Here is a 288,358-nt window from a genome sequence, read left to right as displayed (position 1 = left end):
TGCAGTCAGCTCTTGTTAACTCCTTCTCCTGTCTTCCTTCCCTTCATAGAAAATAGTCCCTCACACAGAGCCCCAGTATTTCCAATAAGGGTACGCAGTTTCCTTCTCCCCTTTCTAGAGAGAGATATAACTATATACTCTATTTCTATGAATTCAGACGTAGAGATGAAGGTGTCTGGACTGCCTTTCTATGAGATCTCTATGCCAGCAAAGAGAAGAGGAAGGTAGTAGGAAAGCTACTGAGCATGTCAGTCCACCACTGAACGCAAGAAAAGGTGACCAGAATTTTGGCCACAGGAGAAACAGCAGGGGGCGCTATCGGACAGGAAAGTGTACATAGAAAAGCCTATTTCTAGTTATGTTGCATAGATGTATTGCAAATAATAGTTCAATTGAAATGACCCATCCAAAGGGTGCCCCCAGTGCAGAGATGGCAAGAGGCCACCTCCCTTTTACCCATTTTGCTTGATCACACATTTTAATATTCATAAAGTTGGGGATATTAAAGCAACACTTTCCATATGTGATTAAAAAATTAGGAAAATATGTAGCTGTGTGCTGTATAATGTAACAGAACATCAACATAGCCCAAAACAACAGTCAACTCACATTTTTAGCATTATTACGTTTATTAGTCACACGCCACAATAACAAATATGCATATTTAGCATAACTTAACCATAACAATCTGTACAATAAATTTAACAACTTATTTGTGGCATAAAAAATACAAATAGATTTCAAAACAGTTGTTATATATTTTACTATTTGCTATGTGACGCAAGTAGTATACACATTTCTATGTACCTGAAATACCACCTAATAAATCCCTCATACACCCGCTTAGACAGTGACAGTGAAAAAAAGGACATTGCTTTGGTTCTAAATTCCAAAATTAGATTGGTCCATGCGTTGACTCACTTCATCAAATGGCATTTATCATGTAGAGAAAGTTAATACAAGGCACTTACTAATGTATTGTGATTGTCCATATTGCTTCCTTTGCTGGCTGGATTCCTTTCTCCATCACATTATACACTGCTTGTATCCAGGGGTTACGACCACCCTGTAATTCAGCTGAGGTGGTCGTGCTTGCACACTATAGGAAAAAGCGTTGGTCTCTCTGGTTGCCAGGACCACGAGAGCGTGCATAGGATGGCGCTTTTTCCTATAATGTGCAAGCACAACCACCTCTGCTGGATTACAGGGTGGTAACTACTAAATATATATATTTTTATATTTTTTTTCTTTGCATCACCATATTCTGACTCCCATAACTTTTTTATATTTATGTCTACGAAACTGTGTGAGGGCTCATTTTTTGCGGGCCTTTTTTATGACATTTTTGAGGAGGGGAAGCATATAGGATACATACATTTATATTTAATAGTTTGGACATTTTGGGATGTGGCAGTGCAAATAATCTTTATTTTATTGTTTATTTATTTACATTTTTAATAAGGGTTTGCGGTGATTTGATTTTTAATTCTTTTTAAAAAAAATATATATTTTTTTTTAAAAATTAATTTTTAAAAACTTTGTAAAAAAATAAATAAAACAAACACGTTTTAAAGTCCCCCTAGGGGACTTTAACATGCTTCTCTGATAGACTGCAATGAAGTACCATTATAGCCCATGGGAGATCTATTATGTTAGTATGGAGTCCTACCACAGGGCTGTGGGTTGTGGTAGCCTTGGATCCTTCAGAGTGATTGAGGCTACCACAGTGAACTAACCGATCACTGCACAGGGAAGCCTTTTAGGCCCCAGGAGCGCAGCACATCTGGGGGAAAGCTGCCTCAGATGCCCAGGAGTTAAATAGCCAGCATCTATGGTAACAAATATTATGATGAAGGGTCCTAATACCAACATGCCTAGTGTTCTAGGGTAGTAAAGATGTTAATACCAACATTTCTAACTGTGTCAAGAAGTAAAAAAATTTATGAAACACCACTGGTGGTCTAGGCTAGTACATGGGCTAATGCCATTATCCCTGGTGGTCTAGGGTAGTGAAGGGGGTTAACGATAACTTCTATGAATAAATAATAACATTAATAGTAATGGAGAAGTCGCTCCTAGACATCTAAATGTTTGAACAGTTAATAGTTAATATGATAAAATTATTCACATTATTTGGATAGTTCCACCTATTTATACAGTATAACCACATTACTTCTGCCACTTTCCAATTTCTGCCATTTAATGCGATTGACTACATATTAGGCCAAGTTCATATTTCAGTTAGTTGATCAGTCATTTCCATCAGTTATTTGGAGCCAAAACCAGGAGTGGGTCAAAAACATAAACCAGGTGCATATCTTTACATTACACCTGATCTATGTGTAGGCTTCACTACTGGTTTTGGCTCACAATAACTGATGGAAATAACTGAAGCGTAAACTTGGCCTTAAAGAGGTTATCCCACGAATAATATTCTAAGGCCAACAGAATTTTGTCTTGTATTAAAAGAGGTATGGACTCGCGGGACAGGGATGTAATATCGCAACTATATAAAGCTTTGGTGCAGCCTCATCTGGACTATGCAGTTAAGTTCTGGGCACCAGTCCATAAAAAGGATGCCCTGAAGTTAGAAAGAGTACAGAAGAGAGCAACTAAACTGATAAAGGGCCTGGAAGATCTCAGCTATGAGCAAAGATTAAAAGAACTGAATCTTTTTAGTCTTGAAAAAAAGATGTCTAAGGGGCATATGATTAACCCATACAAATATATAAATGGACCATAAAAAAAATATCGAGAGAAGCTATTCTGTGTTAAACCCCCTCAAAAAATAAGGGGCCACTCCCTACTGCTGGAGAAAAATCGATTCAATCCTTACAGGCAACAAGGATTCTTTACAGTAAAGGCTGTGAATCTCTGGAATAGTCACAGGAGCCGGCCACAAATATAGGAGATGGCTTCAAAAAAGGTTTAGACAACTTTTTATTTCAAAATAACACTGAGGCTTATGACAATGTATAGAAATCATGTTCTACACACCTTTTCCCTTTGACCCAACCCCCTTTTAAAAGGAAGATGGACATTGATTCTGGGATTTGTTCTGATTGCCATATCTGGAGTGGGGAAGGATTTTATTCTCTCATAGGGATTTTTTTGCCTTCCCTTGGATCAATATAGCAGGATTACCGGTTGGACTTGATGGACTTTTGGCTTTTTCCAACCTTAACAACTATGTAACAGTTTTCAAACCAGCATCTACATCTGAATCCTTTTTATAACGGCATGCAATTAAAAATGTAGTATAGCCACTGAGTTATTCAATGAAATGTATCTGGCGTCATCGGCTTTTTGTTCATTTTTTTTATTTCCCTGTCCACCTCACTGAGGTGGATGCACATGCTCAGTTCCATCCTTCAACTGTCACCAGCTGCAGCAGAAAGGGCACACCCCTGTGCTACTAGCTGCACCTGAATCTGAATACATTTGGAATTGCATGTAATTTAAAATTTTGCATAGCCACTGAGTTATTCAATAAAATGTATCTGTAGAGGGCCATATCTGCTGTTTGTGTTTTTCTTATTTCTTTGTCCTGCTCACCGAGATGGCCGCACATGCTCAGTTTCATCTTTCAACAACTCCCTGAGCTGTGATAGGGAGAGCTGAGACACGCCCCCTGAGCTGTGATAGAGAGAGCATGGACACGCCCCCTGAGCTTCAGCAGAAAAGACACGCCCCTGAGCTGCCAGCTTGATATAAACCTAACAGAGCAATGAATGTGGAGATCTCTGGATCCATGTGAGGTACAGGGCTGGTTCTAGCTTTGTTAGAAAGAGATTGTCATGTACTATGTGATGTCTGATTTTCATTTTTTATATTAATCATGGGATAACCTTTAAGGCTACCTCTGTATTCTTACTAAGCAACATACTTATACAATGCTCATTGTGCAGACCGGTAGGGCATCAGCTGAATAAGGGGGGTGTCTACTGTTGAGTTCGGAGGTGATATTAAACCACCATTTAAGCTATACTCTCCTCTTCTCTCCCACATGTTTCCTCTTGGTAGGGAGAAGTAAAGGAAAGATGACAGCACCATGCCGTATACCTATGGAGATACAAAACAGGAATAATAGATTATTAACCAGAGCTATATTCCTTGCTGTATCCCCAGCCTTAATATTTTGTAACAGTCTGGATTCCTGGCTTTTTAACCCACAGAGCATTGCTTAGACTAATTACAGCGGTATCCACCTCCCATCTGATGGTAGAACTGGGTGTATACTGGTTTACTGTGTCTGGATGTAAACAATGTTGTTTTTATTCACTGACAGCAAACAAATGTCTTAAAACTGCAACACAGAGTGTATTAAATAGTTGTAGAACTTTTCATTTATATACTGCTTACATTTACTTGAATCATTTGAAAAGATTTTCCAATCGGGCCCCACCTCAGCTGACATTAGAGCAGTGTCCTAGACACTACTATGCGGCCTATGGTGAGAGCGGGCTGGGTGTTGTAATGTTTGTCTATGGCATTTTCCTGCAGCCACCACTAGGGTGAGATCAGTGTCAAGAGATTTTATCAACTGCCATTCAGTTTAATGGTAGCTGTATAAATTCCTATGCACCGAGGGCCCCCTAGTTCTGACAGTTTTAAAAATATTGTGTTAAAGGGGTTGTCTCACTTCAGCAAATGGCATTTATCATGTAGAGAAAGCTAATACAAGGCACTTACTAATATATTGTGATTGTCCATATTGCTTCCTTTGCTAGCTGGATTCATTTTTCCATCACATTATACAGTGCTTGTATCCAGGGGTTATGACCACCCTGCAATCCAGCAGCGGTGGTCGTGCTTGTACACTATAGGTAAAAGTGCCGGCCTCTCTGGTAGGAGCACGCATAGGTACGCATGCACAGTGGTTCCCGTCCCGACCACCTTGTATCTGCGCTGCAGCAGTGTACATAATCCCTGGATATGAGCAGTGTATAATGTGATGGAAAAATGAATAAAGCCAGCAAAGGAAGCAATATGGACAATCACAATACATTAGTAAGTGTCTTGTATTAAAGGGAACCTGTCACCAGGATTTTGTGTATAATGCTGAGGACATGGGCTGCTAGATGGCCGCTAGCACATCCGCAATACCCAGTCCCCATAGCTCTATGTGCTTTTATTGTGTAAAAAAACGATTTGATACATATACAAATTAACCTGAGATGAGTCCTGTCCTTGACTCATCTCACATACAGGACTCATCTCAGGTTAATTTGCATTTGTATCACATCGTTTTTTTTTACACAATAAAAGCACACAGAGCAGCCCATGTCCTCAGCTCTATGCACAAAATCCCGGTGACAGGTTCCCTTTAAAGGGGTTATCCAACCCCTATAATGCCCCCCCTCCCAAATGCCCAGGCCCCTCACAGATATTGTACTTCGAACATCAGAAGCGACGTGGGTGTCCGGGAGTGCACGGCTGCCACTGCATCTTCCAGTTGCATGGATCAAAACATCGGGTTAAAGCGGGTGGGGGTGGTGGCAGCCAATAGCAGGCCATGACGGAAATGAGCCTCCCTAGCATCACGGGTGACGCTAGGGAGGCTGAAAATGTGGTGCAGCGTAAATCTCCATGAAAGGAGGCAAATTGTTGTGCAACTCACCACTCAAAACAGAGACAGAAAAATACGTCAGCCCTGGAATGGCGTAGAAATCTGGCGCAAATTAAGACACACCTACATAAATAGGAAATTAGGCCCAAAAGTTATAAAACTCAAAATAGGCGCAACAGGCGCAAATGCTTCCAAAATAGGCTCAAAACAGTTGGTAAATGAGACTTACTGTAAACACTGTACACCTTTGAGGGCAATTTTTTTTTATTATTATTGTATTGTACTCACTTTGAGCTAAAATTCATTTTTTCAATTGGTCTTTATTAAAAATATGGAGCCCTTTTTCTGTACATAGCTGAGATGCTCGAGTAGCAGCCTCTAGATTTTCTCTCTATTCCGTCGGTTGGGGTGCCGACGGTCTCCTTATCTCTGCTCTCTGACATTACAAACACTCATTACAGATCAGTTCTTGTCTTACTGATAAAATTGTGGCTTAAATAAGTGTTTATGAGTGACCACTTAGTAGTTCAGAAATAAGGTTTATTAGATGCCTGGCACAAAGTGAAAGTGAAAGTACCAGTCAAACAGTTAGAAAAACAGTTAACCCTTTGTGACAGAATGGCTAAATATTTTGTAATAAAGGCCAATTGAAAATATGATTTTTAGCCAAAAATGAGTAAAATGCAATCATAAAAAAAAGTTGCCTCCGAAGATGTACATAGCCTTTAACCACCTCAGCCCCCATGGCTTAAACACCCTGAAAGACCAGGCCACTTTTTACACTTCTGACCTACACTACTTTCACCGTTTATTGCTCGGTCATGCAACTTACCACCCAAATGAATTTTACCTCCTTTTCTTCTCACTAATAGAGCTTTCATTTGGTGGTATTTCATTGCTGCTGACATTTTTACTTTTTTTGTTATTAATCGAAATTTAACGATTTTTTTGCAAAAAAATGACATTTTTCACTTTCAGTTGTAAAATTTTGCAAAAAAAACGAGATCCATATATAAATTTTGCTCTAACTTTATTGTTCTACATGTCTTTGATAAAAAAAAAATGTTTGGGTAAAAAAAAAAAATGGTTTGGGTAAAAGTTATAGCGTTTACAAACTATGGTACAAAAATGTGAATTTCCGCTTTTTGAAGCAGCTCTGACTTTCTGAGCACCTGTCATGTTTCCTGAGGTTCTACAATGCCCAGACAGTACAAACACCCCACAAGTGACCCCATTTTGGAAAGAAGACACCCCAAGGTATTCCGTGAGGGGCATGGCGAGTTCCTAGAATTTTTTATTTTTTGTCACAAGTTAGTGGAAAATTATTATTATTATTTTTTTTTTTTTCCTTACAAAGTTTCATATTCCACTAACTTGTGACAAAAAATAAAAACTTCCATGAACTCACTATGCCCATTAGCGAATACCTTGGGGTGTCTTCTTTCCAAAATGGGGTCACTTGTGGGGTAGTTATACTGCCCTGGTATTCTAGGGGCCCAAATGTGTGGTAAGGAGTTTGAAATCAAATTCTGTAAAAAATGACCAGTGAAATCCGAAAGGTGCTCTTTGGAATATGGGCCCCTTTGCCCACCTAGGCTGCAAAAAAGTGCCACACATGTGGTATCGCCGTACTCAGGAGAAGTTGGGGAATGTGTTTTGGGGTGTCATTTTACATATACCCATGCTGGGTGAGATAAATATCTTGGTCAAATGCCAACTTTGTATAAAAAAAATGGGAAAAGTTGTCTTTTGCCAAGATATTTCTCTCACCCAGCATGGGTATATGTAAAATGACACCCCAAAACACATTCCCCAACTTCTCCTGAGTACGGAGATACCACATGTGTGACACTTTTTTGCAGCCTAGGTGGGCAAAGGGGCCCATATTCCAAAGAGCACCTTTCGGATTTCACTGGTAATTTTTTACACATTTTGATTTCAAACTTCTTACCACACATTTGGGCCCCTAGAATGCCAGGGCAGTATAACTACCCCACAAGTGACCCCATTTTGGAAAGAAGACACCCCCAGGTATTTCGTGATGGGCATAGTGAGTTCATGGAAGTTTTTATTTTTTGTCACAAGTTAGTGGAATATGAGACTTTGTAAGGAAAAAAAAATAAATCATCATTTTCCGCTAACTTGTGACAAAAAATATAAAATTCTAGGAACTCGCCATGCCCCTCACGGAATACCTTAGGGTGTCTTCTTTCCAAAATGGGGTCACTTGTGGGGTAGTTATACTGCCCTGGCATTTTCCAGGGGCCCTAATGTGTGGTAAGTAGGTAAATGACCTGTGAAATCCGAAAGGTGCTCTTTGAAATGTGGGCCCCTTTGCCCACCTAGGCTGCAAAAAAGTGTCACACATGTGGTATCGCCGTATTCAGGAGAAGTTGGGCAATGTGTTTTGGGGTGTCTTTTTACATATACTCATGCTGGGTGAGAGAAATATCTCGGCAAAAGACAACTTTTCCCATTTTTTTATACAAAGTTGGCATTTGACCAAGATATTTATCTCACCCAGCATGGGTATATGTAAAATGACACCCCAAAACACATTGCCCAACTTCTCCTGAGTACGGCGATACCAGATGTGTGACACTTTTTTGCAGCCTAGATGCGCAAAGGGGCCCACATTCCTTTTATGAGGGCATTTTTAGACATTTGGACCCCAGACTTATTTTCACGCTTTAGGGCCCCTAGAATGCCAGGGCAGTATAAATACCCCACATGTGACCCCATTTTGGAAAGAAGACACCCCAAGGTATTCAATGAGGGGCATGGCGAGTTCATAGAAATTATTTTTTTTTGGCACAAGTTAGCGGAAATTTATTTTATTTATTTTTTTCTCACAAAGTCTCCCTTTCCGCTAACTTGGGACAAAAATTTCAATCTTTTATGGACTCAATATGCCCCTCACGGAATACCTTGGGGTGTCTTCTTTCCGAAATGGGGTCACATGTGGGGTATTTATACTGCCCTGGCATTCTAGGGGCCCTAAAGCGTGAGAAGAAGTCTGGAATATAAATCTCTAAAAATTTTTACGCATTTGGATTCCGTGAGGGGTATGGTGAGTTTATGTGAGATTTTATTTTTTGACACAAGTTAGTGGAATATGAGACTTTGTAAGAAAAAAATAATAATTTCCGCTAACTTGGGCCAAAAAAATGTCTGAATGGAGCCTTACAGGGGGGTAATCAATGACAGGGGGGTGATCAATGACAGGGGGGTGATCAGGGAGTCTATATGGGGTGATCACCCCCCTGTCATTGATCACCCCCCTATAAGGCTCCATTCAGATGTCCGTATGTGTTTTGCGGATCCGATCCATGTATCCGTGGATCCGTAAAAATCATACGGACATCTAAATGCAGCCTGACAGGGGGGGTGATCAATGACAGGGGGGGTGATCAATGACAGGGGGGTAATCAATGACAGGGAGGTGATCAGGGAGTCTATATGGGGTGATCACCACAGTCATTGATCACGCCCCTGTAAGGCTCCATTCAGACGTCTGTATGCGTTTTGCGGATCCGATCCATCTATCAGTGGATCCGTAAAAATCATGCGGACATCTGAATGGAGCTTTACAGGGGGGTAATCAATGACAGGGGGGTGATCAGGGAGTCTATATGGGGTGATCACCACAGTCATTGATCACGCCCCTGTAAGGCTCCATTCAGACGTCCATATGCGTTTTGCGGATCCGATCCATCTATCAGTGGATCCGTAAAAATCATGCGGACGTCTGAATGGAGCTTTACAGGGGGGTGATCAATGACAGGGGGGTAATCAATGACAGGGGGGTGATCAGGGAGTCTATATGGGGTGATCACCACAGTCATTGATCACGCCCCTGTAAGGCTCCATTCAGACGTCCATATGCGTTTTGCGGATCCGATCCATCTATCAGTGGATCCGTAAAAATCATGCGGACGTCTGAATGGAGCTTTACAGGGGGGTGATCAATGACAGGGGGGTAATCAATGACAGGGGGGTGATCAGGGAGTCTATATGGGGTGATCACCACAGTCATTGATCACGCCCCTGTAAGGCTCCATTCAGACGTCCGTATGCGTTTTGCGGATCCGATCCATCTATCAGTGGATCCGTAAAAATCATGCGGACGTCTGAATGGAGCTTTACAGGGGGGTAATCAATTACAGGGAGTGATCAGGGAGTCTATATGGGGTGATCACCACAGTCATTGATCACGCCCCTGTAAGGCTCCATTCAGACGTCCGTATGCGTTTTGCGGATCCGATCCATCTATCAGTGGATCCGTAAAAATCATGCGGACATCTGAATGGAGCTTTACAGGGGGGTAATCAATGACAGGGGGGTGATCAGGGAGTCTATATGGGGTGATCACCACAGTCATTGATCACGCCCCTGTAAGGCTCCATTCAGACGTCCGTATGCGTTTTGCGGATCCGATCCATCTATAAGTGGATCCGTAAAAATCATGCGGACGTCTGAATAGAGCTTTACAGGGGGGTAATCAATGACAGGGGGGTAATCAATGACAGGGGGGTGATCAGGGAGTCTATATGGGGTGATCAGGGGTGATCAAGGGTGAATAAGGGGTTAATAAGTGACAGGGGGGGGGGTGTAGTGTAGTGGTGCTTGGTGCAACATATTACTGAGCTACCTGTGTCCTCTGGTGGTCGATCCAAACAAAGGGGACCACCAGAGGACCAGGTAGCAGGTATATTAGATGCTGTTATCAAAACAGCGTCTAATATACCTGTTAGGGGTTAAAAAAAATCACATCTCCAGCCTGCCAGCGAACGATCGCCGCTGGCAGGCTGGAGATCCACTCGCTTACCTTCCGATCCTGTGAACGCGCGCGCCTGTGTGCGCGCGTTCACAGGAAATCTCGCGTCTCGCGAGATGACGCGTATATGCGTGACTGTGCGCAGCGCTGCCACCTTCGGAACGCGAATCTGCGTTAGGCGGTCCGGAGGTGGTTAAAAAAATAAGACAAGCTTTTTACTCATGAAAACAGGCAGCGACACTATAGTAAATGTGCCCCACTTTCTTTACAGAATAGGTGGTCGACCGCAGCGTCAGAGCGGAGAGGTTGAGTCTTGCGAGAATTTGCTCTGGATTTTGTTGCATGAGACTATTTTCCATGAAGCTCTATTTATTTCTGTCATTTCTTCCCTTCCTTTAACCCCTCTCTTATAAACACAGAACATTTCATACTTTGCTAGCAAGTTCTCGCAACACATTCTCCTATTTAGGAATATAATGTACAGTGGATGAGTAATGAGTTATTTTTGAATCTCTGCTTTTCTCTTGCTCGCGAAAGACGCAGACACAATTAAGCTTCAAGTAGACGGAGGGAGGTTGATGTGAGGATACCATCGAGCAGAGAGAGCGTACAATCTTCTAATAACGCTCTGCATACTTGTGTACTTGCATCAAAGTAGTTACATAATGGACTAAAATATAGAAGCAATATTGCATAACCGGAAGGTGCAAAACCTGGAAGACTACGGGTGAGGAAATCTGAATAGGTGAAGAACTGGTGGATCCAGAAAAAGACAACGGCGGAGTTTGTCCCCCCCTAGTGGTGCGGCAGGACTGTTAGTAATTTTGCCCTACAGAACTCTTGTTCTATAAAGTTAATTTGCCAGGAGGGTCACAGATAGTGTTGAGCGAAACAAAGTCCACAAAGTGGACTTTGAGCCGAATTTCAGGATAAATTTGATTTGCTGCAAAGCCGAATTTCCTCGTACTTCGTGGCAGCAAGTCAATTTTTTGGACAAAAAATACGAAATAAAAAAACTATAATTACCTGCTCCATGTGCTCACGACAGACCAGCCACCGCCATCTTGCTTGAAGATCTCGGCCGAAATCCCGTGCGCTGCGACATATGATGTCACCACGTTTGCCCACGTGATTATGTCATTTCCGGCAGCGTGAGATTTCGCGTCAGCTCTTCAAGCAAGATGGCGTTGGCCGGCCGTCGTGAGCAAATGGATCAGGTAAGTGTGATATTTTCTCTTTTGTTTTTTAAAATTTTACGCCGTATTATGTACATCAGATGCCGCGATCAATTATGAACGCAGCATCTGAGGAGTAAAATGAGGGAAGGGGGGTGGCGCAATTGCCGGCCCCTGTCATTGCACCCACTACTTACAAAGAAATGCACTTCGTGACTAAGTAATTCGTCACCAAGCAAATTTTTTTGTAAAATTTGGCGAAGCAGCTGAATTGAATTTCCCAATAATTTGCTCATCTCTAGTCACAGATTTCAGTGCAGTTCCTGTACCTTGGGTAATTTCCTGAGAAAACAGCAATGCCACCATTTATATGGCTATACATGTGCATTGGAATTTAGAGGACTTATCAAGATTCATCTAAATAAAGAGCGGCTTGTTGGGCTCTGCGAAAAAAAAAAAAAAATGAAAGCAGTCCTACTTACCTATTAGATCCAGCTCTGCAGCTGAAGTTTTCTCTATTGGGCTTTGTTTACCTGGCTGCAGCAGTGACATCAAATCGACATGTGACATAGGCCAGTGATTGGTTGTCAACATGATGTCATCGCTGCAGAGAGGGTAAACAAAGCCTGGCAGGGAGAAATGGTCCCATGGTACAGAATCTCATACGTAAGTAGTGCTGCATTTATCATTTGCTTGCATTTCCTACTATTAGCTGTTTTTTTGTTTTTTTTATTGAAACAGGACATCCCCTTTTAGGCCTCATGCACACGACCTTGGCCAGTGCCCGTATTGCAGCCCCACAAAATATGGGCACTGACTGTTTGTGCACCACATTATGGATGCAGACCCATTCACTTGAATGGGTCCGCAATCTGGAAGTTGCGGTGTGGAGGCACAGAACCCAACGGAAGCATTATAGAGTGCTTCCGTGGGTTTTCTGTCCGTGCATGCACTACTTTTTTGTGGTGAGTACCGTCAGATGTGGATCGTGGACCCCAATCAAGCAAATGGGTCCTGCATCCGCAAACGGCATCTGCACATGCATTGCAGACCGCAATTTGCCCGGTCGTGTACATTAGCCCTTTAGGAGTTTTTCAATTAGGAATCCCCTTTTCACGTGCCCTATTATCACACATATAGTTTTCATAAATGGGAGTCTCCCACTTAGTACTGCCCCTTTAAAGCCGTGACACTCCAGCTCTCTATGTATTACATGGACAGAATTAGCAATCATACCATGTAATACATTTCCCCGCAGCAGACGTTCAGATTCTCACCAGATTTCTGTCTTGACCACCATGCCCAACTGATACAATTGCATGACGAGTTTAGGTACAGTGCCATGTGATGGCTGTGTGGCTTTGAAGGTAGACCTGCAAAACTGTCCAGCCATTAACAGTTGACAATCAATTAAAAATCTATTTTAAGTAATCAATTTGAAAACTGTGCTGACATGAATACACATTCACATGGTTTTCACACAAATTGTGGTTTTGGCTAACAAATCCCGATAAAAAAAACAACAAAAATACTGTTGTGTGAAAGTGGTGTTAGCCTTAGTGATGGGTTCATTTAATCATTTATGGCGTATCCCATGGATAAGCTATTAAAGGGGTTTTCTGAGATCTTTTTACTGATGACCTACCCTCTGGTTAGGTCATCAGTATCTGATCAGTGGGGGTCTGACACCCTGGACCCCCGCCGGTCAGCTGTTTGTCTCTCTGCTTTTCCTTGGCCAGTGACGACACGTTCATCGGTTACATGGTCTAGATGCAGCTCAGCCCCATAGAAGTGAATGGTGCTGAGCACGATACCAAGCACAGCAGCTATACAATGTATGGCGCGGTCCTTGGTCAGCTGTGAGAAGGCAGTGGCGCTCACAGGAGTGAACTGCCTTCTCAAAACAGATGATCGTCGGGGTCCCGGGTGTCAGACCCCCAATGATCAGATGCTGATGACCTATCTAGACTATAGGAAGGTCATCAGTAAAAAATCTTGGAAAACCCTTTTAAAGGGAACCTGTCACCTCTACTATGCTACCCTCATTGAGCGTTTCTAAATGTTCATTGTGTTACCCTAAACATATAAATTACACTTTTATTTTCATTTGCAGACAAATTCAATAAGTATTATGCATTTTTGTACTTCCCGCCTTTTATGCAAATTAACATAAGAGTCATATCTTACTTGTGTGACCAGAGAAGAGTCATATTTTCGAGCTCTGACTCATCTCAGGTTAATTTGCATATGTATCAAATCGTTTTTTTACTCAATAAAAGCACACAGAGCTATGGGGACTGGGTATTGCGGATGTGCTAGCGGCCATCTAGCAGCCCATGTCCTCAGCTCCATACCCAAAATCCCGGTGACAGGTTCCCTTTAATGTCTGATGTTCCATCTCTGAGACATTGATTTAGGTCTCATGCACATGACTATTTTTGGGCTGCATCCAGTCTGCATTGTTTGCGGATCAGATGCGGACCCATTCATTTCTATGGTGCTGCAAAAGATGCGGACAGCACACGGTGTACATATGTCCATTCTCTGGCTCTGCAAAAATGATAGAACATGATCTATTTTTGTCCATATTTCTACAATAGTGCGGGACGTCCGGAACGGGAAAGTACAGGCTGTATTCATGGTTTGCGGACTGCAAAACAAATATGGTTGCGTGCATGAGTCCTTACCTGTGAGGCCATGGGCGTCCATTTTATCAGCCCAGCATTGCTGTAAATGTGCACTAACTATTGGATAAGATTGTATTATTAATACCCGAGAGTGGTATTACCATTTCTACACCCTGCTACTGTCTAATGGTTAATTATTTCCAGGTCCTTCACCATTGTGCATTGATATTATTGGTATGCAATTGTTTTGTATATGTTATATGCCTGGTTCACCAGCAGGTGGCAGTGTATCTGGCAAAGAGAGAGAGAGAGAGAGAGACATATATTTAGATAGAATGGAACCATTCCATCCCCCCCCCACCTTTGGAGGAAAGTGGGCTAGTCCTGCTTCCTACTAGAAGGGAGGGGTTACAGTTCTAGTTAATTCTAGTTTAGACTCCATATAGGAGCTGAGAAGACTTGAAAGAAGTAGCAGCCAGAGGAAATTGTTCTTTGGCTGGAGTAGGTGCCACAAAAAGGAAGAAGCTTGTAGAGCACCCGGTCTCCAAGCTAATTTTACTGAGTGTCAGAAGGGGGACAACATCCGAAGGCATCCCAATCCAGGGATACCAGAACCGACCGAAAGTCTAGTAACCAGACCCAAGCCTAGTTTAGCACAGCAGAGAGAGCAAAGTTATCAAGTGTGCCTGCCAGTTTGTGCCAAAGCATGCTGGAGCCAAGAGAAAGCCTGAATATTGTCTGGATGCAAGTTGATGCAAGTAAAGCTGTTGAAATTTATAAGAGTCTGGACTCGACTATTTCTCCACCATTACTCATCCCCTTTATTGCTTCGGAGTCTAACCCTGGGGAGCGGCGGTATCCTGGTAGGAGCACCCTGACACACACACAGACTAATAAGGGCCGCACCACACGATCGGCCCTGGGGGGTGGAATGTCGCATATTCACGTGCTACTGGTGAGAGGTATGAGATCTGTTGGCAGCCTAAGATGAGTCCCTGGGTGGGAAGGTGTCTCACCACTAGGGAAGAGCGAACCACGGAAAATAATAAAGTGAATTTCGGGTCCCCATTGACTTTAATAGGGTTTGGGTTCAGGGTCAAGTTCGGGTCCCGAACCCGAACTATGACCTAAAGCTCAGCCGACCCCGGCGAACCCGAACTTCCACGGGTTAGCTCATCCCTACTCACCACCTGTTGGTAGACAATATGCCCTCGGATTGCAAGCCAAAGGAATTTGGAGCAAGCTGAAATAAAAAGAATGATGAAACCCAAGGCATGCATTAAAGGGAACTTGTCACCTAGAAAATGCATATTAAACCGCCAGCAGTACCTTATTGCAGCCTGTAGCATGATTATAAAGGTGTCTGTGTCTTTTCTGTACAATGCGCCAAAAGTCTGAAAAAATACTTTTATTCAACTGGGTGCGCTATGTAAACGATAGTCTTAAAGTCAAGGGGGCAGCAGCTTTTTCGCCTGAAGTCAAGCGTGCCCCGCCCCCTTTCCGGCCCCTTAGCGTTTGATAGATAGGAATTCCAATTCCTTCACCACTGGACGCTCAAACATAGTCTTGCGCGTGCGCTGTGTCCCTGCAGTGCTGGCGCCTGCGCACTGTTCCACTCCGCTGTGAGGTAGGCTCAGTGATAAGGCACTCGCACATGAGAGCCTGCGCATGCGCGAGACTACGCTCAAGTGCCCAGCAGTGAAGGAATTGGAAATCCTATCAATCAAATACTAAGGGGCGGGCAAGGGGGCGGGGCACGCTTGACTTCAGGCGAGAAAGCCGCTGCCCCCTTGACTTCAAGACTATGGTTTACATAGCGTGGCCAGCTGAATAAAAGTTTTTTTTCAGACTTTTGGCGCATTGTACAGAAAAGACACAGACACCTTTATAATCATGCTACAGGCTGCAATAAGGTACTGCTGGCGGTTTAATATGCATTTTCTAGGTGACAGGTGCCCTTTAAACACTTCTCTAGCACTACTGTGAAAAAAAAAACCCACACTTTAGTGCCAGGACTTGCAAGACTAATAAGATATTGTTTCTTCCATTAGAGAAATGCCCCATCCGTCCCATCTCTCCCAACTTGGTCTATATGCATAGTGTTGGGCGCATATATTTGAATCGTGAACTTTAATTGCGAATATTGCCACTTTGAGAATTCACAAAGATTTAAAATATAGTGTTATATATTCATATTTGCAAATATTCTAGATTTTTTTTCATCTGAACCCATGATCCCTCACTACTTCTTGCTTGTGGGCCAATGAGAAGGCTGCAATGTCTTTGTCTGAGCTTAGCAACATCCCTAGCAACCAATAGGAAAGTTGCCTACCCCTTACTATATAAGAACCTCCCCAGCAGCCCTTGTATGCAGTACTTTGCAGATCTGAGAAAGAGAGAGCAGTGTTATTGCTGTGCTCTGTGCTTTCCTGTGTCATTACATTAGTTAGTTAGTTAGTTAGCTCATATATATAATACAGATAGTTAGTGGGAGATAGTCAGTGTAGGTTAGATAGTGATATAGTGTAGCTGATAGGTTCTGCTGTCCATACATACATGCTACAGACAGTGCTGTGATGTCACAACAATACTTAGTGCACCAATCAGTAATATGTAGTCAGACCTGCTAAAATGTGAAGTTGCACGTATTGCGCCAAAATATGAGCATCATTAATTGCCAATTTGCGCAATTGCGAATATATTGGAGCACTCCATCTACATATAAAGCTATTGTAATGTTCTGCCGTGCCAACCATTTTCTCGAGTCTCAGGAAACTTCTAGCAGCTTGAAAAATTTAGCAAAAGTGACCCACGCAGGTATTGCGTGCACAATACGCGCATATTACGTTGCCGATTTTCACAATCAAGAAAATAATGTTGAATTCTCGAATTCTCAAATTTATGATGAATATTCACCCAAATATTCGTGAAATATCGCGAATTCGAATATAGCCCCTGCTGCTCAACACTATATATGAATTCAGTAACATGATACATACCGTCAGTCCCAGTGAGGAGAGCAACAAAGTCCTGACCCAAAACCAGTGTAGGCGCAGGATATCAGAGATTACTGACACACAGTCCTAGATGGTGAAGAGCAATATACAGAGTTAAAGGGGTATTCCCATCTCAGACACTTATGGCATATCACTAGATTAGTAGTTCACCACCTCTGGGACCTATCTCCACAACGGAGCCCATAAAGTGAAGGAGAGCATACCACCCATGTGTGGACATCTCTCCATTCATCGTAATGGGATCGCGGGAAATAGCCAGGCCAGCGCTCTGCTATTTTTGGGACTCCCATAATGTGGAAGGAGGGTGGCCATGCATACTCAACTGCTCTCCCTTTACTTTAGGGGGCCTGTTCTTGGAGATAAGAAAGAGATAGTATAAGGGGATAGGAGAAGGTATGGGAGGGGCATGGGCATCCATGCTATAGAAGCAGTCTATACAGATGCTGTGGGGCAGATTATTCCATATTTGGCAACATTTGAATGTCAAAAATTGGACCATCCTTGGGGACAACTTTAGGGGGGAACTTGCATAAACCCTACACCTTTAGATGTGCAGTCTCTGGAATTGTCCAAGCAAAATCTGGACTGTACCATATGCCCTTTCATACTGGGTGGCAAAAACTTATACAGGATCCTCTTCTGCAGAAGTATATTGCTAGCAAACAATAGGATGAGGAACTGTCCCAAGGATGATGGAAGGAACATGGAGGAGGAAACAAGTGCCAGGTCCATCAATTCTTGTTGCCAAAACAGCCACTTTAATGAAGGCGGCCATTTTGATCTGTGCTATAGGGACCTCTCTCTTCTATGAACCCCACTAATGACATGGATGCTGGAAAAAAACAGTCAGCTGTAAGCTCATGCAGGTAGAGTAATGATTTTAGGATGTATTTGGCAAAACAATATTTAAAGTGACCCCTGGTTCAAGAAGAAAATTATATTAACTGGAGAACATACAGAACCCTTACCTGGTGACTTATTTTTCATCTTATTAGTTGTAGATCGGCTAATTGTCAGGCTTCTCCTCTGCCATCCAAGATGGCCGCACCATGTGTCAGATATGCATCGGTAGCCCAAGACACTTCCTACTTGTCCAGCTTTGCTCTTGGATTGGCCAGCAATGTTCACATGATCAGTGTTAGCCAATCCAATGGCAGCAGGAAGTTTCTTGGGCCACCAAATGCATAGTATAAGTGATGCAGCCATCTAGGATGAAAAGAAGGGCACCTGGTAAGTGTTCTGCTTAATCCCCCATTAATGTGATTTTTTTTTTCTTGGTTGCTTTAATTGCTAACCCAGCATTAATGGGGTTTTCCGAGATAATGATATTGATCCCCTATCCTCAGGATAGGCCATCGATATCAGATTGGTGGAGGATCAAAACTGAGGACCCTGTTGATCAGCGACACGTGTTCTTTACAGCTTACCATGCACAGCGCCGTCCATAGGATAGAGGTCGTGTTTGGTATTGCAGCTCAGCCCCATTCATTTAAATTGTATTGAGCTGCAGTGCTCACTGAAGCACCGCCTCCTCTTCAAACAGCTGATCGGTGGGGATCCTGGGCGTCAGACCCCCGCCAATCTGATATTGAATCTAAGGATAGGTCATCAGTATATGAATCCTGGAAAATCCCTTTAAACAAAAGAGTTGTTCCTTGAAGCCATAAGGAAAGTACCTTGCCATCTGTATGGCTGCACGTAATGTGTGTCGTAGATATCTTCTGCTGTTCCAAGGTCTTCCCGCAGCATTGAAACTAAGATCAGAAAAATGAATAACCAGAAACCATTACGTTGAAAAGAAAACACTGGACAAACGTACAAAGAGTATCCATGTTTTTTGCTTCCAACTACAATTTTAGACTTTCACACGTCCATTCACACGTCCACATTTTGCGGAACGGAATTGCGGACCCATTCATTTCTATGGGGCAGCACGATGTGCTGCCTGGATCCGGAATTGCGCATCCGCACTTCCGGGTCCGCAATTCTCTTCCCGAAAAAAATAGAACATGTCCTATTCTTGTCCGCAATTGTGGACAAGAATAGGCATTTTCTATTAAGTGTCGGCGATGTGCGGTCGGCAAACTGTGGAACGCACATCGCCGATGTCTGTGTTTTGCGAATCCGCAAAACACACACGTTCGTGTAAATGGACCCTAAGGGTGAGTAAGGTGTATGATGTATGGTCCACAATGACACATTCTCATCCAGGAGTCACTGACATGCATGTGCCCAGTGCTTCTCTATGAGGAATGTGGATTGTGTACAGCCAGAGGAGTACACAGATCTCATAGGGCCCGATAGCAAAACTTTCTATGGGCCCAGTGCCCCCACCCAGTTTCCCAATATGCATGCATCAATCACTTCCAGGCATTGCAGAACACAAGCCAGAATGCCCCAGTTCCCTGACAAATTTCCATTTTTCTTGTGAAGAAATTTTACTTAACAAAACTGTGATAAATTACTTTGTCCACCTCACCCACTTAATCTGACTCCTAAGGCACAAAACGTGGAACAGGTGCTTCACAACTATGGCACTCATAAACACTGATAATTCTGCTTCTCCTCTTTTAAAAAGCTGTTTGCCTGTAGCCACCACTAGGGGGAGCTCATTCCATAGGAATTTATATACTTACCATCAATCTCTTTGCACTAAGTGGCCACTACATGAAAAAATATTGTTTTCTTGCCAGGATAAAAGGTAGGACTTCAGCGTTGGCACCCCCGCGCCTCCCCCTGGTGCCCTGTAGCAGTGGCATGGTCTGCCTACAGTGAAGGTATGCCACTGCATATATACACTCTGTGTGCGGCTATAAGGGCTCCAGAAAATGTAAGATGAAAAGAAGTCTTTGTGTGCTGCTTCTCCATTCTGTAATTAGTCACATTCTCGACCCCTACTTTTATATATGGGGGGTACCGTTCTTATGATCGGTGGTGATCCCAGTGATCAAGCAGAAACTTGTAACTTATCCTATGGATGGGTGATAACTAAGTCTTTGGACAACCCCTTTAATGACCTTTAGTCCAACAGGGATTAACAGATCATGATGGCTTCAGCAACTCAACACCAGCACTTGACTCTACTAACTATAGTCCAACTTAACTACTTAACTTGGGCTCAGACCCCAATGCGGGAAATTCTATATTCCCTGCAATGATATCTCACAGCCTTCATCAGTCCTCCACACTTGTATAGTGTAGTTATATCAGACGTCCGTGTGCTGTTCCATTACAGCCCTCTCATGTACAATCTTTGAGCTCTCAACAATATGGGGCATCCTCAACCTCAATTGTCTTGCATTCTGACATGGAAGCAGTGTGCACCGGGCTCTCTGGACTTGGATCTGTTGTGATGGAATCATGAGGCCTGTGCACTGGTCCACGTCTTGTCCACTGCAACTTACCAAAACGTCTCTCACTCCCTGCATGCCTCTATTTCCCGTTCCCGGGCTTCACCATTATGCATCACGTGTGCAACCCTTCCTCCACTCCGACGGCGGTTGCCCTGGGTCCCAGTGCTCTCCACTGGGCTGTTGTATAGCCACCTGTTCTGTGTCTTCGGTCTCAGGCTGCAAATCCACCAGTTGTGAGATAAAAAACATATTTGATCTGTTGACTATTCTACTTACTATTTTATGAACATGTAAAAGATGTTCCTGTGTATCCTTGGGATATCCTGTAAGAGCCTGATCATAGAGATCATCATAGACATCCAAGACGGAGGCGTCAACCTGAAGGACATTAGTCAAATTATTATATTTTTCTGTGTCATAGGTAATATTACATTATACAGTTAGAGTATAGCAATTGTCTTTTTGTTGTCTGTGTCCATCATAAAAAAACCAAGATTAAATAATAGATATTGAAATGACATATTTATAGGATGGGCAAACTTTGTACAGATTAAAGTCTGATAGACTCTGATAGATAGAATATCATTCTAAGGGTACATTCACACGTCTGTAGGTGTTTTGCGGTCTGTGTGAATGGACCCTAAAGGGAATTATTGCTTTGAATAATGCCCCCAACATTGGAATATTTCCCTCAACAAGAAGCTAATCACAGGTTGTCTCGTAGATATTAGCTGCAGTCTGTTGAGGAACCTGACCACAAGTGTTTAATCCTACTGAAGAGCCACCACATATTACTGAGGACTATGGGGCACATTTATTAATACCGGTGTTTTAGATGCTGGTCTAAATAAAGGCCGCAGTGTGGCAGTGTTTCCTCCGAAACTATGAAGAGGGGTCGGCCTCTCCATAACTTCAGCGCATCCAGCGCCAGTTCTAAGTGTAAGCCAGTTTCTGAGCTATCTTACATTTAGACCATTTTCTACGCCTAAAACAGGAGTAGAAGATTATGAATGAGACGGGCCTGACGGGCCACCCCTTTCCCCACCCACGCCACGCCCACAATTTTAGACATGGCGTGAGTGGGGAAAAGTCACAGATAGTTGCGCAACTAACCATTGCTCGACCATCTAATTTAGGCGTATTTCAGATTAGTAAATGACCCCCTATATTTTACAGCAGCCGGAGAGGGAAGGAGACCGACTGGGGAATTTACTGTAGATTATATTCACTGCTACAAGTCTGCTACAAGTGGTGGAAGGAGACTGATTTGGGAATTTACTAGAGGTTATTATTTACAGCTACAAGAGGGGGAAGGAGACAGATTGGAGAATTTATTGGAGATTATATGTATTTATTAATTCACCAGTTAAATGCAAAAAGTTTGCATAATACATTGCTGGGTGGTGCTAGAAACTTGAACCAAGGGCTGAACGTATAGAAACATGTTTAAAACAGGGTCACACATTTTGAGCGCAGCCATGTTTCTCCTACCCTCTATAAAGCAGAAAGCCTTGTAAGTATTAGGTTGCCTGCTATTTACTCCCTTTTATTAACTGTTTTGCTCATTTTGAATGTCATTTTATTTATTTTGTAAGCACTGTACTTTTTTGTATTAAAGTTTTTTTTTGTATGTTAGTCCTTGTATGCTCCAAGAATCCATAGCCCTTTATAGCGCATCTAATCTGCTTGATGCCAGAGCCCTTATATGTTAACAGTGTGGCAGCTTGTCGGCTGCACCGAGGAGTGGTGACGGTGTGTATTTTGGGGGGGGTGAGCGGTGTTTTCAATGTAATTCATGCTCAGTTTGCAGCCTGAGTGGAACATCAGTGCAGGCTTGAGTGAGTATAGATAGATTAAGGAAAGGTGGATGGGCACTCTTATAGATGGAATCACATAGATTAAATATGCAGTAGGTCAATAAAATGTATTAATATATGAGTAGAATATGATACTAAGACAAAGATGTAGAGTATAAATAAAAGAAAAGGTGATTAAAAAAAAAATATATATAAAGTAGTATAAAATATATATGAATGTTCAAAAAATATAGAACATTCATATATATTTTATACTACTTTATATATATATATATATATATATATATATATTTTAATCACCTTTTCTTTTATTTATACTCTACATCTTTGTCTTAGTATCATATTCTACCCATATATTAATAAATTTTATTGACCTACTGCATTATTAATCTATGTGATTCCATCTATAAGAGTGCCCATCCACCTTTCCTCATTGACTTTACTTGGTGAACAGGGTGCGACATCAGTTTGGAGCACCTTACCATCACCAATCAGAGGGAGAGCCGCCCTATATATCCCCCTTTAGATGGATAGATTAAGCCCTTGCAGTCCTGCCTGCTTCACACGCTGGGATGGTGACTATGTAACAGTATAAACCAGGATTATGTCAAATGGAGAAAAACAGAACTGGATCGCACATCCACAAGCTATGCTTTGATCTAATTAACCTAGCTTCTCAACGCAATATTCAATGTACAGCCCCCCATACTGCATGCTTATACAAGAGGCATTAGTGTACATTTTGATCAAAAGTCATAAGCCCAATCACCGCGTCAAGTTCTGTTTTTCTCCATTTGACATAAACCAGGATTACTCCTTCCCCAAAGTGCCCGTTGGCATTGTATGGGACTATTTTAGTTGCATGTTTGATTATCAGGATTTCTGGACCAACGGGGTTTTACTTTATTAGACGTTACATATAAAATTTACATTAGGGCTCATTCACACGTCCTAACGTACACGGACACCGGCCATGTACGTTTCGCATTTTCTGTACCGCACAAGGCCGGCAGTATGATAGAAATGCCTATTCTTGTCCGTGGCTGCGGACAAGAATAGGACATGCTCTATGTTTTTTGCAGGGCCGGGGAACGGAAGTGCATCTTTTACGGCCCCATTGAAATAAATAGGTCCGTACCCGTTCCACATAATTGTGGAACGAATGCAGACCCACTCAGCCTCATTCACATGTTCGTGCTCAAATCTTTAGGAAGGTGGTCAGTGATGCATCCGTGAAGCTGTCCGTGAAGGATCTGTGTTGGGTCCATGTGTCTGGTTTTTGCTGTCCGTGTGTCATCCGTGTTTCACTGACACTGAACAGCTGAAAAAAATTTCTCTCTTCTTAATGCTCCGTGTTGCATCCATGGTTTTCAAGGACCCATAGACTATCATGGACGTGATGGATACGTGAACACAGACATGCTAAAAACATGGACCCACGGACTGTGCTAAATCACTGATGTCTGAATACACACATTAAAATGAATGGGGACGTGTGCTGTCCGTGGAGAACACACTGATGTGTGAATGAGGCTTTATGCGGACGTGTGAATAGACCCTTATAGTGATCATAGTGATTATTTTTTTTACCTCTGCAATATATGTTTTATTTGTGGTCATCGCTGCGGATGAGAGGACATTGTGTGAGAAGTGGGGAACAGGCCTGACCTGTTTACTTACCTCAGTCCTGGACTGAATGGCTGGTGGTGTGCCCTTAGCCATGAACGAGGGTAGGCCTATAAGGGGGCATACCCTGGTAGAAGTAGAAATAAGGTAGGGTGGGAGGGGAACAGAGAGCTCACGGGCATTGGAGGGTAGCGCGCCTTGGCTTTTAAAGGCACCTCCGCCCCTCCCACAAATACAGGCTTACACGTCAGCCTTAACTACTTGTGGTCATGGCTGCGGATGAGAGGACCTTGTGTGAGAAGTGGGGAACAGGCCTGACCCGTTTACTTACCTCAGACCTGGACTGAATGGCTGGTGGTGTGCCCTTAGCCATGAACGAGGGTAGGCCTATAAGGGGGCAAAGAGTAAGCCAGGTAGCGTAGAAAGGAGTTTATCAGACATGCAGCACGTCATAAAACCAAACTACAGAAAGCCTCAGATATTTCCATGTGAGGGTGCGGAATGTACCGACCGTAGCATGAAGAGTGCCAGCGATCCATTTTTTGGATGATGTGAGCTGGGACATTGTGCTTTGAAGCTGCGGATGCAGCCCCAATGCGGAAGGAATGCCCCGAAATGGTTTTCGGGTCATACCCTAAACCCGTTACTAGAAAACGGATGTGCGAAATGAACTGGGATGACGTGATGGACCTAACCTTAAACGGGAGCAAAGAGCTGTCTTGGGCCGAATCGCCCAACACCGCCAATAGCTGCTGGAAGACCTGAACCGGGCACCATTCATTGAAAGTCGGGAAGTACGTCGGTCCGACTTGGGACGTTTTGGAAGAAGCAAGGTACAGGATGAACTGGTCATTGCGCCGGACCAGTTGGCCCCTGGTTAAACCTTTGACTCTGGAAGAGGAGCTGGTGAACTCCCCTGGCCTTAAGAAACCGTAGAAGCTGTGGTACATGGCCGCTTTGACAACGGTACTAGAAAGGAGCCCAAAAGGATTGCCATCTAGGGAGGTGGATAACTTCCTCAAGAGTTCTCCTGATACCGTCTGTCTACGAGTGCTCGTCCTCCCGCTGCTCTTTTGTATGTCCCTGAGGGTGGCTTTTATCGCCTGTGACAAGAAAATCGACCTACAGTCTGGATCTTCCAACATGAGGAAATGCTGTACCCTGGCCAGGTATAACTTTATGGAGTTGTAGGAAAGTTTGAGCTCCAAATGGCAGTATGCCAAGAAAGCCATGATGTATGCGGTCTTGCCGGTATCATGTCTTGGGTGAAGGAGTGTGAATTTGTGGAACACATTCCAGCCGGTTCTATAGTTTCTGGACGTATTGACAGACAAAGATTTTTGCCCCAGACTTTTTGCTGAATCAATGTAAGATTTTAATCCATGACCAATGTTTGGAACGCTGGAGGGGATAAACCCACTTGGTCCGCCTCTGACATTGCCTGGAAAAAATAGCAAAAATTAAATCGTGACAAGGCATCTGCGGCGATATTTTGTGTGCCCTGGATATGCCTGCATGTTACATGAAAATTGTGGCACAGGGAAAGCCAGACCAATCTGCGGACGAATGACATGATGAAAGGTGACTTGGATCTGCCTTTGGCGATGATGTCTACCACCGCCTGATTATCGGTGACAAAAACTACTGAAGAGTTAGCCCATTGACTGCCCCAAACTTGGGCCGCTGCTACAATTGGGTACACCTCTAGCAAAGGGGAAGACTTCAAAGCCCGCTGCGCTGAAGACACCTCTTTGGGCCAGGAACCAGCAAACCACTGATTCCCGCTGATTGCTGCGTAACCTGCAGAGGCCGCGGCGTTCGTGAAGATCGTGGCTGATGTGGGACCCCATTGCGGAACAAACATGGAGACCCCATTCCAACTGGCGAGGAACGTGTTCCACATTGCCAAATCAGCGAACGCTTGGCTGTCTAAGCAGATGGGGCTATCCTGCTCGGGGGCTGATGGAAGCAACTGTAACAACCGGGAGGTGAAGGCCCTGCCTTGTGGCATGATTCTGGTGGCAAAGTTCAACATACCCAGCAACAATTGCAATTCTACTTTAGTAAAACTTCTGGAACCCACTGCCTTGGATATCTCTTCCCTGACTTTGGCGAGCTTCTCCTCCGGAAGCCTAGCTTGCATTTTGATGGTATCCAAAACTATCCCTCGGAAGGTAATTACCGTCGAAGGGCCTTCTACCTTTGAAGAAGCGGCGGGAACGTTAAGCTCGGAGAAGATTTGGAGAAGGGACCTGAGTTTGCTGGGTCTGCAGCCTGCTGATTCAACCAACAGGAAATCATCCAGGTAATGAATGACCAGCAGGCAATCGTAGCAGTTGACTAAAATCCAATGCAGGGCCTGCGCAAATTGATCGAACAGCCAGGGACTGCTCTTGGACCCGAAGGTCAGATGGCTAGCAAAATAGTAAAGATTTTGCCATTTGATGCCATAAAACCTCCAGAGCTGCGGGTGGATGGGGAGCAGTTTGAACGCATCCGCTTTGGATAGCCAAGCCCCTCTGCCTTCCTGGAGGATGAGATGGATAGCTTCATCGACTGAGGTTTACCGCATGGAGAATTCCTCAGAGGGAATCAAAGAGTTTAGGCTCGGGATGCCGGAACCATGAGGCGCAGAAAGATCGTAAATAAGACGTTTTTTATTGGAGAGCTTTTTAGCCACAATGCCGATAGGGCTGATCCTCCAAGAGTCAAAGGGGACAGTGGAAAATGGCCCTATGAGGAATCCCTTCTCTAACTCAGACTGTATTAGGACTCCTACCGAGTCGGGATCCTTGGCGGCTGAAAGGAGATTAGGACCCTCCCAAGTGGACTGGGGAAGAGCGACCAGACCCGCATGGAACCCCTCGGCAAACTCGGCTGCAAGGAACTGGACGAACCGGGGATTGGGATGGTCTTGGAAGAGAGCTGCCAGGAGATTCACGTTGACCCCGGCTAGTCATGAGGTCCTAGATGAACGCTGTGGGCAGGTTGTCAGGGGGTGGGCTCTAAAGCAACCAGAGCAAATGTGCAGGGCTCTACATTTATTGTAATTACAGATGACCATGTTGTAATTATTACAGATTAGAATACTACCCAGGAAAACTATGGGGCGGCCTAATTTATCGGTGTATGGAGCGGGTCTCTGCGGGAAACCAGAGGTGCTGGGAAGGAATCTGCCCTGAGAGACGGGAGGAACAGCGTTGGGGCACCAATCTGACGAGTGAAGGATGGAGTTGCAAGAAGCACATGCTGGAGCCTTGAGACCAGCGAAATGGTCGACAAAAGAGCTCCATATCCATGGACGCCCAATTGGTGGTGCGCTGAAACTGGGCAAGAGTGGCGGCCGCTTTGGCAGAAAATGAGCGGTGGTAGTCGTAAAAGGCGTGGCCGCCATACTTGTCATACATGTCAACCATCCAGTTGTCTTTGGCACAGTTACATGCCACAATTAACAACATCGCCACCTCTGTCTCAGACATGCAGGCTAGATTGATCGCTGTAGAGTTCAGAGGACTGTCACCTAGTCCCTCCGCCCCTCCGGTTCCAGTGTCCTCCGCTTCTTGTTCTCATTCCCCAGGTAGGGCCTCATACACGCCTGAGGTAGCTCCGGCACATTTTGTCCCGGACAACATCAGGAGGGATATCCTAGAGGGCAAGGACATTAATTTAGCTTCTATTCTCATAGCTACCCATGACACAGTCGATAATATCACGATCTGGGCCACAAGTATGGCGGATACGGACCCATTCACTACAATGGGGCCGCAAAAGATGTGGATAGCATCCGTTGCTCCGTTCCGTGGCCCCGCCCAAAAAAATATAACCTGCCATATTCTTGTCCGTTTTGCGGACAAGAATAGGCAGTTATATCAATGGCTGTCCGTGCCGTTCCGCAAATTGCGTAATGCACATGGACGCCATCCGTGTTTTGCGGATCTGCAATTTGCGGAACGCAAAACACACCACGGTCGTGTGCATGAGGCCTAACTGTGCTCCTATCATGATACTCTGATTTTAGCTTTATGGATAACTAGAGAAGAAAAATGCTATGCAACTCCCAATCAGTACAAGAGAAGGAAAACAGTCTGTACTTCTAACTACAAAACAATTATTTTGGTGGATTTTAATAGAAAGATGTTCAAAAGCGAGTTCTCCGTTCCCACATCAAGCGCTGGCTAAAGATCACTGAAAGCTCGATTATTACTTGCTGTTCACACAAGAAAGGGTCTGTGCTTTCTAAAGTGTTAGATTTGCCTAGCCTTTCTTCCACCACTTTCCAGATTTCTATCTCACTATTTGATTCTGTCGTCCACCCCCACACTCTCTCTCTCCCTCCACTCCTCCGTTTTTTTTTTTCCATGCAGAGATTCTACAGAACACTTTTTAATCAGGGAGCGATATCCGCAGATGCTTATTCATCACCTCTTAGTGACATGGATCAATACAATGAAGTGCAGCTCTAGGAATGAAATATGAAAGGCCCTCATGATAGAATTGCATGTATAATACATCCTCATACAGCAAGCAAGCCAGCCTTAAAGGCAGGGGGCGTAGCTAATGGCTCATGGGCCCTGGTGCAACAGTTCAGCTTGGGGCCCCCCTTCCCTCAGTGCTTTGTGGCCAGGGGCAGGAAGCACAAGGCCTTCGTGCTGCCCAAGGCAAAAATTGAAACGGCACCCCCTTGAGCCAGAGGTGTAACTTGACCAGCATGCACTTTCTATAATACTGGTGTCTTCTTATGGACCACAAGGGTCTATGGGCCCCCTCAGGCTCCTGGGCCCGCTAGCGACTGCTACCTCTGCACCCCCTATAGCTATGCCCCTGCTTAAAGGGGTATTCCAGCTAAAAAAATAATAAAATGAAGTAGGATACAAATGATGTAAAAAATAATGCTTTTACTCACCTCACTGATTCCCAGACACTGGTATTTTGACCGTGCCTCGGTCCTGCTGACGTCCTGAAAGTAGGAAATGGCTGCAAATGTCGCTCAGGCAATCACTGGCTGAGGTGGGTCTTCGTTGCAACCAGGGATTGGCCAAGTGGCATTCATATCCATTACCTGCTGCATCGGGACAGGAACAGGAGCACAAGGAGGAACCGGGTACTGTTGGAATGACAGCGGTGGGGAATCGGTGAGGTGAGTATAGGCTCTGTTCAGGGGTGGACTGGCCATAGAATCTACAGAGAAACTTTCCGGTGAGCCGATGCTCATAGGGGCCTCCTACCTCAGTTGCCTCAGAATGGTAATACAGTTGGAGTAAGTAGGGCACCTGACCAAGTACCTAAGTGTTTGACGCTCCCAGCATTAATTAACCATGGGAGTGTCAGGACATTACTTCTCTAGCTGGCAGTTTTCAGGAGGCCTTAAAGGGTTATTCCTATCACAGACAATGGGGGCATATCGCTAGGATATGCCCCCATTGTCTAACAGGTGCGGGTCACAACTCTGGGAACCGCACCTACACTGAGAACAGGGTGGGTTAGGTGGCGGAGAGCAAACTGCGCATGCTCAGCCGCCCTCCATTCATTTCTATGGGGCCGCCGAAAACAGCCGAGCGCGGTGCGCTCCCATTTACTTGTATGGGGAGACCGCCTGGTGGTGGACAGACCCCGGGAAACCCGGGGTCCTCCAGCCACAGCTCTCCCTGCTCCATTATTGGTGTAGGTGTGGGTCCCAGAGGTGGGACCCGCACCTATCAGACAATGGGGGCATGTCCTAGCGAGATGCCCCCATTATCTTTGATGGGAATAACCCTTTAAGGCCTCCTAACGACTGCCAGCCAGAGAAGTAATGTCCTGACACTCCCATGGTTAATTAATACTGAGAACGTCAAACACTTAGGTACTTGGTCGGGTGCCCTACTTACTCCAACTGTATTACCATTCTGAGGCAACTGAGGTAGGAGGCTGGAAGATGGCAGCTGGCAGTGGCCACCACAGTGGGGTGGATTCTTGGAGGTGCTTTGTGCTGGTGGGGCAGTATATTCTGCTGTACTGTGGTATTTGTGCCATGATATGGTATTGCTGGCCCTGCCTACTTGTGTTGGAGTTGACTTCTGTCAATTTTGACCCGCCTACAACATGGGGCCACTTTTAATTTTTTTCCAGAGCCAATCTAAGTTTCGAGTCCGCCCCTGGCTCTGTTATTTTTCAGATTGGCTAGAATAACCCTTTAAAAATACCAGCACAATGGGTGAAATGTATCATTTCAGTAATGCCAGTTTTCTATGATAGCGGCATAAAAAAACCACAAATGTATTTACACAAATGACAATTTTAACAACTTTTTTCCAGAAAGAAAAGTGGCATGGAGCAAGAAGAGACTGATATTGTTCAGTAGGTGAGTTATATATGCCAATAGGCCTACTACACTTTTAGATTGGCGTACAGAAAATATTTCCTCTATATGTGATTACAGCAAGGATCATACATGGTGCATGCTGCCAGGGCATCAAGATTGGCGGTCCCTAGGCACAATTCCTATCTTTACTCAGAATTAGTATATAATTATATGCTTTACTCTATCTACAGAATAATAGCACCATTCACCACCATAAGTAAAAGCACAACATACACAGTGACAACATTGTAAGCCATATAATGGCTTAATAATAACATCATAAAGTAATCAAATAAAGATGCCATATAGTGTTCACATAAGACCACAGCGGGCACCCTGGCTTAAAGGCACATTTTTTATGATTGCATTTTACTTAATTCAAGCTGAAAATCATTTTTTTCAATTGGTTGTTACTAAAAATGTTCAGCTGTTTTTGAGAAACAAGGGTTAATTGCAGACTCTCGCTCCTGAGTTGAATCAGCTGAAGGCTCATGTGAAGCCTTATCTCTGACCTCCTGGCCTCATAAAAATGCATTATAGCTAAACTCTTATCAAACTGATAAGAATATGGCTTAAATGAGTGTTTATGAGGCCAGGAGATCAGAGATAAGGTTTCACATGAACCGTCAGCTGATGGGACAGATAAGTGATTTTTTTACTCTTTTACTAAAAAATGGCTGAACATTTTTAATGAAGAGAAAAAAAATATATTTTTAACCCAAAATGAGTAAAATGGAATCATAAAAAATACCCCAAAAGGTATCCATAGCCTTTAAATTTGAAACTGGAGAATGAGTAAATTATATGAAGCGGTTGCCCCTTTTCCTATGCTCTGATGACTGTACCATCATAGATCTGCCACCTACAGATTATGGGACTGGCTCTCCTGGTCACATGATGGGTGCATAGTGTCTAGTGACACATAAGAGGGCAACAGTAGCTGATTAGTGGAAAAAAAATGTAGTAATCCAGAATAATCCATCATTAGTTCTCAGCGTAGAACCGCATTATACAAGATTTGGCATTTGTACAAAACCACCAATTATGATAACACATAATTGCATAGTGTAGCATACTAGTGTTGAGCGAGCATGCTGAGCCGAACACCAGTTTAGCCTCTATTTCTGAAAAGTTTAGGACAGGATTTGAACTCACAGCTTATGCCTCACAGCCCAGAACTTTTACCACTACACTATATAGCTGCATAGCCAGTCACTAAAAAAAAATAATATATATGAGACTTCTACTGTATAGGTCTCTGTAGAAGTACAGTGTCTAATTTTTTATTTTTTAAAGTAAGTAGCTATGCAACTATTATAGCTGAGTGGTTAAGTGCCTTGCCTCTAATACAGAAAGATGTGAGTTTGAATCCCGGCAGAAGCTTTTCTGAAATACAGGCTAAATTAGATTTACACTGGGGTGTCCCCAAGCACTGACTCCATATATGGACATAGCTATATATATGGAGTCAGAGCAAGGACTCCTAAGCTGAACTAGAGTCCCGACACCCTCCCCTCTTCAGAGCAGGGGGTGCCTGGGGTTCTCTTATTGACTTCCATTGTGCTCGGTAGAACACCCGAGCATCACTAAGTGTTTTACATGAGCACTTGGTGCTCAATCAACACTATAGCATATATAATATCATACAGTATGCTACCCTTTCATTTTATCTTCCTGGATTCTGATTCTCTTCTTGTATATTTAAGTTTTATTATACTTTTCTGATTACTTTATAATCCTGATCCTACCTGGGCTTGTTAAAGATGTTGTCTGGTAGGTTCATTATATATATACAGTACAGACTAAAAGTTTGGACACACCTTCTCATTCAAAGAGTTTTCTTTATTTTCATGACTATGAAGGCATCAAAACTATGAATTAACACATGTGGAATTATATACATAACAAGTGTGAAACAACTGAAAATATGTCATATTCTAGGTTCTTCAAAGTAGCCACCTTTTGCTTTGATTACTGCTTTGCACACTCTTGGCATTCTCTTGATGAGGTTCAAGAGGTAGTCCCCTGAAATGGTCTTCCAACAGTTTAGAAGGAGTTCCCAGAGATGCTTAGCACTTGTTGGCCCTTTTGCCTTCACGCTGCGGTCCAGCTCACCCCAAACCATCTTGATTGGGTTCAGGTCCGGTGACTGTGGAGGCCAGGTCATCTGGCGCAGCACCCCATCACTCTCCTTCATGGTCAAATAGCCCTTACTTTCAAAGTTTTCCCAATTTTTCGGCTGACTGACTGGCTACTCGTTTTTCTTTACTTAGCTGCTTTTTTCTTGCCATAATACAAATTCTAACAGTCTATTCAGTAGGACTATCAGCTGTGTATCCACCTGACTTCTCCTCAACGCAACTGATGGTCCCAACCCCATTTATAAGGCAAGAAATCCTACTTATTAAACCTGACAGGGCACACTTGTGAAGTGAAAACCATTTCAGGGGACTACCTCTTGAAGCTCATCAAGAGAATGCCAAGAGTGTGCAAAGCAGTAATCAAAGCAAAAGGTGGCTACTTTGAAGAACCTAGAATATGACATATTTTCAGTTGTTTCACACTTGTTTGTTATGTATATAATTCCACATGTGTAAATTCATAGTTTTGATGCCTTCAGTGTGAATCTACAATTTTCATAGTCATGAAAATAAAGAAAACTCTTTGAATGAGAAGGTGTGTCCAAACTTTTGGTCTGTACTGTATATATATATAGATATATATATTCTGGAAGAATCAGTTAAAAAAAAAATCATAAGGGTACTTTCACACTTGCGTTGTGAAGATCCGGCAGGCAGTTCTGTCGCCGGAACTGCCTGCCAGATCCGGAAATCCGTGTGCAAACGGATAGGATTTGTAGACGGATCCGGATGCGGATCTGTCTAGCAAATGCATTGAAACGCTGGATCCATCTCTCCGATGTCATCTGGAAAAACGGATCCGGTATTTATTTTTTTGCAATTTTAAAGGTCTGCGCATGCGCAGACCGGAAAACCGGATCCGTTTTGCCAGAACACTTGGTGCCGGATCCAGCATTAATGCATTTCAATAGAAAATAATGCTGGATCCGGTATTCCGGCAAGTGTTCCGGAATTTTGGACGGGGAAAATACAGCAGCATGCTGTGGTATTTTCTCTGGCCAAATACCGTAAGAGTGACGGAACTGAAGGCATCCTGATGCATACTGAATGGAATGCTCTCCATTCAGAATGCATTAGGGTAAAACTGATCCGTTTTTTTCCGGTATTGAACCCCTGCGATGGAACTCAATACTGGAAAACTTTAATGCTAGTGTGAAAGTGCCCTTACTCACCTCACCGACCCCCCGAATGCTGCTGTTCCTACACTTACCTGGTCCCCACTAGTCTCAGCTTTTTGGTCCTGGCATGATACACAACAAATTCCTGGAGATATCTGCTCAGTGAATCACTCGTTTAGGCCAATGATCGGTTGATAAGCATCTTCTGCCATTTAATGTATGTCGAGTGGATACCAGCAGGGACTGGAAAGCATTGATACTCCGACTGGCGATCGGTTAGGTGAGTAATGATTCTTTTTTTTTACCCATAAAAAATATCCCACTCAACAACAGAGAGTTTTATAATTAATATCAAACCTTCCTATGAACCAGTCAGATCCCTTCCTTCACCTTACAATTCTTGTTTGTGCTCTTAATGTGGACTTCCAGAACAGAAATAGAATACAAGAAAGTTGGTGAACATTTCAGGAAGCAGCCGCATATACAGGATATACATGTCTAATAACAGGCGGTAATGAACGGCCTGTAGACAAGGAGTTTATTTAAGTCAAACACGCTACCCCCTTCACTATATCAAACATTGAAGAGGAAAAGAAAGGAAACTTACTATGAACCACTGCAAAACATCTACGAAGAAGGTCAAAGCAGGTCAGAAAGAAGGAAAAGAAGGGGGGCAAGAGACAGGAAGAAGGGAACAGACAGTCCATCAATATATGATCGGGGGGGATCAGAACCCTCCAGGACTTCTCCTAATTAGCAAAGTAAAGGGGCTGCGGGGGTCTACTTCACTGCAGAAAGGCTTGTTTCACACTGCGTTTCATCAGGTTGTTCCGGCATAGAATACTGAGAATCGGCCAGACAAAAACCACTGCATGCATTCTCTGCATATTTGTCGGATCGCAGTCGGACTCCATTATAGCTCACTGACTGTTGCGCGATGTGAGCATGTGCTGGAACTCCACGTTCCACATGTTGGCCAGGCTTTGTGGGCAACAGAGGGCAGTAGTGGAATACCAGCTGCAACATGGTCGTCGCCTTTCCAGTCAGCTTTCGCTCTTCACAAGCGAGGAGTGGGCATGGATGTCTGACCTTTGAGGAATCAACACAGATGGTGAGCGGCGATAACGCTATTATCAGCGTAACCATCCCACTTCTGTGTCTACTCAAACGCTCGCTAATCACAATTAAGACGGACGCTTTGCATGTGGAAGAGGTGGAAATGGGCGAAGACGGTACACTGCTAAAAGTGGTGAATAAATTACTAGCGGTTTGCTGTAAAGGTCCAGATGGGTGTTACCCATCAGGAGCCATCAGAGGAGCTGCCTGATGGATTCTCTGTTAAATAGAAAGCAGGGCAGTCTGCATACACAATAAAAGTGGAGGCTGAAGAACAGAAACTAATAAAGACCAACCCAAAAATTATTTTTTAGCTCAAAATGAGAAAAATGCAATAATAATAATAATAATAATAATAATAATAATAATAATTTAAAAAAAAGGTGTCCATATGGTTTAATGTTATCCCAGAAACCAAAAGTGTGGCGGCACAATGATCAACTTACCTGATTCTGACACGCTTGTGTCCAAGACAGTCCAGCCATGAGAGCGCAGAACAGGAAGCCAAACCCAACGAAAGCCTGCAGGATAGGAAACAGTCCTTGAAGAAAGCGTCTAAAAATAACCTGATTTGATTCCCTTTATGTTCCACGCGTTCCCCATACAGCGCGCAGAGGCAGCTCATGTTCTGTTTGATTAGATAATGTGTCAGGCCGAAGCGCTCCATGGCCAGCATAGAGCACTGGATCAGAGTGCACTCTCCGCTTCCTATCACGTTACAGCAGATGAGCTCTGCTCATACCACCTACAGTGCTCATATAGTGTATAGGGAGTAGTGTGACACCGATCCCCCGCTTGCTCTGCCTGTAATGTGCTCCTACAACGTCATGGCCGACATTGATTCCTTTATATATGGGTCTGACATACAGTACGTAGATATTGTATATATGGTATACGGTATATATGCAGTGTGTGCCTGGAAATAGCATTATAATATTTTCTATATTTTTGTATAATGATCGTCCATCTATTGGCATGTGTTGTATATCTTTAGTTCAAATGGGGAACTGGTTCTCCTTATGGTGATTGTAGGGAGTCTTCCAGCAATGCCGCCTGGGAAAGGTATGCAAATGAGCTCTCCCCCATTAGGAATAAAACAGTCTCTCTAGTGACACCTAGAGGTAGCCTCCCAGAATTGCAGAACAGATGCAGACTCATTCATACGGTCGTGTGAATGAGCCCTTACGCGTAATGCCCCCTGGGGAATAATATGCAAATTAGCTATCCCCCAGAAAGAAAGCCCCTTCCCCTCCAGTTCAAGAAAATAAATTGACATCAACGGGGGAACAGACAGAACATTTACCGGCCGCCATTATTTTCATCTTTTCAGCCTCAGAGTCACTGATTCTGAAGCTCCTCTTCTGTGATCCAAGATGACCACACCACTTCTCAGACTTTTCCTGCTGTCCTAGGATTGGCCAGTACTGTTCACATGAGCAGTGCTGGCCAATCCAAGAGCAGGGCTGGGCAAGCAAGAAGTTTCCTGGATTACCGATGCACTGTGTGCATTTGGATGGCGGAAGAGATGCCGGAGAATCGGCGGATCTGCAGCTAAAAAGATGAAAAGACGGTCACCAGGTAAGTGTTCTGTTCATTACACAGTCAGGCCTCATGTACAAGACCTTATGTATTACAAATGACATCTGCGATGCATCAGTTTTTTTTGGGCTGAGCCATTGACTTCAATGGGTCCATGGTCCGCATTTTGCAGCCAAGCATAGGACCTGTTCTATCTCTTTGTTGAGCAGACATACGGATGCAGAAAACACAAGGATCATGTCCATTCATCCAAAAACATAGAATATGTTTGCAAAATGCAGACCATGGACCCATTGAAGTCAATGGGTCATCAAAGAAAAAGAAAAAAAACAGCAACATGCAACATGGACGTCACACGGACTTCATCAGTATTTTGCCGACCGCAAATTACATACGGTTATGAGGCCTTGATGTGATTTTTTTTCTTGGAGCAGAGGGTCGCTTGTGCCACCTGGGTCTATAGTCATCTCACCCAGCCAACCATTACTCCAGCTGTCTACGGCCACTGGTTTGGCTGATATCCCTACTCACATGGGTCAGACATGTTACAAGGTACATGGCAACAGGAAGATAATTTCCATCCCTCCTTTCTTCATGCAGTCAGCACTGAATCACATAACATACCCAGGGCCTTAGTCTGTGTAAAGATGGGTATGCTGAGGACACCTAGTGTTCATAATGAGTGTTGCACCATAATATATTGTAGGTGCTGAAACAAACCAAGTCAGCATCTTATGACAATGAAGCTTGTAAACATAACTGCTCCTATTATTCACCTACTCACATGGGTCAGACATGTTACAAGGTACATGGCAACAGGAAGATAATTTCCATCCCTCCTTTCTTCATGCAGTCAGCACTGAATCACATAACATACCCAGGGCCTTAGTCTGTGTAAAGATGGGTATGCTGAGGACACCTAGTGTTCATAATGAGTGTTGCACCATAATATATTGTAGGTGCTGAAACAAACCAAGTCAGCATCTTATGACAATGAAGCTTGTAAACATAACTGCTCCTATTATTCACAGATTGGTATCAGGAGGATCTCAGAACTGGACATAGTGAAGAAGCCTGTCGACAGAGAGCAATAGCTTGCATTCAACTTGACAACACAATTAGATTAAAATAGACTTGACTTTGAAAAATGCATCAGAAACATCGAGAAAAATGCACTGTGTGAACAGGCATTTGTGTTATTTATGTACCAGTTTTTGTGGGGTTTTTTTTAAAAACAAAATCCAAATACTTATAGTTAGCACTTAAAGGGGTTATCCAAAGTCTGACACATGGCCCCCCAATGCCAAGTCCCCTCATGTAGATTATACTTACCCAATTCCCCGACAACCGTGTCGCTCCTGCTCCCCGCACAGCCGCAGCTGCATCTCCCCGACGCACGGATCAAAACATTAGGCGACAGGAGAGCAGCCAATAGCAGGTCGTGGGAGACACTAGGGAGAGGCAGCGGTGGCCGTGTCACTCCTAAATCCTGCACGACCGCCGCTGCCGGGACGAACCTCTCTAACATCGCCAAAGACACTAGGGAGATGGAGCGGCGGCCGTGTGGGGATCAGGAGCGACGCGGGTGGCGGCAAAAGTATAATCTATATGAGGGGACCAGGCATTGGGGGGGCATGTGTTAGGCTTTGGATAATCCCTTTAACCACTTAAGGACCACAGGTTTATACCCCCCTAAAGACCAGGCCCTTTTTTACAAATCGGCACTACACTACTTTCACCGTTTATTGCTCGGTCATGCAACTTACCACCCAAATGAATTTTACCTCCTTTTCTTCTCACTAATAGAGCTTTCATTTGGTGGTATTTAATTGCTGCTGACATTTTTACTTTTTTTGTTATTAATCGAAATTTAACGATTTTTTTTCAAAAAAATGACATTTTTCACTTTCAATTGTAAAATTTTGCAAAAAAAAACGAGATCCATATAGAAATTTTGCTCTAAATTTATAGTTCTACATGTCTTTGATAAAAAAAAAAATGTTTGGGTTAAAAAAAAAAATGGTTTGGGTAAAAGTTATAGCGTTTACAAACTATGGTACAAAAATGTGAATTTCCGCTTTTTGAAGCAGCTCTGACTTTCTGAGCACCTGTCATGTTTCCTGAGGTTCTACAATGGCCAGACAGTACAAACACCCCACAAATGACCCCATTTCGGAAAGTACACACCCTAAGGTATTCGCTGATGGGCATAGTGAGTTCATAGAACTTTTTATTTTTTGTCACAAGTTAGCGGAAAATGATGATTTTTTTTTCTTTTTTTTTTCTTACAAAGTCTCATATTCCACTAACTTGTGACAAAAAATAAAAACTTCTATGAACTCACTATGCCCATCACGAAATACCTTGGGGTCTCTTCTTTCCAAAATGGGGTCACTTGTGGGATAGTTATACTGCCCTGGCATTCTAGGGGCCCAAATGTGTGGTAAGGAGTTTGAAATCAAATTCTGTAAAAAATGACCAGTGAAATCCGAAAGGTGCTCTTTGGAATGTGGGCCCCTTTGCCCACCTAGGCTGCAAAAAAGTGTCACACATCTGGTATCTCCGTACTCAGGAGAAGTTGAGGAATGTGTTTTGGGGTGTCATTTTACATATACCCATGCTGGGTGAGATAAATATCTTGGTCAAAATGCCAACTTTGTATAAAAAAATGGGAAAAGTTGTCTTTTGCCAAGATATTTCTCTCACCCAGCATGGGTATATGTAAAATGACACCCCAAAACACATTCCCCACCTTCTCCTGAGTACGGCAATACCAGATGTGTGACACTTTTTTGCAGCCTAGGTGGGCAAAGGGGCCCATATTCCAAAGAGCACCTTTCGGATTTCACAGGTCATTTTTTACAGAATTTGATTTCAAACTCCTTACCACACATTCGGGCCCCTAGAATGCCAGGGCAGTATAACTACCCCACAAGTGACCCCATTTTGGAAAGAAGAGACCCCAAGGTATTCGCTGATGGGCATAGTGAGTTCATGGAAGTTTTTATTTTTTGTCACAAGTTAGTGGAATATGAGACTTTGTATGAAAAAAAAAAAAAAAAATCATCATTTTCCACTAACTTGTGACAAAAAATAAAAAATTCTAGGAACTTGCCATGCCCCTCACGGAATACCTTGGGGTGTCTTCTTTCCAAAATGGGGTCACTTGTGGGGTAGTTATACTGCCCTGGCATTTTCCAGGGGCCCTAATGTGTGGTAAGTAGGTAAATGACCTGTGAAATCCTAAAGGTGCTCTTTGGAATATGGGCCCCTTTGCCCACCTAGGCTGCAAAAAAGTGTCACACATGTGTATCGCCGTATTCAGGAGAAGTTGGGGAATGTGTTTTGGGGTGTCATTTTACATATACCCTTGCTGGGTGAGAGAAATATCTTGGCAAAAGACAACTTTTCCCATATTTTTATACAAAGTTGGCATTTGACCAAGATATTTCTCTCACCCAGCATGGGTATATGTAAAATGACACCCCAAAACACATTCCCCAACTTCTCCTGAGTACGGCGATACCAGATATGTGACACTTTTTTGCAGCCTAGATGCGCAAAGGTGCCCAAATTCCTTTTAGGAGGGCATTTTTAGACATTTGGATACCAGACTTCTTCTCACGCTTTGGGGCCCCTAGAATGCCAGGGCAGTATAAATACCCCACATGTGACCCCATTTTGGAAAGAAGACACCCCAAGGTATTCAATGAGGGGCATGGCGAGTTCATAGAAATTTTTATTTTTTTGGCACAAGTTAGCGGAAATTGATATTTTTAATTTTTTTCTCACAAAGTCTCCCGTTCCGCTAACTTGGGACAAAAATTTCAATCTTTCATGGACTCAATATGCCCCTCACGGAATACCTGGGGGTGTCTTCTTTCCGAAATGGGGTCACATGTGGGGTATTTATACTGCCCTGGCATTCTAGGGGCCCTAAAGCGTGAGAAGAAGTCTGGAATATAAATGTCTAAACAATTTTACGCATTTGGTTTCCGTGAGGGGTATGGGGAGTTCATGTGAGATTTTATTTTTTGACACAAGTTAGTGGAATATGAGACTTTGTAAGAAAAAAATAATAATAATTCCGCTAACTTGGGCCAAAAAAATGTCTGAATGGAGCCTTATAGGGGGGTGATCAATGACAGGGGGGGTGATCATGACAGGGGGGGTGATCAATGACAGGGGGGTGATCAATGACAGGGGGTTGATCAATGACAGGGGGGTTGATCAATGACAGGGGGGTGATCAATGACAGGGGGTGATCAGGGAGTCTATATGGGGTGATAACCACAGTCATTGATCATGCCCCTGTAAGGCTTCATTTAGACGTCCGGATGCGTTTTGCGGATCCGATCCATCTATCAGTGCATCCGTAAAAATCATGCGGACATCTGAATGGAGCTTTACAGGGGGGTAATCAATGACAGGGGGGGTGATCAGGGAGTCTATATGGGGTGATAACCACAGTCATTGATCACGCCCCTGTAAGGCTTCATTCAGACGTCCGGATGCGTTTTGCGGATCCGATCCATCTATCAGTGCATCCGTAAAAATCATGCGGACATCTGAATGGAGCTTTGCAGGGGGGTAATCAATGACAGGGGGGGTGATCACCACAGTCATTGATCATGCCCCTGTAAGGCTTCATTCAGACGTCCGGATGCGTTTTGCGGATCCGATCCATCTATCAGTGCATCCGTAAAAATCATGCGGACATCTGAATGGAGCTTTACAGGGGGGTAATCAATGACAGGGGGGTGATCACCACAGTCATTGATCATGCCCCTGTAAGGCTTCATTCAGACGTCCGGATGCGTTTTGCGGATCCGATCCATCTATCAGTGCATCCGTAAAAATCATGCGGACATCTGAATGGAGCTTTACAGGGGGGTAATCAATGACAGGGGGGTGATCACCACAGTCATTGATCACGCCCCTGTAAGGCTTCATTCAGACGTCCGGATGCGTTTTGCGGATCCGATCCATCTATCAGTGGATCCGTAAAAATCATGCGGACGTCTGAATGGAGCTTTACAGGGGGGTAATCAATGACAGGGGGGGTAATCAATGACAGGGGGTGATCAGGGAGTCTATATGGGGTGATCAGGGGCTAATAAGGGGTTAATAAGTGACGGGGGGGGGGGGTGTAGTGTAGTGTAGTGGTGCTTGGTGCTACTTTACTGAGCTACCTGTGTCCTCTGGTGGTCGATCCAAACAAAGGGGACCACCAGAGGACCAGGTAGCAGGTATATTAGACGCTGTTATCAAAACAGCGTCTAATATACCTGTTAGGGGTTAAAAAAAAACACATCTCCAGCCTGCCAGCGAACGATTGCCGCTGGCAGGCTGGAGATCAACTCTCTTACCTTCCGTTCCTGTGAGCGCGCGCGCCTGTGTGCGCGCGTTCACAGGAAATCTCGGCTCACGCGAGATGACGCCTATTGGCGTTAGCGTAGCCTGGGGGAGCCGCCGCAATGACGCCTTTCGGCGTTAGCGTGGCGGCAAGCTGTTAAGGTTAAAATAATTAGAAAAAATTTTGATTTTTAATTTTTTCTTATAGTTGGCAGGCAAGGCTAAAATAATTAGATAAGTATTTGGATTTTTAGGCCTCATGCACACAAACATATTTTCTTTCCGTGTCCGCTCAGTTTTTTTTGCGGGCCGTATACAGAACCATACATTTCAATGGGTCCGCAAAAAAAACGGCAGTTACTCCGTGTGCATTCAGTTTCCGTATGTTCGTATTTCCGTTCCGCAAAAAATAGAACATGTCCTATTATTGTCCACATTACGAACAAGAATAGTACTGTTCTATGAAGGGCCAGCTGTTCTGTTATGCAAAATACGGAATGCACACGGACGTCATCCGTATTTTTTGCAGACCGCAAAATACATACGGACTGTTTTTGCTCTTTGGTGCTGAAGTTTAGTCAGAGAACTCGGCACATTTCTGCCACAACAGGAGGAGGTGTAGCCATTTATTTTGTATTTTTATGTATGTTTTTGTGTCTTTTTCTGTCCCCCAGGTCTAGACTACTAGACCTGCTATGTGCGTTCTGTACCTCTTTGTGCACATTTCATACGCTGACATGAAGCATTTTTTTCACCGATTCAAATGGAAGCTATGAAAAAAAAAAAATCATGGCTATTTCTTAATTACTAAGGTTTCCTGCCCTACAAGCAGTGCTGGAATGTGGTGCTTTGTTAAATAGCAACTATTAGCAGGATCAGCCCTCTTAAAGGGGTTTTCCCACAAAAAATATTCTTCAGTTTTAAAACCAGCACCTGGATCTGAATACTTTTGTAATTGCATGTAATTAGAAATGTATTATAGCTACCAAGTTATTCAATAACACTTATCTGTATAGCGCCACCTGCTGTTTGTTCTTTTCCTCATTTCTTATTTCTCTGTCCACCTTTCTGAGGTTCATGCCTGTGCTCAGTTCTATATTAAATTTATAGTGTTTGATATTAAAATTTATATTGCTTGATATTAAATTTATATTGCGTGATATTAATTTATCTTATTATTTATATAATAATAGCATTAAAAATCGAACGATGACAAATTTAATTTGTTTAAAAAGCTTTATTAATTTTCCTTATTTACAACAGTCCCGTAGGGACAGACACGTTTGATTGTAACAGCATCGTTTACATAAGCGTTTCATGCATTTTGTTACAAATTAATGCACAATACGGTCTTTTTTTCTAAAATTGGTAGTGAACATTTTTAACACATTTTCAAAAGACATTCCTTTAGCGAGACATTGTAAGATATAGATACAGTAATGGCCGCAGACCGTACTAACGGCGTCTTGTATTTGTCTGTTTTGATACCTTATAGTCTTCGAATTTTTATATAAAAACTGCATAAAGTCGCCAGGAAATATTTTAATTGCGGGTGATAAACCATAACTATCAAAAAAAATAGATACATAATTCGGGTATAATACAATTAAAATCCAATGCTTCCCCCGCTGATACGAATTATCCGTATTTACAATGTATGCCGCGGGACTGTCGATTTTACCCCCTGGTAATAAATCGCACGGAAAGACACCTTTTAAATATGCGCCTGGCGTTAATATCAGCTTTAATAACACAGGCAATTTCATAATTATTCATGTTTATTGAAAATCATATAATACCTCTCGCCGATTATTTATTTCAATAATATTTTCATGAACTGAATATACAATCATGTTAATTGTGTTCGCAATCGGTTCGACAAATCTAATTTCAGCTCTCAGATTGCCAGTTTTTACTAGAGAGAAATGACCGCCGGGCTCTTGATCCGGCGATAAATCAAAAGCGAACAAAGTGTAACCGCTCAAAAACTCATGCCAATCCACGGATAAAGCGTTGTCGACCTTGTGTTTCCCCGAAATATGTACTAGGGCCATATATTCACGAACAGCTGATTCATCTTGGAAGTTAGGTTGAAAAGGTTTTGCCGGTATCTGTTGACCATCCAAATATAAGGTGGCATAATTCACATTATAGTGGTTGAAGCACAAAGGATTTCTTTGGTACCTCCCGGAAAAGGATTTGTTATCCACAAACGCTAGTATTACTGTTTTTGGTAGGCTCCCGAGAAAAAGATTCTCGTGGTTAGATATGCGAGTACTGGCGGGTACGCTATACACTTTAAGCGACGCCTGATCAATCGAGTACTTTGCATTAGCTGTTAACAGAGCGCGACTGTGACCGATTCTTACAGCGGGCGATACTTGTACTCTTTTGACAAACAGGGAAGCGTGCTGTATTTGGACTTTAAAATGGGGCGTCTCAGCCGACATAAGGCAGAAAGTGTCTTTGTTTCTGGTCAATTTTATCTTTAGATCTAAACCATTCAGTATTAACTTCGGTTGATTAAATATATCGGCGTAAATGGGTCCCATTAATTCCACACTTCTAGAGCGTGCGGAATACTGTGCTCTCTTGCTGAAACCGACATTACTCCCGTCGAGAACCCGGTCATCATGATGTCCCGCTGTGTCTTTATAGAATAAACCGGCTATAAATTGGGAAGCTAAAGTTTGTGAATTATAATTTATTAGGGCCTCTATATACGCTCTATACGTATAAAGGTTATCGCTTCTTGAAATCAACGTGTCGCCGAGCGTTATATCCAATAGATTAAAAAGACTCGCTATAGGGTAGTTAATAAGTGCAACGCGGGATCCTTCTGGTATGGGTGTGTTATCAGGACTAACGATTCTGCAAACGATGTGTAACAATGTGTTATTAAGGTCGTAATAATATTCACCGCTGCCCGTGATGTAGAATTCCAAAGGGGCATTTTCAGTGATTGCGGCGATTGGTTGCACCTCTACTGTCACGAGGGTGTCAAGAACCACGCCTGACTCCGTTATACCCGGGGTCAGGAAGTCGCAGCGGTTGGCTGCGCGCTCTATGTAAGATAGGGCTGTTTCCTTATGGTAGCTTTCTGGGTTTGCTCAGGGATCCGTAGCTCCTTCTCCTCAGCTGTTCCTTGTCCAGCACTCCCAAACCTCCTTATATTTCCCTCTCACATTTCTCTGGTTGCCAGATACAGAGCTTCCTGCCTGGACTTCTATACTGACCCTCTGGAGCTGTGTTGCTGCGTTCTCTGGTTGTTGGTCCAGAGCGTTACCCTCCGGATCCCTGTTGGACCTTTGTGGTCTGCTGTGGTCGCCCACCTGGGTGTATGTGTTTGTCTGTATTGTCTGTCCTCTCCCTGGTGTTTCCCTCTTAGTGTCAGTGGTGCGGACTAGCGATCCCACCGGCCCGTTCACTATATAGGGCTCATTTTAGGGAAAGCCAGGGTTTAGGCACGTGATCGCTGCACGGGTGAGGAACCCATCTAGGGACGTCAGGGCAGTCAGGTGCCAGCCGCAAGGTGAGTCAGGGGTCACCACCTTTCCCTCTCCCTTGGGCAGGGCTTTCCCTTTTTCCTCCCTGTGCGTGACGATCGGGCGTCGCTTAAAGTGTATAGCGTACCCGCCGGTACTCACATATCTAACCACGAGAATCTTTTTCTCGGGAACCTACCAAAAACAGTAATACTAGCGTTTGTGGATAACGAATCATTTTCCGGGAGTTACCAAAGAAATACTTTGTGCTTCAACCACTATAATGTGAATTATGCAGCCTTATATTTGGATGGTCAACAGATACTGGCAAAACCTTTTCAACCTAACTTCCAAGACGAATCAGCTGTTCGTGAATATATGGCCCTAGTACATATTTCGGGGAAACACATGGCCGACAACGCTTTATCCGTGGTTTGGCACGAGTTTTTGAGCGGTTACACTTTGTTCGCTTTTGATTTATCGCCGGATCAAGAGCCCGGCGGTCATTTCTCTCTAGTAAAAACTGGCAATCTGAGAGCTGAAATTAGATTTGCCGAACCGATTGTGAACACAATTAACATGATTGTATATTCAGTTCATGAAAATATTATTGAAATAAATAATCGGCGAGAGGTATTATATGATTTTCAATAAACATGAATAATTATGAAATTGCCTGTGTTATTAAAGCTGATATTAACGTCAGGCGCATATTTAAAAGTGTATTTCCGTGCGATTTATTACCAGGGGGTAAAATCATCGACAGTCCCGCGGCATACATTGTAAATACGGATAATTCGTATCAGCGGGGGAAGCATTGGATTTTAATTGTATTATACCCGAATGATGTATCTATTTTTTTTGATAGTTATGGTTTATCACCTGCAAATGAAATATTTCCTGGCGACTTTATGCAGTTTTTATATAAAAATTCTAAGACTATAAGGTATCAAAACAGACAAATACAAGACGCCGTTAGTACGGTCTGCGGCCATTACTGTATCTATATCTTACAATGTCTCGCTAAAGGAATGTCTTTTGAAAATGTGTTAAAAATGTTCACTACCGATTTTAGAAAAAATGACCGTATTGTGCGTTCATTTGTAACAAAACGCATGAAACGCTTATGTATACGATGCTGTAATTACAATCAAACGTGTCTGTCCCTTCGGGACTGTTGTAAATAAGGAAAATTAATAAAGCTTTTTAAAACGAATTAAATTTGTCATCGTTTGATTTTGAATGCTATTATTATATTAAATTAATATCACGCATTATAAATTTAATATCAAGCACTATAAATTTAATATCAAGCACTATAAATTTTAATATCAAGCAATATAAATTTTTATATCAAGCACTATAAATTTAATATCAAGCACTATAAATTTAATATCAAGCAATATAAAAGGGGCGGGGGTATCTGTATAAAAGGGGGCGTGGTACCTGTCACTTTGCAGTTTGACGAAACATATACCCCTTTACTACTGATGGCCAGACCAGGTCTCCCAGTAACCCCGCCAGTCAGCTGTATAATGAGGCCGCTGCACTGCAGTGAGCGCCGCGTCCTCTTCCTAGGTCAGTAACGCTACGTTCATCGGTCGCATGGCCTAGGAGCAGCTCAGTCCGATTTAGAGGGTTTTTGTCACCTGAAAAATGGGTATTAAGCTGGCTGACATTAGTTATGTGCTAATGTCAGCTGAACATAACTATATTAGTGCCATCTCACTGTCTGCCGCCGTTATTGAAAAAAATGAACTTTTATAATATGCTAATTAGCCTCTAGGAGCAGGGGGGGGACGTTGCCCCTGCTCCTAGAGGCTCCGTTCTCCCACCTCTGGCCACGCCCTGCTACACTAGATTGACAGGGCCAGGCAGCGTTAGTCTCATACCTCCGGCCCTGTCTGCAGTTTAAATCTCGCACCGTTCAGTATGCTCAGTAGGCTCAGTGAGTGAAGGGCACTCGCCGGCTGCCAGCTTCCTCACTGCGCCTGCGCTGTATACTGAACGGCACGAGATTTACACGGCAGACAGGGCCGGAGGTATGAGACCAACGATGCCTTCCCCCTGTCAATCTAGTGTAGCAGGGCGTGGCCAGAGGTGGGAGAACAGAGCCTCTAGGAGCAGGGGCAACGCCCCCCTGCTCCTAGAAGCTAATTAGCATATTATAAAAGTTTGTTTTTCTCAATAACGGCGGCAGGCAGTGAGATGGCAGTAATATAGTTATGTTCAGCTGACATTAGCACATCGCTAATGTCAGCCAGCGTAATACCCATTTTTCAGGTGACAGAAACCCTTTAAGTTAATGGGGCTGGACTGCAATACCAAGTACAGCCACTATACAAAAGACAGTGCTGTGCTGGCTATGTTGTAAAGAGGCCGCGGCACTCACTGGAACACCCTGGCTTCTTCAACCTGTTGATGGGCGGGGGTGGCCGGTGTCAGAACCCCATTAATCAGACATTGATGACCTACCCTGATGGTAAGTCACCAATATTGTCCTCCCGGTAAGCCCCTTTAAAAGAGTTGCAGAAAACACACCAGGCGAACTGAGGAAAGCACGGATCCTCCACGGACATCTTCATAAATGAAGTACTGACCACCTTGTGAAGGATGTCACATGTCATCACAGACAGGAAGGCATGCAGGAGGTCTAAGGATGGGTTTCTAGTTCTGGTTTGTTTGATGCAGGTTTTGGAGCCAAAGCCAAGACTGAATTCAAAAAGAAGAGAGGATTTCATTTTTACATTATACATGTCCTCCATTTATGATCCGTTCCTGGCTTTGACTTCAAAAACTGCATCATAAAACCTGAATGTGGAAATCCAGCCTCAAGTCTTTGCATTAAGCAATGAAATCCGAGTTGTATAAGAAATTGTTATTTTATGTGATTTCTACAGCGAAGTGATAGTCATAGACTATACATGTAGGTTGTCAGACGATGGTATGGGACGTTTAGCTGTAATATAATCTCACTTTCAATAAAAAAGGGATTTTATTGATATAACTCAGTACTGCCCCCACCAGGCACACCGTTGTGTGTTTTGCGGTCCGCAAATTGCGGATCCGCAAAACACAGATGGCGTCCGTGTGCGTTCCGCAATTTGTGGAACGGCACGGACAGCCATTGATATAACTGCCTATTCTTGTCCTCAAAATGGACAAGATTAGGACAGGTTATATTTTTTTGTGGACCACGGAACGGAGCAAAGGATGCGGACAGCACACAGAGTGCTGTCCGCATCTTTTGCGGCCCCATTGAAGTGAATGAGTCCGCATCCAAGCCACAAAAACTGCGGCTCGGATGCGGACCCGAACAACGGTCGTGTGCATGAGGCCTTAGGCATCATTTATATGGCAGTGTTGTATTATGGGCTTTTGTGACACAGGGAACAATTCCACATGAATCACTGAGAAAAAGGCTTCTGGGAGGTATACAGGAATAAAGCATGGAGTGCAGGGTGGGATGGTGCCCTGTGCGGTGCCCCCTATATGATGTACTGTCAAACTAAATACCACCTCATAGTGCTCAGATAATGCCAACATACAGTACAGGGAGCTGTACAGCTATACCGTACACTGTGATACTGCTGTACAATTAGCATTGAAGAGATGTTCCTGGAAATGTACTTTTAATGACCTAGGATAGTCCATCCATATTAGAATGGTGGGGGGGGGGGGGTCTGACTACCATCACCCCCACTGTGCAGCTGTTTGAAGGGCCACATTGCTTTCATAGTATACAGTGCCTTGAGAAAGTATTCATACCCCTTTTCCACATTTTGTTCACATTACATTCACAAATTTTAATGTATTTTATTGGGATTTTATGTGTTCGACCAACACAAAGCAGCAAGTATGTGTGAAGTGGAAAGAAAGTGATACATCGTTTTCAAAGTTTTTAATAAAAATTTGGAAAGTGTGGCATGCATTTGTATTCAGCCCCCTGAGTCAATACTTTGTAGGACCACCGTTCGCTGCAATTACAGCTGCAAGACCTTTGGGGTATGTTTTTACCAGCTTTGCACATCTAGAGGCTGACATTTTTGCCCGTTCTTCTTTGCAAAATAGCTCAAGCTCAGTCAGATTGGACGGAGAGCGTCTGGGAACAGCAATTTTAAAGTCTTGCCACATATTCCTAATGGGATTTAGGTCTGGACTTTGACTAGACCATTCTAACACATGGATATGCTTTGATCTAAACCATTCCATAGTAGCTATGGCTGTATGTTTAGGGTTGTTGTCCTGCTGGAAGGTGAACCTCCACCCCAGTCTCAAGTCTTTTGCAGCCTCCACCAGGTTTTCCTCCAGGATTGCCCTGTATTTAGCTCCATCCATCTTCCCATCAACTCTGACTAGCTTCCCTGTCCGTGCAGAAGAAAAGCATCCCGACAGCATGATGCTGCCACCACCATGTTTGACAGTAGAGATGGTGTGTTCAGGGTGATGTGCAGGGTTAGTTTTCCACCACACATAGCATTTTACATTTAGGAGTTAATCTTTGGCCTCATCTGACCAGCGCACCTTCTTCCACATGTTTACTGTGTCCCCTACATGGCTTGTGGTTAAACTGCAAATGGGACCTTTTATGGCTTGCTTTCAAAAATGTCTTTCTTCTTGCCACTCTTCCATAAAAGCTAGATTTGAGCAATACACGCCTTGTTTACACTTCAGTGTTTGGTCAGTGATTTCCATCAGTGATCTGTGAGCCAAAACCAGGTGTGGGTCAGGACCACAGAACAGGAGCAGATCTTTCCCTTATACCTTATCTCTGTGTAGGCTTCACTTCTGGTTTTTGGCTCACAAATCACTGATGGAAATCACTGACCAAACACTGAAGTGTGAACGAGGCCTAATAGGTGATGTTCTACTGAATACAGCTGTAGGTACTGTATACTGAGAATAAATCACACACAAGTGGACTATATGTACTAATTAGGTGACTTCTGAAGGTAATTGGTCACACTGGGTTTTATTTAGGGGTATCAGAGTACAGGGGGCAGAATACAAATGCACGCCACACTTTCCAGGTTTTTATTTATAAAAAAATTAGAAAACCATGTATTATTTTCCTTTCACTTCATACAGTACTTGCTACTTTGTGTTGGTCTATCACATAAAATCCCAATAAAATACATTTAAGTTTTCAAGGGGTTTGAATACTTTTTCAAGGCACTGTACATGCACAACACCATACATTCTATAGCGGTTGTGCTTGGTTTTACAGCTCAGTCCCATTCACTTGAATGGCAAGCTTACTGTACCAACATTTAAGCTGCCAAATTTGGGGCATATAAGCCTTGCAGTGAGAACAGGCAAACCCACTGATATTTTGTTTCCGTGTCCGTCCAGTTTTTTTTTGCGGATAGGATGTGGACCCATTCATTTCAATAGGTCCGCAAAAAATGCAGACAGCACACCATGCGTTGTCCGCATCCGTGTGTCCATTTTGCGGAAAAGGATAGGCTTTGTTACAATGGATCTGAAAAAAAACCCAGATGCAATACAGATGTCACACGGACTCCATCCGTATTTTTCACGGATCCGTGTTTTATGTTCCGCAAAATACATATGTTCGTGCGCATGAGCCCTTAGGGACAGTCTTTGAAAATTTGGCGCTGTTGGCAACTATGGAATGGGACTGAGCCAGAGGCCCTAGTGTAAATTTTGTAACAGGGCTCCCATCTACCTTGTGATACACGAAGATCACATGACCAATGGAGGTGATATCCAGGCTGAAAAAGAGGCTGCCGCACTCACCCTAGTGCCGTGGCCCTTTCCATCAGCTGAACAGCATGGAGTCAGGAGTCAAACTCCCAATCATCAGATATTGATAACCTATCCTGAGGATATATCATCAATATAAAAGTCCTAAAAAAACTCCTTTAAGAGTTGTTATGGTTGCAAGCCTTGAGTGCCAGGCCGTTTGTGTCTTGCTTTTCAGCAGGACACCAGTATAGATCCATTCAGTACAAGTTGTGTGCGTGACGCCCTCCCAGCTATTGCTTTTGAACTAGAATTCATTATTGTATTGTGTTATATTTGTTATTCATTATACTTTATGTACTTTGCTGCCATCTAATGACCATTGTTATATTTGTTTTATGAAGTTATCTATGCTGCAACTCCTCCTCCTCTTTTCCTGTTTGTCAGCCATGCATCACAGAGGTGTTGAGAGGATTTTCATTTGATCTCTATCATCATTTTCCAAGGTGCATTTAATAAATTACCTAAAGGCATGTCCATTGCATCTCTCTCCCTGAAATTCTACATGCAACTGGTGGTTGCTAGGAGAATGATTATAGCAAATTTCCTATCTTCCATTGCATGTACAAGAGATCACCACTCACACTCTTCAGAGACTCCACTCATGTACATCGTTGACAGAATAAGACCTATCATAAATTCTGAGTAAATAACATACATTATGCACGCAGAAGCTAGAATACACGGATTGAGGAGGTTGCATGTACGGCAGGAACATTAGAAACCATCAGTGTTTCTCTGAGGCTCTTCATTCTAGAGAATCCACATTGTGGTTTAGAAAAAAAAAATACATAAAACAGACAGTGTTGGCCACAAATGATGACTTTGACGTGAATGCTGAAGCTTGGTTTTCAGCCTGTGGTAATGGGGAGATGCCAAAATATGTGTTTAGTATTAGGGGTATTAAACCGGCTCATCTGCAGAAAATTGGAAAACCCATCCCTGCTAAAGCCTAGAAGAGTGATGTCTGACCTGTGGATGTCTAGCTGTTGTGAGACTACAACTCCCAGCATGCCCTGTCATGAAGTTTCACATCAGCTGGAGAACTGCAGGTTGGAGACTGCTGAGCAAGAACTGCAGGGGTAATATGGCTGGGATCACTAAGGGCAGGATGTTTAGAAACCATGTTGGTTAGTTTTAGGTAAGCACTGCTAAGTTGCCAGCATAGACCAGGGGCGTAGCTATAGGGGGTGCAGAGGTACCAGTCGCGGTGCATAAGAAGACACTGGTATTATAGAAAGTGCATGCTGGTCAAGTTACACCTCTGGATGGAGGGAAGGGGTTAGGTCAAAAATTTGTTATGGGGGGGTAGTGTGCCGTTTCAATTTTTGCCTCAGGCAGCAGAAAGGCTATGTACTTCCCTGCCCCTAGCCACAAAGAACTGAGGGAAGGGGGGCCCAAGCTGAACTCTTGCACCAGGGCCTATGAGCCTTTAGCTACGCCCCTGGCATAGACCAGGCATTTCTTTGGGTCTGGTTACCTTGTGGTCTGACTGTACTCATACACACCAAGCTGTTGCCAGAACCTTGTATAAATATGAAAGCAGGGAGTTTCTTTCTCCTTCAACCAGAGTGCTAGCATTGATGGTCTTGACTAAGTGAAAGTAGGTATTATATTGGCAGTCCATGTGAAGGATCATTCTAGTGGAAGTGTTAAATGCTCCCCAACTGTCCTAGATCCAGATGGACAGTCCTGGATTTTTGGCACAATCCCGCTGTCCTGATTTCAGCAGTTAAATACAAAAGTACTTTTAATTTTGCACCATTCAACTTGTGACACATTCCATTAATTGTTTGGTGTTAGCAGGCATGATTCAGTGATGCCATCCTGCCTGATGCACCGAGTTATCTCCTCTATTTATCTTGGGAATGTGGACTGGGTGAGTATTCATTTTCGAGGCATTTCAAGGGTATCATACTGTGTGGGGACACTAAGGGGGCGTCATACTTTGTCAGGGATACTAAGGGGGCATCATACTGTGTGTGGGACACTAAGGGGGCGTCATACTGTGTGGGGGACACTAAGGGGGCATCATACTGTGTGGGGGACACTAAGGGAGTGTCATACTTTGTGGGGGACACTAAGAAGGCATTGTACTGTTTGGGGGACACTAAGGGAGCATAATACTATGTGGGAGACACTAAGGGGGTATCATTCTGTGTGGGTGACACTAAAAGGGCATCATACTGTGTGGGGGACACTAAGGGGCATCATACTGTGGGGGTGACACTAAGGGGGCATCATTCTGTGTGGGTGACACTAAGGGGGCATCATACTGTGTGGGGGACACTAAGGGGGCATCATACTGTGTGGGCGACACTGAGGGGCATCATACTGTGTGGGCGACACTGAGGGGCATCATACTGTGTGGGCGACACTGAGGGGCATCATACTGTGTGGGCGACACTGAGGGGCATCATTCTGTGTGGGCGACACTGAGGGGCATCATACTGTGTGGGGGACACTAAGGGGGCATCATACTGTGTGGGGGACACTAAGGGAGTGTCATACTTTGTGGTCGACACTAAGAAGGCATTGTACTGTTTGGGGGACACTAAGGGGGCATAATACTATGTGGGAGACACTAAGGGGGTATCATTCTGTGTGGGTGACACTAAAAGGGCATCATACTGTGTGGGGGACACTAAGGGGCATCATACTGTGGGGGTGACACTAAGGGGGCATCATTCTGTGTGGGTGACACTAAGGGGGCATCATACTGTGTGGGGGACACTAAGGGGGCATCATACTGTGTGGGCGACACTGAGGGGCATCATACTGTGTGGGCGACACTGAGGGGCATCATACTGTGTGGGCGACACTGAGGGGCATCATACTGTGTGGGCGACACTGAGGGGCATCATACTGTGTGGGGGACACTAAGGTGGTATCATACTGTGTGGAGGACACTAAGGGGGAATCATTCTGTGTGGGAGACACTAAGGGGGTATCATACTGTGTGGCGGACACTAAGGGGGTATCATACTGTGTGGCGGACACTAAGGGGGCATCATACTAAGTGGGGGACGCTGAGGTGGCATCATACTTTGTGGGCGACACTGAGGTGGCATCATACTGTGTGGGCGACACTAAGGTGGCATCATACTGTGTGGGGGACACTGAGGTGGCATCATACTGTGTGGGGGACACTGAGGTGGCATCATACTGTGTGGGGGACACTGAGGTGGCATCATACTGTGTGGGGGACACTGAGGTGGCATCATACTGTGTGGAGGACACTAAGGGGGAATCATACTTTGTGGAGGACAGTAAGGAGGCATCATTCTGTATGGAGAACACTAAGGGGACATCACACTGTGTGGGGGACACTAAGGGGACATCATACTGTTGGGGGACACTAAGGGGGCATCATACTGTGTGGGGGACACTAAGGGGCATCATACTGTGTGGGCGACACTAAGGGGGCATCATTCTGTTTGGGTGACACTAAGGGGGCATCATTCTGTGTGGGTGGCACTAAGGGGGCATCATACTGTGTGGGGGACACTAAGGGGGCATCATACTGTGTGGGGGACACTAAGGGGGCATTATACTGTGTGGGGGATAGTAAGGGGCATCATACTGTGTGGGCGACACTGAAGGGCATCATACTGTGTGGGGGACACTAAGGTGGCATCATACTTTGTGGAGGACACTAAGGGGGCATCATACTGTGTGGGCAACACTGAGGGGCATCATGCTGTTTGGGGGACACAAAGGTGGCATCATACTTTGTGGAGGACACTAAGGGGGCATCATACTGTGTGGGGGACACCAAGGGGCATCATACTGTGTGGGGGACACTAAGGGGCATCATACTGTGTGGGCTGCAGTAAGGGGGCATCATACAGTATGAATGGCACCAAGGCGCATCATTAGTGACACTGTTTCTGTTTGGAGGACTCTAATCGAACATTATAGCTGTATGGGGGCACTAAGGGAGCATATTTACTATGTAGGAGGGTATTAAGGGGACACTACAGTGGCATCTGTACTGTGTGGAGGACACTAAGGGGGCATCATACTGTGTGGGCGACACTGAGGGGCATCATACTGTGTGGGCGACACTGAGGGGCATCATACTGTGTGGGCGACACTGAGGGGCATCATACTGTGTGGGCAACACTGAGGGGCATCATGCTGTTTTGGGGACACAAAGGTGGCATCATACTTTGTGGAGGACACTAAGGGGGCATCATACTGTGTGGGGGACACCAAGGGGCATCATACTGTGTGGGGGACACTAAGGGGGCATTATACTGTGTGGGGGACAGTAAGGGGGCATCATACTGTGTGGGCGACACTGAAGGGCATCATACTGTGTGGGGGACACCAAGGGGCATCATACTGTGTGGGGGACACTAAGGGGCATCATACTGTGTGGGCTGCAGTGAGGGGGCATCATACAGTATGAATGGCACCAAGGCGCATCATTAGTGACACTGTTTCTGTTTGGAGGACTCTAATCGGACATTATAGCTGTATGGGGGCACTAAGGGAGCATATTTACTATGTAGGAGGGTATTAAGGGGACACTACAGTGGCATCTGTACTGTGTGGAGGACACTAAGGGGGCATCATACTGTGTGGGCGACACTGAGGGGCATCATACTGTGTGGGCGACACTGAGGGGCATCATACTGTGTGGGCGACACTGAGGGGCATCATACTGTGTGGGCGACACTGAGGGGCATCATACTGTGTGGGGGACACTAAGGTGGCATCATACTGTGTGGAAGACACTAAGGGGGAATCATTCTGTGTGGGAGACACTAAGGGGGTATCATACTGTGTGGTGGACACTAAGGGGGCCTCATACTAAGTAGGGGACACTGAGGTGGCATCATACTGTGTGGGCGACACTGAGGTGGCATCATACTGTGTGGGGGACACTAAGGTGGCATCATACGGTGTGGGGGACACTGAGGTGGCATCATACTGTGTGGAGGACAGTAAGGAGGCATCATTCTGTGTGGAGAACACTAAGGGGGCATCATACTGTGTGGGGGACACCAAGGGGCATCATACTGTTGGGGGACACTAAGGGGGCATCATACTGTGTGGGGGACACTAAAGGGGCATCATACTGTGTGGGGGACACTAAGGGGCATCATACTGTGTGGGCGACACTGAAGGGCATCATACTGTGTGGGGGACACTAAGGTGGCATCATACTGTGTGGGGGACACTAAGGGGGCATTATACTGTGGGAGGACAGTAAGGGGGCATCATACTGTGTGGGCAACACTGACGGGGATCATACTGTGTGGGGGACACTAAGGTGGCATCATACGTTGTGGAAGACACTAAGGGGCATCATACTGTGTGGGCCGCAGTAAGGGAGCATATTTACTATGTAGGAGGGTATTAAGGGGACACTACAGTGGCATCTGTACTCTGTGGAGGACACTAAGGGGGCATCATACTTTGTGGGCGACACTGAGGGGCATCATACTGTGTGGAGGACACTAAGGTACATCCCTGTTGGGAGGGAATACACTAAGGTGTGGCGGCACTACTTAGGCATCTATACTGTGTTGTTAGCATTATGCAGGCATTATTACTGTGAAGGGGGACTTAAAGCACATCTTTACCTTGAGCGGGCCCCAATGGGACATGCTTACTGTGTGGGGGACAATTTAGGGGACATAAATACTGAGAGGGGGCAGCAAGACGGCATAATTACTGGCACTAATGCTGTGTGTCACATAAAGGACACTTTCTGGGGTACAAAAGGGACTTGGCGGGGTCAGGCGTGTATGGACAGGCATTGGGCTGGAAAAAAGATGTGGTATTAGCAACAGTTTCTGATTCTTGGCATGAGCCCAGCCTGATTCTGCATCCTTTCATCATGCATTTCTTTACATACAGGGGTGATAGAAAATTATTTTATAGTCAAATGATTCATTCAGACTTTTTGTTAAAAATTAAAAAATATAAATTGTCAGTACATCAGTTTCAAAAAGAAACCATCCTGTATGAACACAACGCAGATACATTTGAAGCTACAGTGCATGTCCAGTAGGGGGCAATGCAGTTCTAACTTTAACACTTCTTCGAGGTTTTTCACAGACGCAGAAAGACACTGAACCAAATGTTTCATGAAGTTATCAGCATTTCCAGTGCCCATGAATGCAATCTATTGTTCTCAGTTATCAGCAAAACTGGGAGATGCCAGTAACGCTCTCCCAGTCCCTATCACTTATGGTATATTCCCAGTTCTGAGAACCCTGGGGACATTTACATCATATAAAGCCACATTCACATCACTGGTTAGTTTTCTGTTCTTCTGATCTGCCAGATGAGCAGAAAAAACCCCCTCTAAAACACGGATCCTTTATTTTGAGCATCCCTTGTGCTGATTTTGCGTCCGTTTTTGTCAGTTCCATCAGAGATCCATTATTTTAGATGGGAGAAAGTCTTCCACGAGGACCTTTTCTCCTGTCTAAAATAACGGATCTCTGATGGAACTGATGCTCATGCACACGAACGTATTTTCTTTCCGTGTCCGTTCCGTTTTTTTTTGCGGACCGTATGCAGAACCATTCATTTCAACAGGTCCGCAAAAAAAATTACGGACAAGGATAGGACTGTTCTATCAGGGGCCAGCTGTTCTGTTACGCAAAATATGGAATGCACACGGACGTCATCTGTCTTTTTTGCGGATCCGTTTTTTGCGGACCGTAAAATACATACAGGTGTATGTATGAGCCGTTTCAGATCAAAGAACGGAACACAAAACGGTGATGTGAATGTGGCCTTAGCAACATTACCACATTTTGATATGTATAACTTTTATTTGCATGTAATCTGTTACCTTAAAGAGTTTTTCCGGGATTACTGTGGTTTCTAACAGATATGCAGTTGTTTACGTCATGTACATGCTTTTTTTTTTTTTCAATTTGGGCTCTCCTGACCTGATGTAAATCAATCACTCTTGTCTGATTCCATCCTGTATGTATCACTTTATGTTGCTGTATCCAACCAAACCCATGATGCACTTCTCCTTTCTCTGCCACAGCTCCAGCCCCGCCCTAACAATGCACAGCTAGTTTATAGCTCCTCCCACCAGCTAGTTACAAAGACACTCCCCTATCACCACCCCTAACAGCGCCCAGCTAGTTTATGGCTCCTCCCATCCAGCTAGTTACAAAGACACTCCCCTATCTGACCCCTAACAACGTCCAGCTAGTTTATAGCTCCTCCCACCCATCTAGTTAAATAGACATTCCCCTATTACTGCCCCATAAACATCTAGCTAGTTTATAGCTCCTCCCATCCAGCTTGTTACTTAGAAACTCCCCTATCACCGCCCCTAACAACGCCCATCTAGTTTATAGCCCCTCCTACTCATCTATTTACATAGACACTCCCCTATCACTGCCCATAACAACGTCCAGCTAGTTTATAGCTCCTCCCACCCCTCTAGTTACATAGACATTCCCCTATTACTGCCCCATCAACGTCCAGCTAGTTTATAGCTCCTCCCATCCAGCTTGTTACATAGACACTCCCCTATCACTGCCCCTAACAACGCCCAGCTAGTTTATAGCTCCTCCCACCCATCTAGTTACATAGACACTCCCCTATCACTGCCGATAACATCCAGCTAGTTTATAGCTCCTCCCACCAGCTAGTTACATAGACACTCCCCTATCACCGCCCCTAACAACGCCCATCTAGTTTATAGCTCCTCCCACCAGCTAGTTACATAGACACTCCCTTATTACTGCCACACTGGAGCCTTGCAGCGCTGGGGTCCTAGGTTCGAATCCGACCAAGAACAACATCTGCATGGAGTTTGTATGTTTTCCCCGTGTTCGGTTGGGTTTCCTCCGGGTACTCTGGTTTCCTCCCACACTCCAAAAACATACTGATAGGGAACTTAGATTGTGAGCCCCATTGGGGACAGCTTGATGCTAATATCTGTAAAGCGCCGTGGAATATAGTAGCGTTGTATAAGTGCATAAAATAAATAAAATAAAAAAATTTATGTAAAAGAAATACATTACAGCGACCTTCATAAAGGAAGATTTTAAAGGATGTTGATGTGAACCGGAAAACCCCTTTAAAGTGACAGCATTTACTTCTGATGTGAATTTTTCCTAATTCTTTCCAACTACATGTATGTTACACTTACGGTCGCCATGAGGTACTGGGATTCCCGTAAAACAGACATGGTGCTGAGTAAGAGGGTGAGAAGGAGCAGTCCGCATATAAAGCTGCCGTACAGGATCACTGGAGCGAGAAGAGGGAGTTATATGGAGAAATAAACCTCTGGATTACACCTCTTCATCTACTTTATACCTCCCAACTTTTTGGACGGCCCAAGTGAGACACTTATAATTCATTGAGATCAAGATCAATTTTCCTGCATATTTTTTACACTTCAATAGCGCAAAAAATTATCTGAATATAGACGTTTCTAAAATTTAAATTGCATCAAATAATAAATTAATATACAAGGCAGGCTGTAATATACAGAGAGGAACCAGGCAAACACTTTCTGGATGAATATTTAAATGAAAAAGGGGGACATTTAAAGGAGCAAAGAGGGACAAAGGGACTGGAGGTCTGCTTTACGCATCCAGACGGACATTCCTGAGACCATGCAGCGCTCATACAATTGATAACATATCAGGGCGGAGGGATGGGTACTGGTAGATTATGTACTAATCTCTCCTCCATATACTTCCTGACTGAGTTACATCTATAACGGCCATCGCTTATCAGCAGGGCATCCATAGCCCTGCACCCACACAACACTGTCCGCCTCTGCTCCTATGAATTCATCTCTTGCTCAGGGTTTCCACTGCTGGAGCCTAGTGGTACATTATCCCAGATTCTCTAAAGCTGCCAAAGATTCCATAACTGTTTTACACAGTGCAAAGTGAATGGGGAACCAACAATCGTTATTACGATCATTCATCCCCAATTCAGTTTGTTGGCAGCATGTCCTTGTTTACAGAGGACTTTGCTGGTAACAAACAAGAACTTTTGGTGCCACATGAAAGCTGCCATCACTCGGCGTTTGTTTGTCGATTGATCGGCAGCACGATTTCAAGGGCCAATTATCAGTAAAGATTTAGCCTGATAGTCTGCAGAGCTTCTCATGGGCGAGAACCTACAGTTAGCACCAGCGCGGGGTTACGAAAATGGCCTACACGCCGCTGATTTGGAGCGAGTAAGCTGTACTCTTTGCGTAACTCCTGTTTTTTGTAGCTCCCATTGACTGCTATGGGAATTATGGAAACAGTGGAGCATTGGTCACTTGGCCATGCACTGCCTCACTGGGCAGGCACTTACTGTGGGTTATTCCTGCCCCACCATGAAAGACCAAGCTGGGACTACCCCTTTAATATATAACAGACACCTCTGAGGGAAAGAAAGGATCAAACAAGTCACAGGTGAAAATCCAATGCAGGTGAGGGACTATCTGCCAGACTTCATAGACATTAGGCCAGTGATGGCAAACCAAGACTGAGTGCCCAAACTGTAACCCAAAACCCACTTATTTATCACAAAGTTCCAACACGGCAATTTAAACCGAATACTGAAAAATACCGGCCAAGTTAAGCTGTGGGGGAGTTGTTTACCACAGGCCCCAGTAAAAGGAAATTCCCACGTTGGTACCCCCTCGTATTAAAAATGTCCCATTAGTGGCCCCTAGTATTAATAAGGCCCCCATAAGTGGCCCCCAGTATGAATAAGGCCACATTAGTGGCTCCCAGTAATAATAATGCCCCATTCATGGCCCCCAGTATTAATACGGCCCCCATTAATGACCCCCACTAAAATTAATGCCCCCATTAGAGCCCCCCCCATAGTATTATTTTTGCTCCATTAGTGGCTCCCAGTATTAATAATACCGCTATTAGAAGCCACACTATTATTAATGCCCCCTTCCCCACTTCTTGTGCTTCCATTGTGGAGCGCTCATTAGTACAGCTTATACCCCTCCCCCTCTTCTGCCCGTGTTAAAAAATAAATAAAAAAACCTCACCTCATCCATTTGATCACGCCGCGGTGATTGGTGAACACTCGCTGCTTACTGGATGCACAGGACAGGACCTGCACTCCAGCATGATGACGTCTCGCAGCATTGACTGGAAGCAGCAGGACCTGCAAAACGGCATTGCGCTTGAGGGCAGGTCCTGTCCTGTGCATCCAGTGAGCAGCGAGTGCTCACCGTGGCACGATCAAATGGATGAGGTGAGTTTTACTTTTTTATATTTTTTAACACAAGCAGAAGAGGGGGGCAAAGGCTATACTAATGAGTCCTCCACAATGGAAGCGATTATTAGTAATAGTTCACAAGTGGCAACCCTACGCATGGCCCACACAGAGCTGCGTGCCCACACAGAGGGCTCTGAGTGCCTCCTCTGGCATAGGTTCACCACCACTGCATTAGGCCTTACATGGATTCCATTTAAAATTGCCAAATATCTAATGTAAGGTCCATAGCTTGTTTAGAAGTGTGGTTACATAGTCATAGGTTTTCCGGGTTCAGGATATTGATAGCCTATCACTATAAGCTCAATGGGGTCCAACTCTTGAGACCTCCGTCTACAGCTATCTACAGTAAAAGGGTGGTGTCTCTCTCTCTCTCAAGAGAGATCATTGTGACCTCTGCATTGTTCACATTAGGCCAGGGGCCTCGTTAGGTTAAAACATTCAGGGCCTAGGCCCCGGATATTTTGTCCCAGGCCCCGAATGTACTGCCTGCCAGACATATAGGCAGTGGCATACCCGGGAAGAAGGGGGGGGGGGGGGCACTCCACCCCGGGTGCCGGATCTCAGGGGGTGCCAGAGTCTAGAAGCAATGAGCGCTTCCATCAATATAGATGGAAGCGTTCATTGCAGGAGCACAGGGAGCTGCGGTCCTGTCACTCAGCTGACGCTCTGTCTCTCCCGCTCTGTCTCTCCCGCACTAAATGGTGAAGCAGGAAGACTTCTCCCCCTCCATCATTTAGCCTGCAGGCACAGATCGCGCTACTGGCCTGTGTGGACGGAGCCTGCAGACCGGAAATCTGCATAAGCTCCGCCCACACAGTGCTGCAGAGCGATCTGTGTCTGTAAGGGAGAGAGGGCATTTCTACCATGGTTGGGGCACAGAGGGTATTCCTACCATGGAGGGGGCACAGAGGGCATTACTACTACAAAGGGGGCACAGAGGGCATTATTACTACTACAAAGCGGGCACAGAGGGCATTATTACTACAAAGGGGGCAAAGAGGGCATTACTACTACAAAGGGGAACAGAGGGCAATACTACTACAAAGGGAGCACAGAGGGCAATACTACTACAAAGGGCATTACTAGTATTAGGGGGGAACAATGGGCATTACTACTATAAATGGGAATTATAACTATGAAGTGGGCACAATGGGCATTACTACTGTGAAGGAAGCACAGTGGGCATTATTACTATGAATGGGGCACAATGGGCATTACTACTATGAAGGTGCACAATGGGTATTACTACTATTAAGGGAGCACAGGTGGCATTACTACTGTGAAGGGGTCACAGAGAGCATTACTCTTGTAAAGTGGGTGGGCATAACTGTTATGGGGCACTGAGTGGGCATTATTACTATCAAGGGGCACAGAGGGCATTATTACTGTTATGGGGGCACAATGAGGGCATAACTACTCTGAAGTGGCACAGAGAGGGCATTACAACTGTGATGGGGGCACAGATAGGGCATTACTTCTTTGAAATGTGCACAGACGGCATAACTACTGTGAGGGAGGCAGAAAGAGGGCATTACAACTGTGAAGGGGGCACAATGAAGGGATAAGTACTTTAAAAGGGCACAATGTGGGCATTACAACTGTGAAGGGGGCACAATGAAGGGATAAGTACTTTAAAAGGGCACAATGTGGGCATAACTACTGTGAAAGTTGTACAGTGAAGGCATAACTACCTTGAAGGGGCACAATATGGGCATAACTACCATGAGAGGGCACATATCTGGCCAAAACTACTGTGAAGGTTGTACAATGAGGGCAATACTACTGTAAGAGGGTACAATTTTTTTTAAAGTATTGGTGGTGGGGGCCAAAGAAAGGACCTGCCCCGGGTGCCAAACACCATAGGCACGCCACTGCATATAGGACTGTGGATGGCGATGCAATTGAATCACTATGCTACAAAACTGAATCAACTGCCTAGGGCCCCCATCTGTAGTGGGGCCCCCTGCTCAGCTGGTCCACAGCCAATGAAAAAACAGGAGTGACTACGGACCAGGATGCATTGCAGGAGCTGAAGGACCTGTGATGACATCACAGTAACATGATCAAAGCTAGAGGCAGAGCTCAGTGGTGGAGAAGGACCTGCCATGATGTCACCATCATGTGATCAATGCAGGAGAGGAAGGCGCTTAGCTGTGAAGCAGAGAACTACTGCTGAAGAACCTGTGATTACCTCTGTGACATGAGGAGAGGTAAGTGAAGGGATGGATTTAATGTGAGAGCCAGAGTAATGATGAGAGTTGTAGTTCTCTCCTCTCACACCCGCTCTCTGTTTGGTTGAGGGAGTGATTTTATTTACCTGGGACTGTATGGTGGAGGGGGGTGGGTGAGGGAGTGGTTATTTACATGGGACTGAATGTTGGAGGTGGCTGAGGGAGGGGTGATGTTATCTATATAGGAATGTACGTTGGAGGTGACTGGGGGAGGGATTTATGTTATTTACATGGGACTGTAGCACAAGAAAATTCGGCTTTGCGGCGAATCAAATTTTTTCTCAAATTTGGATTGAAGTCCACTTCGGATACTTTGATTTGCACAACACTAATACGAATAACGATGAAAAAGTTCAAAAAGCCAAGACTTACTGGTGGAATGCAGATCTCTGATTGGATTGTCAGCTGGGGAAGCCTCTGTAAATGTGGTGAAGTGAGAGCCCAACCCAGTTATTATAGTCAGACAGGCAAAACCGACTGACAGGACCTAAAAACAAGAAGGTGCACACATGTTAATGAAAATATAAAGCGATAAAGCTAAACATAAAGATTACATAACATGGTCGTATACACAAAGATTCCAAAGATTCATTCATAGACATACAGTATGTTCCTGTGCAGAAGTGTCATCATTGTAGCATAATACTAACATAGAAAATAATCATTAGAGTTTCACATTCTGAGTTCTCAGCTAATGGTTAAAGGCTATAAACACCTTTGGAGGCAATTTTTGTATTATTGCATTGTACTAATTTTGAGCTAATTTATTTTTTTCTAATTGGTCTTTATAAAAAGTATAGAGTCCTTTTTTCTGTACAGAGCTGCTGAGATGCTCTAGTACCAGTCACACAGCTAGAAAAACAGTTAACCCTTTTGTGACAGAACAGCTCAATATTTTTAATAAAGGCCAATTGAAAAAAATATTTTTAACCAAAAATGAGTAAAATGCAATCATAAAAAAAGAAAATTGCCTCCGAAGGTGTACATAGCCTTTAAGTATAGCTGTCCATAGCAAATCCATCTCACTGCTGTGTATATTGGTAAAGGGAATGTGCGAGATCTAGTGAACAGACAGCAGTCACAGAGGTTAGAAAATACTAATGTTCATTACATGATGCCCTCGCTGCCTCCGTCCACAGAGTGGGCCGTCTATAGATTCCTTGATTCCATAGGCCATACACATCAGATACAGCAGCTGTCAGCCAAGTTTGTATATGTTCTTAGTAGGAAGAGAGAAGGTTGCTGCCAGACTCCTCTGGTAGCATCTCATCTACCCGAACAAAGGGATCGGCCAGTTAAAATCCAACAAGCCTGATCCTTATCACTTCCATTCCTTATCTGCCATTTAGTCGACGTAGAAATGTTGCAAATCCACTGGATTTGCGACTTTTCAATGCATTTGCGACTCTACTAAAAGGGTGCGTTGTGAGGGTGGGACCATCGGTCCCGGCTAATTCATCATTTACCCCAGAAACTGCTGTAAATAATGACTGAAATCTACGGCAGCTCCAAACTATTGTTGACTTCGGCCGATGTACTGTAACACAAACTGACCTTGATAAATCAGGGCCATAATGTGTGTGATCAGCTTTATAGTGGACATACACATTGGTCTAAAGTGGATCAAAAAGGATGATTTCAACCAAATCGATCATTTGTCAGGTTAAATTTAACAACGAGCCAACTGATGGCAGACTGTTGCCTGAAAAGAAGTCGGCTGTGTTTTTGGCCAATCGTCAGCCGAAGGATCTTTTGTCCACACGTCACAACTCATAAACTTCACAATATGACCTTTTGGGGTCATTTATCAAACTGGTGTAAAGTAGATCTGGCTTAGTTGCCTATAGCAACCAATCAGATTCCATCTTTCATTTTCCAAAGGAGCCGTCAAAAATGAAAGATGGAATCTGATTGGTTGCTATGGGCAACTAAGCTAGTTCTACTTTACACCAGTTTGATGAATGACCCCATTTGTTTCTACAACACACACTCATTGGTCTTCTAGAGAGGTCTCAGTTGCAATTGCAAAAATATTCCATTTAGGTCAAGTTCACACTTTAGTTATTTGGTCAGTTATTTCCATCAGTTAATGTGAGCCAAAACCAGTAGTGAAGCCCACTCAGAGATAAGGTATACTGGAAAGATTTGGACTTGTTTCCATTATACCTTATCTAAGAGTGGGCTTCACTACTGGTTTCGGCTCACAATAACTGATGGAAATAACTGACCAAATAACTAAAATGTGAACTTGGCCTAAAATGTGTATCCTCTCAAACTGATGATGATGTTAGTTCTCTTTTTAAACGGTTCCACTCTTAAAGGCCATGTACATCTTTGGGGGCATTTTTTTAATTATTGCATTGTACTCATTATGAGGTAAAAATCATTTTTTTAAATGGTCCTTATTAAAAATATGGAGTTATTTTCTCTGAACAGAGCTGAAATGATTTATTAGCAGGATCTCAATTCTCTCTCTCTTCCGTCAGGCAGGGATCTGACATGCTCCTTATCTCTGCTGTCAGACCTTAAAAACACTCACCAAAGCTTAATCATTATTTTACTGTTAAAAATGTGGGTTAAATACGTGTTTATGACCCCTTACTAATTTAGAGATAAGCGTTATTAGAGGCACAAAGTGAAAGTGAAAGTAGGAGGAACATAGCTAGAAAAACAAATAATCTGATGAAGGAGCCCGACGGCTCAGAAACGCGTCGGATGAACTTTGATCTCTGGGAGCACCAGTAGTACTTCGCGGTGACGTCACACGCACAGAAAATCCTGGACGCTGAACCCATAGTCTGCTCCCTCGCACCACGCAGCTACCGGCCGGAGCAGTGTGAATGCTAGCAGGTGAGCAGTGAAGTTTTGCCTCTCTTCACACCCCTCTACACACAGGAACGGGAACCGTGCAAATATTTAAAGAACTGAGACTATTCCTCTAGCCCACATCCAGAGAAAAGGTAATTATCATTGGGGTGATTAACTTATTGGATCGTAAATTGACATCCATCTTTTATTATAGCGGAATATTCATCCAGCCACTGTATTTTATGTGTCTCAATTCTTATCTTACTGATAATAATGTGGGTAAAATAAGTGTTAGAGCTATTAGTAATTTAGAGATAAGGTTTATTAAATGACGGCACAACGTGAAAGTACGATTCTCACAGCTAGATACACAGTTAAAAAGGTTTTCCAAGACGTTAATACCGATGAGCTATCCTCTGCATATTTCATCAGTAGGTGATCGGTGGGCGACCGATACCCTGGACCCTCGTCGATCAGCTCTTTGGGAAGGCACCGACGCTCTTGTGAGCGATGCGGCCTTCTCCGAGCTCACCAAGCATAGCACCGTACATTGTATCGCTGCTTTGCTTGGTCTCACGCTCAGCCCCATTCACTTCTATGGGGCTGAGCTGCACCTAGGCCACGTGATCGATGTATGTTTCGTCACTGGCCTAGGAAAAGCTGAGCTACTGCGGGTGCCGCTGCCTTCTCGAACAGCTGATCGGCAGGGGTCCTAGTTGTCGGACCTCAACTGATCAGATGCTGATGACCTATCCTGAGTATTAAAGTCTTGGAAACCCTTTGTAACATAACCCTTTGAAACAGAACGGCTGAATATTTTTAATAAAGACTAATTGAAAAATTTAAATTTTCTGTAAGCCCAAAATGAGTCAAATGCAATAATAAAAAATTTGCCCCTGAAGGTGTGCATAGCCTTTAATCCGAAAATCACTGCTGCACGTGTGTGTGCTCCTGATATTTACTAAATTCCATGGCTTAAATGATCCTAATCTTGATTCTTCCTCAGCCTTTACATATCTCACCCAAAAGCTAATTATCACTGTCTTGATTGCCTCTGTGACTCAACTCACCAGCTTTCCACTGTTTCCTCCACTAATATAGGCCATATTATGATCTCCAACCATGCCCCACATCAATAGAGGTGAAACTACAGAATCTCCCTATTATAGGTGGATTGGAGGGGTGCCAGGTGTAGGAATGGCCGAGCGGAATAGGGTGGCCTAAAATGTCCCTTCTAGTGTGAGTGTCACGGTGCTCCTACTTGGATACGGTTGGACCCCAGGTGTTGGCTCCAAACAAGGCAAATATGGGGGATAATTGAGGGATTTAAGAAATAACTTGAGTCCAGACCTTGTATAAGGTTGAACAGCAGCTTTACTTTGCATAAATGTTCATCCAAGACAATCTGCAAGCTTTATCTTGGTCCCAGCAGGCTTTAGCATTAAAACTCTGGCAGGCAAACTCGTCTGTACTACATCTGTTGCTCTCTGTCTCTGCTGTACTGACAGTCTTGCTGTATAACTTAGCTTCTTCTTTATACTGCAACTTCTCTCTTTGTAGTCTATCTCTTAATCATGACGGGGAACTATCCTCCTGGCTCCTGAGGCTCTAAGCTGTGGCCTCCATATCCAGCAGAGTTGAAGGTGCTCTGGCCGGCTTGGCATGGCCAGCAGAGACGTGCCCAGCACACCCTCCTGCCCTTAGCAGAGGGTGAGCTAGACTAACTAAAACCGATTCCCACCCTTCCTGCAGGAAGTGGGACTCGCCCACTCCTCCAAAGAGGGGGGTTAGAATGGAATGAAAAGCTCCATTCTATCTAACTGTAGCTCTGCCGTATTTGCTGCCACCTGCTGGTGAACCAGGCACGTTACATTTAAACATAACAGTTACAAACATTAGAAATGCACAGTGTAGTGGACCTGAAATAAATGCATAGATGACATGATATTAGCATATTAGAGACAGTAGCGGGGTGAAGAAGTGGTAATGCCACTCTGGGGACATGCAGACTAAATGACTCTGTTGAAGGATCAGGCTCACATACAAAAGTTGGAGGGTCAACTAGAAGAACTTTTTATTAAATGATGACCATTAAATCTCCAGACCTATTTGTTAACAGACCCTGTTTGTGATGAGAGATGATTTGAGGGTCCTTCTTACAGCAGCTAGACTGTCCAGGTGGAGCTCAACTATTTTACTAATCATCCAAGATAACAGTGCTATCCTGGCAGATGGCCTCCACTCTGCTCCCAGCTCAAGTGATCATCACACTCTCTTCCCCTCTCAATGGTCTTCACGGTGACCTCAGGATCTGGCCGCATCATCAGATCCTGGCCCTTCCATGACACAGCAACAACCCTCCATATGGGCTCTAATTTTTAAAGTTTTCCTTTGGCTGATATGGGTGGGTAGGGGTGTACTAGTGGCTAGAATAACTGTTCCACCGTAATCTGCGCCAGAAATACGGTACATCTAATACGTCTGGTTAGTAAATGACCCACTATATCTCTTGTCAAATATTAGTGGGTAGAAGTGTTATAAATAAAATAAAATAAATAAAAAAACATTTGTGTTCATGAGCCCTAAGACAGTTCTGGGCAGACATAGAAGTGAGGCTTAAATATGTCTAGCATTGTAATTGCTGTCATAAGAATGTGTTGTATTATATAAAAGTATTATATAAAAACAAATTAAGCAAAAAAATATTAAATGCGAGACAAACAGGCATTATTTTTGTATAGTGTTTTTTTTTAACCTTGAGATGAATTTGTTTGGGGTCAATGGCTGTTTTTTTAAATTGCAGTATGTGCCTAGTCTAGCATTTTTTCCTCAACGCCTTTTTTACTGCTTCAAAAAAACCTATGTGCAAAGAGTGTAGGCATTTTTAATAGTGTTTTTTGCATGCTTTTGTTTTTTCCCCAATGCTTTTTTTCCCATACAGCCCTACAGAAAAAGTGACATTACCAGATACTTTCCTCTAAAAAAAAATGCCAGGCATGCAAAAAACACCAATAAAAAAAACTAGGTACTAAAATACATTAGATCGACAAAAGCACCAAAAAAAATGTTGAACAAGTATTGGTCTAAATAATGGCAATAACTGCCCATGACGGAACCCTGAAAAGAGTTTTCCAGGACTGTAATATTGACGGCACCCCCCACTGAACAGCTTTTTTTAAAGGGCTGCTGCGATACAGAACAGCTCCATACACTGGATTGTGGACATGAATGGTACTGCAGTGCTGCTCCTGTTGACATAGGAGCAATGCTGCTGCACCATTCTCGACCAAAACCTAGTGTATGGAGCTGAGCTGTTTTCTTTCCTGCAGGAGCTGAACTGTGGGAGAGCCAGGAGTCGGATCCCCACTGATCTGATATTGACAATCTATCCTAAGGATAGGTCATCAATATTAGGGCTCATGCACACGACCGTATGTATTCTGCGTTCCACAAAATACGGATCCGCAAAAAATACGGATGTCGTCTGTGTGCATTCCGTATTTTGCGGAACGGAGCAGCTGGCCCCTAATAGAACAGTCCTATCCTTGTCCGTAATGCGGACAATAATAGGACATGTTCTATGTGGAACGGACATACAGAAGTGGAACACACATGGAGTCATTTCGTTTTTTTGCGGCCTCATGGAAGTAAATGGTTCCGCATACTGAATGGCGCAACCTCATGGCCGTCATACATTTGTGGCAAAATGTAACACCAGACATTGGCACAAATTTGGCATAGCTGTCACAAAAGGGAGCAAACAGTTCAAAAGTTCGGTTTCCTAGGGGCACCCTTTTCTCCCATTGCATTTGATGAGGGCTGCTCTGCCCTGCGCTCTGTAACAATAAAGCGCGCACATAATGCGAGCCCACGAATAGCAAGTTCCTTCCTTGAAATATGACAAATGATAAAATAACAAGAAATGATCTCATTACCATAATAAAGAGGCAGATGACGAGGAGCTGGCATCTGGCCACTCGGACCCACGACTTATATCCCATGCTCGTTCAGCACCCCACTTTCTGGGCACCTCGGCGGGCACTGCTGTGTGCGTTCCCCTCACCGACCAAGCTGCTGCATGTTAAACTCATTAAGCACATTCACAAATTCCTTCCTGCTGTTGACACGGCAGATGCTGATAAGTGACAAGTTGGCCGGGGCAGGCACTAAAGGCATGATGGGAAATGTAGTCCTGCATAAGGCTTTCAAAAATTACTATTGCATGTGGACACTAACACTAAATTTTGATTGTTGATGTCCTGTACGTTTGCGTTGACTTCTTACTTCACCCGTCATGCATTACAGTACTCATCTAACAAAGGAAAGGCAGTGGCAGCAATATTTTTGTTCCTTAAAGGGATTGTCTGCATTGGAAAATCTCTTTTGTTAGATGACTTTCCTTAAGCGGGTTGTCCCAGAATGACAACTTATCACCTATTGGTGGGGGTCCTATGTCCTCCTGTACTGTATGAATGGAGAGCTGCGCGTCTCCACTCTATTCAAAGTGTATGGGACCGCCGAAGATGTAGGGTACAGAGCTCGGCAGTCCCATAGAGTTTGAAGGGAGCATCAGTGCACATGTTCAACCGCTGCCACATGAGGCCCATGTGCTTGTGATTGCTAGAGGTCCCAGGAATCGGACTCCAACTAATCCTATGGATAGTTGATAAGTTGTCGTTTTCGGTGAATTCCCTTTAAAATAAGCTAATCCCATCATGTCCCATTGCTAGGACACCCTATGATCAGCTGTGATCTGTAGAGGAACCTAGTAGGAAGTGTTCAATACCCCTGCAGCGCCCCTGCAGGGAAAACAAAGCATTACATGGTGAACATAGGATTTCAGGATTAAACGGCTAGTCAACAATGCCCCGATTACCTTCAGCACCAATCGGCATTTCCATGACTAAGGTATTGTAGAGTGTGGAAGATGTCCCTTAAACCCTCAGTCACCCTCTAAAGGAAGTAACAACACTTAATGCTGTGTGATAATGGAAAGAAAGCTGTCAGGTAGGAGGTCATGGGTGGCCAAATTCAGTACCAAAAACAAACTTCCCCAGCTGCAACGACATGCCAACTTGGGGAGTACAAAAATATCCGGGTACTGCCTACTGATCCCTTAAGACCTGTTGTCCAGGGCCCCCCTAGTGAAACTACCTGACTATACCAAACCCACCAACCACAAAAGGGGGGGGGGGGGCACCAAACCTCCAGTGGGGCCCAACCACCACCTGAATAGGTTCCATCTACGACCTCCTCTCCACCAGCTGCCGTGACCCTAGAAAAAAAGACTTACAACAGAAAAAGGAAAATAAAATATAGCTGGATGCGCCGCAATTGATCCACCGCCGATTATAAATGTAAGACAGCTTCCTTGCTGTCTTACATTTAGACTATTTTGTACGCTAAAACCAGGCGTAGAAAATCATGAATGAGACGGGCCTACCCGTTGCCTTCCCTACCCACGTGAGCAGGAAAGAAATTGCACATTCTGCCACACCATGGCGTGCCGCGTGTGACAGAATCTGCACCAGATATACGCCCCTTCTGTGGTCATTAATGACCCCCTATCTCCTTATAGTAGTCAGAGCCTCTGCTTCGACATACAGTAAATGACAGTGTTCTGCCAGCAGCTGCCACTAGATGGCGTTTGCGACCCATGGCAACTGCATGCTGCATTATTACTGAGCTCAAAACCGCATGCAATAAGCTAATAAGTAGAGATGAGCGAAGCGACTTCTGATGCTACACCCGAAGTCGCTTCGCTAAAACATTTGTTATTATATTGTACGGAGATTCGTCTCTGTACAGTATTAGAATGTATGGGCTCCGATGAGCCGAAGTAAGTTATTCACGAAGTCGCGTGAGACTTCGTTGAATAACTTCGTTAATTGATTATTAGAGTAAAAGACCTTGGAACCGAACTCGACTTCGGTTTCCAAGTTGAAGTGTTTTTTCTCTGTAATAATTAATTACCAAAGGTATTCAATGAAGTCTCATGCGACTTCGCGAATAACTTACTTCGGTTCATCGGAGCCCATACATTCTAATAATGAACAGAGAAAAATCTCTGCACAGTATTATAACGAATTTTTTAGCGAAGCGACTTCAGATGTAGCATCCAAAGCTCGCTTCACTCATCCCCTACTATTAAGCCTCCCCAGTCCCCTGAAATAACCAGAATGTTATTATTTACAGGTTTGTCCAGGCTACAGATATTGATGAAATGTCCACAGGATAGGTCGTCAACATCAAATCATCGAGGGTCTGACTTTTGGCAACCCCACTGATCAGCTGTTTGAAGGAGCCATGGTACTCATGCAAGCACTGCACCATCATCAATGTTTACCTGCACAACCTGTCCTCTGTAGTGGCGGTGCAGTGTAATTACAGCTGTTCATCACATTCATGTAAGATGGTGGCATATGCAGTGTGCCCCTGAGCAGTTGGGGTAGAGAATGGGAGTGGTATTGGCCCCGATGAGGTGTTGTGGCGTGGTGTACTCCCTCAGGCCATTGCTGAGGATCAGTGCAGTGGAAAGATGGTTTGAAGAATCAGGCTAGAAGTAAAAGTACAAAAGTCTCTCTTTACTCTCTCTTTTCTCTGCATCATATAACTTGTGGCATATCTAACAGTAGTTTGTACAAAGTGCAGTTTCTGGCACCAGATGAGTAGGTATAGTGGCTAGTTGTGGGGTAATTTAGTGGCACGTACAGGCAGTTGTGCATATAGGTGTCCACTGTGTGATACAGGCTTGAAGTTAGTCTGGCCTGGTGGTTATTCTAGGTGATGAGTGTCTGAGCCATAGACCCTCACCTGCAACAGGGTCTGTAATGCTGAGATTTTGCAGATGCTGTTCTGCTGTCTGGGCACAACTTCTCCTCGTGGCAGGAAGTAGGACCAGCCCAGTCCTACCAAGAGGAGAGGAACAGAGTGGTTAATCCAGTTTTTGTCAACCATTGCCAACAATGCATAATAAAACATTTGTAGATATCCCAAGTCTTGGGATACTGCACATACCTTCAATGGCGGCAGACTATGTGACTGCCTCTGGGCCTGGAGACTGAATACTTTTGTAGTTCCATGTAATTAAAAATGTTGTATAGCCACTGAGCTATTCAATAAAATGTATCTGTATAGCGCCACCTGCTGCTACAAGATGGCCGCACATGTTCAGTTTCATTCTTCAACTGAGAGAGAGAGAGCTGCAGTAGAATAGACATGTCTCCTGAGCTGCTGCAAAAAGGAGATTATTACAGAAACTGTATAAATTCCTATGCACTGAGATCCCCCTAGTGGTGGCTGCAGACATCCAACTTTATAATAGACAGGAAGCTAAAGATTTATCAGTGTATTTAGGCCAGTAGTCTGGTTATGGAGGTCATAACTAAGTTATAGTAGGCGGGTCTTCCCTTGTCCTGTGGGCGTCTCCTTCTCCTAGGCTGTAGCGCTGGCCAATCGCAGCGCACAGCCTGTGAACTGTGCGCTGCGATTGGCCAGCGCTACAGCCTAGGAGAAGGAGACGCCCACAGGACAAGGGAAGACACCGCCTTCTATAACTTAGTGAGAGAAGATACCGGAGGACATAACGGGAGAACGGAGCGGCGCCCGGGGATAATAGTAAGTGCAGTGAGATCCCCGGGCGCCGCTCTACATGGCAGCATACTTAGTTCACAATGTTTTTCAAGGTGAAAGGTCCTCTTTAAAAAGGGATTTGAGCGCTCAGGAAACTGACACAAACATTGGATGCATGTGGATCAGATTTCTCTTTAATTCAAAGACAAGCTCACAATAATATAGGCTTGAAACAGAAAAAAAACCATCACATGACAAACATGACATTTGCGGTTAAAAGATATAAATCATAAGACCATACAAGACCATTCCTCTCTCCTCTCCCCCCGCACTTCCTGAGACACAGACAGATAGCTCTGCTAGAGAGGAAAGTGTGGGGATGGGGGAGGGGTGTGTGGGTGCGATCAACACACATAAACTGACTTTTTGACCTCGTTTTTAGGTTTATTATTATTTGTCTATTTAACCATGTAAGCTCCATTTAGGACCTGACCTAAATCTCCCATATACACAAGATGGAGGACATGTTTATACAAAATGGAATCTCATCCCTCACATAACCAATGTTTCTTTGCAGATGTTTGGCCCTTTGCATGAATGGGCTTCATTGTGGGCATAGTCAGATATACAGAGGGAATCTTTGCACACCACATGTTTGTGTGGGTAAAGAACAATAGAGAACTACAGGGTGTCAGGTGTGGTTGTGACAGACTGCATGGCACTGACGGAGAGCAGCAAACTGAGCTGGTCTGTGAGAGTGGAATTGCATCCAGCCAGCGAGCCAAGCTAGACCTGTTAGGTGGTGAAACACCAGCCTGTTATCTTGACCGTCACTGTGGCCTTGCTTGAGACCTCCATGACTGAGTACAGCCCTTAACTAGAAGCATCCCTAAAAGCATTGCAAGTGGTTGCAGAAGGCTTACTGGAGATTGTCTGGAGGAAGGTCTTGAAAAATAATGTTGTGGCCAAAGACTGAAAGCATGCCAACCCAATGAGTCTCACCAAGTTCAGTTGACTTGAGTTGATCTAGGAACCTGTTTAGACTGTAAACAAATCTCTGTGTGCCCTCACTGAGAGAGTGTAACCAATACGCTGTGTGCCCTCACTGAGATAGTGTAACCAATACGCTGTGTGCCCTCACTGAGAAACTGTAACCAATACGCTGTGTGCCCTCACTGAGAGACTGTAACCAATACGCTGTGTGCCCTCACTGAGAGACTGTAACCAATACGCTGTGTGCCCTCACTGAGAGACTGTAACCAATACGCTGTGTGCCCTCACTGAGAGACTGTAACCAATACGCTGTGTGCCCTCACTGAGAGACTGTAACCAATACGCTGTGTGCCCTCACTGAGAGACTGTAACCAATACGCTGTGTGCCCTCACTGAGAGACTGTAACCAATACGCTGTGTGCCCTCACTGAGAGACTGTAACCAATACGCTGTGTGCCCTCACTGAGAGACTGTAACCAATACGCTGTGTGCCCTCACTGAGAGACTGTAACCAATACGCTGTGTGCCCTCACTGAGAGACTGTAACCAATACGCTGTGTGCCCTCACTGAGAAACTGTAACCAATACGCTGTGTGCCCTCACTGAGAGACTGTAACCAATACGCTGTGTGCCCTCACTGAGAGACTGTAACCAATACGCTGTATGCCCTCACTGAGAGACTGTAACCAATATGCTGTGTACCTCTCTGAGAGACTGTAACCAATACGCTGTGTGCCCTCACTGAGAGACTGTAACCAATACACTGTGTGCCCTCACTGAGAGACTGTAACCAATACGCTGTGTGCCCTCACTGAGAGACTGTAACCAATATGCTGTATACCTCTCTGAGAGACTGTCTATAACCAACACATAGCATGAAGTTACAGAGAGACTGCAACCAATATGCTCTGTCACTTCTAGAGAGACTGTTCTGTTTCCACTAGTAACCGCCAAGCCTTTTACTTATTGTGACAGTAGCTGTCAAATGATGTTCCCCCTGTTGGATTTAAGTTTAACACAAGTTCACAGTCAACGTGCCTGTATCTTTACTGCACATTGAGTGGCATCTCGTAATAGGGTCAGGACCACACACCGAACTGACTCTCTCAAACAGGACCAGCTTAGACTGGAGATGGAACAGCCCAAGCTAATAATTACTAATAGAGAAATAACAGGATCGCTACAGCCAGGGTTAACACGTTAGATTTTAAAGATATTTACGTTGAATACAATGGAATAATTGGCTTATTTTTTAACCGAAATGTCATACTTTCAGACATTTAATGTAATAACTCTGACATTTACATTCTGTAATTATGATGGTAACATCTCTACAGGAGCTAGTGCTGTACAATAAAGCAAGTCCTTCTTCGTGTGCGTTAAACCATGGAATTTGTTCTATTGTCGTAGCTATGTGAAACTTTAAAAAACAAAGTGATTTATTTGCTTCTTGTTAGTGCCTGATATCTATATATTGTCAAGAAAGTCATAATTTTAATATGAACAGTCTGAGAAATAAATTAAAAAGTTACACCACAACATTATAAGGTACATTCACACGGCTGTCAAAATTCGCTGTGTATACCATGGCAGAAACCGCTGCAGTTGTTCATTTTGCAAGTGAACCTTATGCAAGTGAACCTAGGGGACGGGATAGAGAAAAGGTGGAGTTTGTGTGACGACTGAAAGTTCCTGCTTGATCTTTTCATGTGTGCTAATCCAGAAAGAGGAGGAGCCATGGCTGAGAAAATGGCGACACAGCACAGCCTGAACGACGAGCCGCTCGCCCTCCTGCATATTCGGAATATCACCACACTATCAGTCCCCCCAATCTACACCGCAGAGCAGGGGACATTGACACTGCTGAAGCCCGAAAGAGTTAGCAGTGCAGCGACGACTCGGCGTTGGGCGTGGCCGTCCTGAACCTAAATGTGAGCTTGATCCCCAAGGTCTGGAGCCTTAAACTAATAACACACAAATAATTAAATGTTACCATGTTTTTATTGAACACACCATATAAACATTCACAGTGCAGGTGGGAAAAGTATGTGAACCCTTGGATTTAATAACTGGTTGAACCTCCTTTGACAGCAATAACTTCAACCAAACGTTTCCTGTAGTTGCAGATCAGACGTGCACAACGGTCAGGAGTAATTCTTGACCAGCGTATTGTCGAGTCGTTTTACCTCCCACTCTCCCCTCCTTCCCCAAATAAAGACACAACTCCTCCGGTGGATTTTATTGGCCACAGCAGCCATTTATTTTTTTAATAATAATAATAATAATAATAATAATTTAAGCATAAATAACATATAACATAACCAATCCAAGGCCTTCCCACCTGAAGGCCCCCCGCCCAAGAAAAAACTTCCAGACCACAGAGAAACATGCCCAGCACGGAGAGGGTCCTTGGAGCCCCGTAAAACCTGACGGATAACAGCCCGTGCCCTCAATAAAATTACCTCCAGCTGATAAACGCCAGCTCGGAGGCAGAACCGGTAACCATGGGCAAGCCACCTCAATTCCATCCTGTATTCCTGAACACCACAGGTAGATACCCACCGCGTTTAACCACCTCAGCCCCCTTAGTTTAAACACCCTTAATGACCAGGCCACTTTTTACACTTCTGCACTACACTACTTTCACGGTTTATTGCGCGGTCATACAACTTACCACCCAAATGAATTTTACCTCCTTTTCTTCTCACTAATAGAGCTTTCATTTGGTGGTATTTCATTGCTGCTGAAATTTAAACTTTTTTTGTTTAGTTATAGCGTTTACAAACTATGGTACAAAAATGTGAATTTCCGCTTTTTGAAGCAGCTTTGACTTTCTGAGTACCTGTCATGTTTCCTGAGGTTCTACAATGCCCAGACAGTACAAACACCCCACAAATGACCCCATTTCGGAAAGTAGACACCCTAAGGTATGGGCATAGTGAGTTCATAGAACTTTTTTTTTTTTGTCACAAGTTAGCGGAAAATGATGATTTTTTTTCCTTTTTTTTCTTTCTTACAAAGTCTCATATTCCACTAACTTGTGACAAAAAATAAAAACTTCCATAAACTCACTATGCCCATCACGAAATACCTTGGGGTGTCTTCTTTCCAAAATGGGGTCACTTGTGGGGTAGTTATACTGCCCTGGCATTTTAGGGGCCCAAATGCGTGCGAAGTAGTTTGAAATCAAAATCTGTAAAAAATGGCCGGTGAAATCCGAAAGGTGCTCTTTGGAATGTGGGCCCCTTTGCCCACCTAGGCTGCAAAAAAGTGTCACACATCTGGTATTGCCGTACTCAGGAGAAGTTGGGCAATGTGTTTTGGGGTGTCAATTTACATATACCCATGCTGGGTGAGATAAATATCTTGGCAAAAGACAACTTTTCACATTTTTTTTATACAAAGTTGGCATTTGACCGAGATATTTATCTCACCCAGCATGGGTATATGTAAAATGACACCCCAAAACACATTGCCCAACTTCTCCTGAGTACGGCAATACCACATGTGTGATACTTTTTTGCAGCCTAGGTGGGCAAAGGGGCCCACATTCCAAAGAGCACCTTTAGGATTTCACAGGTCATTTTTTACACATTTTGATTTCAAACTACTTACCACACATTAGGGCCCCTAAATTGCCAGGGCAGTATAACTACCCCACAAGTGACCCCATTTTGGAAAGAAGACACCCCAAGGTATTCCGTGAGGGGCATGGCGAGTTTCTAGAATTTTTTATTTTTTGTCACAAGTTAGTGGAATATGAGACTTTGTAAGAAAAAAAATAAAAATAAAAAATCATCATTTTCCGCTAACTTGTGACAAAAAATAAAAAATTCTAGGAACTCGCCATGCCCCTCACGGAATACCTTGGGGTGTCTTCTTTCCAAAATGGGGTCACTTGTGGGGTAGTTATACTGCCCTGGCATTATAGGGGCCCTAATGTGTGGTAAGTAGTTTGAAATCAAAATGTATAAAAAATGACCTGTGAAATCCTAAAGGTGCTCTTTGGAATGTGGGACCCTTTGCTCACCTAGGCTGCAAAAAAGTATCACACATGTGGTATTGCCGTACTCAGGAGAAGTTGGGCAATGTGTTTTGGGGTGTCATTTTACATATACCCATGCTGGGTGAGATAAATATCTTGGCAAAAGACAACTTTTCCCATTTTTTTATACAAAGTTGGCATTTGACCGAGATATTTTTCTCACCCAGCATGGGTATATGTAAAATGACACCCCAAAACACATTCCCCAACTTCTCCTGAGTACGGCGATACCAGATGTGTGCCACTTTTTGCAGCCTAGATGCGCAAAGGGGCCCACATTCCTTTTATGAGGGCATTTTTAGACATTTGGACCTCAGACTCCTTCTTACGCTTTAGGGCCCCTAAAATGCCAGGGCAGTATAAATACCCCACATGTGACCCCATTTTGGAAAGAAGACACCCCAAGGTATTCAATGAGGGGCATGGCGAGTTCATAGAAAAAAAATAATTTTGGCACAAGTTAGCGGAAATTGATTTTTTTTTGTATTTTCTCACAAAGTCTCCCTTTCCGCTAACTTGGGACAAAAATTTAAATCTTTCATGGACTCAATATGCCCCTCACGGAATACCTTGGGGTGTCTTCTTTCCGAAATGGGGTCACATGTGGGGTATTTATACTGCCCTGGCATTTTAGGGGCCCTAAAGCCTGAGAAGAAGTCTGGAATATAAATGTCTAAAAATGTTTACGCATTTGAATTCCGTGAGGGGTATGGTGAGTTCATGTGAGATTTTATTTTTTGACACAAGTTAGTGGAATATGAGACTTTGTAAGAAAAAAAAAAAACAATTTCCGCTAACTTGGGCCAAAAAAATGTCTGAATGGAGCCTTACAGGGGGGTGATCAATGACAGGGGGGTGATCAGGGAGTCTATATGGGGTGATCACCCCCCTGTCATTGATCACCCCCCTGTAAGGCTCCATTCAGATGTCCGTATGTGTTTTGCGGATCCGATCCATGTATCCGTGGATCTGTAAAAAAACATACGGACTTCTGAATGGAGCCTTACAGGGGGGTGATCAATGACAGGGAGGTGATCAGGGAGTCTATATGGGGTGATCACCCCCCTGTCATTGATCACCCCCCTGTAAGGCTCCATTCAGACGTCCGTATGTGTTTTGCGGATCCGATCCATGTATCCGTGGATCTGTAAAATACATACGGACGTCTGAATGGAGCCTTACAGGGGGGTGATCAATGACAGGGGGGTGATCAGGGAGTCTATATGGGGTGATCACCCCCCTGTCATTGATCACCCCCCTGTAAGGCTCCATTCAGACGTCCGTATGTGTTTTGCGGATCCGATCCATGTATCCGTGGATCTGTAAAAAACATACGGACGTCTGAATGGAGCCTTACAGGGGGGGTGATCAATGACATGGAGGTGATCAGGGAGTCTATATGGGGTGATCACCCCCCTGTAAGGCTCCATTCAGACGTCTGTATGTGTTTTGCGGATCCGATCCATGTATCCGTGGATCTGTAAAAAACATACGGACGTCTGAATGGAGCCTTACAGGGGGGTGATCAATGACAGGGGGGTGATCAGGGAGTCTATATGGGGTGATCACCCCCCTGTCATTGATCACCCCCCTGTAAGGCTCCATTCAGACGTCCGTATGTGTTTTGCGGATCCGATCCATGTATCCGTGGATCCGTAAAAAACATACGGACGTCTGAATGGAGCCTTACAGGGGGGTGATCAATGACAGGGGGTGATCAATGACAGGGGGGTGATCAGGGAGTCTATATGGGGTGATCACCCCCCTGTCATTGATAACCCCCCTGTAAGGCTCCATTCAGACATCCGTATGTGTTTTGCGGATCCGATCCATGTATCCGTGGATCCGTAAAAAACATACGGATGTCTGAATGGAGCCTTACAGGGGGGTGATCAATGACAGGGGGTGATCAATGACAGGGGGGTGATCAGGGAATCTATATGGGGTGATCACCCCCCTGTCATTGATAACCCCCCTGTAAGGCTCCATTCAGACGTCCGTATGTGTTTTGCGGATCCGATCCATGTATCCGTGGATCCATAAAAAACATACGGACGTCTGAATGGAGCCTTACAGGGGGGTGATCAATGACAGGGGGGAGATCAATAAAAGGGGGGTGATCAGGGAGTCTATATGGGGTGATCAGGGGTGATCAGGGGTTAATAAGTGACAGGGGGGGGTGTAGTGTAGTGTGGTGCTTGGTGCTACTTATTACTGAGCTGCCTGTGTCCTCTGGTGGTCGATCCAAGCAAAAGGGACCACCAGAGGACCAGGTAGCAGGTATATTAGACGTTGTTATCAAAACAGCGTCTAATATACCTGTTAGGGGTTAAAAAAATCGCATCTCCAGCCTGCCAGCGAACGATCGCCGCTGGCAGGCTGGAGATCCACTCGCTTACCTTCCGATCCTGTGAACGTGCGCGTCTGCGTGCACGCGTTCACAGGAAATCTCGCGTCTCGTGAGATGACGCATATATGCGTGACTGTGCGCAGAGCTGCCGTCTCCGGAACGCGATCCTGCGTTAGGCGGTCCGGAGGCGGTTAAATGAACCCCATCCGCCCTCCAAAAAGCCCCCTCTCCCGCCTCCAGCTCCCTATGCCGAACTGCAACACCGCCATTCCTCACCACAAACCGGCCCACCGCCCTATTAACCTTTATCCGGGCTTTGTTCAACCTCTCTACCGACCTAGCGTCTCTCCACTGCTTACGCGGCACCATATCCGACCAGACCGTAACCATACCAGGACACTGAGCCCACAAACGCAGCAAATCGAACTTTATGTCCCTCGTAAGCTCACGAAAAGGGCGCCCCCCCCAAATCGTTACCCCCTACGTGTAACACCAAAACCCCCGGATACGAGTCTAACCTGGTAAAATTGTAAAATTCTGGAAGAACCCGGCTCCACAACATACCTCTAATCCCCAACCAACGAACCACCGCCACCTCCCTAGAAAAGCCCAACTGCCTTCCATCCGGCCTGACTGCTGCTCGCAACGCTCCCCAAAGCATGTACGAGTGCCCCATAATCCACACCAGGCACGCCACACCACCTGTAAGAAGCACAAAATAAAATACGTCAACCGGGCAGCAAAGAACAGCTCCCCACCCGTTCCCTCAGCCCAACAACACTAACCCCTCCCCACCCCCCGTTATAACAACGCCGGCCTAACATAGGACCGGAACCGCAGCGACTCCCATCGCCCAATGCGGCGAATGGCCTCTTCACTCAATCCTCTCCTAGCCGCCTCGGTGGCAGCACCGATCCGGAATGAATGCCCCCCAAACAACGCTGGGTTCCTGGCCAGCCCTTTTAAACATGCTCGAAATACCGCTATAAACTGGAATCTAGAAAGGAAGGACCCGTCATCATGCACCAACAACGGTCCGCTCCCCACAACCTCCTGACCCCAAAAATTCCTAAGACACTGAACTGGGCACGCACCCGACCCCGCCACCTGATATAAAACCACCCGACAACCCCGGCCCAACTGATCCATTTTCGACCGCCGAATAACAAACTCCCACCTGTCCTGAAATAAAACCACGTCCTCACCCTGCAGTCCCCCTGCTCTGCACTTACTTAGGCTAACCAATTCTCCAATGCGCAACGCACCAAAGAAAGCCAACGAAAAAGCCAACTTAAACAGCCTAACTTCACTAACTGATACACAGACCTTTTCCAACTGCTCCAACATCTCCCCTAACAACTCGCAGGAAACCGGCCTGCGCCGATCCCCACCCGGTGCCCGCCTCCTCCAACCCTTCAAAGCCTGCAATACCCAGAATGATTTAGTCACATCCACTATATCCCAACCCTTACAACCAAAAGCCACCCCTGCCATAAACTTACTCATTCTGGACACTGACCATCCCTCCTCTCTGCAGTGCCCCACAAAAAGCAACATCATAGCCCCTTCCTCCAACCCGCACCCCTGAAAACGCTCCCTCCATTCCTCCCATAATCCCCAAGCACTGTCGTACGCCGCCCAACTCCCCCCGACAGGGATCCCCTCACCAAGTCGCCAGCCGACCAAATGGCAGCTTCCACAGTTCCTGCGGGAAACTCGTTCCTTGCACGTCCGCTTCTGGTGCCAGCACCCGGAAACGCTCCCACTGAAAACGAGACAACGCATCCGCAATTGAGTTACTCACCCCTGGTACATGGGACGCTACAATCCAAGCATTCAACGACAAGCAACTCAAAACCAAATGTTGAAGCAAACAGACAACCGGCGGTGACGAGGCCGAAACACAGTTAATGGCCTCCACAACCCCCAAATTATCACAGTGGAATCGCACCTTCCTGTTACTGAAATGTTCCCCCCAAATGGACACCGCTACCACAATGGGAAAGAGTTCCAGCAACACCATATTTTTCACCCAGCCCTCCTCCTGCCATTGCGTAGGCCACTCCCCTACACACAAACGACCTTGTAAGTACGCCCCAAACCCGCACCCCCAGCCGCATCCGTAAAAAAAGGTCAAGATCTGCTGCCAACACCCCGTCCGCCATCCACAAAGACCGGCCGTTATACCGTTTCAAAAAGGAAGCCCACACCCACAAGTCCCCCCGGAGATCCCGGGAATGCCGTACAAAGTGATGAGGGGCCTGAACTCCCGCTGTCGACTGTGCCAACCTTCTACAAAAAATCCGCCCCATGGGCATAATCCGACAGGCAAAGTTGAGTTTTCCCAGCAAGGACTGCAATTCCCGCAGACGCAGCTTCTTCCGCCCACAGGCCGCCGCGAGCACCCCTCGCAGATCCTCAACCTTGTCGTCCGGCAACCGACACTCCATAGCCACCGTATCAATGACTATCCCCAGAAAACTCAGAGCAGTCGCAGGACCCTCCGTCTTTTCCGACGCCAAAGGAACCCCAAACAGTCGTGCCATAACTTCGAACGAATGCAGCATAACCGAGCACCCCTTCGACCCCGGCGGCCCAATAAACAAAAAATCGTCCAAATAATAGATAATAGAACCCCAACCCGACCATTCCCTCGCCACCCATTCCAAAAATGTACTAAACTTCTCAAAATAGGAACATGAAACCGAACAACCCATGGGCAAACAGCGATCCACGAAAAAAACCCCGTCCCAAAAACAACCCATCAAGTGCTGACAATCCGGATGAACCGGTAGAAGACGGAACGCTGCCTTAATATCTACTTTCGCCAGCAAAGCCCCTTGCCCATAAAACCGAACCCAACGAACCGCCTCATCAAACGACGTATACACTACCGAACACAACTCCGGCGCGATACCGCCATTAACCGAACCTTCCTTCGGAAATGATAGGTGATGTATAAGGCGAAACTTATTAGGTACCCTCTTCGGTACAACCCCCAACAGCGATACCCACAAATCCGGCATCGGCAGATCCTTGAAGGGACCTGCCATGCGACCCAATGCCACCTCTTTTTTTTATTTTTCCGTCACCACCCCTGGAAGCTCCCTCGCCGACCTCAAGTTCTTAGACTCTTGCAAAATTTCCCCCTCCACGAACGGGATACGAAAACCTTCTTCAAAACTCGACAACAAAAAACCCGCCGCTGCCACATTCGGATACCTATTTAGGAAGGGCACCATCTCGGTTACCCGGATGGGCATCTGCCCCTTTTCTAGCCGAATCGCTTCAACCCTTCCCTTTTCGACCCCTGAAGCACCGCTGTGCTCCATGACTCCCTCCACATGAGGAACACTCGTGCTTGAACTTGCACTTGTCCTCATACTTACATCCCCCTTCATTGAACAGGAAGCATAAACCCTTTTGCGAGGCCGCCGAGCGCTCTGCTTGCCCAGAACCCCTGGCTCCCCCTGGAAAGGACTGCCCCCCCCTGACCGGAGCCATCACCCTCATCCACAATCCGATGTCCTTATGGTCCCACTGGATGGTGGACCGAGCCGCTTTTCGTTGTCTAAATTGCTCATCGTACCGCAACCATCCCATCCCCCCATATGTCCGATAAGCCTCTCCTATTGCATCGAGGTAACAGAAAAGCGCGGAACAATTTTCCGGCGCCTTTTCCCCAATGACACTGGCCAGGATCACGAACGCCTGCATCCAGTTTGAAAAAGTCTGCGGAATCAAACGGCACCGCCTCTTGTCCTCGTCCTCCTTCCTCTTATCCTCCCTCCTATCTCTATCCAAATTAAACCGTTCTAGTGGGAGCGACGAGAATATGTCCACGTAATCCCCTTTCCATATTTTTTCCTTCAACTCCGACTTAAGGTGGGCCCCCAGCGGCCCTTTAAAACAAATGTACACCTCCCCTCTCGCCCCATCGTCCAACCGTGGTTCCACTCCATCCTTTTCCGTATTTGCTTCCTTATCTCTACCACCGGCCTTGTCCGCCGGATCTGCCACTGGAACCCCCAATGACCCACCACTTCCTGCGCCCGCGATCCCGCCGTCCCCCGGCCCAACAGACCCAGCCGTCTGCCCCTGACCCCCGGACCCTGCCCCTTGTATACCCCAGGCCGCCACCGGTGACCCCGTCCCTGGCCCCACATTTACCAACCCTTTCACTAAATCCCTCAACCCCCCTAACAATGCCTCTAACCCCCCCGCAACAGACCCCTGTGGGCCCCCCCGACCCCAGGACCCCCCCAATACAAGCCACCGCTAATGCTGATTCCCCTTGAATCTCACCTGGCTGCGTGGATGCTGTGATTCCACCAGCCGGAACGTGATGTCGTGGATCTTGACCGGCGCTGATCTCCCCTCTGGACAATCTCCAATCTTCAGCACTACCAGTGCCCAATCTTGCTGCTTGAGATCCCAGAGCCTGCAGTTCCGCAGCTCGCCCACTAGAGGCTGCCATTTCCCCGGCTGAAGCTGACACTGGAGCCTGCAATACTGCAGCTCGACCACTGGAGGCCGCCATTTCCACAGAAGATGTTGATGCTGGGCCAGCTCCGCGCTGCCCAATCAGAGAATCCTGCTCCCGGCCGCCATCTTGACCACGCTGTCCCCCAGATGGATCCCGGACTTCACTCCCACGGCATGCCAGGTGAGCCCGCCCTGGCCCACCTGCCGATCCTGGTCCCGCTCCCACGTCGCCTGATTCAGGGGTGGAGATGTCAGGTCTCTCCTGCCCAGGGCCCCGCCGTAAAACCGGATTCCTCCTGGCACGCGACCGGCCGGCTCTACTGCTCTTACCTGCGGAGCGTGCCGAAGGGTCCCTGGTGGGGCTCCTTACCCGGCGCCGGACCCTCGAGGTCTCCTCCGGACTTAGGCGCGCCGGAGGCCTGGTCCTCCGCGGCCGGCGAATAGGGAGGGCTTTGGAGGCCGAATCCCCTGACCCCGGAAGCAAGTCCTGGACCGTCGCCTGGAGCCATTCGGGTCCTTTGCTCTCAGCTGCCGCCCGGAGCTGCGCCAGCAAAGCATCAACAGAAGACATCTTTGGGAAAAAGGTCAGTCACTACAAGAGGTAACGCAGCAGCAGGACAGGGGCTGCTGCAAGACTGTTGTCCCACACGAGATGACCCTGATCCCGCCTCCCGCTGCCCTTTTTAAACCCTACACTCCTCCCCTAACGTCTCCCCACCCCCCCATCCTTGCAATACCCCTTAACCCTAAGCCTCCCAACTCACTCCCTCCAAACGCCTGTCATGCCAGGCCTACCCCCAGTCTTGCAGCCTTAAAGGGGTTGTCCGAGTTATTTTTTTGTTCTTTCTATGTTCCTAACGGCAAATGTAACAGCTTTCCAATTCACTCACTTTATCTCCGGTGACTGGTTTCTTAGATTTCACTGAGGGTCACATGACCTGTGATGTCAGCTTCTCTCCCTGCTCTGATAAAGGTCATTTACAAGCCTGAAAACGAGACAACACTGTGTTGGCCACGCCCCCTTCACTTCCGGTTGTGTGCTCTATCCTAGGAATCTTAACCCCTTCAGCTGCACAGACTCAGGACAGAAGTGTTTACTGTGTAGCTGCAGGCAGTGAGGAGACAAATGCTGGGCACAGGAGCTGAAAGAGAAGTTCTGCAAAGCATTACAGGTAGGGGGAAGATCCTGTGTGTATTAGGAGTGTCATTATAGACTGTTGGTATTCAGGAAAAAAGAGGGGTAAGATAAGACATACCTTCAGGCCCCCCGTTATTTACTTATCCTAAAACAAAGGACACGGACACCGTTCAACTTTAAAACTCTTTTACTGGGTGATTGTCGGCCACAGCTCACATTATAAAGGCAACTTTAAACTCCTCCTCCAACCACTCCTTCTGTGCGTGTGCCAACCCCTGGACACCAGAGGGCATGTGCGCCAAATCTGTTCCCATCATGCTCCTGTTCTCTACATTGCCGCCAGCTGTGACTTCCGAATTCCACACCAACCAGGAACCTCGAAAAAGGAAATACAACATGACCATCCAAACACAAGACCATAACAGGGGAGGGAGGGTGGGACCAGCTTGCCTTCGCCGAACAGAGGAAGAGGCAGGAGCAGGGGGTGGGGGGGGGGGGCGTATATATCACTTGTCATTGTCACCTCCCCTTCCTGCTCCTTAGCCACACCACTATCCAATTTTAACCCTTCCATCCCATTCCCACTCATTTGCCATACATTGCCAACCGGGCCATATGAAAAAGGCAGGGGCCTGCTTATAATCTGGGAAGGGATAAGGGGCACCATCAGTCCCTCATCACCCTCCCTCGGGTGCTCTCCAGACTGTTGGTATTCAGGAAAAAAGGGGGGTTAGGATAAGACATACCTTCAGGCCCCCCGTTATTTACTTATCCTAAAACAAAGGACACGGACACCGTTCAACTTTAAAACTCTCTTTTACTGGGTGATTGTCGGCCACAGCTCACATTATAAATGCAACTTTAAACTCCTCCTCCAACCATTCCTTCTGTGCGTGTGCCAACCCCTGGACACCAGAGGGCACGTGCGCCAAATCTGTTCCCATCATGCTCCTGTTCTCTACATTGCCGCCACGGAGGAGGCCAAATTTATACAGGACTCCGACCACCACCCAGCAAAAAGAAACCTTGCTCTATCCCATCTTGAATGCCAGACAAAAATATATCAAGACCGATTTCCGTCAGGTGCACCCCATCCGGTCTCATCAACGCCCTGTTGTCTCCTTCCAATTGACGGTGACGGACCGTTACACCACCTCGAGATCGCACAAAGCGTGAAGTACGGGCATTTAAAGTTTTCCGGCACCTCTCTAGTGCCTCACCATCCCGAGCCCCATGCCACACCACTCGGTGAACCACCTCCGACCACACAATGACCAATTCCCTAAAGAAAGCCGGGAACCTCTCCAGATCGGAGCGCATGAGCGCCATCAATTAAGTAAGCCGAAGAGCACAGAGATCGTTTCCGCCCGCATGAATCACCAGTATTACCGGCCCCGCTGACCGGAGACCCAAATCAACCACCTCAGGTAACAGCTGTGACCACCGAAGGCCCCGTATCCCTTTCCAAAAAACTTCTACTTCCCTGAATCCCAGGCTCCGACCTCCAGGCCTCCGCTCCGCTTTCTGCGCAGCCCAGAATATATAAGAGTGGCCCAACAACCACACCACCGGACGAACAGCACCTAAAAGAGACAATGATGAAAAACAGATCCACAATACGTACTGTAAACACCAATACACAAAGTTTTTTTTTTTTTTTTTTTATACAGAATAATTCAAACCAGTAAATCCGGACGAATATACCGCGCAAAGCAGGCGGATCGCCACCTACCAATACGCATCACCTCAGATTCAGCTAAGCCCGCCCTAGCCGCTTCAGTAGCTGCACCTATACGAAACGAGTGAGTACTAAACTCACCAGGATCAACCCCCGAATGCCTCAAGCAGTTGCGCAAAACCGAAGAAAACAGAAATTTCGTAAACGGTAACCTATCAGCATGCGCAAGAAAATTCACACCCCCCATTCGAACAGCCATATAGTCCCCCACCAACCTAACTGGGCAAGCTATTCCCGGAACTGGCAGTATCGGCAGCCACGCCACAGTCCCCAACTTGTCAGTCTTTGACTTCTTTATATGGACTCTGATAGCATTATTACCCAACACAACAAACCCCCAGGCTTAGCACCCGAAGAAGCCACCAGCTCACCCACCCTCAGAGCCGCAAAAAAGGCGAGACAGAAACTAGCTGCCACCATAGAACCCTCAAACGGCGACGAACAAACCGTCCCGCAACATTCAATCATCTTGCAAAGCAATGCGAAAGAAATAGGCCGTCTATTATCCCTCACCACATATTCCCTTTGCCATCCTTTCATAGCCTTTTTCACCACAAAGACCTTCGTCACATCCATCCAGCCACATAATTTGAAGTAAAACGCCACCCCCGCCAAACGCCGCCGCGCAACAGGGGCTGAGACCCCCATGGACCTCATTCTCAACAGCCACTCCACAGTCACCTCCAAGCGAATATCATCCCTCTCAGCGACATTTCTTACCCCACACACAGCTAACCAGTCTGCCCAGGCCTTACCATGCGCCTGCCACGTCGCCGGTGACACCGACGCACTCACGAGTGACATCAGCTGCTGGCTACTAGCTGCCACAGGAACTGCGGGCATTCCAGCCCATCCGATTCCGCCTCCGGATGCAGCTCCCGAAACACCAGCAGAGGAAGGCATTGGCGCAGCCATTGCAGGTACAGGCATGACATCCCTGTGATCCGCCAAAGTTCTCAGGCTAGAGGCCCTGGACATCTCCACCGGGACCGGTCTGTCCCGTCTGGAACGCGGTGTACGGACAGACTCCCCTGAAGCGCCCGAGGACCCATCAGAAAACAACGGGGAGCGCCAACGAGAGGATCTGGACCGCCTATTGTGTCTAGAAGAACGGGAACTGCGCCGCGAGCGACGACTACGGCGGTCCCTCCGGCCCCTGCTCCTGCCGTCAACTGACGAGGAGGGGGAAACAGACACCTCCCTGCGCCTACGTGAACGTCCAGGTGGGGGAGGAACCGCAAGTGGCTGCAAGGATGAAGGAATAAGGGGCAATTGAGGGGTGCCAGACACATGTACACCCCCAGCAGGAGGGTCTGGCAGCAGTGAAACTGAGTGACCTAACCCCAAATCCCCAGGCATAGGAGGCAACACATCCCCTTGCAATGGCACAAAAGGAGAGGAAGGAGGGAAGGGGGGGGGCCTGCTGTGAATCCGGAGGGGTTAATGGGCGATCCCCCGAATCCGGAACACTATTCCCCGAACCCATGCTGAAAACACCTGCCGCTTGCCACACTGAGGTACACTGTGGCTGCAGCGACCGAGAAGGCGGAAGCGGAAGGGGCGGAGCTATACTTCGCCGGCGCGAAACCAACCCCGGCCGAGACCCAGAGGCCGCGCGCCTGCACACAGCCCTAGAAGCCGGAGCGGTGCCCGGGGAGCAAGGAGGCGAGTGCTCCAGACGTACCGGAGGCCGGTGAGTACGCCCAGAACGCCGTCCGGCCGGCACAACAAATGGGGCAGGGGGTGATGAAACAGCCACTTGCGGTGTCCCCACCGCTTCAGTCAGCACGGGCGCAGGAGGGGCAGAGGAAGCGGGAGTGCTCCAGTCCTACTGTTAACGGGGTTGTCCTATTTATACTATTGATGACCTATCCTCAGGATGGTCTCTTTCCTGATATTCTCCTTTCAGACCAGACTACCATGATTTCTTTCAATCATTTATTTTTTCTGCATTGTTTGACAAACAGACATCTTAGTCTTAGGTTCCTACTTTTCCATCATCCTCCCACCTTCTGAGCATCCCATCCTGCCACCCCCAATACTGTGCCCGCTCTGCTCCCTAATACTGTACTGCAGACAGTCCACCTAAAAATACTGGTACCACACAGATAGTGCCCCCATCAATATTTATTGGCACACAGTGCCCTAAAACATAACTGCACCCAGCAAATAGTGTCTAACACTAATTATGTAACCATAATGTCCCCCAAAAGTTATTGTGCTAAGCTGTGCCAGGTGCCCCCCACATTAATAGTGCTCCCCAAAGTCCCACCAATAGAAATAATTATCTGCCAGAGTGCATAGTATTAACAGTGCCCCCAATAGTAATAATACCCCCATTGTGCCCATCCTAATAGTCATGTTCTCCATAGTCCCCCAGTAATTATACTTCTCCTTATAATGTGTGCCAGTAGAAAAATACCCCTTATAATGTGTGCCAGCATAAAAACTACCCCCTTATAATGTGCATCATCGCAAATACCCTCTTATAATGTGGACTAGTACAACAATAAAACTTATAATGTGTGCCAGTACAAAAACTACTCCCTTATAATGTGCATCAGTGCAAATACCCTCTTATAATGTGGACCAGTACCAAAAAAAAATTATATTGTGTGCCAGTACAAAAAATCCCCCCTTACATTTCAGATCAGACCCCCATATCAGACCTCAGATCAGACCCCCATATAAGATCCTCAGATCAGAACCCTATATCAAACCTCAGATCAGACTCCCCATCAGACCTTCATGTTAGACCTCAGATCAGACCCTCTTTGGACCTCTATGTCAGACTCCAGTTTCAGACCTCAGATCAGGTGCAGTGCAGAAGCCAGAGGACTGAGCATCCCCAGTTGCATGGGAGCTGGCAACATGTTTGGTTCGGCTCTTGACCAGCTACTCCACCATCATCTTCCATGGTAGCTGGTACCCCACTGTGGCCAATTAATCACCGAGGGTTGGGGAAAAGATGTGGTTAAAGTTAGTCGTGACACAGATCAGGACCGCGGCAGGCAGGCAGGCAGGCCTGGATTCAGTGGCTTATCAGTGGCTTAGGCCCGAATCATAAGGTCTCATCTAGGGCTTCCTGAAGACATCACACCTGTGAAGCGGCTGCAGGACTCTCCAGCCAATTCTAGGGTGCGGTCTGTGGTGTCATAGGGGATGGGAGCAGGGTCAATCCCTTTTTGAATCAACCTTTATATGATTATGCAGTGCCTGAACCGAAAGGTTCTTCTTGGGTCTCGCTGTCGGCAAGGAAACTACTTCCCCTCTCGACCGAAAACTAAATCACAGTGCCTTACCACCTTTCTAATTTCGGGTTTCCCGGCCGGGGGTGGTTCAGAACCTGTATGACGCAATCTTCAATGGCCACCTTATACATCCATGTATCATGGGCACGAGCCACCACAGCGAGCTGAACCTTCAGGTTCATGGAATTCACAGGGGTCTTGGTTTCGGTCTGTCCTGGAGTCAGGATTTTTCAGGCTGTGGGTCTGGCCGGCGGAGTGGAAACTCCAGCCGCTTCCGCCGCGCTGGCTGGTGTGGAGCGCACGTCTTGTACTCCGGGGGCTTTCCTCTTGAGACCAATCCTGATCTCTTCCAAGGCACGCAGGACCTCTAACTCTTCGCCGAGGGTCATAATATCCCAGTCAAGCTCTGGTGGCCTCCTGCTCGCCATCGCTGCAACTCTTGTGGTACCGGAATCAATTCTGTGAGTGGGCGGATCCCAGTGGGCAGTCCTTCTTTCTTTTCCCGTGCTTAGGCTGGGTGGATCCCTCTTTTCCCATGGTAGAAGCGGGACGGCAAAATAGGTGAAACATGGCCAAGATGGCCGATTAACCCCTGCTCTGCCCGTGCGCGCGTGATGGTGCGATTCCACAAGCCTCAGCAATAAGAAAGTCTTCATTTAAGCTGTTCACAAACATCTTCAGGCCATTTTTAATGATAATGCACAGAAGTAAACATCCTGTTTGTGACGCCAACTGCAACATACGCCCCAGGGAGCACCAGTATATTTGTGTTGAGCTCTGCTAGTGGTATAATATGGCCTTGTGTAGTGTCCTTATGTCACAGTGGTTCTACCTCAGGCTGTCGATCCCTAGGGAGTGGTTCACTGCAATAATTGAGTTGAAGTAGACAAAGAAGTCCAGATGGAAACTTGAACCTAGTTTACTGAATGAACTAATTCACTCCACTTCGTACCAGCAGGGTGCAAAGTGGCGGCAGTTTGTCCAAATGCTTCTGTTGGTTCCTGTCTGGCTTAAGACTGTTATTTTTTCAATGAGTAGGGGGTCTCTTGCCTGTTTTCCCTCTCATGTAAATAAAGTCTATAGTTCAGTAAAAAGCAAGGAGTGGGGTGCTCTAGGAGCTGCTTTATGGGCTTCTGTAACAGGAGAGAGGGGAAATGCATCCCCTTACTGTGCCATGTGACACATCTGGTAGCCCCTTGGTTTATTTGGAGGTGAGCTGCTCCACTATAGTGTATCGGTCCACCCTCACGCACGTTCGTAGCCAGCGGTTACCTCTCACATCAGTGGCACTTAGTGTTCTGCAGTTTCCACGTTTCTTATTCACAATGGTGCCATTTGTCTACTCAATGCATTTTTACCAAAGCAGCATGAGAACAGTTCACAAACTGTGCAGTTTCAGAAACGGAAAGCCAATAATCGCCACTTTTTGCAACTCTGATAAATTGCCCCTTTTACCCATGACAGCAATGAGGGATACGTGTGCAGACAGCGTATCACACATCTCATAGACCTGTGGAGGAGGAAGAGACTGCAGGACAGGGTTCAAATACAGTACAGCAGATAAGGAAGCTGAAGCAGATACCGGCTTTATTAAAGAACTAAATATCACGGCCAGAAAATCGGATTAACAGTATTGTGCCGATGCACCAGGGGCCCAATCAACAAATGACAGAAACAGTGTTAACAAGTTTACATAAATTTACAAAAAGGATAACTGAACTTTGCATCCAAAAAAATGCGCCCCAACCAGCAAGCACATAAAAATACAGGCTCTTCTACTATTTTCCTGTCTGCTCTTGCTACCCAGGGCACGTTTCTACAATGCACTGACTAAAGTATCCTGCTCTATGACCTATCACAGATTAGCACCGGTGCACACTCACAGTTCTGTAGGTAGCTGCTTGTCTTGGTCTGGTACGTGGAGGCAGGTGTAGTCTGGCTCCTGATCCGGTCGCTTGCTTGTCCCAGCGCGGTCTTTTCCTCTCTCTGTCTAGATTGCAGGTACAGGCATCCACATTGTTCAGCTCTGACAGGAGTAACCCGTCCTGTCACTGGTCTCTGAATTGAACGATATCACTCCTCTCGGACACACTCTACAGTCTCTGTTGATCTGTCCCACAGCAGCCAGGAAGAATCACTTTACAGTCTCTGTTCACATCAGCCAGGAAGAAGACGCACCATCCAGCAAAGGCCAGGAACTTGAACTCCTCCTACATCCTCTGGGATCAACAACTTCAGTTCTCTCTTACTCAAAGACACAGCGGCCTCTTGTGGCTGGAGGAAGGAATCACAGTCTGTGTGAAACATTATCACTAGCAATGCAGCGCAATGTAACTTTGTCATTCTAGGGGGTGACCCTTACAGACCCACCAAGCAAGCTCACCACATGTGACTTCCATCATGAATTACATGCTGCTGACGTCGAAAGTAGGAAGTGGTCATAATAATGTGACTCGACGGTGTAGAACTAAAAGCAGAAATATTAATATTTCAATGGTAAGATGAAATTAAGTGCCGGCATAGGTGGCTGGACTTATAGAAACAGCCGAGCAGGCCGGTGCTCTGCTGTTTCCATAACTCCCATAGTGTAAAATGGGAATGGGAGCTACGCAAACAGTGTAGCAAATCAAGCTACTCTTCTTCTGTAACTCTGGCATTTGCAGTGTATTTTGTTCTGCTACGCTGTTTGCAAAGTTCCTATTCACTACAATGGGAGTTGTGGAAACAGCAGACTGCCGGCCTGCTCAGCTATTTCTATAAGCCTGGCCACCTTGCCTTAACGAGGATATAGTGAGATGGGACAAACTCTTTAAAGGATAACTGTCGTATATATATTTTTTTGGAGTATTGGATTGTGGTGATTAATATCTCAACTTTTCACTGTGTATTCAATTACCCCTTAATACCACATTTTTGTTCCCTTTACTGCCTATTTTTACCTGTGCTTAAAATAGGGTTGCTAGGCATGGTCCGTCTATCTGTTGAAGGACGGAGGACGCAGCGTGCAGGCTCACATTACTGACAGCCAGGGACTGTAAGTAAATGATTAAAGCCAGGTCCTCCCCAGCAGCTGATAACAGTGCCTGGGCTGTGTGCACTTCTCCCTGTCCCTGCGCTTGGCAGACGCTCCCTCACTCAGCAGAGCTGGAGAAAGCAGAGTTGAACCAGCAGAGACCAGGGAAGGGAGATCTGCCGTCTGCTCAGTGTATAAATGAAAGCAACATGTGGTAAGAGGACCCCTTTGTGCTGCAGGAGATTAACCCTTTAGGGGGGAGGGTTCTGGTTACTGACACTTTTGGGGGGCTGTTGTTACTGGCTAGTGAGGGCAGGCGGGATTAGCCTCATGGTGAGGGCAGTGGCGGCCATCTTAACTGAATAGTGAAAATGCAGTTTTATGCAGACTGCTTGATAAGGGCTGAATCTTATTAAATATGGGGTAAGTCAGTCTAATAGTAACTGATTCTAGAATATCATGGTATTAGTAACTACATATATGAAAATTCAAATTAGGGTCTAAATGTGACAGTTATCCTTTAAGAATCTGAAATCTGAAGGAATCTATTTACTAAGGTTAGCTACACACATACTGACAAATTCTTTTTTTCTTTTCCAGTATAGGAACATAACAATGTAATTGCCGGATGTGGCGTATGCTGGACACCAATGGTGCTCATTGGATCCTGTGTGGATTCCGGCACTCTTTCAGACAAAATACTACTGCATACTGCTGTTTTCTCATTTTATTGCCAGAATCTGAAGCTCCTTCGCAGAACCTGACTTCAAAAATTTTCCATATAAAACATATTCCCCAAAATATCAAATTAAAAGCTAAAAAATTCATAATATGGCAAAAAGGAAAAAAAAAGAAATAAAAGTAGTAGCTAAGTCTCATCTATCTTAGAATACTCCTACACCCGGAGCAGAGTAATTCCCTGAAATGAGGCTGTCACCTCTAGCACTTAAATTGTGTAATTAGTGATGCTCAGGCTGTCCATCTTCCGAGAATCTGATGAATGTAAAAGTGGCCAAACAAAGGCGCCTGCAGATCATTGCATTTCATCAGTTTCAGATAAAGACCAAAGACCTCTTCAGAAAAAAATCAATTTCCAGACAATGTCTAACCAACAGCAATCACAGATCAACACTTGTGGATGGCGGCAGAAGAAAGCAAGCAAAACAAACACAACGCCACTATCTCGCTGTGAGCTCCTTTCTTCTTTACAAATTTAAAGGGGTTCACCAGGAAATGAAAATAAATAAATAAATAACATGGGGTACATTCTTAAAGGGTAACTACATTTGACATAAAGTTTTGGTATTTCATAGTGTAGTGTCCCACTTACGTGTGAATGGGCCACTCCAAAATGTTTATATGCCATTATATGTCATTTGTCACTGTTGAATGTATTTTTCCTTTGTCATAGCTGTTAAGTTCCTATTACAGGCTGGTGGATGCACTACATACATCCAACACTAGGTGTCACCCTCACACCATATATATATATATATATATATATATAGGTTAGCACACAGAAAGAGACAGGAGATTAGAAATGGAAGTTAGGAGGAGAGAAGCCAGGCTTGCCTCTGTCCTCTGGGCCTTCCCCCAGAGAGTGAAGCTACTTCAGCCCATGTAGTTCAAGCCTAGGAATTATTGATCCTTAACTGTTATATCCCTACTAGGAACCCTTCCGGGGACTTAGGGAATAATTGCTGTATCTACTGCAACCTCTTCAAAGAATGGAGCAGAGCAGAGTTTGCCTGCTGTAAGGACCGCCCTTGGGTTGCTGGATTACGGAACTATAGACTATTGGCAAAGGGAGATAACTGCCGTTTATCAGGTTTTAGTCACCTTTGCATTAGGTGGAGAGTTTCTAAGCTACAGGCTACCCACCATAACCAAGGACAGAAAGGCCATCTGTCAGAATACTTACTTACAGAGGATCTAAACTACTATTGAAAGGCTGAGTAACAAAAGCAAGATCAGGAACCAAATACAAGTAAGAAAGCTCAGTGAAAGCTTTGCGCCCCGCCCCCCTTGTTTCGTTGTTTTTCCGTTATTGTTCTTCTCATTGCTGATGTTCCGTTTTCAGATCTATTCCTGTTCAGAAGTCACAGCGGAGGTCGGTTGAGTCATCTAAGAGGGAGAAGAAGACGGACTTGCCCACGGATTAATTCTGTGGGGCATACTGCTTCCTCTACTCCGAGGCAATTTGTTTGGTATTATAAGGGTTGGATGGTTGGAGAAAAATAACTCATAAAGCTGTGACCGACCTTCACCCAACAAGATGGTTGTCAAGTGTTGTTATTTATTATAGGCTGCAAGACGGCCAAGGCGTTGGGGGGCAAGGGTATAAGTCTTGGCAGTCAAGATGGAGGGAGCTGAATCCTGCTAGTCTTTTTTTCATTCCCTCACCATCTCCAGAGTGCGATAAACAGCTTTAATCAGCAAGCACATCAAATCACATGTGTATCTAATCCTATCATGTACTATACAGACTTTTGAGCCTGTTACATAACTTGTGTGTGATACTGCCTGCTGAGCTGTGTATCTAATCCCATTTTGTACTATACTGCCTGCAGAACTGTGTATCTAATCCCATCTTGTATGATACTGTCTGGTGTGGTGTGTATCTAAGCTTATCATGTCAGATACAGTCCACTGTGCCTATTGTTCTTGTATCTTATGTATGATACTGCCTGCTGAGCTGTGTATCTAATCCTATCTTGTGTGATACTGGCTGCTGAAGTGTTTATCTAAGACCTCATGCACACGACTGTATCCGTTTTGAGGTCTGCAAGTCACAGATCCGCTAAATAACGATACTGTCCATGTGAGATACACATTTTTGGCAGAGCCATTGACTTCTATGGGTTCTAGGTCTGCAGTTTGAGGCCCAGAATAGGACATGTTCTATCTGTTGTGGAACTGACATCCGAATGTGGAAAACACATGGACGTCTGGTCCTCAAAATGCAGACCTCAAACCCATAGAAGTCAATGGCTCTGCAAAAAATGCGTATCTCACACAGACGGTATCCTTATTTAGCGGATCCGCAACTTGCAGATTGCAAAATGGATACGGTTGTGTGCATGAGGCCTAATCCTATCTTTTTTGGTCCTGCCTACTGAAGTGTTTATCTTGGCTTATCATGTGTGATACACATGTGATACTACCATGATCAGCCCAGGAAACACAGTCCGTGTGCAGGACACAACTGCCAGGGAGTCTCTATCTGATTGGGGGGTAAATACACATGAGGAGGTGAGTGCATGACAACTGCCCCATTGTCAGATAAAGACTGGTTGTCTCATACATTACTATCATACAGGCAGTGTGAGTCCGGGAACCCGCAGTCTGCCTGGAAAATGTGGCTGACACATGGACCAGGACATGGATTCCTGGGCCGATCACAGTCATTTGCATGAGCACCCACAGTGCCCCCATGACAGTGGCATCAACAGCCCCCCAACATAACATTGGCAGCCATAGTGCCCCCATAACAGTGATATCCACCGCGCTCCCATAACAGTGACATCCACAATGCCCCCATAACAGTGACTTCTACAGCGCCAACATAACAGTGACATCCAAAGCGCCCCCCCCAGTGCTATCCATAGTGCCCCCCAAGTGCCATCCACAGTTCCCCCAGTGCCATCCACAGTGCCCCCAAATGCCAATCACAGTGTCCCGTGTCACCATTGCCATCCACAGTGCCCCCCAGTGCCATCCACACACTGACAGCCTCTGTGGCATATCGCTATGCTGTCACTCCTGTCCTGCACAGTGCTTACATAGCGCTGTGTAGGAGTCAGTACGGGCTTCACATAGATGCCTGTACACTGCAGAGATGGCCGTTGGTCCCGGCGCATGCGCAGTAGTGTGCAGGCGTCGGGACCAAGGAAGGCTGGCCGAAGGCGGTGACCTCTTCAAAGAGGAAGAGAAAAAGACTACGAGGGAGTTTGTTGTAGATGCTATATAAAGGGTTAATGAAAAAAACTACGAAAGATGGTGCACATCATGTTTTTTTAAGATCCCTCAGGCCACCAAGTTGAGGACAGAGAGATATTCCAGTCCCACGGGACACAAAAAGCCAGGTTACGGAGGGGTCCCTCTGTATATGTGACCTTCAGTGATACACTCAGATCAGAGGGTAGGCCATGATACCCCGAGGCGGTGTGTGTGCCGGATGCGCGACTGTCCTTGCTTGCAGTGACATATAACAGGAACAGTTCTGTGCGTGGATACAGGAACCACTTAACTGCAGACAGGAGAGCAGCCTGGGGACAAAAGCAGAGATGGATCAGGATAAAGAGGGGCATGACATCTAAAATTATCATTGCAAATGTGTACAAGCAAGCGTTTTAATGCTGATCTCAAAAAGCATCTGATAAACTGTGGGGCTATAGAAAAAGAGCGGCATCGCTAATAAGCAGGACATGTTGTATTTCAGTTTCGACAAAATACCAATAAAGAAACACTGAAACAAAAATGTGAAATCTAAAGCCTTTATGGCACCATGTTTATTGTAAATCAATGTAAATCAAATACTTAAAATTCTAAAAAGTTGTAATGTGTTTGTATACCTGTTTGTAGATGGTCTTATGATATTCCACAACCTCCGCACTCTCAATAGCTGTAGGTCTCTGGAAAAACTCAAGCGACGACTTGGTGATGACTTTGTGTCTCATCTTTTGCATACCTTTGTTTCTCATGCCTTCAAGGAACCACTACAGGTCAAGTTTTAGCGAGTACCATATTTTTCTCAGGTAATTTAATTAGATTTACTTTGTTAGGGAACATTTACATTGGCCAATAAATTGGGCAATGATCGGGAACAAACTGTTCTTTCCCAGTCATTGCCCACTCATTTAAAGGGGTTGTTCCATCTGGGACATTTATAGAAAATGGATAGGATATGCCATAAATGTCAGATAGGTGCAGGTCCCACCTCTGGTACCCACTCTTGTCTCCAGAATGGAGCCCCAAAGTGAACGAAGAACAGGCCACGCGTGCAAGGTGTACTCTCCTCTCATTGCTATGGGACTGCTGAAAATAGCTGTGAATGGGGTACAAGCTGAGCAAGCACAGCCACCCCTTGTCACGGATGGTGTTGCAGAAAGCTGGAACTTATAAATAAACATCCGACTGGCTCGATCCCAAACTAAGGAGCATATGGGTGAGCCCTATAAAACCCCTAGAGCTCTCTCCGACTGCTATGCCCATGCAAAGATCTTTATGGTAGACGATTGCATGTCCACGTACCTTATACTATCTGACACCTGAAAACCCTATAATAGTGAGGGGACACTGACGGTATCATCCGTGTCACCGTCTAGTATTCCCTTCTCCCCTTGAAATAGCACAGCCAAATAATCCACAGAGCAATAAATCGCTAGTATCGCTGGTATCGCCGGTATCGCCAAATAAGTCTATACATTAGCCCAAGCTGAATGCTAGAAATACTTTACTAGAAGGCCCCACATTGAATAAATACAATTGCTTTTATCCCCTGCTCCCATGCAAGGGAGACACCCACAACAAACATACATTAACACATAACACAAAGGTTACAACCCACATAGACTCCTCCCCTCTGCTTGTGATATAATCATGGTACACCATGGTTAACATAATCAACACAGGCAGGAGAATACACATTGCCCTCTGTCCTGAGAGACAATCAAATTACAACTCGGTTGTCTCCAGGACAGAGGACAATCGCCAATACACACAGAGAGACAATGGAACAGACATCACTTACTCAAACATACAATGTCCCTTTACAATACACATAGACATTTAACACATCCCAAAATGGCACGAATTAGTCTCTTTGGCCTGGCTGTACTCATGGCTTTTCTGCACAAAACCGGTGCATTCAACATGGGACCATAATCACATGGTAAGAGGCTGGCAAGTAGTCCTCTCCAAGCACTCGTGGCAACCTCAATAGAGGGGAGTTTGTCACATATCTTCCCCTTGGGGTTAAGACTAAACAGGTATCTGACCTCCTGTCGGTCAGTACCTAGATTAGTCGGGAAGCCCACCCACAAAGAAACATTAGCAGAGTTGCCCACCTACGGTAAATAGTTAACAGGGTAGCTCACCCACCAGGGACTGTACTGGTCTGTAGGTCCCAGGTTGTGGCGAAACAGTTACGCATCCTCAGTCTCCCTGGTGCAGCTAGGCAAACCGCTGGGGCTACTTGGGGAACAGCGGCCAGCGGTGTTCTGCACTGATGCCAGCACTTCTGCTGGGGCGAGGGGGGTGAAAGCCTGTCCTGTAACAAGGGGGTCGGTGGAGCAGAGGCTAGCGGCGCTCTGCCCTGATGCCAGCTCTTCTGCTGGGGTGAGGGAGGTGCAAGCCAGCCCTGTAACAAGGGGGTCGGTGGAGCAGAGGCTAGCGGTGGTCTGCCCGGATGCCAGCTCTTCTTCTGGGGTGAGGGGGGTGCAAGCCAGCCCTGTAACAAGGGGGTCGGTGGAGCAGAGGCTAGCGGCGCTCTGCCCTGATGCCAGCTCTTCTGCTGGGGTGAGGGGGGTGCAAGCCAGCCCTGTAACAAGGGGGTCGGTGGATCAGAGGCTAGCGGCACTCTGCCCGGATGCCAGCTCTTCTGCTGGGGTGAGGGGGGTGCAAGCCAGCCCTGTAACAAGGGGGTCGGTGGAGCAGAGGCTAGCGGCGCTCTGCCCTAATGCCAGCTCTTCTGCTGGGGTGAGGGGGGTGCAAGCCAGCCCTGTAACAAGGGGGTCGGTGGAGCAGAGGCTAGCGGCGCTCTGCCCTGATGCCAGCTCTTCTGCTGGGGTGAGGGGGGTGCAAGCCAGCCCTGTAACAAGGGGGTCGGTGGAGCAGAGGCTAGCGGCGCTCTGCCCTGATGCCAGCTCTTCTGCTGGGGTGAGGGGGGTGCAAGCCAGCCCTGTAACAAGGGGGTCGGTGGAGCAGAGGCTAGCGGCGCTCTGCCCTGATGCCAGCTCTTCTGCTGGGGTGAGGGGGGTGCAAGCCAGCCCTGTAACAAGGGGCTCGGTGGAGCAGAGGCTAGCGGCGCTCTGCCCTAATGCCAGCTTTTCTGCTGGGGTGAGGGGGGTGCAAGCCAGCCCTGTAACAAGGGGGTCGGTGGAGCAGAGGCTAGCGGCGCTCTGCCTTGATGCCAGCTCTTCTGCTGGGGTGAGGGGGGTGCAAGCCAGCCCTGTAACAAGGGGGTCAGTGGAGCAGAGGCTAGCGGCGCTCTACCCGGATGCCAGCTCTTCTGCTGGGAAGGGATCAGTGGGTATCGCAGGCTCATCCCTTGCCCCCAGAACTCAGTTGGAGGGATCAGTGGGTATCGCAGGCTCATCCCCTGCCCCCAGAACTCGGTTGGGAAGTAGCTGGGAAGGGGAGGGCTCGCTTACCTCCTCCTCCTGGTATCCCTGCAGAGATGGCTGGGGATCTGGACCGACCGTCCAGCATCCCTGTAGGACTGGCACAGAGCCCGCGGTCTCATCTGTGCCCGTGTAGAGGGGTTTGTGTTCCCCTTTTCCCGGTATCTCCGGCTGCTGGTAGAAGGTGAGGCCGGTTGCCTCTCCTCCCCAGGACTCTGGTTGCTGTAGGGCAGAGGGACCCAGCATCTCCTTTCCCTGGAACTCAGGTTGCCGCTGGGGAGAGAGACCGGTTGTCTCCTCTCCCTGTGTTATGCAATGCCGCTGGAGATCTGGGCAGGCGGCCCAGCATCCCTGTAGGGCTGGTAGAGAGACCTTGGTCCCATCTCCACCTGCCATCTGTGGGTCCTCCCAGGACAAGTAAGTCTATGAGGTTGCTAACCTCTGAGGTTGGTTGGGCAAAAGAGGGTATAATTTCCAGGCAATCCTCTGGGCTGAGGGATGGTGGTTGAGCTAGGTTGAACAGTTGACGGTAGCTCTGCTCCAGCTCCCACTCCATGGTGACTAGATGCATCAGGTCTGGCCCAAGGTCGTCCGCTCGGGGAAGGTCCAGCTCGGTTTCCCTGATGTCGTGGATGTCCCAGAACTGACATTCTGTGGGGCATCCAAAGTCATCGCCCTCATCAAAGGCATCCCACAGTAAGCCCGGACCATTATAATCCTCTCCCTCCGGCAGATAGTGCTTAGTCATCCATGGGTTGCGCTGGGTGGCATACCACTTTAGTGCCCGGTACGCTTTGTCCAGCCACAACTCCCTCCAAATCAGGGTCCACAGTTCTGTCACCCACTCAGCCAAGGGTTGCTCTCCTAGGAAGGGTGACCGCAGGGCCACGAGTACCTGGAACCTCTGTTCCTCACGGGAAGGCTCTCTCTCCGCTGCCGCTGTACCTCCTCTAAGGCGTCATACCACAGCCCCTTTCGAGTGGAATCTCTGTAGTCCAGTATGCCCTCCTCTGATAAAGGCCCATCCTGTTGGGCCAAGTACTGCTGCAACCTCCAGTGAAACTCCTCTTCCATGTTGCTGTGGATAGGAACGCTGTCCCTTGAGCTCCTTCAAAGCCAGGGTCGCTGCACGAGTGCCAGCGTTGCCCTCCATGCACCATACACTAGTGCCTTCTTTGAATCCTCTGTGCAGGGAAAAAGAAGGGAAAATCCCGCTGCTTGCCACCAGTTGTGACGGTATCATCCGTGTCACTGTCTAGTATTCCCTTCTCCCCTTGAAATAGCACAGCCAAATAATCCACAGAGCAATAAATCGCTAGTATCGCTGGTATCGCCGGTATCGCCAAATAAGTCTATACATTAGCCCAAGCTGAATGCTAGAAATACTTTACTAGAAGGCCTCACATTGAAAAAATACAATTGCTTTTATCCCCTGCTCCCATGCAAGGGAGACACCCACAACAAACATACATTAACCCATAACACAAAGGTTACAACCCACATAGACTCCTCCCCTCTGTTTGTGATATAATTATGGTACACCATGGTTAACATAATCAACACAGGCAGGAGAATACACATTGCCCTCTGTCCTGAGAGACAATCAAATTACAACTCGGTTGTCTCCAGGACAGAGGACAATCGCCAATACACACAGAGAGACAATGGAACAGACATCACTTACTCAAACATACAATGTCCCACCCTTTACAATACACATAGACATTTAACACATCCCAAAATGGCACGAATTAGACCAGGAATTCAAAAGTTAGTACAAGTCTCTTTGGCCTGGCTGTACTGTACAAAACCAGTGCATTCAACATGGGACCATATTCACATGGTAAGCTGCTGGCAAGTAGTCCTCCATATTCACATGGTTGCCGCTGGCAAGCACTCGTGGCAACCTCAAAAGAGGGGAGTTTGTCACAGACACGACCACCGGCTCCCTGCACTTAATACGGACGGAGTCAGGGTCACCTACAATCAAGCCAGCAAGTAAACACAAATAAAGGAAACAGACTTATCTGAGGAATCAGGAGAAGGAGAATCCAGCAGTGAACAACTCATCCAGGAAAAAGTATAAACCGCAAAGTGAGGCAGTATGGGAGGAAATATAAAGGGAGACAATCAGTGCAAATAGGTGACAGCTGGGAGAAGGAAAGGAGATGACAAAGTGAAACCAAAACAAAGAACTTCATGCAAGAGGTAGCAAAGAATGTCTAACAGACCTTCTCACAGAGCTGGCGGTGACACCCCTCCATTGCCCACTATGAGCCAGCAGTCAGCTATTTTCGGAATTCCCATACCGGTAAATAGATGGTGGGTGTGCATGCGCAGATTGTTCTCCGTTCACTTCAGAGCCTCGTGACATGACCATATCCTACAAGTGTCACCTGAGCCAGACATCTATTGCATATCCTATCAAGATGCAGCCCTTTAAACTGCCTTTACATGCAGTATTTATCACCTCTGCACGTGAGTGAATGATCGCTACTGTGATCATTCATCCCAATACAGATAAATTGTTTGCCGGCAGCACCTCTCTGATTTCATGTGCCACGTAAACAACGGATCCGTGAAGTGCAGTTTATCAAGTGATTAGCTACACATTAAGGCTACTTTCACACTAGCGTTTTTACTGGATCTGTCAGGGTTCAGCAAAAACGCTTCTGTTACTGATAATACAACCATCTGAACGGATCCGGTTGTATTATATTTAACATGGCATGGGAGCGCTCAGCGCAACTAAACGGAACGGAATGCATTTTGGAGCATTCCGTTCTGTTCAGTTCAGTTTTGTCCCCATTGACAATGAATGGGGACAAAACTGAAGCGTTTTTTTTCCGGTATTGAGACCCTATGACGGATCTCAATACCGGAAAACTAAAACGCTAGTGTAAAAGTAGCCTTATATGGGACAATTATCAGGAACAAGCATATCACCATTGAAGCCAGTCATTGGTTGGAACCAATGGCCACAGCCAACTGGACGTAAACAGTGCCGGGACCGGAAGATGAAGAGAGCACAGAGGACCACGTGGGGCATGTAAGTATGAATCTTCTTTTTAAGAAGACAGGCTAGTGGCATTATTTAAAATATAATTATAACCAGAAAACGTCTTTAAGCAGTGGCTTCTGGGTCACTGCACTATATGGCGGAATGTTACATTACATTAGTATGTAATTTATATTGTCTTGCAATTTATGAAGAAATTAAAAATAAAAATGTACAGTTTATGGGGCATAGGGTGGAGCAGTTGCAGACAGAGCAGAGCCTCTAGGTGTAATGGCAACGCCCCCGTTGCTCCTAGAGGCTCATTTGCATATATTACAACTTAAATTTTCTCAGCAATACAGGCACATATGAACATGGGACCAAAACAGATGCCTTCATCTGCCAAGCACACATGTAACAGGTCAGCCAGTGTCATAGGTACAGATCTGCTTACAGATGCTTTTCCCTTTAAGATATTTTTATTTTCATGATTTCTTTTTTAACCCAAAAATGTACTGGTATATGTCTCTAAAAATTGCCGCAGCAACTGCACATTTATTGTCCCTATTTATGATTTTCAAAAGTTGGGAGGTATGGAACCCTTAAAGCTTCATACGGTCTATTGTTGGCCAAACCTGCCGAGAATGCTGGGCTCGGTCAACAGGCTTATGTGTATGGGAAGATCCTGACTCTCCATCCAGATGATGTCAGGGGAGAGAAGGATTGAGGCAAGGTAAATATTTTTCTCTGATTATTTTGTTTTCCCAGGATACAAGTCTAGTAGCCGAGTTTGGGGTGGCCCCATTGGTATGCTGGGTCCCCCGGTCATTGTTGAGGTGTCAACATGTGTTGCTTCTTTCCGCAAGGGAGGGTAAGGCGTGGTGCACCCCAATGGAAAATAAGTCTAAAGAGTTAGGGTGCAGTTAACCAGTGTGCTTCTTTACTGGAGGAACTCAAGTGCATAACAATACAGACAAGGCACTGGGCTGGCTTCTCCAGTTTCCCCCCCACCGGTAGAAGAAGGGTTCATGCTGAAGAAATGCCTCAGCTAGGTTCCCACTCTCTCTCAGAAGGCTGGTACCGTGACCAAAGGCTGGAGGCCCAATGTCTGTGGCTCAGTAGTCCGGCTGGCTCCTTGATCACAGGGCTGGTGACGCATGCTCTGTGGCTTGGCATTCACATTTAATGCGTCTTCTTCTGGTCACTCATGCAGACTGGCATGAGTCGCTTTTTCTAAGCATTGACTCCTAACTTCCAGAAAAAAAAAAGTCTTCAGACATAATAACAGAGCTAAACCAAACATCCAAAAGGTCAGCCTGTCTGGTTTTGGTGGTAAACAAGTCTGGCCTTTTCCCCTCCTAAACATGCTCTTCTTTAACTCTTATGGTAACTGTGGAAAACTATTAGCTAGAAAGTCCCAAAAGTCTCTCAGTATTCATTAACCGTTTCCACAGTGCTGTGCCAAATACAGGGCAAATTAACAGGATTTATAACACAACATACATATAAAATGCAGTTACACAGTATTAAATGGTCAGTGCAGGTTAACCTTTTACAGTGAAATAAAGTAAGGAGTTGATGACTTTGCATAGGGGTAACATGCAAATGTCCAGACTTCAAAGTACCCCTGCTCCATGACACTACACAAGCCACCTCCAGAAGTCTCTGGCAGCCACTTTTTCCTCCCTCACCATTAAAAACACATACACGCTCGGCTAAACCGAATGTGTGTGTATGGGAAAGATGGGATCTTTCAGTTGACAGCTATTGAATGTGGGTGGCCAGCCTTAACCCCTTAATGACCGGGCCTATTTTAATTTTTTATTTTTCCTCCCCACGTTCCAAAAGCCATCACTTTTATATTGTTCTGTTGACATAGTCATATCAGAGCTTATTTTTTGTGGGACAAGATGCATTTTTTAATGGCACCATTACCCCTCAAATATTTTTTTTTCCATTTTACAATACAAGACATAGAAAATTACATATTTTCTATGTCTTGTATTGTAAAATGGAAAAAATAAAATATTTGAGGGGTAAAACTGAAAACCCCCCCACAAATCTGACAAGGTTATTGGTGTTTTGACATCACAGCGTTCACTGTGCGCTAAAAATGACATGACATCCGTTTTGGTATGTATGACTTTTTGATCGCTGCTATTCAATTTTTTTTTGGGGGGGGGGATAAGGTGGCTAAAAATGGCGAATATTTTTTTTTTTTTTTTCTATTATGTGAAAATATTTTAATAGTTCAGACATTTTCAGGCGCAGTAATACCTCATATGTAAATTTTTGTATCCTTTATATATTTTTATATGTAAAATTGGGAATGGGGGTGATTTAAACTTTTAATTTATTGATGTTTTTTTATTTTTTTCCTTTTTCACTTATTGTTTAATAACTATAGGCCCCTTTAGGGGGCTAGAACCTAGGAGCTTTTCATCCCTTGTCCCATTCAACCTAATAGAGATCTATTAGGGTGAATAGGATTTTGACATGCTCTCTGCTGAGCTGTATCTCATGCACAGCTTAAAAGGGAGGTTACTATGACAGTCCTGAGAAACCTTAGCAGGCCCCAGGCTGTCATGGTAACTGATCGGAGCCCCACAATTTCACTGCAGGGGCTCTGATCGGAAGGCAGAGAGAGCTGTATCACTCTGTCTTACCCAGGCATCCTCAAACTGCGGCCCTCCAGTTGTTGTAAAACTACAACTCCCACAATGCCCTGCTGTAGGCTGATACCTGTAGGCTGTTCGGGCATGCTGGGAGTTGTAGTTTTGCAACAGCTGGAGGGCCGCAGTTTGAGGATGCCTGGTCTTACCTCACAGATGCCGCAGCATCTGAGGGGTTAAATGATGGTGTTTGGCATGATCACCGTTCCCCATCATTGCAGCTGGGTGCCTGTTGTATTATGGAGCCAGCACCCGCTGCGTATGGAGCATGCTCACTGCAGCAGCACGCTCTATACAGTTGTAGGCGCAGAATGCTGCATATGTATGGCATTATGTGTTAAAGAGTTAAAGAGGTTATCCCATGATTAATGTAAAAAATTAAAGTTAGACATCATACAGTACAGGAAAATTTCTTTATAGCAAAGCTAGAACCAGCCCTGTACCTCACATGGATCCAGAGATCTCCCCATTCATTGCTCTAGATTTATATCAAGCTGGCAGCTCAAGGGGAGTGTCTTCTCTGCTACTGCTCAGGAGGAGTGTCCTTTCTGCTGGAGCCCTCTCCCTATCACAGCTCAGGAGGCAGCTGAAAGATGAAACTGGGCATGTGTGGCCATATCAGTGAGCAGGACAAAGAATTAAGAAAAATAACAAACAGCAGGTGGCGCTATACAGATACATTTCATTGAATAACTCAGTGGCTATTTTAAATTTTTAATTACATGGAATTACAAAAGTATTCAGATCCAGATGCTGGTTTGAAAATGGTAGAATATGTTTCATGGGACAACCCCTGTAACGCCCTTCTACAGGGGCAGATAATTGTCCAAATAAGCATTCAGAAGAAGTCTCATTCCCAGTCATTGGCCCGTGTAAAGATGGCAGCAATAAAATGACAAACAACCAAAATGCTAAATGCATCTTTTACATGGGCCTAAGAATCACTGTTATCAGCAGCATATTTCCCTGTATGGGGGCCAAACAATTATACTAATGCCCCCATACAGTTGTTTGCTCCCAAAAAACCTTTTAAAGGAGCATCAGTTGATTAGTTATATCAGTGATTGCTGCTCAGTGACGGCTGACATTGGTCTGAGTAAAGGGACCCTTACACAAGATCTATACAAAATTTGTATCTATTGTGGGGTTTCGCTTTGGTAGATCGGGTACGCGAGCGCAGTACAGAGGCAAAATACAAGTTCTTAACTCAAAACGTCAGTGTTTATTCACACTTGAGGCAATTGCAGTGTTTATTCACACTTGAGGCAATTGCACCAAACAGCACGTAACTTTGCAGTCTTGGTGATAATTCACACACAATGGAAAGTTCATATAACACAAGTCACCTTGCTGGCAGTTCTGCCTCCAGTAGTCCACAGCAGGCTTTAGGGGGACTGTTTCCCCAGCGTGCGGCTCTCAGCCCTCCAGCGTGGCATAAAGCCTCAGATCCCAAAAACAGAGACCTCTCTGCTGAGCCCAGCTGCCTATTTAAGGACAGCCAGGTGCTGCCAAAACCCGGACCAGCACTTAAACTCCAGACAGGTATTTGACCTCACCTGACTGGAAACCAGCCCAGCTGCACATGCTGGGAGGAAAATACCTGCCTTTCCAGACACACCCCCTCACTGTGTCACACTATACATAGAAATGTGGAAATATATTCTCGCTATTAACATACATATAGATCAGAATGTGGGAAACTTTTATTGTCTGATTTAAAAATAAAATAAAATCACAGCTAAAATTTCCGAGAATTTTAGTGGTGAAAACTCACCTGCATTACCCTTTGTTTGCCTCTGTATATGTATTATAGAGATCAGGCAGCACTTTTCCTCATGTTTATGCATAAACCATCAGTCATGGATTAGTCATCACGCTGACGTAATTAAATGTGTCCAGGTGCTTGTGTAAAATTTTAATTTTTAATTAAAATTTTAGAAGCCTCAAATGTTGCAGATTTTAGTATTTATCGCAAGGAAAAAACCTTTATAAAATGGTGATGCACATTGTAATACCATACACCTGTTTTTTTGTTTTTTTTAGGAGACTGCATGGTCAACCAATTATAGTCAATGGACTAGCATGGAGAGAAGCTGAAGCATTTCCCTCCACCGCCTGTCCCCCTCTTAGTGATCATAGTGGTCTTAGTGGTCATCAATGTCTGAAGTAGATAACTAGAGTTGAGCGAACACCTGGATGTTCGGGTTCGAGAAGTTTGGCCGAACTGGAGATGGAGAGCTGAACGCTGCCATGTGACATGTTGGAGATGCTTGGTGACGGAGGTGGTGGTGTTGGTAGTACATGCTCTGCTTGCTGGGCAGCAGGTGCCAACGTTCCTCCCGAGGCGGAGGAAGAGGCCGAGGCAGCAGCAGAAGAGGTAGCATTTGCTGCTTTCAGCAATTGTAATTTAACACTTTGTGTAATATACCCTTCTACGGACAGATTTACACTTGGCCTGTATTGCTATTTTGGCAATTGAATTTCAACCCAGAACAAAAGCTATGCTTTGACGGACACTATAAAACTTGTCCTGCCACAACTGGAACACCAGATTTAGGGTATTGCTATTTTGGCAATTAAATTTCACCCCAGAAAAAAATATATCCTTTGCCAGACAGCAGACAGTATTACACTTGGCAAGCCACAGCTGGAACACCAGATTTAGGGGATTGCTATTTTTGCAAGTGAATTTCACCCCTAAATAAAATATAGAAAATTCTATCCTGAGTTTCTAGGGGTGACAATAAGCACAGCCAAGCCCCTGATGTAGGATATAGCAAAAAAAAAAAAAAAAATACTATTGATGGTTAAATGGACTTGGTGGCAGCTTGTGCTGGCGCACCACAAGACACAAAATGGCCGCCGATCACCCCAGAAAAAAGTGACAGAAAAACGCTCTGGGCAGCCTAAAAACAGTGAGCAATTAAATAGCAGAAGTTGAATGATTCACAGCTGTAGATCGATCACTTCATTAAGTGTTTTTGCTGAGTTAATCCCTGCCTAATCTCGCCCTAACAGAATCTGCATCCTCTCCCTACACTAATCAGAGCAGAGTGACGTGCGGCGCTACGTGACTCCAGCAAAGCAGCCAATCAACAAGCGTCATACTACTTGCCCCAAGAGGCCATCACACTACTATTGGCATGGCTGTGATTGGCCAGTGCAGCATGTGACTCCAGCTTAAATAGAGGCTGGGTCACATGCTGCACTGGCCAATCACAGCCATGCCAATAGTAGTGTGATGGCCTCTTGGGGCAAGTAGTATGACGCTTGTTGATTGGCTGCTTTGCAGGCTTTCAAAATGTGCCATAGAAATCGCCGAACAACGAACCCGAACCCAAATTTTTACGTAAATGTTCGGGTTCGGGTCCGTGTTACGAACACCCCAAAATTCGGTACGAACCCGAACTATACAGTTCGGGTTCGCTCATCCCTAGAGATAACCCTTACAGTAAATAGCAATGACGTGAAATACTGAGATGTCCAAAATCGTGGAATGGTGAGTCCTAAATCCCAGTTACAGGAGTCATTTAAACTCATATTTTATGGAAAATTTCATTTGACAAATAATGAATATCCTTAAAGGATGGGTCATAAATATCTGATCCGGGAAGTGGGGGTGGCGACTCTCAGCACCCCTGTCTGCACAGCAATGTACATTGTATAGTGACTGCTCTTGGTGTTACAGCTCAGGCCCTTTCACTTAAATTGGACTGAGCTGTGTCTAGGCAATATGTTGGTGGTGACCTAAAAAGAGCACCACAGCCTCTTCAAACAGCTAATCGGTGGCGTACCAGGTGTGGGACCCCCACCAATCAGGTATTGATGACCTATCCTGTGGATTGGCCATCCCCATCAAAATCTCTGACAACTCCTTTGACAATAATTGTCCTACATAAATCATCAAACCCATCCTTGATAACAGAAAACATATATACAGTATCTAGTAGTCATATGCAACCTTTTTGTGTAACCACTTATCGAAGTTCGACTCGTAATCATTGTAACAGCGGCTGCTGTGTGCCACTGTTCCACTGCTTACCACCGCGGTTCCGGGCGCCATGTTCAGCGGTGATCTGCGGCCGGTGCTTCCCATTTCACAGCTGCAGTCCTGGGCTCTGTCTGTGTGGGTGCTGTTTTTCTGGATCCGCTCCACAGTTTGCTCTCATCCCTGGCCACAGTATGCTTGCTGTTTGTTCCTGCTGCACTTCCTTAACTACCTCCGGACCGCTGTACGCAGATTCGCGTTCCGGAGGTGGCAGCGCTGCGCACAATCACACATATACGCGTCATCTCGCGAGACGCGAGATTTCGCTCCAAGCCGGCCCGCGCATGCGCATCGCGGCCCGGCAAAATTCAAAGAAGAAGTTCGTCACCAGCCTGCCAGCAACGATCATTGGCTGGCAGGCTGGCGATTTTTAAAAAATCCAATCAAAAGTCATATAACAGATCATATTAGTAAATATGATCTGTTATATGGCTTCTCTGCTCCTCTGCTGGTCCTTTTCGTCGGTTGGATCCAGCAGAGAAGCAGACTGAACTGTAAGTACACCGAACACTTCACTGTAGCCCCTGATCACCCCCCTGCACCCCAATTAACCCTTTGATCACCCCTTTGATCGCCCCTGTCAATCACCAGTGAAAGGAAAAAAAGTGATCAGTGTAAACTGTCACTTTTTTTTTTTCACTGGTATTGGCTGTTAGGTTTTAGGGATAGTTTAGGCCCCTTGGTTAGGTAGTTAGCGTCAGTTAGCGCCCACCGCACCGCAGTCACTTTTATTCGCTGAATAGCGTATCGCTAATCCGCATTTGTACTTTTATAGTATCTGTAAGTGATCAAAACTGATCACGGTCAGATCTATAATAGTATTAGTGTCACTTTAGTTCGCCCTCCACCCAAAACGCAGTGTTTGCCCGATCAGGCCTGATCGGTCGCCCACACGTGCGTTCACCCACGCCCGCCCCACCGCAGTGACAAAAAATATATATTTTTTGATCACTGCACATTCACTTTACACGCACTGCGGCGATAAAAAAATCAGTTTTGATATTTTTTATCAACCGCAGCGGCCTCCGGTACTTCGCTAGCCTCCCCTTTGTAAGACAGGCTTGCTTTTTTTCTTGGGTAGTCTCAGGGAATACCCCTAAATTTAGTAGTCCAAAATGTCAAACAGGGGGTATTCTTCTGAAGAGGCCTACAGGATTCTGACCCAGTCGGATGAGGAGTGGGAACCCTCATCTGATGAATCTAGCGGGTCAGAATATGAACCTGTGGAAAGCAGTGGCTCTCTGACCCAAAGTTCGGACGAGGAGGTGGAGGTCCCTGGCAGCACCAGGCGTACCCGGCCCCGTGTCGCTAGACCACAGGTTATGCAGGATCCGCTTCAAGAGCAGCAGAGTGGGGCTGTCGCTGCCGGATCACGTGGTGAGGCATACACCAGCAGCGCAGCCCTCCCTGGACCTAGTACCAGCACTGCCGTACAACATGGTGACGTGGCGAGCACCAGAAGGGCAGTTGAAGCTGGTACGGTGGCACGTGCACTAGTTACCCCGTCGCAGCCACCGCACAGACAGGCCCGTAGAGCCCCTAGAATCCCTGAGGTGCTGGCAAACCCTGATTGGCAGTCACCAACTTCAGCCGCACCTGTAGTTCCCCCTTTCACCGCCCAGTCTGGAGTTCGGGTTGAGACGGCTCAAATCGGTTCGGCCCTGGGATTTTTTGAGCTGTTCTTGACTGCGGAGCTCTTGGACTTAGTCGTGGCAGAGACCAACCAGTATGCCACACAATTTATATCCGCCAACCCGGGAAGCTTTTATGCCCAGCCTTTCCGGTGGAAACCAGTCCAAGTTTCCGAACTTAAAATTTTTTTGGGCCTTCTCCTCAACATGGGCCTGACAAAAAAGCATGAATTGCGGTCATATTGGTCAACGCACCCGATTCATCACATGCCCATGTTCTCTGCTGCTATGTCCAGGGCACGATTTGAGGCCATCCTCCGTTTCCTGCATTTTAGCGACAACACCACCTCCCGTCCCAGAGGCCACCCAGCTTTTGACCGGCTCCACAAAATTCGGCCCCTCATAGACCATTTCAACCAGAAATTTGCAGATTTGTATACCCCCGAGCAAAACATCTGCGTAGACGAGTCCCTAATACATTTTACCGGGCGCCTTGGCTTCAAACAGTACATCCCAAGCAAGCGTGCCCGGTATGGGGTCAAATTGTATAAGCTCTGTGAAAGGGCCACAGGCTATACCCACAAATTTCGGATCTATGAGGGAAAGATCAGACCCTGGAGCCGGTCGGTTGCCCTGACTACCTGGGGAGCAGTGGGAAGACAGTCTGGGACTTGGTGTCACCCTTATTCGGCAAGGGGTACCATCTTTATGTGGACAATTTTTACACAAGTGTGGCCCTCTTTAGGCATTTGTTTCTAGAACGGATTTGCGCCTGTGGCACCGCGCGAACTAGTCGCGTGGGCTTCCCCCAACGGCTTGTAACCACCCGTCTTGCAAGGGGGGAGAGGGCTGCCTTGTGTAACGAAGAACTGCTCGCGGTGAAATGGAGAGACAAGCGTAACGTTTACATGCTCTCCTCCATTCACGCAGACACGACAATCCAAATTGAGCGAGCAACCCGTGTCATTGAAAAGCCCCTCTGTGTCCACGACTATAATGCGCTCATGGGAGGGGTGGACTTCAATGACCAGATGTTGTCTCCGTATTTAGTTTCCCGCAGAACCAGACGCTGGTATAAGAAGGTGTCTGTATATTTAATTCAATTGGCGCTGTACAATAGTTTTGTTCTCTACAGTAAGACTGGGAGAACACGATCTTTCCTCAAATTCCAGGAAGAGATCATCGAGAACCTCCTTTACCCAGGAGGTTCCGTGGCCCCATCCAACAGTGTAGTTAGCCGTCTACACGAGCGACATTTCCCCAGTGTCGTTCCCGGTACCTCAACCCAACCGTCACCCCGAAAAAGATGTCGTGTCTGTAGCAGGAGTGGAATAAGGCGTGACACCCGCTATTTCTGTCCTGACTGTCCTGACCACCCTGCCCTATGCTTTGGTGAGTGTTTCCGGAAGTACCACACACAGGTACACCTAGCATAGGGATTGCATCTCACAGGACAGGCACACAGGGCTATTAGGGCCCTTTTACTCTCAGCTGCTGCAAACCTCTCCTTTCACCTGGGATAAAGTGCATAACGTACTTCGCCACATCTTTGGGCGATTTGCGCTTTGCACATTGTCCCATGGGGAAGGAGAGGTTTGTTCTATAAAGGTAAAAAAAACTAAACAAAAAAAAAATTACCGGTAAGTAAAAAAGTTTAAAAAGTTAAAAAAAGTTAATATGTTCTGTTCTAAAGTTAATAAAGTTATTGCTTTGCGGCCTGGTTTTTTCTTTTTTGTTTTGTTTTTTTTACCTTCCAGGTGGACCAACCGATCGACCAGCTGCAGCACTGATGTGCATTCGGACAGAAGCATTGCGCTGCTGTCAGATTACACGCAAGTCGGTGTATGCGGCGCTGCAAGACGAGATTTCTCCTCTGCAGTAAAAGATATGTTTGCCGAGGCATATGAGCTGAGGAGGTGGCGGTGTTGATATACTTTGGCAAACACTTTGTATATATAAAAAAAAAAATCCCGGCAATGATTTATTCATCCACATCGATTGATGTGAATGGAGAAATCTGGTTTGCCAGGGCATACTAGCTGAAGTGGGTATGGATGTTGGGCGGAGCTCCTATGTCCTGGCAGACGCCTTTCCCCTCCTTTTTCTTTTTTTGGCAGAGATTTTTTCATCCACATTGATCGATGCGAATGAAGAAATCTGTGCCGTTCATTTTTTTCTTTCAGCCCAGAGGCTGAACGGAAAAAAAAAATCTCATTACCCGTATGCTCAATATAAGGAGAATAGCAGAAACTCCTAATGCTGGGCATACATGTAATGATTGCGGAGACCCTCAAATGCCAGGGCAGTACAAACACCCCACAAATAACACCATTTTGGAAAGAAGACACCCCAAGGTATTCGCTGAGGGGCATATTGAGTCAATGAAAGATTGAAATTTTTGTCCCAAGTTAGCGGAAAGGGAGACTTTGTGAGAACAAAATCAAAAAAATCAATTTCCGCTAACTTGTGCCAAAAATTTTTTTTTTCAATGAACTCGCCATGCCCCTCATTGAATACCTTGGGGTGTCTTCTTTCCAAAATGGGGTCACATGTGGGGTATTTATACTGCCCTGGCATTTTAGGGGCCCCAAAGCGTGAGAAGAAGTCTGGTATCCAAATGTCTAAAAATGCCCTCCTAAAAGGAATTTGGGCCCCTTTGCCCACCTAGGCTGCAAAAAAGTGTCACACATCTGGTATCTCTGTATTCAGGAGAAGTTGAGGAATGTGTTTTGGGGTGTCTTTTTACATATACCCATGCTGGGTGAGATAAATATCTTGGTCAAATGCCAACTTTGTATAAAAAAATGGGAAAAGTTGTCTTTTGCCAAGATATTTCTCTCACCCAGCATGGGTATATGTAAAATGACACCACAAAACACATTCCCCACCTTCTCCTGAGTACGGAGATACCAGATGTGTGACACTTTTTTGCAGCCTAGGTAGGCAAAGGGGCCCACATTCCAAAGAGCACCTTTCGGATTTCACAGGTCATTTACCTACTTACCACACATTAGGGCCCCTGGAAAATGCCAGGGCAGTATAACTACCCCACAAGTGACCCCAATTTAGAAAGAAGACACCCCAAGGTATTCCGTGAGGGGCATGGCAAGTTCCTGGAATTTTTTATTTTTTGTCACAAGTTAGTGGAAAATGATGATTTTTTTTTTTTTTTTCATACAAAGTCTCATATTCCACTAACTTGTGACAAAAAATAAAAACTTCCATGAACTCACTATGCCCATCAGCGAATACCTTGGGGTCTCTTCTTTCCAAAATGGGGTCACTTGTGGGGTAGTTATACTGCCCTGGCATTCTAGGGGCCCAAATGTGTGGTAAGGAGTTTGAAATCAAATTCTGTAAAAAATGACCTGTGAAATCCGAAAGGTGCTCTTTGGAATATGGGCCCCTTTGCCCACCTAGGCTGCAAAAAAGTGTCACACATCTGGTATCTCCGTACTCAGGAGAAGGTGGGGAATGTGTTTTGGGGTGTCATTTTACATATACCCATGCTGGGTGAGAGAAATATCTTGGCAAAAGACAACTTTTCCCATTTTTTTATACAAAGTTGGCATTTGACCAAGATATTTATCTCACCCAGCATGGGTATATGTAAAAAGACACCCCAAAACACATTCCTCAACTTCTCCTGAGTACGGAGATACCAGATGTGTGACACTTTTTTGCAGCCTAGGTGGGCAAAGGGGCCCACATTCCAAAGAGCACCTTTCGGATTTCACAGGTCATTTTTTACTCAATTTGATTTCAAACTCCTTACCACACATTTGGGCCCCTAGAATGCCAGGGCAGTATAACTACCCCACAAGTGACCCCATTTTGGAAAGAAGAGACCCTAAGGTATTCGCTGATGGGCATAGTGAGTTCATGGAAGTTTTTATTTTTTGTCACAAGTTAGTGGAATATGAGACTTTGTATGAAAAAAATAAATAAAAAAAATCATCATTTTCCACTAACTTGTGACAAAAAATAAAAAATTCTAGGAACTCGCCATGCCCCTCACGGAATACCTTGGGGTGTCTTCTTTCCAAAATGGGGTCACTTGTGGGGTAGTTATACTGCCCTGGCATTCTAGGGGCCCAAATGTGTGGTAAGGAGTTTGAAATCAAATTCTGTAAAAAATGACCTGTGAAATCCGAAAGGTGCTCTTTGGAATATGGGCCCCTTTGCCCACCTAGGCTGCAAAAAAGTGTCACACATCTGGTATCTCTGTATTCAGGAGAAGTTGAGGAATGTGTTTTGGGGTGTCTTTTTACATATACCCATGCTGGGTGAGATAAATATCTTGGTCAATTGCCAACTTTGTATAAAAAAAGGGAAAAGTTGTCTTTTGCCAAGATATTTCTCTCACCCAGCATGGGTATATATAAAATGACACCCCAAAACACATTCCCCACCTTCTCCTGAGTACGGAGATACCAGATGTGTGACACTTTTTTGCAGCCTAGGTGGGCAAAGGGGCCCATATTCCAAAGAGCACCTTTCGGATATCACAGGTCATTTTTTACAGAATTTGATTTCAAACTCCTTACCACACATTTGGGCCCCTAGAATGCCAGGGCAGTATAACTACCCCACAAGTGACCCCATTTTGGAAAGAAGAGACCCCAAGGTATTCGCTGATGGGCATAGTGAGTTCATAGAACTTTTTATTTTTTGTCACAAGTTAGTGGAATATGAGACTTTGTAAGAAAAAAAAAAAAAATCATCATTTTCCGCTAACTTGTGACAAAAAATAAAAAGTTCTATGAACTCACTATGCCCATCAGCGAATACCTTAGGGTGTGTACTTTCCGAAATGGGGTCATTTGTGGGGTGTTTGTACTGTCTGGGTATTGTAGAACCTCAGGAAACATGACAGGTGCTCAGAAAGTCAGAGCTGCTTCAAAAAGCGGAAATTCACATTTTTGTACCATAGTTTGTAAACGCTATAACTTTTACCCAAACCATTTTTTTTTTACCCAAACATTTTTTTTTTTATCAAAGACATGTAGAACAATAAATTTAGAGCAAAATTTATATATGGATGTCGTTTTTTTTGCAAAATTTTACAACTGAAAGTGAAAAATGTCATTTTTTTGCAAAAAAATCGTTAAATTTCGATTAATAACAAAAAAAGTAAAAATGTCAGCAGCAAAGAAATACCAGCAAATGAAAGCTCTATTAGTGAGAAGAAAAGGAGGTAAAATTCATTTGGGTGGTAAGTTGCATGACCGAGCAATAAACGGTGAAAGTAGTGTAGGTCAGAAGTGTAAAAAGTGGCCTGGTCTTTCAGGGTGTTTAAGCACTGGGGGCTGAGGTGGTTAAGGGCTGGTGCGTGTCACTTCCTGGGCTTTGTGGCTTAGGTCATATGACCTCGCTGACCTATCCTAGCCCTCCTGTGCATATATAAGTGGCTTGGCCCCCTTCCCAGATGCCTCAGCGTCAAGGTTCTTGTGTCCTGCTAAGGATCCTGATATCCGCTTGTGTTCCTGACTCGTACTTGTGTTTCTGGATTCTGCTACCCATCTGACCCCTGCATGTTTGCCTTGACTCTCCTGTTGCCGACTCAGATTGCCTGATCTGTACCTGTGCCGCCTGCCCTGACCTTTTGCCTGTCCGACTTCACCTCTGCCTCATCCTTTGGTCCTGCACTGTTGCTCCTAGTAACGACCCAGCCTGATGACATTGTCTGTACTTCTGGTACCTTTCTCAGATACCTTCTGATCCGCCTGGACCAGCTGCCTCGTGTGCCTATCCTCCTCAAGAGGTAGATACCTGGTGTTCCCCTCGGGAAAGTCTTTCCCCACCATCAGGGGTACTGTGAAGAATCGAGGGATTCACTTAGACAACGCCCTTAGAGGAGGTGGGACTCGTGGCACAGTGGGTTCACACCCGCTGGTTCGTGACAGTCATCTTCACCGAGGTGTAATGAAGCTTATTGAGAAAGTTGTAACTGATGGTATGAAGGCATGCTACCAGCATTAATCAACAAAACTAAAGGTGGATTTACACCGTGACTTGAGTGAATAAACCCCTAGATAGCTTCTCCTTGTGTAAAATTCTTTCTGCCGTTAGGTCACATAATGGCCCACGGCTTTCTGAATTGTGAGTTTTCTGACAATAATTCTGTATTTACCTACCTAACTAAATCTTAGTGTCTGCGTCAGTGAAAATGAGAAATAATGCCTTGTAATGAAAAATAATATTACGAAGAACTTTTAGTACATATAGAGGTTGCTTCTGTCTGGGAGGATACGTTTGGAATTCTGGAGGAGTTGTGGGTCAATGTGTTTCATGTCTGTGAAAATGGTCTAACATGCAGTGTAGGGGTCTATCCGTGTGATACCTGGTCATTATGGTGTATTAGAAGTTTTTTCTGTTATACCATATTGGAGTACAATCGGTCTGTGTGACACTTTGTATTAGGAAGGGCTATGACATGCTGCCTCTGATGACCATGCAGGAGAAGATCCAGGGAATGGGTGGGGGGCATTCTCCCTGGCAGATGGAGGTAATGACAGTGCCGGTGACACAAGATAATTGGACGCTGATTGCTCGGCTGCTGTTACGAGTCTGGATGACTAAGAGCAATTAAAAGATGTGCAAAACAAGAAAGCAGCAAAGGTAGCATTTATATGTAGAATACGTTGTTACAGCGATGACAGGTGGAGTCAGAATATTGAGCGACATAGTGAAGCGTTATTGGCTTTTCAATATAGAACTACTGCATATCACATGAGCACCACTGTAGAAAAAAATGGAACACTTACAAGAATGTCCAAAAAAAGGGGGTCTCACTGTGTTGCAGGTTGACACCAGTGCACCCCTTCTCCCTGAGACACAGCGACTTGATGCTTGGTAGCTCCATACGATCTTTTCATGATTACAGCTCTATAGCTAGGTTTTCCTTCACCTGGGAGTAAAAGGTTCAGTTCTCTGCCCTAGCTCTGAATCTGAATTACCTGGCAAACATAGGGTGGCTTGCTAGCTGCCCCCTGGCACGTAGCCTCTCCTTAGATATCTCCACCCTTATATTTTTTTTAACACTCTAGGGTCGTCATTGCCTATTAATTCCGGTGGAATACCCAAAGGGTTAACGAAGTAAAAAAAAAAAAATCAGGTTTAAATAATTTGAGGGGTTTCGTTTCTAAAATGGGGTCATTTATGGGTGGTTTATATTATGTAAGCCCTACAAAGTGACTTCATATCTGAATTGGTCCTTAAAAAAAGTCAGTTTTGAACATTTTGTTGAAAATCTAATTTTTTTTTAACATCCTAAAAAGATAAAATGATATTTACAAAACAATGCCGACATAAAGTAGATTAGATGTATGTGAATGTCAATTAATAACAATTTTGTGAGGTATCGCTATCTGCTTCAATTTTTTTATGTTTTCAAAATTTTATACAAATAAAGATAAAATATAGTGACCAACATTTACCGCTAACATGAAGTATGGTGTGTCATAAAAACACTGTCTCAGAATTCCCTGGACAATCAAAAGCATTCTAAAGTTATTACCATATAAGTGACAAATGTTATATTGGAAAAATGGGGCCTTCAGCATTTGTTTCAAACTGGCTTTTTCAGGAAGGGGTTAATATAAGAGTTTTGGCCTACCTAGGCTGGTGCTCTCTTACCAGGGACCCCAATGCAGCTGCATGAACTACCTCTTTTGGTTAGTTGATAATTTCTGAGTTTACGTGGCAAACTTTAGTCTCCGTGAAGAAGACTAGATGTTATCAAATGCTATTAATATAATTTAAAGGTCTCAGATATGAGGAGCTACAAGTATTAGTAACATCATGTATGTGCAATCTTATAATTGCAGATCAAAAGGAAAGAATTCAACACACAATACAAAATCATAAAACACAACACCAACAGATAGACCGGTAACTGCTCAGAGGTCTCAGCAATGACTGCGTGCAGTAAAACACCACACCATGGATGTTCAGTGCTGCCCCAGGGTTTGAAGACACCCCTCATTAGCGGTCATTTTCACCCTTATCCTTTATTTAATGTCATCTCCCAGGGGCACTTTCTTCATTACTTATTTCCCGTGTGAGGATTGATGAAAATAAATGAATCTCCACATTTGCAATCTGACATCCACTTTTTTTATGTTTTGGTTTCGCTTAAAAAAAAAAGTTAAATAAAATGTAAAAAAAAATAAAGATAGTGGTGGAATGAGGAGAAAGTCATGGGGATGGGTATTCCTACCGAGCACCCGAGCACAATGGAAGTCAATGGGAGAACCAGAGCATTAAACCAGGCACCCCCTGCTCTGAAGAGTGGAGGGAGTCTGGTTCATAGTAAAAGGTCAGAAATTGATGGAAACACCACTGAAATGGTTCGGGAACAGCATGGGGAGGATGTCTGAATGCATCAATGGTTTGTCTGAGTAGTACGCCACTTATTCAGACTGACAATAATACGCACCAAACCAAAGATAAAATCGATTTTAGAGGAAAAATTGTTAGGAAACATTCTTTCCTGTATATTTACTTGTATATAAAGTGCAAGTGTGGCCAAAAATTACAAGGAAGAGGCACTCCGATACAACCTGCATATCACATAAAGGAGGGCCTCATTCACATTGTGGTACAATTGTTCAGGTAGTGGGACTTCTACACTCATAAAGCCTATGCGCTAAGGGAAGGGGCTGCCAAAAATTACAAGGAACCGGCACTCCAATACACCCTTTATTACACATAAAGGAGGGCATCATACACACCCTTGAAAAATTATGATTGATGGCCTGCTGGTGACCCTCAAAAACATTAGGGGCGAGGGCCTGCTGCTGATCTGACCATCTAAAACATTAGGGGTAAGGGTCTGCAGCTGAGCTGACCATCTAAAACATTAGGGATGAGGGCCTGCTGCCGAGCTGACCATCTAAAAAAATTTGTGGGCGAGGGCCTGCTGCCGAGCTGTCCATCTAAAAATTTAGGGGTGAGGGTCTGCTGCTGAGCTGACCCTTTAAAACATTATGGTTGAGGGCCTGCTGGTGACCCTCAAAAACATTATGGGCGAGCGCCTGCTGGTGACCCTCTAAAACATTATGGGTGAGGGCCCGCTGCTGAGCTGACCCTCTAAAACATTAGGAGCGAGGGCAGCCTAATAAGCATGTTGATATGATGGAGGAGGAGGATGAGAAAAGGGAGATTGAACCATATACCCTTTTTAGTGGTGGAAGGGGTGCATGGGATCATTAAATACACCATAAAAGCCACATTTAGAGTGCCTTTATGTTCAGCCGCTTTCCTCTGGTGGAGTAGAGAAGTCAGGGGCAATTCAGGCCTTGTTCTTTTTTATAAGAGTCAATCGTTCAGCATTTTCAGTTGACAGGCGGATGCGCTTACCAGTTATTATGCCCCCAGCAGCACTAAATACACGCTCTATCAAAACGCTGGTGGCGGGGCAGGCCAGCACCTCCAAGGTGTAGAGCGCCAATTCATGCCACGTGTCCAGCTTGTATACCCAATAGTTGTAAGACACACCGGCATCACGGAGGACACTGACAGTCTGCTACGTACTCCTTCACCATCTTCCCAAATTTTTCCCTCTTTGTGACACTAGGCCTCGCATCAGGTTGAGGTTGCTGGCGGGGTGTCATAAAACTGTCCCAAGCCTTGGAGAGTGTTGCCCTGCCTCTGTTGGAACTTCTGTGTGTTCCCCTCGTCTCACCTTCTCGATTGGCCAAGAACTACGTACTCTGCAGCCAGAGTTATCAGCTGGAAATTTTTGGAGCAATTTTTCCACAAGGACCTTCTGGTATTGCACCATTTTGCTCGTCCTCTCCACCACAGGAATGAGAGATGAGAAGTTCTCTTTGTAGCAGGAGTCGAGAAGGGTGAACAACCAGTAATCAGTGTTGGGCAAAATGCGTACAATGCGAGCGTCACGGGAAAGGCAGCCTATCATAAAGTCAGACATGTGTGCCAGAGTCCCAACAGACAAGACTTCCCTGTCCTCATCAGGAGGATGACTCTCAATCTCCTCATCCTCTTCTACCCATCCATGCTGAACAGATGGAATTAAAATTCGATGGCTACTACCCTCTGTAGCGGAGGCAACCTTATCCTGCTTCTCTTCATCATCCAATTTGCGCTGAGAAGATGAACTGAGAGTGGTCTGGCTATCACACTGTGTACTTTCTTCCCCCATTTCCACCTCTTCCAAATGCAAGTGTCCGCCTTAATTGTGAGTAGTGAGCGTTTGAGTAGACACAGAAGTGGGATGGTTACACTGATAATATCGTTATCACCATCTGTGTTGATTCCTCAAAGTTGTGTAAAAGCTCACAGAGGTCAGACATCAATGCCCACTCATCGCTTGTGAAGAGCGGAAGCTGACTGGAAAGGCGACGACCATGTTGCAGCTGGTATTCCACTACTGCCCTCTGCTGCTCACAAAGACTGGCCAACATGTGGAATGTGGAGTTCCAGCGCGTGCTCACGTTGCACAACAGTCGTTGAGCTGGCAATTGCAAGCGCTGCTGCAGCGTTTCCAGACCAGCAGAAGCTGTCGATGACTTGCGGAAATGTGCACACACGCGGCGCACCTTCACCAGTAGCTCAGGCAAATTGGGGTAGGTTTTGAGAAACCGCTGAACCACTAGGTTGAACACGTGGGCTAGGCATGGTATGTGTGTGAGCTTGGCAAGCTCCAAAGCCGCCACCAAGTTACGGCCATTATCAAACACAACCATGCCTGGTTGTAGGTTGAGTGGCGAGAGCCACCGCTCAGTCTGGTCCCTTATACCCTGCCACAGCTCTGCGGCGGTGTGCTGTTTGTCACCTAAGCAGATCAGTTTAAGAAGGCCTGTTGCCGCTTCCCCACTGCAGTGCTACACTGCTTCCAGCTACTGACTGATGGCTGACTGGTGCTACAAGATGATAATTCAGAGGTGGAAGTGAAGAAGGTGGCGGAGGAGGAGAAGGGGGGGTTGCAGCCACTAACATAGGTGGTGGCGGAAACCCTGATGGAAGTAGGGCCCACAATCCGTGCCGTTGGTAGCACCTGTGCCATCCCAGGGTAAGACTCGCTCCCGACCTCCACAACGTTCACCCAGTGTGCCGTCAGGAAAATGTAGCGTCCCTGGCCAAAAGCACTTGTCCATGTGTCAGTCGTTAAGTGGACCTTGCCAATAACTGCGTTGGTCAGGGCACGGGGGATGTTACGGGACACATGCTGGTGTATAGCTGGGGCTACACACCGTTAAAAATATTGGCAGGTGGGGACAGAGTTCCTGAGGACGGCAATACAGATGACTATGGAGATGAGCGCTTCCGCAATGGAGGCGCTCATCTCCTGCTCTGCCCTGCCGCCGGCCGCGGCCGCCCCCACTTGTCACCAGGGCCGCGGCCTTGCGGCACTCAGGCTTGCCGGCCCACCGGGAAATTTCCCGCTATCCCGGCAGGCCAGTCCGGCCCTGCGCTCGGCGCCTTTCGGGTGACAGCGCTGGGGTGCGGGGCACCCACTGCACCCCGTGTAGGATCGGCCCTGATTACACCACTCTGGCATTCCTAACCTCGGACATGAGTTATAACACCTTGGAAGGGCCCTGGAATAGTACCCTGCGCACACTGCAATTGGCGTCACGACAAATACAGAATATTATGCACCCGTACCTGGCCACTGCACTAACAACAACCTCAGTTATTGACAACTGTGTCTCATCCTCATCATGAACCTCTTGAGAAACTAATTGCGGTTGACTTATTGGCAACTGTGTCTCATCATCATCCACGTCGTGAAACACTAATTTCCGTTCCCCACTGTCATCTTCTTCTGACTGTGGATGCTCCAGAGTTTGGGAATCAGAGCACAAGATCTCCTCGTGTCCCTCTTCAAGCGGGCTTGGCAGGAGGCCCAAATTAAGGAATGGCGATGAGAACAGCTCCTCGGAATATCCGAGTGTGGGATCACTTGTTTGCCAAGACTCTCCATGGTGGGTGGAAGGAGTATCAGGGTGAGGATTCTGTTGACTAGACTCTTGGCTACTGAGACTGGACTTGGTGGAAGACAGTGTGGTGCTTAACTGACTGGAAGCATTATCTGTTGCTACCCAACCGACCACCTGGTCGCACTAGTCAGACTTCGAGAGTGGTGTCCTGCGCCGCCCTGCAAACTGGGACATGACGCTAGGTATCGTGGATGAGTGTGTTTCTTGTGCTCTGGCAGCAGGCACAGTTTCACAGGGCCATGGCCTCTGCGTGCACCATCAGCAGCACGGCCACTTCCCCGTCCCTTACTGCTCTCCTTGCGCATATTGAATGGTATATATGCTTGCAAGTATGACACACGTACAGTAGCGCAGGTTTTGTAAGTGTATGCGCAAATAAAGTACACAGAATGTCACAGATATTTTTAGGATGCGCACACGTTATACTGGAGGTATAGCACAAGTAATGTCGCTGTCACCACCGCCTAATAAAAAAATTACACTGAATGAATGTCGCTGATATTTAGGATGCACAAATGTTATACAGGAGATGTAGCGCAGGTAATGTCGCTGTCACCAGCGGCTAATAAAAAATTACACTGAATTTTAATGTCACTGATATTAAGGATGGGCAAACGTTATATAGGAGATGTAGCGCAGGTAATGTCGCTGCCACCAGCAGCAAAACAATTAGACTGAATGTCACTGATATTTCGGATACGTAAAAGTTATACAGGAGATGTATCGCAGGTAATGTAACTGTCTGCAGCGGCCACCGTATACAGAAAAAGTACACTGGATGTCACAGATATTTTTAGGCTGCGCACACGTTACACAGGATATTTCAAGCTATTTAGCGCAGGTTGCGCTAAAAATATATATTGGTGCCAGATACAACTATAGTCCTTAGAAGGACTTTTGGGTCTCTAACAAGTATAAAATCTAAAATATTGCTATTTTACTCCTACACTATCTCTCCCTTCTGCTCTCTAGCTCTCCCTGACTAATACTAAGCCGAACTATATAGCACCCAATGACGCGTTCCGGCCAGCCAATCACTGTAATGCCTGCAGCCAACATGGCTACGGCATTACAGTGAATGGCAGCACTTACCCGCACGTTTATTGGCTGCGTAGCAGCCAACAAACGTGCGGGGGGGCGGGGGGTCCAATAGCGGTCACACAGTACCGTGTAACAATGTAGTTACCCAATTTTTCTGATGAGGACTAGTGTTGGGCGAGCATGCTCGCCCAACACTAGTCCTCATCAGAAAAATTGGGGAACCACATTGTTACACGGTGCTGTGTGACCGCTATTGGACCCCATTACTAACAGCGCCTCTGAGACGGCCAATGGTTTCTATTAGCCATGTTAATGATTCCTCATACTTGCTCCTGACAGCGAACAATAATTTCAAATTATATTGGAAGTCAGTCCTACCGAATCAATATCAATCCATTGCCTGAAATCAAGTATTAGGCATGAAGAGAGGTGATTCATTTATCTTTATTACGTTCCGAGGTGATGAATACTCGGATATCGTCAGGCACACAAGGGCAGGTGCTATTTCTTTGGTACATACAAATGAAATTGATGGCGGACCCCATAGAAATGAATGGGAAGAGTGCACGACCCGCATAAAAGGTGGATTAGACACACATCCCAAATGTGGTTGTGTGCATGAGACCTCGGTAAGAAAATTAAAGAAGTGCTCTCAGAAAAAAAAAAAAATTCTGACCAATTAGACTACTTTCAAAAATGCATTGTTGTTTTACGGCATAGAGATCCGGCAGAGGATCTCAATACTGGGAAAAAAAACCATTTCTGATTAGTCCTCATGCATTCTGAATGGAAAGAGATTCATTCAGGATGCTTTCCGTTTTATCAGCATTCCATTTTATGACCGGACACAAAACCGCTGCAAGCTGCGGTTTTGTGTCTGGTCATAAAAAAATAAAATAAACAGATCCGGCACTGTAAACAATGTAAGTCAATTGTAACGGATCCATTTTTAGGAGCCTAAAGAAACTGATCTGTCACCCCTTGACTTTCAATGTATTTAGTGACGGATCCGTTTTTCCCCGTTTTGATTTCACACAACCTCATCGGAACAGATGCATCCTGATGGGCAAAATCAAAATGGATCCATTTAATTCCAAAGGCAAGTGTGAAAGTAGCCTTAGAAAGGTACATGATGTATACTGTAATGAAGCTAATTTTCTTACAAGAGAATGTATTCGTGAGTTATAACCTCCCTTTTGATCCTCAACTATGTCATGTGATCAACACTCTGATTCTCCAAGTAGCACAGCATCTTCTGTGTGGACAGGAAGACAGTTTTTCTATATATTCCTATGGGAGCCTTAATGTCAGTCTCATAGGAATGAATAGAGAAGTGACCGACTTCCTGTCCTATGTCAGTTGGAGATCAGAGTGTTGGTCACATTACACAGCTGAGGATCAGAATGGAGGATATAACTTACAAATACAGTCACTGGTGAGAAGATTACATTCATTACAGTTTACTTTACAGTATGTACCTTTCTAACAGGTCAGAGAATTAAAATTATTGTGGGAGTGCTTCTTTAAGAACTGATGGAGCTTGCCACCTTTCACAATACAGACGGATTTTAATACACTAGTGTAAAAGAGGCCTTATAGAAGGTTTCCCTACATGAGATGATACCAGCTAAGTGGATTGGTGTAATGTATGGAAGTGTCCATCTGTACCCGGCCAAATTACAAGGCACTGTATATGACATATGATCAACAGAGTAGCGTATTAATACATAATGCACAGATAGTTCACATTTCCAACATGTCTATGTATTGAAAGCGCTTAGGGGGAAATTTATCATCACCCTATGGCAGTTTCTGACATTAAAAAAAAAAGTCACAAACCCCAGATCTACAACTTTTTGTATGCCATTGTGAATTTTTTTTTTCGCAATTGGCGTTTTACTCCACCTTCTCCTCTTTGTAAAAAGGGGGTACTGCACATGCACTTCCAATAGTATTTAGAACCAGGTGCTGTTTTAAAAAAATGTAGGTTATTTTTTGCACGACAACCCGTATAACTACCATGTCTGTTGCCTCAAAAGAGACTGTGTAACCATCAAGCCTGGTGCGTCTTGTAAGACTGTTTAAAACCATTAAGCCAGTTGTCTCTTTTAGGACTCTTGTATCTGCCTTGTTGCTTCACAAGACTGACTGCTGTTTCAAGCTACATCTATGTCAACCTGTTTCCTTCTACGATCCTTAACCACTTCAGCCCCCAGTGCTTAAACACCCTGAAAGACCAGGCAACTTTTTACACTTCTGACCTACACTACTTTCACCGTTTATTGCTCGGTCATGCAACTTACCACCCAAATGAATTTTACCTCCTTTTCTTCTCACTAATAGAGCTTTCATTTGGTGGTATTTCATTGCTGCTGACATTTTTACTTTTTTTGTTATTAATCGAAATTTAACGATTTTTTTGCAAAAAAATGACATTTTTCACTTTCAGTTGTAAAATTTTGCAAAAAAAACGAGATCCATATAGAAATTTTGCTCTAAATTTATAGTTCTACATGTCTTTGATAAAAAAAAATGTTTGGGTAAAAAAAAAATGGTATGGGTAAAAGTTATAGCGTTTACAAACTATGGTACAAAAATGTGAATTTCCGCTTTTTGAAGCAGCTCTGACTTTCTGAGCACCTGTCATGTTTCCTGAGGTTCTACAATGGCCAGACAGTACAAACACGCCACAAATGACCCCATTTCGGAAAGTACACACCCTAAGGTATTCGCTGATGGGCATAGTGAGTTCATAGAACTTTTTATTTTTTGTCACAAGTTAGCGGAAAATGATGATTTTTATTTTTTTTTCTTACAAAGTCTCATATTCCACTAACTTGTGACAAAAAATAAAAACTTCTATGAACTCACTATGCCCATCACGAAATACCTTGGGGTGTCTTCTTTCCAAAATGGGGTCACTTGTGGGGTAGTTATACTGCCCTGGCATTCTAGGGGCCCAAATGTGTGGTAAGGAGTTTGAAATCAAATTCTGTAAAAAATGACCTGTGAAATCCGAAAGGTGCTCTTTGGAATATGGGCCCCTTTGCCCACCTAGGCTGCAAAAAAGTGTCACACATCTGGTATCTCCGTACTCAGGAGAAGGTGGGGAATGTGTTTTGGGGTGTCTTTTTACATATATCCATGCTGGGTGAGATAAATATCTTGGTCAAATGCCAACTTTGTATAAAAAAATGGGAAAAGTTGTCTTTTGCCAAGATATTTCTCTCACCCAGCATGGGTATATGTAAAATGACACCCCAAAACACATTCCCCACCTTCTCCTGAGTACGGAGATACCAGATGTGTGACACTTTTTTGCAGCCTAGGTGGGCAAAGGGGCCCATATTCCAAAGAGCACCTTTCGGATTTCACTGGTCATTTTTTACAGAATTTGATTTCAAACTCCTTACCACACATTTGGGCCCCTAGAATGCCAGGGCAGTATAACTACCCCACAAGTGACCCCATTTTGGAAAGAAGACACCCCAAGGTATTCCGTGAGGGGCATGGCAAGTTCCTAGAATCTTTTATTTTTTGTCACAAGTTAGTGGAAAATGATGATTTTTTTTTTTTTCATACAAAGTCTCATATTCCACTAACTTGTGACAAAAAATAAAAACTTCCATGAACTCACTATGCCCATCAGCGAATACCTTGGGGTCTCTTCTTTACAAAATGGGGTCACTTGTGGGGTAGTTATACTGCCCTGGCATTCTAGGGGCCCAAATGTGTGGTAAGGAGTTTGAAATCAAATTCTGTAAAAAATGACCTGTGAAATCCGAAAGGTGCTCTTTGGAATATGGGCCCCTTTGCCCACCTAGGCTGCAAAAAAGTGTCACACATCTGGTATTGCCGTACTCAGGAGAAGGTGGGGAATGTGTTTTGGGGTGTCATTTTACATATACCCATGCTGGGTGAGATAAATATCTTGGTCAAATGCCAACTTTGTATAAAAAAATGGGAAAAGTTGTCTTTTGCCAAGATATTTCTCTCACCCAGCATGGGTATATGTAAAATGACACCCCAAAACACATTCCCCAACTTCTCCTGAGTACGGCGATACCAGATGTGTGACACTTTTTTGCAGCCTAGGTGGGCAAAGGGGCCCATATTCCAAAGAGCACCTTTCGGATTTCACAGGTCATTTTTTACTGAATTTGATTTCAAACTCCTTACCACACATTTGGGCCCCTAGAATGCCAGGGCAGTATAACTACCCCACAAGTGACCCCATTTTGGAAAGAAGAGACCCCAAGGTATTCGCTGATGGGCATAGTGAGTTCATGGAAGTTTTTATTTTTTGTCACAAGTTAGTGGAATATGAGACTTTGTATGAAAAAAAAAAAAAAAAAATCATCATTTTCCACTAACTTGTGACAAAAAATAAAAAATTCTAGGAACTCGCCATGCCCCTCACGGAATACCTTAGGGGGTCTTCTTTCCAAAATGGGGTCACTTGTGGGGTAGTTATACTGCCCTGGCATTTTCCAGGGGCCCTAATGTGTGGTAAGTAGGTAAATGACCTGTGAAATCCTAAAGGTGCTCTTTGGAATATGGGCCCCTTTGCCCACCTAGGCTGCAAAAAAGTGTCACACATGTGGTATCGCCGTATTCAGGAGAAGTTGGGGAATGTGTTTTGGGGTGTCATTTTACATATACCCTTGCTGGGTGAGAGAAATATCTTGGCAAAAGACAACTTTTCCCATTTTTTTTATACAAAGTTGGCATTTGACCAAGATATTTCTCTCACCCAGCATGGGTATATGTAAAATGACACCCCAAAACACATTCCCCAACTTCTCCTGAGTACGGCGATACCAGATGTGTGACACTTTTTTGCAGCCTAGATGCGCAAAGGTGCCCAAATTCCTTTTAGGAGGGCATTTTTAGACATTTGGATACCAGACTTCTTCTCACGCTTTGGGGCCCCTAGAATGCCAGGGCAGTATAAATACCCCACATGTGACCCCATTTTGGAAATAAGACACCCCAAGGTATTCAATGAGGGGCATGGCGAGTTCATAGAAATTTTTTTTTTTTGGCACAAGTTAGCGGAAATTTATATTTTTAATTTTTTTCTCACAAAGTCTCCCGTTCCGCTAACTTGGGACAAAAATTTCAATCTTTCATGGACTCAATATGCCCCTCACAGAATACCTGGGGGTGTCTTCTTTCCGAAATGGGGTCACATGTGGGGTATTTATACTGCCCTGGCATTCTAGGGGCCCTAAAGCGTGAGAAGAAGTCTGGAATATACAGTCATGTGAAAAAATTAGGACACCCTTTGAAAGCATGTGGTTTTTTGTAACATTTTTAATAAATGGTTATTTCATCTCCGTTTCAACAATACAGAGAGATTAAAGTAATCCAACTAAACAAAGAAAACTGAAGAAAAGTCTTTTCAAGATCTTCTGTAAATGTCATTCTACAAAAATGCCTATTCTAACTGAGGAAAAAGATAGGACACCCTCACATGTATTCCCTCTTAAATTGGCTCAGATCTCACACAGGTATATCACACCAGGTGCACATAATTAGTAGATCGTTACTCTGCATGTTGAATGAGGCTTGCCCTATTTAAACCTCAGACATTTAGTTTGGTGTGCTCCTGACTGTTGAAGTGAGAGTGAGCACCATGGTGAGAGCAAAAGAGCTGTCAGAGGACTTCAGAAAAAAGATTGTAGCAGCCTATGAGTCTGGGAAGGGATTTAAAAAGATCTCAAAAGATTTTGAAATCAGCCATTCCACTGTCCGGAAGATAGTCTACAAGTGGAGGGCTTTCAAAACAACTGCCAACATGCCCAGGACTGGTCGCCCCAGCAAGTTCACCCCAAGAGCAGACCGCAAGATGCTAAAAGAGGTATCCAAAAACCCTAAAGTGTCATCTCGAGAACTACAGCAGGCTCTGGCTACTGTTGATGTAGAAGTACATGCCTCTACAATCAGAAAGAGACTGTACAAGTTTAACTTGCATGGGAGGTGTGCAAGGAGGAAACCTTTGCTTTCCAAGAGAAACATCGAGGCCAGACTGACATTTGCCAGCGATAAAGTTGACAAAGACCAGGACTTCTGGAATAATGTTCTTTGGACAGATGAGTCCAAAATTGAATTATTTGGACACAACAGCAGAGGACATGTTTGGCGTAAACCAAACACAGCATTCCAAGAAAAGAACCTCATACCAACTGTGAAGCATGGAGGTGGAAGTGTCATGGTTTGGGGCTGCTTTGCTGCAGCAGGACCTGGTCAGCTCACCATCATAGAATCCACGATGAATTCTACTGTGTATCAGAAGGTGCTTGAAGAACATGTGAGACCATCAGTTAGAAAATTAAAGCTGAAGCGGAACTGGACCATGCAACATGACAATGACCCAAAACATACTAGTAAATCAACCAAAGATTGGCTGAAAAAGAAGAAATGGAGAGTCCTGGAATGGCCAAGTCAAAGTCCAGATTTGAATCCCATTGAGATGCTGTGGGGTGACTTGAAAAGGGCTGTACGTGCAAGAAACCCCTCAAACATCTCACAGCTGAAAAAGTTCTGCATTGAGGAGTGGGGTAAAATTTCCTCAGACCGATGTCGAAGACTGGTAGATGGCTACAAGAACCGTCTCACTGCAGTTATTTCAGCCAAAGGAGGTAACACTCGCTATTAGGGGCAAGGGTGTCCTATCTTTTTCCTCAGTTAGAATAGGCATTTTTGTAGAATGACATTTACAGAAGATCTTGAAAAGACTTTTCTTCAGTTTTCTTTGTTTAGTCGGATTACTTTAATCTCTCTGTATTGTTGAAACGGAGATGAAATAACCATTTATTAAAAATGTTACAAAAAACCACATGCTTTCAAAGGGTGTCCTAATTTTTTCACATGACTGTAAATGTCTAAAAAATTTTACGCATTTGGATTCCGTGAGGGGTATGGTGAGTTCATGTGAGATTTTATTTTTTGACACAAGTTAGTGGAATATGAGACTTTGTAAGAAAAAAAAAAAAAAATTCCGCTAACTTGGGCCAAAAAAATGTCTGAATGGAGCCTTACAGAGGGGTGATCAATGACAGGGGGGTAATCAATGACAGGGGGGGCGATCAATGACAGGGGGGTGATCAGGGAGTCTATATGGGGTGATCACCACAGTCATTGATCATGCCCCTGTAAGGCTTCATTCAGACGTCCGGATGCGTTTTGCAGATCGGATCCATCTATCAGTGCATCCGTAAAAATCATGCGGACATCTAAATGGAGCTTTACAGGGGGGTAATCAATGACAGGGGGGTGATCACCACAGTCATTGATCATGCCCCTGTAAGGCTTCATTCAGACGTCCGGATGCGTTTTGCAGATCGGATCCATCTATCAGTGCATCCGTAAAAATCATGCGGACATCTGAATGGAGCTTTACAGGGGGGTGATCAGGGAGTCTATATGGGGTGATCACCACAGTTATTGATCATGCCCCTGTAAGGCTTCATTCAGACGTCCGGATGCGTTTTGCGGATCCGATCCATCTATCAGTGGATCCGTAAAAATCATGCGGACATCTGAATGGAGCTTTACAGGGGGGTAATCAATGACAGGGGGGTGATCACCACAGTCATTGATCATGCCCCTGTAAGGCTTCATTCAGACGTCCGGATGCGTTTTGCGGATCGGATCCATCTATCAGTGCATCCGTAAAAATCATGCGGACATCTGAATGGAGCTTTACAGGGGGGTGATCAGGGAGTCTATATGGGGTGATCACCACAGTCATTGATCATGCCCCTGTAAGGCTTCATTCAGACGTCCGGATGCGTTTTGCGGATCGGATCCATCTATCAGTGCATCCGTAAAAATCATGCGGACATCTGAATGGAGCTTTACAGGGGGGGTAATCAATGACAGGGGGGTGATCACCACAGTCATTGATCATGCCCCTGTAAGGCTTCATTCAGACGTCCGGATGCGTTTTGCGGATCCGATCCATCTATCAGTGCATCCGTAAAAATCATGCGGACATCTGAATGGAGCTTTACAGGGGGGTAATCAATGACAGGGGGGTAATCAATGACAGGGGGGTGATCAGGGAGTCTATATGGGGTGATCACCACAGTCATTGATCACGCCCCTGTAAGGCTTCATTCAGACGTCCGGATGCGTTTTGCGGATCCGATCCATCTATCAGTGGATCCGTAAAAATCATGCGGACGTCTGAATGGAGCTTTACAGGGGGTTGATCAATGACAGGGGGGGTAATCAATGACAGGGGGGTGATCAGGGAGTCTATATGGGGTGATCAGGGGTGATCAGGGGCTAATAAGGGGTTAATAAGTGACGGGGGGGGGGTGTAGTGTAGTGTAGTGGTGCTTGGTGCTACTTTACTGAGCTACCTGTGTCCTCTGGTGGTCGATCCAAACAAAGGGGACCACCAGAGGACCAGGTAGCAGGTATATTAGACGCTGTTATCAAAACAGCGTCTAATATACCTGTTAGGGGTTAAAAAAAACACATCTCCAGCCTGCCAGCGAACGATCGCCGCTGGCAGGCTGGAGATCAACTCTCTTACCTTCCGTTCCTGTGAGCGCGCGCGCCTGTGTGCGCGCGTTCACAGGAAATCTCGGCCATCGCGAGATGACGCATATATGCGTGACTCTGCACAGGGCTGCCACCTCCGGAACGCGATCCTGCGTTAGGCGGTCCGGAGGTGGTTAAAGGGGTTTTCTGAGACCTTTTTTTTACAGATGACCTGTCCTCTAGATAGACCCCTGCCGATCAGCTGTTTGAGTAGACCCCAGTGTTCGAGTAAGCATCATGACCTTCTCATAGCTTACCAAGCACAGTGCCATACAGTATACAGAAAAAATGTGGGGGGTTGAGCCCGCACAACCTGCCTGTAGGTGCAGATCACTATGGCGAAATACATATACAAACGGAAAATGCAAATGTGATCGCACATTACATCCAGCACTCTGCCCTCCATGCTGGATGAGACATTGGTGTACATTTTGGCCAAAGCGTATTTAAGCCACTCACCGCGTCAAGGTCGTCTCATTTGAGTGTTCCCTAACTCTTGTTCCTACCTGTTTATGGGCCATGACAGCCACATAAAGTCCAGGGAATGCAGGTCAGCATGCAAGCCAAGTACACTCTGCTTTTAACCCCGTCCGGTGCCATTACAGCTTTCATCGGATCCAGGGATGCAAGTACCAACATGCATGCTGAGCCCACCATATACTTCTCCTGGAGCCAAATGGCTAATGGTAGGTTCTATACAAGCAGACTCAGTTTTATACTGACTTTAAAACCAGCCTCCAGGACAGATTGACTGGTCAGGTGTGCTTGACTCAAAGGAGATCGCCACGCCTCCAATATATGTTACAAAGAAAAAATGTGGGGGGTTGAGCCCGCACAACCTGCCTGTAGGTGCAGATCACTATGGCGAAATACATATACAAACGGAAAATGCAAATGTGATCGCACACTACATCCAGCACTCTGCCCTCCATGCTGGATGAGACATTGGTTTATATTTTGGCCAAAGCATAGCAAGCCACTCACCGCGTCAAGGTCGTCTCATGAGTGGTCCCTAACTTTTGTTCCTACCTGTTCATGGGCCATGACAGCCACACAAAATCCAGGGAATGCAGGTCAGCATGCAAGCCAAGTACACTTTGCTTGTAACCCCGTCCGGTGCCATTACAGCTTTCATCGGATCCAGGGATGCAAGTACCAACATGCATGCTGAACCCACCATATACTTCTCCTGGAGCCAGATGGCTAATGGTAGGTTCTATACAAGCAGACTCAGTTTTATACTGACTTTAAAACCAGCCTCAAGGACAGATTAACTGGTCAGGTGTGCAATGACTCCAAGGAGATCGCCACGCCTCCAATATATACTACAAAGAAAAAAATAAGGGGTTGGGTCAGCACAACCTGCCTGTAGGTGCAGATCACTATGGCGAAATACATATACAAACGGAAAATGCAAATGTGATCGCACACTACATCCAGCACTCTGCTTATAAAGAGCCTACTATTAGCCATTTGGCTCCAGGAGAAGTATATGGTGGGCTCAGCATGCATGTTGGTACTTGCATCCCTGGATCCGATGAAAGCTGTAATGGCACCGGACGGGGTTAAAAGCAGAGTGTACTTGGCTTGCATGCTGACCTGCATTCCCTGGACTTTATGTGGCTGTCATGGCCCATAAACAGGTAGGAACAAGAGTTAGGGACCACTCAAATGAGACGACCTTGACGCGGTGAGTGGCTTAAATACGCTTTGGCTAAAATGTACACCAATGTCTCATCCAGCATGGAGGGCAGAGTGCTGGATGTAGTGTGCGATCACATTTGCATTTTCCATACAGTATACAGTTGCTGTCCTTAGCATCGCAGCTCAGCCCCATTCACTTGAAAGGGATTGCACTGCCCCTAGGCCTGGTGACCGATGAATGTGTCGTAACTGGCCTAGGATAAGCTGTGATAAGGCTGCAGGGCTCACAGTAGTGCTGGTGCCATCTCAAATAGCTGATCGACTGGGATCTTAGGTTTTGGACGGGCTCGGACTGGTCCACAGGGGTTACATGTGAATCCCTCAATGGGCATCTGAGCAAGGTGGGTTCCTAGTCTCCCACCCCCTGCACCAGTGGAACATAACTAGACTTACTGCACTACAGACATATATTCAATGTACAGCACCTATGTTCATATAAAAAAACTATAGATTATTAAAGAAACTCCCCAGTTTATTATTATAGACACGATCAGAGCTGAGATGACTTCTAGGTATAGAGGAAAGCTGCCAGTGTCCTCTTTTCCCCAGGACCTACTGTACTTTCTCAAAGTTGCTGCAGGGACCCCCATATTCAATCATCTGGTAGCATCCTGCTGCTGTGTGAGCAGGCAATATTTGAATGTTTCTGTACCGTGGGCCCCCAAAATAAAATTTGCTGGCGGGCCCTAGGCACCCTAGTCTGACACTGGTGTCGGACCTCCACCGATCAAACCCTGATGACCTATGCAAAAAAGTGAGAAAGCACATACACCACTTCTGGGACCAAAAATCTCTTAGTAAGGCGTGTCCCCAACCCCTTTGCATGTTCGTGATTTAATTAATACACACATCACAGTGGACTAGAGCTTGGGTACATTTGGCCAGAGATAACTCCAGTATTTAGAGTGTACAGGTGCATGGTCATTTTTAACTGCATTCTAATTGTTTTTGTCTTTAATGTGAGCACATATCATGCCATGAGTTCATTCAAATAGGTTATTTGTGGACTAATTCTGTAAGAATTGTCTCTAGATTGGTTATTAATCGGCTTTAAATGGGGTTGTCTTTTGATGGACAAGGGGGCTCCTTACTGTTTCAGAACCAAGTTTCTGGTACTCACTCAGTCCCCTGCAACTCAATACAGCCCCAGTAGGGTGGACCTAGTGTGGACCTAGTGGATTCCATCTTATGTACTCTTATGTGATATGCATCAGTGGGCATCAAAATCCTAAAGGGAAACACAAGCCGTGTGTTGGCCACCTCTGCCAGACCAACTGTGGCTCCTCTGACCCAAACTGACTGCATCATAGTAATTTATGATACAGTCATTTCCTATCTGATCTGTTGTACTGTGCTCACGTGCTGGTGTCAGTATAGTACAACAGTCCCACAATCAGATAGGAAATGACCGAGCGCAGTCGTGTGAATGAGCTGTAAGATTTACAATTGGAAATTAAATTAAATGTCTTGTATTACCCTTTGCTTGAAATTGGCCAATCAAGGATTTATGCACGTCTTAGGGTACTTTCACACTTGAGTTTTTCTTTTCTGGCACTGAGTTCCATCAGAAGAGCTCAATGCCGGAAAAGAACTGATCAGTTTTATCCCCATGCATTCTGAATGGTCAGCATTCCGTTCAGGATGCATCAGGATGTCTTCAGTTAAGTCTTTTTGACTGATCAGGACAAAGATAAAACCGAATGCATGCGCAGACCGAAAAAAAGGTGAAAAAAAATAAATGCCCAATCCATTTTGCCGGATGACACTGGAAAGACGGATCTGGCATTTAAGGGCTCTTTCACACCTGCGTTCTTTTCTTCCGGCATAGAGTTCCGCCGTCGGGGCTCTATGCCGGAAGAATCCTGATCAGGATTATCCTAATGCATTCTGAATGGAGTGAAATCCGTTCAGGATGCATCAGGATGTCTTCAGTTCCGGAACAGAACGTTTTTTGGCCAGAGAAAATACCGCAGCATGCTGCGCTTTTTGCTCCGGCCAAAAATCCGGAACACTTGCCGCAAGGCCGGATCCGGAATTAATGCCCATTGAAAGGCATTGATTCGGATCCGGCCTTAAGCTAAACGTCGTTTCGGCGCATTGCCGGAGCCGACATTTAGCTTTTTCTGAATGGTTACCATGGCTGCCGGGACGCTAAAGTCCTGGCAGCCATGGTAAAGTGGAGCGGGGGAGCAGCGTACTTACCGTCCGTGCGGCTCCCGGGGCGCTCCTGAGTGACGTCAGGGCGCCCCAAGCACATGGATCACGTGATCGCATGGATCACGTCATCCATGCGCATGGGGCGCTCTGACGTCATTCTGGAGCGCCCCGGGAGCCGCACGGACTGTAAGTATACCGCTCCCCCGCTCCCCACTACTACTATGGCAGCCAGGACTTTAATAGCGTCCTGGGTGCCATAGTAACACTGAACGCATTTGGAAGACGGTTCCGTCTTCAAATGCTTTCAGTACACTTGCGTTTTTCCGGATCCGGAGTGTAATTCCGGCAAGTGGAGTACACGCCGGATCCGGACAACGCAAGTGTGAAAGAGCCCTAAATGCATTTTTCTGACTGATCAGGCATTTTTAAGACTGATCAGGATCCTGATCAGTCTTACAAATGCCATCAGTTGGCATACGTTTTGCCGGATCACTCTGCCGCAAGTGTGAAAGTAGCCTTACCTGAATGCAAAACTGACCATAAACTTGTTATTTACACCTAATCTGACCTGCATTTTTATATATCATCCACCATCAAAATACTGGTGGTCAATAAAGAGAGATACATGTTGCAATATCTGCAATGACTATAGTGATGGGAGTTAATTCTGATCATTGCAAATATACAGGTAGTTGATGTCTCCTAAGCAAAACTATATTTATCAGATTGAAAACAATGTAATATATGGATGTGAAATAAGAATATTATGCATCAGGTGGAGGAGTCTGGAATATGTCTCCTTTCACGGGTAATAGGTAATTGCAATCATGGTCCTATCAGTGATATTAGGCTGCATAAGCAAGTCTTGCGTCATTCATGACTCTTTCTTATCACAGTTTCTCAGCTATCTGAGACAGGAAGAAATGTTTGCTCAGTGTGTCTGAGGCTCACTGATACAGACCCTGTGTATATAGGAAAACCATAGAGATAGTTTGGAATCCGCTCGAAGATCACAATTTACGGCAGTGATCCAAGTCGATGTCCTCGTCACTTGGAGAGGCGTAGAAGTCTTCTGTATAGTTAGAGAAATTTGCTTTCTCCTACATGGTGAAGGTATAATATAGAAAATTACTTCCAGCCATTCCTGTACATTTTGATTTGGACCATCAATACTAGGGGACACGTAGCTGACTCTCATCCATTGACAAGTTTCTTGTTTTGCTGGGTGACCTGTGCATGGAAATACCTCTATTTGTTCATAAATGAAGAGCAAGCTACACGCTTCCGGTAATTGGTGAGCCATGCTCTGCAAGCACAGACACAAGCACTCCACCTCAAATACATAATTATACCACCTCGGCTCTGCAGACAACCTGCTTTAACTCTTCTACATGCCATGGACATCCAGAATGGGTTAGAACTTGGAAATCAATTTTCACAGCTAACCTAATGGTGACCTATTATGATATGCCAAACGTCAAGTGCCATGTTGAGCTATTGATAATGACTCTTTGTGATGTAGATACTGCAAATCCCATCGCACTGTATGAGGTTGCAATTAGAGGCAAGCAAATCGATTCTTTAGAATTAAAATGGGTCCCAATTTTTTTCAAAAAATTCTGATATATTAGAATAATAATTTCATAAGATTCGATTCGCAAGACAGAGTTTTCCACTCATTCAAACTACTTTCGATTTGGGTATCATCGATTTGTACACAAATTTAATCAGAGGGTCGATTCAGACGAATATAAACCTAAAGGAACTTTAAGAAACTCGCTCATCTCTATTTGTAATACATCTTAGATTCTTAGCTTTTAGTCATGGTGGTCAGAAGTTCCTTGTTCTATAGCAGGAGGTCAGGTAAGGGTTAATCCGTACACCCTTCAGGATTCAAAGCAGGACAGTAGAGTTTTCTGATAATCCTGAGCAAATATCAGACATGCGGGAGCTCTGGACATACAAATGTCAGCGTTTTATTCTTGCTCTCATCTCCTCCCGCCGCTTATTATCCCTTGCTATGCTAGCCCTACTCTGCGCTCCCCCTTTTCATGTATTTATCTCTTATTGCTACTGTCGCTATCTTCACAGACTTCTCGGTTGACTTTTAACTAATTCCCTGACTCCTGTAGGTCACTGATTTCTTCTGTCTTCTCTACACTGAAGTCTGGTCCACAGCTGACATTTAATTCGTAGTCTACAACCCTGTAGATGGTAAGGGTCGCAAAACAAGGAAGATGAAACAAAGAACATTACTAAGGGACGCCATGTAATGGGGGACCATGTAGGTGGCTTGATGGAGGTTTAAGAAAGGGTAGTGGTAGGTAAGGTTTTGGGCTCTAAAGGGGCACCCAGGGAGTTGTTTTTTACTGGGGAGTATACCTGCGAGAAGTGGGAGAATAGGATTTTGTAGGATGTGACTAGGGATACATGACCAGGGGATAGTTTTAGGGTAGAGTTTATAAGCTGGGGAAGCGGAAGTTACGCAGTAATACGTAGTTTCTCTACCTCGTGGTTTGTTGGCTCATCATGGCAGGGATCTTGGAGAATGTGCTTCAGCAGTTGCATGAGGCAGCTAGCCAGCCTATATTGGGTGGCCAGGGTATACAAGCTGCAGGTCCCTCTGCTCAGGCGCAGGCTAGTGTGCATCAATCCAGGTATTTCCTCAGTTGGCAAGCTAATTTCGGGATTTCCAGTAATAGGCTGGAACATTGGGGGCTTCCATTCCTCATCCACGAGTGGAAATCCATCAATGCTGTCCAGTGGGGAAGGCAACCTGGCGTATCGGCAGTACATTAACGAGTGCAGCCAATTACCAGTGGTGGGTTGGCTTCCCACGACAAGTCCCTTCAGAGCCGCACAGAAGGGACAAGTCCAGCGGCAGGAACAAGGCTAGTAGTGGGCCTCAAGTCATCCTTCAGTTGCCATCCGCAGGTCAGAGTGGGCAACCAGCACAATACCGACACCATTGGCGTGGATTTGGACGAGGGTGAATTTCCAGCATCTGGATGTTCTATATAGGATCTGCAGGAGAAGCCACAATGGAAAATTTGCGTTTTCAGGGCTACTATCCATCTGCCCGGAGGAGAACAGTTAATGGATACAGAGAGCAGAGGTCTGACTGTGCAGTTGCTGGGAATAACTCCCCTGGACCAGCACGATCAGTGCGATTCGTGCACAAGTCTTTGGTGATTATGGGGGATCTAAAATAGTTCAGGGAGCAGGGGTGGATGGGGGAGACATTGGCACAGGATCTCTTGTTACAGTTGTTGGATGTGATGCCGTGGTGTAGGAAGTAGTAGGCGTTTCCCCAGTCTTTGGTAGTCAGGTAGCGTTGGAACAGGGGCAAGGTGGGAGTTTGCTTGTTTCTGGTGGTGTGGTCTTGATATAATCTTTTGGGGAGGTCGCACTGAGGGAGGCACTGCAACATGTGTCAACAGTGCTCAATAACAGTACATTGGGGCATCGGGGTGCAGGAGATGGAGGACGATATTCGTATGGCCTATGCAGCGAAAGATTATGTTTATGTTTGTTTTGAGGAGTCTTTGGGGGGACTCATTTAAAACAGGAGGTTAAAGTAAAAATGAAGAAGGCAGAGAAGTGGCAGATGAGATTTAACACTGACATGAAAAAGTATTTTAGTGGACAATAAACTTAGAAACCAGTGTCAGGCAGCTGCTGCCAAGGCCAAAATGATTATGGGCTGCATCAAAATGGGCATAGATGCCGATGATGAGAACATAGTTCTGCCACTTTACAAATCACTGGTCAGACAACACATGGAGGACTGTGTACAGTTCTGGGTTCCTGTGAACAAGTGCAGCGTCCCACTAGCTTATGTGGGAACTGCTAAAGCTTTTTGTTGTCTTCTGTAATATCATGCTGCATTGTACTACTGTGTGAAATCCCTTTTTACCAGGCTGTCCGGTGCATTATATACATCCACCACTAGATGGCGTAGCACCGCAGTATATATAGTGCAGTTCAGGCCTAGTTAGGGAGTTGAGAGTTGAGAGGGGAAGTAGGAGGTGAAGGGGTGAGAGTGCAGCTGCTAGCTGTGTTTAATGCAAGGCAATTCAAGGAAAACAGAGTGGATAAAGACACAAAGGACAACAGCCATTTATTCAGGCTTTAAGGAACTTTGGATTCAAGGTGAAGGACTTATTAGCTTCTGGCAACCTCACCATTAAAGAGCTGGAGAAACAGAACCAGATTAAAGAGCTGAATATCAGTGAGTACATAACTAACTACCCTAGCCTGACACATTACCACCAGTACAGCCTGTTACTGGGATTCATCACATCCAACTTGCATGTGTATCAGAGACTGTTTTATTACTGAATGTAAACTGTTATCAAGAACCTGGTTATAGCAAAGCTCCCAGTTGGATTTAAACCTGCCTCATTCTACTGACTTCACACCACTACCCCTCTCAACATTTTGCACCATCAAGGTGCTGGCATCACGACAATACCTAAGTCAGGGGCCCATCCGCCCTGTAATAGAGTGTGCCCCGGAGAATCCAGTGCTGTTCTCCCCTTCACTGCACTGCTGGCCCAGGGAGGCGTCTGCTAAACCGTGAGTAACCAATAAACTGTTTGTACATTTCGGCCCACCATGAACCTCACGTGTTCTACCCCTGTGGACTGGCACGTTGCATAAATTGGCGTCACGAACAGGATAAATATCTTCTGAGCCTTATGTGAATGAGCCCCATTTGTTTGACTGTTTTTATGGGGCTTAAGAACTGTCTAAACTGCTTAAAACTGCAAGGATATACTGTGCCAATTGACTGCTTTGAAATCGAAACTGGAAAAATCGGTGATTCTTGAGTCACTAGAACTGCTTGCTGCGATTGAATTGACTTTGACCTTGAACCTAAAATAGCCGCTGGAGGCCTTCTTGTCTGATTTTTGGTGCCATATCTCTGCAAAACGCCCTGTATGGCGGGAAAATTGAGTGCCACCCCTATATGCAAAATAACTTGGACGGCCCATTATACCTTCATCGTAGTGATCCGGGAAGACCGGCCTTGTATGCAAAACTTTGCACCGCCTCTTCTGTCTGTCAGACACACTGGAGGGAGGAGCCGCGCGCAAGAGGGGAGCGTGACGTGCGTACGCACGCCCGAAAAAAAAACGCGAGACTTGGCGTGTAAGCAAACGGGAGGAAAGGGAAGGCGAATACCAGCCATCCTCCACGGAATCTGTATATAACTGTGCTAGAGAAAGACTCTTGCCGGGACTGTTCTTATACATAAGCTGCCCTACTAAGTACCTTATATGGCCAGCACCGCGATTCTTAAAGGGCTATACACTTACAAAATAAAGGTAGCCCATCGCAACCTAGCAAGTGCATAAAGCCGTGTGTAATCTACGTTTTACTAAGCATCTGCTGTTACCATGTCGGTACAGGAAGATAATGTGCAGCCTGACCTCAACAGGTTCCCCACAGTAGCCGCAGCCGGTCCTAATGCATCACCGACCGCTGCAGCACCAAGTATGATGCCTGTAACAATGCCTTACTACTTTGGGGCACCCTGGTTCCCACGATATTCTGGGGAAGCTCACACTTTAAGAGACTTTAAAGAAAAGATTCTTGCTATATTCAGGTTGCACCCAGTAACAGTAGAGCAACAAATGGAAATTCTGCTTGCGCAATTGGAAGGAGCTGCCCTCAGAAAAGTGAAGTCCTGGCCAAGCTCCGAGAGGAAAACGCTGGAGCAGATATTTGAACGGCTCTGCACCACCTTTGAACCCAAGACTGTGTCGGAGGTCAAGATGAGGTTCTTCAGCAAGAAACAGCAATCTGGTGAGTCCCTCAGAGACTTTGCATTGTCATTACAGGAAGCCCTCAGAGCTGTGGTACAGGTAGACCCTATCAAGCGGAAAATGAGAATAAGACGCTTAAGGAGCAATTTATTGAAGGTGTTAGTACAGAAGCCTTAAAAAGTCAGTTAAGGAGGTTAGCGGCTCAGCATCCAAGTTCCACTTTCCTAGACTTCAAGGAGTTAGCCATCAGTATTATGGGGACAAATACACCATCAAAGCCTACTAGGCCTGCCGAAATACCTATGGATACGCCAGTTGCATCTCCAAAATGTTATTCTATAGCCAGTCAAGCAACTCCAGCCCCGGTTCCTGATGCAGTTGCAACCTTGACAGAGCAAGTCAACTTTCTAACCAAAAGTCTGGAGAGAGTGTGCAAAAAACTAGAAGAGTGGGAAAAGCCCTTGCTGCTGGAGGATGAGACACCGGTATCGAGGAGACTCTTCCCTCCGGATTATAAAGAGACATATCCCATAAATTCTGGTAGACGCCCTCCTGACTGCTCCAGTGCTTGGAGAAGACCCACTTGCACATACTGTCACAAGCCAGGCCATACAGAAATGATGTGCTGGCAGTTAAAAGGCCAAACCTCGAGGTCAAGGACTGCCCCTCGGGAGGTGAACCAGTAGGTCTAGAAGATCACCGCTGGATGCCTAGATATGTAGGATCTCGGCCAGAAGTGGTTCTTCAAATAAATATTGTTACCTTTGTTGCTTTATTAGACACAGGGTCTCAAGTCACAACTATTCAACAGTCGGCATTTGAGAAATACTGGGATCAGAGCCAGTTAACACAACCACCAGAATCCTGGCTGAGTCTGAAAGCCAGCAACAGCAAACCCGTGCAAGTGCATGGTTACTGGGAGACAACTCTCCTATTAGGAGGAACTACACTGCCCCAGCAAGGTATCATTGTTGTGCAGGTCAAGGAAGATCACAACCCTCCAGTAGTCCTAGGGATAAATGTCCTTAGGAACTGTTATGCTGAAATGCTTGAAGCTTTGCACAAATCTATGCCTACCGCCGCACCTGCCTCCAAAAAGGCAATACAACAAACTATCTGTGTATTAAGTGCGCAACAGAAATTTGCCAATGAGAAAGGAGAGATTTGCTGTTCCCGCATCTGAGGTAACCAACCAGTAATCCTAAAACCAAATACCGAAACACTCCTGTGGTACCGAGCTGCTCTTGGGATCCAAGGCCAAGACTACCAGGCCCTGGTAGAACCTATCATTCTAGAAGATCATCCTTTAGTCCGTGCTGCAAGGAGCCTAGTGACTGTATCTCAAGGTAAAGTGCCTATTCATCTTCTGAATTTAAGTGATCACAGTATAACTTTGAACAAGCACTACCCTGTGGCTCAACTGCTACAAGTCACTTTCCAAGATGTGATCAGCGTACCTGCAGCTATTACTGAACAATCTGCTCAGAAGCTAAATTCACAAAAACATCCTTCAGATACATTATAGTGGGAAGAACTCAACGTGGGGGATACCTCTACCCCTGAGGAACAAATTGAAGGAGTCTTAAAAGTTGTGCAATAACATCATCATGCCTTCAGTAAGCATCCTACAGATTATGGTGAAGTCAGTGTAATCAAACACACCATCTCTACCAGTTTACATCCTCCAATCAAGGAAAGATACCGGCATATACCACCGACAATGTATCAATCTGTGAAACAAATGATCCAGGAAATGAAAGATTCAAACATCATCCAAGACAGCCATAGTCCATGGGCTGCACCTCTAGTCCTTGTCCGAAAGAAAGATGGTAACATTTGATTCTGCGTGGACTATAGGAAGATTAACCAGATCACCCACAAGGATGCCTATCCTTTACCGAGAATCGAGGAGTCCCTGACAGTATTAGGGTCCTCCGCCTACTTCTCTACCCTGGATTTAACAAGTGGGTACTGGCAGGTACCTATGGCCCCTGAAGACCGTGAAAAAACTGCATTTACTACGCCTATGGGCCTATTTGAATTCAATTACATGCCTTTTGGACTCTGCAATGCCCCTGGAACTTTCCAAAGACTAATGGAGAGATGCTTAGGCCACAAAAACTTTGAAACTGTCCTGCTATACCTGGATGATGTAATCATCTATTCAAAATCCTATGAGGATCACTTAAAACGTCTTACAGAAGTCTTCCAAGTCCTCATCAAGCATGGACTCAAGATCAAGCCATCTAAGTGCTATCTACTAAAGTCAGAAGTCAAGTACCTGGGACATCTAGTCGGTACTGAAGGTGTCAAGCCAGATCCAGAAAAGTTAGAGGCAGTCCGGAATTGGCCTACTCCTACCACAGTAAAAGAGGTGAGAAGTTTTCTTCGTTTTGCAGGATAATACAGACGTTTCATCCCTCACTTCGCTCAGATTGCTGAACCGATACAAGAGCTCCTGAGAAGACATCCTAAAAGTATCAGAAATCCCAGATATTGGTTGAATGGAATGAAGAAAGGGAAATCGCTTTCCAACTACTGAAGAAGAAGTTGACAGAACCACCTATCTTGGGCTATCCGGATTATCAACAGCCATTCCATCTCTACACTGATGCCCGTCAGAGAGGCCTGGGAGCTGTCCTGTCTCAAGTGCAAGAAGGTAAAGAGAGAGTAATTGCTTATGCTAGCAGATCTCTTAGAGGTGCTGAGAAAAATGACCAGAATTACAGTTCCTTCAAGTTAGAGTTCCTAGCACTTGTCTGGGCCGTCACTGAAAAATTTAAAGACTACCTCGCAGCAACCCCATTTGTGGCCTATACTGATAACAACCCACTGGCACATCTAAACACAGCCAAGTTAGGAGCCTTGGAACAAAGATGGGCCTCATGTCTTGCCAACTACGACTTCACTTTCAAGTACAGAACAGGCAAGTCAAATGAAAATGAGGATGCCTTATCTCGCCTTCCTACCAAAGAAGATCCTACTGAACAGATAGACGTATGGGAAGATGCCTGCTTTTTACCAACATTTTGCCCAACAAGACGTCATCAACGTCAAAGGTAAAGAAGTTTTCCAATTCCAACAGACAGATCCAAAATCCCAAGTTGAAAAAGAAGGTTGGATCAAGTTGCAATCAGAAAGCAGAGTCTTAGGTGAACTTCAAGATTTCTTCACCAGTGGAAGAACCCCGGAAAGAATCTGCAGGAGAAATGCAGATCCAGAGTTACTTAAACTATGGAGACACCGAAAACAACTCTTCATGCAAAAGAGCTTGATGTTAAGGAGAACCCTAAATCCAATCACCAACGATCGGTTGTACCAAATCTTATTACCACGCCGAGATGCCAGAATCGTCCTCAAAATGTACCATGATAAATCAGAACACTTTGGGGTACAAAAAACTGAGGCTACTATCCGCCGAAGATTTTATTGGATTGGAATGAGAGGAGATATTGAGAGTTGGTGTCGAGAATGTTCTACTTGTGCCATTGGAAGAAATAAAAGACATGATCAGAAAGCACCATTGCATTCCATCATAAGTAAAACTCCTCTATAAATAGTGCCCATTGACCATGTAAAGTTGGAACCAAGTCGCTCAGGGTATACCTACGCAATGACAACAATTGATCACTACACCAAATTTGTAGTAGCTGTACCTGTTAAAGACTTGACAGCCAAAACCACCGCAAATGTTTTCTGGAAAAACTTCCTGTTGCCCTATGGATGCCCTGAAAAGATTCTTACAGATCAAGGATCTGCCTTTGAGTCCCAACTGTTCCATGAACTATGTGCACTTCACAATTTTCAGAAGATCAGAACAACAGCTTACCATCCCCAAGGTAACGGACTTTGTGAAAATATGAATCAAACCTTAATTGAAATGTTGAGGGCTGTACCACCTGCTAAGAGAACTGAGTGCCCAACTTTACTACCTCAATTGATGTATACTTACAACAATACCATCCATTGTTCTACTGGATATACTCCATATTATCTTATGTTTGGCTGCCAAGGAAAGTTGCCTGCAGATCACACCCTGCATGTGCAAGTTCCAGATTCAATTAATCCTCTACCACAAACTGATTGGGTGAGTGAACATCAAAAACGCTTAGCCGATGCCCAGAATATTGTACAAATCCGTATGACAAATGCACGTAACAAACAACAGAATGACTATAACCAGTCTGCTAAAGCAGAACCTTTAGAAATTGGTAACCATGTGTGGCTGAGAAACAACCATTGCAGTAGCAAGCTGGATAGCAAATGGGAAAGAGAACCCTACCTCATTACAGCTATTTCTAATGGTGAGAATGATGTCTATGAAATCACTAAAGAAAACAGAGCACCACAAATAGTGCATCGCAACCGTCTTAAGTCGTGTCTAAAAAGAGCTGTTCAAGAGGAAATTCCATCCAAAGTACAAGTGCCTGAAAAATCAGCTAAACCAGAAGTACCAATGCAGACCATAGAGAAATTGTTACTGGAATCAGATCCTCTACAGTGGTTCCTTATGCCGTGGCCTAACATTCCTGTACCTGCAAAGGTAAATACAGTTCCACTTCAGTCAGAACTACCTCATGGAGGATCCTCGGAAATCCCTGATGTACCCAGATCTCTTGAACCAACGTCTATGGAGTCACTACCACTTCAGAGATCCAACCGGACTACTAAGAGACAATCTCCTGCCCGTTACAGAGATTTTCTCCAACCGCGGCCGAGAAGAAGACTTCCAGCCCTGCCTGTTCAACAGTAATTCCCTTTCCTACAATTTGAAGCCACAGAGACGGGTGAGAGACTTATTACTTTGATTGTTTTGCCTTACCCTAAGGACTCTCTACAACCTGCTTCTACTTGTTTGTTGCAACATTTAAGCTTTGTGCCCGGAGATAGACTTTAACGTACCAGAGCCTCCGTGATGTTCCACTATTGACATTTTGCTCAGGGAACGGACTCATGCCCTGTGAGCCTCCTGTAAGATTTGTTGTTGATTTCATTATGGACTATCCTGGTTTTGACTGTTCGCTGTGCCAGGTCAGCGCCCCAGATCATCAATCTTGGAGGAGAACGACGGCCCCTTGTCACCAAGATTATACTTAAGTGTATTTTTATAATGTGCATTTTCATACTGTTGGTTATTTATACCTGTATGCTTGTTTACATGCTTGCCTCTTTTGTATCTATCAGGAGACTTCGTCCAGAATGTGTCGAGGGCGACACATATTAAACAAAGGGTGTATGCAGCGTCCCACTAGCTTATGTGGGAACTGCAAAAACTTTTTGTTGTCTTCTGTAATATCATGCAGCATTGTATTATTATGTGAAATCCATTTTTACCAGGCTGTCAGATGCATTATATACATCCACCACTAGATGGGGCAGCACTACAGTATATATAGTGCAGTTCAGGCCTAGTTAGGGAGTTGAGAGGGGAAGTAGGAGGTGAAGGGGTGAGAGTGCAGCTGCTAGCTGTGTTTAATGCAAGGCAATTCAAGGGAAACAGAGTGGATAAAGACACAAAGGCCATTTATTCATGCTTTAATGACCTTTGGATTCAAGGTGAAGGACTTATTAGCTTCTGGCAACCTCACCATTAAAGAGCTGGAGAAACAGAACCAGATTAAAAAGCTGAATATCAGTGAGAACCTAAACCCTAGCCTGACACATTACTACCAGCACAGCCTGTTAGAGGGATTCATCACATCCAACTAGCATGTGTATCAGAGACTGCTTTATTGCTGTATGTAAACTGTTATCAAGAACCTGGTTATAGTAAAGTTCTCAGTTGGATTTAAACCTGCCTCATTCTTCTAACTTCCTACCACTACCATTCTCAACATTTTGCACCATCAAGGTGCTGGCGTCATGACAATACCTAAGTCAGGGGCCCAGCCGCACAAGCACTCAGCAACCATCAAGGGCACCTCAATCACCCCTGTAATAGAGTGTGCCCCGGAGAATCCAATGCTGTTCTCCCCTTCACTGCACTGCTGGCCCAGGGAGGCGTCTGCTAAACTGTGAGTAACCGATGAACTGTTTGTACATTTCGGCCCACCATGAACCTCACGTGTTCTACCCTTGTGGACTGGCATGTTGCACAAGGCAGACTTAGCAGAGCTGGAGAGGGTTCAGAGGAGGGCAACTAAAAGAATGAGTGGACTACAGTACCCTGAAAGAATATAAAAATTTGGGTTATTCGGAAAAAAGACGACTGAGGGGAGATCTAATAACCATGTATAAATATATCAGGGGTCAGTACAGAAATCTCTCCCATCATCTGTTTATCCCCAGGAGTGTGACTGTGACGAGGGGACATCCTCTGCGTCTGGAGGAAAGAAGGTTTCTACACAAACATAAAAGAGGATTCTTTACGGTAAGAACAGTGAGACTATGGAACTGTCTGCCTGAGGAGGTGGTGATGGTGAGTTCACTAAAAGAGTTCAAGAGGGGCCTGGATGAACGTCGGCTGTATCCTAGCGGGGCTGCTGCTGGCAGTGCAAAGTGGGGCCCTTTAAAGCGGCTCTGTCACCAGGATCAACCCTATTAAACCAGACACACTTCCTGGTAGGGCGCATCATGCTGATTAAAACTGTACCTTTCTTTGTCTGTATGATAAACAACTGCAAAGATATCTGCATTTCTATTCATATGCAAATGAGCAACTTGAGCACTCAGAGGTGGGACTGAATATTCTGAGCACTGCTCTGTAACACCCCCTGTCCCCTTGACTGACAGGGCTAGACAGCAGGCTGAGGGCAGAGCTGTGTCCTGGCTTATACATATCTACTGTATACACCGTATTTTTCGCTTTATAAGACGCACTCCCCCCCCCCATCAAAGTGTGTGTGGGGGGGGGGGGAAGTGACTGCGTCTTATAAAGCGAATCTGTTGAAAATCAAGCAGGCCAGCAGTACTGCAGCGTCGCACTGGAGGTTCGAGACCTGGTGAACATATCCTGCGATTTAGGTGTGGGGTGGGAGGCGGCAGTTAATTGAAGCTGAATGCTGCCAGCCCACTTGTCCATAGTACGCAGCTTAATGTTTGTGTGTGTCATTAAACAGTGACATCTACAGCACCTGCCCCCAAAACAGTGAGCTCCACAGCCCCCCACCTCTTAACACTGACCCCCCCACAGTGCCCCGTCCCTTAAAATTGGACCTCCACAGCAGCCTACCCCCTTAACTTTAACCTTTATAGCAGCCTTCCCCTTTAACACTGACTTTCACACCATACCACCCCCTTGACAGTGACCTCCACAGGGGCCCGCCTCCTTAACAGTGACCTTTACTGGATTGGGGGCGTGTCCTTTTGAACAGCTCACTCTAAGACAGCAGCACTGTCTGAGTGTGAGCTGCAGGGAAAAAGTCACCCTCCCTCCCACCTCTGCAGCTGACAGAAGTTGATTTTTACCTTCATTTTTTCAATCCCCGTTGACTCAAGAGTGGGAGAGGGCGTGACCTAATTAGATCGGGGCGTGGCTTAGTGGGACCTAGAAGTTGATTTTTTACTTTATTTTATCAATCTTAGTCGGCTGAGGAGTGGGAGGGGGCGTGGCCTAACCAGATCAGGAGCGTGTCCTTTTGAACAGCTCACTCTAAGACAGCAGCATTGTTCTGTCTGAGTGTGAGCTGCAGGGAGATAGTCACCCTCCCTCCCACCCCTGCAGCTGACAGAAGTTGATTTTTACCTTCATTTTTTCAATCCCCGTCGGCTGAGGAGTGGAGGGTGTGTGGCCTAACCAGATCGAGGCGTGGCTTAGCGGGACCTAGAAGTTGATTTTTTACTTCATTTTTTTAATCTTAGTCGGCTGAGGAGTGGGAGGGGCGTGGCCTAACCAGATCAGGAGCGTGTCCTTTTGAACAGCTCACTCTAAGACAGCAGAACTGTTCTGTCTGAGTGTGATCTGCAGGGAGATAGTCACCCTCCCTCCCACCTCTGCAGCTGACAGAAGTTGATTTTTACCTTCATTTTTTTCAATCCCCGTCGGCTCAGAAATGGGAGGGGACATGGCCTAACCATATCAGGGGCGTTGCTTAGCGGGACCTGGGGGCGGGGTTTTAAGTCTTTTGAGGGTGGACACATTGTGGCAGGGGGCGTGTCTGGGCTCCGTCCTGCAAGAGTGACGCCCCTCTGGGCACCTTACTGGCTCATTTGCATACCAAATAAACTGGATTTTCAGAGGATAAAAACATCTGATGCTGGAACAAAGGCACATCTTGAAATAAGGTACTAAGTGCTATTAGGCCATGGCTTTACTTCAATAGAAATTATCCTTGTGACAGATTTCCTTTAAAGCTCTCCTACAGCAGTGAAGATAAATGGCTGGGTTGTTATGAAAACCTGGAGTAAAACTGTGTATGTGGAGGCTGGAGGACCTGCGAGCTTCTATTGGCTGATAAGGGTCATATGACCAAGCTTCTATTGGCTAATGCATTTTTGGGGAATATCTCAGGTTCCTTTAGCGGATATACACACACACATACAGGTGAAACTCGAAAAATGTGAATATTGTGCAAAAGTCCATTAATTTTAGTAATGCAAATTAAAAGGGATTGCAGTAATGCAGCTTAAAATTAGAATTTTGTGAAAAGGTTCAATATTCTAGGCTCAAAGTGTCACACTCTAGTTAGCTAATTAATCCATACCCCCTGAGCAAAGGGTACCTCAAAATTGAGATTTTGGGGTTTCATTAGCTGTAAGCCATAATCATCCAAATTATAACAAATAAAGGCTTGAAATATCTCGCTTTGCATGTAATGAGTCTATCTCATATGTTAGTTTCACCTTTTAAGTTGCATTACTAAAATAAATGAACTTTGCACAATATTCAAATTTTTCGAGTTTCACCTGTACACTCAGCTTTATATATTAGATTTTAGCACACCTTTTAATTTAAAATATTTTTTTCCTATTTTTCTCCTCTAAAACCTAGGTGCGTCTTATCATCAGGTGCGTCTTATAAAGCGAAAAATACAGTATGTGTATTATACACACTCTGTACTATAGCTTCACCACACTGAGATCTGCTCAGAAAGCTTATCTACATATTACTGCTTTATTCACAGGCAGACTATATGAAAATTCAGTTAGGGTGCCCTGCTGATTGATACAGATATCAAAGCAGCTTTGCTCTTGCTTCCAGTGCTCGGTTTCTTGAAGCTATTTTGAGGAATTTAGTACCTTTTTGGAGTGGGTGGTGAAACAAGAGGCCGGTTAATTTCTTTTTTTTTGGCCCTCCTGGTTCGCAAGATTGTTAGTTGTTTTTGCACATCATGGAGGCGGTAGCTAAGACTTGTGATGTGCCACTGTTGCCCGACAAGATGGAAGAACCTGCTATAGTGGTGATGTTTTTATGCATTGTGATTGATACAGAACGCATGGAGGAGCAAGAATGTAAAGTTAATTGAGGTTCATTCGCTTTTCGGTAAGTTGAACTACAGGCAGGATTATGCCCATGGGCAGGTTTTTTGCCAGCGTTTGGTGGTGGCTATGGTGGGTCTGACATTTCCTCATTATTTTCTACATCTCTCTAGGGAAGTAAGGGAGATTGTGGCCTGGTGGGACTTCTTTTGGAATTCATACAATGGCCGTTCGCTTTGGATAGCCTCGGTGGTCAATACCATGGATTTGGAGTTGTATGCTGATGACTCGGGAGACTTTGGTTATGGAGCCTTCTTTCAAGGACAGTGGACTGCAGGTACTTGGCTTAATTGCTGGAGGGAAGCTGGTTTGGTGTCCAATCTTACACATTTGGAACTGTTCATCATTATGTTTTTGATGGAAATTTGGGGAGAGCGTTTGCATAAGGCCTCATGCAAACGACCGTTTTTTTTTGTGGTCCGCAAAAATGGGGTCCGTAGGTCCGTGATCCGTTTTTTCTTCCGTGGGTCTTCCTTGATTTTTGGAGGATCCACGGACATGAAGGAAAAAGTCGTTTTAGTGTCCGCCTGGCCGTGCGGAGCCAAACGGATCCGTCCTGACTTACAATGCAAGTCAATGGGGACGGTTCCGTTTGACGTTGACACAATATGGTGCAATTGCAAACGGATCCGTCCCCCATTGACTTTCAATGTAAAGTCAGGAGTCCCTATTATACCATTGGAGTTTTTTCCATTCCGATGGTATATTTTAACTTGAAGCGTCCCCATTACCATGGGAACGCCTCTATGTTAGAATATACCATCGGATTTGAGTTAGATCGTGAAAACTCATATCCGACAGTATATTCTAACACAGAGGCGTTCCCATAGTGATGGGGACGCTTCAAGTTAGAATATACTACGAACTGTGTACATGACTGCCCCCTGCTGCCTGGCAGCACCCGATCTCTGTAAGTCATGTACACAGTTCTTAGTATATTCTAACTTGAAGCGTCCCCATCAGCTCTGAAAAAGCTTTTATGCAGACGGATCTGCGATCCGTCTATGTGAAAGTAGCCTACAGCCACGGATCACGAACGCGGATGCCAATCTTGTGTGCATCCGTGTTTTTTCACGGACCCATTGACTTGAATGGGTCCGTGAACTGTTGTCCGTCAAAAAAATATTTTTTTGACGGACAGGAAACACGGATCACGGCCGCGGATGAACAACCGTGCATTTTCCGAGTTTTCAATGGACCCATTGAAAGTCAATGGGTCCGCAGAAAATCACGGAAAACGGAACAACGGCCACGGATGCACACAACGGCCGTGTGCGTGAGGCCTAACAGGAGGGGTAATTTTTGTTGCAATAACATAACTAGTGATGGACGAACATCTGCTGGGACGGTTCGCGAACGCGATCAAATGTTCACGAACCGCAAGTTTGCGGCGGGTCCCATTTATTTTAATGGCAGGCGAACCTGAAAAACCTTCAGCTCATATTTGCAGCCAAGAAATAATTACTAGCAGTGCGCAAATAGTCCCACAACATGGACAGTAACATACCAGATTTATTATTCGAATTTGCGATCTCCATTCATTATTTTTTCAATGCGAAATATCGCCAATATAATTATCGCATACGCGCATGCGCAAATGCACTATAAAGAAAGTATATTGGTATATAACACCCTGCTTCAATCAGTTTTTTGGGGGGACGACTGGTATATCACACCAGTAGAAATTATTTGTTCCAATAACGCTTGTCCCTCTGTATACCTGCAGTATCGCAGCAGAACCGCACACAACTGCCGCACAATACAAATGCACTATAATATACTTTCTAACATAGAAATACATTATAACATTGTACAAGGAAGGCAATCCATTAGAATATACATGAAGATAAAACGTAACCTTTAATAATGTTACTATGAGGGTCCATTCACATGTCCGTAAGTGCTTTGCGGATTCGCAAAACACGGACACCGGCAATGTGCATTCCACAATTTGCGGACCGCACATTGCTAGCACTATAATAGAAAATGCCTAATCTTGTCTGCAATTGCGGACAAGAATAGGACATGTTCTATTTTTTTGCGGAAACGGAAGCACGGATGCGGAAGTGTGGATCAGCAAATGCGGATGCGGACAGCACATTCCGGCCCCATTGAAAATTAATGGGTCTGCACCCGTTCCGCAAAATTGCGGAACGGATGCGGACCCATTTTGCGGACGTGTGAATGGAAAAGATATCCCTCAAAATGAAAAAAAAATTAATTATTAAAGTTAAAAAGGACCTTTCACCGATTCTTACCCTATGAACTAACTATACAGACATGTAGAGCGGCGCCCGGGGATCTCACTGCACTTACTATTATCCCCGGGCGACGCTCCGTTCTCCTGCTATGCCCTCCGGTATCTCCGCTCACTAAGTTATAGTAGGCGGAGATACCAGTCCCTAAGTTATGGTAGGCGGAGTCTGCCCTAGCGCTGGCCAATCGCAGCGCAGAGCTCACAGCCTGGGAGGTTATTTTCTCCCAGGCTGTGAGCTCTGCAATGCGATTGGCCAGCGCTAGGGCAGACTCCGCCTACCATAACTTAGGGAACGGAGATACCGTAGGGCATAGCAGGAGAACGGAGCGGCGCCCGGGGATAATAGTAAGTGCAGTGAGATCCCCGGGCGCCGCTCCACATTTCTGTATACTTAGTTCATAGGGTAAGAATCGGTGAAAGGTCCTCTTTAAGCAAAAAGCATAGATGTGGTAGGCAATAACAAGTGCTCGGCGGCACTAAATCAGGTGCTCGGCGGCACCAAATCAGAAACCATATTTCCTACCACAATCCGGGGGGTTCCAGTGCACATCCATGAATCCCGGATGGAAAGCAAAAAACATCTATCCCTGGGCTAAATAATGATGTGGTATTGAAGGACAGGGTGGGCAAAGAACTGTCCCTGATATTGCCCTACAGGGGGGTGCTATTCTGGCCCTGATAGCTTAACCACAGACCACCCGCCCTGATAAGAGCGACCCCGTCCGGAACATTACCCTATATAAAAATGGCCCTAGTAAGCCCCTAGCCCCTAGGCCCCTGACTTCCAAGTGATCACTACACTGCGTGCAGAATTATTAGGCAAATTAGTATTTTGACCACATCATCCTCTTTATGCATGTTGTCTTACTCCAAGCTGTATAGGCTCGAAAGCCTACTACCAATTAAGCATATTTGGTGATGTGCATCTCTGTAATGAGAAGGGGTGTGGTCTAATGACATCAACACCCTATATTAGGTGTGCATAATTATTAGGCAACTTCCTTTCCTTTGGCAAAATGGGTCAAAAGAAGGACTTGACAGGCTCAGAAAAGTCAAAAATAGTGAGATATCTTGCAGAGGGATGCAGCACTCTTAAAATTGCAAAGCTTCTGAAGCGTGATCATCGAACAATCAAGCGTTTCATTCAAAATAGTCAACAGGGTCGCAAGAAGCGTGTGGAAAAACCAAGGCGCAAAATAACTGCCCATGAACTGAGAAAAGTCAAGCGTGCAGCTGCCAAGATGCCACTTGCCACCAGTTTGGCCATATTTCAGAGCTGCAACATCACTGGAGTGCCCAAAAGCACAAGGTGTGCAATACTCAGAGACATGGCCAAGGTAAGAAAGGCTGAAAGACGACCACCACTGAACAAGACACACAAGCTGAAACGTCAAGACTGGGCCAAGAAATATCTCAAGACTGATTTTTCTAAGGTTTTATGGACTGATGAAATGAGAGTGAGTCTTGATGGGCCAGATGGATGGGCCCGTGGCTGGATTGGTAAAGGGCAGAGAGCTCCAGTCCGACTCAGACGCCAGCAAGGTGGAGGTGGAGTACTGGTTTGGGCTGGTATCATCAAAGATGAGCTTGTGGGGCCTTTTCGGGTTGAGGATAGAGTCAAGCTCAACTCCCAGTCCTACTGCCAGTGTCTGGAAGACACCTTCTTCAAGCAGTGGTACAGGAAGAAGTCTGCATCCTTCAAGAAAAACATGATTTTCATGCAGGACAATGCTCCATCACACGCGTCCAAGTACTCCACAGCGTGGCTGGCAAGAAAGGGTATAAAAGAAGAAAATCTAATGACATGGCCTCCTTGTTCACCTGATCTGAACCCCATTGAGAACCTGTGGTCCATCATCAAATGTGAGATTTACAAGGAGGGAAAACAGTACACCTCTCTGAACAGTGTCTGGGAGGCTGTGGTTGCTGCTGCACGCAATGTTGATGGTGAACAGATCAAAACACTGACAGAATCCATGGATGGCAGGCTTTTGAGTGTCCTTGCAAAGAAAGGTGGCTATATTGGTCACTGATTTGTTTTTGTTTTGTTTTTGAATGTCAGAAATGTATATTTGTGAATGTTGAGATGTTATATTGGTTTCACTGGTAAAAATAAATAATTGAAATGGGTATATATTTGTTTTTTGTTAAGTTGCCTAATAATTATGCACAGTAATAGTCACCTGCACACACAGATATCCCCCTAAAATAGCTAAAACTAAAAACAAACTAAAAACTACTTCCAAAAATATTCAGCTTTGATATTAATGAGTTTTTTGGGTTCATTGAGAACATGGTTGTTGTTCAATAATAAAATTAATCCTCAAAAATACAACTTGCCTAATAATTCTGCACTCCCTGTATATAGATCTTTGTGTTTTTGACTCATCATAAAAGTATATTATAAGTATATCGCACCCCTCTGTGTATCGCACCTATCGATAGCACACCTATACCAGTCCTTAAAAAGACTTTTGTGGCCTTATTAGCTAGCGTTTGGTGTCCCTAACAGCCTGTCCCTGCTCCACACAGCAACCTCTCCCTACACTGGCAAAACACTGAATGTAAAATGGCGGCCAGATCAGGTTTATTTATAAGGTAGGGGGTATGTCCATGTGCTGAAACGTCTCAATTGGCTGTCCTGTACCACCTGATGGATGTGTCATGGGTCAAAGTTCTTCACAATGTAAAAGTAAAATATGGCGGGCACGAATATCTCCATATGTTCGCATGTTCGGCAAATCGCGAACACGCAAAGTTCGCCGCAAGACCGCCGGGCGAACAGCAAGACCATCTCTAAACATAACCAGTCTGCCAATTCTCCCCGGATGATGTGATTGTTGAGGGATCTGGTTTTGAGGGGACTCTCCCTTAATTTATTGTTTGGAGTGGTGCATATTCTAGGAGTTGTCACTGCTGTTGCTCATTTTCTTTCTCATTTGCAGTGGAAAAGGTTTCTCACATTGGTGCCGGGAGTGAAACAAAGTGGGACTCCTTGCCCAGAGCATCTTTGGAGTGTGCAGCGGTGACAGTAGTAGCGTTGATCAGGACATTTTTTAATTCAGGTACATGGTCACCTTACTCTACGGTTTGGAATGAATGGACAGCTTTGTTGCAGTGTGTGGTCCTTGCGTGTCCATGGATGGTGTTTCTATATTTTACCAGGATATTGTACGAATGGGGTACATCAGTATCCAGGGTGACTGGTCGTTTGGTTGCCCTTCTTTTTTATTTAGGATGTCTGGCCTTGCGAATGTCACTAAGGCTTTCTTGGTATGGCAAGCCTTGAAGGGATAAAGGTTGGGTGGAAACGGATTCTTGGCGTCCAGTCTGTTTTGAGCTGTTAGATTATTTGGGTCACAGAGTGGAGGTGGAATGTTTGTCTCAATATGAGAAGCTTCATTTTCGCTTGGCTTTCTAATTGGCATTTTTTGGGGCTTTTCAGTTGTCCAAATTGGTAGCCAAGTCTCGTTGTTTGTCGCGGTTGGGAGTGCAGTCAGTTGTATGTAATTTATGGAGGTTTAAAACTGATCAGGTTGGTAGGGGAGCATGCATTGAGTTGCATGATTTCCCAAGGTCTCCAGTGTGTCCTGTCGGATGTTTGCACACATTTTTGCCTTCTCGTTCATTGAGTATATAGTATGAGGTGGCAGGGGGGTTTCTCTTTTTGTTTTTATTTTGGGTTCCTTTCTTGGGCTGTGTTTAGTTGGTATACATCTTGTGTCTTTTTTTTTGTAGGTTGTGCCCCTTGCCTGGTTTTTATCATTGGACATTCCTATATCCTATGTCTATTTTTGTCGAATTACGATAGTGATGAGGATTTGGTGAGATTGATTGGTGTGTGGGGAATGTTGTGGAACCGATTGTTGCCAGAGGTTCAGTTTCATATGGCTTTGGATAGGCCTCCCGAGATCTTGGTGATTCATGCGGGGGACAACGATCTGGTAATAAAGGCTTCCAGGGAGCTTATCAGAGTTGTCAAGTTGGATTTGTTGCATTTGTGGGTTTCTTTCCCAGGTACTTTGGTGGTGTGGTTGGACATTGTGGTGCAGAAGTGTAACACCCCAGAGTTGTGTTACTAAACTCTTCTACCACGCTACAATCTGTTAAGAGCCTTAACCTTGTCATCTCATATGATTTTACATTATGTCTTTGCAACTGTGCATTATAAACCATGTTAAATTTAAATTTCCTTGTCATTTTCCATGTTCACCAGCAGGTGGCAGCAATTTCATGGTAAGGAGTTAGGTTCAGTTTGGTAAGCTGGAATAGTTCATTCCAGCTTAGCTCCCCCCTGTAAGCAGAGTGGGCTGTGCCCACATCCTGCAGCATGGGAGGAGAAGGAAGTTAGAGGAAGTGTGCCAGCCACCCCTGTTGGGGAAGGCTGTGTGTGTTAGGAGCTCCCAGATATAGGGAAGAAAGCCAGGATCTTGTCTCGGCTGAGACATTGATCAAATCCCCAGCCTGAGCCCTGCAGCCTCAGCTGGATGAAACAGCAGACAACCTCCAGTTCCAGAAAGAAAGCATACCCTGAGAAGATAACTGTGAGTAAAGTCCAGAGACCCAGAAGAAGTCATATTCCTCCTCAGCTAGTCAGTCCCCATACAGCAGAAGATAGAAAGGGCAGGAGCCAAATTCCTGCCACAGTATAGAGCTACTAAGCAGACATCCTTTCCTGCAAGCTCCAGGTTGATAGAGCAGAAGATAAATTCCTGCCAACCATTGCTGAAAACCTGCTGGGACCTAAGACCAAAGCTGTACCTTGCTTGGATGAAAATTACTCTCAGTAAAGACAAGGTTGAACTTTACCAAAGGTCTGTATCTCAATTTCTGCCGCAAAATCCCTCTATTACTCCTACTATCACTACACTCAATTTATTGCAAGTGAGCCAGGAGCCAGGAGTCCAGCTGTACCCAGGTAGGAGACACCGTTGACACCATTATCATCACCATACAGAGACATTATAGGCAATCACACCACTCTGGCATTCCTACTCTGGGACGTGCGTTATAACACCTTGGAAGGGCCCTGTGATTGTATGCTGCGCATGCTGCAATTGGCGTCACAAACAACTACAAAACATAGACTATCATCCACACCTGACCCAGTCACTGCAAAATTTGGCATCCGTGTGTACACCCGTATCCTGCTCACTGAAGAAGGTTTTAGACTTTAGAAAAATGCCAGTTTGGTGGAGAAGTTGAATAAGGCCTGAATCAAAATTAACAAGGAGGGCAGTTGTTATATCTGCGAAATGGGGGCGTTGTTGTCAGACACAAAGAGTTTGAGAATGAGTCTGAAGAGTTTTTTGAGAAGAGATGTACTTTTGAATGCCATTGGCATAGATTTAGGGCATCTTTTATAGCATGACAGTATTGAAAAGGCTATTTGGGCATGAAGAGATAACCATCTGTGGCAAGGGAAGGGTCCTTGGAGACATCAGATCTGGAGGTAATACATAAGATATTATTGGGAGCGAGTTAAAAAATACTAGCTGTTTCAGGGTACAGCAAGAGTTGGGCCTCCTGGAGGTGGTTCGGGGTCCCAGGAGTTTGGAAGTAAGCCAGTGCATTGGCTTTATGCTGGGTGCCCTTAGGTCAGGTGGTAGCAGCCATGGTCGAAAAGAAGTTAAGTGCACTGCTAATTATGGTGGAGTAGTAATTTGGAGAGGTGTCAGTATGCCTCCAGGGACCCTCCCAAAATGTACATTTATGATAATTAATGACTGTGAATAATATTCAAGTGTTATTTCAGTTCTCGGATTGTTCTTGATACTAAATGGCTGCTACGGCCTTTTTCAACCAAGAGATTCAGTGTCTGTGGTAATTTAATGTGTCAATTACTGGTGGGAAATGGGACAGATGGAGGAAGGAGGGAGGGTAAGAATAGTTTGCTAAGGGAGGACAAAGTATTAAATCCCTGCAGTCATGGATTTCTTTAATTGACATATTATCATTCACATAAAAATATCACATTAATGAAGGTCCGAGTACTAAGTTCCTCAACAGAGCTAGAGGTCTTCACTTGTGAAGACATCAGCATCCCACAATCTCATTCCCAGAAGCGCTGATGGGAGAGACAGGGAGCCCCTTTGAAACCACTTAGATGCCGATATCGCTATTGACATCTAATGGGTTAAATTGCTGGGTTCTGCGCTTCTGTTGATCCAGGCCATTAGGAGAGACCTGTGCATCGCTTAGACTAGGCCGCCATGAAAAGGCAGTGGCCTAGAATAGGGCCCTTTAGTGAAAAGAAGGTGTATCAGTGATCATTAAAGGGTCAATATATTTATTGTTTAATTTTTTTTTCAGATTCGGTTTGATTCCCCCATATAAAAAACAGACTGAGACTGCTGTGTCAGTGTAGGAAAAGTAGCTGATACAGTATCTTTTCTTATATCTCTACTAGCAGAAGGACCGGGCTTCGCACGGGTATATTTCATCTATTTCATTTAATGTTTATGTGTGTCGTTAAAAGATATCGACAGTATCGCCCATATCATTGACCGCTACAGCACCCCACCCCTTTAACAGTGAACTCTATAGTCCCTTACCCCTTAACACTGACCCCCCCCCCCCACAGTGCCCCGCCACTTTAAAATAGGACCTCCACTGCAGCCCATCCCCTTAACTTTGACTTTCACAGCAGCCCGCCCCTTCAACAGTTAGTTTCATAGCACCCCACTCCCTTGACAGTGACCTCACAGTACCCTGCTGCCTTAACATTGACCTCCACAGCAGTTGCCCCTTTAATAGTGGCCCTCGCCCCCTTAACAGTAACCTCCACAGTGTCCACCCCTTTAACAGTGACCTCCACAGCGCCCTGCCCCTTTAATGCTAGGGCTACATGACGACATGTGTTGCACGACATTTTGTCTCAACAATTTTTATATTAATAGGCTATGGTGTCGCACTGCAACATGTGACATGCTGCGACTGCGACACGACAGTCGCAAAAAATCCATCCAAGATTCCTTAGGGGCCCCCAAGCCCACCACCTGACACCGACGCCAGCCCGCAACTAACGGCAGGTCACAGGGAGATGAATGCTTCCATTGTGGAAGCGTTCATCTGCATAGTCATCTGTATCGTCGTCCTCAGGACAGCGATACAGATGGCTGTGGGGCAGGGGAGGGAGAGTGTCTCCCTTCCCTGTTCCTCTAATAGGCTGCGGGCCTTGTGCCGGCAGCCTATCAGAGGCTGGTGCAGGCGGCGCGATGACATCATCACGCCGCCTGAGCCGTACAGCGCGGGACACAGGCCGGAAGAGGCCTGCATTGCATCGCTGTGTGATGGAGCTAAGTATAAGTGTTTTTTTTTTATACTGGACTATCTGTTACTGCCACATGGGGGAAGTTGGCACTTGATACTGGCACATGGGGGGGTTTGGCACTTGATACTGGCACATGGGGGGGTCTGGCACTTGATACTGGCACATGGGGTGTTTGGCACTTGATACTGTCACATGGTGGGTTTTGAGACTTGATACTGGCACATGGGGGTTTGGCACTTGATACTGGCACATGGGGGGGTTGGCACTTGATACTGGCACATGGGGGGGTTGGCACTTGATACTGGCACATGGGGGGGTTTGGCACTTAATACTGGCACATGGGGGGGTTGGAACTTGATACTGGCACATTGGGGGGTTGGCACTTGATGCTGGCACATGGGGGGGTTGGCACTTGTTAATGGCACATGGGGGCATGGAGAGGCACTTGTTACTCGCACATGGGGGGGAGAGAGGCACTTGTTACTGGCACATGGGGGTGGAAGAGAGGCACTTGTTACTGGCACATGGGGGGTGGAAGAGAGGCACTTGATACTGGCACATTATTATGGGGCACTATGGGGGCTTCTACTGAGGCCACAAAGAAGGGGTATTTTATATGGGGGGCTCTGTGTGGTACTAGTATTATCTGTTTCTGCAGTATAGTATTGGGGAGCACAGTGGCACAGTATTGGGGGTAGTAGGATGATTTGTCCAGAAGATTGTCAAACTGCAGAGACAATGGCGAAAAAATGGTGGTCTGGTCTTAAGGTCTGGAAGGAGAAGACGAGGACAGAGTTTTTGAGTGATCGCGGAACATCTATACACACATACAGTTGAAAGAAAAAGTATGTGAACCCTTTGGAATGATATGGATTTCTGCACAAATTGGTTATAAAATGTGATCTGATCTTCGTCTAAGTCACAACAATAGACAATCACAGTCTGCTTAAACTAATAATACACAAAGAAGTAAATGTTACCATGTTTTTAATGAACACACCATGTAAATATTCACAGTGCAGGTGGAAAAAGTATGTGAACCCCTAGACTAATGACATCTCCAAGAGCTAATTGGAGTGAGGTGTCAGCCAACTGGAGTCCAATTAATGAGATGAGATCGGAGGTGTTGGTTACAGCTGCCCTATAAAAAACACACACCAATTCTGGGTTTGCTTTGCACAAGAAGCATTGCCTGATGTGAATGATGCCTCGCACAAAAGAGCTCTCAGAAGACCTACGATTAAGAATTGTTGACTTGCATAAAGCTGGAAAGGGTTATAAAAGTATCTCCAAAAGCCTTGCTGTTCATCAGTCCACGGTAAGACAAATTGTCTATAAATGGAGAAAGTTCAGCACTGCTGCTACTCTCCCTAGGAGTGGCTGTCCTGTAAAGATGACTGCAAGAGCACAGCGCAGACTGCTCAATGAGGTGAAGAAGAATCCTAGAGTGGCAGCTAAATACTTACAAAAGTCTCTGGCATATGCCAACATCCCTGTTAGCGAATCTATGATACGTAAAACCCTAAACAAGAATGCATTTCATGGGAGGATAGAAAAAATGTATACTGTATAGCAGCACAACGAAAAAATGAAACCTTTCTTTTGGTGGTGCCAGCCGTGTTAGGAGCCAGTCTGAAGTTCCCCCTTGGATGTGTCATATATGAAAAACCGCAGCACTCACTTGTCTTCAATTATGCAGGATTTTTTCACCAACAACAATGCGACGTTTTGTTGTTGTTGGTGAATAAATCCTGCATAATTGAAGACAAGTGAGTGCTGCGGTTTTTCATATATGACGCTTTCATGGGAGGATACCACAGAGGAAGCCTCTGCTGTCCAAAAAAACCATTGCTACACGTTTACAGTTTACACAAGAGCACCTGGATGTTCCATAGCAGTACTGGCAAAATATTCTGCGGACAGATGAAACCAAAGTTGAGTTGTTTGGAAGAAACACACAACACTATGTGTGGAGAAAAAGAGGCACAGCACACCAACATCAAAACCTCATCCCAACTGTGAAGTATGGTGGTAGGGGCATCATGGTTTGGGGCTGCTTTGCTGCGTCAGGGCCTGGATGGATTGCTATCATTGAAGGAAAAATTATATCACTTTTAGTGCGGTGCAACGTAAATGGCGAGATCTGGGACAAATTTGCTTCAAAATCTGCAAGAAGCACATGCAGATTTTGCAAAATCTGAATGAAAATCCGCATAAACTCCACTGCCCTGAGAATGTACCCTGAGAGTGCGGCCACAGGGACAGGATTCTTGATGTTATCATGTCTACATGACCTTTCTGTAACTGAATCTGCTTTATGTCAGTATGATTCTGCAACTAACCAGTGCGTCCCATAGGCTGATTTTAAGCCTGATTTTTAGCCTGCTCTCTCAGCATTTATTGGAGGCCATTTGCCACCAGGAGAAGTAAAATACAGAATGAGCTCAGCATTCATGTGTGCAGCGTCCCACTTGTATACATGGGGACTGCAAATCTTGTTATGTTGTATCATGTTGTATTACACTTTTGTATAAAGATCCCTGTTAACAGGCTGTTAGGTGCACTACACATATTCCACCACTAGATGGGGATAGCACCACAGTATATATACCACAGTTCAGGCCTAGTTTGGAGGGAAGTAGTTGGTGAGATGTAGTAGAAGGAGGAGTGAGGAGCAGGGGGAAGGAGAGGACCCCTTCCTCTCAGCTCTTTGGAGCTCCACGGCCCAGAGTAGCCCAGACCTATCTCAGTTATCAAAGCCAAGGAATAGGCAAAAGGTGGGACCTTGCTTCTATGGTACACCCTTCCGGGGTGCCCAGTGAAAGATTATTTTCTATATAAAGAGAAAGGAGGACAATAGCCATTTTATTAGGCTTCAGGCACCTTTGTACCAAGGTCAAGGATTCATTAGCTTCCAGCAGCCTCACCGTTTATTATTACAAGTACAGAAAGGCCATCTGTAGCAACACTGAAGTAGAAGATTAGGATCCTAAAATCACCATCACTGAGACCAGGACCAGATTCAGGACAAAATACCTGTGAGTACACAACCTCCTACCATAGCCTGAGATATAGCCACATATACAGCCTGTTACCCGGATTTACAGCATCCAACCTCCATATTCATAAGAGACTGTTGATATCTGGATGTAAATTGATGTCAAGACCCAGTTTACAGTAAGGTTCTTAGCGGGATTTGAACTCTGGCTCCATCTCCATACTACAACCACTCTCATCATTTTGCACCACCAAGGTGCTGGCATCACAACATTACCTAATTCAGGGGCCCAGCCGCACAAGCACCCGGAAATCCAATCACCATCAAGGGCACTTCGATCACCACCTGGCCGGTGTCCCCTGTAATAGAACGTGCCCCGGAGAATTTGGTGCTGTTCTTCCCTTAACTGCACTGCTGGCCCAGGGAGGCAATGCTAACCGTGAGTACCGATGAACTGTTGCGACCGTCGGCCCACCGTGAACCTCACGCGTTCTCCCCTGTGGACTGGCACGTTGCATAACCAGCCTCAGCGAGAAACCAACCTGCAACAACGGGAGGCTAAAAGGGCAGCAACAAGAAACAAACCAGCTGCTGTTACAACACGTGATGGCTATACAGATGGCAGGAACATCCCAAAGCGTCCATGATGTTCGGAAAGCGGTCCAAGATGACACCCTTAGATGACGTCGAAAAAGGTGGACACAAGGGAGAAACTACCCCAAGACCAATGGGCTGAGGTTGTCGCTCCGCTCCTGGCATCAGATTCTCAGCGGGTGTATTGTGACGATCAAGCGGCCGACTTCCAGAAAGTAAAGGTGTCACGGATGATTTTGCACATAGCTGGAACTTATAAATAACGACCGACTGGCTTGATCCCAAACTAAGGAGCATATAGGTGAGCCCTTTAAAACGCTAAGAGCTCTCCCTGACTGCTATGCACATGCAAGGGTCTCAATGGTAGACGATTGCATGCCCACGTACCTAAGACTGTGTGACACCAGAAAACCCTATAATAGTGAGGGGACACCACCACCGGCTCCCTGCACTTAATACGGATGGAGTCAGGGTCACCTAGAATCAAGCCAGCAAGGAAACACAATAAATAAAAAGACTTATCTGAGCAAACAGCAGCAGCAGCCTCCAGCAGTGAACACTCCATCCAGGAAGTAGTATAAACCGCAAAGTGAGGCAGTATGGGAGGGAATATAAAGGAAGACGATTAGTCGAAATAAGTGACACCTGGCAGAAGGAAAGGAGATGACAAAGTGAAACCAAAACAATGAACGTCATACAAGAGGTAGAGAAGAACGTCTGTCAGACCTTCTCACAGAACTGGCGGTGACAAAAGGGTGAGATTCTGGCAAGACTAGGGGTAAATGTGTTGGTCCGGGCCCAGCAGGTACATCAGTGGGGGTTTAACCTGGCTGAGCCGGCAAGACCCCAGTATATGACTTATTTTACCTCTTGCAAAAGTGGCTACAGCCTGATGTGCTGAGTCCCACGGCTATGCTGGATCGACTATTAGCTGATATGTTCTGGAGGGCTTTGCCACCCCCTCTCCAGCACTAGATTGGCCAGGTGTCTTCTGGCAATGCCCTGTATATGGTGGACCTGGTGGAACGCTATGAGGCTACTAAGAATCTACAGGGGGGTTCTTTTGGGAGGGGGGCAGTCAAATACCGTAAATCTCCACCCCAGGCCCGGACATATGAGCTGATGAAACCTATCGGGTATGTACCCACTATGGGCCTGGCTCCGTAAGTCTGCTGGCAGTGTCAGGAGCCTGGCCATGTAAGGACTGACTGTCCTCATCGGGTTGAGCCCATGGACACTAATTGTGGTTACCGTCAGTCACTATATGCCAGGAAACTGTGTGCAACAGGTACCCTGGAATCTCTAGACCACTTGTCCCAGGTGCAAATGGGAGACACTCAAGTGGAGGCACTGCTGGACTCAGGGAACCTGGTGACCCTAGTAAGGACTACCCTAGTGTGGTCCACTGAGTATACTGGCCGGAAAGTTGGGGTGATGTGCATCCATGGAGACTTAAAAGACTACCCCACCGTGCTGGTGTCTTTAACCATGGTAGCCGGCAGGTGAACCCACAAGGTGGCAGTCGCCACAAATCTACACTACGATCTCGTAATAGGGAGAGACTTTCCGGGCTTCCCGGCCCTAACCTGGTTGTGAGAGTTACTTATACACGTGAGTCAGGGGTAAACCCAGGAGATTGGCCTTTTTCAGGAGGAAGGCCAGAACCCTGGGAACCTGAGGCCGAAGGGCCAGCAGTAGGGGTGACCGCCACTTCGGTGGAAGATGGGGAGACAACCCCGCTGAGTGTAATGGTGGAAGATGTGGAGGACTTGCCACTGGGTCCTGAGTTGGCAGACTTCAACGTCTCCGGGGAAAATTTTGGTACAGCACAACACCGGGACCCAACCCTATCCCGAGCCTGGTAGAAAGGTTTAACCAAACCTTAAAAAACATGTTAAAAAGAGTGGTGTCTAAGGATGGGAAGGACTGGGACCTCTTTCTGCCCTATCTTATGTTCGCAGTGTGAGAGGTGCCCCAGGCCTCTTCTGGGTTCTCGCCCTTCGAACTGTTATATGGCAGACATCCTCGTGGTCTGTTGGACATAGCCAAAGAGGCGTGGGAGCAACAACCCACCCCATATAAAAGTATTATTGAATACGTCACCCAGATGCAGGAACGTATGGAAACAGTGTTGCCTCTTGTAAGAGAGCATATGGAGGCAGCTCAGCGAGCTCAAAGTCTGGTCTATAATCGGCAGGCTCGGGTCCGGATCTTTAACCCAGGAGATCAGGTTTTGGTTCTGGTACCGACCGTGGACAGTAAGTTCCTGTGTAGGTGGCAGGGACTCTACGAAGTAATCAAAAAGCTTGGAGAGGTAAACTACAAGGTACACCAGCCAGGGCGGCGAAAGCCGGAGCAGGTTTACCATGTGAATTTACTCAAACCTTGGAAAGATAGGGAGAACGGTACTGACGACAGCCCGCGGCCAAGTTTTCTAGGGGAAGAGGTTCCAGACCCTCGGTCTGATGCAAGGGAAGCGGTTGCCACAGTGAAGATTGCTGACAGCCTCTCCTCTAAACAGACTCAGGAGGCCAGGGAGTTCTTCAGCAGGAACACGGATATGTTCTCAGACCTCCCCGGACGCACTTCCACAATTCAGCATGACACTGTCACTGAACCTCAGGCAAAAGTCAGGTTAAAATCGTACCGGGTACCCGAGGCTCAGCGACAAGCCATCTCGGAGGAAGTGCAGCTAATGCTGCAACTGGACTTTATTGAGGAGTCTAATAGTGAGTGGGCCAGTCCTAGTTTTAATACCCAAACCGGACGGGACGTTGCGGTTCTGTAACGATTTTCGTAAACTAAATGAGATTTCCAAATTTGATGCGTATCCCATGCCCCGGGTGGATGAGCTTATCGAGAGGTTAGGACGAGCCCGATATTTTTCTGTTTTGGACCTCACCAAAGGGTACTGGCAGGTACCCTTGATGGAGGCTGCCAAAGAGAAAACTGCCTTCATTACACCAGAGGGGCTGTACCAATATAAGGTGTTTCCCTTTGGTCTCCATGGCGCCCCTGCCACTTTTCAACGACTTATGGACATTGTCCTTCGTCCATATCATCGGTACGCTTCGGCTTACCTGGACGATATTGTCATCCACAGTACCGACTGGGAAAGTCACCTACCCAAAGTGCAGGCCGTAGTGGACTCCCTTCGGAAGGCTGGACTAACCGCTAACCCCAAAAATGTGCGATAGGGTTAGAGGAGACCAAATACCTGGGGTATGTCATTGGGCGCGGAGTATTTAAACCCCAAGTGAACAAAATAGAGGCGATACGGAATTGGCCCCGACTTGTCACTACTAGGCAAGTAAAGTCGTTCCTGGGAATGGTGGGCTATTACATGAGGTTTGTCCCCGACTTTGCTATGGTGGCCGCGCCATTGACAGGGCTTTTGAAGGGACGCAAGTCAGTGATGGTTCGCTGGGATGATCAGGCGGAAGAGGCTTTCTCTGCTTTGAAGTCCGCCCTGTGCGGGTCCCCGGTTTTGGTGCCGCCCGACTTCAAAAAGGAATTTATAGTACAAACTGATGCCTCCGAAGTAGGCCTTGGTGCTGTACTGTCTCAGGAAGTCAACAGGGAGGAGCATCCCATTGTCTTCCTCAGCCGTAAGCTCACCCCAGCCGAGACCAGGTACAGGATAGTGGAGAGAGAGTGCCTGGCTATTAAGTGGGCACTCGAGTCTCTCCGTTATTATTTGTTGGGGAGAAAATTCCGCCTTGTAACCGACCACTCCCCTTATAAAGGGGTTGTCAGAGTTATATTTATTGATGACCTATCCTCACGATAGGTCATCAATATCAGATCGGCGGGGGTCCGACACCCGGCACCCCCGCCGATCAGCTGTTTGAAGAGGAGGTGCGCGCCGTACCAGCGCTGCCTCCTCTTCACTGTTTACTTTCCCGCCGTTGCATCTGCAGTGGTGAGCAGGTGTAATTACACCCAAACAGTCCCATTAATTTCAATGGGGCGGCTTGGGTGTAATTTGACCTGCTCACCACTGCAGATACGGCGAGAAGGTAAACAGTGAAGAGGAGGCAGCACTGGCACGGCGCGCGCCTCCTTTTCAAACAGCTGATCGGCGGGGGTGCCGGGTGTTGGACCACCGCCGATCTGATATTGATGACCTATCCTGAGGATAGGTCATCAATAAATTTAACTTGGACAACCCCTTTAAGTGGATGAGCCAGGCCAAAGACAGAAATGCCCGGGTCACCAGATGGTTCCTTTCCCTACAGAACTTTAAATTTACAGTGGAACACAGGGCAGACCAGTGGCAGGGAAACACAGATGCCCTGTCCCAAGTACATTGTCTGGTGAGTGTTTACCCCCTCAGGGTTGAATAAAGGGGGTGGGGGGGTATGTGACACAGTGAGGGGAATGGTCTGGGAAAACAGGTATTTTCCTCCCAGCGTGTGCTGCTGGGCTGATGGATTGCAGGCAGGTGGGGTCAAATACCGGACTGGATTTTAATTGCCAGTCCGGGTTTTTGGCACCACCTGGCTGTCCTTAAATAGGCAGCTGGGCTCAGCAGCAGGATCTCTGTTTTGGGATCTGAGGCTTGGTGCCAGGTTGGAGGGCTGAGAGCCATGGGCCAAGGAAACAGGCCCCCTAAAGCATGCCATGGACTGCTGGAGGCAGAACTGACATCAAGGTGACTTGTCTTATATAAACTTTCAAAATTGTGTGAAGTAGCACCAAGATCTACTTTCCATTGTGTGTGAAGTAAACACCAAGATTGCAAAGTAACGCATTGTTTTGTGCATTTGCCTCAAGTTTGAATAAACACTGAAGTTTTACGTTAAGAACTTGTCTTTTGCCTTTATACTGCGTCCGCTTACCCTATCTACCCTATCTTGAGTGATGTTGCATTGTTTGTTTTTGCTTTTCTGCTTTCAGCCATAGCGACGTGCACCTGCGCACTGGGATGTGCTGACTGACCCCCATTTTTTCCTTTGCAGTACACTATATGATTTTTGATTTTCGTTTTCACATTAATCATGGGATAACCCCTTTAACGCATGAGGTGAGTAAACCCTTTTAATGTAAAAAAAAAGAAAAAACATATTCAACTGTGCCATACAGTTAGATACATCTGTGCACTGACTTTAATTTAAAAAAAAAAACATCACATACATTTTTTGCAGTACTGACTAGCGTTGCTTTTCAGGACAGCAAAAGAGAAAGAAAAACAAAAAACTGTATCCTCACATATGCTACATGCTGAATTTGCCCTATAGAAACCTATGGGTACACTACAATGGACCATACGTTCTGATATAACATACTGACAAATAGAAGTGTTTAAGGGGTTGTCCCACAAAAAATACCCTACAGTTTTTAAACAAGCACCTGGATCTGCATACTTTTGTAATTGCATGTAATTAAAAATTTCATATAGCCTGGGCTTTGGCCTTAGGTTTATTAACATTATTAAACTTCTTTATAGATCTCCCATCGCAGGACTTAATATAAATGGCCATCTTACAAGAAGCTTCCCTATGTCAAGAGGCACTCGCCAGGGATGTCCACTCTCTCCCCTTTTGTTTGATATTTATATTGAACCCCTGGCTGCTAGGGTTAGTCAAGATTCTAGGATTTTAGGGTTTGGGGTATTGGGAACGGAAGATCGTATTTCTTTATACGCCGATGATATTTTATTTTATGTCCAACAGATACAACCTACCTCGTTAAATATTATTCAAACGATAAACTCCTTTGGAGAAGTTTCAGGTCTGGATGTAAATTGGGATAAAACTACGCTTATGCCATTAGATACTGCCACCATGCCATTAGATAAATTAAGACTCCCCAATGAGAGCCCTTTGAACACTTTGAAAATTTTTGAGACCTAGGTATCTAGGTATCACAGTATCCCCTAGGGTGGAAGATTTTATTCCGCTTAATTTGACTCCACTGATAAATAAGCTAAGGTAAAAAAAAACAACGTGGCTTCGCCTACCTCTAGCGATGGCTGATAGAATATCTCTAGTTAAGATGGTGATTCTCCCCCAGTTACTTTATGTCCTTAGGAATTCTCCAGTTTGGATTGCTGATAGGTTTTTTAAAGTAATCAAAAGAATTATCAACGATTTACTCTGGGGGAGGAAACGTGTAAGACTTAAATTAGAGCATTGGTATAAGCCCTTGGAGAGGGAAGGAGTTAATCTCCCCTGTTTCAGGGGTTATTTTTTAGCTGCACAGTTTTGTTTTTTTCGCGAATGGAATGATAGTCCACTTTGTAGGGAATTGCTGAATAGATCTTCATATGTTTATTTTTTTTTACTTTATTGGAGTCTGATCAATTGACCAACCCTGATAGGGAATTTAGATCTGCCAGGAATCTTTTTATGAAGTCATGGTATTCTATTAGACGTTGGTGTGGAGTGAAGGGTTCGCTGGGATGCACGCCTTTGTGGTATAATCAGCACTTACAAACTTTAGATGAATTAGCTAAGGATCAATATTGGCAAAAAAGTTATATTTTATATGTCACAGGTACTAAGTAATGGAGATATTGTTTCCTTTATAGAATTGTCACAAAGAGAAAAATCACAGAAACTAATATGGTTTTGCTATTTACAGTTAAGATCGGCACTATTGAGTATAAAAAATAAAAAATAAAAGTAGGCTTGAAATACACACTTCAACACAATTTAATGAGTGGATAGGAAATTTGGATCAAAAGATGAAGATTTCTCAACTTTATAAAAAATTATTGGTAGCACGATTTGGAGTTCTTTCCTCTCCTGGCCAGAGGGTTTGGCCAAATGAATGCCCAATGCTCCAACTCGATGACCAGGAGAATGTAACTTTGAATTTAAAACTGGTTTCACACAATTTTAATCATGTCTTGGTACAGTTTAATATTTTACATAGACTTTATGTTACACCTCTTTGGCTTAATAGATGTGGTATTAGAAATGACTCCAACTGTACTAGGTGTGACGCTCCAGAAGCGGATTATTTACATATGTTCTGGTCATGTGCAGAATTGAAACAATACTGGGGGGCGATTCAAAAATATATTGAGGGAAAATTGAACGTGCAGATTCCCTTTACTGCGGAATGCTGGGTATTGGGTGAGCTTACCAAGGTGGGCTGTTACCAATATAAAAAAAATCTCTTGTTTAAGATAATGTTTTTGTCAAGACTGCTGGTAGCACATTCTTGGTTTTCGCGAAATAGCCCTACTATAAATTCTTGGTTAAATCTGGTCAATATTACTAAGAAATATGAATATATTTTGTATAAGCAGAGAAATACTGAGAAAAAATGGATTAGAACTTGGGGAGACTGGAACCCTTAGGCTCCTTTCACACGGGCGAGATTTCCGCGCGGGTGCAATGCGTGAGGTGAACGCATTGCACCCGCACTGAATCCTGACCCATTCATTTCTATGAGGCTGTGCACATGAGCGGTGATTTTCACGCATCACTTGGGCGTTGCGTTAAAATCGCAGCATGCTCCTCTTTGTGCGTTTTTCACGTAACGCAGACCCCATAGAAATGAATAGGGTTGCATGAAAATCGCAAACATCCGCAAGCAAGTGCGGATGCAGTGCGATTTTCACGATCATTATTATTTTCCCTTATAACATGGAGTGATGGATCATGTGACGGGCCATGTGATGAGCGTAGTGACGTCATCAAAGGTCCTATTCCTCACAGAACAAGACAGATGAGATGCCGGCTGCGCGAACAAGTGGATTAAGGTGAGTTAATTTTTTATATTTTTTTTTAACCCTTTCAGCCCTATTGTACTATGCATTCTGTATTCAGAATGCTATTATTTTCCCTTATAACCACGTTATAAGGGGAAATAATACAATCCACACTACAACTAACCCAAACCTGAACTTCTGTGAAGAAGTTCGGGTCTGGGTACCACAGTCAGTTTTTTATCACGCGCGTGCAAAACACATTGCACCCGGGCGATAAAAACTGAACATTGGAATGCAATCGCAGTCAAAACTAACTGCAATTGTGCTCCTACTCGCGCGGGTTTGCCGCAATGCACCGGGACGCATCCAGACCTAATCCGGACACGCTCGTGTGCTAGGGGCCTTAGAGCTTCCCCCATTTTTTTCTCCACCCTCTCCCATCACTCCTCGGTCTTGCGACGGAGGGGTGGTGGTGAAGGGAGGACGCTTCGCAAGGGGGGGGGGTGAGCCAAGGGACTTGGGGGCGGGTAATTGAGGTAAAAAAAAAAAGATGTTAATAATGTTATGTTTTATAAATTGTTATTACTGAATACTAATAAACTTTGAAAAAAATGAGAAAAGGCAAGAAAGCCACCTTTTGTATTTTGAACACACACACAAAAAAAAAAGTTATATAGCCACTGAGTTATTCAATAAAATCTATCTGTATAGCACCACCTGCTGTTTGTTATTTCTTATTTCTTTGTAATGCTCACTAAGATGGCCGCACATGCTCAGTTTCATCCTTCAACTGCCCCCTGAGCTGTGATAGGGAGAGCATGGACACGCCTCCTAAGCTGTGATAGGGAGAGCATGGACACGCCTCCTGAGCTGCAGCAGAAAAGACACTCCCCTGGAGCTGTCAGCTTGATAAAAATCTAACAGAGCAATAAATGGGGAGATCTCTGGATCCATGGCAATTAAAAAGATTAAACGTGAAGGAACAAAAGAGAAATCTAAATCCAATCAATATTCGGTGTGACCATTTTTTGCCAAAACAGTTCCAGCATCTTCTAGGTACACTTGCACCCAGTTTTTGAAGGAACTCAGCAGGGAGGTTGTTCCAGACATCTTGAAGAACTAACTGCAGTACCCCAGTAGGACTATTACAAAAGAGTTAATGAAATATTAATAAGATAAATGTTGTGATTTATTATGTTTACGTACTCAATAGCAATGTATACTGCAACCAGTCAACAATTTAGCACACCGTTTAGGTTGACAGGAGATGGACAGAGTCCGCCCTAGCAAGTTGGTCAGTCAAGTCTGAGCTGATCAAGAGAAGACCTACACATGGTAGCTCCTTAAAACTAGTCCCAAGTTCAGAGAAACTTTGTGCCCCTATACATTTGTTCTCCTCCTTAGTACCCCCTTAAAGTTGTTATACCCCCTTAGTACCACCTTATAGTTATACTGCCCTCTTAGTTACCCCATTACATTTGTGCTGGCCTCTTAGTGCTTCCCTTACGGTTGTGCTGCCCATTTAGTGTCCTCCTACATTTCTGATTCCCCCTTAAAGTTGCGTTTCCCATTAATGCCCACCTTATAGTTGTGTTGCCCCTCAGTGCATCCCTTATAGTTGTCCCTTTAATTTCCCCATTACAGTAATTGTGCCCCTTAGTGCCACCCTTATAGTTGTGCTGCCCCCTAGTGTCTCTCCTTATAGTTGTACTGCTCCCTTAGTGTCCATCCTTATACTTGTGCTGCCCCCTTAGTGCCCCCTTACAGTTGTGCAGCCCACTCATTGCTTCCCTTATAGTCGTCTCCTTAATGTCCCCATTACAGTAATACTGCACTCTTAGTGCCACCCTTATAGTTGTGCTGCCCCCCTAGTGTCTCTCCTTATAGTTGTGCTGCCCCCTTAGTGCCCCTCCTTATAGTTGTGCTGCCCCCCTAGTGTCTCTCCTTATAGTTGTGCTGCCCCCTTAGTGCCCCTCCTTATAGTTGTGCTGCCCCTTATTGCCCATTACAGTACTGTTTCCCCATGGTGCCCTATTACAGTTGTAATGCTCTTAGTTCCCTTTTATAGCTGTGCTGACTCCTTTACAGTAGTGCTCCCCCTTTACAGTAGCGCTGCCCCTTTAGCTCCCGCTTTACAGTTGTTCTGCCCCCTTAGTGCTCCCTTTACATTTGTGCTGCCCCCTTAAAGAGTGACCAAAAATGTTATTCTCAGCGATGTACGGACTATGGTGTGCAGAGTCCTGCATGTCAGCTCTTAGTGAAGCAGGCACAGGCTGGAGCCTGCTCCGCTCAGCTAATCCTGGCATAGCACATGGTTACAGGTTACCCATGTGCTATGCCAGCATTTAGTAAACCTCCGGGTGGCACGGGCAGGAACAGAAATGTGGGCTCCTGTCCGTACTCCCTGCGCTGTGGACCCATTGAGCAAACTAAGTACTCCGTACACCGATGAGAAGTCAGCGGTGTACAGAAAGGTCAATTTTAAGCGCACAGGGAAAGGTGCACTTTAGGGGGGATAAAGTCTACAAAAAATAGAAAAAGCATTAATAATAGTATATTACAAAAAGTGTTATTATGGCATTAGGGACATATTAACAAAAATGTAATCAAAAGTTTAGTTACTCTTTAGAGTTGTGCTGTCCCATTAGCGCCCCATTTATAGTTGTACTGTCCCCTTAGTGCTCCCAATACATTTGTGCTGTCTCCTTTACAGTTGTGCTGCCCTCTTAGTGCCACCCTTACAGTTATGCTGCCCCCTCAGTGCCCCCTTTACAGTCATGCTGCCTCCCTTACAGTTGTGCTGTCCTCTTAGTACCCCCCTTATAGTTGTGCTGCCCCCTTAGTTCCCCACCTTACAATTGTGCTGCCTTCTTAGTGTCCCCTTACAGTTATACTGCCCCTATAACTTTAATAATAGAAGAAGAAGAAAAAAAAACACTATTCACCTAACCCCACTTCCCCGATGAACGGAGCACATTAACCCCTGGCTTGTGCTCCTCCTCAGTGCAGCAGGTGTGATGATGTCCTTGCATCATGCCTTCTCGGGAGGGCACTAGCTGGCGAATGATGCAGGGAGCTGAGAGCTCTCTGCTTCACCATTGTAATTAGCTGTTTCTGCTTCCTGGGCATGGGTAATGCGACCCAGGAATAGGAATGCCGACTGGTATAGTGCAGCACAAAATGTCCCTTTATGTGTCACGGTGCTCAAACCTGGAGACGGCTAGACCTCAGGTGGTGGCTCTGAAGCAATAAATAGGGGGAATGACTTAGGAATTTGCAAGAAAAATTGATTCCAGACCTTGTATGTAGTTGAATAGCAGTTTTACTTGAATAAAAGTTCATCAGAAAGAATCTTCAAGCTTTATCTTGGTCCCAGCAGGTTTTAGCATTAAAACTGGCAGGCAAACTCGTCGTCTGCTACGGATGGAGTAGAGTTAGCACTCCTGTTTTCTGAGATTTCGGATTTGTGTTATCTAATCTAAGCAAACACCTTCAATTGCTTTTCAATGGCTTTTGTCTCAAGATAACTCAAATTTAAGAGCTGGAGTGCTAACCCTGCTACATCTGTACATCTGTTTCTCTCTGGCTCTGCTGTACTGACAGGCTGGCTGTATAACTTTGCTTCTTCTGTATGCTGCACTACTTTCTGTAGTATGGTCTGTCTCTAGATTAGGCCAGGGAACTTTCCTCCTGGTTCCTGAGGCTCTAAGCTTTGGCCTCCATGGCCAGCAGAGCTGAGGGCGCTCTGGCTGGCTTGGGCACGTCCAGCAGAGACGTGCCCTGCACACCTTCCCCTAGCAGGGGGTAAGCTAGAAACACTCTCAATGGTCCCCACCCTTCCTGCAGGAAGTGGTACTCGCCCCCTCCTCTCCAGAGGGGGGTTAGAATGGAAAACTCCATTGTACCTAAGTACAGCTCTGCTGTGTTTTCTGCCACCTGCTGGTGAACCAGGCACATTACACGTTAACATGACAGTTACAATAATTATTAAAAATGCAGTGTGGAGGACCTGGAATAAATGCATAGATGACATTAACCCCTTAGGGACCCATGATGTATCGGTACGGCATGGTTCCCGAGTCCTTAAGGACCCATGACGTACCGGTACGTCATGTGTTGTTCCGATCACCGCCGCCCGGCGGGCGGTGGTCGGAACAAGGTGCCTGCTCAAATCATTGAGCAGGCACCTCCGCTAAATGCGCGGGGGGTTCCCGTGACCCCCCCGTGTCGGCGATCACCGCAAACCGCAGGTCAATTCAGACCTGCGGTTTGCGGCTTTTCTAAGTTGCGGCGGCGGTGCCATCGGGTCCCCATGGGGCTGTGGGGGGGACCCGATGTCTAAGGAAGGCATCGAGCTGCCTTCCGGTGACGAGCCTGTGAGATCCAGCCCCCTGGATCTCACAGGCCGGAAGCTGTATGAGTAATACACACAGTATTACTCATACAGCCAATGCATTCCAATACAGAAGTATTGGAATGCATTGTAAAGGATTAGACCCCCAAAAGTTCAAGTCCCAAAGTGCGACAAAAAATAAAATGAAAAAAAAGTTGAAAATATAAAGTTTTCCCCCCCAAAAAATTTAACGTTTCAAGTAAAAATAAACAAAAACGTCATTTTCCCCAAATAAAGTAAAAAAAAATTGGTAAAAAATAGGGGGAAAAAAAAGTATACATATTAGGTATTTCCGCATCCGTATCGACCAGCTCTATAAACATATCACATGACCTAACCCCTCAAATGAACACCGTAAAAAATAAAAATAAAAACTGTGCTAAATAAACAATTTTTTTGTCACCTACATAACAAAAAGTACAACATCAAGTGATCAAAAAGGCGTTTGCCCACCAAAATAGTACCAATCTAACCGTCACCTCATCCCGCAAAAAATGAGCCCCTACCTGAGACAATCGCCCAAAAAATAAAAAAACTATGGCTTTTTTGTTTTAAAAAAGCTGTTATTGTGTAAAACTTACATAAATAAAAAAAAGTATGCATATTTGGTATCGCCGCGTTCGTATCGACCGGCTCTATAAAAATATTACATGCCCTAAACCCTCAGATGAACACTGTAAAATATAAAAAATAAAAACTGTACTAAATAAACAATTTTTTGTCACCTTACATCACAAAAAGTGTGATAGCAAGTGATCAAAAAGTCATATGCACCCTAAAATAGTGCCAATAAAACCATCATCTCATCCCGCAAAAAATGAGACCCTACCTAAGATAATCGCCCAAAAACTGAAAAAACTATGGCTCTCAGAATATGGAGACACTAAAACATGATTTTTTTTTTGTTTCAAAAATGATATTATTGTGTAAAACTTACACAAATAAAAAAAAAGGATACATATTAGGTATCGCCGCGTCCGTATCGACTGGCTCTATAAAAATTTCACATGACCTAACCCCTCAGGTGAACACCGTAAAAAATAAAAAATAAAAACTGTGCTAAATAAACAATTTTTTGGCACCTTACATCACAAAAAGTGTAATAGCAAGCGATCAAAAAGTCATATGCACCCCAAAATAGTGCCAATAAAACCGTCATCTCATGCCGGAAAAATCATACCCTACCCAAGTTAATCGCCCAAAAACTGAATAAATGATGGCTCTCAGACTATGGAAACACTAAAACATGATTTTTTTTGTTTCAAAAAAGAAATCATTGTGTAAAACTTACATAAAAAAAAGTATACATATTAGATATTGCCGCATCCGTGACAACCTGGTCTATAAAAATATCACATGATCTAACCTGTCAGATGAATGTTGTAAATAACAAAAAATAAAAACGGTCCCAAAACAGCTATTTCTTGTTACCTTGCCTCACAAAAAGTGTAATATAGAGCAACCAAAAATCATATGTACCCTAAACTAGTACCAACAAAACTGCCACCCTATCCCGTAGTTTCTACAATGGTGTCACTTTTTTGGAGTTTCTACTCTAGGGGTGCATCAGGGGGGCTTCAATGGGACATGGTGTCAAAAAAAAAACAGTCCAGCAAAATCTGCCTTCCAAAAACCGTATGGCATTCCTTTCCTTCTGTGCCCTGCCGTGTTCCCGTACAGCAGTTTACGAACACATATGGGGTGTCTCTGTAAACTACAGAATCAGGGCCATAAATATTGAGTTTGGTTTGGCTGTTAACCCTTGCTTTGTAACTGGAAAAAAATTATTAAAATGGAAAATCTGCCAAAAAAGTGAAATTTTGAAATTGTATCTCTATTTTCCATTAATTCTTGTGGAACACCTAAAGGGTTAACGACGTTTGTAAAATCAGTTTTGAATACCTTGAGGGGTGTAGTTTCTTAGATGGGGTCACTTTTATGGAGTTTCTACTCTAGGGGTGCATCAGGGGGGCTTCAAATGGGATATGGTATAAAAAAAAACAGTCCAGCAAAACCTGCCTTCCAAAAACCGTATGGCATTCCTTTCCTTCTGCGCCCTGCCGTGTGCCCGTACAGCGGTTTACGACCACATATGGGGTGTTTCTGTAAACTACAGAATCAGGGCCATAAATATTGAGTTTTGTTTGGCTGTTAACCCTTGCTTTGTAACTGGAAAAAAATTATTAAAATGGAAAATCTGCCAAAAAAGTGAAATTTTGAAATTGTATCTCGATTTTCCATTAATTCTTGTGGAAAACCTAAAAGGTTAACAAAGTTTATAAAATCAGTTTTGAATATCTTGAGGGGTGTAGTTTATAGAATGGGGTCATTTTGGGTGGTTTCTATTATGTAAGCCTCGCAAAGTGACTTCAGACCTGAACTGGTCCCTAAAAATTGGGTTTTTGAAGATTTCTGAAAAATTTCAAGATTTGCTTCTAAACTTCTAAGCCTTGTAACATCCCCAAAAAATAAAATATCATTCCCAAAATGATCCAAACATGAAGTAGACATATGGGGAATGTAAAGTAATAACTATTTTTGGAGGTATTACTATGTATTATAGAAGTAGAGAAATTGAAACTTGGAAATTTGCAATTTTTTACAAATTTGGGGTAAATTAATAAATAAAAATGATTTTTTTTTTACTTCATTTTACCAGTGTCATGAATATGTGACGAAAAAACAATCTCAGAATGGCCTGGATAAGTCAAAGCGTTTTAAAGTTATCAGCATTTAAAGTGACACTGGTCAGATTTGCAAAAAATGGCCAAGTCCTTAAGGTGAAATAGGGCTTTGGTGAAATGGCCGAGTCCTTAAGGGGTTAATGTTAGCACACACAGATAGAAGGGTGCAGGAGTGGTAATACCACTCTGGGGTGTTACACATGCAGATACGGTTTTAAGCGGTACATGCCCCCGCCCTCCTCCAGTCAGAAATCCGTGACTGTTCCTCCAGATCCGGGACGGTTGGGTGGTGTATTTACACACATCACATGCGTACATCATATATACACCTATCCCCATGAGTCCCCCTCCATTGCTTTCCCCTCTGTAGTCTGCTGTCCGCTTCCTTCCTCAGGCTTCTCTTGCACTGGTTCAAGCCCTTTTATCAGGGGGTAGATGGAGACTCCTTCTGTCGATGATGAGCTCCATGCACAGTGACGGGAACTATTTAGCCAGTTCTTGTCACATGAATATCAGCAGTGGCAGAAATGCCAGGTACCAGCTGACATTCTCTAGGTGCCAAGTACGGATCTCTTTTGCCACCAGCCATCCTACTGCATGTAGCGTTAACGGAGAGCTTCTGGTGTGGAATCCAGCTGGAGGAGGGGGGATGGGCACAACCGTCACTTTTCATTTGTTTACCCAGCAGCAGAATGGGGTAAGTTGGTTTATATTTCATCAGTTTCTTATTCACATAATATACATACAGTGGATATAAAAAATCTACACACCCCTGTTAAAATGTCAGGTGTCTGTGCTGTAAAAAAATGAGACAAAGATAAATCATTTCAGAACTTTAATGCGACCTATAAACTGTATCACTCAATTGAAAAACAAACTGAAATCTTTTAGGTAGAGGGAAGAAAAAATATAAAAATAAAATAATATGGTTGCATAAGTGTGCACACCCTTAAACTAATACTTTGTTGAAGCACCTTTTGATTTTATTACAGCACTCAGTCTTTTTGGGTATGAGTCTATCAGCATGGCACATTTTGACTTGGCAAGATTTGCCCACTCTTCTTTGCAAAAACACTCCAAATCTGTAAGATTGCGAGGGCATCTCCTGGGCACAGCCCTCTTCAGATCACCCCACAGATTTTCAATCGGATTCAGGTCTGGGCTCGGATTCAGGTTTTGTACCAATATTGACTGGTATTTGGAACTGTTCATAATTCCCTCTAGCTTAACTAAGGCCCCAGTTCCAGCTGAAGAAAAACAGCCCCTTGGCATGATGCTGCCACCACCATGCTTCACTGTGGGTATGGTGTTATTTTGGTGATGTGCAGTGTTGTTTTTGCGCCAAACATATCTTTTGGAATTATGGCCAAAAAGTTCAACCTTGGTTTCATCAGACCATAACACCTTTTTCCCACATGCTTTAGGGAGACTTCAGATGTGTTTTTGCAAAATGTAGCCTGGCTTGGATGTTTTTCTTCGTAAGAGTCTTGCCACTCTACCCCATAGCCCAGACATATGAAGAATACGGGAGATTGTTGTCACATGTACCACACAGGCAGTACTTGCCAGATATTCCTGCAGCTCCTTTAAGGCTGAGTTCACACGGGCGAGTATTCCGCGCGGGTGCAATGCGGGAGGTGAACGCATTGCACACGCACTGAATCTGGACCCATTCATTTCTATGGGGCTGTACACATGAGCAGTGATTTTCACGCATCACTTATGCGTTCCGTGAAAATCGCAGCATGCTCTATATTGTGCGTTTTCCACGCAACGCAGGCCCCATAGAAGTGAATGGGACTGCGTGAAAATCGCAAGTAAGTGCGGATGCGGTGCGATTTTCACGCACGGTTGCTAGGAGACGATCGGGATGGAGACCCGATCATTATTATTTTCCCTTATAACATGGTTATAAGGGAAAATAATAGCATTCTGAATACAGAATGCATAGTACAATAGTGCTGGAGGGGTTAAAAAATAAATAAATAATAATTTAACTCACCTTAATCCACTTGCTCGCGCAGCCCGGCTTCTCTTCTGTCTCCTTCTTTGCTGATTGCAGGAAAAGGACCTGTGGTGACGTCACTCCGGTCATCACATGATCCATCACATGATCCATCACATGGTAAAAGATCATGTGATGGACCATGAGATGACCGGAGTGACGTCACCACAGGTCCTTTTCCTGCACACAGCAAAAAAGAAGACAGAAGAGATGCCGGGCTGCGCGAGCAAATGGATTAAGGTGAGTTTAATTTAATTTAATTTTTTTTAACCCCTCCAGCCCTATTTTACTATGCATTCTGTATTCAGAATGCTATTATTTTCCCTTATAACCATGTTATAAGGGAAAATAATACAATCTACAGAACACCGATCCCAAGCCCGAACTTCTGTGAAGAAGTTCGGGTTTGGGTACCAAACATGCACGATTTTTCTCACGCGAGTGCAAAACACATTACAGTGTTTTGCACTCGCGCGGAAAAATCGCGCATGTTCCCGCAACGCACCCGCACCTTTTCCCGCAACGCACCCGCACCTTTTCCCGCAACGCCCGTGTGAACTCAGCCTAATGTTGCTGTAGGCCTCTTGGTAGCCTCCCAGACCAGTTTTCTTCTCGTCTTTTCATCAATTTTGGAGGGACGTCCAGTTCTTGGTAATGTCACTGTTGTGCCATATTTTCTCCACTTGATGATGACTGTCTTCACTGTGTTCCATGGTAGATCTAATGCCTTGGAAATTCTTTTGTACCCTTCTCCTGACTGATACTATTTAACAATGAGATCCCTCTGATGCTTTGGAAGCTCTCTGTGGACCATGGCTGTGGACAATGGTCTTTCAGGAAAGACCAACTAGAGCAGCTGAACTTTATTTGGGGTTAATCAGAGGCACTATAAATGATGGCAGGTGTATGTGACTCCTATTTAACATGATTTTTAATGTGATTGCTTAATTCTGAACACAGCTATATCCCCAGTTATAAGAGGGTGTGCACACTTATGCAATCACATTATTATTATTATTATTTTTGTTTTCTTCCCTCCATCTAAAATATTTCAGTTTGTTTTTTAATTGAGTTGTACAGTTTATAGGTCACATTGAAGGTGGAAAAAGTTCTGAAATGATTTATCTTTGTCTCATTTTTTTAACATCACAGAAACCTGACATTTTAACAGGGGTGTGTAGACTTTTTATATCCACTGTATATGTTTTTTTTTATTAATGAATTATCAGGAGAACTTATCTCAATTATAACCCCTTCTTGATGCAGCCGTTTTTCTTCTTTATTTTTTACTCCCTACCTTCCCAGCGCCATAGCTTTTTATTTTTTTCCCCCATTCACATAGCTATATGAATTTTTTTTATTTTTTTTTGGGGGGGGGGGGGGAATTTGTACTTTCTAATGGCACCCTCTTAAATTGCATATGATGTAGTGGGAAGCTCGGGTGGAATTGGAAAAACACTTAATTCCGTCACAGTTTTATATACGGTATTTTGTTTTTATGATGTTCCCTTTGTGGTAAAACTGACCTGTTACCTTCATTCTACAGCTCAGTACGATTACAGCGATACCACATTTGTATAGTTTTTCTTGTGTTTTAATACTGAAAAACCTATTTAAAAAGATTATTTTTTCTTTGCATCGCCATATTCTGACCCCCATAACTATTTTATATTTACATCTACAGTGCTGTGTAGTTGCAAATTTTTTGCGGGCTTTCTGTATATTACATTCATACCATTTTGATGTGAGTATGACTTTTTGATCACTTTTTATTTAATTTTTTGGGAGATGAAGTGACAAAAAAAAATAAAAATGTAAATTGGCCATAAATGTGTTATATATTAATTGTTTGGTCATTTTTGGAAGTGGCGATACCAATGATCTTTATTTTTTTATTGTTTACTTTTATTTGGAAAATGAGGAAAGGGGGTGATTTTAATTTCCTTAAATATATATTTTTCAAAACTTTTTTTGTTTAACTTTTTTTCCATATTTACTTCTAGGCCCTTTTTAACATAAGATTGTCTAATTGATTATACCATAGACTGCAGTGGTCTGCTATTGCAGTCTATGGAAGACAGGAACTTTGCTATGGCAGACCTCGGGGCACTCAGAGGTCCTAAGGCTGTCATAGCCACCAAACAGCTCTGATGATCTTGTCCTGGGGCAGATCGGTCAATAAATAGCTGCTCAGTTGCAATTAACCACGTCATCTGAGGTGTGAAAAGCCTATGATTGGAGTTGTTACTGATCACAGACTCTGTCACTGGGTGTCAGCTGTGTACATCAGCAGGCACCCAGCAGCTATGTTGCTTGCTCAACACCTGAGCAGGAAACATCTTTAAAGACCTGGCATCTGCTGTACATGTCAGTAAAGGGATACAAGATGTTGCATTTACTGGTCCTGAGGTGAAATCAGATGAATAACTGGTACAAAAATGGCCATCAAAGTGGACATCAATGAGTGGGATTTATAGGGTTAATTTGTTTTGCGCCATTGATTTCATGCCATCAATGTACACAGGGTGATGCCACATATGGTCCAAGCAGGTTCTGGGTACAATAACTGGCATCAAAGTGGAAAAAAGGACACTTTTTACTGATTTGAATGAGTGGTGTTTCTAAGGGGTTAAATGACTTTGGCAACTGATCTTCCACTTTGATGCCAGCGCTTGTGCCCAGAACCTGGTTTGGCCAGAATGACCTCAAATGAATTTGATATGGGGCATCACCCTCTGAGAAGCCAGTGTAGAGGATGGGAGTGGTAGGGGCCCTAATGAGATGATGTGCCATGGTGTACTCCCTCAGGCCTTTGCTCCCTGGGGATTGGTCTTCTGATAAAGTGGTATAAGGAACCAGAAAAATAAAAGTCTCTCTTTACTTAGTGCAAAATAGGAGTTGTAGCACACCCAGCATTAGTTGTATACAATGCAATTTCTCTCCCAAGGTGATGAGGTATGGTAGCTGCCAAAGTATGTGATAATTGCACCTATGTTATCTTGCTGATGTTTCTCTCCTGAACTTCTGGTTAAAAGCTGTAAGCTTGCACTTGTGGCTGTGCTTGTTTACTTGGTGAAAATATAGACTTTTATGAGTTGGCCTGGCCTGAATGTGATCTAGGTGATGGGTGTCTAAGCCATAGTCCTTCACCTGTAGCAGGGTCTGTATAGCTGTGGTAGCTGGTCACTTTACTGGCTATAATTCTGTAGCTTGCCAGAATATCTGTAGTTTTGTCTCTAAGGTCTCTCTGGAGTAGAGGTCTCACAGATGAGTTGGTTCTCTGGTCCTTAAGGCCCTAGGAGCAGGAGCACTAAGACGTGCTTCCTCACTTCTCACAGTCTTAAGCTAACCTTCCCTCTCCTGGCAGGGACCAGCCCATTACCAAGAAGGGAGGAATGGGGTGGCTAGCCCCATTCCTTATTCAAAACATACCTCACCTGCTGGTGTACGAACCAAAACCTACCATTTGCAGATACCTCCTGTTACTGAGGTTCTGCAGATGCAGCATTAAACCAGCACTGTGGCCCTTCATTCTCAGGATTAAAGGGGATGGAATAACTCTTTAAGGAGAGCACGACATAACATTGTTTTAATTTAGAGACGACATGCCCTTTTTGACATAAAAATGTACTGAACTCCCCGTCTTCTTTTGTTGAGTAGCATATTGTCCCTCGGGTGCAAAGCTAACCTTCAGAGAAAGCAGTGTTTTGCAGCAGTTGTGCCCTGCCATTATATGTTATTATAAGTCTTTTTGTGAAAGGAAAGAGTCCTGATGGCAAAAAAAAAGCCACCAAGGCAAAGTGGTGCTAATTACTGTGTTTGACAAACTCTAATTACTGAATGAGGCAGCCGAGGAGGGAGAAAGAAGAGGCACGAATTGGGAGCAAAGATTAGGCAACGAGAAAGAAGATGAGGCTGCAATAAGAAGAATGAAGAAGAGAAAATATTTGCTAAGGAAATGTTATAATAAATGAAAATGCTGCCTATAATAACGCAATAAAAAAAAAAATGAAACTAGCTTAACACGGGGAGAAACAAGAACCCTTTTCACCCATGAGCTGCTTTCTATAAAATTATATAAGTGCACTGGGAGGATAGACATGAGGTATTTCTTAGTAAAGCTGCTCATATGTAATAGATAGAAATAGAGAGTAATGTTGAAAAGTTGGTCACGTAAGATTTTTTTTTTTCTTCAGATTCTTTAAAAAAATAATCTAAATTGCTTAAATGAAAGGTGGGGCAGCTTGCCACTGGCAAAAAAAAAAGATGGGTTGAGTAAGTGTCTTTCAAATATTTTCTAAAGTGTAAGGAATCTCTCTCTCACATGGGGTAGCAATCACAGATTGCTCCTCTGACAACAGGGTTCAAGTCCAAATGGTGCTTTATTCTGGCACTTCCGCACCATCACAAACATAAACCAAAATAAAGACCTGCCCGTCTGGGTTCTAGCTAATACAGAGGTCTTCTCCCTGACTCACCTCAAAAAATGCAGTTTTTCACACAGGGTCTCTGGCTCCAACCCTCTCTGTAGGGTCACAAAAGTTACACTGAAATCTGCTTCGGGCGTTCCATGATAAGAACAGAAAATTGGAATGCAAGCCCAAAACCTGATTCGTCACATGCCAATGGCACCTGACTATAAATTTTTGTCTTTCTCTCTCTATATACTGTTTATATATAGTCTATAATGATGTCCTTCAGGTTTCCATCACAGCGTATTATTTTACTGGACAAAATAGTGCAGCATGCTGTATATTTTATTGCAATCTGATATGGAAGCTTCTAACGGAGCCTCCAACGCAGATGTGAGGGAAGCCTAATGTCTACGGCCAGCTTACACCCAACTGATTTTGGTTGGCTTTGTAGACAATATAATGTCTATGGTTTACCAGAGGGGTGCTGCTCGATGAAGGAAGCATTTTCTTCCTGCTGGTCAGTGGAGGAGATTGCTGCATTTACAGTACATGCAAAATTCTCCTCCACAGTACGGGGAGATGTGATCGCTAATGCCATCGCATGTCACCATACAGAATCATTGTATGTAGAGGCTCTTTAGATGGCATGATCTGCTGCCAGAAAATGATGATTTAGGTGACCGAATGAATGATCCAATTACCCGATGAAGAAGCTCTTCGCACCCTTACATTGGCAGATTATTGTTATCGAGCATTCATGCAAATGCTCATTTGTGATAATCTGCCCGACCATAGGGCACTGTAAAGCACCCTTGATATTGCTGGGAGGTGCTCTTACACAGGGCAGTTATCGGAAATTGGCTTTCCTAGGAGCGCTCCTTCCTGATAATTGCCCTGATCATTGCTTGGAGTAAGGAGTCTTATTACGCCCATTTCCTCTGTCACCTGTCGCTTTATCTCCTTATCAGAAATGTAGACTCTTAAGTTCACAATGAACACACCTGAAACACAGGTTGTGCTGGAGGATCAGGATAATCATGGGTTGATAATCAGGAGGAAAGACATGTATTCCTTATCAATGCCTCAAGAAGACATGCAGCTGATCCCTCAGGGAACAAGAAGCACAAATCGTCATTTGTCTGCAGCACATCTGCCTGTGTGGACCTGCTGCTGACAATATGCAAACGGAATTGGGGTCGAACAATCGTAGCAACAATCGTTCACCCCCCATTCGGTTTGCATAGGGCCACCATGGGAAAGGATCTTTAAACGAGCAGTCGAACAACTTGTTTATGTTTGAGCAGTAGTGTTGAGCCAACTTCTGTTTTAAGTTCGGCGTCTAAAGTTCGGCTTCCGGTTAGCGGAGGATCCCGATATGGATTCCGAATTCCGTTGTGGTCCGTAGTAGCGGAATCAATAATGGCCAATTATTGATTCCGCTACCACGGACCACAACGGAATTCGGAATCCATATCGGGATTCTCAGCTAACCGGAAGCCGAACTTTAGACGCCGAACTTGAAACAGAAGTTCGCTCAACACTATTGAGCAGTGCTCATTAATGGCTGAGATTGTCTCAGCGTAACAACCTCCTTTTAAGAAGTAAGAAGCAATATGGCCCCGAAAAACTGCGGCAATAGGATGGTATCACAGGAACCCGCTGACGCCGACCACACATTGTCCTTTCAGTGTCTGCTACCGGGGGTTAGTATTACATGACAACAGAGAACGGTAGATTACAGAACAAATGTATTGTCAATGGAGTTTTGATTAATGTTAGATTGCTGAGGGCTGCCCGGTTAGGGTGCCCTCACACGTGGCAAAAAATTCTGCCAGAGAATCCGCAGGTGCAGATTTTTACAAAGTTGCAGATTTTTTTTACATGAATTAGGGCTCATGCACACGACTGTATGTCTTTAGCGTTCTGCAAAACACAGGTCCGCAAAAAAAAAAGATGACATCCGTGTGACGTCCATGTTGCATCCGTTTTTTTGCTGATCCACTGTAACAATGCCTGTCCTTAACCTCAAAACGGACAAGAATAGGACATGTTCTATTTTTTTGCGGAACTGACTTGCAGACATATGGAAAGGAAATGCACACAGAGTCATTTATGTTTTTTTTATTGAAGTGAATGGTTCCGTATATAGGCTGCAAAAAAACTGTAAAAGATACAAAAAGAAAATACGGTCGTGAGCATGAGCTCTTGTGGTGCAGATTTTGTTGCAGACTTCCCTGTTTAAGGCTAGTTTCACACTCGCATTTTGTGCGGATCCGTCATGGACGGATCCGTTCAGATAATACAACCGTCTGCATCCGTTCAGAACAGATCCGTTTGTATTATCTTTAACATAGCCAAGACGGATCCGCCTTGAACACCATTGAAAGTCAATGGAGGACGGATCCGTTTTCTATTGTGCCATATTGTGTCAGTGAAAACGGATCCGTCCCCATTGACTTACATTGTGTGCCAGGACGGATCCGTTTGGCTCAGTTTCATCAGACGGACACCAAAATGCTTAAAGCAGCGTTTTGGTGTCCGTCTCCAAAGCGGAATGGAGACTGAACTGATGCAAACTGATGCATTCTGAACGGATCCTTTTCCATTCAGAATGCATTAGAATGCAAACTGATCCGTTTTGGACCGCCTGTGAGAGCCCTGAACGGATCTCACAAACGAAAAGCCAAAACGCTAGTGTGAAAGTAGACTAAGAATCTTGCCATTCATTTCAATCGGAAATCCGCATGGATTTTTTTGCACGTTTTTCCATGCAGATTTTTCTGCAGCGTTTTCCACTGCAGAATCAATTTGCCATTGAATTGAATGGAGAGAGTCTCATACAGAAAATCCGCAACACAACATTATTTACGCTGCGGAATGTATATTCACCACAGGGAAATACAGTTTTCAGCCCTGTATGATGAATAGGGGAAGTCTTCATGTTGTGGATTTTCTGGTGGAATTTTCCGCCACGTGTGAGTGCACCCTTAGATGGACCTGTATGTGGTGGCGGTGGTTGAACATGTGCACCACCGCTCCACATAACTTTGGGAGATTCAGCTGATCCCATAGAGTTGGTAGGGAGGATGAATGGGGACTTGGGATCCTCCCTCCGAGTATGGATCGGTGGTGGTACCAGCAGTGGGGTCCCCAGAAGTGTAACATTTATCACCAAGCCTGCGGAAAGGTAATAGATCTTCTTTGTGGGACAACCGTTTTTAGCATTTTCCATTTTTTAACTAGTTAACTTTACATATTACTTTTTCATTGCAACCCATATTTTGGGTTGAGTAGTCATTTTCAACATTTCCATCAAAATCTTAAACCATTTGGGAGAATCAGAATAGAAAAATATCCAGTAGTAGTAAATTCACTTGGAATAAGGTCTGAAGATTCTTTAAAAACGGTTTATCCAGGCTTTAAAATTGAACGTCCTAATGTTAGGATTGACCATCAGTGTGAGATCAGGGTCTGACTGTCTGCACCCAACGGATCAGCGGGTTGAGAGGACCTTGCCTCTCAGGCAAGCACGGCACCCTCTTCATCGTTTGCATTGATTCATGTTATATATGGGTACCCCCTACTTTTAGAAGCAGCGAAGCAGGGTCATGGGTTCTGCTAAAAGTACAGTGATCAGCAGTATCAACCCATGTCTGGATCCATGTAAGCAATAAAGAGGCTGCAGCGCTTGGCTGAGTGCCGCAGTCCTCCAACCAACTGATCAGTGTCAGTGCCAAAAGACCCCCACTGATCTGGTACTGATGACCTGTCCTATAGGCCATTATTATCATTTACTTGAAAGTGCCATTAATTCCATGAGGTGGTTGCACATAATATAAAAAAAATACAAATACAATAAACATGAAACTATTAACAGACTAGTACAGAGGGGGAGAGGACCCTGCCCACAAGAGCTTACAATCCAAGAGGAGAACACAGTTGGTGAGGGTAAAGGCTGCTGATCTGGTTGCATGGTGATAGCATGCTCATTGCAGGTGGTAGACTTTCCTGAAATGTGGGTTTTCTGGTTACATTTGAAGGTTTAGATGTTGGGGGTAGTGAGTTCCAGAGTATGGGGGATGCCTGCGAGAAATCTTGTAGATGACTGTGTCAAGAATAGACGAGTGGAGAACAAGGGAGGAGGTCCTGTGAGGACCATCAATTTAAAAAATCTGGACAACCTCTTTAATAAAACTGTAGAAGACAATCAATAATCTATTTATGGTACAACTTTACATTACTTCTTTTGACTTTGATACCCAAATAAAAACTGATCTCTAGATACAGTATTGAGCGACGGAAACTTAAGTGCTGAAAATCACCAACTAGTTTGCCCACAAGCTGCTGCTGGGATGGTCTGTAGGTATTGGGTAAGAGGGCAAGTAATACTCTGCAGGTTACTCTGAGTCTGAGGGAAATGTCCATCCTCCTCCCTCAGGCTGAGATGCTACGGTGGGGGGGAGTAGTGACGTCAGACTTGCATTATAAAAGCCTGGGCTTGGAGCAGGTGCAGGAAACACACTTCTACAAGAGTAGTGATGCCAACGCCAAACATCTCCGGATCTGCTGGGAAAAGCTTCAGAAGGGCAATTTCTGAGCTTGATCCCAAACAGGCTGAGGCTATTCTGGTAAGAAGAATAATATTGAGGCTTACATTTTTGTAGCTGGTCTTCAGCTTGTTTTCATCTGTTTATATAACTTGCAGGAGACTTTACTTTTTCTTGTTTTCATGCCTTTTATAATATTATATAGTTATAATGTTTTATATTTTTTCATATATGACTAATATATTTGAATACCTTTGTTTTCATATAAAATATGTTTAAATTTAGCTCCTAATCATTCCTTATGAGATGCTAGAATAATGTCTCTATGGAGGTGACATGTACAAGTTGAAGTATCCATTATCAACTTTATCAGACCAGATTTTCACATATGTTGTCTCAAAGGGCATCTGTCAGCAGATTTGTAGCTATGACACTGGCTGACCTGTTACATGTGCGCTTGGCAGCTGAAGTCATCTGTGTTGGTCCCATGTTCATATGTGCCCTCATTGCTGTGAAAAATGATGTTTTAATATATGCAAATGAGCCCCTAGGAGCAACGGGGGCGTTGCTGTTACACCTAGAGGCTCTGCTCTCTGCCACTGCCGCGCCCTCTCCACTTTGACAGGGCCAGGCATTGTAAATGTCATCACACCTGGCCCTGGCAATCAAAGTGCGGGGGAGTGGAAGTTGCAGAGAGAGAGTAGCATCTAGGTGTAACCCCGTTGCTCCTAGAGGCTTATTTGCATATATTAACACATAATATTTCTCAGCATTGCGGGCACATATGAACATGAATGAGTCCGCAAAAATGGACAGACGGATCACAAACGTATTCAAGTTGAATGGGTCTGGATCCGTCTGCAGAATACGCACGGATATTACCCTGCATTGGGGACCACAATTTGCGGTCCCCAATGCACGGAACGGCCTATCAACGGCCGTGTGCATGAACCCTTAGTCTCATTTTTCTGTAAGGGGTCATGCACATGAACGTGTGCCGGTCGTTCCGTACCACTGGGGACTGCAATTTGCGGTCCCCAATGCACGGACAACATCTGTGCGGTTTCCCGCGGCGCTATTTTACAAGAAGAAGATAGAGAAGAAGATATCTTCCACCAAAAATTTTCGACCATTCTTTTAAATTAAAATCCTGCAGTGCAATGTGTTATTCAGGGGCGGACTGGGAATTTAAAGTGGCCCTATGTTATAGGTAGGTCCAAACTGACAAACGGCGGGGCAACACTAAGGCTAGGTCTACACGATGACATTCGTCGCGCGACATTGGTGCAACAATTTTTATAATGGCAGTCTATGGTGTCACACTGCAACATGCGACATGCTGCGACTGCGACGCAACAGTCGTAGAAAATCCATTTGAGATGGATTTTTCTGCGACTGTCGCGTCGCAGTCACAGCATGTCGCAATGCGACACCATAGACTGCCATTATAAAAATTGTCGCGCGACATTGGTGCAACAAAATGTCGCGCGACAAATGTCGTCGTGTAGACCTAGCCTAATAGATGGGGCCAATGCAACCTGTGGCTATCCACCTGTAGCAAATCTACAACTCACAATATGACAGCTACAGCGGATGCTGGGAGTTATAATTTGGAGCAGCTTGTGAGCCACAGGTTGGTGACCACTGTTCTGTAGAAACAATAGCTATGAAATAACCCCTTGGTGCAAATTATATATTTTTTACTTTTGTGTGTTTTTATTCACATATTACTTGTTTCTTTCTTTTTTTTTCTTTTTTTTTGGGGGGGGGGGGGTATTTAATTAAACATTTCATGTGTTCAAAAACTGAAAAATATTGTTTGTGGGGTGAAATTTTAAAAAAATCGCACAATTCCACCATAGTTTTTTCCAGTTGTCTTTCTGGCATTCAGTGCTACAACTGAAATGTCATATTTATTGTTCGGGTCAGTACAGTTATCACGTTACTACATTTATACTGTTTTCTTTGTGCTTTACTAATTAAAAAAAAATAAAAGCCCTTGAAAAAAATGTTTGCATTGTGTTGCCATCTTCTGATACCCATATTTTTTTTTAAATATTTTTTTATATTTCACCCATCCTTTTTTTTATATTTCATTGCTGTGTTAGGGCTTGGTTTTCTTGTGGACGAGATATACGGTAGTTTTTTTTATTGGCACATTTGACCTTTTGATCACCTATAATTCCATATTTTTCATGGGGTGAGGTGACCAAAAAATGTCAGTTCGGCACTTTCATAATTTTTTTTTTCTGTTGCGGCATTCAGCCTACAGGATTAATACTGTTATATTTTAATATTTTGAGCATTTTTGGATGCAGCGATACCAATTATGTTTGTTTCATTCTTTATTTTTCTGTGTCATTTTAGGAAGGGGGGTTGATTCAAATTTTTATGAATTCATTAAACGTGAGCCGTAGAGTTTCTTCACCATTTTTACATGACAGCTGCTGTGGGTGAATGAGAACCCTGTGGCTCTTACATACACAGCTTCCAAACCAGTGTCCCTAGTCCTGCTCTCAGTGGAGACGTGAATGCAGTTATAGACTATCTAGGCAATAATCTGTGAGCTGTGAACATCAGCAGCTGGTAGTTTGTTACAATGTATCTGTGGAAGTCCAGGTCCTGTTTAGCTCACAGAAAAATCTCATAGACTTGATAAAATTGTATCAACTTGTCCACTGAAGGCAGGACTAGGTAGGTAGGGGTTGCTGGCTCTGAATATAAAGCAAGAATGTTCTCATTCACTGACAGCAAGCAAAGAACTGAAACCTAAAGTATAATTGAAAGTAAACTTTCTCATTTGCACAACTATATTTGTTTAACAAAAACTGTTGCGGGGAACAGTTTTTTTTTTGTCCAGCCAACAGCCTGCATTTATGCCAGATCTCGGAAACGGAGATGTGAATGCAGCCTTAGGTCTTGTTCACATTTCCATGTCAGTGTCCGTTAAAAAAAGTCCACATGTTTCATCCGTGAAGATGTTCATGAAGGATCCATGGTTGGTCCGTGTGTCCGTTTTTACCATCCGTGTGTCATTTGTAATTCATGGACGCTGCTCAGCTGAAAATTAATTTCCAAAGAATCTCCTTTCAGTGTTCAGTGAAAAACGGATGCATCAGGGACACAACACATATGCCATCTATGATGTGTCAGTGATTTTCACGAACCCATAGACTTTAATGGGCATGCTTGGTCTGCATCACAGATCAACATACTTCATGTCCCTGTGATTTTACTGAAATGTGAACAGACACATTTAAATCAATGGTTACGTGTGCTTTTCTCAGAAAATGCGGACAGCACGCGTCAGTGAAAAACGGAAATGTCAACAAAGCCTTACCCTTTCTAAAATGATCATGAATGCACTTGTTGGGGCAAAGACCCCAATGCCAGATGAGCAGTGGATTCCCAACTAGAAAATGTGTGTGCACTCACTGAGAATAACTGATACACACGCGCAATGCTATGTACCAAGTTTCTCTAGTTTATTGAAAAGAGGAAAAGGAGTTATAAAGCAAATTTCTGGATCATTTCCAACTGAAATTGTAGTTAAACATTTACATCATTAACTCATTAAAACCATAATCAAATGAGCGTGAATGTGGGTGTTAATCGCGTACCAGTTTTTCTAGCAATTATAGAAATTCCTTTAGACCAGGTGCTGGGGGGCTAGGAGTGGCCTTGAGGTTATAATCTTAGAAAAGACGTTCACAGTTTATAACATATAATGGCAGTAGTAAGCACAAGATGGAATCTGAAGGCACAACATGGAGTCTCAACCCTCACAATTCCCCCATTTTGAGATATTCACTCATCGCAGGTGACAGATACACATACTTCAGCCGGACATTCCCCTTGCTGCTGGTTTCCCAGATTCTGCATATCTGTGCCTGAATGAGGGATCATCTCAACATGTCTCATAGTCTTTTCTACTTCTGTTTTTGTTACACACCCTGCTCAAACACATCAATATGAGCTTAATTACAATATAAATGAATGCAATAATTAACTAAATCTGTATTAACATTGGGTAAATAAACAGAGCATTAAAAATCTTGTTTAAAATACTCATCTCCACTACATGAGGTTATTCATTAGGTCTGGGATTGTTATCTGCAGCTCTTGTATATAATGTATGTTTAGGGACAGAATTTATGTTATGCTTATTGTGTAACAGCATTAAAGTGGCTGGAGTTAACTAGACAAGAGTACAGGTTCCTGAGGCTCCAGGTGGGATCCACTTATATGCTGCCGTTCGCAAGCAAAATAAAGATCATCAGGAAGAGTATAATTATAGGTAACATGATAGAGGAGAGTATAAGCAACTGCAGTAATAGTTACACTTTCATTTTCTGGTCTTCGGACAGATAAGAAGTCTCTACAATTTATGTCAGCAAGTTCTAACCACAGTACCGGGATTGCTAAATAAGGCATAGTCTTTGAACTCACAGGACTGTGAGTACAGATCCAGCAGTTTTTATAATTGTCCGCATCTGTCATGTTTTTCAACATAACCTGATAATACCTAATAAGGGCATTGTCCTAGTCACTTTTCAGGTTCACATGTAGAGCTTGAATGCTTAGGGCCAGGAGTAGCAGTACAAGAATCCTCATTCTCAGGGTTAGGCACTTTCTTACAGTGTGAGGCGTGAATCCAGTTAGGCTTTCCTTCCACCTTTACAGAGGTTGCAGTTTTCAACAAGACTTGGAAGGGACCATCAAATCTGGGCTCCTCTTCCACAAACCTGCTTCCATCTACAAAATACTCAACATCAGCGATATCAAGAGGCTTTTTATGCACATAAGAAAATCCAGAAGTTTCTTGTTGCATCAACTGTATACAATCATGAGGATCATTTTCAGCTAAAATCAGACAAAATAATACCTGTGCTACCCTCCCCCATTTCTGAATCTGTGATTGGTAACAAAGTAGCAGGATTCAGAGTAGTACGTCTTTTGAAAGAAATATTGTTTGGCATGAGGAGGGCACATTGGAGTCTGAGTTGTCTAGCCATAGAAATATATTTTGGTTGCACCTGTGTGAGAATGCCCTGTATGTCATGGGGAGTTTGCACAATCACTGGGTAGTCCAACATTACTTCTGAGGCTTTTTCAATCATTGCCTGCAGTGCCGCGACTGCCCTGACACAGGAGGGGGCACTGCGAGCAACAGGATCTAATTTGGCTGAGAAGTATGCCACTGGGCGTTGACGTTCACCATGCTTCCGAGTAAGCACAGCAGTACTGTGACCCTGCATTTCTGAACAGAACAGGTTAAATTCCTCATCATGCTTTGGAATACCCAGGGCTGGAGAAAAGAATCAATTTGACTGGCCACTGCTCTCTACTGGGCATAACTGAGGGGGTGGTACTGCTTCACTCAAGGGGGCTGACATCCTGACTTAAGATACACAGTAACCGGAGACACAGTGAGTTTCCCTATGTCTGTTCATCAATTTATTTTTTATATATATTGTGGGGGGTTAGTTCTTCTCCCGGGGTCATTCACATAAGTATCTTCGCCAGACACCAAGTTTAAGGTCCAAACATCGCTTTTATTTGGCACCTCAGCAAAACAAACATAAATCATACAAAATAAACACCTCCCCGGTTGGGTTCTAACTAAACAAGGTATCTTCCTACCTTACTTAAAGCACCGTTGGCACAAGGTAATTACAAGCGGCTTTCCGGGCCCAGTGTCCCACAGCCGCCTGGCTGTACAGAGCCCTGTTCACACACAGTCTCACATCCAGTACCTTTATGGGGGAGTGTGGCCCAGTAGTCCCTCCAACTCCGGCCTCGTGATCCTTGTGCCCAGGGGTCATGACGTCCCCCAATGCTCCGGCTAGCACCTAGCCCTGTGGTCCCTCAGCCAGCCCGGCTGAGACCACTAATACAGAGCCTCCAGCAGGACCCTGTTGCACAACAAATCTCCTTCCCCTAGACTGACACCCTGGGAGGTGCTTTATGCCAGCTCGAGCACCTCCAGCTGGTCTCACCTGTGGTGGAATAGGGGTGTGGACCGCACTATCCTCCCCTTCCTTGCCTCTCACCTCTGTCACTATCTCACAATATATATATATATATATATATGTAGTGTCCCACTACGTAAGGGTGGGCACTACTAAGGGTCATGTTGCCGCACCTCCTGTGGGGAATTGCTATGGTATTTTATATTGCATTGTAATGTATAATTTTATGTTATCTCCTGTGTGCCAGGCCTGTTAGGGGTGTAGTTCCTCCTCCTAGGCAGTAGAGGGAGCTAGGGAACTTCCTAATATATATTGTTAGGCCCAGACAGGAAAGGGTTAGTCCAGTCCAGGAGGCTAAGTAGCTCAGTCTAGCCTGCCTGAGGTTCCTGAGTAAAAAAAGCTCAGAAGTTAACCCAGGAGAAGAAGTTGCCTCTTGAAGATATCTAGCACCTTGAAAAGTACAGTGCAGAGCCACTTTTATCCAGCTAAGTAGAAAGCTGAAGGGCAGAAGGATATTTACAGCAAGAGGGTTTACACCAGAGGAAGGTTTCCCTACACAAGGATAAAGCCAGCTATAGGGCATACGGGCCTTGGAGAAAGCCAGACAGGATCTGAGGAAAATACAGCCTGATCTGTAAGTGTTATTCCCTCTGAGTATCCTGCAAAGACTTTGCCTGCCACTTATGTGAAGCCTGCCTGTGACCAACATTACATGTGGAACTAACTGAAACCTGTAAATAGTTGAACTGTTCAGTAAAAAGAATTTCTGGTTCACTGCAACTTTGTGTACCTCAATTATTCCTACAACAAATCGGTGTGCCACCGTTACCGGCACTGGCGTCACGAACTATAAGGGATCTTGCCACCGGCACATTAAACTTCCAACACCCAGGGCACCTCACCTACCACCTGGCCTGGACCCTATACACAGAGAGTGCCCCAGAGGATTCATGTGCCAGCCTCTCCATCACTGCTGTATGCCTGCCCAGGGTAAATAAAACTGTGAGTACCAAGAGCAACCCTCGTCCTGCCTATTAACCGTGACCTCACATTCACTCACCCTGCAGGACTGGTGTACTGCATATATATATATATATATATATATATATATATACTGTATACAGTACAGACCAAAAGTTTGGACACACCTTCTCATTCAAAGAGTTTTCTTTATTTTCATGACTATGAAGGCATCAAAACTATGAATTAACACATGTGGAATTATATACATAACAAACAAGTGTGAAACAACTGAAAATATGTCATATTCTAGGTTCTTCAAAGTAGCCACCTTTTGCTTTGATTACTGCTTTGCACACTCTTGGCATTCTCTTGATGAGCTTCAAGAGGTAATCCCCTGAAATGGTCTTCCAACAGTCTTGAAGGAGTTCCCAGAGATGCTTAGCACTTGTTGGCCCTTTTGCCTTCACTCTGCGGTCCAGCTCACCCCAAACCATCTCGATTGGGTTCAGGTCCGGTGACTGTGGAGGCCAGGTCATCTGGCGCAGCACCCCATCACTCTCCTTCATGGTCAAATAGCCCTTACTTTCAAAGTTTTCCCAATTTTTCGGCTGACTGACTGACTGACCTTCATTTCTTAAAGTAATGATGGCCAATCGTTTTTCTTTACTGAGCTGCTTTTTTCTTGCCATAATACAAATTCTAACAGTCTATTCAGTAGGACTATCAGCTGTGTATCCACCTGACTTCTCCTCAACGCAACTGATAGTCCCAACCCTATTTATAAGGCAAGAAATCCCACTTATTAAACCTGACAGGGCACACCCGTGAAGTGAAAACCATTTCAGGGGACTACCTCTTGAAGCTCATCAAGAGAATGCCAAGAGTGTGCAAAGCAGTAATCAAAGCAAAAGGTGGCTACTTTGAAGAACCTAGAATATGACATATTTTCAGTTGTTTCACACTTGTTTGTTATGTATATAATTCCACATGTGTTAATTCATAGTTTTAATGCCTTCAGTGTGAATCTACAATTTTCATAGTCATGAAAATAAAGAAAACTCTTTGAATGAGAAGGTGTGTCCAAACTTTTGGTCTGTACTGTATATATATCCAGAATAAAGTAATTTCACTCCTTTTTTACCTTAAACCAGAGTACACACCTCCCTGTGTTTCTGTGATGATTCCATCTGTAAAGCTGATTTCGCTCACAGTAAACTTGGCTGTGTGACCCTCCTCTACTAGTCAGTTTACTATTTATCAACACACACGAGGTCAGATTTCTGGCTCACACAGACATAAATAAATATTTCCCATACATTAACACACACGCAAGTCTTTTAACTTATTAATAAATAACATTTTCTGGATCTCCATACACTCACACTAAGTACCTCACACACATTACCATGTTATTTTCTTGGAGTATTGCAGACAGTGTTCTCGCTATCACACATTCCAATGCTGTGACGTCACTCCCCACAGCTACAAATAGCCCCTGCATTCTCCCCTCATACTCAGCAAACAGAGTTCCTATGGGTTCTGCGACATATTCACCAGGCAACAGGTCACACAGATACACTGACAAACAAGACATAATACTTCCTCTGCGCTGCACCGAGCAGGTTTCCACAATGCTTCACATGCTTACTTTCAAGTTTCCACACTCAGTTCTCCATTTTAATCACATCCTGTAATCGTCCGCAGTCCAGCTGCATACGTCTCTACTGTCTCTTTTCTACTCTCTCTCTCTCACTATTTGTCTGGCAGTTTTCCTGTTTTGCTCCCCGGATTTACTTGGTATGGTCCCCATGGTCTGTCTCAGTCCAATCCCAGGATTTGGGTCTGGCTCACAAGGCACTTTAACACCCCAAATCCTAAATTAAGTCCTTCCATAAAGGCAGACGTGAGAAGTTTTTCTCCCACTTGTCCCGCGGCATCCCATCTCATGTCAGTCCGGACTGTTCTTAGTCTTGACTCAAAGGAGACTACATTCTCTTTAGCCTTCTGCACTACGTCCTTCGGGCTCCGTGAACTCTCATCTTCCTTTGTCCTGGCCCATCTATCAAAAGTCCTGCAGTACTCTGTTCCTGACTGTTCTGTCTTCTCCCAATCCCTCCAAGCCACATTTTGGTCACTTTCTACTCTGTCTCTCTCTAGGGTATTCTTAACCAGGTTAAACTGTGCCTCCCCTAACTTCAGGGCTACCAAGTCATTTACGGTAAGCCTGCCCATGTTGCTCTGTAAGTTTCCTGTATCTGTTGTAACATTCTGGATGGGTCGCGTCAGTTGGTCAGGTATCCTTGACATTAGTCCCAGTTGGTCCTTCGGACTCCATGGGACATATTGTATAAGGTGCTGTTGAAGATAATGGGGAGCCTGAGGAGGTTGTGCTGCCTGTTGGCCGTCTTGGCCATCTCCACCACCAGCTCCATCGGCGGCGGCAGGCACCTGAAGGACCTGTGGTATCATCCCTGTTCTCAATAGTACTGGATATAATCCAGTACGGTATCTAGGGGCACCACACGCTCTGCAGGTTTCAGCCCAATCTAGATTCTGATTCCCGCAGGTCCTGCATATCCATCCCTCCAATCCCTGTGCAGGGGCTGTGGGAGAGGCATGCGCCCTCGGAGGATTATAAGGTGGTGGACCTCCAGATTTAACCTTTTCAGTTTCCTCTTCAGGGGGTTTGTAGTACAACTTTCCCCTGTAAACTTGTAGCTTCCAACATTCGGTTTCTATCTCTCTTGCTACCCTAATCCAGATGTTAACTACATCTTCACATGCATGATCCTTAATCCACCCACTGTGTGTGTGCTTGAACCTTTCCCAAACCTCTAAATCGAGGTTTCCATGCTTCATACCGTTTTTTCCAACACTTTGTCGACTTTCTTTAACCCATCTTTGCCACCTCTTTTTTCTACCAGTTGTTTAGCTGTCTCGTAATCTTCAGGAACGCTGTTCTGGTTACCCATTGTCTATTCCTGAATCTGTGCTTTCTAGGAGGAACCTAGATGTCTATTTTCTCCCACAAAAGGCTTCCCCACCCTATCCTTCCAGGTGTACCTTGTGTTGCCTTTCCCACAGTGGCTTCCTCACCCTCCTTCAGGTGTACCTGCTGTGTTACTTTAAAGCCAGCCTCTCTGAGCTTCTGGCCCCTTCCCCTAGCTTCCTGCCAGATTCTACACACACACACTAAACAATGACAAATACGTAGACAGTCACTCCTAGAACAATCCCAAGCAATTCATAGCTGAAATCCTTTTTAAATCCATCCACCACTCATGCGTTCGTCTGATAGCCCTTTATCAGGGTCGCAGATTCTTAAACATAAATTAGGCATGACTGTAAAGTTACCTTATTCTCTGCCGGACCATCGAACAAGACAAATGCCAGATAGAGAGGTACAGACTACTTGTAAGAAAAAGCTCTTACCTCAGCGCTGATTTTAGTCTGTTTGTCCCGGTGTGGCACGTCCAGGCGTCGGGGGTCTCAGCAGGAAGGGCTTTGTCATGCCCCAAGTATCAGGCGCCAAGTTTCTGTTGGGGCAAAGACCCCAATGCCGGATGAGCAGTGGATTCTCAATTAGAAAATGTGTGTGCACTCACTGAGAATAACTGATCCACACGTGCAATGCTATGCACCAAGTTTCTCTAGTTTATTGAAAAGAGGAAACTTTCTGGATCATTTCCAACTGAAGACTTAGTTAAACATTTACATCATTAACTCATTAAAACCATATTCTGAAATGACAAACGAAAAATACAAATGCAATAGCACTCTGCAACCAGCACTCTGCCCTTCCTCTATGCTGGATGTTGAATGAGGCATTGGTGTACATTTTGGCCAAAGCGTAATAAGCCACTCACCACGTCAAGGTCGCCTCTATGAGTGGTCCCTAACACTAGTTCCTACCTGTTATGGGCCATGACAGCCACAGAAAGTCCAGGGAATGCAGGTACAGCATGCACGCCAAGCACACTCTGCTTTTAACCCCGTCCGGTGCCATTACAGCTTTCATCGGATCCAGGGATGCAAGTACCAACACGCATGCTGAGCCCACTATACAGGGAGTGCAGAATTATTAAGCAAATGAGTATTTTGACCACATCATCCTCTTTATGCATGTTGTCTTACTCCAAGCTGTATAGGCTCGAAAGCCTACTACCAATTAAGCATATTAGGTGATGTGCATCTCTGTAATGAAAAGGGGTGTGGTCTAATGACATCAACACCCTATATCAGGTGTGCATAATTATTTTCCTTTGGCAAAATGGGTCAAAAGAAGGACTTGACAGGCTCAGAAAAGTAAAAAATAGTGAGATATCTTGCAGAGGGATGCAGCACTCTTAAAATTGCAAATCTTCTGAAGCGTGATACTCGAACAATCAAGCGTTTCATTCAAAATAGTCAACAGGGTCGCAAGAAGCGTGTGGAAAAACCAAGGCAAAATAACTGCCCATGAACTGAGAAAAGTCAAGCGTGCAGCTGCCAAGATGCCACTTGCCACCAGTTTGGCCATATTTCAGAGCTGCAACATCACTGGAGTGCCCAAAAGCACAAGGTGTGCAATACTCAGAGACATGGCCAAGGTAAGAAAGGCTGAAAGACGACCACCACTGAACAAGACACACAAGCTGAAACGTCAAGACTGGGCCAAGAAATATCTCAAGACTGATTTTTCTAAGGTTTTATGGACTGATGAAATGAGAGTGAGTCTTGATGGGCCAGATGGATGGGCCCGTGGCTGGATTGGTAAAGGGCAGAGAGCTCCAGTCCGACTCAGACGCCAGCAAGGTGGAGGTGGAGTACTGGTTTGGGCTGGTATCATCAAAGATGAGCTTGTGGGGCCTTTTCGGGTTGAGGATGGAGTCAAGCTCAACTCCCAGTCCTACTGCCAGTTTCTGGAAGACACCTTCTTCAAGCAGTGGTACAGGAAGAAGTCTGCATCCTTCAAGAAAAACATGATTTTCATGCAGGACAATGCTCCAAGTACTCCACAGCGTGGCTGGCAAGAAAGGGTATAAAAGAAGAAAATCTAATGACATGGCCTCCTTGTTCACCTGATCTGAACCCCATTGAGAACCTGTGGTTCATCATCAAATGTGAGATTTACAAGGAGGGAAAACAGTACACCTCTCTGAACAGTGTCTGGGAGGCTGTGGTTGCTGCTGCACGCAATGTTGATGGTGAACAGATCAAAACACTGACAGAATCCATGGATGGCAGGCTTTTCAGTGTCCTTGCAAATAAAGGTGGCTATATTGGTCACTGATTTGTTTTTGTTTTGTTTTTGAATGTCAGAAATGTATATTTGTGAATGTTGAGATGTTATATTGGTTTCACTGGTAAAAATAAATAATTGAAATGGGTATATATTTGTTTTTTGTTAAGTTGCCTAATAATTATGCACAGTAATAGTCACCTGCACACACAGATATCCCCCTAAAATAGCTAAAACTAAAAACAAACTAAAAACTACTTCCAAAAATATTCAGCTTTGATATTAATGAGTTTTTTGGGTTCATTGAGAACATGGTTGTTGTTCAATAATAAAATTAATCCTCAAAAATACAACTTGCCTAATAATTCTGCACTCCCTGTATACTTCTCCTGGAGCCAAATGGCTACTGGTAGGTGCTATATATAATCTGAAATGAGCATCTCTTGGCTATATGCCCGGAGCGTCTCCCTAATCCTAAATGTGGGTGTTAATCACGTACCAGTTTTTCTAGCAATTATAGAAATTCCTTTAGACCAGGGTGGTGGGGGCTAGCAGTGGCCTTGAGGTTATAGTAATCTTAGAAAAAAAATTCACAGTTTATAACATAAAATGGCAGTAGTAAGCACAAGATGGAATCTGAAGGCACAACATGGAGTCTCAATCCTCACACACTCTGGTACCCCACCACCCCCATACATACCATGGTGAATATAAAGGTAGCTGGTGACATAGGGGTTACTGACAACCTTGTAAGATGATCAATTACCACTCCTTACCAGTCACAGGAAATTGTTTCATCAGTTTGAACAAGTTTAGTTCTGAAATCCTTTTGCTAACTTTCCTGAGTCCTTTGACATGGACCGATGTGTCAGGCAATTATCAGGAATGAACCAAACATTCTTGATAACTGCCTGATGGTCAGTGGAGATGAGGGCTGTATTTACATGCAGCGAAATCACATCCGCTGCATGAGGACAAGGGATTGTCACAGCATTTGCTCGTTCATCGAGTGGTCGCTGGCATCTTTTAGGCTGGGTTCACAAGTGACTGAATGTCCAGTGGAAAATTCTGCAGCAAAAACTGCAACAAAACTGCAAGTATCATGTGCAGTTTTATCACAAAAAAAGCCCTGTCCATTGCAAAGGGTGACATCCGCAGGAAAAATCTGCTTTATAAATTGACGTGGTGCAGATTTCAATTCCGCAATGCCCCACTTAGGGCTCATGCACACGAATGTATTTTCTTTCTGTGTCCATTCCTTTTTTTTTGCAGACCGTATACGGAACTATTCATTTCAATGGGTCCGCAAAAAAAAAAAAAACGGAAGTTACTCCATGTGCATTCCGTTTCTGTATGTCCGTATTTCCATTCCGCAAAAAAAATAGAACATGTCCTATTATTGTCTGCATTACGGACAAGGATAGGACTGTTCTATTAGGGGCCAGCTGTTCCTTTCTGCAAAATATGGAACGCACACGGACGTCATCCGTGTTTTTTGCGGATTCGCAAAATACGGTCGTGTGCATGAGCCCTTATTCTGTTGCTTTTTTTTGTATGCAGCCTGTGCCAGGGTTGCCAACCATCCAGAAATTTCTGGACAGTCCATAAAAATAGGTGACTTTCTTACATGCGTCTGTGATTTCATTGAGGTGGTTCTTGACTAGATTATTTTGGTGGTCACAGTAAATGCTGGTGATGGGATCTGATCAGTATATTGAGCTATAGACGTGTATTACTCATTCTGGTTTTTCCAATTTGTGCATACATTTTTTTGGCTTTTCGTGATATTGGCCTAAGTTGTTCAGAAAAAAAGAAAAAGTTTGGTTGGCAACCCTTGCGTGAGCATGAGAATTCAAAAATTCTCTTCCACTTTGCTGGTGCTGTACAACCGTGGGGATTTTCCTATGTGCGTTTTTTCCGCACAGATTTTTGTGCAGAGAAACTGCAGAGGAAGGGCTCATGCACAGGAACGTGGTTTGGTTTCGCATCCGAGCCGCATTTTTTGCGGCTCGGATACGGACCTCTTCACTTCAAAGGGGCCACAAAAGACAGCATCCATTGCTCCGTTCTGTGGGGCTGCAAACAAAAATAAAATAGGACATGTCCTATTTTTGTCCATTTTGCAGACAAGAAAAGGCATTTCTATTATGGGCGGCCCGTTCCATTCCACAAATTAAAGAACGCACACAGGCGGCATCCGTGTTTTTTGAAATCCGCAGACTGTCAATTGTTGCTGTGTTTTTTGTGTGCAGATTTCACCATTTTCAATGGAAAGGTGAGATCTGCGGCAAAAATCAAATCCTCACCATAAATCGCAAGTAACACATGTAGTTTGTTCTGCAACGCACAGAAAAATGTACGCAAATCTGTGCCTTTTTTTCTGTTGTTAAATCTGTATCCGTGCGCACCTTCCCTTACGTAGGCCAATTTCTGCAAACTATTGGTCCTTGTAAAAGGGCTGTATCTGAACAGTGCATATTAGGCTACTTTCACATCTGTGATTTGCTGTACGGTTTTGAGATCCGTCACAGGAACCGCATCAAAATGCTTCTGTTTTCGCCCCATTCATTTTCACTGGGGACAAAAGTGAACGAACTTGAACGGAGTGCATCAGAATGCACTCCATTTCGTTGCGTTCCCATGACGCACACAAAGTGGTATATTTTATTGCATGCTGTATTAGGGCTCATGCACACGACCATATGTATTTTGCGGTCCCAAAAAAATGGATCCGCCAAAAATATGGATGACGTCCCTGTGCATTCCGTATTTTGTGGAACGGAACAGCTGGCCCCTAATAGAACAGTACTATCCTTCTCCGTAATGCGGACAATAATAGGAAATGTTCTATTTTTTTGTGGAACGGACATACAGACATATGGAAATGGAATGAACCTTCCGTTTTTTTGGAGCACCAATTGAAATGAATGGTTCCTCATATGGTCTGCAAAAAAAAATGGAACAGACACGGAAAGAAAATACGTTCGTGTGCATGAGCCCTTACAGAGTCATTATCTCTTAGGGCACGGACACACATTTAGGTGTCCTGATGAAGTTCTGGAAGCCAAAACTAGGAATTAGGCCATACCCTTACGATGCTTCAAGAAGGCACCATATGGTTGTACACGGAGTGCAGAATCCTTGGGTCTGTGGCCATGTCGGAACGTTATAGTCACAAATAATCTGAATTTTTTTGTGGTCGGGTGCATGATATTTAAGAAACTCCAACCAGGCTTTCAGGCAGATGAAGACAACCACGTCTATAAATATGGCAAGAGGTGGTTTCTGAATCTTTAAGGTCCAGGAGGAGAAAATGATGTCTATTAACAGGCAAAAATAGTTGAGGTAAAAATGGCACAAATGATTTAATGTTCATCCAGGAGAAGGAAAATTAAATCCTATAAGGTAGTTGTCAAATATCCTCATGTTAGGTGAAAGAATGTCCTCGCGGAGGTCACCACTATGTTTTTTAAATTTCGACAAGCATCATTAGACAGTATTTCCAGGATGATGAAGTCTATACTTTTCTGCATCATGACGCCGACTGTGATCTTTACCCTTACAGTCTCCTCGGTTCTTGGGCAGAAGACAGAGCTTAATAGATGATGCCCGGAAGGAACGGGAGGCAGCGGCGGCAGCTGCAGAGGCTGGAGAATGCACTGACCCCCTGGTATTTGAGGAGAAGGATGGAAAAGCCATTGTTAACCTGCTCTTCACCCTTAAAGGAAATAAGCCATCTTCCTTGTCCCGCACTCTGAAAGTGTTTGAGGTAAGAAATGTAATAATAATAATAATAATGAAAGTTAACCCCTTTGGCCATGGAGCCTCAAGCCGAACCCTTTATTTTCCGACTTCTGCATTGTAATTTGGTGGACACCCTGACATATAAAGTGATATTGAAGATGTCAATGTACTCTGCTATCTAGGCATACATTGTCCATAGGATCCCATGTAGTAATAAAGCGTACAATGTGATATACTGACATCCAAGACGGATGCCAATTGTTTTGATTCCGCTACCCGATTTTCTTATATTTTTTGCCATACTGTGCATAAATGACCATAGTGCCATATACATAGTGTTACAGATGTGGCAAACGTCAACTCAACACCTTAAAGGGGTTGTCCCACCAACATTTATGGCATAACTGACTAGGATATATCACAAATGTCAGATAGATGGGGGTCCCACCTATATCAGTGAATGGAGAGGATGCCGCACACAGGTGGCATGCTCTCCTTCACTTGGGGAGCCCTATCCTTGAGAAAGGAGCAGGTTCCAGAGGTAGGACCAGCACTTATCCGACATTTGTGGCACCGTACAGGATAACTATTTTAATAGTACTGGTGTTTTGGGATGCAGCGATGCCTATGATGTGTTTATTTTTTATTTAATTTTTTTCAATTTTTTTTATCGTTTATTTTTAATTTGGCAAAAGGGGGATGATTTGAATTGTTATATATTTTTATATTTTTAACACTTTTTGATACTTATTTGAAGTCCCCCCCAGGGGTCTTTACCATGCAATCATCAGATCTCATCTCCCATAGACTGCAATAATTTAACATTGCAGTCTATGGGAGATCCCCAGCATTTCTATGGAGCCCTGCCCTGGGAGTGCAGCACTCATGGGAAAAGACTTCTCAGATGTCGTGGTCACAACTGACTATGGCATCTGAGAGGTTCAATGTCCTGAGCGGGCACCATCTTTAAAGACCTGACAAGCACTGTACCTATCCGGCACATGTCGGGAATATGTTGAAAGGTTGAGCATTGACTTCTAGAATAGCTACCTTACATCTGGTGGAGATTTATAATTTCCCTTATGCCGTGTGTTTGTGACTTTAAAAAAAAAAAAGTTGCAAGTGCCTCTTTTTATACCACCCTCGCCATGTTTCCAAAAAGGACGTGGCAGGGGCGAGAAAGGGGTGTGACCAACAGTCGAGACAAATTTATGTTTATTTACACCTATTTTCTGGTGAAAATGAAGCCAGAAATCTATGGCTGCTCTAAGATGTTGTAGATTTCTGTTTAGGCGCATGTACTGCTGGAGGATACGCCTAATTTATGACGAGGCGTGCACCAGTCTTGATAAATCTCTCTCTCTTACATTTTGGAAAGAGAGTTAATTTGCATAATATAAATTTGCTACATCTGTATAGCGTACAGTGTTTTCAAGGCACTGTATGACATAATTTTTTAGAAAGGAAATCTACTTTAGACAACAGAATTTCGTATTAACCTCTCTCATGCTGGGATGGAATTAATGGTACATCATCTGATATTGCAGATCTGGACACTGGTAAATAATAGCCATAACGTCATGTAAAAAGAATTCAGTACTTGTTAGGGTGGGTTCACATAACGTTTGATGCCTCCGTTAGACGCGTACGTTACAAAAAAAAAAGGATACAATAACGCAGCACACCACGTTCTTGTATCCTGCACAGTCCAGTAAAAAATGGTAAAAAATAAACTTTTTTTGGGGGGAAATGGAACTCTATGGTGAACGGATGCCACTGTATGGAATCAGTCTAAGGCATCGTTTAATGTATACATTTTTTGTATACATTAAAAGGATGGGAAAAATGTGATGTGAACCCTCCCTAACTATAAGTGCAGGTAAGTCACTAGAGTCATACTTACTCTCTACATGAGGAAAAGAAAAAAATAAAGAACATAGAATAAATTTCAGTCCAATAGAAGCTTGTAGATACATTCAAGAGCAAAAAAGAGAAATGAATCTGCATCCAGATCTCTGCAGACATGGTCTATGTGCATAGCATTTTGTTCGCTGCTGTGCGAAGTAGCTGCTCGGAGCATGAGATGTGCCGCTCGGCCTGTAAGATGTTCTGTGTTGTCGCTGAGATGCTCTGTGATGTGCCCTCTGGCTGGGATTGGGAGACAGACAGCGGTAATGTAATTTCCCTGTATATGTGCCAGCTATCTGTTGCTGCCCCCGCTGTGGTAATGCGATCAGCACTGTCACATTAGTGGTAATGCATTGATGTGCAGATACCTGCCACACAAATAGGGCATGAGGAGCCGCGTTTCACTGCCTCGAGCCCAGCACAGTTTAACTGGCTCAATTAACCCTTCCCTCCTGTAATGCTTATTTTCGGAAAACGTGGAAACTTCTCTCCTTTTGCTGAATGAGTGTCACAGGTCAAGGGGAAGGGAAAACACCAAATACACACCACAACGAATAGACAACAATCTAAGCCTCAAATGCTAAAGAAGAGGGATGGTGACCTCCTAGTAATCCCTAGGCCTTTCCCTAACTCCTGCCAGTATGAGCAGATCCTGATGGTGGAAATACTCATACACCAGATACCTAAAGCCCTGCAAAAACTGACGAGCCCTAGGATAGGTAGCAGGGGATAAGACAGCTGGTTCCTTCCAGAATGAAGGAACCTGCGTCTCCCTGAGGCCTAGAATCAACACACTCCAGATAATAAGAAACAGCGAAGGCAACAAGCACTTAGCTTAGAGATGTATGGAGAAGCAGGAGATCCAAGACAAACCAGCACTATCAACCGCATGGTCAGTAGTGTGAGGCGGATCTAAATAGAGCCTCATCACTGATAACGAGCGGCACCTGAGGAGAGGTGAGATCCTGCCAAACAACAACATACATAAAGGAAAACAGAGAGACCTGTCAGATAGCCTCACGTGCAGCAAGTCTATCCGATCTTCTCACCTCTCTCACAGGAGGGACCGTGACAATGAGATAGATAGGATGGCCCTCTATAGGTACACCCTGCTATTCGACATTGCAAAATAAATCCGCCAAAATCTAGCAATCCATGCTCCACCACTAACAAAGAGTGAGACAGAAGTGCCCTCCTTTACTGTTCCGCTATTCCTCAAATATCACAAGATGTGTGGTGCTGTTATAGTAGCCCATGGTGGCCGCCACACTGCTCATCTGTTCTGGAATTTCCAGGGTCCGATTTTTTCTATCATTTATTTTTAATATGGCGAAAGGGATGTGATTTGAATTTTTATATATTTTTTTTATATCTTAAAACTTTTTTTAAACTTTTTTTGAAAATTACTTTAAAGGGACTCTGTCACCAGTTTCTTACCCCCCCATTTAAAAATATGGTTATGTTCATTGAGCTCTAGTGATTCCTAATGTGGTCTTATAACCGAAATCCGTAGGCTCATTTTGTCTAAAAAACGTTATAACTAACCTGTCATTCATCTCACAAATGTGCCCAAGGGGATGATCATGTCTTCCAGATGCCGCCCGTACCCGCCGCCGTTTGTGCCCAGCTCCTCCCTTGCTGTCATCAGCGCCACCTCAGAATCCTGTGTGACGCCTCCGGCTCCCTCACTCACCCCTCCTTCTTCTCTAACATCCCGCGCGTGCGCACAGGCCTGTGCCTGATGCGCCCGTGCGGACTTCTCCGTTCGGCTCCGATCGTCACCTAGCAACCGTGCGTGAAAATCGCACTGCATCCGCACTTGCTTGCGGATGCTTGCGATTTTCACGCAACCCCATTCATTTCTATGGGGCCTGCGTTACGTGAAAAACGCACAAAGAGGAGCATGCTGCGATTTTCACGCAACGCACAAGTGATGCGTGAAAAATCACTGCTCATGTGCACAGCCCCATAGAAATGAATGGGTCCGGATTCAGTGCGGGTGCAATGCGTTCACCTCACGCATTGCACCCGCGCGGAAATCTCGCCCCGTGTGAAAGGGGCCTAAGTGGCCTTAAAAAGTTGCAAGCTGTGAGCTTGTGACTCTAAGCAATCCATGTTCCACCACTAACAAAGTGAGACAGAAGTGTCCTTCCTTACCTGTCCGCTATTCCTCATATATCCCAAGATTTGTGGTACTGTTATAGCAGCCCATGGCTACCACCACTCTGCTCACCTGTTCTGGAATTCCCAAGTTCTGATGGCTCGCACCCACTGCCCCTTCTCTTCTCCTTAACGGCTGTCGGAGTAGCTCTGTCTCTCCATACAAGCTACATCCTTCTTCTTGCATGCGCTCTTAATGAGCAGCATGAGCATACCCTATTCTTCCCTAGCCAATGGCTGGCTATCCTGGGGGACCTAAAGGGAACCTGTCATCAACTTTATGATGTCCATACTAACGCCAGCATAAAGTAGAGACCGGTGAGTTGATTTCAGAGGTCTGTCATTTATAAGTTAAAAGTAAGTGGTTTCCGAGAACCAATATCACAATCATTGCAGACTGGGCCTGGAAAAGAGTCCCGTCCACCTGAGAAGAGTCCTGGTTATTCATGAATTCCTGCTGATGACTGACAGTCTTCTACCTAGTTTTCTCCCTTTCTCTCTAGGAGAGAACTGCCAACCATCAGCAGATGGGTGAGAGAGCAGGAGATTAGGAATAACCAGGACTCTTCTCAGGTAGATTTGACTCTTTTCCAGGCTTGGGCTGCAATGATTATGATGCTGGTCCTCGGCAACCACTTTTAGCTGATGAGTGACACACCGCTGAAATCAGCATTTCTGTCACTATTTTATGCTGCCCTCAGTGAGGTCGGCATAAAGTTGATGACAGGTTCCCTTTAAAGAGTCACTGAGTTTTCAATAAACTTTTGATATGTCAGAGACATATCAAAACTTTTAATCACTGGGGTCTGAGTGCTGAGACCCCCACCGATTGCTAGAACAAGAAGAGACAAGCGCTTGTATATTGTGCTCTCTCTCCTCACTGCAGGAGACAGACTCAGTAGAAGTGTATGAGCCCTTCTCGATATAGGAGTGCTTCTCTCTCCTCATTCTAGGGATTGGTGGGGGTCTCTCGGCACTTAGACTCCCTACTGATCAAAACTTTTGAAAACTCAGTGACCTTTAAGGCACCTTACCTTATGGGAAGTTGCCTTAGCAATAGGTTCTATTTCGCTAGTGTTCTGCAAAGGTGTGCTGTTCTGCAATCGTCTGCTTGTGTACTGATTTCTGCATGTTTCCTGGATTTGACCCTTTGATGCCTGACCTGATCTCTGCTTGATCTCCATTCTGACAATGAGATGCCTGCCTTGACCTTGGCCAGTCCCATTGTGCTCCCCAATGGTATTTCTTGAACCTCATGGGTCAACTGTCACTTCAATAGAGACTATTCCAAGAGGTAGCAGTCTGTAGTGAAGTCCAGAACCCTGTACATCAGGCATGCTCAACCTGCGGCCCTCCAGCTGTTGCAAAACTACAACTCCCAGCATGCCCTAATAGATGTAAGATGCCCAGGCATGCTGGAAGTTGTAGTTTTGCAATATCTGGAGGGCCGCAGGTTGGCATCCCTGCTGTTCCCGATTTAAAGGGTGAATACCTGGGGGAATGGGAGCTCTTACCACTAGACCCAAGCCAACTCTTTTCAAGTGACATAGTGCATCCACATCAGCTTTGAAACAGGCACAAGATGGTCAGTTTATTAAAACAGAACCTGGTTTTGTGATATTGTGGCCCACTGTCTATGTGTGTACATGTGGCCATTCAGTGGTTTTGCTGGTGATACAGATATGGCAGTCTGTCAAGAGTTTTGCTTTCATGTTGCGATATAGTGTAAACTTTGGAGACCTTTACCAAATTCAAACTAAGGTAAAGGTGGACACATCTGTACAAAAGCCTATAGCTGCCATATAGACTTTCCTATGTTATGCTCATATGAATGTTGATAAATTACCTGTGTTGTAGAGTATTTGGTACTCACTTGACCCATATTGTATAGCTATTAACTAGATGTCAAGGCAATGATACTGGTGTGTTTCATCACATTGTCAGATATGTCTATCCTAAAATAAGTAATGTACAGTATACTGTAACCAATGAAAAAAGGAATGACTTGTCTCATGAAATACAGTAGATCTGCTGTCAACAACCAAAAATGTCTTTCAAGGTTGTAAAAGACCTGCTTTAGCTATTAGATATTGCATCTGATAGAATTAGGATAACTTGCCCTTTAAGAAACGATCAATTGGTTGCACATTCACAGATGCATGAACATCTATAGCAGGGATGGCCAACCTGCGGCTCTCCAGCTGTTGCAAAACTACAACTCCCAGCATGCCCAGACAGCTATCAGCCTACAGCAGGGCATGGTGGGAATTGTAGTCTTACAACAGCAAGAGAGCCGCAGGTTGGCCAGCCCTGATCTATAGGAACTATGGAAGATCCAATGAGGGAACAACAAGGGGCCCTTTCCCACAATTCTTATCAGACACTGCCATTCCCTGCACTATAATTCTTCCATTGGCGTGAGATGGTTTTGTAGGACAACGCCAGCAACACTTAAATTCCATTATAGCTATTATTGGGTAATGATGCCATGTTGTGTTCTATCAAGAATTCTTATTCTTTATTCTTTTCTTGAGTTTTGTAACCGTACAATGCTGCTTTTTTTTTTTTTACTGGGATTCAAATAGCAAGGTTTCACTAAACCTATATGTTGATCATCATCTCAGACTTTTGAAGCCAAAATCCAGCATCTGGAGACACGACCTGGAAAGAAAGAAACAGGAGAAAGCTCGGATTTGGAGTATTTCATACGCTGTGAAGTTCATCGTTCAGACCTTAGCACACTTATGAGCTCCATTAGAAGAGTATCAGAAGATGTAAGAACCACAAAAGAAGTCAAAGGTATGTATTGACCATGCCTTGGTCCATAACATGGACCATGTCTTTTTAAAAAGCTACAGTCAAGTCCAAGCTTCTTGCTGTTGATTGAGATGGAAAATCAAGGTGTAATGGTTCTGTTGTGACCCTCCTCATCTGGTGTACTGTCAAATAGTGTAGGCAAATGTAGTCAGCTCATCATTCCACGTAGTAAGGAAGCCTACTCATGCTCATATAAAATGGAGGCAAACCTGTCTGATGTTGATCTCTCCTTGTCCCAATCATACAATGTACAGTACACAACTATACCAATAGTGAGTGTACCAAATGGGTTACCTTAACTGCTTCACAAGAAGGTTAGGGACTCACTTGTAGCTTTCTACTGCCTATTAGATTGCATGTAATGGACTAAACTAATGAATGTTATGGCTCATAATTACTGGTGGATTGCAAGGGCCCATATATGGGGTCACCAACCTTTGGCACCCCAACTGTTGTGAAACTGCAATTCAAAGCATGCACACTTTCTTCATTGTTTTTGAAATCCCCATAGAAGTTTGACTTCTGCAGCTTCTACGTATCACAAAACATAGCAGGCTGCAAAATTCCATTCCCAGTGAAATCTTCCAGACAGCTCGTATGATGACCCGTCTCCATTCCCTCTCTATCCTCTCCTGAATGATCTTCTAAGCTAATTTATGACTAAATCAAGGTGGAACACTTACGTACACTTCTGTCAACTTGAGTTGCTGTACTGAAAACATTCTTTCTTTTGACATATACAGTTCACTGGTTTCCCACTAAAATTTCCGACCTGGACAAGTGTCACCACTTGGTTACCAAGTTCGATCCAGATCTAGACTTGGATCATCCGGTAAGTTACATAACCGTTTTGCAAAAATGATCAGTGATCTCTGTGGAAGGTGTTGGCAAGTCCAGATTCCACTGGGAAAATGTAGCACTTTATTGATGCTGGCGGCCGTGTAATGGAGGGCATGACCCTAATGAAATCCTAATGCCCCGAGAGGTCCATGTGTATGCAGATTATACAACCCATGTAATAGGGTACAGCTGAATACAAATGACCAGACATCTGGTAGCTACTCTCAGTCCACTCATAAATCAGTGACTTGGAGTGGCCCCAGAATTGACAGACAATTAAAGGGGGTGTCCCACGAAAAATATTCTACAGTTTTCAAACCAGCTCCTGGATCTCAATACTTTTGTAATTGCATATAATTACAAATTTATTCAATAAAATGCGTCACGTGCCGGAGGCCCAAGGCAAACCTCCGGGACGTCATGCGAACAGCACACAGGCAAGACTGTCAAAGGACCCACAGAGAACTTTATAACAAATGTAATAAAAGCACATGACAGCAGGCAGGTAGGCAATTGTGGTAGCACTACCACAGAACCAAGTGCATCGGCAGATCAAAGGCAAAACACAGAGAGCGGAGAGCCAGTGAGCCCCGTTCTTCACAGAGCCCCTGGTGCTGGGGATGAACTGGGCCATGGGCTCAATGGTCGCACCTTCAGGAAGGTCCCGGTACACTTGGCCCCTACCTCCAAGGAACCATACTGGTGCAAGCACCAGCGTAACAGACAACAGAACTGGAACCCATACAAACACCGGACATGGAACAGATAACAAGACGAATGAGAACCAGTACAGAAGCAGATGCCTGGACCCCAAGCGGAATGGAAGCATGGCGGTCAAAGACAGAGCTGCACACAGACAAGAGATACACAGACTAGAGAGTCACACAGACTAGAGATTCCCCCTCTGGGGAAACCAGGAGCCCTCTCACGAAGGTAGGACATACAAGGGACAGGAACAGAAGCAGAAAGTAACTAAGACAGACAAGAACAGACATGGATCAGAAGCAGTAGGCACTGCCAGGCAGGAAATAGGACAGGATACAATCAGAAGCAGTTTAGCACTGCCAGGCTATCAGATGCAGTTGCGCACTGCTAGGCGATCAGATGTAGTAGAGCACTGCTATGCTAAGAAAGAAACAGACCAGGATAACATAACATCATACAGGGCAGGTACAGATCAGACAAGGACATAACATCAAACACCATCACAGAACAGGTACAGGAGAAAAGACAAGGCAGTAACAACAAACACCAATGCAAAACCAGGCGACACCACACTGAAGGGTAGATGGTAAAACCCCGTGGGTGAGCAGCGAGGTGCTACACCCAGCAAGACACAGGAAAGACTGACCACCAGCCCCACAGCTCACAGATGATATAGCTGGATAATGAGGGTACCTGATAAGCCACACCCAGGAACAGATCAGAGGAAGTTAACCCCTTCAGAACAGGAGTACAGAACCACAGAACACATAAGTTGCAGTACAGGACATTGCCCCTGGCAACTAGAGACCACCGCAGCCAGTACGCCAGAGCACAAACAACCCGTGACACAGTGACAAACAGAGAAGCAGACATGGGGAGAACAAACATTCACAGGCGGCAGTACACAGAAGACACCGCAGCCAGCATGCAGCCCCAAACAACCAGCCGGCACAGGAGGCAGCCTGCAGCCAGTACGCTAGAGGGCATGCAGCCAGCCTACATGGACACAACTGTCACAGTGAACTGCACAGTGACAAAATGTATCTGTATAGCGCCACCTGCTGTTTGTTTTGTTTTTTATTTCTTTGTCCTGCTCACTGAGAAGGATGCACATGCTCAATTTTATCCTTCAACTGCCTTCTGAGCTGTGATAGGTAAAGCTGAGACACGCCCCCTGTGTTGCAGCAGAAAGGACACTCCCCTTGATCTGTTAGCTTGATATAAATCTAGCAGAACAATGAATGAGGAGATCTCTGGATCCATGTGAGGTACAGGGCTGGTTCTAGCTTTGTTAGAAAGAGGTTGTCATGTACTTACTGTATATTGTCTGATTTTCATTTTTAACATTAATCATGGGATAACCCCTTTAAGAGTTATTTTAGATCAACCCTCAAGGATAAAGCAAATGAGGCTAAATATGTAATTTCTAGATTTCTGGGTCCTCCTTTGCTTAAACATACACAACAACCAAATGTTGCCTTAAGCTAGCAATACACATTACATGTACAGTATATGAGCTGAACCTGCCAGGACCAGGCAACAAACAATCTAATGTGTATGGTGGTTTCCCAACTCTCCAATGGTGGCCCATGTTGGGGGAGAGAAGGATCGGGCTGTTGGATTTCATCATGCCCAATCCTTCTGTTCCCAGAAAGATAAGCTGCTGCCAAAGAGGTATGGCAGTGGCTTACTGCCATATGTATGGGGGTTTGGGTGAAATACCTATTAGTTGAATAAGTGTTTTGCTTACAGGTATCTCATGTCTATGGTCAGACTAAGGCTGTGTCCACGCAAACCTAATGACTTCCATTTATAATGGAAGCCATGACATTGTCATAGATTGGCCACACAATGGATCCAAATGGTGGCTAACAGGCCCTATCTATTTATAATGAGGTCCAGCTGGATTTTATTGAGGTTTCCACCATCTTGATGGTACAAATAGCAGTTCATGTTGCACTATTTTCATCCAAGAAACCCAACCAAGGTTCAAACCTACTGTTTGTTATTTTCTTTATTTCTCTATCCGCCTCGTTGAGGTGGACTCACATGCTCAGTTCCGTCCTTTAACTACTGCCAGCTCTATCTACCGTTAGAAGCTGTGACAGTTATAGAGAGGGAGCTGCAACAGAAAAGGACATGCCCCCCCTGAGAAAGGTGACGCCCTCTGTGCAAGGATACCCATTGAGCTGTAATAGGGAAAAAACAGCATCAGAAAAGACACACACCCGTAGAAAAAATTCATCTAGTAGAGCAATTGGAGCAATGAATGAGGAGATCTCTGGATCCATGTGAGGTACAGGGCTGGTTCTAGCTTTGTTAGAAAGAGGTTGTCATGTACTGTATGATGTCTGATTTTAATTTTTTACATTAATCGTGAGATAACGCCTTCAAAGAGGAATGGTCAGCTCCCCAGACACGGCTTAATAAATACTTGTATTCCTCATACAATGTTAATATTGGAGCATCCTTTCTTTTCGTTCTGCCAATTCACTGTTATTCCTCCTGGAAGTGTAAGCATGACTTGGGAACTGGGCATTACCATTCACAATCTGATACTGTCAGCATTGATCTGATAGTGTCAAAGTGAGTAAGGACGCGCCTAATTTTCAAGGGCAAGGTAACAGCCAGGTGTCCATTTATCCCTAAATTTCCAGGAACAATAACAGAGGAACATTGCAACACAGTGTTCTGAGAATTTACTAAAACAGACATATCAGTAGAGCTGCTGGGTCCTCTTCATCAGCAGACACTATATATTCTGCTTCCTCGTCATCTTTTTCTTTAGTACTGATGCTGTTTATCAAGACGTCGTCTCCTGTTTTTTCAGGGATTCTCTGACCAGGAGTATCGCAAAAGGCGGAAAATAATTGCTGACATAGCCTTCTCATACAGACAGTAAGATGGTTACACTGAACTGAGAATTGTATACAGAACATATATGCATATTTGAGGGCAATATTTTTTGTATTACTATTGCATGACTGCATTTTATTGCATTTTATTTATTTCTCATTTTGGGCTAAAAATCTTTTTTTTATTACATTTTTTTTCAATAGTTTTTCCTCTATAGCTATCAGTTTCGGTGTATTTGCAGATTGGCAGGCTCTCTGCTTCACTCCGAATCCATCTCTACTTTCCGAGCAGCTCATGAACATTCATTATGGCCAAACTCTGAAAATAATTTAGCTAGGATTTTGAACTGCTGACCTGTCCTCCAGATAGGTTATCATTGTCTAATCGATGGGGGTCCCGGAACCTCCTCGAACCTCAACCCCACCGCCCCCCCGATCAGACAAGGCACCAGCACTCGCAGTAGCACAGCGGCTTTTTCTCTCTGCTCACCAAGCACAGCGCCGTACATTGTATAGTGGCAGTGCTTAGTATTACAGCTTAGCCCTATTCACTTCCATGGGGCTGTGCTGCTCCTAGGCCATGTGACCGATGAATGTGAAGTCACTGGCCTAGGAAAAGCTGCAAGAAGTCTAATCAGCAGGGGTCCCGGGTGTCCAACCTCCACCGATCAGATACTGTTGACCTATCCAGGGCGTAGTAGCCCACCTCCGATATCTCCAAATCAAACTGCCTAATGGTAAATCTGTCTTAGTTGTCCATAGCAACCAATCAGAAGTCAGCTTTTATTTCTTCAGAGCCCTGTAGGATCTAAAAGCTGAGCTCTGATTGGTTGCTATGATTTATTATTCAATTTGATAAAAGTGGCCTATTGTGTCAGAAAGATGGTGGAACAGTGAATAGTGATTGTGGAAGGCCATGTGCGAATCAGATTGATAAAGGAAACACAAGAGACATTTGCCGACAAGTGCCCAGGAGCAAAACCACCAGAGAAACGTCTTCAGAGTCTGGTTCGGCATCAAACTGGCTCTGTTGCAAACATGAAGAAACCGAGGCCTCCATCGACGGACGACTAAAGTTGTCCATGAAATTCAGCAGCGGATGGCAAGTAGCCCCCAAAAATCAGCTCGAAGACTGTCTCAGCAAGTTGGTGTATCACGAAGGACGTGTCAGCGAGTGCGGAGATCTTTGAACCTGAAACCGTACCGAATAACATGTGTGCCGGAATTGAAAGAGTCCTACAAGGCTTAACTCGTAAATTACTGGACTTGGTGGCAGACGATGATTGCTGACAGACATTTGGACCCATTGCTGTACCTCACGACAGACGAAGCTTGGTTTAATTTATCGGGTCACATAAATTCCCTGAATATGAGGAACTGGTTCGCTGAAAATCCCCATTTCACTCACAAAACACCATTTCACGACCAGAAAATCGTCGCTTGGTGTGCAGTGTCAGGAGCACGAATAGTGGGCCCAATTTTCTTCAAATCAACTGAGAACACCGCAATTTACCTGGACGTCTTTGATCAGTTTTGCAACCAACTAAGGGTACTTTCACACTAGCGTTGTTCGGATCCGGCAGGCAGTTCCGGCAACGGAACTGCCTGCCTGATCGGGCAAACCGTATGCAAACGGAAATGTTTTTCCGGATCCGTTAGACAGATCCGGTGATATACCGGATCCATCTCTTCCTGTATCATCCGGAATAACGGATCCGGTATTAAAAAAATTTTAAAGATCAAAAGCAAAAATAGGTCCTCCTATGTCCGGAACACTTGGTACCGGATTCGGCATTAATACATTTCTATGGAAATTAATGCTGGATCCGGAAAGTGCGGTAGTGTTCCGGGATTTTGTCCGGTCAAATACCGTACAAGGGACGGAGTGGAAGACATCATGATGCATACTGAATGAATTGCTTTCCATTCAGAATGCATTAAGACAAAACTGATGCGTTTTTTCCCGGTATTGAGACCCTTTATCGGATTTCAATACCGGAAAAGAATAACGCTGGTGTGAAAGTACCCTAACAACAGAAGAAAAAATGCCCTGCTTTTTTCAACAAGATGGGGCAACATGCCGCACCTGACTGGCACGAGTGAGCGAGTAATTATGGCCACCACGTTCCACAGACTTGTCCACATGTGAAATTTTAAATAGAAAGTGTCCGCTAACAATCAAAAGATGTTTGAGAACATCATAAACACCATCCGCAGCATCATAAGCAGGATCAGCCAACATTATCCTACATGCCCAAAGATGCAGAAATGTGAACGGGGAACACATTCACCATCTATTATGTAAAAAATAAAAATAATAATCCACTTGCTCGTTCATCTTGTCATACTATCTCTGGAGGCGGGATACTTTTTCATGGGCATATGTAAACTATTTATTATAGATAAATATTTTCATCAACAAATAGGAAAATAAAATATAATACAGTTAATCCATCCTCTAATTTACAAATGAATAAATGAATGATAATGCACAATTCACTTATGTTATTGCACAAAGTATGTCAGTCAGTCCATTGCATTACATCAAAGTGCACTATATAAAAATAAAAAATGTAGATATACAGTACAGACCAAAAGTTTGGACACACCTTCTCATTCAAAGAGTTTTCTTTATTTTCATGACTATGGAGGCATCAAAACTATGAATTAACACATGTGGAATTATATACATAACAAACAAGTGTGAAACAACTGAAAATATGTCATATTCTAGGTTCTTCAAAGTAGCCACCTTTTGCTTTGATTACTGCTTTGCACACTCTTGGCGTTCTCTTGATGAGCTTCAAGAGGTAGTCCCCTGAAATGGTCTTCCAACAGTCTTGAAGGAGTTCCCAGAGATGCTTAGCACTTGTTGGCCCTTTTGCCTTCACTCTGCGGTCCAGCTCACCCCAAACCATCTCGATTGGGTTCAGGTCCGGTGACTGTGGAGGCCAGGTCATCTGGCGCAGCACCCCATCACTCTCCTTCATGGTCAAATAGCCCTTACTTTCAAAGTTTTCCCAATTTTTCGGCTGACTGACTGACCTTCATTTCTTAAAGTAATGATGGCCACTCGTTTTCTTTACTTAGCTGCTTTTTTCTTGCCATAATACAAATTCTAACAGTCTATTCAGTAGGACTATCAGCTGTGTATCCACCTGACTTCTCCTCAACGCCACTGATGGTCCCAACCCCATTTATAAGGCAAGAAATCCCACTTATTAAACCTGACAGGGCACACCCGTGAAGTGAAAACCATTTCAGGGGACTACCTCTTGAAGCTCATCAAGAGAATGCCAAGAGTGTGCAAAGCAGTAATCAAAGCAAAAGGTGGCTACTTTGAAGAACCTAGAATATGACATATTTTCAGTTGTTTCACACTTGTTTGTTATGTATATAATTCCACATGTGTTAATTCATAGTTTTGATGCCTTCATAGTCATGAAAATAAAGAAAACTCTTTGAATGAGAAGGTGTGTCCAAACTTTTGGTCTGTACTGTATATAGAAAATATATATTCTCTACATGGTGCAAATATTCATGCATGCCCAATTCTTCATTTTCATGGTAATAATCCCTTGATATCCTCATCAGGGGTGCACCTAGCCTTTCTGCTGCCTGAGGCAAAAAATTAAATGGTGCCCCTCCGTCCCCAATGCCAATTTCTTAACCTAACACCTTCCCTTTAGCCCATGGTCCTTCAGCTGCCCCTCTCTTGCCCCTACCTGGTGCTGCCTGAGGCGATCGCCTCACCTGGTGGTGCACCCCTGCGCCTCTGGTCAGTGATTTCCATCAGTGTTTTGGCTCTAAACACAGAACAGGAGCAGATCTTTCCATTATCCCTTATGTCTGTGAAGGCTCCAGTCCTGGTTTTGGCTCACAATCACTGATGGGAATCACTGACGTGTGAATGAGGCTTAACTCAGCATTTACATCTTTGTGGGGATATTTCATCTATGCTTCATGTCATCCTTACAGTGGTGATCCAATACCTCGGGTGGCGTACCTGCCGGAGGAGATTGCAACCTGGTAAGCTTCAAACATCTCTATATAAATTTGGGAGATATATTTCCAATCTCGTGGACTAACTAATTGGGTTTATATTTTTGCTGATATTCGCAGGAAGGAGGTCTACTCTACCCTAAAGAGTCTGTACCCAAGTCATGCGTGTAAGGAGTACCTAGAAGCTTTTCATCTGCTGGAGACCCATTGTGGATACAGTGAGGACAACATCCCGCAGCTACAGGACGTTTCCTGTTTTCTAAAAGGTGATGGGAAACTCTACTCACTAAGTAGTGACAGAGGAGCGGATTTCAGAGGTTTGTCGTTCACGAGCTAAAAGTAAGTGGTTGCTAAGAACTAGATTTCTTATCATTGGAGCCCGGGACTGGAAAAGAGTCATGGCTTCCTTAGAAGAGTTGTGATTATCCATAAATTCCTGCTCTCCCACCCACCTGCTGACGATTGACAGTCTTCTCCCTAGCAGAACATACTTACTGATATTTCAGTTGGAAAAATCTGGGCATATAAGCCATGCCACCCAGAAACACCCGTTTGTGATAGCTTTACCCATTTTTGGCCCAGGACTGTGCAAATTTGCCAGAGCGGTCTCTGAAAATCAGGGACTGTCCCAGCTAATTTTGAGTAGTTGGCAACTATAGGAGAGGACTGCCAGTCACAGGGGCGTAGCTAAAAGCTCTTAGGCCCTGGTGCAAGAGTTCAGCTTTGTCCCCCCTTCCCTCAGTGCTTTGTGGCCAAGGGCAGGGAAGCACACTGCCTTCGTGCTACCCAAGGCAAAAACTGGAAAAGGCACACCTCTAATGCCAAATTTTTGACCTAACCCCTTCCCTCCAGCCAGAGATGTAACTTGACCTGCATGCACTTTCTATAATACTTGTCTTCTTATGCGGCACAAGGGTCTTTGGGCCCCCTCAGGCTCCTGGGCCCGGTAGCGACTGCTACCTCTGCACCCCCTGGCCAGTCATCAGCAGGTGAGCGGTTGAACAGGGGGGCATAAATAACCATGACTCTTCTCTGGCAGCCATGACTCTTCTCCAGGCCTGGGCTCCAATAATTATGATGCTGGTTTTCGACAACCACTTTTAGTTCTTGAATGACACACCGATGAAATCAACATTTCTGTTGCACTGTAATTCTGCCCTCAGTAAGGTCAACATAAAGTTAATGAAAGGTTCCCTTTAATCTCAGCTGAATTTCATGTGCAGGGGCGGGCAGTCTACGCAGCTGCCCAGAGGCCCTGTAGGCCATTCATTAGCTTTCTTTGCCCCCTACATCTGCCATTGGAGGAGAGTCTGGACATACCAATAGACATGGTCCTGCTGAAATCAGTCGGTTGTCATTAAAGAGGTTATCCGAGGCTGGAAATGGCCCCCCATACGCCTAGGTCCCTCACACTTATTCTACTTACCTGGCTCCCTGCACCACCACAGCTGCTTCTCCTCATGTGCGGATGAAAACATCCAGTGTCGGGGAAGGGTCTCCCTAGCGTCACCTGCGATGCTAGGGAGGCTCGTCCCCAACACCGCCTACCATTGGCTGCTCCCCCCCGTTTTTATCCGCGCACGGGGAGAAGCAGCAGAGTCGGTGCGGGGACCAGGAGTAATGCAGGGAGCCAGGTGGGTAGAATCAGTGTGAGGGGCCCGGGCGTATGGGGGGCCATTTCCAGCCTCGGATAACCCCTTTAATTTTGCTTAGGCATGCACGTTCAATCTAACAGACTATGGAAAGCTACTTTTAAAGTGGGAGACCCCCCCCCCCCCCCACCCCCAGCCTACAGGACCCTGGAATTGCTGGACAGGTTGCAAATATGATATCTGACCATTAACTCAAAAGACTGTGATTGTGGTCTTAATAATATGTATTAGAAAAGGGTCCTATGTGTACTAACATCATACATATACAATAAAAAATAGTAACAATATATATTTACCGTATATATGTATGATTTTGGTACACACAGGACCATTTTATAATAAATAAATAAATTATTAAAGGGGTTACGTCATGAAAATCAGACATCATATAGTCCATGACAAGCTCATTCTAACAAAGCTAGAACCAGCCCTGTACCTCACATGGATCCAGAGATCTCCCCATTCATTGCTCTGCTAGATTTATATCAAGTTGGCAGCTCAGGGGGGGCGTGTCTTTTCTGCTGCAGCTCAGGGGGCGTGTCCATGCTCACCCTATCACAGCTCAGGAGGCCGTTTGAGGATGAAACAGAGCATGTGCGGCCTTCTCAGTGAGCAGGGCAAAGAAATAAGAAGAAAAACAAACAGCAGGTGGCGCTATACAGATACATTTTATTGAATAACTCAGTAGCTATAATACATTTTTAATTACATGCAATTACAAAAGTATTCAGATTCAGGTGCTGGTTTAAGAACAAAAATATTTTTCGTGCCACAACCCCTTTAAGACTACAGTCACTTGAGCCAGTCCTTCAAGTTTATGGTCAGATTGCATTTTAGCTATAGGATAGTGGCTGACTGTGCTTGTAAGTGTAGCCATAGTGTCGGGGCTGGGTGAGCATTTCTTTTTGCACATATATGTCCACCCCTGCTGGTCATGTCTATGCCAAAATAAGTGCACCCTCCTGGTTCAAAATGTGTCTCCCCCTCTTAGAGATCTGACTCTAGGTAAACTGGTAACTGGTTTAGTGAGTGTTCTGTAATGCTTTATTTCAGGGATGCTCAACCTGCGGCCCTCCAGCTGTTGCAAAACTACCACTCCCAGCATGCTGTAGCTGTAGGCTGTGCAGGCATGCTGGGAATTGTAGTTATGCAACAGCTGGAGGGCCGCAAGTTGAGCATCACTGCTTTATTTTAATAATTATACCTCAGCATCATCTGCTTCCTCTGGTGATAAAGCCGACCACAGAGGGCGCCAGCAGTTTATGGACAGGAGACCTGTCATGTGGGAAGGGGTTGTGGAAATTGGACAATGCTAGCTGTTACATTATATAACTTGTTTTATTGGGTAACACTGTATGTACTGTAGGTATTCCTATAGATCTGTGGTCATAGACAGATTATACACACACACAGACGTGAAGGATAGATAGATGCAGATAGATATGAGATAGATACTATAGATAGATAGATAGATAGATAGATAGATAGATAGATAGATAGATAGATATTGTAGATAGATAGATTTACAGACTATAGTAAACACCACAATCCATCAATTTTCTAATTGTCTAAGTGTCTTCTTTTTTTACATGGGTTTCCTCCCATGACATATTATATGATAAGGAATTATTTAGACTGTGAGCTCCACTGGGTACAGAATACGGCAGCACTATATAAGCAAATAATAATAGTTGTGAACAAGTTTGCACTGGACTCTGGCTCCACCTGCTGGCAATAGTATAAACTGTGATGGCTTATTAACCACTTAAGGACCACAGGTTTATACCCCCCTAAAGACCAGGCCCTTTTTTACAAATCGGCACTACACTACTTTCACCGTTTATTGCTCGGTCATGCAACTTACCACCCAAATGAATTTTACCTCCTTTTCTTCTCACTAATAGAGCTTTCATTTGGTGGTATTTCATTGCTGCTGACATTTTTACTTTTTTTGTTATTAATCGAAATTTAACGATTTTTTTGCAAAAAAATGACATTTTTCACTTTCAGTTGTAAAATTTTGCAAAAAAAACGAGATCCATATAGAAATTTTGCTCTAAATTTATAGTTCTACATGTCTTTGATAAAAAAAAAATGTTTGGGTAAAAAAAAAATGGTTTGGGTAAAAGTTATAGCGTTTACAAACTATGGTACAAAAATGTGAATTTCCGCTTTTTGAAGCAGCTCTGACTTTCTGAGCATCTGTCATGTTTCCTGAGGTTCTACAATGGCCAGACAGTACAAACACCCCACAAATGACCCCATTTCGGAAAGTACACACCCTAAGGTATTCGCTGATGGGCATAGTAAGTTCATAGAACTTTTTATTTTTTGTCACAAGTTAGTGGAAAATGATGATTTTTTTTTTTTTTTTTTTTTCTTACAAAGTCTCATATTCCACTAACTTGTGACAAAAAATAAAAACTTCCATGAACTCACTATGCCCATCAGCGAATACCTTGGGGTCTCTTCTTTCCAAAATGGGGTCACTTGTGGGGTGGTTATACTGCCCTGGCATTCTAGGGGCCCAAATGTGTGGTAAGGAGTTTGAAATCAAATTCTGTAAAAAATGACCTGTGAAATCCGAAAGGTGCTCTTTGGAATATGGGCCCCTTTGCCCACCTAGGCTGCAAAAAAGTGTCACACATCTGGTATCTCTGTATTCAGGAGAAGTTGAGGAATGTGTTTTGGGGTGTCATTTTACATATACCCATGCTGGGTGAGATAAATATCTTGGTCAAATGCCAACTTTGTATAAAAAAAATGGGAAAAGTTGTCTTTTGCCAAGATATTTCTCTCACCCAGCATGGGTATATGTAAAATGACACCCCAAAACACATTCCCCACCTTCTCCTGAGTACGGAGATACCAGATGTGTGACACTTTTTTGCAACCTAGGTGGGCAAAGGGGCCCATATTCCAAAGAGCACCTTTCGGATTTCACAGGTCATTTTTTACAGAATTTGATTTCAAACTCCTTACCACACATTTGGGTCCCTAGAATGCCAGGGCAGTATAACTACCCCACAAGTGACCCCATTTTGGAAAGAAGAGACCCCAAGGTATTCGCTGATGGGCATAGTGAGTTCATGGAAGTTTTTATTTTTTGTCACAAGTTAGTGGAATATGAGACTTTGTATGAAAAAAAAAAAAAAAAAAAAATCAGCATTTTCCACTAACTTGTGACAAAAAATAAAAAATTCTAGGAACTCGCCATGCCCCTCACGGAATACCTTGGGGTGTCTTATTTCCAAAATGGGGTCACTTGTGGGGTAGTTATACTGCCCTGGCATTTTCCAGGGGCCCTAATGTGTGGTAAGTAGGTAAATGACCTGTGAAATCCTAAAGGTGCTCTTTGGAATATGGGCCCCTTTGCCCACCTAGGCTGCAAAAAAGTGTCACACATGTGGTATCGCCGTATTCAGGAGAATTTGGGGAATGTGTTTTGGGGTGTCATTTTACATATACCCATGCTGGGTGAGAGAAATATCTTGGCAAAAGACAACTTTTCCCATTTTTTTATACAAAGTTGGCATTTGACCAAGATATTTCTCTCACCCAGCATGGGTATATGTAAAATGACACCCCAAAACACATTCCCCAACTTCTCCTGAGTACGGCGATACCAGATGTGTGACACTTTTTTGCAGCCTAGATGCGCAAAGGTGCCCAAATTCCTTTTAGGAGGGCATTTTTAGACATTTGGATACCAGACTTCTTCTCACGCTTTGGGGCCCCTAGAATGCCAGGGCAGTATAAATACCCCACATGTGACCCCATTTTGGAAAGAAGACACCCCAAGGTATTCAATGAGGGGCATGGCGAGTTCATAGAAATTTTTTTTTTTTGGCACAAGTTAGCGGAAATTGATATTTTTAATTTTTTTCTCACAAAGTCTCCCGTTCCGCTAACTTGGGACAAAAATTTCAATCTTTCATGGACTCAATATGCCCCTCACGGAATGCCTGGGGGTGTCTTCTTTCCGAAATGGGGTCACATGCGGGGTATTTATACTGCCCTGGCATTCTAGGGGCCCTAAAGCGTGAGAAGAAGTCTGGAATATAAATGTCTAAAAAATTTTACGCATTTGGATTCCGTGAGGGGTATGGTGAGTTCATGTGAGATTTTATTTTTTGACACAAGTTAGTGGAATATGAGACTTTGTAAGAAAAAAATAATAAAAATTCCGCTAACTTGGGCCAAAAAAATGTCTGAATGGAGCCTTACAGGGGGGTGATCAATGACAGGGGGGTGATCAATGACAGGGGGGTGATCAATGACAGGGGGGTGATCAATGACAGGGGGGTGATCAATGACAGGGGGGTGATCAATGACAGGGGGGGTGATCAATGACAGGGGGGGGGTGATCAATGACAGGGGGGTGATCAGGGAGTCTATATGGGGTGATCACCACAGTCATTGATCATGCCCCTGTAAGGCTTCATTCAGACGTCCGGATGCGTTTTGCGGATCCGATCCATCTATCAGTGGATCCGTAAAAATCATGCGGACGTCTGAATGGAGCTTTACAGGGGGGTAATCAATGACAGGGGGGTAATCAATGACAGGGGGGTAATCAATGACAGGGGGGTGATCAGGGAGTCTATATGGGGTGATCACCACAGTCATTGATCACGCCCCTGTAAGGCTTCATTCAGACGTCCGGATGCGTTTTGCGGATCCGATCCATCTATTAGTGGATCCGTAAAAATCATGCGGACGTCTGAATGGAGCTTTACAGGGGGGTAATCAATGACAGGGGGGTAATCAATGACAGGGGGGTGATCAGGGAGTCTATATGGGGTGATCACCACAGTCATTGATCACGCCCCTGTAAGGCTTCATTCAGACGTCCGGATGCGTTTTGCGGATCCGATCCATCTATCAGTGCATCCGTAAAAATCATGCGGACATCTGAATGGAGCTTTACAGGGGGGTGATCAGGGAGTCTATATGGGGTGATCACCACAGTCATTGATCATGCCCCTGTAAGGCTTCATTCAGACGTCCGGATGCGTTTTGCGGATCCGATCCATCTATCAGTGCATCCGTAAAAATCATGCGGACATCTGAATGGAGCTTTACAGGGGGGTGATCAGGGAGTCTATATGGGGTGATCACCACAGTCATTGATCATGCCCCTGTAAGGCTTCATTCAGACGTCCGGATGCGTTTTGCGGATCCGATCCATCTATCAGTGCATCCGTAAAAATCATGCGGACGTCTGAATGGAGCTTTACAGGGGGGTAATCAATGACAGGGGGGTAATCAATGACAGGGGGGTGATCAGGGAGTCTATATGGGGTGATCACCACAGTCATTGATCACGCCCCTGTAAGGCTTCATTCAGACGTCCGGATGCGTTTTGCGGATCCGATCCATCTATCAGTGGATCCGTAAAAATCATGCGGACGTCTGAATGTTGCTTTACAGGGGGGTGATCAATGACAGGGGGGTAATCAATGACAGGGGGGTGATCAGGGAGTCTATATGGGGTGATCAGGGGCTAATAAGGGGTTAATAAGTGACGGGGGGGGGGTGTAGTGTAGTGGTGCTTGGTGCTACTTTACTGAGCTACCTGTGTCTCTGGTGGTCGATCCAAACAAAGGGGACCACCAGAGGACCAGGTAGCAGGTATATTAGACGCTGTTATCAAAACAGCGTCTAATATACCTGTTAGGGGTTAAAAAAAACACATCTCCAGCCTGCCAGCGAACGATCGCTGCTGGCAGGCTGGAGATCAACTCTCTTACCTTCCGTTCCTGTGAGCGCGCGCGCCTGTGTGCGCGCGTTCACAGGAAATCTCGGCTCACGCGAGATGACGCCTATTGGCGTTAGCGTAGCCTGGGGGAGCCGCCGCAATGACGCCTTTCGGCGTTACAGTTGCGGAAAGTGGTTAAGTTCTATGACTAATTTTACTCAGTTAGTGCAACTAGGGATGAGCGAATCAACTTCGGATGAAACATCCGAAGTCGATTCGCATAAAACTTCATTCCAATACTGTACGGAGCTTCTTGCAGCACTTGGAACCGAACCCGAGTTCGGGAAATGGTTTTTTTACAGTACAAATGAATTTGTGAAGTTATTACCCGAAGTCTCGCGAGACTTCGCGAAGCAATAACTTCAGCTCATCGGAGCCAATACATTGTAATACTATACGGAGCTCCTGCTCCGTACAGTATTGGACCGAGGTTTTATGCGAATCGACTTCGGATGTTTCATCCAAAGTCGATTCGCTCATCCCTAAGTGCAACCAATATTATAAAGCACAAATAGTTGACATACATATGGTATGTGTAGACATTTTTTCTGTATATTGAAATACACGCATCACACAGTGGCATTATGAGAAGCAGTATCTTTGCAACTTTCCAGATATTATATGCCGCATAAGTTTACAAACAGTATACTGTATGTAGCAGCAAAGACACGTATTGCTATACTTTAAACTGCTACGTACTGTATACTGTTTTTGCATTTCAGCCATGGTAGTGTGCGCCTGCCCTTTATTTCATATTGTTCGGAGGTGCTAGTCTAATTTTATTTTATTTTTGCATTGTACCCAAGTTTACTCTGTTTGTTATGCATGTCTTTTATTGAACGTGCCCTCTCCTACTATTATTTTACACAATATTGAGGAATGAGCCGGCAGTGAAGGTTTAAATTGATTCCATGCTAAGATGTCTTTTCAAATGTGTTTTGCATTCCATAGACCATTATAAATGATCTGGTTCTACTAGTATCAGACCTAATCAGTAATCTGCTGGTCTATCTATCACAGAAAGGACTGGGTTCCAGCTACGCCCTGTGGCCGGCCTTTTATCTGCTCGTGACTTCCTCTCTAGCTTGGCTTTTCGCGTTTTCCAGTGCACCCAGTATATTCGGCATGCATCATCACCCATGCACTCTCCAGAACCGTACGTAATAAAACCTAGTTTGCACCATGTATGTAGGCATCTGTCAGCAGATTTGTCCCTATGACACCGGCTGACCTGTTACATGTGCGCTTGGCAGCTGAAGGCATCTGTTATGGTCCCATGTTCATATGTTCCCGTATGGCTGACATATATGCAAATTAGCCTCTAGGAGCAACGGGGGCATTGCCGTTACTCCTAGAGGCTCAGCTCTCTCTTCATCTGCTGCAGCCTCTGCACTTTGATTGACAGGGCCAGACAGTGCAAAAGTGATCACGACTGGTCCTGTCAAAGTGGAGAGGACGCGGCAGTTGCGGAGAGAGCAGAGCCCCTAGGTGTAATGGCAGCGCCGCCTTTGTTCCAGGAGGCTTATTTGCATATATTAAAACATCGTCATCATCATATGAACATGAGATGATGCCAAGCGCACATGCAACAGGTCAGCCAGTTACATAGGTACAAATCTGCTGACAGATGTCCTTTAAGTTGACAACACTTATGAAAAACTGATGACAGCACTAAGCAGGGACTGGAGAGAGTAGTGCAAACATACCTTTTGCAGTCCTTTTATAATCAAAAGTAGTGTGAATATGAACTTTTATTCTGCTTGGTTCTGCTCCTGCAAGTGTGCTGGAGGTAGAGCCGCACTGTGAAATGTTCTCTGCATTGAGCTGCTTCACAGCCTCTTCCCTCTGCTCTGAGTGACAGCTGTGGTGGTCTCCTGGTTGGAAGGTAAAGCTGCCACTTAGAGGAGAGGGGATTGGCTGTGAAGCATGCTCAATGCAGAGAAAATTTTACAGTGAAGTACCACCTCCAGTGCACTTGCAGGAGCAGAACCTGGCAGAATAAAAGTTCTTATTCACATTACTCCTGCTAATGAAAGCTGAGCAAAAAATATGCTTCTTCAAACAAGGGAGAGTAAGTAGCGGGGTGGCACTGCTTCTGTCCTACATATTGTGCATGTGTCTCATATAGACACCTTCCGTCCCAGACAAACAGTCCAAATTTTCGGTTGTGCTCAGCCCAACAAAGTCCTTAAAACGGTGCAAATATAGAAGAAATAGGCGGCACTCACCAATTTGGGCTTAAAAACGTCTTCACCTTCATTTCGACAAACTTGCGGTAAAAACAGAAGGTTGTGGGGCAGACAGCGATCTCACACACATTATGCTTCTACTGCTTTGTGCAGTCCCTGCTTAGTGAAAACTGCTGACAGCCCCCCTTTAAATACAGAGTGGCTTTAAACTCTAAAGGGGTTTTCCAAGATTTTTATACTGATGACCTATCCTCAGAATAGGTGATCAGTATCTGATGATGATCAGTGGGGGTCTGACACCTGGGACCCCGCTGATCAGCTGTTTGAGAAGGCAGCAGCATCTGGACCTTCTCACAGCTTTCCCTAGGCCAGTGACGACATAGGCCTAGGTGCAGCTCAGCCTCATTCAAGTGAATGGGGCTGAGCGCGATACCTAGGACAGCCGCTAAATTATGTACGGTGCTGTGCTTGGTAAGCTGCAAGAAGGCAGCAGTGCTCACAGGAGGACCGTAGCCTTCTCAAACAGCTGATCAGTGGGGGTCCTCGGTGTCAAACACCCACCGATCAGATACTGATGACTTAGGGCTCTTTCACACCTGCGTTCTTTTCTTCCGGCATAGAGTTCCGTCGTCGGGGCTCTATGCCGGAAGAATCCTGAGCAGTTTTATCCTAATGCATTCTGAATGGAGAGAAATCCGTTCAGGATGCATCAGGATGTCTTCAGTTCCGGAACAGAACGTTTTTTGGCCGTAGAAAATACCGCAGCATGCTGCGCTTTTTGCTCCGGCCAAAAATCCTGAACACTTGCCGCAAGGCCGGATCCGGAATTAATGCCCATTGAAAGGCATTAATCCGGATCCGGCCTTAAGCTAAACGTCGTTTCGGCGCATTGCCGGACCCGACGTTTAGCTTTTTCTGAATGGTTACCATGGCTGCCAAGACGCTAAAGTCCTGGCAGCCATGGTAAAGTGTATTGGGGAGCGGGGGAGCAGTATACTTACCGTCCGTGCGGCTCCCCGGGCGCTCCAGAGTGACGTCAGGGCCCCCCACGCGCATGGGTGACGTGATCACATGGATCACGTCATCCATGCGCATGGGGCGCTCTGACGTCATTCTGGAGCGCCCCGGGAGCCGCACGGACTGTAAGTATACTGCTCCCCGCTCCTACTATGGCAACCAGGACTTTAATAGTGTCCTGGCTGCCATAGTAACACTGAACGCATTTTGAAGACGGATCCGTCTTCAAATGCTTTCAGTTCACTTGCGGTTTTCCGGATCCGGCGGGCACCTCCGGCAAATGGAGTGCACGCCGGATCCGGACAACGCAAGTGTGAAAGAGCCCTTATCCAGTGGATAGAGGATAGATCATCAGTATAAAAACCTTGAAAACCTTTTTGAATACATAGTGGCTTTAATCTTTCAAACAACAATACACAACAGAAGTCGTTAAAAAAGGCAATTTTCTAAAATTTTATACCTAATATGTTAAGTGCCAAGTTCACCTTTGCTACAGCTCTGTGTAAGTCATTCTCCATTATAGCCATTAGAAGATACAGAAATGACTATCAGTGATTGGAAAACTTGTTCAACAATGATCTGAAGGTCGTTTCTTGCCATACGTTCCCCGCTGCTGGGCATGGAGCATCAATGTCGGACTTTACATTACAGATCATGCAAATGATAATGATGATATTTATGGTGGTACAATCAATGAAGATCTAATCAATGACCATGGTAATTAAGTTAAGATGGGCTGTTAGTCAGTGAGAAACAGGGTGATTCAGCCTTTTGGCCATGTATTTGTAGAAGCATAACCACAACATGATATCCAAGACCATTTCTTGTCTTGTGTTGCTCCTCAGTGACTGCTGCCATGAGCTGCTCGGACATGTTCCTATGTTGGCGGATAAAATATTTGCTCAATTTTCACAGGTAAGTGTAGAGAGTTTTATTGAGGTCTGACCACCAAAAAGGGAGATCCAATCAAAACATCTTGTATGTTGTAGATATATCTGAGAACATGAAGTTCACTTTGATGGCGTCTGTGGTCTTCAACCAACGCTAATTCCATAATTCAAGGCCTCTTTAGTGGACCTTAACCCTTTTGCATCACTTAGTATTGAACAAAATATTCACAAATTTGATTCAAATTACTTTGTAACGAAGCGCATTTCTTTGTAAGTAGTGGGAGCAATGACAGGGAGCGGCGATTGCACCGCTCCCCGTCATTGTACCCCTCAGATGTCACGTTTATAACTGATCGCGGCAATCTGATACAAGTGTAAAATAAATAAATGACATCATACTTGCCTCATCCATTTGCTCGCGATGGGCCGGCCAGCGCCATCTTTATTGAAGATCTGATGCCAAATCTCGCGCGGACCGTAATGTCGTCATCATGGGCCGGCATGGTGACGTCTTACGTTACTGCGCACGAGATTTCGTGTGAGATATTCAATCAAGATGGCGGAGGCCGGGCCGGTGCGAGAAAATGGATGAGGTGAGTATGATGTAATTTATTTATTTATTTTGCTTTTTACACCATTTCAGGGAAAATTGATTTGGTGCACCTCAAATTAATCGATTACCTATGGTATAGGTCCCTAAAATAATGAACTAAATCTAAAGCCTGAACGGAACGCTAAAAATAAAATAATAAATCTCTATTGTATTTGCTTACTAAAACACAGAGCTCAAAAACTCAATCTTTTGTGGATAGAAGGGGGGGAAATCGATATAGATGTCTGCCCCCACCTTGCGTCTCTCAATTATTCATTGCTAGAGACAGACATACAGAAGAACCTTCCATCTGTTAATACCCTATAGAGCAGGGATGGCCAACCTGAGGCTCTCCAGCTGTTGCAAAACTACAACTCCCAGCATGCTCAGACTGCCTACAGCTATCAGCCTACAGCAGGGCATGGTGGGAGTGGTAGTTTTACAACAGCTGGAGAGCCGCAGGTTGGCCATGCCTGCTATAGAGGATCAGTGACACTATGTGCAATCACTATAAAGATGGTGTCACTACTACCACATAATGGTGTATCTGTTAGTATATAGTGGTAGATGGGCCCGACACGTATGTGCGCTAAGAGCTTCCATTATTCATGTATACTCATTTATAGTTGGTATTGTACCACTTTTATCTAGAATGACCTCCATTTCTTAGCTCTATTGTTTGCATATATAATGGTGTGCAGCCATTTTGTTTTTTGTAATTATATATACACAGGTACACAGTTAAATCCTATCTAGCCTCGGGGACATTTCCCTAAAGCAACATAAGCTGTGCAAAGCACCAAGCTCGGACTGGCCCACCGGGGAGGCGGGGGATTCCTCGATGGGCCCCCAGTCCCCTGCGCCCGGAGATAAGACGGAGGAGTAAGTATTTCTCTTGTTACTCAGGAGAGATAATAATTGTATATTGCCTCCTTTCCATCACATTATACACAGCACGTATCAGTGGTTATTACAACTGTGTAATCCAGCAGTGGTGGTCGTGCTTACACACTATAGGGAAAGGCTGGAAGTGCGCATAGCCCAACACCTTTACCTATAGTGTGCAAGCACGGACACCACTGCTGGATTACATGATGGTAATAACCACGGATACGTGCTGTGTATAATGTGATGGAAAGATATCGTACTTGTGAGCGCCCATATTAAAGGAGGGTGGTATGCATAGCCTATGTTGCTTTAGGGAAATATCCCTGAGGCTAGATTGTACCTGTGGTAGTAGTGACACCATCTGACAGCAGGGAGGGCAGGAGGATACTCAGACATGTTCTCTCCTCCTTCACAGCCAGCAGCCTGGGAGGTTTAGAAGATACTGCGGGGCCTCCTGTACAATTTACACCAGTAGGAGGCTGCATCACTGTGCGATACTGCTACCTAGTGGCTACAATTATTATCTCTCCTGAGTAACAAGATAAATAATTACTCCTCCGTCTTATCTCCGGGCGCAGGAGACTGGGGGCACACCGAGGAATCCCCCGCCTCCCCGGTGTGCCGGTCTGAGCCTGGCGCTTTGCACAGCCTATGTTGCTTTAGGTTAGGGAAATGTCCCTGAGGCTAGATAGGATTTAGCTGTGTGCCCGTGTATATATATACACTAACAGATACACCATTATGTGGTAGTAGTGACACCATCTTTATAGTGATTGCACATAGTGTCACTGATCCGCTTTACACATGCTCCCTTGGATTGGAACTGGTAGAGGGGAGAAAATCGTTGCCAGAATCCTCTGATGAAGGCTGATCTCCTCAAGAACTAAAGCACTGAGCAGTTGAAATTCACCTGCCTGATCCTTATCTCCCTGACATCTACTGTCAGGAGTGAGTTGTGGGGCCCCCAAACATGTATGGCCAGTTGGGCCCATCATAATCAATGGGTTCAGATGACATTTATTTAATGTTGGTGAGATTGGCTTGCTGTCTTACATGGATGGTGCTCAACAGAAAATGCTCTCTAATGCTCTCCTGGGAGAGGCTTATCCCCACTCTCCACTGAAAACACATGCATGTTATGCTGAGCTGAGTGAGCAAGTGTATGGAATGGAGAGAGTTAATGCAAGCATAAGATCAGCTCGAGTGTCTTAGATGCTATTCGTGAACATGCATGTTGTAGCCACCCAACAACTCCTCATGCTCAGTTGGGCCAATAAGGTAAAGACAGCACTATGATAAATGATGGCGGCCTTTGGGAGGCACCATGTGTGAGCTCCACTGGGTACAAGTGATAATAATGTCTTCAGAATATATTGGGGCTGTATAAAAAAATAAAACAACATATTGTCAGGACAATTAACATAACCCCTTACTGACATTTTCTGTACATGAACGGTGGATGTCGGGTCTTTAAACATGGTGCTTGCTCAGGAGGTGATGGGGCTTCATAGCCGACGAACACTGTTTTCCACAGCAGACACTCGCCTACAGTGTCTGTGATCAGAGACCACTCTGATCACAGACACTAAAGGGGTCTTCCAAGATTTTACTACTCATCAGTATCTGATCAGTATGGGTCTGACACCCGGCATCCCTACCGATCAGCTGATTGAGAAGGTAGCAGCACCCACAATAGTGCTGCGGCCTTCTCAGAGCTTTTCCTAGGCCAGTGATGACACTTCATCGGTCACGTGGCCTAGGTGCAGCTCAGCCCCATAGAAGTGAATGGGGCTGTGCGTGATACCAAGCACGGCCGCTATACAATGTGCAGCTCTGTGTTTGGTAAGCACGGAGAAGGCTGCAGCGCAGGTTCCTTCTCAGACAACTGATCAGCTGGGGTCCCAGGTGTCGGACTCCCACCAATCAGATACTAATGACCTATCCTGAGGATAGGTCATCAGTAGTAAAATGTCAGAAAACACTTTTAAACTATGGAATCTGAGAACCACAGTGGGATAGGGAACCACGTCAGCAGAACACTAATGGTCGCTGCACCGAAACTTCACCTTATTCTGCAACACAAATCTTCTCATAGAATCGCGCAGGTCAATAGCCGACTCGCAACATCACACAGTGAACAATAAGATAATATCCACATTCTCTTCGGTATAACAGTTCCTTCTTTTATTATGTAAGATAAAGATGTCCTAGGTAATAAAATAAAGTATCGTTATACTGAAGACATTGTATCCTGTTATTGCTCACTGCGTGATACTGCAAGTCATTGACCACAGTGATTCTATGGAACCTGAGAAGTCATTTACCAGGGAAGGGCTGCTTCCAGTAAAGTTCCTATTAAGGCCTGGTAATGGCAATCTAATAAATGCATGTTCAAGTCCTCTGGGGGGCTAAAAATAAGGTTACAAATTTAACCAACCTCCATTTTGCAAATAAGAATAAACAAAACAAAATGAGACATAATTGGTACTGCCGCGTCCGAAAATGTACCAACCATTAAAACCGTTAAATATAAAAAGGTTATGGGTGTCAAGATTCTTAAATAAAGCAGTATATATAAAGTAGTAAAGCATAAGATAAATGATGTATATTTGGCATCACTGTAATTGTACTGACTAGCAGAATAAAGGTGACGTCATAAAAACAAAACCCATAAAACTATGGAGCAATTGCATTTTTTCCCCCAAAAAAAATTCCTTTTCAAAGTTAATTTCAGCTTCCCAATACATTGTATGGACTATTAAATGGTGCCATTAAAAAGCACAACTTTCAAAAAACAAGTCCTCATACTGTATGGTTATATGAAAAATATATAATTATATAGTTATGGCTTTTGGATGTAAGGGAGCAAGGTTATTGGTTAGACCGCTGAAGCTCAATGCTATTTCGGGTTGGACTTCCTCAGGTATAAGTTACACAGAGTTGTGTAATGTGTTGGAATACAAAATGGCAGAAAACTAAGCATTTCTACTGCTGATTGTAAATGTTTTATGCAGGACATTGGCTTGGCATCACTAGGAGTGACAGATAAAGAAATAGAGAAACTGGCAACGGTAAGAACCATTGAAGGATGCTAGGTGTGATCTATTATTAGTTATAAGTTATAATTATAACTAGTATAATTTATTACTATTGACATGTAATTAAGCAGCTGCTATACAAATCAAAAGCGGATACATAAAATCTTAGTTTAAAAAAATTATTCAAGCAGTCACAGCAGGTGTGTATATAAATATGTAGTATAGTATATTCAACCCATACTGTTTTATTATTATGATTGATATACTGTACAGTTTTGGACTTTATTTTGGAGACAAGGACAAAGGTTTAAGGATGAGGAAACAACCAAAATGATCAAAAAGCATTACAAATTCATAAGAAGAGAAAGTATATTTAAGAAATATGAACTATGGCTCCATTAACTATGGTCAGCTATGAGTTGGTGTAGACTTGCACTCTAAGGTACTGTATGCCCAAAACTCCATTATGGCCAGTGTCATCATCATGATCAGCCTCGCCCTCCTCCACCACCGACTCCTACCCCTATTCCAGTGGTAGCTCCTCATCTTCATCCTCCTCCTCCACTTCGTCCTCCATAGGACTTTGTCCTTGTGGGTCCTGAACAGCTACAGGGTGGCCAGCAAGATGCAGAAGTTGTTCTTCTTCCACCATCCCTTGTTGCATTAGCGTGAGCTTTTTCATATAAATATCAGGGGCATGACATTGTTGATGCTGCAGGTGTCCGTACTGGCAAATCTGGTGGACTTTTTGAAGGGCCAGAGTATGTGGCACACATCTTTGAGCTGCCACTGTCTGACCTAAAAGCTGCTGAAGTGTTCTGGTGCATGATGAAATCATTCACCACTTTACTCTGTTCATGCAGATGCTCTAACACAGTGGTTCTCAACCTTTCTAAAGCCGTGACCCCTTAATACAGTTCCTCATGTTGTGGTGACCCCCAACCATTACATTTTTTTCCTTGCTACGTCATAACTAATTTTGCTACTGTTATGAATTGTAATGTAAATATCTGATATGCAGGATGTATTTTTTTTGCTACAAATTGAACATAATTTAAAGCAGAGTAATTAATCACAAAGACAAAATGTTATATATTGTCAAATATTTATTTCTAATTACAAATAAATGAAATTTTGTATTGAAGCATGGTGTATAAATCAGTGGTGCTTCAATTCCCCCCCAAATAAATAAATCAGAAGTGCTCAGGGTCCCCCAAATAAATAAATCAGCGGGGCTTCAGGTCTCCCCCAAATAAATAAATCAGCGGTGCTCAGGGTACCCCCAAATAAATAAATCAGTGGTGCATCAGGTTTCCCCCAAATAAATAAATCAGTGGTGCTCAGGGTCCCCCAAATAAATAAATCAGCGGTGCTTCAGGTCCCCCCCCCCCAAATAAATCAATGGTGCTCAGGGTCCCCCAAATAAATAAATCAGAAGTGCTCAGGGTCCCCCAAATAAATAAATCAGCGGGGCTTCAGGTCTCCCCCAAATAAATAAATCAGCGGTGCTCAGGGTACCCCCAAATAAATCAGCGGTGCTTCAGGTCCCCCCCAAATAAATAAATCAATGGTGCTCAGGGTCCCCCAAATAAATAAATCAGAAGTGCTCAGGGTCCCCCAAATAAATAAATCAGCGGTGCTTCATGTCCCCCCAAATAAATTAAGCCTTGCTCAGCCAAATAATTAAAATAAAATTAGCCAAGCTCAATTAAATCATTGGTGGCAGTGGTGCTCAGCGGCGGTGTCATTAACGAGAAAACCCAGACCTCAGCAGCCAGGCGGCCCGACTTACCCGTCCAGACGTCAGGCTCCTTCAAGCACAGGCAGTGATAGGACATCACTTCCTGTGCGCGAGGATAAGGGTCCGCTGCCATTGTGCGGGCGACCCACAATTGGAAGCCTCAGGCGACCCCCCGGAAAGGGCCGATCGACCCCTAGGTTGAGAACCGCTGCTCTAACATATGCAAGGTGGAATTCCAGCGAGTTGGAACGTCTTGGATGAAGCAGTACAATTCTGTTGCTGCAAGTCCAGGAGGGAGTTCCTTGCCACATAACAATGCTGAAATTCAAGGGCAGTCTCCTGGGCATAGCCAGCACCTTCTACAAGCCATGATACTTTTTCTAAAAGCTTTGCACCACTAAGTTTATCACGTGTGCTATGGAGGGAGCATGTGTATTTGCCCCAAATGTAGCACGGCCATGATGTTCCTGCCATTGATGCTATCCACCTTGCCCAGTTGGAGTTGACAGGGAGACAGTGGGATATTTGCTGCTTGATGGACTTTAGCAACGAATCTGCTGTGCAGCTACTCTCGCCCAGGCTGATCAGGTCTAACAAAGCATGGCAAAGCTTAATTTTACACACGTGAAGGGAGGGGAGTGGAAGTGAATGTGGCACTGTCAATACAACCTGACCTTGTTGCTATGGTGGTGCATCACCACTGCCATGCAACACATTAATCCAGTGGGCCATGAAATACATGCACTGTCCCTGCCCATAACAGCTGCTCCATGTGTCCACGATGGTGTGCACCTTGCCACACAGCAACAATTGCAAGGAGTAGCCCATGTTCTCCTCCATGTGAGAGTGCAAAGCAGGGGTGACTTTTTTGGAGAAATAATGGCAAGGTATCTTCCATCAATGCTGAGTGCATGCCATCAATTTCATAAAGGCCGTGGAGTCCACTAAGTAGTACAGCAGTGACTGCACTGCCAGCAACTGGGAGTTAGTGTTGATCGCAAATTTTTATCGCGAATCCCGGCACTTCAAGAATTCGCGAAGATGTAGAATACAGTGTTATATATTCGTAATTGCAAATATTCTAGATTATTTTTTCATCAGTAACCTCCCTTCTTGCTTGTGGGCCAATGAGAAGGCTGCAATATCTTTGTCAGAGCTTAGCAACATCCCTAGCAACCAATAGGAAAGTTGCCTACCCCTTACTATATAAAGACCTCCCCAGCAGCCATTTTCTGCTGTTTTCTTGAAGTTCTAAGAGAGAGCAGTGACATTGCTGTGCTCTGTGCTTTCATCTGGATCCTATTCCTTATCCAATTATATTAGATAGTTAGTTAGCGCATATATATATATATATATATATATATATATACACACACACACACACACACACACACACACACAGTATTACAGATAGTTAGTGGGAAATAGTCAGTGTAGGTTAGATAGTGACATAGTGTAGCTGGCCCAGTGCAGGGTGTTAGGTAGCGTAATAGGAATTACTGTTTCTATGCTGTCCATACATACATGCTACAGACACAGAGCTGTGATGTCACAACAATACTTAGTGCACCAATCAGTAATATCTACTCAGACCTGATAAAATGTGAAGTTGCACGTATTGCACAAAACATATGTGCATCATTAGTGTTGATTTGCACAATCGCGAAAATAATGACTGGAGAGCACGAATTCTAGAATTCACGAATTTATTGCGAATATTATGCGAAAAATTTGCGAGATATTGCAAAAACGAATATTGCCTATGCCGTTCATCACTACTGAGAGTGAAGCTTTGTACGCCATCATATTGCTGACTGCGTACAGTTGCTTCCTGGCCACACATTTCTTTATCAATTGCTGACAGTGGAGTGGAGGAGGAGTGGTGTGAGTGGGAGAAGCAGTAACTGGTGATGACAATGACAAGTCACTGCCGCATGGCAGTCCAAATGCTGGCTCTGACGCTTCTCATACAAGTCATCAACAGGGAGACTATCTTGAGTATCTTCCATACCCCATGGGGTTGTGTTGCCTCTTCTCTGGAAAAAAGAAGGCACTGCACTAGGAGGGATAGAAAATATGCAAGTCGTGTGCAGGAGGCCTTATCAGCAGCTGCCTTCAGTATGAAACACACACAAAGACCTCTGACAGAAACTAAGCTTTCCATCTCTGATAAAAACCTGACTTTTCTACCTATTGATTCAAGCTATCTAAATGTCTCCCTAAATTATCCTTACAACACCCTAAGGCCTCCTGCACACGACCGTTTTTTGCCCCGTTTACTGGCCATTTTTTGCGTTCCGTATACGAAACCATTCATTTCAATGGTTCCGCAAAAAAAACGGAATGTACTCCGTATGCATTACGTTTCTCCGTTCCGTTTAAAGATAGAACATGTCCTATTATTGCCCGCAAATCACGTTCCGTGGCTCCATTCAAGTCCATGGGTCCCCAAAAAAACGGAACACATACGGAAATGCCTCCGTATGTCTTCCGTTTCAGTTCCGTTTTTTTTCTGAACCATCTATTGAAAATGTTATGCCCAGCCCAATTTTATCTATGTAATTACTGTATACTGTATATATGCCATACTGAAAAACGGAACGGAAAAACGGAACAGAAACGGAAACACAACGGAAACAAAAAACGGAACAACGGATCTGTGAAAAACGGACCGCAAAACACTGAAAAAGCCATACGGTCGTGTGCAGTAGGCCTAAGGGTACTTTCAAACTGGCGTTATTCTTTTCCGGCATTGAGTTCCGTCCTAGGGGCTCAATACCGGAAAAGAACTGATCAGTTTTTTCCTAATGCCTTCTGAATGGAGAGCAATCCATTCAGGATGCATCAGGATGTCTTCAATTCAGTCTTTTTGACTTTTCAGGACGGAGATAATACCGCAGCAAGCTGCAGTTTTATCTCCGTCCAAAATTCCGTAACACTTGCCGGAATGCCGGATCCGACATTTTTTCCCATTGACATGCATTAATGCCAGATCCAGCCCCGAGTGTTCCGACAAAACGGATCCGGCATTGCGGTCTTCGCATGCTCAGACCTCAAGAAATGTGCAAAAAATAAATGTCGGATCCTTTTTTTTCGGATGACACCGGAGAGACGGATCCGGCATTTCAAAGCATTTGTCATATGGATCAGGATCCTGATCCGTCTGACAAATGCCATCAGTTTGCATGCGTTTTGACGGATCTGGCAGGCAGTTCCGGCGACCAAACTGGCTGCCAGAATCCTCTGCCGCAAGTGTGAAAGTACCCTAAGATTGCTGGCTTGTTTCTATGATTGACATCTACCATTTGCATTTAACACACATCCCCTGACATGAAAGGCTAAGGTTAGAATGACATCTGTACTTCTGACCTAGCCTAGATCCTTAAAGGGGTTATCTAATTTCAAGAAAACCCCCCCAACATGTGCCGGATCCCTCTCCGGTAATATACTTACCCCACTCCCTGCACAGCTACTGGTCCCCGCCACAGCTACTGGTCCCAGCCACGCCAATTTCAAGAAACCCCCCCCCCCCACATGTGCCGGGCTCCTCACCGGTAATATACTTACCCCGCTCCAGGCGCCACTCCTGGTCCCCGCTGCTGCTTCTCCCTGCACATATATGAAAATATCCGGTGTTAGGACAATTAGAAAACTAAACATTTTTATGCAGCCCTCCTAAGCAGTGAGAGAAGAGTTAGTTGGCATCCAAAATAAATATTTGATATTTAATGATAATGATCTAGGTGTGCAGGTCCCCCAAGCCATCCAATAAAATTCAAGCTACTTTGAGGCTCACTGGCTTTTTAGTCTGTGTAGATAGAGAGCTGCTCTTGAATGTCTCATAGTGCACAAGGCTGCCATTGTAAGGTATGCTGGCTATACCTGTCTTATGGGTAGGTTGTTGGCTTGCACATACCTGGCTTTTGGCATAAAGCCTTTGTGTGATTGTTTGTTATATTTTATAGATAATGAAATTGTGCGCCCAATACGTGCATATTACATTGCCGATTTTTGCAATTGTGAATTTGCAAATTTATTGCAAATATCCAGCTAAAAATTCACAAAATATTGCGAATTCGAATATTGCCTATGCTGCTCATCGCACAGGGTTTTTATTGGTTTGATGTCCTAGCCGCTTGATAGGTCAAGGTGGGGCTAGTTGCCGTAGCAACAGAGCAAAACCTGCGTGCATATAGGCAAGTGCGTGATACTTACCACTCTCTGCTGCTCTTGACTTCCTGGTTCCAGCTTGAAAAGCATAAAATGTGTGAAGATACCTGCTCAGGCTGAGGTGGGTCACTGCAGCAGGTGGAGATTGGCTGAGCAGGCATCTCCTAACATTTCCTGTGTCAAGCTGGGATCTGGAAGTGGAGTGAAGTGTGGACCAGTAATCATCTGCGAGGCAGTGGCGAAAGTGAGTAATGCTGCTTTTATTTATTTTATTCAACCCACTCTAGCCATATATAAAAATGTAACAATCAGAAGTAGAAAAGATTGGTGAGAATTTCATTTTCAATTTGGTTAATTTAACTGATGGATAAACCATTATATTTTTCGTATATATGTCTGCTAGAGTAACCTGGAGTGATGTAAAGAAAATCCTAAAGAAGTTAAAAATGTAGTCATAAGGGCAATCAGACAGAACGTAAAGGAACATGCCATCTTGTGCTCTACCCAAACTTATAACAAACTATTTTATGGTTCTTGCCTAGAAAAAGATATTCATTTCTCCCACAGCTTCCTACATTGAGTTAAAACTTTATTGTCACCTGTATGTTTTTGCAGCTCTATTGGTTTACTGTTGAATTTGGTCTGTGCAAGCAGGATGGAGAAGTGAAAGCCTATGGTGCTGGCTTACTATCATCATACGGTGAACTTCTGGTATGTAATCTTCTGCCATTATAATAAACAATAGTGGAAATATAGGAAAATATTCAACATTTCTCAACACAAGGTCATCAGCCAGGAGTAAAGAAGAGAAAATAATTTGTGTTGTCAGCATGGGCAACATGTATTTTTTTTGGCAAGGAATAAGATGTGCAGCATGGTGGCTCAGTGGTTGACACTGTTACTTTTCATAACTGAGGTCCAGGGTTTAACTCTGACTAAGGGCAACATCAACATGTATGAGCTTTTATGTTCTGTTCGACATGGGTTTCCTCTCACAAGATATACTGATTAATAGTGGGCCAAATTAGGAATACAATTAGGCATACAAGTGATGCTAATGTCTGTAAAAGTGCTACAGAATATATTGGTGTTATATAAGCAGGAGAAATACTATAAATCATGGTCACACAGGCACTACAGTATGCCAAATTAGTTTATTAGGTTTATTCTGACTGAAACTTGGTCCAGCATAGTTAGTATTGTATTTTAGACTTATTTTGCCACTTAGCACGCTAGTTCCTGCAAAGGTGTCATGTATTTGTGTGTCTGCCTGTATACTGACTTCTGCCTGTTTCCTGGATTTTAACCCTGCCTGCTGCCTGGCCTGTGTCTGATGTCCATATTGACCCTTCACTACCTTTATCAGATTGAACATAATTTGTCTGTTCTGACTCGGCCTGCCCCTGACCAGGTTTAGGACTAATCCCTCCACCACTATCTCTGAACCCTGTGGGTCAGCTGTCAATCATTCAGAGATTACTCCAGAAGTTAGCACCCTGTCTAGGGGTTAAAGAGTGAAACCAGGGGGGCTGCCAGGATAACACCCTTAGGGGTATCCTAAAATCAAATCTGTTGGTTGACATAGTGGTTCCACACCCACCACTGTAACAAACTTATTTGGTGAACATTAGGCATTCACAGGAGTCGAGCTTCTCCTGGTCAGTCACAATAGCTACTGTATGAATAGATCCATAATCAGTAGCTTCCCTGTCAGTCTATGGTTTGCTTTTACAAGAAAAAATGAACATAAAGATAACAAGGATAAAATATAACACAAAGGACCTACTTTTGCTGATTATGAAGACAATCATTTTCAAAGGTGGAATTGCATTTTCTTGATCCAGATACAGTATGCTTTAATTAAAGGAGTTGCATGATGTGGTTGGCTAAGCGTCTTATGTTCTCAGAGAAAGATTTAACCCAATGTTGGACACTTGTGGCTTATCTTCTTTGAGAACAAAGGACCAGGCATGTTGAACGCCAACATGCCTGATCCCACTTTCCCCTGATGGAAGATGTCCCTCTTTCCCTCAGAGTCAGAACATCTCAATACACATAAGATGGTTGGTCAGTCCCACTGTATGTAACCACCTTTTAATCCTGTAAAAATATAGGTCTCTTATGCATCATGTTTTTTTTTTTTTTAAGCATTCTTTGTCTGATGAACCAGAGGTTCGACCCTTTGACCCAAATGAAGCTGCCATTCAGCCGTATCAGGACCAGAATTACCAATCCGTCTATTTTGTATCAGAAAGTTTCACAGATGCTAAGGAAAAACTAAGGTATGATAACAAATAAGGGAGCAGGGAAATGCATCCAATAGTAATCCAGTGCATAGAAGTTGTCCCCATCTCATGTGTTTTCCAGTACAAGTACAGTACAAGTTTTAAAGGGCATTGGACTGGACTTTACATGTTTTCATAGATTTTGGTTAGAGATGAGCGAATCGAAGCTGACGAAGTGGAATTTGATCTGAATTTCAGGAATCATTCGATTCGCACCAAATCTGAATTTCCACGTGCTTCGTGGTAACAAATCGCATTTTTTCCTAAAATGGCTGCTGCACATGTTAGGACATGGAGCAAGGAATTCTGGGAACGAGGGATCACCCACAATGCCATGCATGCAGTCAATCAGCAGCCAGCCCTGTGATGTCACAGCCCTATAAATAGCCTCAGCCATCTTGGATTCAGTCATTTTCCAGTGTACTTAGTGCAGGGAGAGACATTAGCAGGCGCTAGGGACAGTGCTAGGAAAAACTTCAAAACATATTTTGCTCAATAGAAGTTCAGGGAAAGAGCATTAGAAGTGTAGGAAAAGGATAGAGAGGAATTATTCCACAGTATTGAAGCAGAACAGGGTTCAGTAGGGGAGTTTACAGCCTGGATAATAGGAACAATCCTATTAGACCTTGCTGCACTGACTGCGGATCCAAATTGCCATTTTACTGCTGCTCATTTCAGGTTTGCAATACCTCTGTAATTCCATCAAACCGTTCTTGTTATTGGGGTCTTATTAGCCCTTGTGCGGTGCAGTTATATACAGTATATGTTCTAAAGCCTTTTTTTGGCGTGTATTAGTGGGGGGAAAAACCTCTTTAATTTGTCGTTTACGGGCGCAGTTATAGGTTCTAAAGCCTTTTTTTTGGCGTGTATTAGTGGGGAAAAAGAAAAAGGGCTTATTAGCCGTTGTGTGGTGAAGTGGGAAAATTGCAGCCCTCTTTGGCGTGTATTAGTGGCAAAAAAAAAAATTCAAATTTGCCGTTCAGCGGTGAAGTTCCATTGTACTACAGCCATTTACGGGATGCATTAAGGATAGATATGTAAGTCCTATTAGCCGTTCTGCTGTGAATTGTGATTGTTATATTTATTTTTTGGGGGTGTATTAATAGGAAAAAGGATACGTCTTATTAGCTGGTCTGCAGTGAACCGACATTGTTATACAGCCATTGTTGGGGTGTATTAACAGAAAAAATAAGTATGTGTTATTAGCCGTTCTGCGGTGAATTGACATTGTTATACAGACATTGTTGCGCTGTATTAATAGCAAAAATAAGTATGTGTTATTAGTCGTTCTGCTGTGAATTTACATTGTCATACAGCCATTGTTGGTGTTTCTTAAATGGGTTGTCAGGGTTCAGAGCTGAACCCGGACATATCTATAATCTCACCCAGGCAGGCCCCCCCCCTTCCCCCTGATTTGAGCATCAGAGCATTTAATAGGAAAAATGAGTACTTCTTATTAGCTGTTCTGCAGTGAATTTACATTGTCATCCAACATTTGATGCCAAGTGCTCCTTTTTACAACCACCATTATCAGCGGGTACTGTTATTGCCACCTCCACATGTCATCTTGCCACTCTGTGGCCTCCTCATGCTGCTGCTGCTACCTAAACACTATGTCACCTTGCCACTCTGTGGCCTTCTCATGCTGCTGCTGCCACCTCCACACTCTGTCGTTATGCCACTCTGTGGCCTCCTCATGCTGCTGCTGCTACCTTAACACTATGTCACCTTGACACTTTGTGGCCTCCTCATGCTGCTGCTACCTCAACAGTATGTCACCTTGCCACTCTGTGGCCTCCTCATGCTGGTGCTGCCACCTCCACACTGTCATTGTGCCACTCTGTGGCCTCCTCATGCTGCTGCTACCACTCCACACTCTGTCATTGTGCCACTCTGTGGACTATTCATGCTGATGCTGCCACCTCACCACTATGTCACTGGGCCACTCTGTGGTCTCCTCATGCTGCTTCCACTTCACCACTATGTCATTGGGCCACTCTATGGACTTGTTAAGCTATTCTCCCACCCTTCCCACTCCATGACTGGGCCACTATTTTGCCTTTTTGGCAAAAATGAGCCACGACTGTATAACGCGCACAATACGCGCATATTACATTGCCGATTTTCGCAATCAAGAAAATAATGACTGGAGATCATGAATTCTAGAATTTACAAATTTATGGCGAATATTAGGCCAAAAAAATTGCGAGATATCGTGAAAACGAATATTGCCTATGCTGCTCATCACTAGTTCTGTAGACATCTATTTGGAATCAGCTGACTACGGTGTAAAAGGAGTGCGCTTCTTCTTGTAGCTAACATCGACCTGTAAGGCTGAATTCATACTTGTTTGGTCATTTTTGGCCCCGTGACTGCCCAAATAAGTGAAGTGTGCAGTGATTCTAAGAGTGACGCCTGCCATCTGCGTGTCATACTGACTCACAGTATTATTTCACTACCATAGCAGACTCCCTATGCGTGTTACTGCAAGGTACAGTGTTCTACACCACTATAAAGGTTTTCTGTAGCAAGGAAATAGCTGTTTTTTAACGTGATTCACCGCAAATAAATTTGATTCGTTTCAGAAAATTCGTCAAAAGGGCTGACTCAAATTTTTGAAAAATTCGCTCATCTCTCGTTTGCTACCAGACAACTCTTTAAATAAAAGGGTCATTTGCAAATGTTGTAAAAGAGAATGACTTTTATTTAGGTTTTTAAAAGGGTTTTCCAGGACTTAGGACTTAGGATAAGTCATCAATATAAGATCGAAAGTGGTTTGATGGGAAGCAACACTGCAGTAACAGGCTTTACCATTGCGCTGTGGACAATGCTATGTAGTCCAGTGCCTCAATCTGGAGTCAGAGCTTGTAAAAACTGATGACCTGTGGGGATGCCCGGTATCAGACCTCTGCCGGTCTGATACAGATGAACTATCCAAAGCGAGTCCTGGAGAACCCCTTTAAAGGCGTTGGCCCATCTCATGCATTGCTAGGATATGCCCCAATGTCTGATAGGTGCAGGTCCCACCTCTGGGACCCGCAACTATCTCTAAAACGGGAGTGCCGAAAATAGCTGAGCGGTCCCATAAAAATAAATGGGAAGTGCACTGCACAAGCGCAGCCTACGCTCCATTCACTTCTATGGGGCTGACGGAAATAGTCGGGTCAGCGCTCGGCTATTTTCGGCACTTCCATAGAAATAAATTGAGGGTGGCCGCACATGCATGGTCCACTCTCCTCTTTGCAGGCTCAGTTTTAGAGATACATGTGAGTCCCAAGGTGTGACCCACACCTATCAGAAACCCCAATGCTTGAAATGACAAAACCCCTGTAAGTATTGTATCCAGATTATATTGATACAAGATCAGAAAAGATAAAGAGTTGAATTAATATTATTATTTATTTTGTGTAAATCCTTCACATATTCAATTTCCCATCTTACAGGAATTATGCATCTCATATAAAGAGGCCATTTGCTGTTCGATATGACCCCTACACGATGAGCATCGAGGTTCTGGACTCACCTGGCCAGATTCAAAGCTCACTGGAAGAGCTCAAAGATGAACTACAGACCTTGACTTCTGCACTCAACATCCTCTCCTAACGCAGAACCACCCAAAACCCTTACCCAACATAGACGTCCTGGGTGCACTGCAGGTTCTCTGGTCTCCACCATGTCAATATCATTGAGCTCATCTTTTCATACTGAATCATCCTGTCCACCATTATGTACAAACCAGAATCAATCTGCATTTTTAATACATTGATACATAACATAAATGTTATTACTGGATATGTGACGGCTTATACCTGTGCTTCATGCTCATGCTCTAAGATGGTTTGGAAATGCTCTTGTGCATGACATCCTACTCACGCTGGCGCCTCAGTTTCAGCTATTATATATCTATGGTGTTTCTCAACTGTTTTGAAAAATACAATAAAGAGAAATATACAACTAATCAGAGAATTATAGAAAACATGAGACTGGATGTGTGATTTATTGAAAGAGCATCTTCCACCTTGATCAACCCTATTAAACCAGGCATACTTCCTGGTAGGGTGGATCATAGTGAATAAAATGAGCCATCTATTGCTACAAATGGATGTACCCTTGCAGCATAATAATTTATTTTCGTTTTATGCAGATCAGGTGTTCGAAGCACTGAGGGCTAGTGTTGAGCGCGAATATTCGAATAGCAAATTTTTATCGCGAATATTTAGAATATAGTGCTATGTATTCGTTATATCGAATATTCAGCATTTTTTTCCATCTGAACACATGATTCCTCTCTGCTTCTTGCTTGTGGGCCAATGAGAAGGAAGCAATGTCAAGTTCACAACAATACTTAGTGCACCAATCAGTAATCTGTATTCAGACCCGCTAAAATGTGAAGAAGTTGCAGGTAGTGCCAAAAAATATTCGAATCACTGCCGATTAGCGCAATCGTGAATATATTGGAGCACTTGACTCTATCTGCATATAAAGCTGATGTAATGTTATGCCGTGCCAACCATTTTCTCCAGTCTCAGGAGAAACTCATGAAACTTCTAGCAGCTTGAAAAATGTAGCCAAAGTCACCCACGCCTGTATTTAGCGTTACGAATTCGCATTACGCGATTTTTACGTTGCCGATTTTTTGCATTCAATAAAATAATCTCGAATATATGACGAATATTCTACAAAATATTCGTGAAATATCGCGAATTCGAATATGGACCCTGCCGCTCATCACTACTTTAATAGGGCTGATCAGGGTGAGAGATACTCTTAAAACTATAGGTATATCATTAATGGCTATGCATACTTTCCGAGCTATTGTTATAATTATTGATTTACATGTATTAGGGCTACAGTAATCAAATATTTATAATATTACCTACAAAAGGGCACACAACGCCAACACATATAATAACAGATACTTTATTAAATCATAGTAATAAAACCCTAAAAAATCAAAAAATTGGGTAGTTGACATACACCATAGTAAAGGGGCAATAAACATCAGTGGTGGGAAAAAAATAGCATCAATATATACGTTAAAGTGAAAGTAAAGGATTACACATATTATATAGGGAGTAACTAATAATGTAGCAATAAGTACACCATAGCAAAATACATCCAAGTGGAGAATAAATGCTGACCACAGTGGTTAGTATTGGCTCAACGCGTTCCACCACTGGCTTCCTCAGGGGAATAAGAGCCTCACATTTCTCCAGTATATACTATTGTAGGCAGGGCCGGCTCCAGGTTCATGTGGGCCCTTGGGCGATAAATCCCAGTGGGCCCCCATGAGGCATTTTTTTACATTGACATGTCCCCCTGTGGCTCCTACACGGTATAATGACCCCCAGTGGCCCCTATACAGTATAATGACTACTAGTGGCCCTTCACACAGTATAATGAACCCCCAATTCCCCCCCCACTGTATAATGACCACCTGTGGCCCTGCATTCAGAATAATAACCCCCAGTCGCCCCCATTTAGAATAATGACCCCCAGTAGCCCCCACACTGGGGGAATACTGTATGGAGGGGGCTCTGGGGGTATTTATACTGAATGGAGGGTCATTGGTGATCATTACTAAATGGGGGACACTGGGGGTCATTATACTATGTAAAGGGCCCTCACAGTATAATGACCCCACAGTGGCCCTCCATTCAGAATAATGACCCCCAGTAGCCCCCACACTGGGGGAATACTGTATGGAGGGGGCTCTGGGGGTATTTATACTGAATGGAGGGTCATTGGTGATCATTACTAAATGGGGGACACTGGGGGTCATTATACTATGTAAAGGGCCCTCACAGTATAATGACCCCACAGTGGCCCTCCATTCAGAATAATGACCCCCAGTCGCCCCCACACTGGGGGTTATACTGTATGGAGGGGGCACGAGGGGTTATTATATTTAATGGGGGCTCTGGTGGTCATTATGCTAAATGGAGGGTCAATGGGGATCATTATACTAAATGGGGGGCACTGGGAGTCATTATACTGTGTAAGGGACCCTCACAGTGTGATGAATGACCCCCCAGTGGCCCCCTCACATACCTATCATTGCAGGGGAGCTGGTGGTCCTGTCATTCACTAACCGCAGCTCCCAGCTCCCCACATGAACCTGGAGCCGGCCCTGAATGACCCCCAGTAGCCCCCACACGGGGGGAATACTGTATGGAGGGGGCTCTGGGGGTCATTATACTGAATGGAGGGTCATTGGTGATCATTATACTAAATGGGGGACACTGGGGGTCATTATACTATGTAAAGGGCCCTCACAGTATAATGACCCCACAGTGACCCTCCATTCAGAATAATGACCCCCAGTCGCCCCCACACTGGGGGTTATACTGTATGGAGGGGGCACGAGGGGTTATTATATTTAATGGGGGATCTGGTGGTCATTATGCTAAATGGAGGGTCAATGGGGATCATTATACTAAATGGGGGGCACTGGGAGTCATTATACTGTGTAAGGGACCCTCACAGTGTGATGAATGACCCCCCAGTGGCCCCCTCACATACCTATCATTGCAGGGGAGCTGGTGGTCCTGTCATTCACTAACCGCAGCTCCCTGCGCTCCTTCTCTCCTCCGGCCCGCTGCAGCAGTGAGCCAGGCCTGGAGGAGAGAAGGAGATGTGCAGTGATGGAGCTAGAACTGACTGGGCCCCACAGCGAAATTTAGTACGCCCCCCTCCCCCCCAATGTGTGTTCACATTACGTTTTTCCTATCGGTTTGATGTATACACATGTGCTGCACTCCACGTTTTTGTATCCTGCAGAGTCAAGTAAAAAATGCATACGTTAACGTATATGTTTTTTTTACCATGGAACTGTATGGTGAACGGAAGTCACTGTACGGCATCAGTCTGAGGCATCTGTCAATGCATACATTTTCAGTATGCATTAAATGGATGGCAAAAATGTGATGTGAACCCGGCCCTAGTGTCAGAATAAGCCCCAGTACACAGCGGAGCAGCATGGAGGAGAGGGGAGGCCGCCATGTACTGACAGAGCGCTGCCTGGTCCTGGTGTTCAGGGATGAGGACTGTGCTTCCCAAGGATCATTTTCTACTGGAAAATACAGGGCACAGTATAGTACACTAGAATCTATATAATATAAAGATATTAGCCCCACCCCCCGAATAATCATACGATTAGGGGGTCATTTATTATATAGAAATACGTCTATATTAGGCGTATTTCTGACACAGATGTGGCGCAAAGGTCCTTAACACCGCAATCTGTATCTTTCCCCGCTCATGCCAGGTCTAAAATAAGTGGTGTGGGCAGAAAGGGATACAGTTATGGCCATGCAGTTATTGGATACCACCGCCATATAGTGATAACACCGCCATATAGTGATAACACCGCCATACAAGGATAAAACCACCATACAGTGACCGGATAAAAGGGTATAAGAGGGCACAGTACAGGGAATGACTATGGGCACTGCACAGAGTGTGGTAAGAGGGCACAATGCAGGGTATAAAGGGGCACAGTACGGGGTGGGGGGCACAGTCACATGACCCTGTGATGTTAGAAGGTCCTTATGGTGAATGCGGTTCAGATGCCACCATAATGAGAGGCAGAGGAGTGAGACAGGGGCTCGGGGCCCTGGATGGACAGGAGGGGTGGACACAGCAAGTAGGTTGAAGGGGCTCTGAGGGGGATTCATACAAGTAGTGGCAGGAGGTCTGTGCAGGGCAGCAATAGGAGATAGGAGGGTGGGACAGGAGCCCTGGATACATGAGGGAGGAAAGGAGACGGCAGGGGCTCCATAAGGGTGATATAGGGGGGGGGGGGGGGCAGGATATGGGGGGGGGGGCAGGTGTCATGGAGGCAATCAGCTTAATAAAACAGTAACACAACTAAATAGAATGAAGCAGCAGTGTCCCCCCCCTTTCCTTCTGTCCCACAGAGAAGAGACAGTCACAGTGCAGACTCACAGACTGTGTTCACACTTCTCTGCTCCAGCTCCAGCCGTGCGGTCTCTCTCCAGTCTCCTCAGGCAGCGTGTGTCCTGTGTAGAGGGGGTGTGTCCTGTGTAGAGGGGGCGTGTCCTGAGTCTCTGCAGCTCAGAGGGCCCACCAGAGGGGTACTGCGTATGTGAAATGACAGCAGTGAGAGCTCCCATCTGTATTGATGGAAGTGCTCATAGCAGCTCAGTGGGCCCCCCCAGGAGCATTGGGCCCCGGCACTTGCCCGGGGATGCCGGGTTATGACGCCGGCCCTGATTGTAGGGATCTGCCCCAATGGTAGCCTTCAGATGAGAACACAGCAGCAGCCTTTTAGCGGTGAAAGCAAATCTATGTTTGCATTTTATTCTTGACAAAACAATAAGGCAGTAACCGGCTTGCTACAGCCGGCCTTAGAAAAACAATAAAGTCCCATATCTATAGCACAACACTGGTATGGTATCGCACAGTACCGTAACCCCACGAGGTGTATGTGGACTTCGTCTTTCAGGTACTGCAACTCCAGCTCAGACTCTGATTCACCACAGCACTCCACAGAGCTCCACCTGACACTGCTGGCTGTTTTTGTAGGCTAGTCAAAACCTGGCCTGGAACGTGGGGAGTAGTATACTAAATAACAAAGTGTCAACCACCTACTGCCTCTGACACCTGAAATACTGGCTCCTACTTCACCGAGGCCAGGAACCTCGGTGACACATATCTACCATCAACGATGGTCCCTTGTGCCTTCCTACACTGTACATATATGCAGAACATCCAATCAAACTGTACACATACAGCATGCGTCTGTTCCTAGAGTCCAACTGCTGGGGCTCCCTTCGATCACACGTTCCCCCCAGGGCCGTCTTTAATTTTGATTGGACCCTGGGCAAAATTTACTTAGGCCCCCTGGATCCCACCTTCCCACACCCTAGCATGCAATCACGCCCTCCACCACAACACACACACACAAAAAAATCCACACACCTGGTATAGTACAGTGAATGACTGTAAATACTTCCAGTTCTGAAGACTCCAGCGGCTCAGGATCGGTGCTCTGGGCAGCTGGACTCAGGGCGGGAAGTGGGCACCGCTCTGCAGGAAGGAGATCGGGGCTCGGCTCACCCTAGCGTTGCAGTGCACCCCATCACCCCACAGTATGCAGTATAGCACCCTATAGTATACAGCCCCCCACAGTATGCAGTATAGCACCCTATAGTATACAGCCCCCCACAGTATGCAGTATAGCACCCTATAGTATACAGCCTCTCACAGTATGCAGTATAGCACCCTATAGTATACAGCAACCCACAGTATGCAGTATAGCACCCTATAGTATACAGCAACCCACAGTATACAGTATAGCACCCTATAGTATACAGCACCCCATAGTATGCAGTATAGCACCCTATAGTATACAGCATCCCACAGTATGCAGTATAGCAACCTATAGTATACAGCACCCCACAGTATGCAGTATAGCACCCTATAGTATACAGCAACCTACAGCATGCAGTATATAGTATAGTACCCCACACTATACAGTATACACCACCCCACAGTATACAGCACCCCACAGTATACAGTAGAGCAGTATAGCACACCGCAGTATACAGCACCCCACAGTATACAGTATAGCACCCTATAGTATACAGCGACCCACAGTATGCAGTATAGCACCCTATAGTATACAGCACCCCACAGTATGCAGTATAGCACCCTATAGTATACAGAAACCCACAGCATGCATTATATAGTATAGCACCCCACACTATACAGTATACAGCACCCCACAGTATACAGCACCTCACAATATACAGCACCCCACAGTATAAAGCACCTCACAGTATACAGCACCTCAAACTATACAGTATACAGCACCTCACAGTATACAGCACCCCACAGTATACAGTATAGCAGTATAGCACCCCACACTATACAGAACCCCACGCTATACAGTAGAGCAGTATAGCACTCCACAATATACAGCACCCCACAGTATACAGCACCCTAAAGTATACAGCAACTCACAGTATACAGAACCCCACAGAATACAGTAGAGCAGTATAGCACCCCACAGTCTATAGCACCTCACAGTCTACAGTATACAGCACCCCAAACTATACAGAATACAGCACCTCACAGTATACAGTAGAGCAGTATAGCACCCCACAGTCTATAGCACCTCACAGTATACAGTATACAGCACCCCAAACTATACAGAATACAGCACCTCACAGTATACAGTATACAGCACCCACAGTATACAGTAGAGCAGTATAGCACCCCACACTATACAGCACCCCACACTATACAGCACCCCACAGTATACAGTAGAGCAGTATAGCACCCCACAGTATACAGTAGAGCAGTATAGCACCCCACAGTATACAGCACCTCACAGTATACAGCACTCCACAGTATACAGCACCCCACAGTATACAGCCCCCACACCATACAGCAACCCACACTATACAGCACCCCACAGTATACAGTAAAGCAGTATAGCACCCTACAGTATACAGCCCCTCACAGTATACAGCCCCTCACACTATACAGCACCCGACACTATACAGCACCCCACAGTATACAGCATCCCACAGTATACAGTAGCTTACAGTATATTAGCATAACAGCCCTTGTCACCTTTTCCTGATGTAATCAGGACTCCGCCCTGTATGCCTTGTAGCAGACAGGGTACTGAAATATTACAGCTCGCGCTTGTGAAAGAGGGGCCCGTAAATCGAAGGTACCCTCCCGTCTGCTACACAAGGCTGGTTGGTTGTGCACAGGCGCCAACACGCCTTCTTTTCAGCCCATAAATCATAGGTACCCTCCCTCCCTGTGCGCGTTCACAGGTGCTGCATTTAAAATTACGGTACCCTAGTTGGTTGTGCGCAGGCACCAACACGCCTTCTTTTCAGCCCGTAAATCATAGGTACCCTCCCTCCCTGTGTGCGTTCACAGGCGCAGCATGTAAAATGACGGTACCCAGGTTGGTTGTGTGCAGGCGCCAACACGCCTTCTTTTCAGCCAATCAGGTGCCGGGCTATAAGATCACACCTCCTTTTGAAGCTTCCGCTTCGCCTACATCACTACCGGAAGTGACGAGGGTAGGTACCAGATTTTAACAGGTACCATAATTTCACGGAACACCGGCAGGCAGGCATGGCAGCACCCCCCTGTGTAGCTGACAGCCTGACACCTGGGGCAGTGGCCAGCAGTGCTCAAGAGGCAGCTGTCTTGGGCCCCCCAGGAGCAACTGGGCCCGGGGCAGCTTCCCCTTTTGCCCCTTGTTAAAGACGGCCCTGGTTCCCCCATTTCAATGGGAAAAGTGCAGTGACCCACAAGGGGAGTTCTGAAAACATAGAACATCTTCCCCTTGGAGCATAACCTCAACTTGTGACTCATGCCTGATGGTGGCTAGATGCCCTTCATGTTGGTTGTGTGGAGTGCAAGGCAGGAGAATAGGATGATAACTGGGCACTGGCAGATGGATGTTAATTACCAGGCCCATTTGGTTGCAATAAATGAAGTCCATCTTTACCGAATAGATAATGGGTATAGTAGTTCATATAGCAGCAAAAGGCACAGTTCTGAGATGCATTACTGAGAAGAATCTTCCCAACAGCTGTGTATAGGCAAAAGTAATGATGGTAGTAATCATCCCTTAGTCTCACTCTAAGGGCTCATGCACATGGCCTTTGCCCGGCCGTGCCCATATTGCGTCTCACAAACAGCAGAACCGCAGTATACGGGCATCGGCCGTGTACACACTGTATCACGGATGCAAACCCATTCACTTGAATCCGCACACAGCAGTTTTTGTCTGGCCGCTCCTCAGCATATTTGCCTGGTTGCGGCTGGATCTATGTTGACCTTCATTATAGTGGATGGGACTGGATGGAATGCCGGCAGCGCACGGCTTTGCCCGGCAAGGACGAATGCGACAGACCGTTCCTGGCCAGAATAGCCTGCTGGATCTGTGTCGCACAAACAAGCCCAAAATGAAACAAGCCAGTAATGTCCCTCTTGGTGCTCCTTATTCCAGTAGTGTCCCCTTCTTGATGTCCCTTATTACAGTAATGTCCCCTTTCTTAGTGTCCCTTAGTCCAATAATGTCCTCCTTGTTGCCTCTTAGTCCATGAATGCAACCCTTTTGGACCCTTAGTCCAGTAATGTCCACTTCTTGGTTCCACTCAGTCCAGTAATGTCCCTCTTAGTGCTCCTTAGTACAGTAATGACCCTCTTCTTGGTGCCCCTCAGTCTAGCAATGGCCCCCTTAATTCCCCTAAGTGCAGTATTGTCCCTTAGTCCAGTAATTTCCCCCTTGGAGAGGAAATCTCGCCAACTAGAACTTCCTCTCATCAAACCACATGACCTTACTCTATGATGGGTACACCTTTGCTTTCATTCACTGACAAGCAAGCAGAGCTTATGAAAAATGGTGAGAAATTTAGAAACACAAAAAGTACTCTGAAATAAGCTTTATTTACATAAGACAGTTATGTGCATGTTACTGGAAGCTGTAAGTGCCAGGAGAAAATGCTTTCAATTACTAGTTATGTAATAGAGCTTAAAGGGAGGCTTTCACATCTGTTAGTGGCATTAGGCGTCTCCTGTGTCATAGTTATCAGCTCTGAAATCTCAGGGTAAGTCAATTAAACAGGATGGGAAAGAACTTGGTGGCATTACTAGTGGAGCGATGGTGTATACCTCCCAACTTTGTAAATGAACAAAGAGGGACACATTGTGGAGCGCGCAAAGATCACCGCGGCAAATTTTTTCACGCCTCCGCCCAAAACATAACTATACACCTAACTCCACCCAGTGCCCTTAATGCCCCCACATAATAATTATTCCCCCTTCATGCCACAGTATTTATGCCTACATTGTGTCTTCACAGAATTATGCCCAGCTGTGCCCCCAGTAATATGCCCACACTGTACCCCCAGTAATATGCCCACATTGTGCCCCCAGTAATATGCCCACATTGTGCCACCCAGTATTATGCCCACACTGTGCCAACCGGTAATATGCCCACATTGTGCCACCCAGTATTATGCCCACATTGTGCCAACCGGTAATATGCCCACATTGTGCCCCTGAGTAAGGGTACTTTCACACTTGCGGCAGGCTGTTCACCATGTCGGATCCGTCCTTCCGCTATTTCGCCGTGCTGCCGGACCGCCGCACCGTCCCTATTGACTATAATGGGGACGGTGGCGGAGCTCCGGCGCAGCACGGCGAAAGCCGCCGGACTAAAAAGTCCTGCATGTCCGACTTTTTAGTCCGGCGGCTTTCGCCGTGCACCGCCGTGCTGCGCCGGAGCTCCGCCCCCGTCCCCATTATAATCAATGGGGATGGAGCGGCGGTCCGGCGGCACGGCGAAATAGCGGAAGGACGGATCCGACATGGTGAACAGCCTGTCGGATCCGTCCTGCCGCAAGTGTGAAAGAAGCCTTATATGTTTAATATCACAAACAAGGGGACCCTGTCTGGGAAGGATTTACAATATATATATATAAACAAACAGCCTTACTTGGCTTATAATCACTCTTGTCCCAGACACTAAAACTTAACCTTTAATCCATTGATTTAAAATAGAAAACGTGAGCAAACTACAAGGGTTAAAACTATCTGATATCCTATGAGTGCTGTGATATAATAAAATACCTACAAGGATGCAGGCGGGGGTGCACTTCCCCGCACTGCGTTCCCTGGGGGACACTAAATGTCCTGATTATTGTGTTAACAGTCCATTGTTACATATAGCCACAAACTGCTGTAATGTGATTCTTATGAGGCACCACTATCCTCAGTTAGATTGTGTTACAACTCCTGTAATCACCTGCACTGATAACGGTATTCAGAAACTAAAACCTAACTGTCACGGCTGAGGATGGGGAAAACCCTCAGCCGTGCGATGCCAGGAGATGGTAGGTCGCTACTTGGCCAGGACCACAGAATTAGGGAGCAGGTCACCTCCTATCGCATCCCTAATCTGACCCTGACTCCTAGCTGCATGAGCCGACCTTGAAGGTAGGAGGGCTCATGCTCCGGAACCTCGGATCTCTACTAACCCTCCGCAGATCCCTGAGCTAGGAGCTGGGTAGACAGCCCGTTCCTCCTGGACGCGGAGAAACAGGAGTCTAAAGTGGCCAAGCTGCAAGGAGATGGGGTACATAAACAGACCTATGGATATGGCAGAAGAACAACTCTAGTTCAAGCCTACCTGCCACAGCCTTGCTGACTGGATCCCGTGCTCACAGCTGATGTCCATACTATACATAAATGGACACAGCAACACACATACACACACAGGAACCCAGATCCATAGCTGCATTAAACATGAAAGGAAAACAACATCAACTTAACATCACATATAAACATTTGCTATGACCACAAGGGTGGCCCTCACTGGCAGATGGTATTAGGTAGGAGGATGACTCCAGCAGACAATGGCTGAAGTACCCCTCTGACTACTGCTCTCAGCAGAGGCTATATAGGCCCAAGTAGCCACACCCACACAGACACACCCAGTGCTCACAGTCTAGGAAGGGAATTAACCCTTCTCACACCAGGGAAGGGAAGACCGCAACTTAAAGGGAAATACGCACACAACTACACTGCAGCTGTTACCACAGGCAACGACATGCGTGGCAACCATGTCCTGGGAGTCAGCCAGAAGGCCGAAACACTGCCACCACATGTACACAATAACACGTTGCCTCGGGCAGCCACAAGTGAAGGGAAAATGTCAGTGCACACACACAAACTTCGTGCACAACAAACAGACAAAGTGCATACACAAAACTACACGTTGCCAAAGACAACCGCATGCATGTACAGCGAGCCGCCCCGCAACCAGCTCAGGCTGCTCCACTGCCCAACAACCACAAGTTGCCAGCGGCAACCACACGTGAGGCAAGATACTAGCCCTCACCTGTGGTTGACAACAATACCAGACCGCGGGCAAATGCATGTGGCTCCCAAGGAGTCACAACCATGACCATGGTTGTGACACTAACACCTGCCCCCCAACATGTTTCGCCAGCTACTCTGGCTTCATCAGGGGTATCGGGCAGACTCGTCAAGTCTGCCTGATACCCCTGATGAAGCCAGAGTAGCTGGCAAAACATGTTGGGGGGCAGGTGTTAGGTTTTAGTTTCTGAATACCGTTATCAGCATCAGATAGTTTTAACCCTTGTAGTTTGCTCACGTTTTCAAACTATTTTAAATCAATGGATTAAAGGTTAAGTTTTAGTGTCTGGGACAAGAGTGATATAAGCCAAGTAAGGCTGTGTGTTTATACCCAAGTAATATGCCCACATTGTACCCCCAGTAGTATGCCCACATTGTGCCACCCAATAATATGCCCACATTGTGTCCCCAGTAATATGCCCACATTGTGCCCCCAAGTAATATGCCTACATTGGGCCCCTCACAGAAAGTAAAAAAAAAAAAAAACACCACATACTTACCTTCTTTCTAGCAGCAGCAGCAGGACATCAGCTGCTCTAGTCTGTAAAGGAGGCGGAGCCGAGGCTGACTGCCGCCCGCCCTGCCCCCCGCACAGACCAGAGGTGTGTAGTGTCGGCAGGGGGAGGTTAATAAGTAATAGAGGTCTTATCTGAGGTCTGGGGAGGAATGGGGGTCTGATCTGAGGTCTCATGAAGATTGAGGGTCTGATCTGAGGTTTGAGAGTCTGATTTGCGGGTCTGATCTGAGGTCTGATGAGGATTGAGAGTCTGATTTGCGGGTCTGATCTGAGGTCTGATGAGGATTGAGAGTCTGATTTGCGGGTCTGATCTGAGGTCTGATGAGGATTGAGAGTCTGATTTGCGGGTCTGATCTGAGGTCTGATGAGGATTGAGAGTCTGATTTGGGGTTCTCATAAAGATTGGGAGTCTGATGGTGGGAATGTTCAGCGTTTGGATCATGGGTGCCGTGTGTGAAAGTAATGTGCTGCCATACAACCCGCAGTGATCATATTCACTGGTTTCTGATGCAGTTTTGGAAGCCAAAATCAGGAGCGAATTTGAAAAAGAGGACACTTTGTATCTGTCCTTTATACTTTTTTTACTTTCATGATCCACTCCTGATTTTGGCTTCCAAAACTGCATCAGGAAACCTGTGTGGCTGAACCCTCAGAGGACCAGATTTTCACACGAAAGGTATAGTTATGTTTTGGGGCACTTACGCTATATGGAGGCACTGGCGTACCTATAGGGGTCGCAGTTGCGACTGGGACCCTAAGCCAGGGGGGCCCAGAGGGCCCCCCTTGCCAGTGGTGCTGTATATTTCCCTTTATAAGATGCACCGCATCTTATAAACGAAATACTAGTCTTCAGGAGGAGGGGGAGAAACGATATGAGCGCTGTACAGTACTTACCCCTCCTCCTGCTCGCTCTTCCCGGGGCCGATGCTGCTGTGTCCTGGCTGCCTGCAGTGTCAGGATGTACATAGCCCACTCTGACCTGACGCTGCAGGAGGTCAGGTGACAGCAGCGCGGGACCTGAGAAAAGATGAGAGCCCTGGAGACAGCCTGACCGGAAGAGGAACGGCACTGCAGGAGAGGTAAGTTTGTTTATTTGGGGGTCTGAAGGGTCTGATTGGGGGTCTGAAGAGTCTGATTGGGGGGTCTGAAGGGTCTGATTGGGGGTCTGAAGGATCTGTTTAAATTCTTTTTTTTATTCAAATTTTTCAGGTTCAAAGAACAAATTTGTATTACAATAAAATGATAGTTTAAGGATCTGATTGCGGGTCTAAAGGGTCTGATTTGGTGTCTGATTAGGGGTCTGAAGAGTCTGATTAGGAGCCTAAAGGGTCTGATTGGGGGTCTGAAGGGTCTGATTGGGGTCTAAAGGGTCTGATTGGGGGGTCTAAAGGGTCTGATTGGGGGTCTGACTGGGGGTCTAGAGAAGTCTATTGGTGTTCTGGAGGTCTAATGGGGGTCTGGAGGTCTGATTGGGGTCTAATGGGGTCTGGAAGTCTAATGGGGGTCTGATTGGGGGTCTAGAGGTCTAATAGGGGTCAGATATGGGAGTTTGGATGTCAAATGGGGTTCTGGAGGTCTGGTCTGAGGTCTAATGGGGTCTGAAGGTCTAATGAGGGTCTTATAAGGGGTTCAGGAGGTCTAATGGGGGTCTTATCTGAGGTCTGATATTGGGGTGGGTCTGACATTGAGGTCTACTGAGGGTCTGATATAAGGTCTGACAGAGGTCTAAAGGGGGTCTTGTCTGAGATAGGGGGTCTCATCTGGGGTTTATTATGGGGGTCTGATCTGAAAGGTAAGGGGGTATTTCTTTTGTACTGGCACACTATCTGTCAGGTACCAGTTTTTTTAGGGGGACTGTTTCTACAGTATAGTATTGGGGATTGGGGGAGGCAGAATGGGGTGTTGAAAAGGTGAGGAGGAGGATGGAAAAGTAGGAAGTCTGTTTGTTAAACTCTGCAGAGACGAGACCCAGCTGAAAGAAGTCACCATGGCAGTCTGGTCTGAAGGAGAAGATGAGGAAAGAGAATATCTACATCAGAGGAGACATCACTGGATGGAAGAGGTACATATGTGGGGCTGTATTGCCCTGTATGTTCTGTAGCGCTGTATGTAATGTTTTCCAAGTATGTCTTTAAAGGGGTTGTCCACTTTATTTTTCGTACGAGCGCTGCCTTCTCTGCTCTTTTTACCTGCTCACCACTGCAATTGCAGAGCAGAGAAAGCAGCTCTCATATCAGCACTGCCCTCTCTTTAAACAGCTGATCTCCCAGCACCCCCTGCTGGTCTGATATTAATGACTTATCTTTGGGATAGGTCGTCAGTAGTAATTTGGCATGGGGGGGGGGGGGGGGGGGGGGAATGTTTCAATTTTTGCCTCAGGCACCAGAAAGGCTCGGTGCACCCCTGCCCCTTGCCATAAAGCACTGAGGGAAGGTGATGGTGGGGGCCCAAGCTGAACTCCTGCACCAGGGCCCATGAGCCTTTAGCCACGCCCCAGTATGGCGGTATACTTACTTTTAAACTGATTTTGACAGACTCCTTTAACCACGTATTTGTCTGTTCTACAGGTCCCATGTAAAGGGATAATACCGTGACAAATAGACCAAATCAGTGTGATTCATTTCATAAGATTAGTTTTATGGAAATGACATATCCACACACTTAGGGGAAAGTATTACAATATACAAAGCAAGTGCGTCGATATGTATCTTACCTCACTACATACACCCTGTTATCGAAAGATCCACTTTTTTGCAATGTCTATCTGTGACCACTAGAGGGAGCAGTACAGCAAGTTTAGGATTCCTCTGTGATTAACTACTGAACATGTGTCCTCATGATGATTTTTTTTTTTTGTCTGCTTAAAATTCGCAAACAGGTTTTGTCTGGTAAACATGTACGGATTTCCCATTTGGCAAATGGCTTTATACGGGGATCTGAATGCTCGCTGCCTTGGCTGAATTTTAAACCAAACAAACATTTAGGGTTACCTAAGTGCCGAAGGTTTACGTAGGTTTGCAGCTGTAAACTCGACATTTTTACATTGACACATTCTACTTAAGTCCAAATGAGGCCACGCTATTACTTCATTTCAGGCCCACCCCATCCTTGTGCCAAGTGACACACTAGCAAGGAAGGTAGGCCTGTTTGTACATAAGATCATGACCATTCATTAAGGTTTTGTAGAGAATGACTCTAGACGAGATTTGTGGTATTCATGGTCTAGCCAGTTTATTGATTTCTATCTGATTGCTGGTACAGCTCAGACAGAACGTGCTGATCCCCCGAAGGGGTTGGTAACAATTCTTTATAGTCTGTGATAAGATGCATGGGATGTTCTTCTGTAGTTGAATAAAAAGCGCTATAAATGTGCAGTACCACAGACCTGGGGGTACTACAATTGTATATGGTTATGTTTTATGTTGTTATATATTTTATATGTTATAGTTGTTATTTCTTGTAAAGTAATGGTTGGCAAGGAACAGGGATAGCCACCCTGTCCCTCCCCTTTTGGTAGGACGGGGCTGGGTCCTGCTTCTTGCTAGGAGGGGGAGTTCCTTTGTAACCACAGAAAGGAGAGGAAGCACACTACTGAGCTCCTGCTCCTAAGAAAGATTATCTAGAACAGTAAAACCAATCCTCAAGTAAAGCCTTGAAAAGTCAGACAGCAGAGTGACCAGCTAACACCTGCATTAAAGACACTCTAGTAGCTGAGGGACTACAGCCAAGACACCCATCACCCAAAACACCACTAGGTTAGTTAAATCCAAAGTCTGGACCTGACAGTGGACATCTATATTTGAAAGTGCTTAATTGCAGCCATCCAACCTATATTCCTTACTGGTGCCAGAAAATTGAACTTGGCACACCAACAGTGCCAGACTGGGATTAAAGAAAAATTGCTATTGTCCCCCCATTTTATATAAAAACAGTGGTGCACAATGCAAATTGCAGTGAATTGTGCTTTATTTGGTCATGAGTTGACCCATACCACACTCTTAAATGTGAAAACCACACCATCAAGACAGGAAGGAGAATAAAAGTGGAAAATGGAAGCAACTAATCACTAGTGATGGACGAACATCGGTCGGGATAGTTCACGAATATAGCGCGAATGTGATCAAATGTTCGCGAACCGCAAGTTTGTGGTAGGCCCCATTTAATTTAATGGCAAGCGAACCTGAAAAACCTTCAACTCATACAGTTGCAAGAAAAAGTATGTGAACCCTTTGGAATGATATGGATTTCTGCACAAATTGGTCATAAAATGTGATCTGATCTTCATCTAAGTCACAACAATAGACAATCACAGTCTGCTTAAACTAATAACACACAAATAATTAAATGTTACCATGTTTTTATTGAACACACCATGTAAACATTCACAGTGCAGGTGAAAAAGTATGTGAACCCCTAGACTAATTACATCGCCAAGAGCTAATTGGAGTGAGGTGTCAGCCAACTGGAGTCCAATCAATGAGATGAGATTAGAGGTGTTGGTTACAGCTGCCCTGCCCTATAAAAAACATACACCAGTTCTGGGTTTGCTTTTCACAGGAAGCATTGCCTGATGTGAATGATGCCTCACACAAAAGAGCTCTCAGAAGACCTACGATTAAGAATTGTTGACGTGCATAAAGCTGGAAAGGGTTATGAAAGTATCTCCAAAAGCCTTGCTGTTCATCAGTCCACGGTAAGACAAATTGTCTATAAATGGAGAAAGTTCAGCACTGCTGCTACTCTCCCTAGGAGTGGCCGTCCTGTAAAGATGACTGCAAGAGCACAGCGCAGACTGCTCAATGAGGTGAAGAAGAATCCTAGAGTGTCAGCTAAAGACTTACAAAGGTCTCTGGCATATGCTAACATCCCTGTTAGCGAATCTACGATACGTAAAACACTAAACAAGAATGGATTTCATGGGAGGATACCACAGAGGAAGCCACTGCTGTAAAAAAAAACATTGCTGCACGTTTACAGTTTGCACAAGAGCACAAGAGCACCTGGATATTCCACAGCAGTACTGGCAAAATATTCTGTGGACAGATGAAACCAAAGTTGAGTTGTTTGGAAGAAACACACAACACTATGTGTGGAGAAAAAGAGGCACAGCACACCAACATCAAAACCTCATCCCAACTGTGAAGTATGGTGGTGGGGGCATCATGGTTTGGGGCTGCTTTGCTGCGTCAGGGCCTGGACGGATTGCTATCATCGAAGGAAAAATGAATTCCCAAGTTTATCAAGACATTTTGCAGGAGAACTTAAGGCCATCTGTCCACCAGCTGAAGCTCAACAGAAGATGGGTGTTGCAACAGGACCATGACCCAAAGCATAGAAGTAAATCAACAACAGAATGGCTTAAACAGAAGAAAATACGCCTTCTGGAGTGGCCCAGTCAGAGTCCTGACCTCAACCCGATTGAGATGCTGTGGCATGACCTCAAGAAAGCAATTTACACCAGACATCCCAAGAATATTGCTGAACTGAAACAGTTCTGTAAAGAGGAATGGTCAAGAATTACTCCTGACTGTTGTGCACATCTGATCTGCAACTACAGGAAACGTTTGGTTGAAGTTATTGCTGCCAAAGGAGGTTCAACCAGTTATTAAATCCAAGGGTTCACATACTTTTTCCACCTGCACTGTGAATGTTTACATGGTGTGTTCACTTAAAAACATGGTAACATTTAATTCTTTGTGTGTTATTAGTTTAAGCAGACTGTGATTGTCTATTGTTGTGACTTAGATAAAGATCAGATCACATTTTATGACCAATTTGTGCAGTAATCCTTATCATTTCAAAGGGTTCACATACTTTTTCTTGCAACTGTATTTGCAGCCACCAAATACTTAGTAGAAGTGCACAAATAGTCCCACAACATGGACAGTGACATACTAGAGAGGGATCAATGACAAAAATTCCAACAAAAAATATGTATCTTAATCAGGGGACATTTTTATGAAATTTGCCCTGTCGGAGCCTAGAAATTTTTTATTTTAGGCCACGGGAGTACGAACCTTAAAAATTAGGCATTCATCTGACATAAAATAAATTCTGATTATGTGGCTCGAGGTACATTATGCGGTCAATGGATAAAAATTTTACTATAGGCCACTGGACTACAGGCCCCAAACATTAGGCATTCACCGGACAGAAAAGATCAAGTGATTATGTGGCCGTAGGTATATTACATGGTCAATGGATATCAATTTTACTGCAGGCCAGTACAAATACAGGTCAAATACATATGTTTAAAAGAACAAAAAATATAAAATTGGATTAAAAACATGGCTAACGAAGTCCCCCCTCTTGAAAAAAAACCCTAAAGATAATAGTTGAAATTTGATAACACGTGGTTGTCACTGGTGTTGAATTCTTCCAAGGCCCCAACAATTATTAATTCACCGTACAGCAAAGAACAAGTAAGTATGTGGCTGGAGGTAGATTACACGATCATTGGATATCAATTTTACAGCAGCAAAACTGCAAACAAATGCTGCACTACCCAAATGCACTATATAGAAAGTATATTATTGGTATATCACACCCCTGCCTCAATCACTTTTTTGGGGGGGGGGGGGCAACTGGTATATAACACCAGTAGAAATGATTTGTTCCAATAGAGTTTGTCACTATGTGCAGCTGCGGTAACGCAGCATAACTGCAAACAAATGCTGCACTACCCAAATGCACTATATAGAAAGTATATTATTGGTATATAACACCCCTGCCTCAATCACTTTTTAGGGGGGGCAACTGGTATATCACACCAGTAGAAATTATTTGTTCCAATAGCGTTTGCCACTCTGTGTAGCTCACGGTAACGCAGCAAAACCGCAAACAAATGCTGCACTACCCAAATGCACTATATAGAAAGTATATTATTGGTATATCACACCCCTGCCTCAATTACTCTTTTTGGGGGGAAACACCAGTAGAAATTATTTGTTCCAATAGCATTTGTCACTCTGTGTAGCTGCGGTAACGCAGCAAAACCGCAAGCAAATGCTGCACTACCCAAATGCACTATATAGAAAGTAGATTATTGGTATATCACACCCCTGCCTCAATCACTTTTTTTGGGGGGGCAACTGGTATATTACACCAGTAGAAATTATTTGTTCCAATAGCGTTTGTCACTCTGTGTAGCTGCGGTAACGCAGCAGAACCGCAAACAAATGCTGCACTACCCAAATGCACTATATAGAAAGTAGATTATTGGTATATAACACCCCTGCCTCAATCACTTTTTTTTGGGGACAACTGGTATATCACACCAGTTGAAATTATTTGTCCCAAGAGCGTTTGCCCCTCTGTATAGCTGCAGTATCGCAGCAGAAACTCCCACAACTGCTGCACAATACAAATGCACTATAATATACTTTCTATGTTAGAAAGTATATTATAAGTATATCACACCCCTCTGTATGACACCTATCGATAGCACACCTATACCAGTCCTTATAAGGACTTTTGTGGCCCTATTAGCTAGTGTTTGGTGTCCCTAACAGTCTGTCCCTGCTCCACAAAGCAACCTCTCCCTACACTGGCAAAAGACTGAATATAAAATGGTGGCCAGATCGGGTTTATTTATAAGGTAGGGGGTATGTCCATATGCTGAAACATCTCAATTAGCTGTCCTGTACCACCTGATGGATGTGTCATGGGTCAAAGTTCTTCACAATGTAAAAGAATATTGCGCTGGCAGATATCGCCATAGGTTTGCCCGTTCGGTGAACCCCGAATGAGCAAAGTTTGCCGCGAACCGCAAGGCAATCTCTAGTAATCACATAGTTTAGGCCATCCCTCCCCAATAGCCCCACATACCACAGTGTATCCTGAAGTACCTACTCAGCCAAGGCAATAAAATACCAAGATGCAACATAAAATACCTCTAAGGCCGAATGCACATGGCCGTGAGCGGTCCGTGGTATCCCGGCCTGGCATCCAGCTGACAGCAGGAGCGCACGGCGTCATTGGTTGCTATGACGCCGTGCACTTTATGCCGCCGCTGCACTACAGTAATACACTCGTATGATCTATACGGACCGCTCACATTCGTGTTCCACGGTCGTGTGCATTCGGCCTTAGAAGCATCAAACAAGTGCAACAGTGCAGCACAAAGAAGAAGCAGTGCAAAACAAGTACCACAGTGTAGCACAATACACCTCCCCAGTGGCACCAAACAATAGAGTTCAGCACAAAATACCTCACCAAAAGCAACAAACATCAAAGTGCAACACTAATTGCCTCTCCAGAAACACTCAATACCACAGTGCAACACAAAGGACCTCACCAAAAGTGTAAAAAAATATACCACAGTGTAGATCAATATACCTCACCAACAGCACCAAAACCAGAGTGCAGCACAAAGTGCCTCCATAGAAGTTACAAATATCCCAGTCCAGTTTCAAGAAGTGCACAACAAATACCACAATGTAGCACAAAATACCTCTGTACAAGCATCAAACAAACACTACAGGGCAGCTCAAAATACATCCCTGGCAGCACCAAACACTACAGTATACCACAAAATACCCCCCAGAAGCACCAAATATCACAGTGCAGCATACAATACCTTCTCAAAAGTGGCAAATACCACAGTGCAGCACAAAATACCTTCCCAAGAGTGCACAACAAATACCACTTGTAGCACAAAAAAAATACCTCCCCAGAAGAGCAAAAAACCACAATGCAGCACAGAAATCCCCCCAACAGTACAGAACAAATAGCACAGTGCTGCACAAAATATCTCCCCAGAAGTGCCAGATCTTACAGTGCAGAACAATGTACCTCCTCAGAAGCTTAAAAAAATATCTCTCCAGAAGCACCAAATACAACAGTTCAGAACAAGTTACCTCCCTAGCAGTGCCAAACAAATACTACACCATAGCACAAAGCATCTTCCCAGTAGCACCAGACAAATATTACTGCACCACCACTGCCAGCAGCTGTTGCCTCCCTCTTTAGCTGACAGCAGAATTGTTCCCCTTCCCACCCTTCCCCTTACTGGTAACAGCATTGTGCCCCATTCCTTTTTTCCCACACTGGCAGTAGTATTGTCCTTCTTCCAACCCCAGCCCAATGGCCATCCCATCTACCAAGAATCTACAGTTGTATCTTCCATGACTGCTTTTTATTTTTTTTTCTAGGATCCCCTTTTGGTGTTTGATAGTAGTGAATTGTCAGGTTGCAATCCCTGCCCAGCTAAGAATTTACTGTTATTGGGCACAAAAATTAACAGTACTGATAACAGTCAAGGAATATGCAGCTGCACATTCTTGGCGAGCTGGTCAGTCAGTGGGCTGGGATAGGAAGCAGGACAATGTTGCCGCCAGTGTGGGAAGGATGTAACAGGGCACAATATTGTTGTCATTGTGGGAGGGGTGGGAAGAGGAGGAAATCTATTGCCAGTGGTTGAGGAATAGGAAGAGGTACAATGCTGCAGTTAGTTGAGGAGGAGTGCCATTCATTTTGGCTCTCAAAAAAACGTGAATTGTCAGGTGGTCGATCTCCAGCATTCAGTGTCAATGGCTAAGCGGTTGGGTTTACCCACTTGACAATTCGCTGTTTTTGGGCACCAAAAAAATAAGAGATGGCTAGTATAAAAAAATCAGTGGAGGAGTCGTTGGAAGACACGGCTGCAAATGTATCCAGCCAGTTGTATTTCTGTGAGAACATGACAGGTCCTGGGATAAATGATTGTATCACTTCCTGACAAGGAAACACATTTTAAACAGCGAGAAGAAAACAAGGTTGTGACACCAAGTAGCTTTAACGTCATACTGAATGTAAGGTTCCCCATTGGATTTAGAGGATGGTGTAAATGGTTCCCTTATAACCCTTGCCTTGAAGTTCATAGACCTAAAAATCCAAAGCTTTAGCCCAAAGTTGATATATTCCATACGGAATAATTTATCTTCTAGTTCCTCATACATAAAGATACTTTTGAATACAAAGCAGTTGCAAATGCACTGATATGCAGTACATTGCTTCCACATAGACCACTCTTGTTTAAAGGGAATATGTCATCAGAAAATAACATACTGTTTAAATCATGGTTTTATGTTAAACATTTTTATTTTTTTATTTTTTTGGCCTGGAACGGATTAGATACAGCTATATATCACCTATTGTGAATGGTGATGGTTATATCTACAGTATATGGCTCTATTTTGGCACTGTGAACAGTTTTCACCTAGGCAGTATATGGCATTAAACTCTGTGTATCTCTATATAAAGCTCTCTCCTTTAATTTAATATTATTTGAGGGACTTAATGGCATGGTGAAGAAACTGTAAAATTGCTCACGCAGTCCTATTTATGCATCAGCCATGGTATATAAGTGGAATAGGGTGAGCAGATTGATATATATTTTGTGGGGGAGGATCTGACTTAAGATATTTTAATCATATAGCCTAGGTTCACATCTGCAGTGTAGGTCCTGGCAGGAGCTGCAGTACCCTAGAGCAAGGGGGTATCTGCAAATTGTTTCTTTCTTTATGGTATGTAATGTATTGTTATGTCATGCTATGTATTGCATGCAGTATAACCATGTATGGATGGCACAGCCAGTGTTAACAATCCTGGCTTAGCCCTTGTAGGAGGTTAGGTGTGGACTGGCTCCACCCCTGGCTCTAGTCAGAAATAGGGAGAGTTCGGAAGGGAGAAAAAGTTGTGACTTGTGCTCCCTCTTCTTAGGCTCAAAACTGATCAGACTGATCAATCTCTGCATGATCTACAGAAGGAGAGAAGGAGTAAGACCAAGGGAAGAACCTGAGAATCTACATGGACACACATTTCACACCTGGAAATGGGCCTGGCCAGTTGTATTTCTAAAACCATATATCCCTTAGTGGACATTGCGGCCACCATTGCAAGAGTATGATTACCTGCCATAGATTTCTGCCAAGAAAAGACTTGAGACAGAAAAGGCCCAAAACTCTTATTCTTGCCTAAATCCGTACATCATTATCTTGGAAGACTTGCACTGTGTACAGGCGGAACAGTGTTTTGCAATCATTGGATGACTACAACTCTATTTTTACACTTCAATAAAAAAGAGACATTTGTTCTGCTACCTCTGGCCCGGTTACTGACTTTTGCACCATAAGCTGGCCATTGCACTCTACACTCGCTGCCATTGTACCCATGCAAAGGACTCAGGGGCACCCTGACTACCACCAGGCAGGAGCCTCAACACCTAGGGTGTGCCCTGGGTGGAAGAACGTGTGCATCCTCCTTTCACTGCACGGCCCTAGGGAGCATGGTGTGAGGAAAGCCACTGAGATCGACTGTAAAAACCCAGAGCCCCTACCACTCTCATCCTCCGTTCCCACATTTCATCATAGAACCTGACCCTTATTTTCTTCAGCAAAATGCAGAATCATACCAGAAAAACCTGACGGACCCAGTTACACTCAATGAAATCCATCAGCCGCTCTTGGTGTTTGACATATACTGGATCTGACTATTTCAGTTTTCTGTTCGGAACAGAAAAACGAATTTTATCGCTGATGTGAACCTAGCCTCCAATCTTTGCTCTTTTTATAAGTAGGTATACAGTGGACAATCCTATGTATAACATGCTGCAGAGATATCTATACACGAGACAGGTTCTCAATTCAATTTAGAATTTTGTGGTAATTACCTACTACTTCTTACCATCATCATCATCCATAAATAAGTGCTTGGGATCGCAACCTTGAAGCAGAAACATCAAGTTCTAAAGGACTCTATCAGTTCCCCTAACCACTGACAACCACTGATAGCCTATGTGTGGTTACCGCATAGTTATTAAGTACGAGGGCAAATTTCAAGTAAACCTGCCAGATCGGTTTACTCTCTCTAGGACTTTCCTCTTCCTTATATATATTTTTTTATTGTATATGTACATACATATCCCTCTTGCTTATTGTGGGGATACATTTGGCTTTGGCATTCTTGTTGTATCTTTTTAGACTTGAGAAAGGAGTTATAAACTCCGAAACGCATTGTCCATTGCACAATAAACAGCTATTACACCAAAAGCCACCGAATTAAGGTAGTTTTTGTGAAAGAAGTACCCTACCGTGTGCTAGCACAGTGGTCCCCAACCTTTTTTGCACCAAGGACCGGTTTCATGCAAGAGAATTTTCCCAGGGACCGGTTGGGGGGGGGGGGAAAGGAGGGGGCGGAGTACTGGGGCGGGGCTTAGGGGGTGGGCGGGACCGACTGATTCACGCGCATAACAAAACACAAAGGTGCATATTAAAATATATAACACTATATAAACTGACTATGGTCTCTGCTGCACTGGTCTCTGCTGCACTGGTCTCTGCTGCACTGGTCTCTGCTGCACTGTACCGTATTTTTCGCCCTATAAGATGCACCTAGGTTTTAGAGGAGAACAATAAGAAAAAAATATTTTTCATTACACCTCAGGTCAGACCAGCAATCAGACCCCCAATGTTAATCAGACCTCAGATCAGACCCCCAATGGCTCAGATCAACCACCAAACCTTTAGCCATCTATCAGCCCCCAATGTCAGCCATACACCCCCCCCAATGTCAGCCAAAACCCCCCCCAATGTCAGCCATAAGCCCCCCATTAGCCCCTCATGTCAGCCATAAGCCCCCCATTAGCCCTTCATGTCAGCCATAAGCCCCCCATTAGCCCCTCATGTCAGCCATAAGCCCCCCATTAGCCCCTCATGTCAGCCATAAGCCCCCCATTAGCCCCTCATGTCAGCCATATGCCCCCATTAGCCCTTCATGTCAGCCATATGCCCCCATTAGCCCTTCATGTCAGCCATAAGCCCCCCATTAGCCCTTCATGTCAGCCATTAGCCCCTCATGTCAGCCATAAGCCCCCATTAGCTCCTTATGTCAGCCATAAGCCCCCATTAGCCCCTCATGTCAGCCATAAGCCCCCCTTAGCCCCTCATCTCAGCCATAAGCCCCCATTAGCCCCTCATGTCAGCCATAAGCCCCCATTAGCCCCCCATGTCAGCCAGCCCATAAGCCCATGTCAGCCAGCCCATAAGCCCCCCATGTCAGCCAGCCCATAAGCCCCCATGTCAGCCAGCCCATAAGCCCCCCATGTCAGCCAGCCCATAAGCCCCCCATGTCAGCCAGCCCATAAGCCCCCCATGTCAGCCAGCCCATAAGCCCCCCATGTCAGCCAGCTCATAAGCCCCCCATGTCAGCCAGCCCATAAACCCCCCATGTCAGCCAGCCCATAAGCCCCCCATGTCAGCCAGACCATAAGCCCCCCATGTCAGCCAGACCATAAGCCCCCCATGTCCCCCAGGTCAGCCATCAGTGCAAATCAAATAAAATAAAATAAAAAAAACACTTACCTCTCCTGCTCCTAGTCACCATCGCGATCCTCTTCATTCTGCTGTCGGCTCTGGCTGTGTATAGCGGCGCACAGCGTGACGTCACAGAGCGACCTCACGCTGTGCGCAGCCCTGCACAGCCGATAGCCGAGCCGAGGACCAGGAAGCGGTGAGTACAGATCCTTCACCGCTCCCTGGTCCTTCTGTACTAATGAAGCGCTTCCATAATGGAAGCGCTTTATTAGTACAGAGTCAAAGACTGCCCTGATCGCCGCGGCCCGGCTAACAATCTTCCACGGCCCGGTCCTGGGCCGCGGCCCGGCGGTTGGGGACCGCTGTGCTAGCACACAAACCATCCACCACTTTCTCCACAGTCCTTAGGAGTTTTTGGCAACTCCATCCAAAATGACTGAACGGGTACTGGCAGCACCGACCCCCTTCTCCCTGTGTATCTGCCCTTACGGACGTTGTGCTCACACACGCACAACACCAAAAGGTGAGCATACTCCATCCATTTCGCTAAACTGAACTATCATTGCCTACCACCCTATGAGCGCCTCTCCCCATTTCTCTCTTGCCATAATTGCTCTATCTGAGAGCTGGACATGATAAAGGGAGAGAAGCTGAGCTCCGGGATATATAGGTTTATAAAATTTAGAGCAGGATTTTTTAGTGAAAAGCAGAGTAAATCTTCACAGGACTCCTAGTAGAGACAGTGAGAGTCCTAATTACTCCACCCACACTGGATGATTGACAGCTCTACCGGTATCAGTGTGTGTGCACAGAAGGTTGGCAATCATCTGGTAAAGGCAGGGTTATCAGGACTCTGCTTCTCCGAGGAGTCCTGTCAAAATTAAGAAGATCCTGCTTCAAATTTTATAGACCTACACTCACCTAAAGAATTATTAGGAACACCTGTTCTATTTCTCATTAATGCAATTATCTAGTCAACCAATCACATGGCAGTTGCTTCAATGCATTTAGGGGTGTGGTCCTGGTCAAGACAATCTCCTGAACTCCAAACTGAATGTCAGAATGGGAAAGAAAGGTGATTTAAGCAATTTTGAGCGTGGCATGGTTGTTGGTGCCAGACGGGCCGGTCTAAGTATTTCACAATCTGCTCAGTTACTGGGATTTTCACGCACAACCATTTCTAGGGTTTACAAAGAATGGTGTGAAAAGGGAAAAACATCCAGTATGCGGCAGTCCTGTGGGCGAAAATGCCTTGTGGATGCTAGAGGTCAGAGGAGAATGGGCCGACTGATTCAAGCTGATAGAAGAGCAACGTTGACTGAAATAACCACTCGTTACAACCGAGGTATGCAGCAAAGCATTTGTGAAGCCACAACACGCACAACCTTGAGGCGGATGGGCTACAACAGCAGAAGACCCCACCGGGTACCACTCATCTCCACTACAAATAGGAAAAAGAGGCTACAATTTGCACGAGCTCACTAAAATTGGACTGTTGAAGACTGGAAAAATGTTGCCTGGTCTGATGAGTCTCGATTTCTGTTGAGACATTCAAATGGTAGAGTCCAAATTTGGCGTAAACAGAATGAGAACATGTATCCATCCTCTGATGGCTACTTCCAGCAGGATAATGCACCATGTCACAAAGCTCGAATCATTTCAAATTGGTTTCTTGAACATGACAATGAGTTCACTGTACTAAAATGCCCCCCACAGTCACCAGATCTCAACCCAATAGAGCATCTTTGGGATGTGGTGGAACGGGAGCTTCGTGCCCTGGATGTGCATCCCTCAAATCTCCATCAACTGCAAGATGCTTTCCTATCAATATGGGCCAACATTTCTAAAGAATGCTATCAGCACCTTGTTGAATCAATGCCACGTAGAATTAAGGCAGTTCTGAAGGCAAAAGGGGGTCCAACACCGTATTAGTATGGTGTTCCTAATAATTCTTTAGGTGAGTGTGTACTGTATATCGCAGAGCTCAGCGCTCCCTCTATTATACACTGTTACCTGATAGGACAGCATAAATGGCCTGACAGATTTGCTTGAATCACATTTTCTAAATGTAGAAATAGCTAATTATGATTTTTTTTATTTAAAAAAAATAATTCTTTTGCACTCTACCGCAGTTTTCACTGTTAGTTTTTGCATGAGTTATAACCCTTTTCTTATTATTTTTTTCTTCTTCTACATAGCTGTGCATAATTTAATGTGCTGTGTAAATTATTGAAATATTTTTGTTGGGATAAATGAAAAAAAAAACAACAACACAGTTTTGCCAAATGTATATAATTCTTTTGTTTTGTTTTAAAAAAAATTGCTTTGTCTCACCATATCCAGCTGTGACGGAGCTGCGCCAGAGCTTGTTTTTTTTTGCATGGTGACACTTGGTTTTTATTGGTATCATTTTGGGGTACATGAAAGTTGATCACTTTTTATTCTAATGAGCAGTGGGCGTGGAACCACTGTGCCAGCCAGCCAGTTTGACTTAGCACTAGTTCCAAGGATGTTTTCCTGGCAATCTCCTGGTTTTTCACCCTTTACCCCCTATGCAGGGATCTGGACTTCGGTGCAGGGGAGCCACCTTTCTCAGTCTGTTATATATCACTGCAAAAAAGCTATCTCAGTCAGTCTCATAAACTACTGAATCTAGAGGCAACACGTAGCCTTTTTCCCATACCTTTACATTAATTCAGACCAAAGACCATACCCCAAAAATTAGACCTCAAAACCCAAAATAAATTCAAACCACAGAGAAGACACCCAAAATTTGATCCAAAGGCACAAAATAAATTCAGACCTCACATTAATCAGATCTCAGACCTAATCTTAAAATTAATTCATACTAGTGATTCTAAAAAGTGACATCTCAAATCGGATGCACCTCCTGACACAGTACACAATCAAAATGTAATATGCAGTGTTAGATTTATGTCTTTGCTGGTGGTGTGTATTGAGGAGGTCCCATCAGAGGAGGTCCCATCAGCAGTTGGCCTCTAGCAGTTGGCCTCTAGCCAAAATCAAGAATATAGCACTATATTCGAAAAATACGGCATTCCGTATTTTTCGAATATAGTGCTATATTCTTGATTTTCGTATATAGCATTATTTTCCAAAAATTTCGAGTCATTTCATCAGTCAAGTATTACTATGCTTATTGCTAATGCTTAAAGCTTGTGTGCGGATCGCATGTTGTAAAGACGTTTTTTTTTCGCAAAGGCAAAGGCTAGGTTATGTTCCATGACAAGCAACCGTGCCGAGAATTCACTTGACATGTAAAAAGTGTTCAGTTACTCATATAATTTTGACTCTTTCTTATATTGTATGCGAAAATTCGCTACCATTAAATTCGCATATTATTCACATTATATTGGCAAACTTACGAATATTCGATTTCGGCGAATATAATACGAATATTGTGGGGGGTTGAGCCCGCACAACCTGCCTGTAGGTGCAGATCACTATGGCGAAATACATATATAAACAGAAAATGCAAATGTGATCGCACACTACATCCAGCACTCTGCCCTCCATGCTGGATGAGACATTGGTGTACATTTTGGCCAAAGCGTAATTAAGCCACTCACCGCGTCAAGGTCGTCTCATTTGAGTGGTCCCTAACTCTTGTTCCTACCTGTTTATGGGCCATGACAGCCACATAAAGTCCAGGGAATGCAGGTCAGCATGCAAGCCAAGTACACTCTGCTTTTAACCCCGTCCGGTGCCATTACAGCTTTCATCGGATCCAGGGATGCAAGTACCAACATGCATGCTGAACCCACCATATACTTCGAATATGGCACCTCAAGCTCATCCCTATTCATTACCTCTGTATGGAGACATCACTGTGTTTATTACCTCTGTATGATGACATCACTGTGTTTATTGCCTCTGTATGGAGACATCACTGTGTTTATTACCTCTGTATGATGACATCACTGTGTTTATTGCCTCTGTATGGAGACATCACTGTGTTTATTACCTCTGTATGATGACATCACTGTGTTTATTGACTCTGTATGGTGACTTTACTACGTTCATTAACTCTGTATGGTGACATCACTGTGTTTATTACCTCTGTATGGAGACATCACTGTGTTCATTAGCTTTGTATGATGACATCACTGTGTTTATTACCTCTGTATGATGACATCACTGTTTATTGCCTCTGTATGGAGACATCACTGTGTTTATTACCTCTGTATGGTGACTTTACGACGTTCATTAACTCTGTATGGTGACATCACTGTATTCATTAGCTCTGTATGATGACATCACTGTGTTTATTACCTCTGTATGATGACATCATCACTGTGTCTATTACCTCTGTATGGTGACATATGTACAGTGAGGAACAGAAGTATTTGAACACCCTGTGATTTTGAAAGTTCTCCCACTTAGAAATCATGGAGGGGTCTGAAATTCACATTGTAGGTGAATTCCCACTCTGAGAGACAGAATAAAATAAAATAAATTCAGGAAATCGCATCGTATGATTTTTAAAGAATTTATTTGTCTTACACTGCTGAACATAAGTATTTGAACACCTGAGAAAATCAGTGTGAATATTTGGTACAGAGCCTTTGTTTGCAATTACAGAGGTCAAACATTTCCTGTAGTTCTTGACCAGGTTTGCCCACACTGCAGCAGATCTTCCACACAAATCTCCTCTAGATCTGTCAGGTTTCGGGGCTGTCACTGAGCAACACAGAGTTTCAGCTCCCTCCAAAGATGTTCTATTGGATTTAGGTCTAGAGACTGGCTAGGCCACTCCAGAACCTTGATATGCTTCTTACGGAGCCACTCCTTGGTTATCCTGGCTGTGTGCTTTGGGTCGTTGTCTTGTTGGAAGACCCAGCCACGAACCATCTTCAATGCTCTGACTGAGGGAAGGAAGTGGTTGCTCAAAATCTCACAATAAATGGCCCCATTCATCCTCTCCTTAATAGAGTGCAGTCGTCCTTTCCCCTTCACAGAAAAGCACCCCCAAAGCATGATGTTACCACCCCCATGCTTCACAGTAGGGATGGTGTTCTTGGGATGCAACTTATCCTTCCTTTTCCTCCATACATGACGAGTGAAGTTTAGACCAAAAAGTTCTACTTTAGACTCATCTGACCACATGACTTCCTCCCATGCCTCCTCTGGATCATCGAGCTGGTCATTGGCAAACTTCAGATGGGCCTGGACATGTGATGACTTGAGCGGGATACTTCCGTGCAATGCATGATTTGAAACCATGACGTCGTAGTGTTCTAACGACAGTGACCTTTCAAACTGTGGTACCAGCTCTCTTCATGTCATTGACCAGCTCCTCCCTTGTAGTTCTGGACTGATTCCTCATCTTTCTTATCATCAGTGATACCCCACGAGGTGAGATCTTGCATGGAGCCCCAGTCCGAGGGAGACTGACAGTCGTCTTTAGCCTCATCCATTTTCTAACAATTGCTCCAACAGTTCATCTATTTTCACCAAGCTGCTTGGCAATTGCCCCGTAGCCCTTTCCAACCTTGTGGAGGTCCACAATTTTGTCTCTGGTGACTTTTGACAGCTCTTTGGTCTTGCCCATGGTAGTAGTTGGTGTCTGACTGACTGTGGGGTGGACAGGTGTCTTTAAAGAGCTCAGACAGGTGCTACTAAGTTAGATTAATGAGTGGAGTAGAGGTGGACTTTTTAAAGGCACAGTAACAGGTCTTTGAGAGCCAGAATTCTTGCTGTTTCTCAGGTGTTTAAATACTTATGTTCAGCAGTGCAAGACAAATAAATTCTTTAAAAATCATACAATGTGATTTCCTGAATTTTTTTTAAATTCTGTCTCTCAGAGTGGGAATGCACCAACAATGTGAATTTCAGACCCCTCCATGATTTCTGAGTGGGAGAACTTGCAAAATCGCGGGGTTTTCAAATACTGATGTTCCTCACTGTATGGTGACATCAGTGTGTTCATTAACTCTGTATGGTGACATCAGTGTGTTCGTTACCTCTTGAATGGTGACATCTGAATGATGACATCACTGTGTTCATTACCTCTGTATGATGACATCACTGTGTTCATTATCTCTGTATGAAGACAAAAAAGCTCCCAAAGTTAGCAAATAAAAACAGTGTAAAGCATGTTTACCTGTCACTAGGTAACGCTTGTGATGTTACTTCCTGTCTTTTAATACTGATGTATTTCACCATAGCTCATTTTAATCATTTATTTTTAGCACAGCCGTCCTAATGCTGGTATCATATTTCAATTTTGTTTATATACTTTTCTTTCATCGTGTATTTACCAGAGTTTTACATATTACAATCAATTATGTACCATTCACTTCCAGGTCATCACTGAGTATTTATATCTTGCACCTACCTTGATGAAGCAGCCTGATGAAGACAGTGGGCCACCGTTGAAAGGCGTAGCTGTGGTTTTTAATTTAGTTTTTTTATGTGTTTTATACAATAAAACACCTACCTCGAAGTATCTGTTGCAGTGCGCTGTTATTTTTGTCTTCACTTCTCTTCCGGCCTCCTCCATACAGTGTCCAGTGTTTGGAGGAACTTTGCCCTTTACCAGTGTTCTGTCTGGTCTGCACAACATAATTTGGTAAGGTGTAATGACCCACAGAGATTAATACAGTGAACTAGGAGCAGGGGCAGATTGGCCATAGACCTTACAGGGAATTTTCCCGGTGAGCCAATGCCCAGGGGGTTTCCTGGGGCCTCCTCACAGCCTACCAGTAGAGGGGTGATGGGTGTTGGTGGTCCACTGTTTTCGATACCTCCTGGCGCAATAACACAACCTCAAGTGGTTGGAGATTTTTTTTTTTATTTGCATATACGTGACAACGCGTTTCGGAGCAGAATAACACTTCTTTTTCAAGTCTGAGGCTGTAAATCCACGTGCATACAGCGCGTCCTGTATGCACGTAGATTTACAGCCTCAGGCTTGAAAAAGGAGTGTTATTCTACTCCGAAACGCGTTGTCACGTATATGCAAATAAAAAAAAATTTCTCCAACCACTTGAGGTCGTGTTATTGCGCCAGGAGGTATCGAAAACAGTGGACCACCAATACCCCACACCCCTCTATTGTCTCTCATCACTCCTCCAGGAGGACTGGCAACTCTACAAGTGGGGAGCGAACGGTTCCGGCAGTACCGACCACCGCTTAAATACACGCCTACACTAGTGTTGTGCCAATGCTTGCACAACACAAAAAGGTGAGCATAATCATTACCTCCTTTTAAACTACCCACCAAGAATTTTGTGATGGACTGTGGTATTTGGCTCTGTTAGGGCGGTATAATGTGCCAAAATATGGTATTGCTGGCCCTGCCTTCCATCATTTTGGACCCGACTACAAAACGGGCATTTAATATTTTTTCCAGGGCCACTTTAAGTTCTCAGTCTGCCCCTGCCTAGGAGGTATCACATCCCCTCTTTTCTGTTACATTATCTTTGTATGGTGACATCACTGTGTTCATTACCTATGTATGGTGGTGATATCACTGTGCATTGGCTATAAGTTTTATGTTCACTTTAGACCACCACACGTTACGTACTCAGCCGATCACACCAATATTGGCAGGTTGGGTTGATTTTAATCAAATCCATATGGTCAGCTTTAGTCTTGCTGCTACAATTTTTTTTATGAAAAAAAGCTAAAAAAAAAACAAACCTGGATACTTCTTTAAAATGTGTTGATCTTGATAATTCTCCATCTGCCTTCGCAACATTGCCAAGGTTACAGAATATAATATTTATACCCAATATGGGGTCTTCTTGTTGCCACTGATACAGATGCCTATGGTTTATGCTGATTTTTACTGTAGACTCGTTATACATGATTTATTATGACTTTTTTTCCAGTTTAGCTTTTCATGTTGCGTTTAGATTTATTGATTAAGTAGAGCACTCTTCACAAAAAGAGGGTGAAGAACCCTGGTGCTTTCATAACAGAACAATGTTTGCCTCTGGATGAAGTTATTGCAGCTTTGTTGTACTTAGAAACAGATTGTTCTAATCGGCACTAGATAAAGGAAATGAATGTGGAGGTCATCTTTCATTATGCGTTAGGTTATAATGCCCTCGGTCATCTACGAAATATCTAACCGTCTTAAAATCCTACGAAAACCTCTCATTTTCCCAGGATGGTAAATCACGCCTACTCATTGCTGAGCTAATGCATGACAATGTACCTCCCTGCTTACATTATGACAGATTTACCACTTGCTTAAATAAGATCAATGACTCAAATAAAAATTTATTTAATTGAATTCCATAAATAAAGCACATTTCAGCTTCCCATTCCATTCCTTAACCCTTTGTTGACAGCTAATCATCTTTAATGTGCAGATGTGGGTCATATGTAATTGTCAATGATATAGCTACACATTGTAAATATATCTTACCTAGAAATGAGTAAATAGATTCTAAGCAAATCAGATTGGTTACAAATTTCCCCCAAAAATTCAGATTCTAGTGAATCCGGAACGCTAGCAATTTGTTTCGAACAAAGGTTTCAAAATGGCGGCCACTATTTTACAGATCAGAAGACAGAAAAGAAGGAATTAGCCACTAAAATGAGATACTTATTGGACAATGTTTTAATTTAAAGGGAGTCTGTCACCAAATTATGACATTGTACACCACTTACATGGCTCTCTAGCACACCTATCCATGATTCAAATGGTACCTTTGTAATTTTCTTCTGAGTTTCACCAACAGGAAAAACGCACTTTAATTCATATGCAAATGAGGGCTCGCAAGTGCCCAGGGGCGGCGTTCTGTGTGTAGGTGCCCAGGCTGCTCTGCCTTCTTTTTACATTAATCCTCCCCAGCCTCTTCCTTGGCCCGCCCTGCAAGTCCCTTGCGTCATCCACAGGACCGGTCGATATCCTGCGCATGCGCAGTGCACCGCCGGCGCGAGCATGCGCACTGTGATGCCCATTGTGGGCATGCGCCAGCCTCCAGTCCTCCTGTTTGCTCCTGGTCCGCCCTCTAGTCACTGGTTTCATTCCTGTGCTGGTGCACTACATGTAGCGATGTACCCACACCTATCTCTAGAATGGACATCCCAAAGTGAACACATGCATGGTGTAATCTCTATTCATTAATGTGGGACTTCTCAAAAATTCCTGCTATTTGTCCAATAATACTGGTGTCTTCTTATGTGGCACTGGAAATTTGGGCTCCTCAAGCTCCAGGGAACCAAGTGCAATTACTACAGTCAGGGGCAGATTGGGAACTGAAAGAGGCCCTGGAAAAAAACTAAAAGTGGCATCATGTTTTGGGTGGGTCCAAATTGACAGAATATGGGACAAAACAAGTAGGCAGGGACAAGAGAATTGGGCAGGGCCTGCAATACCGTAGTGTAGCACAGAATTCTGCCCCAGCAGAACCAAATACCACAGGACAGCACAAAATACTACCGTCCCAACAACAGTATTCAACTGTATCACCGTCATGAGCACAGTAATGCAGTTGAGTTCAGGAGGGCATCTATGACCATTGAGCATGAGATCATTATGTACCTGGCCAGCGGCCATCAAGAGGGCTTAAGTGGCCCCCTGGGCATCGGCCCACTGGGAAATTTCCCTGTAGGGTCTTTGCCAATCCACCCCTGACCAAGGGCGTTGCTAGGGTCTCAAAAGATCTGGGGCCCAAGTCACCCCCCCGCCCACCACACACCGCATATTGCTGTTCTTGCTTTACAGCAGCACATACCTGTCACATCCAGGGCCTCCAGGTGACGTCTCCTCCAATGTAGATCTTCTCTGTCATCATCTTCTCCATTTGGTCCATACAACTTCTTTCAGCCACCAATAGTAATTCCCTTCTAGATTGCCCTCATTAGTAATACTGCCCCCTACAGTGTCCCCAACAGTGGTAATGCTTCCCAAGAGTGCCCCCATTAGTAAAAGAGCCCTCCAGTATTAATAATGCCCTCACAGAGCTCACAGTAGGAATAAGGCCCCCTATTGTCCCCCCAGTGGTAATAAACCTATCTACAGACCCCTTAGTAGTAATAAGGTGTCCCCTAGGGCTCTTAGTAGAAATAAGGTCGATCTATAAGTCCCTCCTATAGAGCCCTCAGTAGTAATAAGAACGCCTATAATGTCCTCTGGATTTGCAGTGCACCCTGTAGTTATACAGGGAGTGCAGAATTATTAGGCAAATGAGTATTTTGACCACATCATCCTCTTTATGCATGTTGTCTTACTCCAAGCTGTATAGGCTCGAAAGCCTACTACCAATTAAGCATATTAGGTGATGTGCATCTCTGTAATGAGAAGGGGTGTGGTCTAATGACATCAACACCCTATATTAGGTGTGCATAATTATTAGGCAACTTCCTTTCCTTTGGCAAAATGGGTCAAAAGAAGGACTTGACAGGCTCAGAAAAGTCAAAAATAGTGAGATATCTTGCAGAGGGATGCAGCACTCTTAAAATTGCAAAGCTTCTGAAGCGTGATCATCGAACAATCAAGCGTTTCATTCAAAATAGTCAACAGGGTCGCAAGAAGCGTGTGGAAAAACCAAGGCGCAAAATAACTGCCCATGAACTGAGAAAAGTCAAGCGTGCAGCTGCCAAGATGCCACTTGCCACCAGTTTGGCCATATTTCAGAGCTGCAACATCACTGGAGTGCCCAAAAGCACAAGGTGTGCAATACTCAGAGACATGGCCAAGGTAAGAAAGGCTGAAAGACGACCACCACTGAACAAGACACACAAGCTGAAACGTCAAGACTGGGCCAAGAAATATCTCAAGACTGATTTTTCTAAGGTTTTATGGACTGATAAAATGAGAGTGAGTCTTTATGGGCCAGATGGATGGGCCCGTGGCTGGATTGGTAAAGGGCAGAGAGCTCCAGTCCAACTCAGACGCCAGCAAGGTGGAGGTGGAGTACTGGTTTGGGCTGGTATCATCAAAGATGAGCTTGTGGGGCCTTTTCGGGTTGAGGATGGAGTCAAGCTCAACTCCCAGTCCTACTGCCAGTTTCTGGAAGACACCTTCTTCAAGCAGTGGTACAGGAAGAAGTCTGCATCCTTCAAGAAAAACATAATTTTCATGCAGGACAATGCTCCATCACACGCGTCCAAGTACTCCACAGCGTGGCTGGCAAGAAAGGGTATAAAAGAAGAAAATCTAATGACATGGCCTCCTTGTTCACCTGATCTGAACCCCATTGAGAACCTGTGGTCCATCATCAAATGTGAGATTTACAAGGAGGGAAAACAGTACACCTCTCTGAACATTGTCTGGGAGGCTGTGGTTGCTGCTGCACGCAATGTTGATGGTGAACAGATCAAAACACTGACAGAATCCATGGATGGCAGGCTTTTCAGTGTCCTTGCAAAGAAAGGTGGCTATATTGGTCACTGATTTGTTTT

At 44.8% G+C, this 288,358-nt stretch overlaps 2 protein-coding genes across 3 annotated transcripts; one reads left to right on the top strand and one right to left on the bottom strand.

Moving 5' to 3' along the window:
- Nucleotides 1-3,729: 3,729 nt before the first annotated feature.
- Nucleotides 3,730-70,199, bottom strand: TSPAN32 (tetraspanin 32). Of its 2 annotated transcripts, XM_040410322.1 has the most exons (8): nt 70,032-70,199; nt 63,661-63,775; nt 58,962-59,059; nt 35,123-35,197; nt 20,795-20,896; nt 18,842-18,919; nt 17,148-17,231; nt 3,730-4,062 (listed from the first exon to the last, which is right to left on the bottom strand). In XM_040410322.1, the coding sequence occupies exons 1-8, from the start codon at nt 70,095-70,097 to the stop codon at nt 3,898-3,900; spliced, it is 783 nt and encodes a 260-aa protein (XP_040266256.1). In that variant the 5' UTR covers nt 70,098-70,199; the 3' UTR covers nt 3,730-3,897. The 2 variants fall into 2 exon arrangements, with proteins under 2 accessions (XP_040266256.1, XP_040266257.1); XM_040410323.1 differs by lacking the exon at nt 35,123-35,197.
- A 28,634-nt stretch (nt 70,200-98,833) lies between these two features.
- Nucleotides 98,834-252,185, top strand: TH (tyrosine hydroxylase). The gene is made up of 14 exons (XM_040409496.1): nt 98,834-98,949; nt 182,213-182,547; nt 208,539-208,742; nt 215,410-215,584; nt 216,346-216,434; nt 219,978-220,045; nt 223,981-224,031; nt 224,125-224,270; nt 232,438-232,573; nt 235,469-235,538; nt 240,008-240,064; nt 246,558-246,653; nt 248,091-248,224; nt 251,671-252,185. The coding sequence occupies exons 2-14, from the start codon at nt 182,305-182,307 to the stop codon at nt 251,828-251,830; spliced, it is 1,629 nt and encodes a 542-aa protein (XP_040265430.1). The 5' UTR covers nt 98,834-98,949; nt 182,213-182,304; the 3' UTR covers nt 251,831-252,185.
- Nucleotides 252,186-288,358: the final 36,173 nt, after the last annotated feature.

This window comes from Bufo bufo, chromosome 10, assembly GCF_905171765.1.
Source record: "Bufo bufo chromosome 10, aBufBuf1.1, whole genome shotgun sequence".
NCBI classification, from domain to species: Eukaryota; Metazoa; Chordata; class Amphibia; order Anura; family Bufonidae; genus Bufo; species Bufo bufo.
The sequence above is the reverse complement of the archived record's forward strand: the minus strand, read 5'-3'. Positions and strand labels throughout refer to the sequence as shown.

Coding starts and splice junctions, on each gene's coding strand:
- TH (XM_040409496.1), top strand. CDS start 182,305: ATGATGAGCTCCATGCACAGTGACGGGAACTATTTAGCCAGTTCTTGT. Junction 182,548..208,538: donor TTACCCAGCAGCAGAATGGG/GTAAGTTGGTTT, acceptor TTACCCTTACAG/TCTCCTCGGTTCTTGGGCAG. Junction 248,225..251,670: donor GATGCTAAGGAAAAACTAAG/GTATGATAACAA, acceptor CCCATCTTACAG/GAATTATGCATCTCATATAA.
- TSPAN32 (XM_040410322.1), bottom strand. CDS start 70,097: ATGGGATATAAGTCGTGGGTCCGAGTGGCCAGATGCCAGCTCCTCGTC. Junction 20,897..35,122: donor CACAAGCGTGTCAGAATCAG/GTAAGTTGATCA, acceptor AATGTCCTTCAG/GTTGACGCCTCCGTCTTGGA. Junction 17,232..18,841: donor GCAGCCATACAGATGGCAAG/GTACTTTCCTTA, acceptor TTCACCATCTAG/GACTGTGTGTCAGTAATCTC.